The following is a 270,434-nucleotide window of genomic DNA, read 5'->3' as shown; positions in this document are numbered from 1 at the left end:
ACACCTCATTTACTTATTTGTGTAAAAAATCAATGGGGTAAAGATCTCAATTTATTTCCCTACTTAGTACCATTACAGTAAGATGGTCTTTGTTGCAGGCAATAGTAGACGGCAGAGCATGATTTTGGGTATGGTGAAGCAATGAGGTCAAGGCCTGCCACCAGAGACCTATGTGCATAACTCTTCAGATCCCACACTGCTCAGTATTCCCTTCTGCATGAGTATATAATTACTCTAGCAAAAGTAGGTGAACAGCACATTGCTGTTTAAGCCATAACAGTGCTGTGGCTCGCTCAAGTTGTTTCTGTGTGTGGCGTTTCAGATTATTTACATGGGTGTTTTTTTGTTTTGTTTTTGCTGTTGTTAATATGACAAAGGTATACATACAGGGTTATGGGGGGTTCCATAAATTATTCTGTTATTTGTATTCATGTATTCTTCCACCATTGATGATTCAGGCAAATGTTCAGCACAGAAGACTTGGGCAGGAGGGCTGTCTTTACCAATGAAGATACCACACTGCCAAATGGAAAAAATAACGTGGCTAAGACTGTATTATTAGGATGCACTAAATAATGAATGTTTTACGATGGAGATTATTGATGATAATGCATTTGTCATTCCAAATGATTAGTATATGCATGCATCTTTTTCAGTAACCCTTCCCCCGCATCTGCATGACAATGTCTTTTTCCTCTGCAAGTTTAGACAATTATTTTACCTGTATAATCATAACCCAGTTAGCTGAGAGAGAGAGGTCTGGTCAGAGGCTATTGGCACCATCTCACAGCTATTGCAGGATAAGATAATTTGTCCTGAGGACAAAGAGGAAGACATACTGCTCTCAGGTCAAAATAGATGAGACAACGTAACATCAAAGAAGAATTGTTGTATTATGATCTTTGTATGAAAAGATTCCTCGGCTGTACGCATCACAGATCTTCATCCAACTGAAGCCATGCATCTCTGTGCCTTTTGTTTTTGCTGAATTTGAAACTTTGAACTCAATGCAGTGGGTTACCTGAGGCGTGAATCTTACATCCAACTACTCGCCACTGTTATTGTTTGAACTGAGCATATACAAAGCCTTCCTCCACACCTCCACACCATCAATATTTATAAGTCCATTCTGAAAGACAGTGAAGGAGGAAAGAGACCATAAAATCATATCTGTTGCCCCGTGGCAGCCATAAATTTACTTCCCTGAGTCTCCATCTGCAGAACACTGGAACACACTCTCCATCTATGTCTTCCTGTCGTGCCATCCTGGATGTACATAGCACCTCTAACCTCACTCTTCCGATAAACCCCCTCTGACAACATCAATGATTAATGACAGTAGAAATAATTGAATCTGGATTGAAAGAGACAAGGGGCAAGAGATGACAGACACCTGGGAGGTTGAGGCCTAAATAACATCTTTACCGAGAGATGTGACATGCCCCCTCTTCTCTTCCTTCACTGCAATCGCTCTTCAGAGGCTGTCTGTTGGGGGGAAAAGTCTGTGATTCACCGCATCAGGACAAGGTGATGGCAAGGCCAGGGAGTTGGGGTGTTGGCTCTAGCAGTTACAGAGAATAATGCCAATACGATTACATTATAAGTTAAAGAACTGCTCCACCTGAAGTCTTTATAAGTGTGTGTGTTTCATGTGTGTGTATGTGTCTGTGTGTCTGTGTTTATGTTTATGTGACATTGGTGTTGGTGTTGCTCTATCCTTGTATTCACAATGGCGGTGCTCAATTAGTGTGCCTTGCTAATTCAGTTAGTTTGGTATTTATTACAAAGACAAGCTTGATTTATTGTCTTCCTGTGCAATTATTGGTCATACAGGATGTTACTATGCCATAGAATGATTTATCTAATGTCAAAAGGCCATTTAGTTACAAAATGGTCATGTCAGTACAAACAGACTATATCTTGGCAAAAACAATTGTTTCTGAAAAGTAGGTTACATCTGTTAGTGATGGCATTGGAATTCTCTTAGACCTCCTGTAATAATTGAAGGGGTCAAAGGTGACAAACACTTCTTTTGAAGAGGGGCAAAAGGTTAAATCCATGCAGCGGAGGTCAAGGGAATCGGTGTTCTTCATCATAGCCGGGACATATTTCAAATGACTGGATTAACACAGAAATAGATGACCTCAGACCGCCGACCTCAAACAGGAGTCAAATTAACTCTGCCTAGCAAGAAATTATATGTAATGTAATATAGTACAGAGCATAATAACAAAGTAGTGACACAAAGTCTGCTCAAACTGTCAGTGCACCACACATATTTTGATACATACTAAATACATACTAAATACATACTAAAGTGAAGTCTGCTGTGCTAAAAGTACACGTACTGGACTAGACAAATGCTTAGCAGCATGCTACAGAGGAGGACAGCAGGAGAGGCTCAAAGCTTCATCTGGCAGGCCAGACAATGAGTTTGCTTAAGAATAGCTTGGATTCAGGGGGTGGTGGGTAGCTGGGGGAGTTAGAGTGGTGGGAGGGCCTGTCTCCCCTTCAACTAATTACCCCGGCGGCTGTGCCCAGTCAATACTCTCCTGAGGGAGGGCCCAGGCCAGGCTGTTGCGATTGTTCTGTCCCAACAGGGGTTGCCCACGACCCAGTGGTCTGATGCTGCCGCTGAGGCTGGTCCCCCCAGCATTCTGTCAAGTAAGCACACATTGATTCTTCTCCCCTGAAATATGGATCTCTTCCCTTAATCATTATCTTAGAGGTCAACTGACGGTCGTTTATTCTGTTGGGGGAGACTGTACCAAAGTTGTGAAATGTCTTCACAAGAACTGCCCTTTTTTTTTTATAAAAGTGTTGTGATGGTACCCTGGACATATGGCGGAGAGAATTGTGTTCAATGAGAATAATGATACAATAGTGGGTTAAAGTGTCTTCCTCTGCCCGCTAAAGTAATTGGCAACCAAGGAAATCCTTGTGCCTCAACTTAAGCATTTTAATAAAGAGAGTGCATAGGGGTCTTTTGAAGTCACAGAGGCACTGCTTATTGTTCCAATCTGAATGTCTTTGTGCATGCACTCTTTCAGGCACAGATGAAAGCCTTGGTGGTGGCATGTCTTCCTGCAGCCTTCCGTGGAGGAGCTCAAAGCATGGACAGACGGCATGGAACACTGAACAGTCTGGTTGCCATGGAAGTGAAGCCCTCAGTCATCCTGTCCTCCCCCCTCCTCCATCTCCTTGTGTTCTGACATGAATCACATACCTGAATACTTCATGTAGCACAGAAAGAAAAAAACAAAAAAGCCAGACAAACTCATAATGACACAGCTCTTTTTTCACATCTAAATAAATGGAAAATCAATAGATCCAATGCCTATATTCAGTTAATTCATAAGAAAATATGGATATGGGTGGCAGTATCACTGTAGTCGGTGACTGCAGGAGTAACACTGTATAGATGCTTACATGGTTCAAAGCAATTAGATCGATTGATTTCTTTATAAGGAGCTGGTTAGTAAAAGTGAGCTCAATGAAGGAAAATTCACAGGAGTAACAATGCCGTTAAGACTAGGCAATCTGCTTCATGGCATCACCATGCTTTGAGGTCACAGGCAGCGGTCACACATTAGACACACAAGTAAATATGCAATCCAGTAAAACAACTACACTTCCAAATTGCAAAACAGCTTGGGTAGCTGTCAATACCAGGAGTGAAATGAAAGATTGAGATTTAAATCAATATGTTGATTCAAAAGGCACATATCAGAGAAAGACATAAGCCTATAATGTAATAGCCTATCAATGCGACGCTAAAAACACAGAAAGAAGCTAAAAACGTATGCATACAAGCTTACACACAGACTATATGATAAAGAAAAGTAACCATACAGCCATATAATAACAGGCCAACCGGCTAGTACTGTATTGAAAAACACAATTTTCATACATAAAACGGGGATGCGTACACTGTAATCTGCGATAGGGTATGCTTTTAAAAGAATCCTGAAAGTATTTGATCAACAGGATATTTGAATCACTGTGATCATATGACTACAATGTTGCATTATTGTTCTCATCTCAAAGTAATTGTTTATTCTAACATTGCAACAATGTAGCATTGCAATTGTAACAATAGAACAATGTATTGTAACATCGTAGTAGAAATTGTTTCTAATGTATTCTATTTTGAAATGTAATAGTGAGCCGCTGCTACTGTAGGCTACCATGCTCCCTGACCCCAGTGGCCGTTTGCGCTCATTACAGCTGCTCTCTCGGGCGTCCCCTCCTCCCACACCGAAGCTGCTCTCTCCCCATGTCTTTCTATCTCTCCCTCCCACTTCGTCTGTCGCATTTCAGTGAAAGCCAGAGGAGAGACCCTCGGGGTCGAAGGTTCTGCCCTGCCCGCCACGACCTTAGCCTGTCAAGGTATCGAAATTCCACCTATTTCCCGCGGAATATCATACCAGATCACGCAGAAAGGTCTCCACGACACATTTCGGACCACGGAAGAAGGTATTCAGCAGCCGTTTCAAGAAGGAAATCGCGCGTACATAACGAGGCACAAAGCGGTTGGGTTTGAGGTTTGTCATGTATCTAGAGGGGAGAAAGAGAAAGACTAGGATATCTCTCGGTCGTGTAGCCTTTAGGAAATGCAATATTATATCATATCATAATTGCTATTACATAAGCTATTACATACGATTACAGCCATGGAGCCTAAGTAGTTTCATGTTTTGCCATTCAGTTGTTTCTTGCGATTCGCGGAACGTTACAATGCAATTGGAGAAGTGGGAATACGTTTGTCTGTAATGCATGGTGTCAAAGGTTCACCTTGGTGTATAGTAGTCTATCCTTGAAAGTATAAAAGAAGTTGACGTTTTAGATCAGAAACTTATTCATGTCTATTCAAGTAAAGGAAACCTGGTTGTAGATTTCATTGATAAATGACAACTCCACGGCGAATTAGTTAGGCTGTATAGTGTAGTCTTCCAGTGTCAGCCAACTACGTTAGGACCCCGTCGTCAAGTCTCATGTTTGAGCAATATTTTCTTTAAGACTGTAACTGCAGCCAGGTGCTTAGAGCAAAGTTCAGTCATGAGTGGCAAGAGATAACGCGAAACTATATTTGGAAAGTGCTGTTTAACGTTACTTGAGTCACTGGCTATTATAGTAGTATAGTAGTATTTATTTGAGTCCGATGTAGGTTTAATGCCAAACACACTTAAGCTATAGGCTATTTCCAATAGAAATATTGAGCAATGTCAAACTTACGCTCTCGGTTTTTTATTTTTATTTTATATGTTTAAAATTGCTCACAGTAGCCTAGAACAAATGGTGGATGTTCTAAAGCTAATCAATGAAGTCATGCGCGGGCAAGGTCAAGTTCAGCGCCCTGAATGAGCCAGACAGCTACTGTCAGTGTACAATAGCTGGTTCTGAGTATTAAATACTAGCATATTGTTCATTCTTTTTGTTAACTTGTTATTTGTTAATGACTTGTATTAGTTAATACAATATTGTTATAGGCGAGGTTTCACTGTTTCTCGGCCTGCTGACTAATGAGATGATGTGATTCTCCTCATGATGAGATGACTGAAATCTTGAAAATGTGTTGTAACTGTAAGAAAAAGTGACTTGGCCTTTGCACCTTCTCACTGCAACACAGATTTATGTTCTTAGTGGACATTGATTTCTGCATTGCAATTCATTTTTCGAAAAAGTGTTGACATGAATGTATTTGGGCTTGCTTGTTCAGATGTGTCAGTAGCCTACCGATGTGCCATTCTTCTGGAGGATGTTTCTGTGTGAGTTGGAACCTGGACCTTTCTGACCTGCTCATGTCCCCTTCAGCCAAGCCATGGCACACAGGATCTCGTCTCAGAGCAAGGCCAGCATCTCAGTGGATGAGTACAGCACTAATCCCACACAAGCCTTCACCCACTACAACATCAACCAGAGCCGCTTCCAGCCACCACATGTGCATATGTGAGTATGCTCTTTCTCTCTCTCTCTCTCTCTGAGTGTGTGTGTGGATGTGTGTGATTTTATATTTACTATCCCCTCATGTGACTCATTTCTTTTATTGAAAGAGTGCCCAACACATGCAGATAATTGGTTAAATTGAGGTATTGATTAATTGTTTGACTGTTTTATTCTCTGATTGATTGTTGTATTGACCAGTTTTGACACCTGGCCTGTTTCTTGCAACATCTTTAGCCATCACACTCCTACTCTCAGGGGGATATAATGTATTTAGGACATACAAACCTGATATATGTTAAATACTTCAATCACAGGCCACTGAAAAGCTTTAGACTGTATAATGATCAGATTTAAGAAATTTACATTATAACTGGCAATTTATTGCAATATTTGCAGCTATGGTTCTTGGCCACTTCCCTATCTCATACTTTTCTTGTATTTACATGTCAGTGTTTCCAACATAATTGAATTTTATTTGTGGTTGTAGGTTTGCAGAATTAACTTGAATCTGAATACAACAGTTTTTAATGATGCTAACCAGATTTAAGTACAATTTAGTACAATCTGGAAAATCATTGTGTGGTGGTCAATGTTGATATTGTGGTGGGCCGCCACCTATAAGTCAATGTATGGGAAACACTAAATGTCTTTCTGGAACATGATTTAACCTTCTGATTCAATTCATAGTCATGGCCCAGTGATCTGCTGTTAAAAAACCCTGAAGTAGAATAACCTCTATGAAACTTGCTATATACAGACTTAAGTGACAGCTAACATCTACTCAAGGTCCTCCTGATTCAAAGGTCCTGCTCCTCATTCCTCTGATTTTTTTTTCAACTCACCATTGTGTGCATTGAGTGTAGTTCTACCTCAACAAAATAGCAAAGCCAAACAAATGTCTAAGTCTTTCAAATGGTTTGCGTTATTAAAAAAAAAAGAAAAGAAAAGAACTCCATAGTTTGTCTGACAGCACGTGACACACTGCTATAGTATGTGGCCCTCGCTCGGACTTGACAAAAGCTCTACATCTCTGGCGTAATGCTGTATGACTTCAGTGAGCTACAAGGACATCTGCCCTGTATTATATCTCAAATGCCATTTAAGGCTGAATTGCCATTTTCCTGACAGGTACAGGGCCAGACCTCTGTCTGCTCTAGTATTTATTAACTTAAGGGGGTCAGAGGTGACTGCAGTTGATTAGCCTCTCAACAGTGTCTCTTTGACCTGTGGGGTCGCCGCTCAATTGTGAGGAACTGGGCTATTGAATGGTAATGATTGAGATGTAATGAGTGCCTATGCGAGGTGATTAGCTTGGTCGCCTGCTTGGTGGAGGCAGGTGTCACTCTAGATCCTATTTTTATACATTTAAGTAAGTAAGTATGAAAACCAAGATGTCCAGTGCTGCATTTCAGTGTGGTACAAACTAAATATAAACATACTTTTATTGTGTATGGGTGTCCAGCCAGGAGAGTCAGTAATGTGATTGTGGTACATTTCATTTATTTGTCTAAAAACATTTCTAGAAATGTGAAAACATATCACATTCAACCATTTCTGTGAATTCTGTCTTGGAACATTGGAAGAGTATGTCATACATAAATCTGTGATTCGTTCAATCAGTGATTTGAGTCTTCAGTTAGTCCCTTTGCTCTGGGCAGCTGTTCAGTCCTGTCTCTTTTGGGAATACTGTATTGTTGAGGTAATGAAGGTTATCTTGAGGTTTGGTCCTCATAATGCCAGTTTGGGCACCTCAGTAGAATCACTGTAATTTGTTGCTGGGGTAACCAAGGGTCTTTCTATGGCAGCAAACAGCTTGGCCAAAGGAAACTGGAATGGGCCATGCTATTCATAGATTTCAGATTCACACTGCTCTTACTTTGAAATGAATGGGTGTCCACAGTTGTCCAGCAGGTGTAAAATTCTAATTGTTCCGACATCATTAATCTATAGCGCTTGAGAGGGCAATGTATCCTGCTGACCTGAATTTGCCAGACGAGACATGTACCACATGGGTCTAGAGTTGATTAAGCTGGAACTTCCTGTGTTGGTTTGGCCTAGGTAGAAACAGCAGAAATACTGGCAGAAATCATTTTAGCACTATTCAGTAAAATTGTTGGTCTTTGCTTGTTTGGTTTACTCCAGGGTGGAGCCTATCCCCTACGATGCCCCCAAGCCTGCAGGTCACACTCGTTTCGTTTGCATCTCGGACACACACTCAAGGACAGATGGCATCCAGATGCCGTACGGTGACGTCCTGCTCCACACGGGTGACTTCACAGAGCTGGGCCTGCCATCCGAGGTGAAGAAGTTTAATGACTGGCTAGGTAAGGACTTACATCTTCTCTGCTTCATGCACACCTTATAGCCATCGATCCGCAGGGTACTGAATGCCTTTATCTGATCATTTTTCTAATGCATATAATCTTGCATTCTACTGTTAGAATGTGTGGTGGGATCCACACCTTCTATGAAGGACTCATCACTGCTTAGTTTCAACTGTACATTAGTGTTCCAAGGTTGAAACAAGAGATTTCTTATCCCCCTTTGTTGTAAGAAATGTCCTCTCCTCTACCCCTTGACATCTGATATTAAATACTCCACACACCTGTACATGCAGCACCTTACAACAAACCTGTATTACCAGTGTAATGTTTGAGGTACTAGCTTAAAAAAGTTCCTCTTATTGTCTTTCAGGGTGGGGCAGGATGCTCAATAATCATAATCATAATCAATTTAATTCAATATTGAGATTACATTAACATTCAATTACTCAATGATTTTGGGAACATTTTCCCTTTTCTAAAGATAAAAAAATTTAACAGTAGGTTAAATTATAATTCAGTTGAAAAACAAATAAAACATGCAAAAACAGTTCATGTATTTAGCCACTGTAAAGGAAAGGGGAGTGCTGGATTTATAACTCAAGACAAAATGAGAGCATTGTTGCAAAATGTAATATAACAAAAGAATCATTATATTACGATTATATTGTTTTCATAATCATTGAAAGTCATAATTGTCAATTAATCCAGTAATTTGATTAATTGCACAACCCACTTCAGAGTTAGTGTAAGAATGTTGACCTCCAAAAGAGGATGAAGGCACCTGATTGGTTTATGAAAGGTCTCGTGTAACACAAGCAGATCTTGTAAATGTTTGTCTCTTGATTACAGACCGCAGTCCAAGCAGTTCTCCTCAATCCTGCCTCTTTTAACCTGTTTAACCACAAGTTAAGTGTTTGAAAATGAGAAGTATTTCACCTTCAGGCTTGTCTTTGTAGACAGGATTGGAGGAGGTCATACTACAGTGTAGATGTGAACAACATTCCAAATGTACTGAAATAATCCCCAGCTCTCCTGAGCTTCAAAAACCAATAATTTGCTTTCCCCTCTCCCCTTTTCTTATCTCACAGAAAGCCTCCATAGTTTCTGCACCACTGTGTAAAGCCAGGGTCCTATTCGAATCCTTATCATACCTAGGTTATGGGACTCAGACTTGCCACTGCAGTCTTCTACCACTGCAATGTAGTCCTCACTATTAATTAAGAGGGATTTTCTAGACACAGACCTGGCTTTTAACTACTCAGGTATATTAACACGGGGCACTGGCCTGTGACCGTGATCTGATAGGGGCGCTCTTGGCCGTGTTGGGACTGAATGGGCAGGGTGAGCGTATGAGAGGATGTCCATGATTAATGACCAGCGGTTAATCCTTCACCAGACTCCTTCCCTGGCTCACGGTTCACTTGGGAAATAGATAGTGAAATATGCAAGCGTAATTACATGTCTCCAACTGGCTTTGTAGCTTTTGTTCCACAGTTCCTCCAGATATTTGATTTTTAGACATGTCTATGCTGTTAGGGGCAGCTGTGGCCTACTGGTTAGCGCTTCGGACTTTAACCGGAAGGTTGCCGGTTCGAACCCTGACCAGTAGGCACGGCTGAAGTGCCCTTGAGCAAGGCACCTAACCCCTCACTGCTCCCTGAGCACCGCTGTTGTTGCAGGCAGCTCACTGGGGCGGGATTAGTGTGTGCTTCAACTCACTGTGTGTTCACTGTGTGCTGAGTGTGTTTCACCAATTGGGATAAATGCTGAGACTAAATTTCCCTCACGGGATCAAAAGAGTATATATACTATGCTATACTATACTATACTATACTATACTAACATTCAAGTTTCCAAATATGAATGATACCTTTTATTTTACCCTCACCTACAGGTACTCTACCTCACGAGACCAAGGTTGTCATCGCTGGGAACCATGAGCTGACCTTTGATAAGGACTTCATGTCAGAGCTGGTCAAGCAGGATTACTACCGCTTTCCCTCCATCTCCAAGTTGAGACTTGAGGACTTTGACAATGTGCAGTCTTTTCTCACAAACTGTATTTATCTCCAAGACTCAGAAACCACAGTCAAGGGATTCAGGATATACGGTGCACCCTGGTAAGCAACTCAAGCATTGTTATTCTAATGTAGTAAACACATGTTACAACATGTGCAGTCATCCACTGCATTAGTTGTTTTCCAGTGGTGTGAAATACTATATGGTGATGTCCTATATTGTCGATTTGCAGATGGATTCCCATTATCTCTTACAAAATTCAAGTTGTTATTTTGTATGCATTGCATAAAACTTTCAGATATACGAAAAACAAAGTGAAACCATCTACATTTCATTCAAGATGGCTGTTGTTCTTGTTGTAAAAGACTTGAAGGTTAGAAGGTTCATTTCTCCTGTGTAATGCTTTTTTTTATAGAGGAACATGGAGGCTCTCACGGTTTTGTAGCTGAACGGCTGTGGTGGGCAGGGATAAGCGTTCCTCAAAAGCAAATAAGCTTCAGCTGGGGACAGAAAGGCTCTGTCAGGCTATTCCACTGTCAAGTGCAATTGACTTTTCATTTTTGAGCTTTCCGTCCACATATTTATTTTCCCTGCTCCCTCTCCACTTTGGATCAGAGAGATTTTTAGCCTGAGGGTCGGCGAACTTCCAGCCAAAGCTAAGCTATGTGGGCTATGTGAGGCTAGTCCAACTCTATATCCTTCCACAAGACTTAAAGGTAATACAGCGGTTGACCCATCCTGTGAAGTTTTTCCCCTGCTTGGTAGCTTGTAAATTGTTTTATGTTTGAGAGGGACCTATTTAAGTCTGTAATAAGCTGTGTGGTGGGCAGCCTGGGGGGGGTTCTGGTCAGACTGAACTGACCTCATTCCTCTTTTTTATGCTGAGTCGTGCGTCCACAGCATATGTCTGGGCCACCGCTACAGTAACTGTTGACAGTCCAAGCTGATTTATGGCCTGGGCCGATTCTCGGTGGAAGATGAGCCAGCGCTAAGCTGCCTGCACCACCGCTGCCGTGTCCACCCGACACACACACAACCGCTCAGCCCGGTGTGTGTTCTTCATGTGAGGACGCCCACGTACAGTACACCTTCAAATGAGAGTGTTTGTGTGTTGAGTCTATTTAAGGATTTGCATTTACCTCTTACGACGAGCACTGACTTAGTCAACCGCTCGTGCCACAGCTTGGCATGTGTCCTTTGAGTGTGGGAGTTCACAACATAAAATGGAGGTTTCATTTGAGAGATTATTATGGCCTGGACTAGCACGAACGCAGTCAGAGCAGCCGTGCTCTGAGCCCTCACCCTCAAAGACATGTCCGTGTCTCTACACGTCAGGACCTGGTGTTTCAAGGCAAGTGCTCCTGGCCAGACTTGTCTGTCAGGGTGTACACAGCCACATCCCTCAATTACACCAAAGCCTGCAATCATTCAGGAGCAGCTTATACCCTCACATACAGCACACTTTTCGGAAGGACATACCTCCCCCACCCCTCACCCCATGCTCTGGTCCCTATTAGTCCATCTCTCTTGCACACGTTCTCACACAAGCGCAGAAGAGGAGGACAGGCAGAGGGTCTTCCTCTGGGGAGGCATCTGGCAGGAGTTTGAGTTACAATGCAAGTGTAAGTGTAGATGGATGTCTCGCAGAAAGTCATTTAGGAGAGTGAGGGGACTGACGTAAGGCTGAATTAGTATGGAAGCCCTGCCGTCATCAGAGAACAGTCTGCAGGTAGATGGACAAGATAATTCTTTGTGCAAATATGCCATTCACTGAGCTGGCAAGTGTGTGTGTATTTGTGTGTGTATCTGTCTGTTCTGCGAGAGGCACCTTGAGGTCTTTAAGTTGAAACAGTATATCTCTTCCTTCAAAGGTGTATTGCTGTTCAGTTCATCTTTTTTTTAATCTGGGAAACATTTCCAAGTTCTGTAGCAAAAGCCTCGGAGAAAAGCCCACGTTTCATCTCCATCCTCAGCCATTGAGTGGGGAAGATTATCTTGGTTGGGAGTCAAAGCCGTGCTGGGCGGAAAAGGCATTGAAGAGAGAGGGAGGATGATGATGGGAGGTCTGCTGCGGGCGGCTCTGAGCTTCTGGGCTGGCCGCGGCTTTTCTTTTCCCAGCCTCTGTGGCAGGATGTGGCCTTTGTGTCGGACACATCCTGGCCCCTTTGTTGCGAGCGAGGGATCAAAATGACAAGCCCCTCTGAGGGCAGGCTCACAGCGGGCCGCCGTGACCCCTGCCACCCTGGGCCCCCAGTCAGTACAGAGGTCACAGCCCGGGCCCCACGGCAGACATGCCCCAGTGAAAGTCCCAAGCTTCAGACAGGCAGACAGACAGCCTGTGGTTCAAGACAAGTCATGTTCATGTCCAGATTACACCAGTATCATATGCAGTGTCAGTGAGAGAGCACGTCTGTTTTCTGCCTTGACTTGATTATCTCTAATGCCAACAGACAACCTTGACCTTGGATCTTGTATTTGAGAGTTAGTGGTAGTCGTGTAAAGTACTCTTCAGAGTTACTGCAGATATCTCCTAATCCCTTGGACTGTCTGGCAGACACTCTCTCATCCCACACTCCCTATGATATGTGTGTCATGGAGCCGTCGAACGGTGGCGATTGGTTTGATGAAGGCCTTGGAAGGCTGGGCTGAGCGGGGGAATCAAAGACTTCCCCTAATCCTCTTACGCCCCTGAGGCAGACTTCAGTCATGTGACCCGACGGGTTCAGTCTGGGTAACTGTCAGGACAAGCACACAGCGGGAGAGGGAGAGAGGACAGGGGACGGAGGGTGTGGCCATAGGGTTGCCTCGGAAACCATACCATGGCGTGGGCTTTCAGACTCACACTTCAAACGCATCAAACGAGAAAAACCAAAAAGCTTTGCACCGCGGCAGTCAGTGTAGGATGTGTGTCCATAGTGGCGTCGGGTTGCGGGGGTGCCGGCACAGGAAAGGCGTGCAGACTCGACCCCTCTCGACCCAAATGCCCACGCCACGCGGGCAGTGCCAGTTATCGACTGTTGAAACTGCCCGTTGTCTCAGGCTCATCTGCATGGTTGATTTCCTGTCGGGTTTTGGTTTGTCAGTCAGATGGATGGGAACTGGAACGGAGCCAGGGGTGGAGAGGTTAGGCTGTGCAGTCTGGTGCATGTCTCTCTGTGTGTGTGTGTGTGTGTGTGTGTCTGTGTGTGTCTGTGTGTGTCTGTGTGTGTGTGTGTGTGAGTGAGAGTGAGAGAGAGAGAGAGAGGGAAGGAAGGAGGGGGAGAGAGAGAGAGGGAGAGGGGGGGAGTGTGAGAGAGAGTGTCAGCTGAGAACTGAAGTTGAGAGCTCAAAAGTGTATCTCACTGCTCAGCTCTTGAGTGCCAGTATTTGTGAAAGACAAGACAAGCGCATGTGATTGTGACCAATTGCTCTAACACCATTGTGGCCAACTGAAGCAAACTACACTATGGAGTTTGATAAGGCCCAGGTGAAATGTGAAGGTGAAAATGTGAATTCTTTAAACTCTCTCACACAGTGTTCTCTTTGTGCTTCCTCGAGCCCTCAGAAACCTCAGGAACTAGCCAAATAGAATATTCAGTTTAATGTTTTTATTTTATTTTCGTCTTCCATTTTTAATAATCTGTGACGATAAATAAAGTCTGTTTTTGAAAGATGTCCTAGTTCCTATCCTTACATACCGTTCCACAACTGCACATTGTCTGCTTGGCGCATGCCGCCCCTCCCCCTGCCTCGGTGCCTTACCTGCCCGCGGCTTCAATTGTGAAGTGACCTCTCACCTTAAGGTGTTGTCATTTCTCAGCATTAATTGGGAAGTCATGCACACTCCAGTCTACTGTACTCCCACTCGGTGCTGTCATCACTGGCAGTGGCGATGGCAGCAACTGTTCCTAGACCAGGATGAGCCCACTGGGTGGGCGACCACAAGAGGGGGGCCGAGCCAGTGCACAGAACAGCCTGGGGGCACGGGGGCACGGGGGCACGGGGGCGGGGGTGGGGTGCGTGTGGGGAAGGCAGAAGGGCAGTTTGATTTGGCTTGAGATTTGAGTGAGTATCTCGCACGAAGAGCACTTGAGTTCCTCTTCCACTTGCTTATGCTGAGAGAGGGAGAGATAGACAGAAAGAAAGAGAGAGAAAGAGGAAGAGGTTCCCTGCGGCTGTACATGAGTTAGGAGGTGACCCACCACTGCCTCTGCAGAGAGGACCTTCAAACAGGAAGCGAAGCTTAAACAAATGTTTTCCCATCTCTCCACGGCCCCTGCTGGTTCCCTCTATTTGCATACACCGGGGGGTTGGGAGGTGAACTTACCACTGCTGCTGTGAGCTGTTCGTACCAGCTCTCCTCTTACTTTGTGTATGTGTGTGTGTGTTTGTTTGTGTGTGTGACTGTGTGTGCATCTGTCTTATGTGTGTGTGTGTGTGTGTGTGTGTGTGTGTGTGTCTGTCTGTCTGTGTGTGTCTGTCTGTCTGTGTGTGTGTTTGTTTGTTTCCCACTGCCATTAGCAGCCTTATAGCATAATGACATAAAATAAGTGCTTTATAATGAGCATCGGCCCAGCAACAACGACTCTAATGACCTATGAAGGAGCCAGTCACATGCCTTTTCGTAAACAAGTCGGCTGATTGATTTCACTGAGGGGGCTCCCAGTTAATGTGTGACTGGGAGAGAAAGAGTGTGTGTGTGTGTGTGTGTGTGTGGGGAGGGGGTGGAGTGGATAATGTCATGCCCATGATGGAGAAACCAGAGAGGCTGAGTCCAGAAGGATGTAGCTGATTCTAGGCTATTAGAGCTAGGCGGCTAAGGGGATGGATGCTCCTGGACAGCTCAGGCTCCCCTTGCTAAGCGTATGTGACTGGGGAAGCGAGTGTGTTTCACAGGCGCGTGTGGTGTGGTGCTGTCCACAGTCCCAGAGGCGCACTGGAAGTGCTTGTATTGTCACTGTGCGTCTCGCGTCCTGTTCTGCCTCCCCCAGCACTCCTGTGCAGAACCTCTGTCCACTCGCCTGCCCCCATGTCCGTTTCTCTCTCACCTCCCCTGCTCCAAAGCCCTCTCTCTCATACACACACTACTCACACACTCCACTCACACGTTCTTAGACACACACAGTCTCTCTTTCTCTCACACACACACATGCATACCATGCACAAAACACACACACACACATATGCACTAACACACTTTCTCTTCCATTCTCTCTCTCTCATACATACACTTTCTTTCTCTTCTTCCCTCTCTCTCTCTCTCTCTCTCTCTCTCTGGCTGGCCCCTGTGTGTCAGGGCAGGATTAATATTTGAATGTTCCTCCGTGGCTGGGCGAGGACGGGAGGGAGGTGCAGGCCCCAGCATTTGCACCACGGGGGCTGCTTCATAAATAACCCTAAGGGGGCAGGCAGACAGGCAGGTCCCTCAGAGCTGGAACAGCTGGCTGCCCAATCCACCACGGCCACTGCCTGCCCCTGTGCAGGGGTTGACACAGACATAACACATGCAAAGGGACATGCAAAGGGAGCTCCACAGCTGTGACTCTGGTGGTTGAGAAGATGGAGAGGATGGCACACTGGCATCATATATCATATGGGGGTGCGTTTGTTTGAAAGCTGAGGTCTTGGTATTTGTCCATTTGCTGGTTTCAAGCTAGATGGAACCCACTCCCATCTCACATGCTGCTTTCGTCAGAAGATTTTGGTACTTCGACTGTGTGTAACCGTGTCCAATGGGTGTGTGTATGTGTGTGTGTGTGTGTGTGTGTGTGTCTGAGCATCTGTGCACTGTTCAGCCAAGTGACAGACAGGTGACACTTCAGAGGACGCCCCCCTCTCTCATATTCTATAGCTGCCGTCTGGCTTCTGTGGGGTCGTCTGGTGGTGGGATGATAGATTGATAGATAGATAGACAGATAGATAGATAGATACTTTATTGATCCCCAAGGGGAAATTCAAGGTCTCAGTAGCATACAGACATCACACACACATTCACTAACAGCAGAAAAAAGTAATTAAAAGTATATAATATAAAAAACACAACTAAGCAATAAGGACAGTAGAAGATAAAGAATATACTAAATATACTAAAATACAAATTCTACTTAATAACACTTAATCTAAATCAATTCTAAAAACAGTATCCACAAAAAACAAAAAATTGAAGATTGAGATGGTGGGGTGGGGTGGGGTGTTGTGGGGCGCGGGCGAGAAACAGACAGAGAGAGAGCAGGAGCGAAGGAGGCTGCCCCCGGCCCACGTGCCGCGCCAGACCGCGTGCCTCTGAGCCTAACGGCCGGTGAAGGATTGGCCCCCTGAGAAAGAGCCGGCGCGCCAGCCTCTAAAGGAGCCACTCAGCTTTTTTTACCCGGCCATCAATCACCGGGCCAGCAGCCTGTCCGCCAAGCCCACTCAAAGCCCCAGAGCTAGCCAGCCAGGGCACCCTCTCTCTCTCTTTTTCTCTCTCTCTCTCTGTCTGTCTGTCTGTTTCTGTCCTCAGCCCCATGGTCCTTATCACCCCTCACAGGAACCCTAACAGCCATGGCTCCTGATGGATCAACAAACACAGGATGGCTTTTACAAGGGATACAATGATAGTGGGCAGATATATCATCTCCGGATATTCCCCCGAGCTGATAGGATCTGTTAGGGTTTTTTTCCTGTCACTCCATTTGTTTTTTAATTATGGTCATTTGATCCCCATGTTTCTGTTGGTATTCATAGTAAACACATTAACCATTGTGCATAAGCAGGAAGGTATTTTAGAGTGCATCCTCATGACAAGCCAGTGGACGGTTGCATTTCACTTAAATTCCCCTTGGACAGGTTGTATCACTCTGCTGGTAGTCACCTCGCTTCTTATGCTGTCCTGTTGCTCTTGGAATGAAAATAAAAGATCAAATGACTTTCCTCAGACTTCAGATACTTCTTGCTATTCAGAAAGACTCAGTGAGCAACTGAAGATGAATTTAAGTCTTGAACATGCCAACCCAACGCTTGGACCAGGTTATGAATTTAACAACACAACTCAAGTTGAGCAAAGAACAAACCCCCTGTATGTTCCTAAATCTCCTGTCCCTTCGGCGCTGACATGCATCCCAAGTTCTCATTGTGGCTTAAAAGATCATTTTAGAGTATGCCTGCTTCAGACTCTTTTCTCGTCAGTCTTTTGTGTGTTTGTGGATGCCACCTGGAAGAGCTGGATGTTTAGTTTCCCCCATCTTCATCTGTTCATGGCACCATGCCCAAACCTTTTGCTATGGCCCCATTGTGTGTGTTCTAGATGTCACCGAGCAAATTATGTAAAAAGGATTTTTACAAGGAAGCAGAGAGTTAAGCTGTCACTCAGACGCCTTTTTCGACTGGCATGAGAAGCACCTCATTGGTTTGTGGTCTGTTTTTATTTTCCTCAGAATGTTTTGTGTAAAGCATCCTTGTCCCTAGATTGTTTGCTCTCTCTCTCTTTCTCCCTCTCTCTCTCTCCCCCCTTCACCCTCTCTCACCCCCACCTCTCCCCCCCTCTGTATCTTGTTGAGTGAGAGGCTGATGGGAGCCCTGAGGTCTGAGAGGGGCTGTTGAGGAAGGCACCCCACTCCCACCCCTCCCAACCTCTACTTCCTGCCTGAGTGAGCACATCCCCCAGCCCAGCCACCACTTACAGCCCATCTCTTATCTGTGTCCATGTTCATATCGCCTCGTGCACCTGGCTTTTATGTAAAGCTTACCAATGGGCTCACATCTGGTCTGACAAAGAAAGTTGGTACAGCAACAAATTATGTCCAGTGTGATGTTGGTCACTTCGTTAGGTATTGTATGTGATTTTGTGAACTCCGGGATCTCAGACAACAGTGGTTATGCTGTAGCGATTATATTTTCTCTTTGTTTCAACTGTGGAGTGGATCTGAGGTGCGTCCAAATTCAGAAACATAGGCGAATGTTCGTGAACATTTGCAAACAGTTTTTTGTTTGCCTTGGGCTCTCCATAAACATTTGCGAATCCCTCCATAACATACAGTGAAGCTGGATGAAGGGTAATCGTGGAAATGGAATGTTTACATAAAAATCGTCAAATTTAACAGTTCAGAGAAAACATATTCGCCGCCCATATTGGCTTCTGTGAAGCGGCTGTGCGTCTCGAGCCCTCTCCTCCCTGTTGCAGCTTGAGTGCGCAGCTCGTGAGTGACTGTGATCAACACTGACTGCATGTGTTTGTCTGTTGTCTTCTCCCAGCCACAACAAAGTCTGCAGTAGAGATCCAGACGCATGGCCATGGAGCTTAACACGCGCTCTCTCAGCCTGTGCCTGTCTGCTAGCCTTCTTCATTTGCTCTCATGCAGGCCCAAGCCTTCTACCTTTACCTACCTCCACCACAATCAAATAAATGTGTATTACACACATCAGAATTTGAAATGTACTTGGGCTAATTATGCTCTTGTATTGTCATGTGTATAATATATGTGTACATTTCAAGCTCCACACAAGCACAAGGACACTCACAGACCTCTTCCCTCAGTGTAAGCTGTCCACTGTGCACAAGGCTCTCGTCCCCCCGCGTTCGCTGTAAATACATCAGCGAGTGCTCGGTCATGATTTCGGCCAGCTGCTGGCGACCGCCCGCATCCCAGAGGGAGGAGTAAAACTCTGATTAACATGCCTGCGCTCATTACCACCGACAGGCGTGATCAGTCTCCCCACTCCTCCCTCTCCTCCTCCTCGTCCTCCTCTCGCTTCTGGCTATGCCCTGCCAAAGATGCCCAAAGCCAGTATCTGAAATGTAATACTCTGGCGGCGGTCAAATGTCCAGTGGCCTGTTTGCTACCGGCTCTAACCCCACTCACATTCTTCCATTTGTAATCAGTGTGTGGAGCAAGTAGCCTCAGTGATGTGAAGTTACAGGACTGTACCGTTGGCTGTTGTGTGAGTCATGGTGTGCTGGAGGAGAAGCAGAGGTGGACATCCTAGCTTCAGAAAGTTCCAAAAATGTGTCCTTCCCAACCACTCCCTAAACCATCGGATCCTAATTAGTTAAACAACTCGATTATGTACTGTATTTCCTCATATTAGGTCTGTATTACGTGCATAGCCTCTCTGAAGCCAGGATATCCACCCGTGATGAGATGGGAGGTTGTTTTTGGTTTCATGAGTTTTTATCTGTGTTTCCCGCAGGACTCCCTGGTTTAACAACTGGGGCTTTAACCTGTCGCGCGGCCAGGCTCTACTGGACAAGTGGAACCAGATCCCCGAGGGCATCGACATCCTCATGACTCACGGGCCCCCCCTTGGTAAGCTACCTCCCCCACCCCCACCCACCCCCGATGACTCACACAGCCGTCTGCGCACCGAGCCGGTCTGCATCACTTTTCATGACAGAAAAAAAGAAAACTCACAGTCAATTCTGTACTCTGCAGACAAATCCACAGAGGGTTTTTTCAGACAGCCACTCTGTCTGCTGCTAATGCAGGATTATCCATTTGCAAATGCATTAGATTCGAATGGAAACCCTGTAAGAATCTGAACACATTAATCGCAAATTTTTGTGAGATGCTTTGTTTATGCAGTGACTCAAACGCAAATACTGTATAGCCTAAATTTGGTTGGTAAACCAAGCCTTGATAATGTGAGGCTTTAAAACCCCATATATATTACTCAAATGTTTTGCACCATTTTTTTAAAGAAAGTGCTGCATGTTTCGGTCTATATAACTATTTAACCAAATCCTGCCAAAATATTAGCTAGCTATCCTCAAATATCGCCTTTTCAAATTGTAATCACATCTCCTGTTTCCTCTCACCACCCAGGCTATTTGCAGAAGTCACTGGCATCTGGTTCAGCAGTCATTAAACAGCTCCCCAGTATTCATATGTGGCTTGAACACAGTCTATAGATATATTTTTTGCCATGTTTATGTTCTCAGGTTTCCGGGACTGGGTCCCCAGGGATCTACAGAGGGTAGGCTGTGTAGAACTCCTGAACACGGTACAGAGGAGAGTTCGTCCCAAGCTACATGCGTTTGGCCACATCCACGAGGGTGAGCAACTGATCAAATCACACCACTATCATATCTGATACTAGTGATACCTGAGATACCTCCGTCATTCTGTCTCTGTCTCACTGTTTTTCTGACTTTGTTCTCCTTACCAAAAATAAGTTTATGGAAGTATACTTGGCTTATACTTGTACTTATCTCGTCGGTGATTGGCTGGAACAGTTTATGTTTTTATGGTCAAGGCTGGACCAGGGGGGTATTCCAAGTACGTAGTTTACTGACAAACCTGGGTAAGTTAACTCGGAGTAAATGGTAAACCTCCTACAGTAATAGAAGAGCTGCATGGCTTCATTCTCCAAACAAAACAGTGCTGTAGGGCTCTGCCGTAGAGGTTTACCACTTACTCTGAGCTAACTTACCCAGGTTTGTCACTAAACTACGTACTTGGAATACCCCCCAGGTGTTGTTTTTGTTGCCGTTTTTGGAGCCTGGGATGTCCACAGAGACCACATTTTTTTTACAGTGTATTCAGGGCACAGGCAGCTAGCGGATGGTGAGGTGATGTTTGCTGTATGTGGAAAAAAATGTTTTAGCTTAGAAACATGGGGGCAGCCGTGGCCTACTGGTTAGCGCTTCAGACTCGTAACCGGAGGGTTGCCGGTTCGAACCCAGACCAGTAGGCACGGCTGAAGTGCCCTTGAGCAAGGCACCTAACCCCTCACTGCTCCCCGAGCACCGCTGTTGTTTCAGGCAGCTCACTGCGCCGGGATTACTGTGTGTTCACTGTGTGCTGAGTGTGTTTCACTAATTCACGAATTGGGATAAATGCAGAGACCAAATTTCCCTCACGGGATCAAAATCCTTAAATACTTATACTAACATTTATATATACTTATACTAACTTACAATAACACCTTTGAACCAAAAAGTGGGCTAGAAGTGTATATTGGCAGTATGTGGCAGTGGCTCCGGAGGTAGAGAGGTTGTTCATGAACCGGAATGTTTGCAGGTTCGAGCCCGTAGTTTTCAATACAGTTGCAGTACAAAATAAAGTATACTTACTAGTGTACTATTATAAACTGAAAAATGGGCCAATTTAGTCCTAAGACATATTAACATAGTACATTTACAAGTATACCACAAGTACATTTATACTAGTAAACTTACTACATAAAGTAAACTTGGGAATTACACTTCAAGTTTACTTAATAAGATGAACTTTTAGTACCGGTATATTTTTTTTGGTAAGGGTCATTTTTAACTCCATCTCTGTTTCGCTCTTTCCCTCCCAGGATATGGTATCATGACAGATGGCTACACAACATTCATCAACTCCTCCACCTGCACAGCCAGCTACCAGCCGACCAACCCCCCAATCGTCTTCGACTTAGCCAACCCTCAGAGCTCCTGAGAGAGCACTGCCAGCTTAGTACCTGACTTTACCATATTGTTGGTCTACTTCTCACACAAGGAACACGTAGGAGGAGCAAAAGGACTGACTGCATCTTGAACAGGTCTGAGACCTGTTGCCAGTCACCCATTGGAGCTCCTTTCGAGAATGAACTCTTGGACTCAGCCATATTGATACCATGTTGTATGAACCTCCGTTTAGACAACTTTTGGGACTACCAGTGGCATTTGCTTGTGTACCAGAACACATAAGCTTCTAATTTGAAAGACTCGTCTGAAAAGTGCATTTAATGGTACTGCAATTTGTCAGCAATACTGTATTTGACCTACGTTTCTAATTTAAGAGTGGCTCTGTTGATGTATATTTGCTTATTTATTTAAGGCCTTTGCATTAACGAGGTGCGATTTTAGTGTGGACTCCCCTTGTGCAAACTCCACCATTCCGGCTTTTGCTCGCCATCACCATAAAACTCACCATGCACAGGTCATTTGTTACGATTTAGCAGGTATATGTGCTCGAGAACAGCTTCAATCTGGTTACCCCCTCTGTAAAATGAAACGGAAATTAAATTTCAAATGGATGGTGACTTGGCAGTTTAGAATTGTATTGACTGTAAATGTTAAGGATGAGTGTCTGTATGTGTGTGTGTTGTACATTACATATATAGTATGAACTCAACAATTTCATTTGATCGTTTTTTTCTTTTCTTTTTATTATTTAATGGAATCCAGGACATTTGATACAATGTGAAGATGAAACAAAAGCTTGTAAACTTTCTGGAACCAAACCACCATGTTGGTGAGCTTCGCTGTCCTTTGTGGTGTATTGTTTTCTTTGCACTGTGTTGAAATGCAATCTTGCTCGCACAAAAAAAAAATATATACAGTCTATATTGCTGGTGAGTCACTTCAGTTGCTGTAAATGCTTTGTACCCTATGTTTATGACATTTTTTATTCATCATGGTATCTAGCTGACTTTATATGCAAATAAAATTGCAAAATTTTTACCTCAATCCAGTTTTACCCTCATGAACACAGATATAAGCAGTTAGTGACCAAACTGTGTCAAGTGTAATTGTTGGCCTTACTCACATTGCACTAGCACTGCCCTGTGCTCTACACCTGATTGATCAAGTCTATTAATTATCCTGCTACTGTCAACACTCTGAGCAAGCAGACTCTGTTGACAAGCATGACTGTGGTCTTGCGTTGCCCCTGACAGCTGCTATTGATTGTGGATATTTGTCATGGCAGCCTTGGCCCGATCCCTGATGGATGTCAGGGGCGTCTTGGCGGAGGGCTCCCCCTATCCCTGACCCCCTCTGTCTGGGGTGACAGCAGAGCGGTGGCTGCCGAGGCTCAATCACTGCCAGGGCAACGGCCTCTGTCTGAGCTTCTCACTGCCAGGGCAGCGCTGTCAGCAGAACCATTTCTTCTCGGCTGCAGCGCAACCAAATGACCAAACATGAAGGCTGTGATAGTGTCACAAATATGTTACATTCAACCCTGCCAAGAACTGGCAGTGTATCAGAAAGGCAGGACCCAGAAGTCAAATGTATGAAGCTTATCAGACAATGTGAAAAGCATCATATTTTATTTGCCCTCCTTATCCCTGTCCTCTTTTTCGTTGGTTCTAGGTAATTGTGCAGCAGGAATATTACTGAAAGCCGTTTCTGCCGCAACTTTGTTATCTTTTTATGATGTCCCCTCACATCTCTCGCTTGAAACTTTGGACTCTGTGACTCAAAGATCTGATTCCATGTCACATTGAGCCATTCCTGTACTCCTTCAAGTGGCAAATGGGCAGTACATGTGGATGCCCGCATCAAGGGCTTGCAGTGTGACTGGTTATGTTGCTGACTGGATCATAAATGGCCACAGCAATGAATAGGAATGACCGGAGAATTTGTCTGCATTTGTTGGCAGAGAACCCATCCTGAGTGTGGAGGGGGGTGGGTCTGGGACACCAGATACCACTGCTGAGCCTTCTGGAGGTGTCTTGGGCCTAATTCAGTGAAACACAGATGAAGGAAGGTACTCGCTTGATAACCCCAGTGAAATGCTATTGAAGGCTGTTCTGTTGGTGATGTTTTTTGCCAAAAAATGATGACTTGTTGGTGATTTTGTCTTTGATGGTAAATAGGCTTGGTTGTAGATTGGCCACTGTGTGAAATACACTACCTGTAGCACTGGGAATTTAACACCTCACCTGTGTATATTTGAAATTACAAAAGCAGTCTGCACTTCCCATGTTACAACTGGTTACAAATATGTAGTTCCACAGCATTGCAGCATCGCTCTCATGCTTCCACACACTCCTCTTGCTGTTCTCTTCATAGAATCATGTAATCCTCAGCATGACTGTAATGGAATGAGGCCTCGTGTATCTAACACATTTAACGCAAATGTAATGTTTTGTCTTTGACAAAAATGATAAACAATAATGGATGTCAGTAAATATGGACACTGTTCATATGAGATTGTTTTTCATGGTGAAACAGTTTTTAATGTTTTCAAGACACTGTATTTGTGTATCCACATCCCTGTCTGAACAACTACTATAGCCTTTTGTCCTCTGCCTTTATGCCACAATACAATCACCACAGAAGACTCCAGGCTACTTATTTTCACTAGGAGCTGAGAGCATGTTTCTCTCTCTCTCTGTCTGTCTCTCTCTCAGTCTGTTTTGTATTCCCCATGTATGTTGTTTGACTGCCCTACTCATTTGTCCCTGACACTCTGTTCTCAGGGCCCCAAGCTGACGCCTGTCATCACTGAGTGTACCACACACACACACACACACACACACACACACACACACACACACACACACACAGGGGAAATTTCTATATTAGTGTGCTGTGTGGTATGCAACACAAGGGATGCTTTACTGGTGTCCTTGGCGATTCTTAGAGGGTTTTGCTCTACTGTAACGCAAATTATGACATCACGAAAATGTACCTAACAAAAATATTTTTAATATTTAATATTATAAATCTGCAGTGAGCAAAAATCTACTTGAAATAAGCAGCTCTGCTACTCCAGCTGTTCCTTCATGTTAGTTAGCAAGCAAAGTAGTTCAATGATCATGAAAAATGTCAGTCACATTACTGACCAGTGTCTGCAGACTGGATATCAGCATCATCACCTTGACCCATCATTTAGCCCTGAGTTACAGTCCATAAAACAACTCAAAGTTTTATATTTTTAAGCTTCTATCATCAATGAGAATCTCCTGCATGCACTCTCATATCTTCACCTCAACCTCAGAATGAACCAAAAAACTGGCTAAGCCACCATCGGCAATCAGACACAAAACACTTTTTTTTTTGGCCTGCTTGGGTGAATAATGGGCAATCGTTTATTTACTGAGAGGAAGTGAGTCAGCAAGCGGCTGCCGGGCTGAGCAGTGAAACATGCAGGCCGACTGCAGGCCTCATTTAACAGCAGCTCTCTGAACTCATCATCATTTTACGTCTGAGACAGAGAGAGAGAGAGAGAGAGAGAGAAGGGAAGAGAAGAGAGGTCGTCTGGAGTCCACCATGCATCAAGGTCTCCTGGCCGCCGGCGACACGTTTTCTGCACTGAGTCTGACAAAGAGCAGACCACGGTCCCCCCTCATCATCTTGCTCGCAACCTGCTCTTCTCTTACAGCGCGCAGGTCTCTTTGTGCCCCCACACACACACACACACAAACACTATGCAGCAAGCATGAGGTGACTTCTGCTGAAAGTTTTGGGAGAGCATGCATGAGTGATGCCCTTTACATGTGGTGTTTGACCCTTCCGATCAATGGCATGGACAGGACCATAAAGACAGTCTGTGAGAGTGTCTCGGATGGATGCGCCGGTGGTTTATCAACTTCCTGAACACAGGTGCAAGGGCATGTGAGATAAGCGGCCATAAAAGCTCAGCTTTATGTATTTCCATAAACCTGACTGCACCAATCCTCGGCTCACTCACTCATGCAGACGTCTCACAGGTAGACAAAGCCTGCCAAGGGTACAAAGAAATGATAATGTGGAATGAGACCGTGGCTCATCTTCACTCCTGCCACAGCAAAGTTGTTGCATTTTATTGCTTTTTCTTCAATGTAGTTGTTCATTTGAGTAAGGTCTTGAGATTAAACTGTAGTGAAGATGCTCCTTGCGCTGGGCTGTGAACTCATTTTGTGACTGTTTTCAGCAAAAAAAAGAAACAAGTATGGTCATGCTGGCTCCAGCCATCCCAGATGTCCCGAGAGGCTACATTTATGTTGTTAAAACCAGCCTGTGAACTCTTCCCCGATGAGGGGATTTGCAAGAGACAAACAAGGGCACCCCTGGGGACCACTCATGTATCTGATGTGAAAGTGATTCACGAATAAGAGATCCTTGGGCGCGACATGTCACCGTTTTCCCTGTGGTTATGGTTGCCAGGTGAGCATAAGGACAAGGTCAGGGCAGAGCCTGCCCTGTAGGCTGCCACTGTCACTATACTGCATCTCCTCCTGGAGAACTCCAGTGGAACCATATGAATCATTTATCATTGGTGTTTTCTAACTGGGATGAATGGAATCTTTGTGGAGGGAAACAGCGGATGCTTTCACAGGCTTATCAAGAGGGCATGGCAGAGCAGCCCACGTGTTCCCCACACACACCTCCTCACTTCGAAACATTTCATACAGGACAATCCAAAGCAGAAAAACTGGGACTTGTGTGCCCCCTTGTGGCCCCATCTCAACACAGACAGAGATCAGTAATCTATGTTCTGAGTTCCACATCCTTCAGTTATTTCCTCAAATAATATCACAGTGATTTGCATGCTGGTTAATATTATTATTAATATATTTTTATTGTTAATATTCTTTGAAACACAATAAAGTTATTTGAGTTATCATTGATCAAGGGTATTCTCATACCCCCTAGCAGTCAATGAAAGACTGGATCAGCTGACACACAGCTCCCACTCTATGAAAAGAGCTCCAGATGTAAAGGCCACTGACTAATGTATGGTCTCAATCCGACTAGTCATCTGAGGTCATTACCTAGTTTAAAGCACAATCTGTCACTGGATTAGTTAGTGTGGTCATTACAAACAATGCCATGTAAATGTTGGAATTTCAAGAGCAGGCAACAGTAGAAATCCCAGAATGCTGTGTTTTTCATTTAAAAGATACCTTTGGCTAGCCTGACAAACCAGACCCACATCAAGATGATGGGTCTGGGAACTCACCATTGGCAGGGCTCAATAGTATAAGAGGGGCGGGATAAACAGTTGTCTTTCAAATTCCCTCTGCACGCAATACAATAGCAATAGCTATGACTTCAATGCCGTTCTTTGTTCTAGCTTAACTCCAAGTCTTTAGCCTAAGAGTCGCAGCCAAAGCCGATTCGAAAGACCGCTGTTTGCCAGCAGTGGCAGCCATCTCCTCCTTTGTTTTCAAGTAGCAGGGAATACACGCGAAACCGTCACAATTCTGTAGTCATTTATGTTAAGCCCACCCCCGACTCTATACACGATGTGATTGGCCTGACTAGAGTTTGGTTTTTCCAGCTTGCAAGCCAACGGAAAGTTGCTAGACGACCCTGGCTGCAAATTACATTTGCTGCCGCTAGGGTGCGTCAAGATTTCTAGGCTAACATTGGAAATGGGAGTGAACGACTTTTATGCCAGACACCTGCAGATCTCAGCCTAGTAGCCTACATCCAGACATGGGCAGTATTTCAATTGCATTTAAAATACGTATTTAATTACTTTAGCGTATTTTGTCATTTGTATTTTGCAGGATTGGAAAAACTCAAATGTAGTTTGTAACAAAATACTTTGAGGGATTGTATTGAAATACTTCTCAAATAAGCCAAAATGTCATCACTTAATTAAATATACTACCCGCTATAACCATGACAATAGGCAATGCTTATCATAAAGCCAAAGGCCAGAATCTTGGTGAATTTGGTTTTAAGAATAGGCTGGGTGCCTGGAGATATCCTTAGGGCAATTCCCTGTATTCAACTGTAAAGTTGACCTAAACATTTCATTACCTTTTAGGAAGAAAAGCATGAAATGTTTACCCATTTTCAATTTTTCTTGCTGTGGTATGCCACATTGTGACCAACTTAAAAGTGTTAGATCCAGCTTTCCTCTATTACGACCCCCTCATTTGTAAAGTTGAAAAAAATTAAAAAAATAAAAGTCAATTGTGGGAGCCAAAATGGTCAACTTTATCACCCTTCTGTAAAAAATGAAAAGAAAAGTAAATTGTGGGAGCCAAAATGGTCAACTTTATAACCCTTCTGTAAGGATAACATGGGGTGTAAACCCAATTTGTTTGTTTATGTCAATTTTTGTCACCCTGTAGACAACGTAAAGCCCTTTAGAACCCCTTAGAACATGTCAGGAAGTTGAAAGAAATGAAAGAAGTAACTAGAGCTTGAATTGTCAGGTGTGTTAAGTGCTACAAGACTAAAATAAAAAAAAAAAACAGATAAGATACTGAGGGAGAATATTAGGACCACGGCCTTTGACCCCATGACCTTGAGTACCTAATAGCTGATGTTCATTCTTACTACAGGACAGTATTAAAACTTGGATATGACATGAGGATTTATGTAAGGAGTAACATACGCTGTGGTGTCCTGATATGCAGAAATAATGGAGGAGACCTCCAAGACCTCCCAGAGTGGAATTCTCTTCCAAGTAAATTCATTCCGTATATTGGGACACCTTATAGGTTGTTATTCTGTTTATCCCCCATGTTGCCAGTAGGCATGCATTTATAGCACAACAAGGAAAATGTAGTTCAGTTTAAAAAGAAGCCGACCTGTTCAATTTGTTGTACTACTTTCATTGGTTACGGAAAATGATGGTGGGTAGTTTGCTTTGTTACAGTTGATTCCACTGTTGCGAAGCCTACTTGTCAGTTCAATCATTGTTTACATTGATATGGGATGGTGATAAAAAATGTTACCAGATCTACTTCATAGGTGCCCCAATGTACAGAATTAATAGCCCCCTGCCAGCCAATCAAAAATTGTATTTCTTGTTTCTTGGGGATACATTTTCGATAATATGCCTTGTTAGTAGGCTATACCATGATTATTGTGTGGGTATTTTTGTATTTCCAAATTACTAATTACTTGTATTTTTTATTAAATAAATTTTTCACATCAGTATTTTGTATTTTATTTTGTTACATTTCATGAGCCAGTATTTGTAATTTGTAACAAAATGTTTTGATGTATTTGTGCCCACCTCTGCCTACATCAAGCAACTTTGGGACCTATGGCACCAAAATAAATCTGAAGGGCACCCTTCAGACAAAACGTAGTTTAAAGATATCTCAAAAGTGGTAAATTCAGAAATACATATTCATATTTAATGCAATGATCCAGAATACGCAGGGATGCTCCACCCCAAACCCAACACTCTGGTTCCCTCCCACTTCCTGATGTCCGTAAATCCATGTTCTGTGTCGCGGAGAGACCATACACATTTTAAGGAGGGGATTGATTATTTTTTTCTCTGCTGAAAGTGCCTGTTAAAGTATCGAATCGAATCAATCTAACTATCTTGTTCCCCACGATATATCGGGCGGGCAGAGCGCTTTCATCAGAGACTTTGTTTCACGTCATAGCCTAGCCTACAGTAACCTACAGTATATCCGGATCGCAGAAAAGGGTATCCAGCTATCCAGAGGAAAACGCGCGTGCAAGGTATAACAGAAAGTGGATTGTAGGTAGGCTATCGTGTCCTCCCGATTAGTTTGAAATAATTTGTCAAGTAGCCTAGCTATGCCAATCTAGCAGGCAGGCAAGAGGCCATGTTTAATGTCCACAGTTGCGTAGCGTAGGCTAAGCCTAATCACTTTATAGGGCTAATCATTTTACAGTGTGAGGTGTCACTCTGGTGTTTACAAAGTGAAAACAGGTAGAATGAAATGTGCGGGTCTAGGATACAGACTTTCTCACTTGCAAGGAGGTCTGAGCAAAATCCGTTTGAGTAGTGTAGTAAAAAGAAAAGATGTCGTCGGTGAAGTTAAGTCTAAATTGTGAAATCCTGTTGTGGCCATTACTTGGTTGAAATGAGTGACCATTTGAGCTTATCTCGAAAACTGCACGTAGGACCATCATCATTTGGGTCTAGTAAAATTGAGCATGTGATCACGCAAATAATAATAACAAAACACAAAATGATAAGTCTAATGATAGATACATTTATGAATGTTAAGGTTGAGACTAAACCTCTTTGTATTTGTCTTGCTTGAAGATAAAGACTTCTCCATTCAAACTCATTTGAGTAAAGTGTTATGACACATGTGGTTTTGCAGAGTGATAGCCAAACTGGATGGTATTCTGGCATGAGCTGGAAGCTTGGCCTCTCTGATCAGCTCATGCCCCATTCAACCAAGCTATGGGTCAGAGGGCCTCCTCCCCGGGCAGTGCAGTCTTGGTGGATAAGTACAGCACCAACCCCATGCAAGCTTTCACCCACTACAACAAGAGCCGCTTCCAGCTGCCACATCTCAAGTTGTAAGTTCTTTCACACACAGTGTCAGCACACTTTCTACCCTGAACACATTTACAAGTCAAACAAGGCATGGTTTCATTGAAGATCTGCTCAAAATGAAAAAAAAAGTATATATATTTAACAAAAACACACTCACAATTATTGGCACCCCTGCTTGTAATACCTTCTTAAGTCTCCTTTGCTTAATAAAACAAATTGTAATATTCTCCTATGACAGCCCATAAAGTTGGAGAATACAAAGCAAAGGATTTAAGACCATTTATCTTTACACAACCTCCCTAGATCGTCCAGATTTCTAGGTCCACACTTGTGTATTCTCCTCTTTGACTCACCCCACAGTTTTTGAGATGGCAATGGCCAAAGCCTGATATTGTGTTCAGTAAACCATTTTTGTTTTGGTCTAGATGTTTGTTTTGGTTCATTGAGCTGATGAATGATCCAATCACGACCCACTTTTAGAGTCTTGGCAGAGATTGACAGAGATCCTTTGAAATTGTTCAGGTCTTGGGGTTCATGATAGCATGCACCTTAATACGTTTCCCAAGGCCTTTAGGAATAAAAACAGCCCCTCCACCATAATTCTAATTAGGCATGGCATTCTTTTCAATATGGTCATTCTTCTATGTAGGCCAAACCCACCTAAAGTGTTTCTTGCCAAAAAGCGCAATTTTCATTTAATCTACCAATAGACCACACTTCCAGACAAAGCCACTGTTCCATTCAGTAACTCCTGCCATTTACTTTTGTAATTAAATGACTGGAAAGGCTTTTACCTGACATGCCCTCTAAATAATCTATAGCAGTGAGGTCTCTTTTGAAGATGTTTTGGGGGACATAGTGACACCAAGATGATCCTTTTCCTATAACTCCTCAACAGTGGTTCTTAAAGATTTTTTTGCCTATCTTATCATCCTCCATACTGTGCGTGGAGGCAAGATAACCATGGGTCTTTGTCCAAGCATGTTTGTCACATTTCCAGTAGATTAGAACCTTTCAAATGTCAACACACTTCATTTTTAATTAAATTTAGTGTATCCTCTTGTCTTTCCGATGTTGAAAAATGACTTGGGGATTTAATTAAAATGATTTGGTCACTTTATTGTCATGCCTTAGTGAAATAGAAAGTCATGAACTACTTCTGAAAGTTCACAGACATTCTAATTAACTTAAAGAAAAGATTTTCCAATAATTGTGGGCAACTTGTTTTTGTTAAACATATTTATTTCTTTATGAGATTTTCCTTTTTCTCTGAATACATTTGCTTCCCTTCAAGGCTATTGTTTTTTTGTTTTTTTTATATATCTGTTTTCAGTCAACTTTATCAAAGCTGCCAATAATTCTGGAGGGTATTGTACATACTGCATGTGTGTGTGTGTGTGTGTGTGTACAGTATCTGTAGTCTTTGTCTGACATCAGATGACTCTTTAGTATGTGGACCTCAAAACTGAAAACTGTACCAGAGCTGACAACTCTCCTTATTGGTGTACTAATTGAGGTCAGTTATGACTGCTGTTGATTATTCTGTTAACAGTGTCTCTTTCACCTGTGGGGTTGGTCACACTAATCATAGGTTTCAAATACACTCTGCTGCTCTTACCTAGAAATGAAACGAAATGTATTCACAGTTGGCCAGCAGGTGTAAACATCTAATTGTTAGAAAACATTACAAGGCTAGACAACTATTAGCTTGAGAGGGTGAAAAATCCTCCCGACCTGAACTAGCCAAAAGTGACCTGTAGGCTACCACATGGGTCTAATGCTGACGAAGATGAAAGCCATGTAGAAGTAGGTCAGGACGTTAAGTTGTTGGTCTTTTTTATTTGATTAAAACTAGGGTGGAGCCCACCCCTTACGATGCCCCCAAGCCTGCAGGTCACACTCGTTTCGTTTGCATCTCGGACACACACTCAAGGACAGATGGCATCCAGATGCCGTACGGTGACGTCCTGCTCCACACGGGTGACTTCACAGAGCTGGGCCTGCCATCCGAGGTGAAGAAGTTTAATGACTGGCTAGGTAAGGACTTACATCTTCTCTGCTTCCTGAGCCATCATTTCACAGACAACTAAAAGGTTTTGCATGATAATGTCATCTTTACTGTTATGAAGTAGGCCTAATATGGCTAGTCTGGTGTTCTGCCACTGGAATGTGTGGAATCAAGTAGGTCAAGTAGACCTATTTCTTCTATAAACGACTCAACAGACATGTCATACCTGTACTTTTCCATTCCCAGCTCTACTGTAATTCTCTACTTCTTTAATATATAATCATTGCATATTTTGCTGTAAGGGAAAGGGTGTCCAGACTTTGTAAATACCTGCAAAAAAACAGGGTTTTAGTTACAGTATATAATATAGTCAGGTTATACAACTCAGCGCTAGATGTACTAACGTTTTTGCGCCCACTTCAGGCGTATTTGTTTCGCAACGTACATGTAAAATCATTGCGAGGTATGTACAAACAGGCCACAATGATGATAAAGCGCAAACTGCCTGTCGCAGGAGCTGAAAATGGCACATTGTGTTTTTCGTGTCATGCATATTCATGGGAGGATCCAGGGGAAAGTGGGAGTTCGGCGTAAAGAGATGGGAGGGGAAGCGTAAAGAGCACCAAATTATGTATTCCGCTGTATAAAAGACTGCTCCTGAAAGCGCATAGATGCTTAAATAGCCTACTTCCGCCTTATAAAAGCAGGTGTTAATCCAAATTGCAGTTCAATGCGTCAATAAGAGAACCTTTCAAAGACAACAGAATCGCTATTTAGAGCACCAGTTTTGTAAGTATTTGTACTAGGGCTGGGCGATAAAACAGTAGCGATATGTATCGCAATAGATATGTAATCGATATCAATAAAAAATACATTCGATAGAACATTCGATAATTAAAAGCAACACAGACCTCCCACCTTACTTTGTCCATAAATAAATAGGCTAAATATATCTTGCATTGTAGCTAGTATGTGCAACTCTACCAGAGTAGGCGATAGAAGTAGGCCTACCTCAACACAGACTCAATAAGTCCTTGCCCTGTGCACTCTGTCTCTCTCCCTCTCAACAGGCGCATCCCTCCTCAGAGTGCATGTAATCCAAACATTCACAATCGTGCAAGACAACTGGCTAAATTGCTATTAAATCCGGTTAGCATCATTAGCACCCTGCACGAATTTGTTCAAAACTGTTGCATTCAAATTGACTGCTAAGTTCTAATCATCTCAATCCCGATGCAAATGGAAAAGTATTTTCCAAGACTCAAACGGGCCTGTCCCAAGGAGAAAAGGTATTCATTGAAACTTAAAGCGATGGTTCGGAGTAATTTCACTCTAGGGTCCTTTGCACCATGACCCAGAGCCAAACACCCTCCCAGAACCTGTTTTCCCTTGGTCGAGTAGCGCTGTCAGAAACGAATGACTTTCTGCAGGTGCTAATGGAACCAACTTAGTATCTCGTAAATTACCCCACTAATAATTCCCAGAATGGTACGAAACTTCTACAGTAGATAGCAAGTATATAGTCGTTTTAATTGGGAACGAGAGGGAGAGAGGCTGGAAGTTTCCAGCTGGCTTGTCATTGTTGGTAATTGACTTCACCTTTTTAATACAAGACACTTTTAAAAAGAAATCATGAGAACAACAAAAACAATGCGAGGAGATTGCAGAGTTATCTGCTTCACACTAGGCTATACTGACCATTTATAAAATGTGAGGGCACTTTGACATAGGCTGCAGGCACTGTGATTTGGACTGTGATCGAATATGAAGAGCGGTCTTTGCCTTTGTGTAATAGAATTGAATTGGTGAGTCTTGCAGTCTTCAATAATCCGTTTCCTTTAAACTAAGCATTTACATGAATAGGCTATGCCAATTGAAGAACTTTCCACTCAGATAGCTAGGTGGCTATCGGTTCATAATTCACTTTTAATTGCAAACAGAAAATATCAAGCTAGCATCATTACATGCTTCTATTTCCATAGGAATGAAGATTGTTTATACCAACTTAATATACTTATCATTGTTAATATTGTGCTATAGGCCTAAATATGGCACAAACAATGTTAGAGTGTGGATATAGACTATATTTGAATGGAGCTGGCAAAATATAAATACCGTGTAGACAATGCTCTTAAAGTGACAGTGCACCATCAGCATCAAATAGCAAAATTACTTTATTTTTATTTTTTTTTTGGGGGGGGGGTCCCCGCATTGGAAGTGAAGTGTCCCTCATTTGGGGTTGAGGAAGTTGGCAACCCTAGGCATGGGGTCGCTTGTGAACAGACCCACGCACCACTGACAGACGTGATGATAATTATGTTTTTTCATCAGCCAACTGTAGTCTGCTTGAGTTTTTTTTTTTTTTAACACTGGGTTATTATCTTGGCTACTTGGCCCATTGCAGGTTTCAGCAAGATGGTTGGTGATCCTGCTACTTTAGGGTGGATTGCTCTGGTCATTGCAGTGTTTTTGAAAGAATGTTGCTTGTCATGACCAGCAAAGAGCAGTTAGACAACAGCATTACTCATTAGTTTCTTAGTCACCATGAAGCAACATTTCTCACAAGAACTGTTGAAATGTTGAACTGTTGATGGTGATACTGCAGATCACCATCAAGAATCTGTTTTCTGGAGATAAGAGTTGTGCTGTGTCATTCATTTGCATTGGTCAATAATATTATACTATGCCACTTGTAGCCTATCTGATAGCCTCCGTTTGGATGTGCCATTTATAAGCCCATAAGATCATAAAGATCTCTTCATGTAATAAATACTCAGACCTCAAATGTGTAATGTGAAGCAGTAATAATACAGTTTTTAGCAATTGCTAGAACACATTCTCTCTGAACCAAATTCTCAGTTGCCTGAACACATTTCTTGAATCGATCACCCTTTTGGCAAAACCTTAAACAGTTTTCATATAATTATAAAACACATGTTTAAAAACACAATTTGCCAATCTCATAGACTCTTTTTGCACAACTCTAAACACATTCTCATGCAGTAAAACACATTTTGCATTGTGATGCATAATGGTAACCACAAGTGACAAAAGGTAAACACAAAGAAAGCACAAATGCCATACATTAAACATGACTCAAAATTGATCACACTTGTGACAGGTTGCTGAACAGTCTCAGCATGGTGGTCGATCACTGCATTTTCAAATTTAAGTCTGTCTGCAGGTCCATCCTTCACCTCATTTAGAGACATTACCACAGTCTCCACACTCTACAGCTTGGAGATGTCCATCTCAAGGTCCTCCTTTCTCCTCCTGTCTGCCATCTCCTTCTTGAGGCGCTTAGCCTCCTTCCTTTGCTTCGTCTTGCTGGTGTCAACCCTCTCATTCTTGTGCTTCTTCTTTCAGGATGCCAATAATTGTGGAAAATATTTATGGTGAGGTAGATGAGGTAGTTTCCATGTAGATTTGGGCTTTTTCTCATTGTTTCCATTGTGAGCCTAAGATAAACTACTAGAAGATTGTTTTTTTTTTTTTAGTGAAAATAATTGTGGTGGAGAGCACTGTATATGATAGCTTGGTACAGTCTCTTAACTCAAATGTAATATCAGATAAGACAAGAACAACAGGATGCCTTAAATGAAAGTAATTTATTCTTAGTTAATACAAATGTTATGTAGGCTATCTATCCATTTAATTATTTATTGTTTGTTATTGATATTACATGTCAGTTTGTCCTTTACAACATTAGGAAGATCAGACCTTATCTGACACAAGATCCACACAACTTCTTGTACAGGCCATGGTTATCTCTAAACTAGACTATTGTAATTCACTGTTAGCTGGCCTGCCTGCTTGATCATTACAACTGATTCAGAATTCTGCAGCACGCCTGATGTTCAATCAGCCAAAGAGAACACATGTCCTCTTATGAGTTATGGTTTGTATATTATATTGTAGTATATTATAGTATTTCTTTATTTCCATCATTTATTTTCATTAGGCTATTGATTGCATTGACATTATTGTTTATTATTGCTATTCTCCTTAATGTAGTTTTACCAACTTTTTTAAAGCTGTTGACTGTTAATTTAACTATTGTTTTATTCAGGGGTTAAAGTGGGGCCCGTGCTGTTACCCGATTTGCACTGGTTTCCTTTGACAGACTGTATGACATTAACATTACCAACGTGTTAGAATTAAAATAGCAGAGAGCAGATCCTGTGTGGACTCTTGTTGGAAATAAGGTCTGATCTTCCTAATGTTGTAAAGGACAAACCGACATGATTTTGCAATTGAGGCTACATACTCAGAAAAGTTAAGTCTGTCATCAATTATGACGCCCAAGTTACGTGCTGATCTAGTTGGGGTCAGTGAAGATGAGTCAAGCTGGATGTTAATCTGTTGCGGTATAGCTGTTTTAGCTGAAACACCAAAAGCTCTGTTTTTGAAAGATTAAGGTGAAGGTGCCGATCTTTCATCCAGACTGAAATATCCTTAAGGCATAATGACTGAGCAGAGGACTTAGCTACTCTCAATGCTTCAGTCACAGACAGAAGAGCAGTTTCAGTAGAATGACCACTCTTGAAACCAGACTGCATAGAGTGGCACTCTTAATCTTGCTCTGATGGTATGCATTTTTTGCAAGTGTAACAGTGGATGAAAAAGATGATAGCAAAGACTGGTAGTTACTAAGATCATTTGCATCTACGGATTTGCGCCATTTCTTCTCAGCAGCTCTAAGTTCCTTTCATACTGAGCGTGTATTGTTTGTCAGCCATGGGTGATGGGGATTAGAACGAGTAGGTCTTGTGGAAAGAGGACATGGATGCATTCCATGCATTCAGACAGGATGATCGTGTATTGTAAAGAGTCTCTGTAGCCTCAAGTGACAAGAATGAGCTCGGAGAAGGTAAAGCTGTCATTAATGTTGTAAAATGGTCGCTTGAGAGGCTTCTGAGGTTACGCCGGAACAAAACTGTAAGAGGAAGAGCTGCTTGGTTATCCAGGAGATGCACAGAAAATCTAATAAAGTAATGATCCAATACATGTAATGGATTAACCATAACATTGTCTGTAGTACAGTTACATAGCAGAATTATATCAAGATCCTTACCAGCCTTGTGAGTAGGAGGACTGTGGACGTGTGTGATATTAAATGAGGCAAGTAGGGACACAGTGTCAACTGAAGATAAGTTATCCAAATGAATATTAAAATCGCCAAGGATTAATAATGAACATGTATCCATTGGAACAGCAGACAGTATAATGTCCAACTAATTTACAAAGCTGCCAAGTTGTCCAGTATGGTTATATGGTTGATTCTTGACAGACACTTTTGTCCAAAGTGGTGTACAATAATAAGAAGGTTATGGACCCATGGATGCAAAATGTGTCCAAAATCAAACCCATTTTTCTCTGTTGAATTGTTCATGTAGTTCACATCACACATGACTAGAACTTGTTGCTGTGATAAATGGCTCGCGTCACAATAAATGGCTTACATCAAATTTAATCAAATTTACAGTCTGCCCACAGCTCTGCGTCCTTCTCCACACCTACTGTATCTTTGCCAGTGGGAAGGGCTCTGTACACTAACATAGTGGCAAACCAGTTTCCTGTTGACATGGCTGCAGACTTTTCATTCATCACATGACAAACTGTATATCAAAACAAGATGTACAGCATAGCGGTACAAAATATGAAAGCCGCTCAATCCTGCACATTCTCACTGAAAAAATTAATCACGCTTGTCAATTTGTCTCAATCTTCTACTCCATGCCCTAATCTTGCAACTTTTGTGAATGTAATTGAGTGTGTGCATGCCTGTGAGTGCGTGTGAGTGTGTGCGTGCGTGTATGTGTGTGTGTGTGTGTGTGCATGTGCCTGTGCATTTGTTTGTGTCTGATGTGTGTGCGTGTGAGTGCGTTTATGTGTGTGATTGTGCATGCTTGCGTGCCTGTGTGTGTGTGCATGCATGCTGGTCCTGATGGTATCCCCGGACGCGAACTCCGGGCCTGTGCAGTGCAGCTGACTGAGGTTTTAATCTGTCACTAGTCCAGGCAGCTGTTCCCGCGTGCTTTAAAACCACCTCCATCGTGCCGGTGCCAAAACACTCCACTGCAACAAGCCTTAATTACTTCCGTCTAGTTGCACTCACCCTCATCATCATGAAGTGCTTTGAGAGGCTGGTCCTGGCCCACCTCAAGATCTGCTTACCACCCTCACTGGACCCCTTCCAATCCGCCTACCATCAGAACAGGAGCACAGAGGATGCCATCTCTACGGCACTTCACTCTGTCCTGTCCCACCTTGACCTACGTGAGAATGTTGTTCATTGACTTTAGTTCAGCATTCAACACCATCATCCCCTCCAAACTGGTCACCAAACTCAGTGAACTGGGCATCAATACCTCTCTCTGTAACTGGATTCTGGACTTTATACCCAACAGACCTCAGTCTGTTAGGTTAGATAATCGCACATCCTCAACCATCACCCTGAACACTGGCGTACCAAAGGGATGTGTGCTGAGCCCTCTCCTTTACTCCCTCTTCACCCACGACTGCACACCTGTACATGGCTCTAACACCATTGTCAAGTTTGCAGACGACACTACGGTGATTGGTCTCATCAGCAACAACGATGAGACGGCCTACAGGGAGGAGGTCCAGCACCTAACATCGCGGTGCACTGATAACAACCTGGCTCTCAACACCAAGAAGACCAAAGAGCTTATTGTGGACTTCAGGAAGTCTAAAGCTAGCACACACACACCCATTCTTATCAACGGGACTGAGGTGGAGCGTGTCACCAGCTTCAAGTTTCTGGGTGTCCACATCTCTGAGGACTTCTCTTGGACCCTCAACACCTCTACCCTGACCAAAAAGGCTCACCAGCGTCTCTTCTTTCTGAGGAGACTAAAGAAGGTCCATCCTCAGATCCTGGTGAACTTCTACCGCTGCACCATCAAGAGCATCCTCACCAACTGTGTCACAGTCTGGTATGGCAACTGCTCTGCCCATGACCGGAAAGCACTGCAGAGGGTGGAGTAAACCCTCCATCGAGGCCACCCAGGGCAAGCATTGCTTGCATAAGGCACGCAGCATCATCAAAGACTGTTCTCACCCCAACCACAGACTGTTCACCCCACTCCCCTTTGGGAGGCGTTACAGGTCTCTCCTCACCCGAACTAGCAGGTTCAGAGGAAGCTTCTTTCCTGTGGCTGTCTACCTACTGAACTCTAGCTCTGCATCCCGGTGACATCCAACGAACTAGCCCCCATCAAACTATATTTCTTATTCTGTCTATGCACCACCTGTCTATACTTTGTATATCACATTGCACTTTGCTGCTTTTTGCACTTCTGGTTAGACACAAACTGCATTTCGTTGTCTCTGTACTTGTACTCTGCACAATGACAATAAAGTTGAATCTAGTGCATGCGTTTATGTGCGTGTGCGTGCTTGCATGTGTGTCTTTATGTATGTATGTGCTTGTGTCTGAGTGTGTGCATGCCTGCATATGTGTGCATGTGTCTTTATGTGTGTGCGTGTGTTTGTGTGTGTTAGTGTGTGCGTGCGTTTATGTGTGTGTGTGCGTGCGTGTGTAAGTGTGTGTGTTTATGAGTGTTTGTGTGTGGGTGCATGAGTGTGTGTGTGCAATCATGTCAATCATCATTGCTTTCGTTTATGAACACCCCATACTGTTTAGGAGCAATTCACGACACATTTAAAATCAATTTGAAAGACTCTTCCATTTTTATTCCAAATGGCCTGCAGGTAGTTTACCTTATGAGACCAAGGTCGTCATCGCTGGGAACCATGAGCTGACCTTTGATAAGGACTTTATGATGAAGATGACCATGCAGAATGATGTACGCTTAACAAAGTTGAAGCTTGAGGACTGTGAAAATGTTGAGTCCCTGCTCACAAACTGTATTTACCTCCAAGACTCAGAAATCACTGTCAAGGGATTCAGGATATATGGTACACCTTGGTGAGTAGCTCAAAGCCATGGGCTTTGCCAGAAGGTAAAAGCACACAAGTAATCATATTTCAACTTTAGCTGAACCAGTTAACGTATAGCAACACATGTGCAATGCTTTTTAAACAGGACCGTCCTGCAGTTGTGCAACTGGTTCTCATACATGTACATGCCCATCTGTAGGCTTGTTCAAAAGTTGTTGAGGCAGCCGTGACCTACTGGTTAGGGCCTCGGGCTTGTAACAGAAGGGCTGCCGGTTCGATCCCTGACCAGTAGGAAAATTGTGGGCAGGGGAAGTGGTTGAGCACCGCTTTCCCATGCCCACATCCACGGCTGAAGTGCCCTTGAGCAAGGCACCTAACCCCTCACTGCTCCCCGAGTATCGCTGTAGCAGGCAGCTCACTGCTCCGGGTTAGTGTGTGCTTCACCTCACTGTATGCTGTGTGTGTTTCACTAATTCACGGATTGGAATAAATGCAGAGACCAGATTTCCCTCAGGGGATCAAAAGAGTATACTTACTTATACAACAGTCTGCGGAGTAGCTGTAGTAATTACACTATATAGCTATACCTCTCCTCCATTGTTTTTCTCGTAGGACCCCCTGGTTTTGCAACTGGGGCTTTAACTTACCTCGTGGTCAGGCTCTGCTGGACAAGTGGAACCAGATCCCCAAAGACATCGACATCCTCATGACACATGGCCCACCCCTGGGTAATTTTCTCAATATTGCTTAATACTACCCTCCTAAAGAAACCTGACCTTGATCCTTCCATTCTAAAAAACTTTCATCTTATGTCTAAATTGCCTTTTTATCTCCAAAATTCTGGAAAAGGTGGTCTTGATGCACGCCTAAATACCTACAAGGCTTTAGATGGACTGGCACCTGATTATATTGTAACGTCTCACCACATGCCAGAGTTCAGTTAACTTGTTTATTAGCAAAACACAATGAACAGGCATTAACACACAGTGACCCGTGTCTGGTGTTCCGCCCCCCTCTCGCCAGGCTGCCAACCATCAGCGTGCCCGGAGCTATACATAACGCGGGCACTCTATGATTGACAGCCAGTCTAGACCACTCAGATCCTCCAACCTGGGCCTTTTAGCTGTCCCAGAATGGAGACTATCAACTAGTAGTGACTGATCTGTTGCAGTCAGAGCACCCAAGCTCTGGAACAGCCTCCCTTCCAAAGCTTGGCTCCATCAGTGGCTAGATTTAAGGCTAGATTTCTAAATCAAGCCTTAAGACACATTTGTATAAAAATTGCCATCCTTCTTTTTTTTGTCCGACTGTCTTAAAGGATTTTCCATGCTTTTTATGTTATGTCAATTTTAAACCAAAATTATATGTTGAATACAGTGCTAATTTCTATGACCTGATTATGTCCTTAGGCTTTGGGGACTCTATCCACATAGCTAAGGAGAGGGTAGGCTGCGTGGACCTTCTCAACACAGTCCAGAAGAGAGTTCGTCCCAAGCTGCATGCTTTCGGCCACATCCATGAGGGTGAGCAGCAATAGAGTGCTGGTGCCCCTCAGCCTGAAGATAGCACTGATTAGATTAGATTAGATTAGATTAAATTAGATTAGATTAAACTTTATTGTCATTGTGCAGAGTACAAGTACAGATATTGGAAAGTTACCCTATTTTCGCCCTTTTACACGTGTCACTTGATATTAATTTCTATACAAACCAAGACCGCGGACTCCTAAAGAAATGCAAGCACCCACCGAATAAGGGTATTTAACTTATCTCTGTACCAAAAAATGACATTGTACAGTGACTCAATTGTTGTATCTGTCTTTATCTCCTTCTCTTTTACTCTTCACCCCAGCATATGGTATCATGACGGATGGCTACACAACGTTTATCAACTCCTCTATCTGCACACTCATGTATAAGCCCACCAACCCCCCTGTTGTGTTTGACCTTCCCAGCCCACAAAACACCTGAGACGCCACCGCCCGGTCTTTGCCCAAACTCATCCGAAAATAATTCACACAGAACCTTGTTCTGGCAGTTGACCAGTAAAACTCAAAATGGAAACCATCGTTAAGTTTGCTGATGATACAGTAGTCCTGGCCTGGGCCTCATCTCTAACAACAATGAGACTGCCTTTTTGGAGGAGGTGAAGAAGCTGACTGCCTGGTGTCAGGCAAACTGTCTCCAGCTGAATGTCAACAAAACCAAAGAGCTAATTGTGGACCACAGAATGAGGCAACAACAGCAGTTTGTTTCTTAGTCACCATGAAGTAACATTTTTCACAAGAACTGTTGAAATGTCAATGAGTAGCTACTACTTTGCAGATCACCATCAAGAATCTGTTTTCTGGAGATAAAAGCGCCGCGTTGTGCCACTATCAGTGTTGGTCAAGTTACTTGGAAAAAGTAATTAGTTACTGATTACTGATTACTTATCCAAGAAAGTAATCTAGTTACTTTACTGATTACTTATTTTCAAAAGTAATTAGTTACTTTACTAGTTACTTTACAAAAACACACTAGCTATACACAACCTGAATACGCTTTTTTATTCGTTTCAATCTTAACCTTTTGTTGTGTATACTCCTTCATTCGAATAGATGTAAATAAAATACAGCAAAAAAAATACTGTGTGTGTGTGTGTGTGTGTGTGTACTGTATGTGTGTCCCTGTGTGTTTGAGTCTGTGTGTGTGTGTGTGTGTCTGTCTGTCTGTGCGTGCCCCGTGCATGCTTGTGTGTGTGAGTGTTTGTGTGTTGTGTGTGTGTGTGTATGAGTCTGTGTGTGTGTGTGTGTCTGTCTGTCTGTGCGTGCCCCGTGCATGCTTGTGTGTGTGAGTGTTTGTATGTGTGTCCCTGTGTGTTTGAGTCTGTGTGTGTGTGTGTACTGTATGTGTGTCCCTGTGTGTTTGAGTCTGTGTGTGTGTGTGTACTGTATGTGTGTCCCTGTGTGTTTGAGTCTGTGTGTGTGTGTGTAATGTATGTGTGTCCCTGTGTGTTTGAGTCTGTGTGTGTGTGTGTGTGTCTGTCTGTCCCTGTGTGTTTGAGTCTGTGTGTGTGTGTGTACTGTATGTGTGTCCCTGTGTGTTTGAGTCTGTGTGTGTGTGTGTACTGTATGTGTGTCCCTGTGTGTTTGAGTCTGTGTGTGTGTGTGTACTGTATGTGTGTCCCTGTGTGTTTGAGTCTGTGTGTGTGTGTGTGTACTGTATGTGTGTCCCTGTGTGTTTGAGTCTGTGTGTGTGTGTGTACTGTATGTGTGTCCCTGTGTGTTTGAGTCTGTGTGTGTGTGTGTGTGTGTGTGTGTGTGTACTGTATGTGTGTCCCTGTGTGTTTGAGTCTGTGTGTGTGTGTGTACTGTATGTGTGTCCCTGTGTGTTTGAGTCTGTGTGTGTGTGTGTACTGTATGTGTGTCCCTGTGTGTTTGAGTCTGTGTGTGTGTGTGTGTGTACTGTATGTGTGTCCCTGTGTGTTTGAGTCTGTGTGTGTGTGTGTACTGTATGTGTGTCCCTGTGTGTTTGAGTCTGTGTGTGTGTGTGTACTGTATGTGTGTCCCTGTGTGTTTGAGTCTGTGTGTGTGTGTGTACTGTATGTGTGTCCCTGTGTGTTTGAGTCTGTGTGTGTGTGTGTACTGTATGTGTGTCCCTGTGTGTTTGAGTCTGTGTGTGTGTGTGTACTGTATGTGTGTCCCTGTGTGTTTGAGTCTGTGTGTGTGTGTGTACTGTATGTGTGTCCCTGTGTGTTTGAGTCTGTGTGTGTGTGTGTACTGTATGTGTGTCCCTGTGTGTTTGAGTCTGTGTGTGTGTGTGTACTGTATGTGTGTCCCTGTGTGTTTGAGTCTGTGTGTGTATTCTCATTAAGACGTGTTATTTTAAAGAATACACAGAGTGTTTATTTATAATAAAAATACATTCTCAGTAACAACCTTACACTGTTGGTATTACACTTTGATACAAAACATCTGTTGTGTCATATACAATATTTACATAGCCTGTAATGAAAAATAAATGGACTTTTAATGAATAAGCATCAGTCTAGCCAGGTTATGTAACATGATGACATAAATATACATACATATGTAAATAGAATATATAAAAAGATTTAATGAAGAGTTAAATAATTCAATAATTAGTTGGTAAACGACAATAGTATAACGTGCAATCATGGCTCCAATCTTTCATTCACTAAAGCATCCCAAAGTCATCAGTTGGTAGAAAATTTATGCTGTCAGAGATTGACTTTCTCCATCAAAATTGCCAAATAGATCCCTGAATAAACCCTGAATAAGATGACATATGATAAATGACATGGAGAGTTTCAACTTTTTAGCACCCTTGTCACTGTCATCAAGATAACATAACAGACATTAGTATTGACAAATTTGTCATTTTGAAGTAGACAACAAAATCCTTTTCATGGCAGTCTATCATTATTAGATCATTCAGATGTAGTCACCTTCAAATTTATATCAGTATAAAAGTCTCTACAATGTGTAATTACTCCCATAGTATCACAAATATTTGTGCAATAGAAACTGATACATGTCTATATACATTTTAGGAAAGCAAGTATATACAAAGATTTGTTACACTTAAATATTCATAAATTGCCTTCATAATTAATGCTGCTTACAACAATCATATATAGTATAAAAATAGAATTGCAATATAGCCTTTTAGTGCTTTCCATAAATGTGCATGTGATTTGCCTACTCTTCATCTTCCTTTTCCTCTTCTTCCTTGTCAGTAGTGTATACAATCATTAGCGTCTGGCGTACACCTTATCTGTTCCTAATGAAATAAAGGCAACACAGAAGAAAAGGGACTATTACAAACTGAAATCAGCCTTTCTAAGCATAATAGACTTGAATGACTGTAGATGCACAATATTGTATCTATTAAGCACAATATTAAGTATCGATTAAGCACAATATTGTATCTATTTGTGATTCTGTATCATCCAGGTTTCAACATGAATTGGTTCAGTTAAACTCCCTCTTGTGTTGACAGAGTATAATAGTACTGAGGACTTCGTAATGCTGCTGTACACACAAATTTGCCTGAGTTAAACAACATGCTCACCACAGTGGTAGTCTGGATTCACGTTCTCATAAATGGGGTACAAAGGGTTCTCCTGTTCGTTCCTCAGCTTACGAGCCCGAAGCACATCCCGCAAACACTGGTGGAGGTATGCATACTGACACTAAAAGGCAGAAACACCACATGTAAATACAAATGCACAAATTTGAAATTCCAAAATATACATCCCCAAATCAGGAAAAGTTGGGACATTGTGTAAGTCTCGTAAACCCATATTTAGCAGCAAAAAAGGACATAGACAACATATAAAATGCTGAAAATTCACATTTTGACTATTTCATGGAAAATACAGTATGTTCATTCTGAATGTGATGCCAGCAACATGTTTCAAAGAAAGTTGGGACAGAGAATGTTTACCACTGTGCTGCTTCAACTCTTCATTTAACAAAATTACGAGAATATTATCACATTCTGTTTTTATTCACATTTTACACAACTTAAGTTTACATAACTTTTTCTGATTTGGGGTTGTAGTTCAGCCATGTTAGTTTGCTATACATCCCAGGTACTGCACTGTGTTGTGCTGTACTGCGCTGTGCTGCACACAAGCATGACCTCACCTCTGTCTGCACCATGTGAGAGCGGTGTACCCTCAGGTCAAACACCGCTCCATAGAGGTCCACAGAGTCTTTGGAGTCCAGCTGCTGCAGAAGCCTGTCCAGAGCAATGAAGGTTCCAGTGCGGCCCACCCCAGCACTGCAATGAAGCGGCAACATCAAAACCAAGTAATTATCTCAAGCAATTATCACTGTGTACAGGGAGACGATTGTTCTCAGACACAGTATGCTCCAGTGCTCTGAACCCACCTGCAGTGGACCACTGTGGCTCCGGAGCCTGGGGTCCTGTTGATGTAATCTCGGACCGTTCTCACAAACTGAATGAGGGACTGTGTGGTTTCCGGGACGCCGTGGTCTGGCCAAACGGTGTAATGAAACTGTCGGACCACCCTGGTGAAGTTCAGCTGATCCTCCTAGTCAGACACAGTCACCTTTTAGTATTACGTAACAGGATTAATTAAATGGTGATACAGTGTTTATCAATTTATGAGATTATGAGAGTTTATATCAATGTATATCAATGACAGATTATTAATTTCAGTGACACAATGCATGAGATGATCTTGCAGGAAATAATTATGAAGTATGTGGCATGAAGTACAGTTGTAAGTCATGGGACATTCAGGGTTCCCACTCTAAGTCAAATGTAAAATTCCATGACTTTTCCTTAACTTTCCCTGACAAAAAAATGAATTTCCGTGACTTACTATACTATTTACTAACGTATAGCGTTCAAGAAAAGCAAGTAAAACAGTAAAGAAAATTACCAGTTCTGCATGGAAATATTTGTATTAATGTATTTTGGCAAGTACATTTTAAACTGCTACAAAATTCCCTGATATTCTATGATTTTGCCCCAAAAATGATGAAATTCCCTGACTTTCCATGTCTGGAATAGACTTTCCAAAATTCCATGATATTCCAGAAATTCCATGACCCGTGGGAACCCTGGACATTACTTACGCTGCATATCTTAAACTCTCGGATTGTCCATTCAGGAAGTACTGATTCTGACAGCATCTGAATGATAAGATCTCCATAATAGAGAGCATCCTGGTCAAAGGGCCAGTAATGGTCACACTTTACCTGTCAAGAACAGAACATTTATGTCAATATGGTGCCATGAAAAATGAAATGAATAGATAAAGTGAAAAAGATCATCTTGAAGCGGAATCTCTCCTCACCCTTCCTTTCTCAACACATTGTGTCACCATGACAACATTGTGCACATTATGTTCCCACACCATCTTCCAGAAGTCATCCTTGGTGCCAGGCAATGGTCCCTGGGTGGCAATATACTCACGTCTGAAGTTATTGCCCTAAAACAAAAACCATGACATGACAGACGGATGAGTCCCAGCACACCTTATACATACACAGACAAACCCACTAAAATGTCAATTTCATCTTACAGGAATGTAGCTGGCATTGATGTAATCAGAACAGGGATCATCATCCACATAGGAGAGCTTCACCCTTGTTGAGTCATCTGTTTAAGATAAGAGATTTAAGATAGTAAAGTTAACATGACATGCAACCTCTGATATACCCCTAACAATATAAAAAGTAAAAAAAAACAGAATGCCCTGGTAATTCATTTCACATTTGATCTTAATTTTGATTTCATAGTGTACCTAAACATTAGCTCTCTCTTCCCCATCGCCATGTACAATAAGAGTGCGTATGGACTTACAGGGCAGAATGTTATTGTATCTGTTTTTCCCTCTGTTTTCAGGCAGTAATGCTGTGTCCATTGGCTGGTTACGGCCAACGTCTTTCAGATCCTGAATAAGAGAAAGCATGAGAGATGAGTTTTCATCTGGATGTATTAAACGTGCCATTGGTTCCCAGCATCATTAGCATAACGTGATGTTGAGGACATGGATGTGTACTTGAGCAAAATGTTTGAGTTTTAAGTGGGCTCCTACCTCAAATTCTTCGGAGAGCAGGTAATTGGAGTCCGCTTGTAACTTGACAAGATGGGACTCAAAGTGCAAGATTTTGATTGGGCTGTGGAAGGGAGGAACAGTGATATCACGTTATGAAGTGACAATGGTAGGCTATTGATTATATGGAAATGATCAAATTGAAATAATATAAATCAAATAGAATCAGATGGACAAAATGAATGGAATTAATTCTTTATTTATCTATCTTGGAAAAGTCCATTGCCCTGCCTAGACAGAGAGATTAAAGGCTCAGGAAACCATTGCCGGTGTTTTAAATTAATTAACTAATTAGAGCTCATCTCATGAGTATAATACCATTTTTATTCCATTTGACCATTTTGAGATTCTAGATTTTTTGATTTCCATTAGCTATAAACTGGAATCAACAAGATTAGCATACCGGTAAAGCTAAAAAAAAGGCTTGAAGTATTTCACTTTATGTGTATTGAATCTAAATGATATGAAAGTTTCAGTTAATTCCCAATTACGTTCATATTACTTTCACAATATATTTCCAAGACCCTTGTGATGGTACATCGACTTACAATAGGTTGAATGACAAGTATGGCACAAAAAGAACTACAAAATTAGGCTGCTTTACGGCATACCTCACTTCCGCCCCCCACACTCATTTCCTATGTTTCGTATCATTCAGGGCATTATTAGTGGGGTAATTTACGAGATAAAAGTAGGTTCCATTACGACTGCAGAAAGTCATTAGTTTCTGATAGCGCTACTCGACCAGGGTTCGACCAAGGGAAAACACGTTCTGGGATGGTGTTTGGCTCGGGGTCATGGTGCAAAGGACCCTAGGGTGAAATTACTCTGAACCATCGCTTTAAGGGTACCCCACTGGTGTAACTATATCAGATTTTACGACAGTAGTAGAAGACGATACTGTTTCCCAAAAAGGGGAACCCCGAGAGGAAAACTTACATGGTGTTGCTTTAATGTATAATTAATTAATTAGGTAATTAATACATTACCTTGAAATGCGTCGATTCCTGAGAAGGAACAGAGAAGGGAATAAATTATTTAATGCATTACATGTCTTACACCCACATTTTGGCTGCAGGCAAAAACAGCCCTGTGCCCACACTGACTAAACCATCCAACCATCCACATTGAACACCAATAACTTCCCATAATCTGGGACTAGCCCTCTAGGGAGATTAGAGTCCATGATCTTACCCTCGGTTGGCTACGTGTGTTCCTGAGGCTGGGCGCTCTCTCCTCATGCTCATCCTCACCACTGGCTCCTGTACACTCCTGTCCCAACACACAGAGTCGCCATTCAGTACACATAACAAGCACTTACACAGAACATTGTTTACAGTGAAAAGTTAATTTCCTACAAACCATAGGTGTTTTTGTGTCAATTTTCCCCATGTAAAGAATTTGCGTCTCGGCTGGTCGTTACTGAAATGCTTTCTGAGAGTAGCGGTGGAAGTAGGCATGAGGCTGAGCATATAACAAAGCAAGTCCTGGTAACAGGCTAACACACCTGCTAATATGGAGGCATGATTAAATAAGGGAAGGGCCTTTATACAGTTCTGTTCCCACCCCTTGTTCTGCCAGCCACTCAAGGAGTGCCTAGTGGGAATGTGGTTGCTCCTGTTTGCCTCCAGACATTTGGCCCTAACTTTAGATGTAACCACCCTGTGCCCTATTGTGCCTGCATATTACATACCAGCCTGTACAGTTCTACTGTTTTACTCATGGCATGCCAAGACCTCACCTCACCCACCCTACCTAGTACATGTAATTGGGCAAACCCTAGATCCTCAGAACAACCCTTTCACCTGCATAAAGCACAAGATGGGCTGGGCAAATGAAATGATCGATGTTGCTGTGAGGAAATGTTTCTGCACACGGTATTAGTGATTTACTGAGAAAATGACTAGCACATTTGCTCATGTCTGTACATGTCTGGCTCATTCTTCTGTTTCTTCTGAGTCTAAAAGTAAAATACTAAAAAGTCAAGAGTATGAACTGATTTTCTCCCACCCCAGAGCAGATTACCAGTACAGGGCACTCACACTTTGCGGGCCTTCTGCCTGCATATGAGCAGAGCTGCCACACCGATCATGGTGGCAATGAGGAACAACCCAGCGCTCACACCCTCAATGACTCCACTGAGAGGCTCTGTGGGCAGACAGAGTCAGGAATGTTAACTATTGAACAAGTACACAATCATAATATCATGTTAGACATATTAACATACATACAGTAACTCATACCTAATACTCCATGCTCAGTATCAATAACGACTGAAAACAGATAGATTAGAGAGTTCTTATAGTTCACCTGCTTCTGTTACAACTGGCAGTGAGAGATAGGTGTCTGTGTAGAGTGGAGGGGAAGACTCATCGAAGAGCTGAGTGAAAGCTCGCACACTGAGTCTGAGAAGCACAAAGAAACAAACAAGTGGGTTCAGATAACTTCATTTATATTTACATTTACATTCATTTAGCAGACACCTTTATCCAATGTGACTTACACAATGAGGAATAACATTCAAGCCACATTACAAAGGAGAACTTTGGTAACAATAAATACAACTTATAATAAATACTAATACTAAGTAACAATAAATACTACTCCTACAATTACAATAAAGACTCACCAAAGGAGAGTGTAGAAATGTAAGTATTAGTTAGTGTTTAGTTTTAGTGTTTAGTATTAGTTAGTTAGTAAGTGTAGTTAAAGGAGATAGTGGTAGAAGGAGAAGGAAATAGAAGGAAGGAAGTGCATGGGAAGTACGTTAGGTGTATTGGGTTGTTCAATGTGTTAGGAACGTAGGTACTCTCAGAGGAGAACTGGGTCTTCAAAAGCTTCTTGAAGATAGGGAGGGACATCCCTGCCTTGGAAGAACTTAATAGGACGTTCCACCAATGGGGAACAACAAATGAAAATGGTTGATTGAGAACCAGATGTGCCACCAACTTTAGAAAGCTCTTTGCGGGAGTGGGCGGGATGAGAGAGGTGCGTTCGTGAGTGCGGGACAAACCGATGATTCACTGCACTCCCACAAATTAAATATGTGCGTAAAATTAAATATGGAAATGATTAGTAGTAGTGTTCATAACTATAGTTCAGCTGGATGTTCTGTTAGGCAGCATTAAAAAACGGGGTTTAAGCATAACTGATGGATAGCAGGCCTATAGCCTATATTGTCGTTTACGTGGGTTCAATTTGTTCCTGCTGCTCGAAATCGAAATCGAAAGCATGACAGAGGAAGAGGGCACCAGACTAGGCCTACTTCAGTTGTTAGCCTACATTCAGAACCAAGAAACTGACATCTGGAGTCTTTCTCAGGTGTGTGTGCTCCTTTCATGAGACAGAAAGAAAAGCTGAATAGGCTATCCCTCCTGCATGCGGGCTTTAGCGGGCGGGAGCGGGACATCATGTGACAGATGCGGGCGGGAGCGGGACTAAAAATGACACATTAATGTGGGAGCGGGCGGGAGTGGGACAGAATATTGCGGGAGCGGGCGGGCCTTGTCATCAGCGAGGGGAATGGCCAATCTGATACTCCCAATGAGAACAGTATCTGTGCCTTAATAGACTGTGTGTGTACATCTGTATGTGTGTGAGGAGGTATTTTTAATATATATTCCACATATGGATGAGCTGTGTGTGTGTGTGTGTGTGTGTGCACACACACACACACACACCTTTAGTCTGTACCGTGAGCGAGATTTTTCTTACATTACTTTAAAAACGCTAAAAAAGCAAAAATATTTCAGTGATCCATGTCACATCCCTGATAGACATTTGAGTCTTTTAAATACCCATGCACCACTATTTAGCATTCAGTGACGCCCCACTGCACCCCCTTATCAGTTGTTTAGTTGTATCAGTATCAACTGTTTTATTTGTGTCTATACTGTGTATATTTTATGTATTGTCTATTTTATTGGTGAGACCAAAGACAATTTTCATGCCTGACATGACAGCAGTCTATTCATCCATTCATTCGTTCATCCATTCATTCATTCATTCATCAGTATCAGTGCAACTGAGCCCTCTTTACAGGTTCAAGTAAACTGTTCAGCGTTCAGGGTCTGCGCTACCTGTATGCAGTCTTTGGTTTGAGTGGTCCATCACAGAAGGCATTTATATCCTGCTCAGGGGAGCAGCCCCCTCCAAGGCTCTTCATCCCTGAGCCCAGTTTCATCTCAAAGTCCTGGGGACTGTCCGGGCCCTCGGAGCAGTTGCTGGTGAAGTATGTGGTCTGGTAGGTCTTTACAGAGCTGTTGAACCTGTACTCCTTGTAAGAGGGCAGCGGGTGTTGCTGCCAAGGCTGCACAGATTCATTGTCTGAAAGGGAGATTGTGCAGAGGAAATCAGGAAGCCATGCTACAATAATCACATTCTAGTTGAGAGTGCTGCATTATTTGGTATTTGGTATCTAATTTAATACCTTGATGACGTATTGGTCACTTTGCCAGTGCTTACCATCAGACTCAGTCACAACGATAGTGAAGAACTTCACAGCTCCATTGACATCACTGAACCAGCTGCAGTTGAACTTGAAGAAGATGGTGGACTTTGTGACGTGGGTCGCCCTCTCACTGACTCGGGTGGTGCGTGGGGGAACGGGAGGCCCTGGGGAACATTAAGAGTGAGGTACTCACTGGACTGAAGTTGCTGGAGTCAATCCACACAGTGCCCCTACATCCTACCACCTTCTCATCCCACTATAAACTGCTTTCAACAATATGCAGCAGACAAATTATTTAAGAAATATATATAAGCTTATATATAGAAATATCAACAGTTATGTGCTATTAAGGGAATTCTTACGGTCAATCATGGTGATCACACTCTCCTCTGCCGCCTCGCTGGTCATGCTGTCGGAGATGGCCTTGATGGAGACAATGTAGCGCTTGTGCGGCTCCAGCTGAGTGATGTGGTAGACGGTGCTGTCGCGGCTGGTGCGGCGTGAGTAGACCAGTCGGCGCGAGTCCTGCCGCAGGCACTCGATGGTGTAGGAATCGAAGTCGGCCTCCGGAGGGCTCCAGGAGCAGGAGATGGCCATGGAGTTCTGGGGACGGCAGTGCAGGCTCTGAATCCGCTGGGGCTCTGGAGAGACAGGAGGGGGCAGAACCTCAGGAACAGATATTTCTCTCCATATTCAACACCTGTGCTCCCACAGAGGGTCCATCCTACCAGATATTTTTTTTCTTGGGGATGGAGAAGAACTGTATATAAGCTTTATTTCCTTAAAATGCAATTGACATTGACAATTGGCAGCTTGAAATGTCAAGCAGTGATAGCGTTGCTATCTGACGATCGGTCCCTGGTGAGTCGGTCCAAGGTTAGGGTCACATGGTAGGGATAGCACTGACTTACAGGCGGAGCTTCAGTGATGCCACTACCCGTTGTTAATTGGTAAACTGAACATCTGTCCTGACTTTCGAAAAGCGGGTTTTTGGCAGCAATTCGTTTCCGAGGCCTTGTAGGAGCTGCGGCCTGTTTGTCCCCCCATGTTGCCACCAGTTATGGACTACGTCTATTTTGGATCTTGCACCGCCTTAAAGAAATAAACCTTGAAAGTTTACAAGAGCCACGACCTAGGGTGGCCGTAGAGCAAAAGGAATGGGAGTACCAGGCAGGGAGCGCGAGGATGCCATAGGTATGTGACCGCTCTCTGATTCTCCTGACAAGCTGACACACACACACATCACATTCACACACGGTTAGGACCTACGGTACTTCCAAGTCTGGGCACCACACGCAGGGCTAGCGTGTAGGGTAGCCGTTAGGTCTTTCTGTGTTTGTTTTCTGTTTGTGTTGCGAGTTGCCGTTGAGGCTTTGAGATTGATTTAACAGCACCCCTAGACAATGAAGAGCTTGGGCCAGCGCCGTGTCGTAACAGGTATTAGTCACCTTTACCCTTCAGTTACTTGTAAAAAATTGGGGATTGGGGAAAACGTTATGATAGAGCAGAAACTGCATGTTGTCTAATTTAAACATTCCATCTTTGACTGCCCCCTTCCCCGTCACGTCATGACCACCTACTGGTTCTAATGTTCTTGTAGATGGGTGCGCTGTATGTGGTCTGCCCCGTCCCAGACCCGCTGACCGTGCGTAGGCTAAAGGTGTAGAGGCGACCAGGATACAGGCCCTTCAAGATGCGGCTGCCGGACGTGCGCGTGTGGTAGGGGTTGAACACTGACAGGTGGTCCTTGGGAGTCCACTGCAGGTCAAAGTCATCGTAGTCCGTGTTGACTGGTCCGCTCCAGGTGATCTCCAGGGAGGTGTTGGTGATGCCTCCAAAGGTGAATGAGGTTGGAGACATGGGTGCTGTGGGAAGGGGAGCAGGGGTAAATTCAAGGGGCTGTGACTTTTCCTGACCCTACACAGTATTTATCACCATATATCACAGATGCTGCAGTCGGATTAGATTTTGAAGAATTCAAAGAAAAAGAAATTACAATATACAGTACGGTATGTATCACATCAATGGAGTGACATAAGTGGTGAAATTCAGGTTACATCAAAATCCCTTGTGTTTTCACTATCACTGCCCTGTATCATTCAATAAAGAGTTTTGTGAAGCATAATCAACCATTACTGGCTGTCGTGTTCATGCATCATCAGAAAAGCTGCACACTGATTGCTCTCACTGACAGACCCTGTCTCCTCTCACCTGTCCTGCCCTCCGTGGATGCCCAGTTTGTGAGCTCTCCGCTGCGGGTGAGCATGACGACGACGTACAGGCGCCCGGGCACCAGTGCCGGGAAGGTGTGCTCGCGGCTCTCAGGCTGCAGCTGCTGCTCGGCATGCTGGGAGCCGTCGGGGTTGTAAATAGACAGCACGTAGCCGCTGAACTCCCCAGCTGCCCGTTCCCAGACCAGCCAAAGGCTCTGCGTCTGGTTCCCACTGCCCGCCTGCAGGGACGTCACGGCAGCAGGGACTGAACACACACACACACACACACACACACACACACACACACACACACACACACACACACACATATATATATATATATATATATATATATATATATATATATATATACACACATTCACATACAAACAGAAAATTAAAAACAAATAAAAACATGTTTACAATGAGTATAGTGCAACTGACAAATAAGGAGATCTCACCTGTCCTGGCCCAGATAGAGGAGTCATTTTTCTGGTCTCCACTCTTGGTCAGGACCACCATCTTGTACAGTGCCCCTGGCCTGAGGTTCTGGAAGGAGCACTCCAGCGTCTTGGCCTCGCCATTCTTGCGGTCATGCAGCACCTCATCACTGCTATACAGGTAGATGTCATAGCCATCAAAATCACCCTCTGGTGGAGACCAGTGGAACGACAGGCTACTGGTACTGTTGGCCTTGATGAACAGGTCGTTGACCGCTGCAGGACCTGGAATCACACAAACGGACACTCTGAAGGCTACGCCCGGTTTTCTCATGTACAGCATAGAAAACATGATCTACTTTCATTCATACGTGTTCATTTACCAGATAATTTTATCAAAGCAACTTGTTCAATAATAATGTAAATGAAAGTGATAAGCAAGACAGCTCCGTACCCATCAATAGCTGAAATACATGTTTGTAGTTTATACAATATTAATTAATCTACCTATAATATACAATTCATACATATTTTACATCCTGCCTCCAGCTAGAGACCAGAGTAAAAATAACAGCTTGTGTAACAGGAACCCTTAAATAGACTTCTGCTTCAGCAGTTCTCAGCTGAACTCATGGAAACATAGGGAGATATTTAGCAGGCGGCCACGTACGGGTTCTTCCCTCGGCTGACACCCCCTTGCTGGGGATGCCGCCGCTGAGCGTCTGCACCAGCACGCGGTACTTCTTCCCTGGGGTGAGGCGGTCGAAGCGGTGCTGCGTGGAGCCGGCGCCCTCTGAGCTGACTGTGACCAGCGAGCCCCTCTCATCCAGCAGCTGCAGGCTGTAGCCGTCAAACACGCCCCATCCGGCCTGCCACGACACCAGCAAGCTGCCCGTGGTGTGCTTGTTATCCACCTGCAGGGCTGTAACAGAGGGTGGGACTGGAGAGAGACAGAAAAGAAAGATTGTGAGAGAGAAAGTGAAAATGTTTCTTTGTAACAAGAATATTACACCTGAAAATATACAAGAATAGTACACCTGAATCTGCCCTTTTCATGACATGAATACAATGCATACTCAATGCATCTCAAATCTCTGTATCTTCTTGTCTTGTCAAGCACTTAGACTACATGGAACATGAGGAACAGCAAAAGTTGACATGCTACAGACTACAAAGCACTCACTGGTCCGCCCGGTGGCCGTGCTGTTGTTGAGCAAAGAGCCGCTGATGGACTGGACGGTGATGGAGTACTTCTGGCCCGGCTGCAGGTCATGGAAGCTGAGCTGATTGACATGCTTGGGCAGGGCCCTGGTGTCCGGCTGCCGGCCAGGTCCCCACAGAGACACATTATAGCTGTCCACATCACCCTGCCCCGGCGTCCAGTTGATCTTCAGGCTCGTGCCCTGGCCCTCGTTACTGATGTGGATGCTCTTAACTTTACTGGGCACTGATGAAGATAATCACAGTCAGGGCTCAAACTAGCTAGCAATAGGCTAAGCAACTCTTTTAATATTTCTTAAATTTGCAAAAACTAATACTTAAAAAGAGGCACTTTTTTTTACTATTTATGAGAAAATAAGTTCTATCGTTTAGCATCTCAGTGCTCAGTGTCAGTTCTCTAGCTAGCTGCCATATAACACAGGCACTCACAATGATGTTTCTTAAAGCTACATTGTGTAGTTTTTTGGGTTGATTCTTAGCAAAAACCCATTTTTTTTCTTTCAAAAATATGTGCTCATAAATGTGTAATTACTTCCACCAACAAATCAAAGTATTCTCATAAGCGTAGAATCTGCCATTCAAAATACATATGTATGGCTACATACATACTGTATGGCTTTCATGGCATTCCAGTTTCGGCTTCCATCTTTAGCATACATTAGCCAAGCAGGGACATACCTGAAATTCTAGCTCTGCCTTTCACGTTTGTTGGTCAGTTACCGAACGACAGAGATGTGCTTGCGGCTACCTGATGATCTCTGAGTCTTCGTACGGAGATAGAAGACCACATTAGCGTTATCTTGAACTACATATCTTGTACAGTATTGTTGAATAACGTTAGCACTGATAAGTTGCTCACTGAATATAAGCCAAAATAACAAATCCATAATGACATTATTCATCTTGCATGAAGTATATGAGCTATAGTTTCACTAAATTACTAAGTGCAATTTACAAATATTTTTTTCTAAAATAACCTCATTACGAGAAGGAATATTCGATAAAGTAGTGTATGACAACTTGTAACGTCAGCTAGGATATTTATGGTGCAGCTTCCGTAGCTAGTAAATCGCGCTAGCAGTGTGGGGAAGCTGGAGTCTGTTGCAATATACCATCTCACCGCTAGATTGAATTAACCCATGAAATTACACACTGTAGCTTTAACATGTCTATGTACAAAATAGGCAAAAAGTCAAGCACTGAGTCATACAGTGCATTCTCTGTTTGGTATTTAGTGCTTTAGTGGACAGGTTCTGACTGCCTCACCTGTCCTGCCTTCAATGAACTTGGCTTTCTGGTTGGGACCACTGAAGGTGGACACCACAATCTTATATAGGCGACCAGGTGTGAGGGAGGAGAGGAGACACTCGGCCGTGGTGCTGCTGAGCGTGGTGGGGGGGAACACCCTGATGTCATTGAAGAGCAGCTGGACCTCATAGTGGTCCACGTCGCCAGGTGCCGGATCCCAGGTCACACGCAGCTCCTCGGTGCCCTGGCCGGCTAACGTCAGAGACCTTACCACCGCAGGGACTGAAGGAGGATAGAGAGAGAGAGAGAGAGAGAGAGAGAGAGAAAGAGATAGAGAGAGGGAGGGACGAGGTCAGTAGGGTGAGTGCTAGAAAACATATCAACTTCATCAATATCTGAAATATCTATAACTTTGAGAGAATACCTCAGATACTAGCGTACGCCATTACATGTGGATGTCATGTGAAAATGTGAGATGATGTATTTACTTATCTAATTGTATTTTCTTTCCCACAATTTGTCTTTGGGATATGTTTTTCCATTTGAATGTTGAACAATGTAAAAACTCTGTAGAAGTGTGGGCAATAAAACCAAGGATATCTGAATGTCTAAATGTGCATGCGTGCGTGTGTATGTGTGTACATGCGTGCATGTGTGTGTGTATGTGTATACATCTGTGCATGTACGTGTGTGTGTGTGTGTGTGTGTGTGTGTGTGTGTGTGTGTGTGTGTGTGTGTGTGTGTGTGTGTGGAGGTACACATGTGTGCGTATGTGTGTATATGTAAATAAGAGGGAAAGCAATGGTGGCAGGCAGCTCAAAGTATAGTAAAACAGATCTGGCCTATATAAAACATATAGAACACTCACATGTTCTCCCATCCGTGGCCGCACTGGACACATATTTCCCACTCCAGGTGCTGACGATCACGGTGTAGAGGCGTCCAGGATCAAGCCCAGTGAACACGCACTCGTTCTGGCCCTTGGCCACCGTCTGGTTCTGGATGAGGTTGTTGTTGTGCTTGATGCCCACCTGGTAGAAGTCAAAGTCCCCTGCAGCGTGGCCCCAGTACACTTTCAGGTAGTCGTCACGGGCATCGTGGATGGCGGATGGCATCTGCACAACGGAGGGTTCTGAGGTGGACACCATGGAAGCAACAGGACAATGAGTTATTGAAGCGGTGGCTAGTGACAGAAAGATGATTGATTCCACATGACAGTGTCTGTTAAACACAAGCGATTTGTGCTTTTGAAAAAATTTAATGCGAAAATGTTTTATTTCTTGTCAATAGAATGAGCCAAAAGCCAAATTGCTATCCTAATAGTGTGACGTACGTGTGCGTTCCTGCACTATGGTGTGATTCTCATATTTGCCACTGCGTGACGTGATGGAGATGTTGTAGAGGCGCCCGGGCACCAGCGACTTGAAGACACACTCGGGACTCGACTTGGACACCACAGCCGAGTGGATCGTTCGATCTCGGTCCTTCAAGGTGACGAGGTAGCTATCAACGTCACCTTGCGATGGAGACCAGGACACACTGAGGAAGTCGGTTCGGCCATTGTTGCTGACCGTTACCTTCTGGACAGCAGCAGGTACTGAGAAGGAGACAGAAGGTGAAAGACAGGAGTGAAAGAGAGAGAAAGAGAAAGAGAGAGAGACATGAGAATGAGACAAATACCAAACAAATAAATAAATACACAGACCTAAGAAAGATGAGGTCTTCTAACAAACTTTCAACAGTCTCTGGCATACAACGACTCAAAATAATATCACATCCTTCCTCAGAGCAAAAAAACAATAGACACAACAGGAAGCCTCGATAAAAAGACCTTGGCATTTTGTGCTGCATACTCTGTGCTTCCTGAAAATTCCGGCAGCATTCCAGCGACATTATCCGAACTCCTTTTAACCCCAGAGAAATCATGACTGCTGTCAACTCCACAGTCCAAGGCATTTAAGTTGTGAAGGCTACCCCTGTAGTTTCCTCCTATTTCTCTCTCTACTCCAGTTCTGTTTGTCAGAAATATGCTTACACATTCCTGAACTGTGGCACCCCCCTCCCCTTTCCCAAGCTTTCCAAAACACACAGCCAAAGAGCCTTCATATCTCTGTATTCTGTTCTGTTCTCAAGGAAGACATGAATCAAGAATTGGCCAGTTAAAGAGATATCTCAGCCTTGGATAAAGAAAGACTTAACATTTTCCAATCAGGTATGCACCCATGACAGATAAACATGTTACATAACATACAAAGTGTTATAAGGACCCACCAAAAGGTTTATAAATGAATAATCAAACATTCATCTGTGAATAATTTGCATCATTTCTAAATCGTAAACAAAAACAAGGAGAAAACAAAGTAGAATTGGCCATGTCTTCAACCACAGGCAGAACAGACCCAGTATTGCTCATACCTGTGCGCCCTTCTGCAATAGTTTGTCTGGAGGACTGGCCATTCCTGACAGTGGTCACAACCACCCTGTAGAGGGCGCCCGGCTTGAGAACCTGGAAGTGGTAGGATGAGGTGTCCGCGGGCACGCTCTCGTTCTTGATAACGATGCTGTCGTGGATGAGCAGCATGCGGTACGAGTCGATCTCTCCTGCCGCACGCTCCCAGCTGGTCAGAAGGCTGTCAGTGCGGCCCTCGTTGTTCACCTGCAGGCTGGTGACCTCAGCAGGCACTGGACATAAACAAGTACGCACACACACACACACGCACGCACATACACACACAGTGAAGAAACAGAATTGTAATTATTTCTTTGTACGAACACTATTAAATCAGCCCATCACCTGAATGAGTCCACTGCTGTACAACATCTACACACATGACTGCAAAGCCAACAGTAGTCATACCTCCATCATCAAGTTTGCAGATGACACAGTGATCTTGGGCCTGATTAGTAACAACAATGAACAGTTCTACTTGGATCAGGTTGATGAGGTGGCACAGTGGTGTCAATCTAACAGCTTGACACTGAATATCAATAAAACCAAGGAAATGGTAGTGGATTACAGAAGGCAGCAGCAGAACTACAGTTACACCCCACTAATGATCAGCGGGCAACCTGTAGAGAGAGTCACAAGTTTTAAATACCTTGGTGTCCACATTACTGAAGACTTAACATGACTGTTAACACTCAATATGTTCTGAAGAAGTCCAGACAACGACGACTCTACTTCCTTCGTCAGCTAAGGAAATTCAAAGTTTCTACATCCATCATGAAGGCCTTCTACACTTCAGCGGTTGGGAGTGTTCTAACTGGGAGCATCATCACCTGGTAGGGGAACTCCACAGTTAGAGATTGTAGTACTCTGCAGAGAGAAAAGGCCAGCTGAACGTACTATAAGAACTCAACTCCCTGCTCTACAAGATATCTATTCCAGAAGAGTACTCCTAAGAGCCCAAAAGATTCTGAAGGACTCTTCTCATCCTAACAATGGATTATTCCTACCGCTGAAATCAAGAAGACGCCTATGTAGTCACAAAGCCAGAACTGAGAGACTCAGGAGAAGTTTTTATCCCAGGCCATCCGAACTCTGAACTCACACTATACTGACTTTGCACACATTCACTCCTCAGCACTCTCAAACATTTCCCAACTCTGAACTCACACTATACTGACTTTGCACTCATTCACTCCTCAGCACTCATGACCCCCCCCCCCCCCCACACACACACACACCTACAAGACTTTTAGCACTTTTACATCCCTCTCCCTATGCTACAGACCTTTTATTTATTTTCTTATTTCATCACACGCCAAAACACACATTAACACACACACATATCTGACTAACTTTTTTGCACACTTTTTATTTATTATTTTTGATTTCTCCTCCATCTACCCATGTCCTTGATTGCCTAGCTTTTCTGCCCCCTATCCCACCCCATCCTATCCCATAACACACACACCATATATCATCACTGTCATCACTTCACATACATACAGCACTCCTTCTACATACTTGTTGCACACCCCCCCCCCCCCCCCATATACACAGCACATTGTCTTCAGGATCTTCTCCAACACACATCCTCTACATACTTACAGCACACTGCCCCCACCTACCCACACACACACACTACACACACACACACACAGTCACTGCTCCACTCCCGCCCCACACACACATTTCACTGTCATCACTCACATACATTACATACAGTACTCTGCTTGCAATATAAGTCAGTGACCCCCCCCCCCCCCCCCCCCAACACACACACACTTACATCATCACTGTCATCACTTCACATACATACAGCATAATTGCTTGCTACAGTAAGCCTCCTTCTACTTGCTGCACACTGCCCCCCCCCACATACACAGCACATTGTCTTTCAGGATCTTCTCCAACACACATCCTCTTACATACTTACAGCACACTGCCCCCACCTACCCACCTACACACTACACACACACACACACACAGTCACTGCTCCACCTCTCCCCTCCCCACACACACATCTTCACTGTCATCACTCACATACATTACATACAGTACTCTGCTTGTAATAGTAAGTCCCTGCCCCCTACATACACAGCACATTATTTCATCAGGAAGCTTCTCCAACACACATCCCCAACATACTTACAGCACACTGCCCCAATACACAGCACATTGTCTCATGAGGAAGCTTCTCCAACACACATATTGCACACTGCCCTCTCCCCCACATACACAGCACACTATCCCATCTCCCCCTGTCATCCCCCCAACACACACACACCAAGACCCCTGGCAGTTAGGTAGCCCCTTGAGCCGTGGATCTGCCCAAGGTTTCTTCCTTGGTAAGGGAGTTTTTCCTTGCCCCTGTTGCTCTTGGGTGCTCCTTGTTGGTGCCCCCACCCAATCCCAATCCTCCCCACCTTTTTATGCAGCCCTTGCCACTTAATCTACTAAACCCCTCTTCTACTGCACTTTTTACCCCCATTAATGCACAAATAGGCTGACACCAGACATAATTTCACTGCATTTCTTACTTCCAGTAACTATATGCATGTGACAATAAACTTCCTTGTATCCTTGTATCCTTGAATGATACAAATCCATGAGATGTAATGCCTATTAATTCAGTAAGTAATCTGTGGTAATAGGCAGAAGTAGAAATAACTGTTTTGTATCTTTATTTTTAACAAAATCTACTAACAGCATTTGAATATCATGACTCACTTGTTTGTCCAGTCACTGATGCAGTGTTGCTAAGGTCTCCACTCCTTGTTATCACCACAATGCTGTACCGCCGCCCAGAGGTCAACCCACTGAAGGTGCACTCTGTCAGGGAGGCATGGAGCATCCTCCTAGCCACCTCGGAGTCCTGGAACTTCAGCAGTACAGTGTAGTTCTGCCATTCTCCCACAGGAGGGCTCCACCGAGCCCCTAGGGACGTCTCGTCACTGTGGTGGATAGTCAGCTTCTGAACAGGCCTTGGTGCTGAAATAGATTGAGGAGAGTGTAACTAATTTTGATTAATACAAGGAAGCAGGTGATGGAAAACTTTCAGGTCATCTACAAGAAGGGAAAATATGCAAAGATATCACTCTCAAAGACCAAAACAACATATTAAGTATCACTCAGATTTCTAATTTGGCATGTTTACTCATTCAGTCTGATCAGATGTCGATACTGATTTGATATTAACAGTCTAACGGTTATTGAGTTAATGCATGCTCATATTATGTACCTAGCCTGGCTTCTGATTTGATATTAACAGTCTAACGGTTATTGAGTTAATGCATGCTCATATTATGTACCTAGCCTGGCTTCCGTGAACGCAGTCGAGGACAGCTGGCCACTCTCCACAGCGACAGCAGCTTTATAGAGCCTGCCTGGGACAAGGTTGGGGAACACACACTGCCGTGCAGGCTTCCCTTCAGTCCTGTTCACCAGCACAGACGAGCTGTTAAGCAGCAGGATACGGTAGCGCTCCCACTCCCCTTTAGGGGGAGCCCACGAGAGCCTCAGACTCCTCTGGTCATTGAGCCTCTCCATCACCAATCGAGTAGCCTTCCCTGGTACTGGTGAGGGGTAAGAATGTATTTATTTCATTAACTTCTAAAACTGACAGTTCAAGCAAATAAACATTGAAATTAACAATGGAAACAAACTACCATGACATCATGTCATGAAATAGTCAACCTATAATCATACTACTTGTCATACTAAACCATGTACCAATATGTAAGTACATAACATTACATTATATTTGGCTAACACTTTCTAACCAAAGTGACTCCTAACAAGGGAAACAACTCCCAACAAGGGAAACAGCAGTATCATCTGAGTCATTTATCGGAACTCCCCCTATTACCGTCGGTCCCGTATTTCCACCGTCTTGCGTGTATGTGTCACTTAATATCAATTTCTATACAAATCAAGACGGCGGACTCCTAAAGAAACGCAACCACCCACACCATAGGTGTATCTAAATTAGCTATGTACCAAAAATGACATTTTACCGTGACTCAAAGAGCTGTAGACAGTGTTGTAAGGCTGCGTGTACACAACCGCTTGGAGCTCCAGTGGAATTTTAATTTCACGACGAGAATTCTCGGTCTAACCGTTCATGTGCCGTTGAAACGGTGTAAATAGGCGACCCATCAGGCCAAGCACTATAACTCCGAGCGTGGTATACAAAATCGGATATTTCAGGCAGTAAATGCTCCCGTTAACAAACAAACCAGATTTTGTTCAAATCTACACACCTATGGCTACTGAAAAATGTCAGGTTAATTTAGCAAATGTTATTTTGAAGTGTTAAAAAACATCGTTGTTTTAGAATTTCTGAACAAAAGTGGTGATAATTGGGGGTGTTACTATAGAATGTTCTGGGAGAGCAACTGAAGAGTGGACTCACCTGTTTGGCCACTGGCTTTGACCTCTTTGGTCAACCTGGACTTGCCCTGTGTCTGAACTGACACGTAATAGGTTTTCCCAGGGATCAATCCAGTGAAGATCCAATCTGTACTAGTAAAATTGATGATGTGTCTCTGTTTTGTCAGGCCAGGGCTGGACAGGATGACCATGTATGACTTCCCACTGCCTGGTGCCGACTCCCAGGAGGCTCTCAAGCTGTCCTGGCTGCCATTGTTCAGGAGCCGCAGATTTGACACAGTGGCAGGCACTGAGAGGGAAACCAGTCAAATTCAGCATCATAGGATGGTTTTCAGTGTCTAGTGTTACTCATAGGCTTGTATAGGCCATGTTATGAATAGAGGTCTGTATAGAGGTCAACCACTTGGTCACAGTTTGAAATGTAAACTTCATAAAGAAACCCAAACCCCATGTCTGTTACAAATACACTGTCAATATGTCTTTTATCAAATTGCTGCTATTATTATTACCAGACTAAATCTTTCACATGCACAATATAACATGATGGCTTATGACCTTTTAAATACTAACACATGTGAAAGCTTCATCAAAGCTATACTGACTCTCAGATGTGCACCAGCTCACGTACACATGGAATTATTAAAGAGTTCCTACAAAGAATAGACGATGGAAAAACTGGATACAGGTGGGGGCTGATGATATCAGAGATAGGGGGGGGGGGGGACATGATGGGATGTTGCTTGTTCATTGTCAGTCACTGTAGCGAGGGAAGGGAGGAGTTCCACAGCTAAAAATATCCTGGAAAGAATGATAAAAATGGCTGCGTTGGGGGGTGGGGGGGTTGTTGCTCAATGGGGGGTTGGAAAGTCAAACAAAAGAGCAGAGTGGTTTTGGCGAGACACGCTCCCTTTGTGCCCGGCGTGGTCTGACACCTGCACCCGACCCCCTGAGCGAGGCGAGGGTGGGCGGGCAAGGGTGGGCAAGGGCTGCCCACTTCCCCTCGCATGTCACAACACAGGATGTCGGACATTAAAAGGGAGACAATACACATTACTTCTTCTCCTTTCTACACTTTCATGGCCAGTTTTAATAGAGGTCAGTGAGAACAAAGGCCCTTTTGGAGTAGGAGAAGACTGGTCCCTTCTGCAGGCTGCAGTGATTTTATGCAAGCATTACACTATTCACCATTTACAGTGTTCAGTTCTCTCTTAACACTTTGTAACCATCAAGCACCCCTTTAAGTGCAGTAAGTTCAGTGTGGTGCAGTACATCCCAAAAATCAGTTCTGATGATGTTTGTCTGTGTGCATTTGTCTTGGCTGTGGTTTATTTTTTTTTAGCTGTGATATCCAACGGCATAAATATAAACTCCAAAGGTTCAACGGTTGCAAACGGTTCACTCATTTATGATAAAGAACAACTCTGAACTGGCCCAGGTTGCTTTTGTATGTGTCTCACCTGTGTAATCATCCTTGAACACTGAACTACTTTGCATCCCCATCGATTCGGCCACCATCTCTACTCTGTACAGAGTTCCTGGGGTCAAACCAGTGAAGGTATGGGAGGTCACCCGACTTCCCAGGGTGACATTCTGGACCAGAGACTCCTTTTGGATCAGCAGGACCCAGAAGTGTTCTGTTCGACCAGGACCAGGCTGCCAAGACACACTGATGTTGCTGGAGGACGCGGAGAGCTTCAGGACTCTAATGGCAGATGGAGCTGAGAAAAAGAACAGAGGTCAGTCAAAGGTCACAAGACTGTGTGGACTAATGCATATCTATATATGACACTTTGTACAATATAATCTATTGTAATGTATTTCTGTCAGTGAGTAGTTTAGACTACAGCTGGTCATGTCATTTTACTGACTCGAGAAAGATGTGTGGTTTTACTCTTACCTGTGAGCACTTCTTTAGAGACTTGATCACTTTGTATCCCCATGGACTCGGCTATGACTGCAACTTTGAACAAAGTTCCTGGAGTCACACCATTGAAGGTATGGGAGTTCACACCGCTGGCCAGAGTAACATTCTGGACCAAACTCTCTTGTTCGGTCAGCAGTACCCGGAAATATTCTGTCCGTCCAGGACCAGGCTGCCAAGACACACCCAAGTTTCTAGAGGACGCAATGAGCTTCAGTCCAGTAATGGCCGAAGGAGCTGGAAAAGAGAACAACGAGATGCGTATGAAATCTAGTCTGGAAGCCAGCACAAAATGGGAGGTCGGGAAATTGGGTCTGGACTTGTTCCATTGAGAAGCAACTATGCCCGAACCAGAGCAGTTCACACCAATCAAATTGTCTGAGCGGGCTTTATTCAATGATGAACAGATGAGTAACAGTGCCTAGTCTATCACGTCACCTGAGTGTGCTTCGTTTGATTTTGTAAACACAAAAGGTCGTTGTTGCTAGAGAAGCTATAGCCTAGGCTACATTTAGATTTCTCTATCGCGTCAGTTGTACAACATAGCCTATTGACAGTGCAATAACTTTAAAAAACGATCAACAGCAGTATCAGACTCAAATTCTGACTAGAATGGCGCAAAGTGCCCCAGCCGTCTGGCTTCTCCAGCCACTGAGTAGACAGTGTGAGTGCACATGTCTAGAACAGCATCCTGTTGCTGACAACAATAAAGAGACAAAACAGACTTGTGTGGCAGGCTTTACACTACTTATGCGCAAAGACTTTTTGAACTGATTTTACAATGTGATTAATGAAAATGATCTCCCAAAATACACAGAAATGTTGTCACAAATAAAGGGCACAAAGAATTTGTGAAGAAGTACACAGAAGTATAAAACTCCCAGTAAAGTTTTTTCTTGATTAAGGGCATCCACATTTTAGCTACTACATATGTGCACATTCATTGAAAACTATGTTTTACATTAAGGTCTATTTTGAAAGTACAGTACATATGACTAAGTAACTAATGACAGGCTTCATTCTATGTTTTTCAAACCTGCAGGTTAGAGTTCAAGGTTGCTGTACCTGTGGCAGCATTGCGGAGGACCGGGTCAGAGAGTCTGTCCCCAGCAAGAGCTTGCAAGCGCAGGGTGTAGAGAGTTCCAGGGGTGAGGGCAGTGAAGCCGGACTGGGGCGCCGCTGTGCCCATCACCCTGGTGGCCCGGCAGACAGCCGAGCCTGTGTCCACCAGGCTGAGCTCATACCAGTCCACCCTGCCGCGCGGGTGGGACCAGTGCACGCGCAGCCCGGACGTGGCATCTCCGTCAGGCTCGACCACCACGTGTGCGGGCAGATCTGGACCTGAGGGGAACAGGGGAGAGGTCACTTTCTGAGACGACTCTTTCTTCACTTTACTCACATCATCAGATGAGTCAGACCTGTAGAGTTGTTAAAGGGAGAAATCAAAGCAATGAATAGGTAGGTAGGTAGGTAGGTTGTGAATTTCAGGCACAGTTGTGGGAAAGTCCAACAAATATCCACAAAAATGGACTAGAACTCAAATTGCAAACTGTTATAAATGTGAAAGTCAATGTTGATGACCACCAATTGTAAGCACTATGGAGTTATGTAAATCCTTGTGAGTACACTTCATAACGTTACACATCTTGGGTTTAAAAAATATCCTGAAGTGGCCTGAGCTTCCTTTCTTTGTGCTTGGCTGTGGACTGGAGCTGCACAGGCTGATTGCTCTGGCAGATAAGATTGTTTGGCCACTATAGAGAATGGACAGTGCTTCTGTGGGGAGGGATAGCGTAACGTATGTGTGTGTGTGTGTGGGGGGGTTGGCATCTCTAGCCAGAGACGGACTCTTGCAGGAAGTGGACAGCGAACCCTGACCCTGGGATAGAGATTAAATGGAGGGGGGAAAGTGGCGTCCCTCACCCCTCGACGGCTTGACCCTACCTTTCTCTGACCCCTTCCTTGCTCTCCTGGGGCTTGGGAGAGCAAAGCAGCCCTACCAATGCTATCATCAAGCAGAAGGAACAAGTTGAGTTGTTTTTTTTTTTGTTTTTTTGCTCAGAAGTTTGCCTGTGATTGAATAGTTTAATGAGCTGGCCTGTTAGTATAAGTATATATACTTTTTTGATCCCGTGAGGGAAATTTGGTCTCTGCATTTAACCCAATCGGTGAATTAGTGAAACACAAACAGCACACAGTGAACACACAGTGAGGTGAAGCACACACTAATCCCGGCGCAGTGAGCTGCCTGCTACAATGGCGGCGCTCGGGGAGCAGTGAGGGGTTAGGTGCCTTGCTCAAGGGCACTTCAGCCGCGGCCCACTGGTCGGGGCTCGAACCGGCAACCCTCCGGTTACAAGTCCAGAGTGCTAACCAGTGGGCCACGGCTGCCCCTGTTATAAGACACATATGTTCACCTATGCACAGTGTGTTTGCTTTCATCATACATAGTATTTGTTATTAGAGACTATTCAATGGTTCATCTTTTTTTCATGAATAGTCACAAAGGAGTCTCACCCTGCTGTTGCTGGCTAGATTAGAGGTGTGTAGAAGTGCAAAAAGGAGAAAGAAGTGACCTGACAGGAGTGCACACTTCACGCTCTCTCTCTTTATCTAATCTATCTGCCTCACCAAACAAAACATTGCATCCGTTGGAACGAGGTAACAATGAGAGGGGGGAAATGACTGGGGAAAGGGAGATCTTTCTGGAAACAAACACTTCAGATTAGAAGCCCAGTTGCTGACCTCTGCTCTAAAAGCTCTCTAAAGCTCTCTAACTATAAAAGCCCATCACTAGATTCCAAGGCACCTCTCCCTCTCTCTGCCCCTCTCTCTTTCTCTGCCCCTCTCTCTTTCTCTTTGGGTCTCCCTTTTCCCTTTTTTTAAAGTGAAATAACATCTATTTTTTAATGAATGCAGTGGACAATGCATGTTAATTTAATTTATAGAATTTGAATATGATAATTTTGTTGGTGCTGGCGCAGTAATTCAATGTGCAATTAAACATAAATAGAACCAATGATTCACATAAGCTATGCATGCATAGAGTTTTGGGTAGTCTGGCAGACACTTGCATAACCCCACACATAATAATCCTACCCTCCAACTCTAACCCAGATAACCTTAGTTTTATGTGGTTGCAGTGTGCAACTTCTTTGTGACAGGCTATACTCCAATCATTAAGTCACTCTAACAAAACAATACAACGTGGTAAAATATTCTCCATTCATGGACAGATGACAGCCATGCCATTGCTAATGCATTTATATCAATCTTAGCTACAGCATTCATTGACAATATTTATGCTCATTTTCAAAATAAGTATTGCCAGTTTGTAAGCTTATCTCTGTGGCTTTCCATGACTGGTGTAATATCAGTTATAGTAATTTGTTATATTTTCAACTTAGATACAACAAAAGACAAATGAAAACATTAGGCGATGATAAGTCACAGTGGAGACCTATATTTTAACAAAAAACACTTTTTCGTGTTCTAGGCTACATCACAACGATATCCAGTTATTCGTAGTAAGTAGGCTATCCTCTATGATACAAAATACATGTTTAACATTTCGTCGTCAGTGAATGTCGTTAGAACAACCTTAACTGATATTATTAGATATTATCAAGATATTGAATTATTTTGCCATGCTTACCTGTTTGCGCTGAAACATTTTTTCGCTCTCCGTCAGTCTTTGAAATTATTTCCAGTTGGTAAAGTGTGCCAGGATTAAGATCATTAAGTAGACACTGAAAATGTTTATTGTCATCTCCCGTCGAATGGCAGTCCGTTTTAGGAGACACGCTGCTATAAAATACGCTGAAGTTGCAGCCTTCTCGGATGGTGGTTAGTTTTAACTCAATTCTATCAGTGCTGGCACTGACTTCGGTGCTATTTACCCAACATCTGATTGCCTCTGTCGTTTCGGGCTGCAAGTAAAACACAAATAGACATTACGATTCGCGATGATAATGCAAACTATAGCTAGTAAAGCTTTAAAAATATTTTGACAAACCTTGACTTGACTCCACACCATAAAAATCATAAAATATAATACATTCCATGTCAACATTTCTGTGTTTTTTTCGCGTTCGCAGCATAGCCTAAGTGATAGTCAGTAGCTCAAAACTGGTTCATATTTTTTATTTATTCCCATTAATTTTCGGTGTAAATCCAAATAAATGACAGCGTATCTGAGATGAGATTGCAGCCTTCCATCCCCTGATTCCCACATCGTCATTTAGCTCGTCCTCCACTTTGAACACAGCCCTAGTTTCACACTTCCTGGACAATGACAAAGTCTTGAATAGTATCCAAATTTTCAATCTCGATATCTAAAATGTCTTAAATTATGCTGCAATTAGAATAATTCGTGGGGGGAAACATCCTTCATGCGTGCAAAACATCCTTTCTCAGTGTTTGTCATGACTTCGTCAAGGGTTAATTACAAAGAGATAAATCGAATGTTTCCCAAAGGTTCATGGTCCCAAACTTTCACTTGACTCTATGACACCAGCACCTTGAGCAGTCCCTCTCATTCCCGTCACCCCACCCTTCTTTCCTTCCTGATGGGGGCTTTTTCTGATACACAATGTCTTGGGCTTGGCTGCCAGCCGGACAGCAAGGTTATGTGAAAACTAAATTCATGTTCAAACGACTAACTTTATCAACACTGTCCACATTCTCAAAATGCTTTGTCTAATGTTTCATTTACTTCTAATCCGGAGGTCAGACTATATGTCTGTTGATGAATAAAAACATTTGCATAAAAAAATCTGGTGGTGGTGGACCCTGAAGCTATTATTTTTGTCACATCGACAATGAAACGGGAAATCCGTAAATTAATTATGGTGTATATAATTTTAAGAGAGCGCAATGCACTCAGTAGTAACTGATGCATTAAGCAAACTGACTGGCAAGCTCTTGACAATGCTAACTTGCAGCCTCTCTGAAAACTGAGATCACCTGGGATTTAAATCAAATTCTACCTAACAACTTGGAGGTTTTCTATTTCAAATAAACGTTCAGTATTATGATATCATAAGATTAATGCTGTTATGTACTGGGATAATGTAAGTAGCCTCCTTTACAATTGAAACAGAAAAATATAGAAAACATGAAAATAATGTTTTTATGAAGAACTGCCTGAATTCACATGTTGAAATCAACCAAAGGAAATATTTAGGATAACCTTTTTCTTTACACCAACACCCGAGGCACTATTTTTAATTTATATAAGTGCAAAATCTTACGTCTGACTAAACCTAATTAAAAAAAAAATAAGTTCAATCAATTTGCTTATTATACACCATGGCTAGACCTTAACTGCAAACACTGATGAGTCAGCAATGCTCCCATATGCCACACACCATAGCTACAGTTCTTGCATGAGAACTTTGCTTGCTGATAGACTTTACACTTTTACCACCATTTAAAATAGAGTCCATGGTGTAATTCTGTGTTTTAGCATGAGTGATCATAATATTGATCTAAATTGGCATAATGGTTGCTATCACTACACCCCACCTTTGTTGTGAGGATCATGTGAAATAAGCCTGTCATGGTGTTCCTAATTTATTGGGTCAGATATAACAATTCCCTCCCAGCTTTCCACCACTGTCTCACAAGAACACAATTCACATTGGCAGTTTAACACAGCCAATTTTGGGGGACACTGTAGTTCATCCTCATATCATTGTTGAAGACATAGAATGGATGAACTGGGTATTTTACAGTACCTTGTTCGGTGGTGTTAGCATAGAAGGAATAGAATAATGGTCTGTCAAAAGCATGCTCAGATGCTGTTTTATAATCCCATTTACAACAATATTAGGCTGGGGATCCAAGCGGATCCCATTTCAGCAGATATCTAACACCACCTCATGGTTATCTGGCACCCACATGAATAATTAAGTTAGCTTCATGCTGATTGGCTGCCTTGCAGCTGAAAACCATTCACAATAGGCTCCAGCAACTTCTTCCTGAATCTCCAACAAGTATGTGGAGTGGGACAGTAATGGTTTGCGTCACAGTCTGCATTTACGTCACAGTTAGGGTTGCCAACTGTTCCATAAAATACGTAATCATTGAAAGAAAAAAGATGTGTTCCATATTTAACTGATACAGAACGCATTTTCTTCTGTATTATTGGGAATCCATCAGTGCAAATCCGTGACAGATCAGTACAGTAAGTTAGACTATGAACGAAGAATGCTAGATTTGTATGAGATAATTAAGGGAAACCTTGCTGCTGTCATTTATTCCTCTTGGTTTGTCTGTCATCACTACCTTAGCAGAGAATGCACCTTTGGTTTGAGCCACTGTGAGTCACATAGGCCTGAGTGGTTTTTGCATCAAAATTATTCTTGTTTTGCACTGGATAGAAAATGAGTAGGCTAGTAGGCTACATTTATTCAATATGGAGCCCTGGAGGTGTCATTGCAAGATTGTTTTAATTTTTTTGTATATCATGAGAATGTGTGCTCATTTGACCAAATTGTACACTCGTTTTACTTAATTATGATCTCATTTTACTAGATTGTGCATAGAATGTAGTATATTATGCGCTCATTTTAGTAAATAGTGCACTCATTTTAGTGCACTCATTTGACACAATTTAGTAAACGGGCCGACAATTTTGTAAAATGATGCACTATTTACGTATTTTGATATACATCTTGCAACACACACACACACACACACACACACACACATACAGTATACACACACACACACAGCCTATATCATTATCACCCCCACACACACACACACACACACACACACTAACTGAAGTAGGTAGTTGGTAAGCCAGTGTAACACCCCCCTTCTTTATTTTCATATCAGATATTTGGCAACCCTAGTCACAGTCTGTATTTGTTCAAATTCCCCCTTTTCTAAGTGGTCATTTAAGTCCGAGATTTACATGTGAAATAATCATGTTACTCTTCACCGTAGCTCAAGTCAAGGTAAAACGGTTTGAACTCAGGAAACTAATATCAGTGAGCTAAGCATTTGATGTACTCACCGGCTGTGTTGTGGCTATGGTTGTGGTTGTTGGAAATGTTGTGGTCGTCAGAGTTGTTGAAGCAGTAGTTGTAGTTGATTGTGTAGTAGTTGTGGCCTGAGTCGTAGTGGGTGTAGTTAAGTCTGGGGTGGTGTGATCCATGGTGGTGGTCATCGTTGTGGATGTGGTTATCAAAACAGTGGATGGGTCTGGCTTAACAGTAGTTGTAAATGACTCAGTAGCTGCGATGGTTGTCTGAATCGTGGTTGTGATGTGGTCAGTAGTGCTCATTGGGATCTCAGTAGCTTGATTTGGGAAATGAGTAGCCCTGGATGCAGGTGGACTGCTGGTGCTGGGATCTGAAGCAGTGGTCAGAGTAGCTGTGCTTGTATACAGTCTCGCTGTGGCTGTAGTGCCTGGAGTTCCTACTAGAGGTACTCTTCTAGTGGTCAGAGGGGGTCTGGGTGTCATGGTTGACTCAGCTGGTGTGGTGAAGAGTCCTGTAGTAATCTCTGAAACTGTGGTAGAGGTGGTCGCTAATGACTCAGTTTCAGTTTGTGCTCCACCCCCAGCTGGTGGGCTGCTTTCAGGTGGCATGGTTGTCAGAGCCTTAGTGGTTACTGAGTCTGTCGCTAAGCTATGACTGAAGGAAACAGGTTCAGACTTGGAGTATGTGAGGGGAGACATTTTGGTGGCATCCATGTGGGAATGTGTGGTTGGGACACCTGTGGTGAGGGTGCTGGATGCAGCTGACATCTCCGGAACACCGTCAGATTCAGTCTGGGAGGCAAGGGCCACGGATGAGGCTGTTTCATCCCCCCCAAAGCCGTGGTGGAACACAGTAGAGGAGCTTGTAGATAAGTCCGTTCCATCCCCTGTGCGTCCGGCTTCAGTAAATGAAGGGTCCGATCCTATAACAGTGTTGTCACTTCTATTTAAAGCTGCATTCGGGGTTACTGGTCCGAACACAGGTTTGAGATCAGTTGCCAACATCCTCCTGGTCCGAGGCCTCGCCCTATCACTGGAGTGTGTCACCTCTCTGATCTGAACAGTCACAGGGACTCTTAATGTTGTAATTTGCTGTGTGGCTGTGTGAGTCCTCTCAGCGTGTTTTGTATTTGTAATAAATATTGGCTTGGAGGATGTCTCAGTGCCTTCTGAAGATGTGCTAGTATAAGCAGTAGAATTATATGCTTTTGAGAATGTGGATGTTGAGATTGTTGTGAGACCTGTAAAAAGAAAGGTGTTATGGACTCAATGTATTCATCTATTCTGACACAACTAGGTCTAGTGGAAGCATTGCAAATAATGCCATTTTCTTTCACATTTCCTGTACATTTTTATGATTGTTGGTTTATTGGATCATTTTTAAAGAATAGGCGGTATAGTATGGATGGTACTATTAAGGGTGTCACTACTATTTTGAATTTGAATGGAACATACAGTAGGCTATGCATATGCCATTGCCAGAGTTTTAAATTGTAGGAAATATCTGTGTGGAATAGTCCGTTAAATGCAACTGCTGTATTTGTGTTGCCAAAGGCCCTATGGTGCCTCGTCAACATCATAGGCAGACATCATGGCATAAAGACAAAATGTGCAAGAAGAACTGTTTTCAATGTCTATGCACGTCTGATGATTATGCGGCCAATCGTCGTGTGCTAGAGTTTACAGGAAAGACCAGTGCTTACGATATTCCTGTGACGGCTGACAGAGGCCTTGAACACAATGTGCAAGGAAATTGACACCAGGAGTGTCATCCTCTGCTTTCCTATGCAGAGATTTAGGTCTTTTCAGTTCCCCTTGTAGGCTAGTACTCGTTGAAACGTTTGGAAATGAAATAGGCCTAGCCTGTTTAACACAAACGTGTATTCCCAATGTGTTCTGATATAACAGTGTCAGTGTCTGTAACAGAGGCCTACGTTTAACCGAGAAGTGGTGAAACTGTCTTAATGAGTAAACTTTGGCTTCACTCACCTTTTATTTGGCAAAGGGGTGTCGTTATTATTTTTCCCGATTGATCGACGTCAAGGCTGGTCCAGTTAGAATACTGAGGGTTCATTTGGATCACAATTCGTATGCCTTGTTTCTTTAGATACAAGGGTTTGTCCACCAACCCAAAGATCCCCCATTCATCATAGCATTTCCATGCAGGTGCTCTACCACAGTCGCTGAGACTGACCAAGCGAGCCCCAACGTGCGCCCCGCTTGCGTCTGCCCATAGACACTTAGATGAATTTATGTGGTAAAGCTTCATCTCGTCTGTCCACCTCCATTGCTGAGCGGGGCTGGTACTGTCACACACGCCGAGGTAGACAATCTCGCCTGTGTTTAGTCGGGACAGGCACAATCCTTTCGGTGTGTGCGCAATAAGAAAACTCACTGCGTGCAAAAACAAAAACAAACGCTGCCGTTAAGCTACCAACAAATAAGACTTTCACAGTAACGTTACTACAGTATGTATCAGTATGTATCAGTATGTATCAATAGTTTTCAAGAGGCCAACACGCCTCTTGAAAACTATACGTCAGGCAAGTTCTACTACATGGTTTGGACGGTTTCTTGTGTGTTGTGCCATGGTTTAATATGTTTGCCAGCTCGTGTACATGTTGACTACCCTTGAGAATAATAGCCTAGTTCTCTACATAATGGACTTTACTGACCTAAAAAACATATAGCTGACTGCTGAGCTTAGTATAAGTCGAAGAATGTTATTTTTGTGATGTAACTTTATCAATAAACATACAGACAACAAGAAAATCACTCGGCAAACAAGCACTGACATAAATATAACTCACGTGTGTCAGAAAAACGCAGTATTAGCAGTAGAACATAAAGCAGAGTATCCATTTTGGGTTGTAACTGACTCTGACGCTCACTGGTTCAGATGAGCAAAGTTGAGGCGACAAAAGGAAATGCGCCTTCACAGGAGGAAAAAGTCAGGGAACAGCGCTTCCTCCCATTCAGTTGTTTTGCGGCTTCATAGCGAAGCCCCCGGTAAGCTGGGTGCATCTGACTGGACTCACTCCCCACTCGGAAATTCCAAAGTCCATCGCAGATGTTCAAGTGTGCAAGTGTACAAGCAGATGCATTGTTATATGTTGATTAGGATCAAATCATTGTTATAACATGATTATAACCTGATGCGTCAAGACCTGTTCACGCTTGGTGTTCTCTTCTCTCCTGTTATTGCATTTGTACTGTTGTCATGAAGTTGAAAAATGGGAAATGATAATAGCACACACAGGTAATGGGGCATAATCATTTATTCAAGATTTTCACTCATGGCAAAGAACCACAAATTATTTTACTTTTCATACCAAATCAAGAATACTGTGGTACCATCATAACACACACAAATAAAATGTTTCCTCACACATTTTGCTATACTGTCACAAAAAAAAACTTTTGTAAAAGCACATTGATACCCAGATGGTGGTGGCTCATTGATGCTATTACAGTGTAGTACACTGATTGATACTTCATACAGGGTTGTATTGGACCATTACACCAATCTGGACATGTTTTGTTGGTGACAAGTGTATATCAGCATACTTTAAGCAAAGTAAGGTTTGGTTTACAAGCATGACATGGCAGAAATAGCAACTTTTCATCCTGTTTTGTGAAGCCTTCAAGTGCTTAGCCTAATAGCTGTGAGTGGTGTCACATACTTGTGCTTCATGCCAGGGCTTTGAGGATGCACTAGACAACGCTCAAATATTTATACCGGCAGAAAACTCTATTCTTTGCTAACTAATGGGTGAGCACTATTAGCATTTATTATATGATAAGGAGAGAGATTGAGAGAGAGAGAGCATGAGAGAAAGTGAGGTAGAGAAAAAGAGAGATTGAGAGAGAGAGAATTTGTTTGGGGAGTTCTTCAGAATCTTTTTGTGTCACCAGAGGCCTCAGCTCTTTCCTGTCTTTATCTTCAGGACAGCCCCCACTCACTCTAGAAGCAGAAGCAGTAAATCTCTCTCCTTTCTCTCTCTATTTCTCTCTCTCTCCCATCGGCCCTAAGTGCCTTTCCCCTGCGGAACCCCCACCCTGACATCCTGCCCTGTATCTGTGCTGAGAAGGCCAGGACGCCCACTCTCTGAAAGCAGGACATCATCCCCACCCCGCCTATATCCTCATGCTGACACCTCGGCCACCTCCACTCCACACAGGGCAATTGCAGCACCAAACTGTACCTGTTGCTGTAAGTCTATCACAGGGTTATGCTGTGCTGAGTCCAAGACACATTTTTCCAGGGGGACATATTCTATTCTATTCTATTTTATTCTATTCTACTGTGTTCTATTCTATTCTATTCTATTCTATTCTATTCTATTCCATTCTATTATTCACACCGCACCAGTGAGTAACAACTCATTCTCACTCCAATAACATTAATGTAATCCAAACTACCAATCCAGACTGTTACAATGCTTTATCCTGTTGTCAGTGGTATTGTGGAGAGGCAACAACTGCACTCAAGACGGGTTTTAATCATAATGGAACAGGGTAAACAGGGTACATACAATGTCTTGCATAAATTGTGAATTGCGGAATTAAAATGGTATGGATTGGTAATCTGGAGATTTGTAATGTGTTCATTCTTTCACAAATAGATATTCACATAAACAACCACTGCATACAACACAACACTGGGAGCTGAAAGTCTAGAAACAGCACAACTTAATGATCATCATCATCCACAGTTGCTTTATCACATCCATATACTATATACAAGACCTATAGTTGATTAATGTGACTATACGGATGCTATTAATCTACTGTCAATCAAACTGCAATATTGAGATACTCCATATACAGTCATGAAATTCTGTAATATTCTGTCATATTTATTCAGCTGACAGAGGGTCATGCTGCCACTCAGTGTTCACACTTAGTCGAGTAAGAGGTTATCTGGACCTGACTTTCCAGCAATCTGTCTTGCGTTTCATTCGTTATTTTTTTGATCCCTTCCTTCCCTCTCTCGAGCCTCGGGCTTACTGGGTAAAGGCTCCCCACCACAATCTTGCCAAGGTTTCACGCACAACTCTGCCTGCAGGTCATGTTCTTCGCCTGTTCCCCGCAGAGTACCCCATCTCAATCAGGAGGAAGGAAACAGGCAGCTACTAGAGACAAAGCACTCTGAGTGCACTTGAGCAAACAAACCTATTCGAGAAGACAAGAACCATGCTAGCTTTGACACACATGCACCCCCATAAACACAGCAGAGGCTATTTAAGTCTTGATAAGATACCGGTACATGTCAAAAGAAAACAATTAAATTGTCTGTAATTCACTGTCCTCCTTTAATAACTTTATTTTGATTTATATACAGTACTGTATATTTAAATATAGGAAAATATCAAGTATTCAGTGAACAGTAAGCTAACTTTGCCATAAATGGTCACAAAAATGTGTTTTCACATTACAGGATATGACTGAATGGTTCCTAAAGTCACAGTTGAAACAATACAAAATGCTATGACATGATTGACTGATTTACAAGTCAAAATAGAATACAATACAACAGATGGCTAGTTTAATAACTGACTCATACAGTTTGCTCACACAGAGAGTATGACATTGAAAGCTGATGTTTGTGGACCATCCACCAGGCCCTTTTGTCGAACTCCAGAAGCAAGAGCCCTCTCCTCTGTGCAGAAAAAAGTAAACCAGTCACAACAATTCTTGTGTCCCTCTCTCAATACCTTTGCTTGCCCTATTCAAATTCCCCAGGGTGATTATTGATGCCATGTGTTGTGTGACTCGACTTGCATTAAAAGATCAATAATTAAGAAATAAGATTAAGTTGTAGAATACTTACATCACAAATTCTGAGGCTGAATCAGAGTCCAGAGTTATAATCCAGATCCTTCCATGGCTGGGATCTGTATGTGGGAGCAAGTGCACCTCAAACGCCAGTTTGCTGATGTTCTCCCTTGTGGTCCCATTTACACAATGCCTTCCTCCCCAGCACTTTACCTATTGTTCTCCATCTTCCACACGGTGAAGGAGAGACTACTTGTACTGCCAGTCCCTCGAGGGTAGATAAATTGAATGGGGGTGATTGTTGATACTTGCTAGGGCGTTCACACACATACACACACACACACACACACACAGACACGAACACACACACACACTAAGACCACCCCCTTCAAACACACACACACACACACACACACACAGACACACACAGACACGAACACACACACACACACACACACAAACTAAGACCACCTCCTTCAAACACACACACACACACACACACACACACACACACAGACACACACAGACACGAACACACACACACACACACACACACACACACACACATACACACACACACACACACATTCTCTTTCTTGTCTTCTCTCCCACCCTCCTCTTATCTTACCAACCTATCAGTTTTTGAGTGCCAGCTATTGTTAAGACCCTCAAGACATAACAGTTGATTATGTGTCATACACCCACCACTGAGCTCGGGTACATACGGGTATGGACCTCTCTCAAAAAGTTAGTGAAATATGGAAGTGGTTTGAGGGAAGTGTGCAATCCTCATTCCCTGGCACAGGGAACCGAAACATGATGAGGAAAGTTAAAGAGTACAACAGTTAGTTCCAGTCAAACTGCTTATTGATTTCTGACTGGACAAGAGTCATCACGAGTGGCGATAAATAAGGACAGTTGGCTTGATTAAGCAACTTTTGGTTCTGCAAAAAAAGTGGTTCCCAATGCAAAAGAAAGCCAATTTAAGCCCATATTATCTTTCCTCCTTCAATGTGAGGGAGAAATGGATTAATAATATCAAGATGTTTTATACCCCAAATACTCTTTTGCTATTCCTATTTGCATCCAGCAGATGTAATTCTTAAAAGATATTATTGGGATACAGCTGTAAAAGAAGGGCATGGTGTTCCCAGAGGTCAGGATCTATGGAATCTAGTGGTGCACACCACACTGAAGGCACCTCCCAGTGTCATACAGACCACTCGAATGACTGCTGGTGGACCCCTATCAGAAGTAGCTAGCTACATTATGCAAGTCCACATTAGCTTGAAATCTATATTTCCATGTCTCAATTTACTATCACATGTCCACTCATGCTTCTGAAAGCGTACACATAATCAATACAACATGACCAAACTGAATTATCCCTTTGCAATATGAATCAATCAAGAGATCAAATCAAAATGTAATAGTCACTCATCTAATCATGTATCTACAGCTAATTGTTAATACTAGTTAATACAGTGAGACAGCCCAAAATAAATCCTACAAGGAGCACTTCTGCTTTTCTGCATTGTATAAGAAGCTGTGCATAGGTTTATCCCCTTCATGCATGTATCAGTGCTTCCCTTGTGAACCTTGACCTTGTGAGTCTCCGAGAACCCAAAGATTAAATGATGGAGTGCTATCACATCCTGCTGCACCTCTCTCTGTTGGTCTGCTCAGTCACAGGTATGGTAGTTTTTTGGTAACATTTTCTCTTAAAAATGGATTGAGTCCAACTGCTGGTTCACAAGATTAGTCCTGCCTGGTTCAGAAGATTAGCCTACTCCACTGAACTATGCAAAGATTTAAGAGCAATTTTAACAGTGCATCAGTTTGAGGGACTCAGTAATTGGATTGTACGACAGATGTGTTTAAGCAATTGACTTAGTTGAATGATCATAGCTTTCCCATGTCAATCTCTTCAAAAGGTCTGAATGCAGATATTGTTGAATTCAGAAGGGATGGGGAGCAGATTGAGATTGCATGCTCCACTGATCTACAAAATCAAGGATGAATGTACCTTTATCACACCTATCACATCAGGGATGTGTTCTATCTCACTCCAGGGATGAAGTGCACTCCCAGACTACCCTTCGACAATAGGGTTAAGGTTACAGGCCTTTTCTCCAATCTGATTGCCACAATTAGCAACCTAACCACAAATGACACTGGAGTTTTCTGGTGCCAGTACTTAAGGTTTGGTAGAGCAAAACAATATACATCCGAAATTTAACAGGGTTGGACCAGGTGTGTCCCACTCATGGACCAAAAGCAGAGGTACCTACGTGTTTGTAGAGATGTGTGGGTCTGTGCATTATGTGCGTGTTACGTGAGAGTGTATCCATATATTGCTAGTATGTGTGTCTGTGTGTGTGTGTGTGTGTGTGTGTGTGTGTGTGTGTGTGTGTGTGTGTGTGTGTGTGTGTGTGTGTTTGTGTGTGTGTGTCTGTGTTTGTGAACATAAGCAAATCTCACTTTCTCTTAGTTCAATGCCAATAAAATATTCTGATTTTGAACATAGGAGAGCCCATCCAGATGTCCACCTTGTTGATCATGTTTGCGGTCACTGCCAGCTCCCTGGTAGTTCCCAATCTCAATTCTGGGTAAGTGCAGGCACTATTATGACACCATGCCTTAAAGCAGTAGTCTCAAACTCCCGGCCCCCAGGACAGTTTTGTGCGCCCCCTTGATTGATTTAGGTATCGCATATCAATTACAATGACATGCCCAGCACACCCAGGAAGACAGAGAACAGTGTGACAGAGGTGGAGCATGTACAGTTACAGTACAGTTATGGTATGGTATGGTATGATTTTACTCTATCTCATCTCACTACTCTCTTTGTTTGGTACCTTTTCTGTCTGTGTCTGCATGGTCCTCACAGGTGAAAAAATGCAGTGGAGTAAATGGAACTCCCAGCTGGGGTGCTCAAAGGTGTGGTGGGGCATTGCTACTTCTCATTGTTAACAGTCAATAGTTGTCCTATTAGTGGAGCGGTTAAGCTCACGTAATGAGAAGTATTGTGCATTTTATGACTAAAGCATGACATTTTGTTCAGTGTTTCTACACACCTTGAAGTTTATTTTCAGACGTGGAGGCACTTCAGATCTGGCATCTGGGGCTAGATATTTGCTGTATAATATACACATCTTTCATATATACATGTGCCTATGTACTTATACACCTACCATGTACCTATACAAACCTAATTAACCATCCTAATTCTAAACTCAACGATTATACACTTGCTAATATGCTTTGCCTTTGTGTTCAGACTGTCTCCTGCAGTGACATATAACAATTCAAACACATATAGTAGCAGTGGTAATAGTAACAATAGCTTGTTGAATTTGAGTGAATAAAAAGCATGATATTATCCATACAGTATCCGTTCATTGTGGTTCTTTCTAAGATAAAACTGGGTTAACAAAAAAAAAAATAAAGCAGTGAATGATTTCCTGTCGCATCAACAGCAAAAGGGAGTGTTCCAGTTCTCCACGCGGTCTAAGCTTTCACTGAATAGAGCTGGTCTCCAATTCCAGTTGTGTCTGTTGTGGGATCCAAATGCTCTATTCATATTTTTATATAGCTAACACTAGTACCCTCAACTAGTCCATATGTCATTATAAAATTAAAACTATTTTATAAATAAAAACTTTTTTTTTTTTTGGCAAACTACTGTACATAGTGCACTAATAAAACACAACAATGGCTTACGGAACTGATTAATGTTGTGGTTTAATGCAGCCTTCACATGCTATGTCAAACATCGTAATACGCAAGTTCCAAGTAAGTGAACAAATAGCATGCATATTCTGTTTGACATGATGTTAAAACTCCAACTTTGCAATAAAAGATAATCTAGAATATGGCATAGATAATCCCTTTGCAATGTCTCCTCACTAGCTGATGGTAAATCCTGAACTTGCAGGCTAAGCTAGCTAGTTTGTTTCTGCTAGTCTCAGAGTCAATATGGAACTTGTCAAAAACCTGATGATAATAAAGCCCAGCCATTTAGAGGGGAGATATGATTGTTGAAAATTTAAATTAGTCTCTCACTGAAACATTATTGCTTCGCCCTATAACAGGACCACCAATCATCAACTTTCTTTCCAGCAACTGCAGAGGCTGGTAAAATTCTGATTCACATTCCCTTCACCCTTCACATTCCACCGCAAACTTAATAGATAGGTTTTAAGGGTTTATTTACTCTGAAACATTTATTGAAACAATGTTGATGGTCAAAATAAAATTAGGGCTGATGACACTTTAATTTTAAATAAAGTTATCGAAAAATATTTTATAATATCTTAGGCCTATAGGGCCTTGAGAGTTTCCTGCTGTATTATGGATATCGGAAATGTAATTAGGACTGTGTTTGATTAAATGTTAAAATGGCTTGCCACATGTATGGTAACGTCACTGTCTTAAGGTTTTCCATGTCTGTTGGACAGTGAGATAATAGTGCATATTCAGCTGTTCTTGCATGTTCTTGCAGCCAACTTTCCAGTGGTAAAGATAGAGAGGGAATCAAATCCAACTTTTCTTTAGCCAGATTTGGAAATTCAATGCATTGTATGCTGTGAATAAAAGACAAAACACACAGAAGTGTGAACAAATTAGTGTTTTTGAAGAAACCCATTGATACACATTTTTTTGAATTTCCCCTGGGGATCAATAAAGTATCTATCTATCTATCTATCTATAATTTTAAGATCCCAAACTTCAAAAATCACCATCTTCTCTGACGCAGGAACTCACGGCATGCCATCAGAGATTGGAAGGCTAGCTTTGCGTGAGAACCTTCAGCCTTGTCATATCATTTTCTGACTCTGTACAGAAATCTCTTCACCTCACGCACGCAAGTCCATGATTTGTGTGAGTATGTCTCTCTGTGTGTGTGTGTGTGTTTGTGCGTGTGCGTGTGCGTGTGCATGTGTGTGAGTGTGTGTGTGTGTGTGTGTGTGTGTATAAACCCTCTTGAAAATGTTCAGCACATTCGTGAAAAGGAAGTTACACCCACTTCAGGAAGACATGGCACGTAACCCTCTGTCGGTGAGGCCATGCACACTCCCCCTGAACAGCCCCGAGCAGCAGTGAGAGGCAGAAAGGCCACTATAAAGTCCACACACACTTGAGTGAAATATGGAAAACGTCTGGGTTGCATGCAAATCTATAGCCCTAATTCTGAAGGCTTCAGATTGTACCTGAATCATTGTTGCTGTTTGATGTCTGTCTGTATGTATGGCATGCTATCATGCCATGGTGTTTCAAAATGCATTTGTGGTGTTGCTGATTTTCAGGCTGTTGTATAAGCTTGTGCGTACAAATAATGGCAACATTCAAGAATGCCTGAAAAGTGCTTACTATGTGAAAAGATCAGCTGATGTTTGATGTGATCATCCAGGGAAAATGTTTTGTATGGAGCACAAAACAGACCGCCAGTGGCATTTTATATCGGAGGAAATATTACAGCCATCTAACTGAGAAAATGTTGGATCATAATTGATATGACCACAGGAATGAAGGGAAGATTTGCACCATCACACATTGGTCATTGAATCAAATGGAAAGGCTTGTTTCCTAATTATATAATCAAAGGTGGAGCCCTCACTGGGGACAGATTGTTCTTTCTGGGACCACATTGTTCAGGAGGGTCCTCCAGGGTCAATGAAAACTAGTGCCTAATTTCACATGTGTTCACCTTGACCTCCTTCCTTCCAGTGTCCTGGATAGACGCAATAAAGCTCTTCCTCTCCTGTCTTTCAACCAGACAGGCTGCGCCCACCAACGCTGCAGCAGGAAATCTCTTGTTCCTTCGCAATTAGTGGCTTCCTCTGCCAATCAGACCTTCTGGCTTGCAAGCCTTGAGCAGGCAACCAAGTGCCCAACATCTGATACCTTTGAAGATGAGGGATACAGATGACTGTGCCAAACAGCCCAGAGGGGGCATGTGATGCACCCAGTGTTGTAAATTAAAATGTCAGGCAGGTCTGTGATTCAACATAGTGGCTGTTTTATTGGCCAGCCTGGTCCAAATCCCTTCTGTGCTGATATTAAGAACACAGAACTACCACTGGTGTTAAAACACATTATCATCTTCTGCAAGTGTTATGTTCAATTGATAAGGGCAGGTGTCACCCTCTACAAGTTCATTATACATATATATATACTGATGGCATGAATATACACTAACTGCACAACACAACTGCATCCTTGTATAAAACACAGCTTTAGTACCTGCCGTGTGGGGCTGCCAGGGTGGAGCTGGGTGGAGCAGGGAGGGAGCAGGGTGGAGGAGGGTGGAGGAGGAGCTGTCCTCAGCTGCCCGCCGTGAGACTGAAGCTTCTCCACCAACGTGTGACTGCTTGTGATATAGAGATTTATTAAAGGTGCTCTAAGCGATGCCACACATTTTTTAGGCTAAAACATTTTATGCCACTTACTGTAAACATCACCTAACCAAACCCTAGCTGTCTGTGTCCTAAATACACTGTAAAAAAACCGCGATCTCTGTGGACAGCCCAGGCTCCAAAAAACGGCAACAAAAACAACCTGGGCAAACCTAGCCCATAAAAACATAACAAACTGTTCCAGCAAATCACAGACGAGATGCACATTTAGGAGAGTTTCAATTGCACGGGAGGGAGGGGGAGGAAGTACCTGATAAGGGGCCTAGAAATCAGAGACTGCAAATTGCATGTGTGAAAAGCTGCCTGAACAACCCATTTCAATCAGCACAGTGGAGTGGGGGGAGTTCAGAAGTGGAGTAAGGGGTGTGCTTCACTCGTCACAGCGACACTTATGAACGCCTAATCATTCTATATGAGTGAAAATATGAAAGTATACAGTTGAATTACGCACAGTTACAGAATATGCTGTCTGATTTTCAATATCTGAAATGCCTGTCAAATGCATCAGTTGTACAAAATTATACTAGATATGTTGCAAATTGACTAAATATATAATAGTGATATTACAATGCATATAAAAAGTAATCACCCCCCACCTTGGATATTTCCCCTTTTATGGCTTTCATAAATGTGGGGCAGCCGTGGCCTACTGGTTAGCACTTCGGACCTGTAACCGGAGGGTTGCCGGTTCGAACCCCGACCAGTAGGAACGCTGAAGTGCCCTTGAGCAAGGCACCTAACTGCTCCCCGAGCGCCACTGTTGACGCAGGCAGGTCACTGCGCCGGGATTAGTGTGTGCTTCACCACGCTGTGTGTGTTTCACTAATTCACGGATTGGGATAAATGCAGAGACCAAATGTCCCTCACGGGATCAAAAGAGTATATATACTAAATGGAATCTTTGTCAATTTAATTAGCCTTTTTTACAATAATTAACAACAATCCCCTCTTTAATGTCAACGTGAAAGCAAATTTCTACTGAGTAATGTTAATTAATTACAAATAATGCAAAATAAGCGATTGGGTAAAGCTTTTCTCTGGTCAAGGTTATTGAAAAGCATAAGTGAGGGGATGGATACAAAAAAAATGTCAAGTGACTGAACATCCCTTTCCTTACATGATGATGATCCCCTTCTAATAAATCTTATTAAATCCCGACTAAAGACATATGGGAGACTCCAAGGTCAAATGGAAGAAGTTTGGTTGGTCTGATGAGACCAAAATTGAGCTTTTTGGCCAGAAGACTAGATGCTGTTTTTGACAGCAAGCATTGCACATCATCAAAAACACATCATCCCTAATTTGAAGCATGATGGTGGTAGCATCATGACGGGGATACGTCTCAACAACAGGCCCTGGAAGGCTTGTAAAGGTAAAAGTAAAATGAATTCAGCAAAATATATGGAAATCCTGGAGGAAAATCTGATTCAGTCTGTAAGATACAAGGATACAAGGATACAAGGAAGTTTATTGTCACATGCATATAGTTACTGGAAGTAAGAAATGCAGTGAAATTATGTCTGGTGTCAGCCTATTTGTGCATTAATGGGGGGGGGGGGTAAAAAGTGCAGTAGAAGAGGGGTTTAGTAGATTAAGTGGCAAGGGCTGCATAAAAAAAGGTGGGGGAGGATTGGGATTGGGTGGGGGCACCAACAAGGAGCACCCAAGAGCAACAGGGGCAAGGAAAAACTCCCTTACCAAGGAAGAAACCTTGGGCAGATCCACGGCTCAAGGGGGCTAACCCAACTGCCAGGGGTCTTGGTGTGTGTGTTGGGGGATGACAGGGGAGATGGGATAGTGTGCTGTGTATGTGGGGAGAGGGCAGTGTGCAATATGTGTGTTGGAGAAGCTTCCTCATGAGACAATGTGCTTTGTATTGGGGGGGGGGCAGTGTTCTGTAAGTATGTTGGGGATGTGTGTTGGAGAAGCTTCCTGATGAAATAATGTGCTGTGTATGTAGGGGGGCAGGGACTTACTATTGCAAGCAGAGTACTGTATGTAATGTATGTGAGTGATGACAGTGAAGATGTGTGTGTGGGCGGGAGGGGAGTGGAGCAGTGACTGTGTGTGTGTGTGTGTGTGTAGTGTGTAGGTGGGTAGGTGGGGGCAGTGTGCTGTAAGTGTGTAGAGGATGTGTGTTGGAGAAGATCCTGAAGACAATGTGCTGTGTATGTGGGGGGGGGGGCAGTGTGCAGCAAGTATGTAGAGGAGGCTTACTGTAGCAAGCAGTGTGCTGTATGTATGTGAAGTGATGACAGTGATGATGTAAGTGTGTGTGTTGGGGGGGGTCAGGGACTTACTATTGCAAGCAGAGTACTGTATGTAATGTATGTGAGTGATGACAGTGAAGATGTGTGTGTGGGCGGGAGTGGAGCAGTGACTGTGTGTGTGTGTGTGTGTAGTGTGTGTGTGTGGGTAGGTGGGGGCAGTGTGCTGTAAGTGTGTAGAGGATGTGTGTTGGAGAAGATCCTGAAGACAATGTGCTGTGTATGTGGGGGGGGGCAGTGTGCAGCAAGTATGTAGAGGAGTGCTGTATGTATGTGAAGTGATGACAGTGATGATGTAAGTGTGTGTGTTGGGGATGGGGGGGGGGGGGCAGAAAGGCTAGGCAATCAAGGACATGGGTAGATGGAGGAGAAATCAAAAATAAGAAATAAAAAGTTGGAAAAAGTCAGATATGTGTGTGTGTGTGTGTGTGTGTGTGTGTGTGTGTGTTTTGACGTGTGATGAAATAAGAAAATAAATAAAAGGTCTGTAGCATAGGGAGAGGGATGTAAAAGTGCTAAAAAGTCTTGTAGGTGTGTGTGGGTGTGTGTGTGTGTGGGGGTCATGAGTGCTGAGGAGTGAATGAGTGCAAAGTCAGTATAGTGTGAGTTCAGAGTTGGGAAATGTTTGAGAGTGCTGAGGAGTGAATGTGTGCAAAGTCAGTATAGTGTGAGTTCAGAGTTTGGATGGCCTGGGGATAAAAACTTCTCCTGAGTCTCTCAGTTCTGGCTTTGTGACTACATAGGCGTCTTCTAGATTTCAGCGGTAGGAATAATCCATTGTTAGGATGAGAAGAGTCCTTCAGAATCTTTTGGGCTCTTAGGAGTACTCTTCTGGAATAGATATCTTGTAGAGCAGGGAGTTGAGTTCTTATAGTATGCGTTCAGCTGAGCACTACTCTCTGCAGAGTACTACAATCTCTAACTGTGGAGTTCCCATACCAGGTGATGATGCTACCAGTTAGAACACTCTCAACCGCTGAAGTGTAGAAGGCCTTCATGATGGATGTAGAAACTTTGAATTTCCTTAGCTGACGAAGGAAGTAGAGTCTTTGTCTGGACTTCTTCAGAACATATTGAGTGTTAACAGTCCATGTTAAGTCTTCAGTAATGTGGACACCAAGGTATTTAAAACTTGTGACTCTCTCTACAGGTTGCCCGCTGATCATTAGTGGGGTGTAACTGTAGTTCTGCTGCTGCCTTCTGTAATCCACTACCATTTCCTTGGTTTTATTGATATTCAGTGTCAAGCTGTTAGATTGACACCACTGTGCCACCTCATCAACCTGATCCAAGTAGAACTGTTCATTGTTGTTACTAATCAGGCCCAAGATCACTGTGTCATCTGCAAACTTGATGATGGAGGTATGACTACTGTTGGCTTTGCAGTCATGTGTGTAGATGTTGTACAGCAGTGGACTCAAAACACAGCCTTGGGGAGCACCAGTGCTGATGGTTAATGAGTCAGATGTCAGACCCCCCACTCTAACCACTTGTGAACGGTTGGTGAGGAAGTCAAATATCCAGTGACACAGGGTGGTGTTCAGTCCTAAGAGAACTACTACTTAAGAGAACTACTACTTAGGAGAAGATTTACTTTCCAGCAAGACAATGAGCAAAAGCATACAGCGAAAACTACACAGTATAAGTATAAGTATATATACTCTTTTGATCCAGTGAGGGAAATTTGGTCTCTGTATTTATCCCAATCCATGAATTAGTGAAACACACACTAATCCAGGGCAGTGAGCTGCCTGCTACAGTGACGCATAGGGAGCAGTGAGGGGTTAGGTGCCTTGCTCAAGGGCACATCAGCTGTGGATGTGGGCATGGGAGAGCAGTACTCAACCACTTCCCCCACCCACATTTTTCCTACTGGGTCGGGGATCGAACTGGCAACCCTACAAGCCCGAAGCCCTAACCAGTAGGCCACGGCTGCCCCACAGACAAGGTGAATGTTCTGGAGAGGCAGCGTCAAAGCCCAGACCTCAATCCTAGAAAATCTGTGGTTGGACTTGAAAAGGACTGTTCACACCCGATCCCCTTACAACCTGACAGAGCTTGAGCAGTTTTGCAAAGAACAATTTTGTAAAGTTGCAGTATCAAGATGTGCATGCCTAACTGAGACCTATCCACGCAGGCTCCATGCTTTGATTGCGGCCAAAGATGCATCTACTAAATGCAGACTTAAGGGGGGTGAATATTTATGCAATCACATATTTTGCATTACATATTTTTAATCAATTAACACTACTTTGTAGAAACCTGATTTCATTTTGTCATTAAAGAGGGTATTTTTGTAAATTATTGAAAAAAGGCCAAATTAAATTGAGCAAGATTCCTTTTATAAAAGTAGCAAAAGTGGAAATATCCAATGGTGAATACCTTTTATAGGCACTGTAGATATTAGTTCACAGCTAACTGTTTACTGATCTTTCCTCTTTTGAATAATGTCATGTCAAAATATATTATATGATTTAATCCATAACATACTATATACATTAGGCCTTAATATTGTGATAATGTGTAATAAGGAATCACAGATACAAATTGTCTATAAGAGTATCATATAATATAATGCTTAGTACTGCACTAACTGCACTTTCAGGTTTTTAACGCTCTTATCATGTAACTTAATACTGTAAAAGTAAAGTCATCATCAGCATTTTTGGGAATATAATAGCCTTATCTGGAGTGATACTGTCCAGACTGAGAACTCATATAGGATTTTAAAGAGTAGGAAACACCACCCAAAGTCTGGGCAGTCACCTCAGCGATGGCCCCAATCACTCAGTATATAAATCAGTCCATGTCTGATGTAGGGCAGTATGGATACAGCTGTCTACTCTGATGATTTAGACTGTAAAGGCAGACTGGTGACACAAGTGACCCTCCTGGCAATAAATTACAGCTTCAGGTGAAGATAAGCTCTAACATACAACTGAGCTAGTGTGTTTAAAAGATATTGGGTTTTTCATCATAATCAAGTGTAGTTTTCATGACAATGATAATGAAATATTGATACACCACATCTGTGCTTCTTTCCAGAGCAGCATCAGGGATACATAGAGATATAATGACAGGCATTCAGACAAAGCATGCATAAATACAAAATGACCTCTTCTCGCACATTGTTCTAATAATTAGTGCTGTCAAAATGAATACTAGATACCAAATATTAATATCAAAATAGCGGGGTGACTGTGATTTCACCTCATTGTCTTTCAGAGTAACCTCAGGCCATGATATTGTATGAAACTAAATGAAACTCCTGGCATACTATCAAGGGGATAGGTCATTTTAAAAGGAGTCACTGGACTCTCTCTCTCTCTCTTTCTCTCTTCTATCTGAGTGCTGTTTGTTTCTGTTTCTCTTTTGTCTTTCATATGTGAATGGACTACTGGCACTAAACATACAGGCCTGGTGTTTGTTGTAACATTGCATAAAATCTTAATATGACCATATACAGTGGTAAGGTTTCTGCTGTTTCTCAAAATGCCACTAGATGTCCAGTCTCCTCAGTCAGGCAACATGATTCTCTTTGGTTTCAATAGAACAATTTTCTTTAAATGATTAATTATAATTGTAAGATGCAGTTTAGTTTAGTTTACTTCGCCACTTTACTGAATTGATTGTGTAATGGGTTATAATCAAGGACTGCAACTTTTAAGTGAAAAGATTTAAGAATAAAATGTTGTTGTCTTTTTATGATAGGTTCTTACTCTTTTCCCTAATTTTAGATAATTATGTTTTGCATGTGCTTCTGTGCAAGTGTGGTTGAAATTCTCCAAAATGATTTCAAATATCTTGCTGTCTCTGGAAGATAACTTGAAAAAGTCCAATGTGTATTATGTGGCATCCACTAGATGGCAGCAAGCATAGTCTTCTCCATTTGTCCCACCATCATATCATATTGAGTCATTTATATCATGTAGGCTACAAAGCCCATTTCCAAAAAAATAAGGACACTGTGTAAAATGTAAATAAAAACAAATGTAAATAAAAACTTAAAAGTTGTGTAATGCTAAAGAAAACAATGGACATGAGCCAGTGTCTTTCAACACAGTTTGACGCTCCATCCACAAATCGTCACCTTTCTAAAATAATGCTAATTCTAAAGTATTTTTTCAGGTTTTTCAGAAAAGTTAACCAAAATTGAAATAGTGATGATTTAAGCAAAAAATTAGAAATTCTTCCACCTTATATGTGCCATAGCTCAATTTAAAAATGGACCAACAAATGAACCAAAATTTTAAATTGTTTTTGGAAATCAAAACTCCTGGACTCCGTATCCTCCAGGACAAAGAGGGGGGGCATCCACAGTTAAAGACCCAGGATCTTTGATGGTATGAGGATGCAATGGTGCCTACTGTATGGCATGGGCAGCTTGCTCATCTGGAAAGGCACAGTTAATGCTAAATTATATATACAGGTTTTGAGCAACATGTGCAGCCATCCAGACCTCTTTTTCAAGGAAGGCCTTGAATATTTCAAGAAACCAATGCCAAACTGCATTCTGCAGTGCACATATTACAATAGTATGGCTCTGTAGTAAAGTAAGTGCTAAAATGGCCTGCCTGCGGACCTGTCACATTTGGTGTTTAATGGGTTGGAAAACACAGCTAAGAAGACCCCAGACTGTTGAGCAGCTGAAATCCTGTCAGGCAAGAATTGGACAAAATTTAATTCTAAAAATGCCAACTGGTCTCCTCAGTTCCCAAATGTTTAGACACTGTTGTTAAAGAAAAAGGTGATGGAACAGAGTGGTAAACGTAGTAAAAAATGTCCCAACTTTTTTTGAAATTGTTGCTGGCATCAAATTAGACAACAACAACAATTAAATGTATCTGTTTCAACAACTGATATGTTATATTTGCACTATCCCCAGTTAAATATATAGTTTATATGTTTTGCAAAGAATAGCATACTGTTGTTATTTAAATTTTACACAGCATCCCAACTTTTCAGGAAATGGGGTTTGAAGCTTACATTTGCCAAATGTGCGCAAATAGGCCTATGTCATATTCGCTGACACCTGTGAGTATCTCTTTGCCCCTCCTTTATCTCCTATCATTTAATTTCGTGACTCAATTCAAATGATTGAATTGATTTTCTTCGATGACATAAGTAAAAAAGACAATTATGATTAACTTTTTAACTTATGCCATCGAAAACAACAACTTATTTTCTAACATTCACATGTATGCCTTTACGCTGTCTCTGACCTTGAAAACTTAAGTGCTATCCAAGGTCCTGAAAACAATATGTGTCATATTCTGTAGACAAGAGGATGGAACCTTGTGTTTTTGTATACCAAACAAGTCAGGATCAGGTTATCTTATTGACCACAACATCTGTGAGCTTTTTAATTGCCCCACTCCGCCCAGTAAGTTCTTTTGGGATGCAGCGTGTCCCCAAAACGTTCGAAATTCAATTTCAGGTTAATTACCGTTGTTAGCCTTAAGATGGCAGTAATGTACTACGCATTCCGCGTTTTGGCCTCACTGTGTATAAAGTTAACATTTTCAATCATGCCATCCTTACACTTCAATGTGATATTTTAATAATTAGGAGTTAAACATTACCAGTAGGGCCTAGGTCTAATGCATATTTAACAATAAACGCAGCTAAAGAATCATACAGCGTTTGCGAATTGATTGCCCATTTTTTAGCATGCGGTTTGCATACGTGCCTTAACGCATGAGAACTCAATGCCTGTGCATACCACTGGGTCATTAGTCCTTCTCTCCCTCCGCATCCTCCTCTTCATATTTCTGGGGTGGTCTTGAATGACAGTGTGTGACGTCAGAAGGTGCACAACTTGGGGACATACGAATACCTTCAGCCAAGTGGACAACACGCGTTTACTAGCACTAATAGTGGTCTGCACTTGCCCGTGATGAAGAACCAACACTTTACCTGTTCGGAGAACATGGGAACTGTAGTCGTCTGCGTCATTTTGCTCCCGTTTATACTGGAAGTCGCTGAATGTAGTGGAAATGGAATTAAAATGCGAGATAGTGCCTGTCCTTTTCGTTGTAATTGTGAAAGCGACGACATACTCCAACGAGTTGATTGCGCCTACCTCGGGCTCACAGTTCTACCCGCCAACCTGAGCGTGTTTACCTCATTCCTGTAAGTATTCTGTATGATCACATTGACAGAGAGCATATAGCATACTGTAGCTATGTCAGTACTGTATTGTAGGCTACTGAATGAAAGGAAATCCCAAAACTTCAACCAGCATTTATTTCAAAAGGCTATGAATATTGTTGCATAATGTGGTTGTGGTTTATTGAAATATCATGTAAAAATAAAAAAAATAAAAGAGAGGTGTTGGTGATGTAGCCTAAACAAACTATGAAGCAGCTGTAGACTACAACTGCCATTTCAACCTCTTGATATCGTTTATGTTCATATAATTCACCAGGACCTGAATGATAGCATAAGCTGACAATGAACGAACACTACAGCACACATATTGCCTATGATCGAACTGTTTTGTTTACCTTGTGCCCAGCGGTGTAGCTTACTACCTGTTTCTCTTTGCGCCAGGAAATGAGAAAAGTCCGTAAACATTTTTTGCTGGTGTAATTTCCTATTGAGACAGGATTCCCGATATTTGACATGGTTTCAAGGACAGGGACTCGGGCTGGTGATGGACAACATAGGCTACAGTACAGTATACAGAGATAGAGTCTGTGTGTGTTTGCCAGCAAATTCATGTGTGTCAGTGACAGAAGGAAAGAGCTAGGAGGCTCAACATCTGAGGGGCTTTCTGCAAACACAAGCTTATTCAGCCATGAAGAACTGCTTAGTCTACTTTTGATAGTCTGTCTAAAGTTGATGATACATGAGGCAACCTTTTGAGCAATGTCTCTAAGCAATGTTCCTGATTTTGTGATTCTGAGTTTTGTTGTTGATACTGGCCAACAATCTATTTATTGACCATTTTAATCACTAGTAGGCAAAATGTCATGATCATCAAATAGAACCTGAAAAAAAAATACATGGAACCGGTTCTGTGGTTGGCCAGCCACATTGCTCAAAAAGTTGCACAACTTTTATGTATTATCACCTTAACTTCAAGCCCATTTGTAGCCTATTAATCATATAACATTCGTTTTTTTTAATGATGTTCGGACTGCTGAGACCTCCTGACATCAAACAACACTAAGCCAAGGCGATTAGAAAGGGACTGACTTCTGTGGCTATCAGCAGAGCATCAGGCACTTGAGACATGAATGTTTTGATTGCAGGTTTTCACTTGCAGCCGCACACCTGGCTGCCCAAAGAAAGTGGCATCACCCGAGAAAGGCAGGATTGTTTGTGTTTACAGTTTCCTTTTTGTCCACTCTCATAAATACTGCAGTCCAGCGAGCGTGCGCAAACCTGCCTTATCTGCTGGAACATCCAAACAAGAGATTTCCTATCTCATTTCTTTGTGAGCACCGGTAGTAATCACCCCACCATAGTAGTTAGATAGAAGGCATGAGAAGGTGTGCAAGTCACGAAGCCAGCTGATAAATCAAGGATTTTGCCAAGAAAGGAAAGATGAAGACTTATGAACTTTTTTCGAAATCTCCAGCAAACAGGTGACACGTCTTTGCCTATCAGGTTTCCGCAGCACTCTGTTCGGGATGTTTAGTTAATGGAGAGAGGCACTACGCAAGCACGAGTGAATTCATTTATTTAATGGACTGTAAGTCCCTGCAGGTGGTCACACAGATCTAGTGAGTCGATGAACACTAAAGAAACAGTGCACGCTTCCCTCCACTGTTTCCCCCTTTGGCGAGATTAATAGAGGCATGGTTTAAACAGTCCTCAAGAGCCGCTCGCTGGGCTTAGCTGACAGCTTTGACAAAGCGCCAGCTCGAGGAGCAAAGGTTTTTTTTTTTTTTCCTCAGAAAACTTCTTCTGAGCTTTCCTCCTGGTACTTAATTGGTGAGAACAAAGGGAAATCACTTTTTATTCATTCATTATTCCATTCAATCATATAACTTCCCTTTATTATTTCGTGGAGAAAGTAGATCAGATTTGACGGTTAAAGCAGACACTAAGTCTTTCAACATTATAGCCCTATTAATGGAAAAAATACCTTTACCAAGGTAGTCTATAAAATCTTTAATGAAGTAACTGTAAAGTGTCACCACATGCCAAGCTGCACTGACTTCATGTCTGTAGTTGATGTTTTGATTTTCATGCATAAACAAATGTAGGTGTGATATTTATTGGTAAGGAGGGAAAGCACAGATTTCCATCTTGTTAAGTTAATCAGAGGAAAAGGGACCTTTCTGGGTCTCAAGGCCTTCTTTGTGCTCCTTTTCCTGGTTGTGCCCACGTCCTTTACTCTCCCATGTTTGGATAGCAGGCTTGAGGAAAGGGCGCCAAACATACAGTACATGATCATGAAAGGATGCCTTTTAACTCTTTCCTGTCCGGGGGCCGCTGAGTGAAATCCTTGGGATTTCCTAAGGAAATACTGCAGATTCCTGAGATTCGTGCCAAGCAAATGGTTAAACGGACGGGCTGAGCACAGGGGGGTCTTTGTGAGGGGTTTCAGGGGGGAAGACATGAATTGGAGAGGGAGAGGGAGAGGGGAGCGGCACCCAGGACCCCTCATCCCTTTCCCGCTTGTCCCTTCTCTCCCCGGCCCTCAGCGCATGTGGAGTGGAATGCTGTAGGTGTCACAGCAGGTTTGTCATGACAGCCATATTTAGTCACTGCATCACAAGGACTCACGTGTGCAGTTTCATAGGATTGTTCAATGCCAGTAATGTTGTCATGCACAGTAATGTTGACATGTACAGTAATGTTGACATGTTGATTTTGAGAATTTAAAGCTAGGATGCACAATGAAATTGCTTTTGCAAATCGTGTGAAGAGGGTTTTTGCATATCAGTAGGCTATCTCTTCAGTAGCCCATTTGGTGAATATATGACCTGAATTGTATACACCCCCTACGCCTGGTTGCAACATGGTAGACTCTGGCCTGCTCTGTGGAGCTTAGACTTGACAGGTGGGCTCAGATGCAGGTGCTTTATCTTAACTGAATTCGATACCAGTAAGGAGTGTCCCTGCTGGACCAGTGCGTCCACGGTATGCTGTTCAGGCCTCGGCAGCTTCATGTTTCAAACGAGGGACCACCTGTCGCTTTATCTTCGCCCTGATCGCTGGACCAGTCGGAGAACATGGCCATTCAAATTCAAATAGTGCCGCTTTCAAGCATCGTGTTGCCTCGCCTCAATAAGACCCACCTCCCCTCTCAGCTCATTAGGTGCATTTAGAGGGAGCCTTTGTGTGGCTAACTGCAAAGATCAAATGACACAGCAAGTTTACCATCCATACATCAAAAGTTTAAGTGATACAACAAGTTTTAGTGGTTTTAACCTTGAACAGTTCCACTGATATTGGGAGTTCGAACTGATATATTACATGAACATAGGCCTGACTGGCACAGTTTAGAGGGCATGGGGGTTTCTGTGGGTAACTTAAAGGGTTAACAGACACAGTGTCGATGAGTGAGGGGCAGCAGGTTGCATGCCTCACATCACAACACCTTGCTAATCTCCTCCGCGGCTATGTAATGTTAAGGACGATGCAGGCAGAAGGAGATGCTTTGATCAGCTCTTCACATGCCGCCGATGTGCTATCAGGACCAAGCAGTATCACCACCGCTAAATCCCCCCTCTCGCCTCACAACTGTGCCACAACTTCGCGAACATGGCCGCAGCCAGTACACACTCTTCAGCACCAAATTCTTCAGGCAATGAAGAACCCTCAATCACTCACACACACACACACACACACACCACACACAGACCTCACAATTATTTACATCACAGTTGGTCACATCATCATTATTTTCCCCTCCTCAGCTGAGTAAGGATCACATCTCCAGACAGACCTTCTCATGCAAATAACGGAAATACTATTGAAGGAAACAACCCAAGTTGTGCCCAAACTGTGTAACTGGAAATGATTGGTTCATTATTTCCATAGTACACTGGGTAATGCTTACAGTCACTATTTCCATTCTCATCATGTGAAGACAACACCAGAGCTAAACAGCTACTTATACAGTTTCTAAATTCAGGATGGGTGAAGATTGTTATGTGGTAATGTGGTATTCAGTGCATTGAGTAGAGCAAAGCGCTGGTAATGCAACTATAAAGGAGTCTGTGCAGCATAAAGGCCAATAATGTTGTTTGTGATTCTAAAGTTTGAAGATGTTATGAATCAATGATAATATGATGTGGTGCAGAAATGTATTTTTTGTCAACATACTCTTACATGCACTTGCATGCGCGTAAACACATACGCAAGCAAGCACGCACACACACACACAGTGCACCAGAACACCAGAAAACATTGCTCCAGCAGGATTGAATTTCAATGAGACGGCCGTTCGCCCTGGCCGGAGCTGAGTTGTTTTGCTCTCTCTCTCTCTCTTGCTCTCTCTCCCCACGTCCACCCCAACATCCATCCCCCATACCAGGAAGTCAGACTTTACAATGTTCGGAATGAACAGCTGGATAGCACAGTTGTGGCTTGTCATATTAACAACACACTCTCTCTGTTCGCCCCACAGGGATCTCAGCATGAACAACCTCAGCACGCTGCCCGCTAGTGCCCTCTCCAACCTGCACTTCCTGCAAGAGCTGTGAGTAGTGTTACCCTCCATGTGCCTGCAGGCCCAATGCATGGGCCCTGAGCCAGGATCCACTGCATCCAAGCCAGTGTTTGGGTGTAATGGTGTTTTCATTTTTTGTTGGGAGGTTGCGTGTTAGCAGCACCACTGCATTTGTCACCCGCAACCACGAGGAGTTCATGGAAGTAATAGAAGTACTGCCATGCGAATGCCGTGCTGCATTACCAATGTAATGTAATCTGCTGCAGCCCTCTCCACCAAGTGCTTGTGGCAAATGTCAGCAAAATTGCAGTCATTTAAGCCCGTTAATTGCACGGCGAGATCCACATTTCATCATTGAACACATGCCAGTGCCATTCAACAACATGTGCCAAGATACACTGCTCTTTGCGCTGTCAATTGACACCCAGTCAACCAAGTGTCAAATGACATGCGTGACCATTCTTGGGCCAGCCTCTTTGGGAGGAATGCCTCTACATTTTCTTGTCTGTCAACACCCTGGAGCACACTTCCGATGGATCAATTACTGCCCAAGTGGCCTCTGCATTTGGAGTTTGAAGGGGGTCACAAAACATACCTCTGAATAATCACTCACTGCAACAAAATGGGGGCAAAAAGTAATTTGTCGCTTTGTCATTTCTGCTCATAAACTTGTCGGTTTAAGATTCAAAATGACACAATAGAGATGAGAGTAGAGTGTCATTCAACATAGTGTTTGCTTTGCAGATCATATTCTTCATGCATGCTATTTAAAGATGGTAACCAAAACGTTCATTACCTCCGATCCTAAGGTCACTCTACAGTGATGCCTTGTCTGTGTCATCCCTCAGGCGACTCGCTGGAAATGGCCTCACACACATCCCCAGAGGGGCCTTTTCTGGTCTCTTCAGTCTCAAAGTGCTGTAAGTATGAGTTTACAACATCACCACCTGCCCTGTGCAAGTACTGTGTATGTGAGAAAGCATCACCCATCTGCTGACAAATACTTTCTAGTGGTGATGGATCCGTAACAGCTCATAGGCATATATTTACATAAATGTCTAAGCCTGTCAAGGAGGCACAACTCAGATTTGGCTTGCCAGAATCATAATCATTGTAGTCCATAAAATTTCATTTGTGTATACCATGGGGAGACAGAGGAAGGGCAAAGGAAAAAGTGAGCCTCCCCCAAATGGCCTGGCAGCCCAGTGTGAGCAAGCGGTTTGACAAGCGAAAGCCAGCGAGCATGGAGCATAATGAGAGTGACACTTGGGCTTGGAGAATTCCACTGAAGTGTCTCCATACGTTACGCCGGGGCAGCTTGAGTGATTGGGCTCGTGCTGAAATGGCATGAACTAACCGCAGCGACACTAGTGAGGGCCTCCACACACACACACACACACACACACACACACACACACACACACACACACACACACACACACACACACACACATACTCTTGGGGGGAGGTAACAAAGGCCATGTTCTTGGTCCCCAGCCTCTGGATACCTGCGCTAACAATCCCTTTGCCTCCCCAGCACTGGCCTATAACAGAGTATTTCTACTAAATGAATGTGACATGCAGTGTTTTGTTAAGGGGATACGACTGATGCTAGACTTGTTGCTAGACTGACTTGTTTACTACTATGCCACAACATGTCATGTCAAGATTTATGACAAAGCGTATTTCATTAAAGGCATTAAAGGGGCTTTACAGGCACAAGAGAGAATGTCTAAAAATAAGTATACAGAGGATCCATGCACTAGCTGGAAATTGTGTTTTGAAGAATTTTGTATATTTTGTATAATTAATTTCCTTATAAGTGTTGTACTATAAACATATTATTTCAGCTTACCACACAAACAATTTTAAGATATTTAGAGGTTAAGTTTAACTCAAGCTCACTGCTCAAATGATGGCTTGTGTTCAGGTTCCAGATGCCCCTACAAGTTTGTTCTAGCAGTGAATATATTTCTTAAAATGTGATCCAAAATATAAATGCTATAAATAAGTTATTATTTATAGCATCATGCAGTCAATGAATTACTTACCGTAATTACTTCCACTGATATAAACATTATTTTCCAGCATGCAACAGGCCTAATTGGGACCTCCCATGTTGCTGTTAGATAAATAAACAAACTAGCCAACATATACATGAAATCATTAGGGTGATATTTACAGAAAATACATGTTTGCCACAATTAACCTCACATTATATAATTGTATCATGAAGAATTATATATATAGCCAATATCAGTCTGAATATATAACATTTACTATTGATTATCAGAAATTGTTGGAAACTCGGTTAATGGTTAATGTGTCAGGTGAGTGTCTCAATGTGAAATGTCCACCGGACCGCAAAGTGTGTGCTCCTTATTGCTGTCCTTTGTTTCCGTAAAGAATGTTGCAGAATAATCGACTGACTCAGATCCCAAGTGAAGCTCTCCAGAGTCTCAGAAACCTGCAGTCGCTGTAAGTATAAGACATGGTTGAACGGGTAAGAGTATTCATGTTTACATGTCTTCAATATATTTAATCTTCTCAACACAAAACAGAATGGATCAGAATATGTCCTCAAATGTAATGTAATGTAAAGTACTGTAATGACGTTGTTTCAGTTCTTTTATAATAGTGAGAGAACATGGTCCTTAATCCCACGCAGTCTGTGCCCTATGTTGAAAAAGAACATGACCAAGGACATTTTGAGCCATGTTAGGGAGTAAGCCCCAAAGGCCGCAGATGACAGGCATAAGCATATTCCACCCATGGTTGGAAGCTTGTCTAAAATTTCAGGTTTGTTTCAACTTCAACTGTTTATTCTATTACAATTTGAACGCTTTAGCTCTCCAGAGGCCCAGAGCCACATGTCCATGGGATTGAAAAAATGACATACTCCAAAGCAGAGACAGCACGCCACAAACTAAATATTTCATGCGCTTTATAAACGTGGGATGACACTACACATTGTCTCCTCTTCACAACACCACACGCATGGACACACACACATGCATACACACAAGCTCGAACACACACACGCGCCCCATCATTCGCCTCAACCATCCATCAAGCATCCCCGGTTCCCAAATGACACGCAGCTCTGACCATCCCCTGACCTTGTTTACCCCTGATTTCACGTAATCAACAGGGCCAATCAGCCGCGTGTTTGATGTTGTGTGCAGAGCGGGGCCGGACCACATGCACGGTCCAAGATAAACAGCGATCACCGCTGTTTATGAGCACTCATCATTCGGAGGCCTGCCCGTCAGACGCAGGCCGGCGATGGCTGCGGCGGCTGCTGCCAGCACCGCTTGTCAGACAGGCTTTGTCCCTACAGCAAATGTCAACACCAGAGAGGAAGGAAATTACTACCATGCTGCAGAGGAATGCGCAGACCTCCCTGCTTGAGGATACGTCCTCTGTCAGACAAGAGAGGAAAAAAAGAAGGTGGAAGACTGGAGCAAGCAGGGGTGAAAAAGATGGAAAACCCCCCCCACCCCCAAGTCCAGTTTCAAAAGCCATCAGATATGTCTGGCTAAAAGTTCTGATGCAGGAGTTGTTCAGTGGTTATTCCAGGATTCTTGAGAGCAGATTAAAGTTACCTTAGTTTACATACTTGTCAGTGCTAGTGTGGTTAATAGGGCAGTGAAGTTTCAGTACACTTAGGCATCAATTCAAAATTGACCCTATTATTAAATAATATCAGCCCTTACAGTCTCTTGAGAACTAATTTGAGAACTTAAGAGCCTCTCAGTAAAGCTGATATGGCAGCTGTGTGTCTCTCCCTTTGTGCCAGACGTCTGGATGCCAACCACATCAGTGTGGTGCCACCTGGCTGCTTTGAGGGGCTGACTGCCCTGCGCCACCTGTGGCTGGATGATAACATGCTGACCCACGTGCCCGTCCAAGCCCTGGCCAGCCTCACGTCCCTGCAGGCGGTGACCTTTGCCCTCAATCGAATCAGTCACATACCAGACTACGCCTTTGCCAACCTCTCCAGCTTGGTGGTCCTGTGAGTACAGAAGGCTTTGGAGAAACTGATGTTGGAACAGTAGCTGCAACTATGAGCTTGTCACTCCAATTCATATTTAATGTGAGATGTACGTAGTAGATGTAAAATGTCAATTACTTTGATCTTTTTCCCCCTCCCAGCCATCTCCATAACAACCAAATCAGCTCACTGGGTGAGAAGTGCTTTGATGGACTGCAGAGTCTTGAAACATTGTAAGTTTAATATTTATAAACTGACTAAGTACAATAGCTGATTACAGTCATATTTTACAAGTTAAGTTGTCACAAAGCTTTATTTTTCATTTAATTGAACGGCACAAAACATGAAGTCAACACAGTAAGAGTAGAATTTGCTTTTTTATGTCTTTGTCCCATTCCCTTTATATTGATTTCAGGAATTTGCAGTAGCTTTGGCTTTGGATTAAAAATAAATAAATAAATAAATCAACAAGCAACCTACCCCCATAAATTTAATATAGACTCTCAGTAATGAGTTTTAGTTAGCTGATAAAACTCCTCAGAAGTATAACACAGTATGAAGTGATGATGATAGGTAAAACAAAACATATCACCAGCAGCATACACAGGTTGGTCAAACAGGTCATAACTCAGCCTACTCTCAACAAGCTGTCCAGTGCATGTGAAGTGCATTCCAAAACACTTTCTGTCTGAAGCATTTTGGATTTACCATTCCATTCCAAGCTATTTGCAAACAAATTCAGTTTGAAGCCTTTTGGGTTTTCTTTTTAACTGTATGTCCCTTAAGGTGGATAGACTAATGTTTAAATTTGTGGCATTTGCTCACACTGACTTCTATCTTAACTTCCCCATTAAGAGGAATGGTACACTACTTGGCGTCTTATAATTCATTTTACTGTGAAGCAGTAACCTACTATTTTATTCACCATTTGACTAGAGAGAGTGTTTTTAATTGCCAAATGCAGCACTTGTGGAATGGCCTACCAGCCCATTTTGTCAATATAATACAATACAATACAAATATTTTGACATCTTTCATAGTCTCCATCAATAAGTGGTCCAGCAAACAGTCGAGAGTGCTTTTGTTTTTTCATGACTGATCTTCAAGCTACTGAAACTGAGTGACTCACTGAGTGAAATAGCAAACTCTCCCCCACCAGCATCTCGGTGTGTGGTCAACACCTTAAAACAATTAGATCTGCACATGTTTGCCTCGTGTTCACAAGCCACACAACATCTAAACAGCCCTCAGACCTCAGTTATTCTGAAGCGATTTCTCCGAAGAGTCGTCATGTCAAATGAAACGTCTTTACCTTTATTCCATTTCTTTACGTCTTTTCCCCCCGGCTGTACTCATACTTACCGGCTGTGTCTGGGTCGCAGTGATGCCACCTCAGTGGTATTTTTACAGCGTGTGGGAACTCATTCCGTCTGTGTAGATGCCGGGAAGTTTGAAACGGGTCGAGCTAAACAAGCAGCCCAGCTGAACCCCAGCGCAGAGCCACCTGCGCCCCGGCAGCCGTCCAGCAACCATGACTTTTAGAGCGTGTAAGGAGCCCTGGAGAGAGGACTGCGTTTATGGGAATGATTAACTCTTCTGCGCGGCAGTAAGAGGCAAACACGACATATTAATAGCGTTCACTCATCCACATTCAGGATGTGCTATTCAATCATTTAAACATGGGAAGAAATGCTGGTATTCCTGTTTAATGATAGCCAATGCTGACCCTATTGACGTCCTGTTTACCACCAGATGTCTGTCAGTGGTGCACACATAGGCCTACTTGTATGATCATCAGTCCATCAGGTCCTAGACATGTACTTTATCAATCATAAATACACAGGCCTGTCTATGGAGAAAACAAATGTGAACCAGTTTGTGATTGTGGATATTAACTATTCATATACAAAATACAAATAGCCTACTTTAAATAATAATTTGCCTACATTTTTACCACAATGAAATCCCATTGTCTCACTCAACTCAAATGTCACATAAGCTTCTGAAACTGGCCTATTAATGAGGTAATACATTATGTTGGTGTAGTCAAGATGCTGCTGTAGTGTTTGCTGTGCACATTCTTCATTGCAGAGGCACAGTTTTCTGGGAAAGTAGGCGTGTGAAGGAAATGTCACTGTTTCACCCTCAATTTGACCTTCCGTTGCATGGTACGGACCTTACAGCAGCAGGCTTGACATGGAAACGGCTAAGGACATGAATTCTGGCAGTCCCCATACCTAATCACTGACAGGCAATCTCACGGTACCCAGTGTTTACTAACAGGAAGCCTAGTCGTGAGACAGTGTGTAGAGAACAGGCTTCAGTATGCTTCAGTGAAGGAGCTGGATGCAAATGGTTGTTTAGTCTTCTCTCCCTTTTGTTTTGGAGTGCTTGGACAAAAGGTATCATAGTTCTCACTTTACGTGCATCTGCTTCAAAAGAATCGAGTGAGAAGTCCAGTCAAAAGTTGCGCTGGCTTACTTCACTAAAGCCTGATTTTGTCCTATTATTTTTTTAATAGTAGTATAGTACATTTTCAATTTGCCTGGAGCACTGACATTGCTTGTCAATGGGAATGTTTTTATCCGTACACCAAAGTAGAAAGTACATTGCTGTATGATCTTTAAGTTGCTGTTTTTTTTGTCATGTCACAGGGATCTCAACTATAATGGTCTGAGTGAGTTCCCCATTGCTATCAGAGCACTCACTAATCTCAAAGAACTGTGAGTTTTTTTTTTTGAGAGCCAAAGCTACAATTGCCATTGGCCAATACACTGTTGAGAACCCCAAGCTTACATTTGTCAACCAATTTCTCATGCAGGGCTTTCCACAGCAACAGCATTCAGGCCATCCCTGAACATGCCTTCATAGGGAATCCTTCTCTACTTGCGATGTAAGTAATAACTGAGCCATTAATGAATCCTGAACAAGACAGTCTGGCCCTGAACTGATCGGGTCAAGGCCAGCTCTGTTCAGAGCCAGCCGCTGTCAGAAATCCAAGGACAATCTAATTAGTTTACACACACGTTTCAGTTTCTTTTAGTACCCTCTGTACCTTCAAATATGTCTGAAAACTTTATTCATTCATTATTCATAGGCATTGGAATATATGATTAATGGATTTTATTGCATCTTTTAACAGATTCTTCTACAACAACCCCATCAAATTCGTCGGCAAGTCAGCCTTCCAGAATCTTCCTGAGCTAAGAACCCTGTAAGTGTGTCTCATCGGATGAGCTTCTGTTTATCTTGCTTGTCTTTCCTCAAACAGTGATTGTATGTTTATGCCGTTCCTGTGTCATTAGGTCTCTCAATGGAGCCACAGAGCTTTCCGAGTTCCCAAATCTTACAGGCACACATAATCTGGAGAGTCTGTAAGTCCTGTCCACTTTCTGAGCAGTGTCTCATCTTAAATACGGTCATTTGTACTGTGTAAACATAAGACCGTAAAATTACAGTGAGCTGCATTTAAGGCCATGTACAGCACAGGATGGAACAAAGTTCTCCAGCGTAGCATCCCGTACAGACAGGGTGGTATAAAGTGCAGAATTGACAAATTGGTTCTAATGACAGGAGGAATTCAGTAAATGTCACATATATTTACAGAAGAATGTTTGAAGTGGGAGTAATAATCACTTCACAACAATGTCACATTGCATTTCCTTTTCATCTTGTGCCTCTACACCGTGTCTTCTGCCTGCAAATATGTCCAGCTTGGTCCAAAAAATTCAGATGAACTCTGTGTTTTTTAACAGCTAACTAGCTGTTCTTATTGAAGAATGGTGTAGTCTTTTAGGAAGTGATTTATGTCTGTAGCTGTGAGAGTAATGAAATGTTACTCATCAGTGCAGTTGAAAGTATGTTCAGGTTATCTTAGTCTTTTTTTTTTTAACCACACCCATCTGATCCTAATAATTATGCTTCTTTTTGTGTCCTGCTGCGACATCTCTCTGTAGGGCTGTCACTGGTGCCAGCATCACATCGCTGCCTAGTTCCTTCTGTGAGATGTTAGCCAACCTCCAGGTGCTGTAAGTCCCTTCTTTGGTGCTGAATGACACTGATGCAGTTAAGGAACTATGGGCTGTCAGTTGTGAGCTGATTAAATGCTGATCAAACAAATCTTACTGCTAACCTGTAGGTTTAGTCTTATGTTACCTGATGGCATGGGGTGAATCTGCTTTTTTTCTCTCCCAGGGATCTGTCGTACAATCAGATCCGTCACCTCCCCAGCTTTAGTGGGTGTGGAAGGATGCAGAAAATGTGAGTACAGAAACACCCAGTAGACCTGTCTGAAACGGAAATCCCTTGATTTATTTTCTTGTGCATGCCTTCAGTTGGGCAGTTGAGACTGCTGATACGGTTGTTGAACTGTAGTGTCAAGAGTAGTGTTTCTTTAACTTCGCCCTCTGTTTTTCTCAGTGATATGAACCACAATGAAATCCAGGAAGTGCTAGCGGACACATTCCAGGACCTATCGATGCTCAGATCTTTGTGAGTAACTTGAGCAGTGGTCCCCCTTTGTGAAATATCATGAATTTAAGGCCAACGTGCCTCAATTCCCTAACCTCCACAGTGGCAAGTTTTAATAAGCCTGCTGCTCTTTGGCTGTAAAGGGAACAGGCAGGAAAGGTTGAGCAGTACAGCAACACTGCAATAAGTCTTTTTAATTGGCAGCATATTTCTACATCTACTGGAATTCAGTCCCAATTAATATGACTTATGGCTGCTTTAATAGGAATTTACTACCAATTATGAAAACGAATTGCAACTGCATTACTTTGCCTGCTGCCTGTTTCCCGGTTTGTGTCTCAGACAGACTCAAAACGTCTTTTTCTGTCTGACTTGTTTTCTCTCTCTTTCTTTCTCTCTCTGTTGCCCAGGGACCTGGCATGGAATAGATTGCGCTCGGTGGACCCACTGGCTTTCTCCTATCTGCCATCATTAATCAAACTGTGAGGGTCGTGTTTACTCTCCCTTTGTTCTCTGTGGGGCCCCCGTAGAGCCTCACACACCTCTCCGTGCCAATATTAATATGCTCTTTGCGTGTGTGAGTGTGTATGTGTGTGTGTGTGTGAGAAAGAAAGTATGAGAAAGAGTGAGAAATCCGAGTGGCACAGCTCTGTTCGGCGTTAACAACAGCAACAAATAGCTTCTTCTCTCTCTCTCTCTCTGTCCTCCTCCTCCTCCTTCTTAGAGACATGACCTCCAACGAGCTCACCTCCCTGCCTGAGCTGGGGCTGCCTGCACTCACACACTTGAGGCTGGCTGGCAACGAGGCCCTGCGGCAGCTGCTCTCTCCCCACAAGTTCCCCAGTCTCAGGTACTGCACACTGCCCATGAGCCCCTGGAAGGCTGAGGGAGCCACAGCTGCAAGTCAGCACATCTTACTGTCTTCATTCGAATTAGGATAATGGGTTGTGGTTGAGGCAAAATGGAAACACAACATATTAATTATTCGTACCAATCAAAACTCCAGCGCTTTCGGTGCCAGTTGGTTTGTGGACGTTGGAAGCGTTTTAAATGTCACAATGTCCAAGGCGTCCATGAAATTTCTCCCTCCTGCCAACAATTATACAATAAATACAAATACGTCATGGTCATAGTTTCACATAAACGTAACGTGGCCATAGGAATGCTGAATGACAACATAATAATGAGCATAAGGTTGTTTACAGTCGTGTCTTAGTGCTAGAAGAGTGAGTTTGTGTGGGGTTTTTTTTCAGGGTCCTGGAGGTGCCGTATGCTTTCCAGTGCTGCGCTTTCCTCTCATGTGAAAAGCGAGACTTTGGTGACATGAAAGAGATGAGTGGCTACAGACGAAAGGATACTGGTATCATGTCCAACCAAGGTGCGCTTTGAGACCCTTGTAGTATATAATAACTGAATAATAAAAAGACATGAAAATGCCTACGGCAGTAAATTGCTGTTACCATAAATTGAAGCATGTTTTTACAAACCAACATTTTTCCCACAAGACAGAGCCTCCCTGCTGCATCATGTGAAATGTATTCCGTTGACCTTGTGTTTGTGAGTTTGTTCACCAAATAAATAGATTAACGAATGTTTCTGCTACTTTGTTTTCTTACCCTCGTTTTGTCAGAAGAGCAAGAGTTTGGGGAGTTTTTCCTGGAACTGGAGGAAAATCACAAACCAGTACACTCCATCCAGTGTTCTCCAGCCCCAGGTATGCGGAAAAATAACATCAAATTAAATGAACATCTAATTTTATAGAGAATAATTTATACATGTAATAGCTATCTATCTACTGTTTCTATCTATCTATCTATCTATCTATCTATCTATCTATCTATCTACTGTTTCTATCTATCTATCAAATTAGATATTTTGGACATATCACAAGGGTCAATTTATACTTATAGTGTAGAAATTAATCTTTACAAGAAGGTATTCACTGGTTTGGTGGTTGTGCCCTCCCAGGTCCCTTTCAGCCCTGTGACCACCTGTTTGGGAGCTGGCTCATCCGTAGTAGTGTGTGGGCCATCGTTCTCCTGTCCGTGGTTTGTAATGCTATGTTGCTGTTGACCATCTTCCTGTCCGCCGCCATCAAGTCGTCCGCCAAGCAGCTGGTGGGCCTCCTGGCCTTGGCCAACCTCTTGACGGGGCTGTGCAGCGGTGCTCTGGCCATGGCCGACGCGCTGACCTTCGCCGAGTATGGAGCGCTCTGGGAGAGCGGCGTCGGCTGCAAGCTCGTGGCATTCCTATCCGTGCTCTCGACGGAGGCGTCCGTCTTCCTCCTGACAGCGGTCACCGTGGAGCAGGGCTTCCTGCTCTGTCGCCTGAAAGCCGTGGATGCTGGCCGGGCGCCGCGAAAGACGAGGCTCGTGGCGGTCCTTTGTGTCCTCCTGGCCGCCACTGTGGCCTCGTTACCCCTTGTTCGCGTGGGTGAGTACGGTGCCAACTCCCTCTGCTTGCCCATGCCCACAGGGGAGTCATCTGGCGCGGTCTTCAGCGTCACCGTGGTGCTGCTCAACTCCCTGTGCTACTTTGTCATGACGGTGACTCACGTCCGGCTCTACTGCCTCCACCAGGGGAAGGGCCCGTCAGAGGCCGACTGCCTGGACTGCTGCTGGGTCAAGCACACGGCGCGCCTCCTCTTCGCCAACTGCCTGCTCTTCTTCCCCGTGGCCTTCCTGTCCTTCGCCGGCCTGCTCAACTTCGCCTTCGTGAGCGCCGAGGTGGTCAAGTCCATCGCGCTGGTGGTGGTGCCGCTGCCTGCGTGCATGAACCCCCTGCTCTATATGCTCCTCAACCCCCACTTCAGAGAGGACCTGAGCGGCCTGTGCTCTCTGAAGGGGAGCCGCCTCGTCGGAGTCGACTTGGACACGGCGGAGAAGTCATGCAACTCCACGCAGTCGCTGGTCACAGAGACATCCGAGGTGCCAGCGAGCGCTTGGCCGTCCCAGCAGAGCTTGGCGTGCACGGCCGAGCGGTGTCCCCTATCCCACTGCTAAAGGAAGAAGTTTTTTTATAAAAAAAAAACCCACATACAACGAAACTGATAAGCATTTAAGCATTCGCCCTCAGCCTCAGATGGTGGCTCTTGAGGAGAAACACTCGCTCTCTCTCAGCTCCCTGAAGCTGTGGTCTTCAGTCCACCAGGTGACCTGAGGATGTGTGGGCTTCTGGGAGTTGAGGCCACGAGGAGTCCATCAGCTAGGCTAAGTTCCCAGTGGTGGGAACAGGAACACACACAAACATACAAACATACACACACACACACACACAAAGGAGAGGCTGAAGCCAGGTGGAAAGGACCTGAGGCGTGTAGAAAAGATGGGAGCGTCCACTGCCAAGTGTCTGATGAGGTATTTACCTCAGTGATGTGTTCCTTCTGTAAGAACTCTATCTTGACTGTAAGAGACCATACGTGAGTTCCACCTGGCCATAGGAGGAAGTGTATACCTGTTGTACCTGTTAGGTGCTGTAAGTTCAGTACATGAAGACAATCTGTCAATCTTTTGGACGTAAACATGAGCTGCAGATGGTAGGATGGTGTTCTGTAATAGTAAGTGCCTAGTATTAAAGTGCTTAGAGTTTGGGATTTACTGTACATTTCATGGCACATAGTGATTACAGTGTCACATAAAATACCCATTTTTTTAATGTTTAATGTAAATGTTTTCTTGCTCACAAATAATTTTATATTGTAAATATATTTTTTGCAACCTCAGCTTTTATGTTCTATGTTCATTTGAACAGCAGATGCCTCAATATGTAGCACCATGACAAACAGTTCTCATAGACATCTTTGCCAGTTTGTAGTAGTTTGCAGCGCTATGAAGCAACAATCAATACTAGTTCATTATAACATGATAAGCTGATGAAATCATTTTTACATGAGGGTCAGAAATATCTTGGAATAACTATGGTGCATTTGGAAGAGCACATATCTTGGGAAGGGTTTCCTCTGCTGAAAACAATTGACAAATTTCTGTACAATTGATGAATATTTCTACTTTATGCTATGCAATAATAATAATTAAAAACAACTACCTAAAGACCTTTAAATGTATGCAAATTGATAGAGGGGTTAATTCTCCATAACCTTTGTCATGTGCGTAGAGTTCTAAAGTTAAAACTGCAATCAACTGCAACTGCCACAACAGATCAACAGGCAGCTGTGAAAAGGTCTCAATATAAATGAGTGTTTTAGATTAGTGATAAATACATGTAAGTAGCACTACTACATTCAGTGGTGACTTTAGTTAAACATCGCTTAAGGGTGGTCAGTGACTAATAATAGGAGTTTACTTAAGGTATTTTAAGGTTACTGATGGCTCTGCAAGTGCATATGGAGTTAAAACTACTACTACTACTTTATGATGAACTACCCACAAATTGCATAGTTATCCTGGAACAAATGTCGAGCATCATGTCAGTAAGCTCTACAATAATTCAGATGCCATTTTGTGAGACAATCCACCCATAACCTCTGAATGATCATGAATGGTGCGCATGAAAAGCGCATCACTACAAGTTGACAAATATGACGACATTTTCTCCACTTTTCATAGGAATATCGTTTTGTTACTCATACCAGTTTCTGAATAGAACCATACCCAAATTAACTCTTGCATTAATGAATTCATCCTTTTCTAGTTTCGTCTACTTTAAAGACTTGATTTGTTACTCCTATAGTTGTTTCTACTATCTGCACACACCATCAAGGGAAACTTTATTTGAATAACCAGTCAAGGTTTTTTGTACTACAGACACACACATACAATAAAAACACAACAAAATCAATTCATTAGAAAATAATTTAATATAAACATATTTCAAATACAAAAAAATGTTTAGATGCATCATCATTCATGGATCCTCTTGAATACTTTAATGAATATCTAATATATATATATATATTTTTTTATATATATATATATATATATATATATATTCTTTTTTTTAATATATATATATATATATATATATATTTGAACAAAACCAAAATTGCACATGAACATATAGACTACTTGGAACCGTCCTGGTCTAGACACATTTTTGAGGGCCAATTCCTTGCAGGTTGGAGATCACCACCAATTGGGCAGTCTCAGCAGTATAGTCTCGAAGAAACACAATGATCAGCCAAATGTAATACTCCAAAGGCAGCCATCGTCTTTGTATGACAACAAAATATGCAGTTGGTTTTCTCCTAATCTACTAAAACCAGGTCGAGAAATGATGACGTCAATCTAGCTCCCTTCGGAGACAGTTATAGTTTTAGGTGGAAAAAAAAGCAGGATGAGAAAGGGAAGAGGGGTTTTTTTTTTTGCTTCTTTTTCCCCCCACAGCCATTCTCTTGAAAACACTTAAATTTCACAAGTCAGGAGTGCCGCAGTGGTCCAACAACTCTTGACCCCAGGTAAAAAGGGTAAAACGCTATGTAAAACAAAACAAACTAAAAACCAAATTAAAAGTGACACGTACAAACAAAAAAGGAACACACAGATTTGCAGAGAAGGGAGGGGAGGGAGGGAGGGTGGGGGGAGGGGGAGTGGTGGTGAAGAGGGTTGGGGAGTTGGGGGGGGGGGGGGGGGGGGGATAGCAACAGGTGTCATCAGATTTCCAATACTTACGTACATGATGTCAAAGGTGACAAAAGAGGCCCTGTGTTTGGCTCTTAGAGGCCACGGAGAGTTCATAGTCTTCCCCTGTTTGGGAGCCTCCAGCCACCCTCTGGCCTTCGCGCACACGCTCGCCCGCTCACGTCGTGGGCCCCCGGCGAGAAAACAACACTGCTCTGGGAGGTCTGACAAACTGGCCAAGTTAGGCCTCGCTAACCTACAGCCGATCTGTTGTGCCTTAATTTGTCTATTTTCTTTATTGTTTTAGGGGGAGGGGGGTGCAAGGGAAATGGAGAGTGGGTGGAATTTGTGAGTGGGTTTAATTGGCCGTATTCAAAATCTTGAGCTGTAAAGAGCATAGGGTGGGGGTGTGGGGGGGAGGGTGGGGGGGCTGTTCAGTGCTCCAATCCTGCCGCTCTGCACGGGCCTAAGCTTAGCACCTCAGTCAGACTCACTCCCAACTCTTGGCACTTGTCAACAAGTTTTTTCAGTGTATCAGTTTTACCTCCTTCAGCAGCTTCGAACAGCAGGCGCTGGAGAGGAGACAAGAGAACAAAACGGGTCGGGGGAGAGGGGTGGGGTGGGGCGGAGAGTGGCAGGTGAACACGCAAAGCCCAATTAGCGCTGTGTGTGTATATGTGTGTGTTTCACATCACAGTAAGTTATGCCCATCCGAGTGCATGTTTGAGTCAGAAAGTGTGAGTGCCAGTCTCTCCCCCACCAAACTTGAGTATGCATCTGCGTCTATGTGTGTGTGCGCTTGTATATATGAGAGAGAGAGAGAGAGAGAGAGAGAGAGAGAGAGAGAGAGAGAGAGAGAGAGAGAGAGAGAGAGAGAGCGAGAGAAGGTTAATTACATCTTTCCACAGAGTGGCGCACAGTGGCAGCTTTTGGAGGGCCTGCTGATAGAGGCGGCGCACCTAAAGGTGGACAGAGAGAGAAGCACACGAGAAAACCACAGTGGGAAGTGTCTAGTCAGTCTCATGAAGGACGCACACGGCAGGTCAGCACACACATGAGACACAGGGAGGGAGAGAGAGAGAGAGAGAGAGAGAGAGAGAGAGAGAGAGAGAGAGAGAGAGAGAGAGAGAGAGAGAGAGAGAGAGAGAAACCACCTCCCCCACCCCACCCCTTAAAACCATGACAAACTAAACTCCCCATCACACACGGAACACTTTAACTTGCTTTTAAACATGGAAGGTTTCAAAGAAACTTTGCATAACCAAAAAACAAAACAAAACAAAAAAATCACCCATCCAATCTTTCAAGCATTTTCTCAACACTTACCGCATCCTGTGGAGGAAAACACAAACACATCAACACCAACATGAAGGCAGTCATGGAACAGGAAGAAAAAGCAAAAGAGCGCAGAACCAAGTGCCAGTGGTGCACATCAAGACCCATTCAGTGAGCAACACAGTATCAGAATACAGGTTGAGGGCAGCTCACCTCAGCTTTTCCCTTCTGCTCCCTCTCCACAGCAATAGCTCTGTCAGAAAACACAGCGAAACATGGGCCATCAGCACATACACACAGCAGCACAACACAACACAACACAAAACGCGCAGACTGGCTCATGCAGACACGTCTCAGGAAAAACAAAAACATGCCAGATGTTTTGTACTATAGCTTTCCAATGCTCTCTCTCGCACACACAAAAATGAAAATCTGGAAGAGCGGAGCACCTTTCAAACTGGTACATGGCGGCCTTTGATTTCACTTGTTTTAGATCTTGATAAAAAATCTTGCAGTCCAGTTTAAAAAACATCCCTTAAATGTCCCAATCCAAATCCGCTATGGTACTATGTGATGAGACTGCTGATCCATGAACTCCACAAACACCAAATGACAGACTACATCTCAAGTTACCAGCACACACCACTGAGGCGTAAAAAGCATGCTGTTGGACCTCACAGAACGGTTCCCATCAGGCCCAGCTGCAAATGACAAGTTTTCCAACGCAAGGCTAAAGACGTCACTTTCCCGAACAGCACCATCCTGAAAATATGTCCGTGTGTGCTTTCTGGATGAGGGGGGTAGGCTGGCGGCACGTCCCGCTTATTATGCCGGAGGGGAGGGGAGGGGAGCGGTGCGGTGCCGTGTGGTACGGTACGGTGCGTGCCATGCGCTCGGACTTACATCTTCCAGTTGGCCAGACAGTTGGGCAGGCTGCTGTACAGCCCTCTGCTCTGGAAGCGCAGATGCTCCATGCTGCCGTCGCGCCGCTCCTGCTCCAGCAACCTACGCAAGAACAAGGGGCAGGGGCTAACACTCAGTCTGGACACAGCAAACAACGCAACCCGGCCGGCCCCAGCCGATAGAGAGATGGAGGGATAGAGAGATAGACAGATAGATAGCACACAGGGAGAAGTGGCGGAGTGGTGAGTAGCCGGGCGATCATGCAATGTTCTGCACCACATACAGACATACCGATGAATGGGATCAAACATTGGTGCAGCGCTGGGTACACTGGTACAATGTAGTATGAATGGGCAATGACTGCTTCGCAGGGCAGGCTGAAACAGGAAGTGGTCAGTGTGTGAATAAGCCTGGGAGTGGGGTCTGTGTACCTGATGGCCAGCTGCGGGTTAGAGGGCATGGATTGCCTCAGCCTTTCCAGAACGGCCAGGTGCTGGGCCTGCGGCAGACAGCCCAGGTAGAAGGAAATCACCTGTGGATGGGTGGAGGGGGGAGGGGTGGTAACAACAGCATCAAGGGGCATCAGAAGGCACCATCTTCCAGCAGGGTTAAGACAGGACACCCAAGGAGACTAGAGACAGTGGGGCCCCCCGTCCAGCGCTTGTGTGGCTGAGCGCTGGTTGGGGGTGGTGGTTACCTGGTTGTGGAAGTCGAAGCAGCTCCAGTAGCGGGTGGAGCTGAAGGGCATGGTGAGGCGCGTGGGCACCGACACCAGGCAGCGATGCACCAGGTCGCCAAACAGCTTCAGGTCACGGGCGGCAGGCTGAGGACCCATCAGCTTGCTGCTGGCAAAGAGCAGATAGCTGGACGGACAGGAGAAACAGAGAAGAGTTAGAGGCCTGAGAGAAACGCTAGCAAACCAACTAAAACGGCCTAAAGAACAAAAAAAAGGGGTAAAAAAAAAAAAAACATGGCTGAAGGTGATCATGGTGTGTTCACAATGGAGGAGGTGTGACCACAAGCTACTGGCTGTTGAGCTAATCAACCAAGACAAAAAAAACAAAACAAAAAAAATGCCAATAATTATTTCAAACACGTCCCATGTCGAACACTCACTCCAGCCAGATCTTCTGCAGTACTTCCAGCTTGGTGGCGGTGCCGAGGGCTCTCTCAAAGGCGTCCAGGGCCTCGGGAATGCCGCCATGCACCGACTGCCATGTGCTGTGAAAAAAAAGCAACACACTCTTCAAAATGAACCCTGCAATTTCTTCTTCATTTGTTTATCCTGCTGTGTTTGAAAACAAGCCGTAAATGACAAAACAAGTCACATAAAGCAATGCGTGTTGATGATGACCGATGTACAAGTATGAGTGTACTGACCAGTGGACGAGGCTGAGGTAGGGCAGCTGCTGGTCAATCGTCCCCTGCAGGGAGGCCTTGACGCGGGGGAAGAGGAGGAGGTCCTCCCTGGGGATCCCCAGGAGGTGACTGCAGACAGGAGAACAACGGGAGAACTCAGGTTCTGTCTCTCTCTCACACACACCCACATGAATCACTACTCTGTCTGCAGCAAACATCCATCCCACCCAGCACTAATGAGCTTTTCATGCTGCAAAGAGACGCCACCCATTACAGATGAGATCTGGTAATGGAGAAGTAGCAACGATAAGTGGACATGATAGCGATGGCACTGATAAGAGTGACAACGGCGACGCGGGTGAAAGCGGTCCAAATAATAGAGGTTTCAAAGCTACCTGCTCAGCACACATTTCACGGAAGTGAATAGGTTCCATGCTGAGAGCACACAGCATCAGTATTCGCTGCTGGATCGATGGGAAAGTCCTAACCTTGCTCCGTTCTGAGCCCCATTTGGGGGACAAAGGTTCAGGAGCCATGTTCTCACGCGCACCAGCAGATAGAGGCCATTGTTTCAGCCCTTAGCCACCACAGGCGCACCACTTCCTGACCCCACACCGACACTTCCGAGCCTAATCACTCCCCGCGCAACCGGCTCGGGGCTTCGGGCTTCCTTCTGGTAAACAACGTGCAGGAAGACAAATGGCTGTATTTACAGATCCGTGTCCGCTGTTTACTTTCGAAAGAAAGGCAGAACTATCTTTTCTTTTTTTTGTGGTTGTTGACATCGTTTTGAAATGTGTGAAAGAATCTCGCATGCGTTGGGGAAGTGTGGCTATTCTCCTTGCTTCCTTCTCAACTCCCACTAAGTCCTTTTGTAAATACTGACAAGTCTGAAGTTCGCGTCTGAACGAAGCATTACATTTCCTAAAGCTGATGACAAGTGTGAGAAGCCATGTTAGCGTTGTGCTAACATGAGCAGGAAATGCTTTAGCAACGTAATCAGATGGCTAGAGGACATGGCTCTTGTACCCCCCCAGGAAGCATTTCCATATGAGGAGCTTGCTTTTGGGGTTTGCCTAGGCATGGTGACTTACCATAGTACATCAACTGGGCACAGTTTAGTTTGATCTGGCTCACACATGGATAACATGAATTCCCGAAACAATGGGGCAATGGCACTGGATTGCTCCTGCAAAAAAAAGAGAATAATAATAAAAAAAAAAAAAAATATTCCAAATATCAACTATAAGACATCAATTAAGATTATGATTCACAATTAAATTAGTAGGGTTGGCACGGTTCATGAAAAAAAATCTGATGAATATTAATGTGCGGTCTCAGCCCCTTCCTTGCAGTTTCCCAAATATTAACAAAGCAGCACTCACAAAAACTCTTTGGAAATCGCAACCAAGTCTATATTTGCAATGATTAAGGGGAGTAGGACTATGCTATAGGAGCGGCCCCTCCTCCAATGGCACGGCTCTGACGAACTCATGTGTGCAGGGGAGAAATAGCCCTGTTCAGAGAAACTAGGAGTGTTCAAAGAGAAATTGCGCATTTACATGGCTTGTCAATGTTATGTGGTAGCCTAGAAGCTATCTTGCATAGCTCGGGTAGGCTACGCTATATGTAGAAATAAAATATTCCGTAATATTTCAGTCAATCTTATTGTGCTACAAAGGCACAGACGTCCCTGTAGATGGCAATAGCACATTCTACTTTTTTGCCAAATAAATGAAAAGCAATTTTAAGTCATCAATGTATTCACTCTCTGTATCAAAATCTCACCTTTCCTTGATGGTCTTAATGATGAGCTTAAAGTCAAGTCAAATTCTTTCAGTTTGTGCTTGATTACATGATATAACTATACTAATACTGTAGCCTAAACGATGCATAATTAAGCTATACCTCATATGTTGATATTTCTGAAGTGTTAAAGATTAAAAGGAAAAATAACAACAAGAACCATACAGAACCGAAAACTGTGACCTTAAAACCGTGATACGAACCGAACTGTGGGATTTGAACCGTGCCATCCCTAAAAATCAGTGAGTATAACCTAAAACATATTATGCTTAAATATGCATAGTACATTAATTAAAGTGGCCATATTTGATCATCATTGTTTTTTTGCTGGTGTGAGTGTGTTGATCTGGGTCAGTATATGCATCTATGCATCTGTGTGTGTAAGTGCGTGTGGATGTTTGTGTGTCCCACCTGACTGCAGACGTAGTATACTTCAGTTTTCACAGAAGACTTCCTGTGTATATGTGTGTTTGCATATCTGTGTGTCCGTCCGTATCTGTACGGGCATGTGTTCAGAGATTAACTATGGCAGGAACCTACAGGTGCTGTGCCTCTAAGCAGGTTTTGGCCAAGGGCTTCCTGTGTGTGTGTGTGTGTGTGTGTGTGTGTATATATGTGTATATATATATATATATATATATATATATATATATATATATATATATATATATATATATATATATATATATATATATATATATATATACATACATACACACACACACACACACACACACATATACACAGGGGCGTCATGCAAGACAAAATTCACGGGGGGCACAATCAGCCTTTTTTTTTTTTTTGGGGTGTTATGTTAGAGGGGGCCGGAGATTTCTCCCCCTGGAAATTTTGCAATTCTGGCTGCTAAACATACCATTTCAATGCTGTTTGGGAGGGACAGAAATATCTTAACAGAGCAAGCAGCAACCCTCCTCTATCTGAGGACTAAGCTAAAGTATCTATGTTGTCTATATTCTAAGTTAATGTAAAACACATAGGTTGGTGAAAGAACTGTAAGCTCAAATTCAGATCATTAAAGTGTAAGCTCATTAAAGCATGTTTAGACACACACATTTACACTTAGGCCTACTACACATGATTTTAAAAACAGTACCATTGCAGTTATGATTTTAAATTGATATGTGACCTAAGAACAATCTTACATTAAAAAGGTCTGAGGTCTGAATTTGTGTGCTCAGAAATTAAATTATTTTAATCTTAATTTATGTGATGAAGGATTTTGAAAGAAGTTTGATAGGTTTCAGTGCTGAGTAAAGTTAACACAAAATATTTGAATATTTTACTAGGCCTACTAGTAGCCTAATCTATTTTTCATTACCATTATGGCAAGCAATAGGCCACCTCATTTGTAAGTTGCTACCTGCAAATCATGAGCAAGTGACCTGATAAAAAGTTATGAGCACATGAGAGAGACTATTATACTTTCTTGCCCTCTACATCACGGTCATAGCAATCCTATTTATATAAAACAACTTTAGGAGCTAATTTTGAACGGATACCCTATCCCTTTTCACTACATGGATAAGCTGCCAGATACGTGAAGAGAACAAGTGGAGAAACATCCAGCGCGATGCCTTGGTAGGCCTAATGTTATTAGGTTGGATTTTGTAGTCACTGCAAATTGAACACCCCATGAAACTGGAAACAATTGAACCAGGAGACTTAATACTACTGCTATGTGTAATATTTGTAAGAGTAGCCTAGCCTAGGCTACGTTACACTGACACCATGCAGGCTAACGTTAACGTAATGCTCTGAATTCGCGGCCAACATCAAATCCAGTCAAAAGTCAACATTTCCAGGTCAACCACAAATAATTCCACAACTTTTTATTGCTTAGCCTAGTCTACTTACCACTTCAACACCATTGACTGTATCTGTTTAAACTGTAACTGTAACAGTTCAAACGGTATCCTAAAGTTAACTGTAACAGTTCAACACAAGCAAAACATTGCGAGTTTACGCAATGAGTTGTTACGGGAACATACACAGACACCAATTTTAGGAAAAGGGCTGATGTTGTTGACCGGTCTTCAGCTATTTTGGTACGGTTTATTATACATCCAGAAGAATACATTTGAGTCGTTATAGGCTCTGGCTTATTATGGAGCATAATAGGAACAAAGCACGTGCCCCCTTTATTTCAATGGGCATGACACCACTGCATATATGCATACATATATATATATATATATATATATATATATATATATATATATATATATATATATATATATATGTGTGTGTGTGTGTGTGTGTGTGTGTGTACACAAGCATGTGTATATGTGTTCTGACAAAGTCGGCGTGCGTGCGTGCACGTGCGTAGCCACTCACTCGGTGCAGCAGGAACTTGCAGGTGTGGTAGAGGAGCTCGGCGCTGTGCGGCCGGTGCCTAAGGCCCTCGAGCCACACAGCCAACGCCCGCTGCTCCTCCCCCCGCGCCAGGTGCACCTCGGCCAAGCCGTCCAGAAGAGGGCAGCAGTCGGGCGCCTCCGACAGCACACGCTCACAGAGCTCCGCCGCCTCGTCCAGCCTGCAGGCCCAGCACAGAAGGACAAACACCATTAGAGCACAACTCATACAAGTTGACCATGATCAAATGACCCCCTTCTTATATTCCTTCTATCCATGCTCATACCACAACCATCTCAGTTCATCCATGATAGTCTTGATTCACTGAACTTGCATAGTAAGCTAGTTGTTGTTGTAGTAGTAGTAGTAGTAGTAGTAGTAGTAGTAGTAGTAGTAGTAGTAGTAGTAGTAGTAGTAATAATAATAATGTATCAGTAAAATGCATACATTAGCCTTTGCACATTAATGTGTCAACTTTATAAATGCGTACTGGTACATTTTGGTAAAAATAATTGTTCCCACCGTATCTGCATGGGTATTATGAAGCCCCAATGCTTGTGTCTAACCACTCACAAAAAAAAAAAAAAAAAAACAGCAGGAGATGAACATGAGGTGCACTCACCTGTCCAGTTGGCGGTAGAGGGCGACAAGGTTGGCGTGAAGCGAGAGCACTGGCGATGGCTCCTCGCTGTGGGGCGAGGCCTCCTCTGAGCAGCCCTTAATAGCGTCTGCCAAAAAACACACAACTAAGGGACCATCTCCAAGGTGTCGGGTTGCACAGGTAAAACAGACCCTGGGCCTTTCTCAGGGCTGACGAGATAGAGATAAACCATCTGACAGTGAAAAGCCGTTTGCCGGGACTATGCAAACTTCTCCGGTTTCCTCAGTCTGGCTGCTTAGCTAAGTATTTCTAACTGGTGGGGGGGTTCAATATCCATTTCACAGTTGCATTACTTGAAAACACACACACACACACACACACACACACACACACGAGGAAGAGGAAGAGCACAAAGGAACAAAAAACGCCCAGTGAGCCATCGCTACCTGTCAAAGATGATAATCTCCATTCTCGTCTCCTTCAATGCCTGTTTATGTCTGAGTTGTGCATGTCTGAATGAGTAACGGGTTTTACCTTGGAACAGGCCGATGAGCTGGTCGGCTGGTGTCCGCAGCTCGGACACGGAGCTCCAGGGGAGGGGCGCGGGCTTGGTGCAGACCAGCCGCGACGGGCTGGTGTTGGCCGGGTCGAACAGGCCCTGGGGCAGCCGTCCGAACTCGGTGGTGTGGATGCGGCAGAGCCAGGCCAGAGCCCGGTGCGAAGCGGTCAAGTGTGCAGCCAGACTCTGCTCCCCGTCAGACTTCAGTGCGTTCTATTCCAGGGACATGAGAAGTCAGTTTTATTCACCATTTATTAATAGTAATTTCTGAGTGACTGAATGGTAAGAAACATAGCATTTTAATGTGCAAAAGTAATATGTGAAAAATCTTCTTAGCATTCATGAAAAGCAGAGCCTCTTTCCAGATGAGAATTTGATGATACTCTCTCACTTACACCCATTTTGTTCACATCATTTTTTAAACCACCTCTACTGTATTATTTCTAAAGCAATATATGACAGATGGATTTCAAGTCATAGAATTGTCCAGCCTCATCCAGCCTTTAGTATTGCTGACATATTTTGGGCCGCATTATGGAGCTCAGGGCTTGATAATCTGCCTGTTTATAATCCACTATGGGATCATAATCTCAGTAAGGACAGGGCTGGGCACCTGTAGGATGTCCAGAGCGTTCTGCTGTCGGCCTGTGAACAGACTGAGCTGCACGCGGTACAGCAGGGACTCCAGCAGGCGGAACGAACGCAGCTCCTCGCTGCCGCCATCTGCTGTCTGCACCAGGTAGTGCAGCATGCGCCCGCAGACAAAGTCTTTCCCCTCGAATGCGCTCTCCATGTTCATGTACTGTAGAGGAGGAAAGGAAGTTTGAGGCATTTCTCCTCTTCGTCACACAAAGCAAGAGAGCCTCTGATGCTACTGTATATCTCCTCTATGTGAGAATAAGAGGGAGAGAGAAATGATACAAGCAGGAACCAAGAAAGCAGCACAGAAAGAGACAGTGACAAGAGAAAAAACCCATCCAGACAGAGAGAAACAAATAAACTATAACCAGACAACATCCAAGCGACAACCAAACAATAACCAAACACACGGGCATGTTGCAAGGAAAGCCAAGAGAGACACGTACGGTCCACCAGACGTCGTAGTCGGGCGCGTGCTGCACGGCCATCTCGCACATCTCCTGCAGCTCCTCGCTGCTGCCGCGGCGGGAGAAGAGTGTCAGGTAGTGGCTCCACACCTCCGGGTTGGCCCGGTTATCCTCCAGCGCGCGCGACAGGGTGTTCAACGCCGCGTCCAGACGCTCAGTCGCAGAGCTGCAAAGGGGAGGGGGTTAAAGTGTGGTAGTGGAGCTAATGCTTCATCCATGAGACTTCCAGTCCACTCTAGTGCAATCCTACGCTTCTGAGAGGCTTTGCAAGCTAGCTCAGGTACATTCAAATGATACTAAACAATAACCTAATTTACCAAGTAAATACATAGGGACTAATGACGTACTATTTTATATGACTAAAATCTAAGATGATCTAGAATTAGTGCTGACCAGGCCATGCTTGCAAAAGTGTAAAACACACTATGACTTACATTTCCTTCTGACTGAGGTATTTGAAGGCCAGCTTGATCCACAGCTGCACATCCTTGGGGCTCTCTAAGACGCTGGTCTCCAGGTTGGAGATGTCGTCCGTCTCGCTGTCAAAGTACCGCTTGTCGTCGGGGTTGATGCAGACGTCTAGAGCCAACAGGTTGGCCTGTGTGCGCGCCTCTGCAAGAAGACACTCTGGTAAGTCACACAGTTCAAAAAATTGAACCGGACTTCTTCCTCTCAATACACTGTGATGCGCTGTCAGGATTCGAAAGTCCAAGGATATGCTTTGCTCAGTGCAGGGTGGGATAGCGTTGTTGGGTTTGCTCACCATACTGGCTCGGAGTGGGGGCCTCCAGCAGATCCTCCTCCTTGTCCGAGGGCTCGTCCACCGGGGGTGGTCGCTGCGGCTCAGGCCTCCAACTCCTCCTCTCCTTGCAGGTGGTGAAGGGAGGAACTGCAAGACAGCAGAAACACACAGGTAATTATCAAGAGGGTTGCCAGAGGGAGACCATCCTACATTCAGTCAATAGATTCAATAGATCAAAACAGCAATACTGTATACAGTGTTATTGATATAAAGACAAGAGTCCACATATAATACCTAATAAGACTAATACACAAGCCCTTACCATGGCCTTTGCTCTCATTCACTTTGCTCATGAGCAGAACTGCCTTCTGATCCGTCCCCATGCGATCTCTGTTGGTGCCGAACAGCTTTTTGATGTACTTTTCTGCAGAGAAGGACACAAACACGTTGGGAGAATGATGAAACCATCTGACAGAGAAAACACTGAATTCACAATTACCATAACAGCATGATATCTACAGAACAATATTAATGCCAACAACAATAATAACAATCATCAAATTCAACCTTAAATGTGTTTACTACTGGCATGGCATGCATCTTGTTTATTTTGGCAAATGAGTATTGTTGAACAGTGTAGCATTGTAAAGTGGTAGGAGGAATTGTAAAGAGGCAAACCTGTGGCCAAGCTGATCTCATCTGTGCTGCTGTTCTCTGAACAGCCTATCAAAGGGAGGTTGTAGGAAAGGATATCCTGGAACAACTGGTTTCCAGTTAACGTACAGTTCCTCATGTGCTGCCTGGAGACAGAGACACACACACACACACACACACACACACAAGGTCAGAAGTTTTACATATTACCAGAGTGAAAAAAATAACGAATTCCTGACATGATGGCGCTTCAGTCTTCATCCACATCCACTCACCACCGACAGTCATCATCGTTGCATGTGCCCGTAAGGTCAAAGCGACAGAAGAACTTTTTTGGCTCAATGACGTTGCTATAGGACACAGAGCTGAGTGACAGCTTCTCTTTTGTTCTGAAGTATGGGCTGAACCTGCAGGAGGAAGGAAGTGAGACATATTCAAATCAGCAGTCTGCGCAATGGAAAGAAAGGAACAGACATTGAGAGAATTGTGAAATGGCTGACCTGTATGACTTGAAAGCCAACAGTGGACTGTGATATGCTCCGAAGGGAACTGGCTTCAACTCCACACGGCTGGCTGGCGTGGTCAGCGGGTCCACATCGACCTGTATTGCCTGTGGGAGAGGGGACAAGATGAATCCACCAATAGAGGCCATTCAACTGGACACACTCAGATTTGACACAATGTGCTACTTATCAGTACTCAGAGGTGAACAGATAGCAGAGAGCAGATTTTTAGAGGTAGGAAGAAATACATCGATCCAGGTTCATAATCTAATGGCATATTTTGCAATATTTATAAAAGCATAACTTGTAGCAAGTTCAAATGTGAAAAAAAAAACTACAGTAATATTGCATTATGGCCCAGATATTGTGATTGCTGCCTCTATGGCCATTTTCATACCTTTCCACAAGGAAGCCTTTCCGTCACAGCGCCCCCTAGTGCAGTGAGTTCGCTCTGCAGCAGCTTCTCCAGAGTAGCAGCCATCTGGTCCCTCTGCTTTAGCTCCTCCACGCTGAGCCCCAGGTAGAGCTCCGGCAGGTCAGGGCCGCCAGCGCCACTGCCTTTGGTGGGCTTGGCAGGCTTGGCCAGGCCCTCCTTGGCAGGGGTGGACGTCTGCAGGGCCTTGGGGACCGCAAGCTTGGGCTTGGTGAAGGTGCCCGAGTCACGGAAGGAGCGTCGGCGGGTGGTGGGGGTGGAGGGGGTGGCCGCAGCAGCAGCAGCGGTACCGGAGGAGGCCAGAACGGGGCTGCTGGACGAAGCCGTGGTGAAGGAGGGCTGCTGCTCGTCGTCGTCGGGTTCCAGGTCCTCGCTGCCCAGCTCCAGCTTGTCCTGAGTGAGGTCGTGCAGGGAGGGCTGGGGTAAGGGGAAGGGGCCGGCGGGGAGCGGCGGCCGCTGGGGAGGGGCAGTCCGCTGCTGGTGCTCGGCCTGCTGTCGCAGCGCCTGCGCCTCCTTCAGCTTCTGGATCCGCAGCGCGTACTCAGACTCCAGTTTCTGTAGCCACTTCTTCTGGGCGATCAGGTCAGCAAAGTGCCGCTCGGAGGCGGTGCGGGGGATCTTACCAGGCTAAGATTATAGACAAACACAATCATGGTCAATTTCAAAGCAACGCTATGCCATAATCTGCCACTTTTTGTGGAAGTTTTTAAATAAAGACTTTTGGGGTCACCTTCCAGTTAATTTGCGCAAAATACGGCCATGTGAAGGACACCACATGAAGAGTAAAAGAAAAGCCTTCAGAGCACAACAACGCCAGCAATATTGACAAAACAAGTGTTTATCAGTGATAACCGGGCTGCTGGAGGTGTTTGCATGGCTCACATAGAGTCCATAATGCTTCAACAACTTTGGAAAAAAAATATCTTTATTTCAAAGAATCAATCTCTGTTAGTCTCGCTAACCCACGAATCTCGATTAGTGGGTTAGCGAGGTATGTTGCGCTCAAAGCCAGGGTATGCTGTGACACGAAAGTGGATCTGTTTTAGTGTCGCTATATCACCATGGTATCTTATGCTGTCAACCAAACCTGGTCGGGAGGAGGTTATGTGCTAAGTTATAGCTCATATTGTGTAATCTACCGCCCGCTGACCAATCAATTGTCTTAAAAACGAAGTTCTCTCACGTGTAGGATTCTGTCATATATCTTACAGGTGGAGCTCCGCCTCTACTAACATTTTGGATCTCAATTGCGCTTTAATAGGGCTGTGCGTGCAAATATCCCACTATGGACGTGCATACCATACAACAACTGATGACAATTGATTTATTTGATGTTATAGGTTAGACACAAAAAAGTGTATAGACAGTGTAGATTAAGCTATCGCTCATGAATGCGGAAGTAATTGTTTTAAATAGAGGCGGTCTTGTCGTCTCCCGTTTCCACGATGGCCAACGTCATCCCAACACCGAACAGCGACAGATCGGAGCTGAAAGCCTAGTTTGACAAATATATCACATAACTGCTATCGTAGCATCACTTAACGTATACCCCTGAGTCAAGGCTTTGTCAAGTCTCGCTATGTCTACATAGCCTAGATATGTCTAACGTGCTTCGTAGTATACTCCACTGGTTAGTCATGACTTCATTCACAACTCAATGTTACAAACCTTTGTTACATTGCGATTTGACAATATAGCTGACCAGTTTTTTGCTTAAGTAAAAATTGCCACATTCAAGACTCCAAGATCAAATTTAGCAGGGGTGAAAAAAACAATATCAGAAGGTACCCACCCTAAAAAGTAAATAAACCACAATGTCTAGTCAGCACAGGAAACTGACAGTTCAGCACTGCGGTGCATTTAGGGGTAGGCAGGAAACGGCGGTGACTCTTACCGAGTAGTGCGGCGAGGCGTTCTTGCGCTTCAGCGTGCCACCGTGTGTCGACTCCTGGGCCTGGGCCACGTCTCTCTTCAGCTTCACAGCCTGCTGCCTCTTCAGCATGATGCGGTGTTGCACGCGCAACATCTGTGGAGGACAGAGCACAGCACGCGTCACTGAGGAAGTCAGGCTGCTGGTGGTGCAGGTTTGCTACAGGAGATTCATAATCTGCCTGGCATGCATCTGGCTAATATTGTGTTATTTGATATTTAATCAAACTTTCTTTTTTTACTTAAAAGCAAGAAAGTATTCGACACAATCTAAAACAAAATAATATATTGAATATATTGTCCGTGAAGAGCAAAAACAAATAAATTGTTAAGGTAGGCTACAGCTATAAATTTGCTCTTGATAGAGTTGTGACTTCAGTTGCTCTATGAGCCTTTTAAGCTCCTCACCTGCTCCTGGAGTTTCTTCAGCAGTACACGGTTGGCGCTGACAATCTTCTCAGAGGCCAGGAGCTGCTCGCGGAGCTTAACCACCTTGGTCTCGGCAGCGCGGAGGAACTCCTTCTTCTTTAGCTCCTGCTGCAGGAGCTGCTTCAGGAGGCCCTCGTCCTTCTCCAGCTGCGTCCTGCACAGCACAAGCACTCAACGCTTACTTACATCCACATGTATAAAATACAGCACTGATTTATAAATGAATGGGTGAAATGGATCATTTAATGTTCTTTTTCTATTTTTAATATCCTTCTTGGGCTTTTGACTTATATTCACATAGGACAGTGAAGAGTGACAGGAGGTAATTAGGTAGAGAGAGATGGGGTGGGATCGGAAAATTACCGCAGGTTGGATTTAAACCCTGGTCCCCATAGGCACTTGGATCGAATGTGGTACAGACGCTGCAGCTATTTGTGCCACAGCTCTTTACAGGTTATTTGATAGAAGGAAGAAACAAATTGGCCTAATAAACCTTGATTGTGTTAGTAGGATTTTGTTAGTGGCGAAAAGATTAGGTCTGAGTGTTCCCAATCCAGGACAGGAAATCAGCCTTCTTCCTTACCGGTGCTTGGCTAACTTGTCCTCTGCCTCGGCGAGCCGAAGTGTGGCAGCATGGCCTGCAGCATCAAGTTCGGAGTCAGAGCCGACCGGAGACGGAACTTTCATAGCATCCAGTCTGGACATCCGCTGCTTCTCCCGACTGCAGGAGATAGGAGACCAATGAAACCCATCCAGAATCACCAGAAATGCATATGAACTATTTACAACAAAAAACCCTCACTACACAAATAAGTTACCTTGCAAGCTCATCCTTCCAGAAATGTTCCGGTTTCTTGGCATCAGGTAGCATTCGGATGGGATTGTTCTCCTTCTCCGATTTATAACCTTTAGGCTTTGTTGCCTGAATGCGAAAAAAAAATGTTATGCTTCTGCAACACTTCAACATAAAACAAAGCTAGACACCATTGCTGGCGAGAATGATTTTACACTGATACAAACATCAGCTAAGAAGGCCATTTAAAAATAAAGGTATATGTTTAATCGTTTCCGTACCTCAACAGTCCTGCGGGCTTCTTTAATCATGGACTCTAGGCCTCCAAAGATGCTATGGGAGGGAGCGGGGGAATTGCTGGCTTCAAAGTCGGAGTCGCTGTCGTCCGAGTCATTCAGCTGCACCACCACTGCCTTGTGCCTGGGCAACTAAGGAAGAGGAGGGGGTTAAGTTCATTTCTAAAACAGATAGTTCCAGTCTTTGATTATGATATATGACTATGCCTCTGCATCATTTAGCGAGTATAACTATTTCATGGCAGAAAAAGTATGAATAAATCAGTATATATCTCGTCACTGGGTCATTTTTCAAACGTAACATCTTTCTTTGTAATGAGCACATAATAAAGACTGAAGAGTGGAAGTTCCTACCACCAGTGGGGCTCGGGGTGCTAGGTTGCCCCGCGCAAACTTGCTGCTGGGGTGGCGGGGTGGTGGGATGACCGTGTTTAGGCTGACCGCTGTCAGGTTGCTCCTGGCCATCAGCAAATGGCTTGGTCTGACCAGGGGAGAGGGTGGCCCACTGTGACTCAACACAGTTTCCTGTGGAAGGAAGGGCAACATGTTCAAATCCCACTGCTCCCACAGCTCCCATCATGCCTCATCCTGTGCTTACTGGAAAACAAACCCTATGCTTCTGGGGGGTATTCCAAGTACGTGGTTTAGTGACAAACAGCTTCTTCTATTAGGAGATTTACCACTTACTCTGAGTTAACTTACCCAGGTTTGTCACTCAAACACGTACTTGGAATACCCCCTTGGTCATTCCAAATCAAAACAACACCAGTGTTAAGGCTAGGCTTAAATTGCATTTGCTTTCAACTAATCGGACACCATCTTGAATGTACAGGACAATCGTCAAAAGCACCATGATGCTCTTCTGAAAATTTCAGTGTCCACTAGGTTCTGGCAAAATGGCTGATTCGATACATGAGGCAACTTTTTTAACAATGTTGCTGGGCAACCACATGACCTTTTGCATGTGTTTTGATTAGATGATCATGGCAATTTGCCTACTATGCTTACAATGGTGAATGCCTACGACAAATAAAATTCTACAGGAAAAAAATAAAAATAAAAAATGTCGTCCAAAATATCAATGGGAACGTGCCAGAGAAACAATACACAGCAACAATGCTCAAAAAGTTGCCTTGAGTTTCAACAGCTTCAGGAAACACAGTTCAGTCAAGGCAGATATGATAGATGGAATAAAACCCGCAGTAGGACCGCAGCATTCATGTTCACTAGAAGTCAGTGGTCCAAACAACTCGTGACAGCTGCAAGAACAGCCATAGGGCTATAAGGGAACACCACTAAAAATACATGGAACTGCTGGGTCAGATCCACTGTCACACGGACACCGTCAGACAGAACAGTTCCCTGCATACACATGCGAGAGAGCAAAGCACATTTCAACATGCTCCAAGTGGCTGTAGGTAAAACCTCAATTAGTCCATATAAAGAAAATTAACACAATGTTTCAGAACCAACAGACCATACTGACTGATGACAACAGCAAAAAAACTGGCAATAGCAGAACACTGTGTCACTGTGTCTTGATTGACTGAAGGGCAAACAGAATGTCATGCTTCCATAACCCCAACACTGGAGGCTACGCTTGCTCTCTGAGGCCCACCTCTGGCTTGACTGCTCGTTTGCTGGCCAGAGATTTCAGCAGCTCTTTACGCAGTAGCATCTCCTCTTCCTCCTCCTCGTCCGCAAACGGGGGCTTGGGAGGCCGCTCCAGCTCGTCTGGAGGGGGCATTGGGGGCAGAGGCGGAGGGGGCACAGGATGGACGAGGCTGAACTGGTCCAGGAAATGTGGGCCCAGTTCCTGAATAAAGTGAGACAAGGCGAAAGTCAGAGATATATCAAAGAACTCCACTTTAAAAACTTGAGGGTTTGCTCAATCTAAAAAATGGTTGTCACAAGAGTTACTGGCTTTGGGAAATTAACTGTGCGCCCAGTCCCGTAATAGAGAAGAGGCATGTCAGCATCATTTGGCTATTTTTCTGTCTGCATCACCTTGTACATTTAACACAGTCCACTGTAGACACTGTAGAGACCTACCATTCCGGGTGGCGTCGAGTGCAGGGGAAATGCAGGCAAGTGAGGAACACAGGTGGCCATCTCGGCAGGGAAGGGATCGCACACTGGGGACGAGGCTGGAGAACAAGGCCACATGTTAGGACACAAACATCAGCCTACTCTACACCCTCTTCCCACCTCCACTGGGTAGGTCACTGTTTACACCAACAGGTCTCCAAACCTGCCTCTACAGCATCGCATCACTCCCACAGGACATAACGTGTGCATTACACAGAGTCACCATGCGGTGCTAATTGAAAGCTTACAGATGTCACACGCACGACAATTGAGTTCTAGTCCACTGGGCATCTAGGGGTTGTGATATTCACCTGGCGACTCGGGCTCACTGTCTGTGTCCATGGCAACTTCATCGTAGTTGTCATACTGGTAGAGGTTCCCTGAGGTGTCCAATCCCTGTTTGCTCAGGGATTTCCTGTGTTCATTATCTACAGACTGGAGAGAAAAAAAAAAAACCTTTAGAGCGATAATCCACTGCAACTTCTTAAGTAATTAATTAGAGTTGTAAGCTTGCTCATTCTGATACACTTTAGACATAAAAATACAGTGGGACAGAAAACTAAATATATCATAATAACAGACTTCATCTTGGAACCATGGAGGTTCAAAATCAAAAACCTGTTTCTAAAATTGTATTTCTTTGTTTATTGTATTTACTAATTATTGTATCATGAAAGCTTGACGAACAACAAAGAGTCAGATTTTCACATCTGCATTTCAAGCACTGAACTGGGTGTGCTACCACAAAGTATGCTTTAACAGACAAATACGGTGCGCCTTGATGGTTATAGACACAAAGACACACTGTCTGAGACAGCTGTCTGACCTTGATGCGTGGGTGGTGCTTCCCGCCCACGAGCTTCATGAAGCGGTTGTACTGCTCGTCCTGGTTGGAGAGGTCGCGGATCTTGCGGATCTCCTCCTCCCGCTTGCGACGCTCCTCCTCCTCCTCCTCCTGTCGCCGGCGCTGCTGCTCCTCCTGCTCGCGCTGCTGCTGTAGCTTCCACGCCCGCAGCTGCTGCTTCCTCCATGCCTGCTTCGCCGCCGAACCTGCTGGACGATCCCCAGAGGGCACAACCCACGCCCAGTTAATCACAAGAGAGATTGAGAGCTGCAGAACAAACACCCATTACAACAACCTTTTGTCAAGTAGAACTATGTTTTATCTCTCAAATATTATCAATATTAAGAATAATGACTGTAAAAACAAACTGGTTTTCAATCAATATTATGAACAGGGATGCAAAAACAAGAGGACTTTCAATCATTATCAGTATTATGAATATTATGGATGAGTTTGAGTCTGATGAGTATTGTGGATTTTCAAGCAATCAGTCTGTTTTGAAAGTGAATTAAGTTAGGCAACTACCAGGGCTGATGGCCTTCTTCCCTGCGGCGTGCGCCTTGGTGCCAGCTTTGCTCTTATCGGCACCAGGCTTCCCCTTTTCTTGGGGCTTGGTGGGGGCGGCGGTGCCAGCGCTAGACCTGGTCACCATTTTGGAGCGCTCCTGGGGGCTGGCGCTCTGCGAGGGCTTGGCCTTGTTGATTTTCTCCTTGCTCTCCTTCATCACCTGCTGCTCCTTCTGCTGCCACTTCCTGCTGGCCGACTCCAGGGCCAGCAGCCGCAGTTGCAGCTCCGACATCTCGTCATCCTCATCCCGACCTTTCTCCTTCCCCTTCTACCCATCCAGACAGGCACGCACGCACGCACACACACACACACAATCAGAGAGCATAAATACGGAGTTGCAGGGCATATGGAAGCATATGAAAATGGTCAGACAACCCCATTCAGTGTAGTTGTAGAAAGTTCAGGAGGACTATACCTTCAGTAGGGAGGTTTCTGCGCTGGACAAACAGGATATGTTGAAATCTGACTCAGTGTCATCTTCATCATCCTCTACTTCTGCTTCTGCTTATTTAAATAATAAAAAAGCAGATCTTACTATACAGTCCATGGCGATTGAGTAAGGTCTCCTGGAACATTGACTTTTTTTTTTTCAAAACTAGGAGCTGGCATCCTCCTCTGAGCTGATGTTTACTGTGCCAGAGAACACAGCAGGAACAGAATGTGCTGACCACAATTGAACAGCCTCTGAACCACTTTGGACAATACTATTTCACCCTAAGAGATTACTGTTGGCACTATGAGATACTGGAGGTGATTACAATGTGCTCCAAATACACAATTGATATCTGAATTATTTACTTGAATGATTACAGGTGGTACACTGTTCATATAATGGGCAGCCAATTCAGTTGTATTCCCTTAACTGATGTGTGGTTTTTCCATTTAAATTGTATGTGTTTTGTCATTTTTTCAACCAAATTCCTCGTTGTTATCTTAATGTGTCAAGAAAATGATAAAACATCATTTGGACTTCCAAAAATAACTCCACTAGGTAATATGTAGACAAAATGTGCGGGCAAGTCACAACCAAACATGTGCCAAACACCAATACTGACCTTTGACTGTTGTGGTTTCTTCTACAGCACTGGGTTCCTCCTCTTTCTTCTCTGGCTCGTTGGTCACCTTGGAGTTGAGGGCATCCCTCTCAGCTGGTGTCAGTAGCTTCTGTCTCAGGGGCTTGATGTTGAAGGCCTGGAAGGCTTTCTTCTCCTCCTCCTTTTCTTCCTCCAGTTGCTGTTCGGGATCTTGTGGCTGCTCTGAGGTGTTGGTCTCCTTCTCAACATCAGCGGTCTCTGTCTCTACTTCTGCATCTGGGGAGGTAGTAACACTAGAAGCTGCTTCGGTATGCTTACGGATGCACTCCAGTTCGAGCTGGATTTCCTTGTACTTGATGAGCAAATCCTCAAAGCTCTCTTCGACACCATTCTCGGTCTTTGGTGCACTGTAAGCTTGCTTTCTTATCTGGTTTCTTCCAAATGGCTTTTCTGGGGGACATTGCTCAGGATAAGTAAGTGAGTGACTGAAAACTCGTAAGAGAAATACTAATTCAATAATAAACGATGTCCCTGCTTATGTAAACACTTCAAAACCAATTGTGACTGTCACGATTGCAACAGATGAAGGCGTTCTACATTAAAAAAAAAAAAAAAAAAATATGCATTGTAAAACAAATAGTAGATCTTCTTTTACTCGTACAGGTCTACTACATTACATGCCTATGCATTGTTATACAATATGGGAGTGTAGTCTAAAACAAGGGTGAAGACTTAAATGTCTCTACAATATATTTCGTACAATCTCATAATGTATTACTACAAACTTACGCTTCATTTACACATTTCAGGATTTATACTTCATTATCTTTCATTTTTTCTGATTAACATAAAATACATTGTTCTCTAACATGTTAGCATTAGCAAATTAGACAGCTAGCAAGCTAACTGACCAATTTGGTCTAACGTTAATGTTGTTAGCCGTAAATATTGAAAAGCAATTCGCTAGAGACTACTGACATAACCACTTCAGTTAACTGAAATTCCAAAGGATACGTTTTCTCTGGGGAGATACCTTTCTATTTAAATGACTGTCCCCAAAGGCATACTGACTGTCACCAAAGGCATACCGACTCACGGGAGGCCGGCCATTCTCCCTCGGACCCCCACCGCCATCTCCTCTGCCTCCACGGGCCCAGTCTCCTCGTCCCTCATTTATCGTTTTAACGTTAGCACGATTTCGTAGTCTGCCTAACGTGTGATGACTGCGTTCCCAAAAGCTGGATCGCGGACTAGGATTGCAGTCCTGCCCTGGCAACAATCGGTCTGGTCCACTAGGTCCAATCTGCTGTCTGTGGCTAGGGGGGAAAGGGCCATGCAAGTGGGGTCCGCGATTAACGTTAAAGGGCATCATCACACGGAAATCTTGCGCTGGGGAGCCCATCATAGGAGGCAGTGTTCGTACCGGACCTTTGGATTTCCGATTACACCGTGTCGAGTTAGCATTTCTAGGCCTCATGCCTTCTTGTGTTAGCAGCTTTTCTTCAGTTTCGTCGTCGCAAATTTCCCCATCTTCAAGCTCTCCCTCCTCTCTGGGAGATCGAGAGCCTAAATTTACCTCCATTTCGCAAACGATCTATTTAGCTACCTATAATTAGAATAATATTTGTAAAAACACGCGATTGACATGGGTCTGTCACAAAATACCAATCGAAGGAATTTGTCCTAACGCTACACGACATAACCCACTTATCAGAATGAGGGCGACGTCGATCCCAGAGTTCTTTACTACAGTCCTCTACGGGTAAACCTCGCTGTCGCGAGAGTTTGCTATGTTAACTCTTTACATCCCATCTTGGAGCCTACTGTGGTTCACTCTCTAGGCTAAACCTAATTTTTACAGTCTATGGGCTAAACCCTAGACACCGTGACTGTTTATAATAGTTAACGCATGCAACATGACATTTTTGTTCTTTTTTGGCATTTATCAACAAACTAATTGACCAGGATAGTGTCTTCTTCAGAGAAACAAGATAATTACTATGTGTATCCTGACTATGGCATATATATATATATCCGATACCACATGGTGCAGTCCACCTCACTGTGATCAATAATTCATAGTTTGCCCACCTCTTATTTTAGCACTACACCCCTGTATGTGTGTGTGTGTGTGTGTGTGTGTGTGTGAAAGTCTCAGGCACCTTTCATGTTTTGCTTCAGTAATGCCATAAGGTCCATATTGTTTCTTTCTATTTTATTTCTCACTCTCACTCTTAATTAGAAAATGACCAGAGAACAAAAGAAATACACAGTATATTTGAATACACATAAAACTTTATTGTTCTGATACCAGTCCAATTTCAGTCTCAAGCTGCCATTGGATTTGTTATTTTAGCAGTGTTATGATGACCAGTCACCCAAGGGGGAAGCTCTTGACAGATCCGTCATTCTCCACCCAGGCATTGACAGACAGCTGCCTGTCAGAAGCTGCTCCCTCCAGCTATGATAGGGGTCTCAAGATCAGCTGCTGGCTTGACTGTGACACATTCTAAAACTGACGCTGCCGTGTGTCAAGAGCATTTTGGCATGGCACAAAGGAAGAACCTCCTGAAACATACTGTACATCTCTGGTGACCCTCTTCATTGTATGCCTGATCAAGGCTTTTTGAAAAGAAATCTTTAGCCATGTTTTTTCAACTTTAGGTGAGCAATGAACTCTTCCAGCTGTAGCTTTTTAATGAGATCTTCGACCTGTCAAAGTGTTGCAATCCCCAACACCAATGTGTCAGAGCCAAAACATACCAACTGGCTTCAGCTTCCCCCTTGCAAGATTGGTCATTATAACACTGCAAAAACAATCAATCGAATTGATGCAGAAAACTAGAACCTGAACCTGTTTTTTATATTCCCTCTATCTTCTGGTTGAATTCTAAGACAATGAGAAATCAACATATATGGTCAACATTGCTAAAACATAAATCTAAGGGGTGCCTAAAACTTTTGCACAGTACTGTATTAAAAACAGCATAACAAATACTTTATTGGACTTGGAGACCTAGGGAGTTTCCAAAAAAAGAAAATAAAAAATTGTTGGCCATAGCTGGGCACCTGTCGGGGGAATTCAGGCTATAATGTAACACACCAGGGCATTTAGGGGATGGCCATTGCTAGGGCAGTTAGGATATGAATGGTAAATATGTACATTCATTCATGACAATAACAAGCATGTATTATCATTTTATATGTAAACAAAAATGTATTATGTACATGTGTAATGGAAATGAGGCGTAATGTTTTCATGTTTTATGTAGCCTACACACAAAATCCAGTCTGTATAAATCAAATTGTGTGTGTTCCGGTAATGAGACATTTGATATGAGAGATAAGGCGGTTATGATCCACTGCTGTCACAGCTAATACCCAGGTGTTTTACACCAAATTATGATGCTCCTTGAGACATAGCCATAATTGTAGGCCTACCTTATGAACATCCCCCCATAACTGTGTGTTATAGGCTAACTGAACAGAATAAATGTGTGTGAGTCATGTTCAGAAGTTGACACATAGCTTACTGGCAAATTAAATAAAACCTATTATCCTTTCTTGCTGTTTTGGTCGTCTGTCAGAAGTTACATGTAGAAGAATTGACATGACATACCAATATTTTAAACGTACACTATGCAAGATTTTCACCTTAATATACGAAGCCGATTTGATAGTAAACGAACATATAGGCAAATCGTTCACCTAGCAGCTTAGACTATCAAGCCGCTACCAAAAAAACAGCCATGCAACTTCAAGATCCTTCACCTCCACAACAAAAGCATTTTAAGTCATGAGAAGTTTGCTATTTACAACAACAGAGTAAAATATAAATATATCGGGACTCTAGAGTAGCCAAATACACCTTAACCTGCACCTTTAAATGCAACAAGGAGGGGTAGTTCCTCTAGGACTGTGTTTCTCAAACTTTTTCAGACCAAGGACCACTTAACCAATGAAAAAAAACCTCACGGACCACCTAGCTAAAAAAAAAAGAAGAGTAGACGTACTTCAACAGTATATTACACAATAGGCCTCACCGTGCTTATTGTGTCAGAGGATTCATATGATTTAAACTGGCGTAGCATACATAGGCATGTTGCAGAACTGTTTGAATTTACATACAAGTTGGTTCAATATTGCAACCAACTCATCTATATTATATTTTACCACGTCTGCTTGCGGACCACTTGGGATAGCTTGCGGACCACTAGTGGTCCCCGGACCACACTTTGAGAAACACTGCCCTAGTTTGGTTACCATTTCAGACTTGGGCCAAAAGTGCTTCGCCTATACATGTTTAATGCAAATGTTAATCTTAACATTTGCCCTTTGACTTTAGGTTGCACTGTGTTTGAGCTGGGCCCAGAACAATCAATGATTAGAAATTGGTCTAGGCCTACTAATGTCTTTTATTACTTTTTTTTACTACTTTTGCCTTTGTTTTTGCTTACTAATTATTCTTTATTTTTAAATGATTTTACCTTGTGTTTTATGTTTTCTTTTTATTATGATCTTTACCTTTTAACTATTCTTTGACTATATTGCCCTTCTATGCTTTTATTTGTTATTATTGTTTGGTTTTGTTTATGTAAAGCACATTGAATGACCTCTGCGTATGAAATGTGCTATATAAATAAACTTGACTTGACTTGACTTGACTATTAGTTCATGTTACAGGCTAAGGGCTGAGCTACACCAGGCGCGTAACTGAAGCGTTCCGTTCGCGTTGCGTCTGCTGCAACAATTAGCTTCCATTATAATCAATGGAAGTAGCTACACCAGACGTGACAGTGGGGCGTATGTTCGAAAAAAATAGACCATTAAACTCAAATAGATTTTACGCGTCGGGAACAGAACGCTTCAGTTACGCGCCTGGTGTAGCTCATACCTAAGTTGCCTGCAAGTGTTTTTACTTCTGCCTTAAACCCAGCAGCACTAGGCCAGTGTGTGTGTGTGTGTGTGTGTGTAAGAGAGGGAGAGAAATTGGAGGTGTGGTGCTGCTCTGGAGGTGTGGGTTGCTGTAAAGGATATGTCGAGTATTTCAGGCCCTTTTCTCTAATCCAAACACGATTGTTGCATAATTATGGATGCATGGGTCTCATGAGCTCCACACAACTTGCAGTTCTTCAAATATCAGATGGGAGCGCTGTTGTCTGTACCAAAGATAAGTGGCCGTGTGTACTACTTCCGGGGCTTCGTGTTTATTTTCACATCATTTATTTCCTTCTCAATAGTTGAAAATACACAGGAAGGCAAACATGGCTGTTACATCTTGTAGTCGCACTGCAATACCATTACCATTTCATGAAGCACATAGTGTGTTTTGAACGCGTTCCATGTGAAACAGACGGTCCATTAAATGAAATGTATATGTTTTTAACTTTGGGAAATTCGGATTGAGGTTTAGCTGTCCAGCATATCTCATGTACCATTAGCTCAAGATAGTGGCTAACGTTAACGTTAGTGCCAATCAGTTTGGCACAGTTCCTTTCAAACTGCACTGACTCGGCGTTTTTACAGTGCCTGCAAACTATTTGATTATGAAGCGAACGCAGAGGCGTACGCGTGCCTCAGAATCGTCTCCTCAAACAAGTCAAAAACAAACCGGTGGAAGAAAGCGACCTGTGCGAAGAGGGAAACCTCGGAAATTTCAAAATTTCGAAGTTTCGTCGTCCTCAGCAAGTGACAGGAGTTTTCAAGAAGACTTCGACGAAGAAGGTGCGAATGCACGAGGATGTGGCACTGAGATTAGTACTCCGAATAAACACTCCAAGACCGCAACAAAGCAGAAAGGTAAGGGTACTAACTTAAAGGATCTCCATTGCACCTGATCTGATGTTTCTCTTAGCCTTTCTCTGTATTTGCGATGTGCAGCATTGAGTGATTCTACCCATATGATGACTCGCACTCACTCGCTTGTTTCCGGTTAATCTGTTAACGCAAATTCGTATGACAATTGTCTGCCCAGGAAATGGTCGACTGAGCACTGCGTTTTGCCGTCTTTGCCATGGGAAATTTTCAAAGAGGAGACTACGACATGCCTTCGATAAGCAGCTTGAGGAGGGTATGGAGGTGGACGACTTCTTGGACAGAGAGAATCATGAAGCGCCGCTACTTTTTTGTACTGACTTTCAACGGCTCATTGGTGTGCCAATGAATCGAGACCCACGGTTGTCCTCATTCATTTGCAAGACCTGCCATGCACAGTTCTACAAGTGTCACCGCATCCTGACCGATTTCCGCAGAAGGGTAAACCATACCCCAACAAGCCACGAAGGCAACAGGGATAGGTAAGGACTCGGAGTATGACAGCAGTTGGGCAACAACGTGGGAGGGGGATGAATACCCTGACTTGTACATCAGTTTTCAGACACTTTGAAAACAGACTCTCTCTCTCTCTCTCGCAGGGGTTCTGAAAGTGTACCAGCTATAGAAGGATGCATATCAAGTGAGTTCATGACTCTTATCTAACCTCTCTTATGTCCTCTCAGTGCTTGGCAGTCTTTGGAATAGTCACACATAGTTTGTGCTTATCCGTTACTGTTACTCTTTTTCCCTAGCCACCTCCATCACCTCCGACCCCAAGTGTCTCCACAGTCTGGTGTCCTGGGCCCACCACCATGCGGAGGCCTGTCATTCCTGTCCAAACCTAAGAGAGGTATTGGAAGATCAATGCTGGGGTTCAGTGAAGGCAGTGTGGGGCTGCATAGATGGGCACAGCTATGTGATGGACACAATTGGCACTCAACCCATGGTGAACCCCGGTCATGGGCCAGACGCAGGGGAACAGCCCAGCAGAGATAGCAGCCACAGGCCTAAGATTCCCCGAAAGCCCAGCAATGCCAGCACCACCACCAACAGCACTGTACAGCCAAGCCCAGCCACCACTCCACAGATTCAGCACTCCAAACAGGCTGACTTCTCACCCAGCACTGATGGTGAGTCAACTTGCTGGGAAGGGCAGTATTTATTATGCATATATTTAAAATATGTATTTCAAATACAAAATAGTATTTAGCAATTTGTATTTTATTGGGTTGAAAAAAATGGCTTCATATTTTGTATCAATATACTTTATAGGGGTGTATTTTTGTCATTTAAAAATACTGCCAAATATGTTTGCTAAAACCAATAGTCTACTTTTGGTGGTGTGATGACATCATAAAAATGAAAACCTTTTTCCCAGTGAAAACGTCATCATTCCGCATCATTTACATCACGTAATGTGTGAGTCGGAAACTGGGGCTAGATTTTGCTAACAGAGTTGCCCAGTTAGGGGCTTGTCATTACTTTTGTCGTCATGTTGTAGTTCGTTTGTAGTCCATGTGGCCTTTCATGTCCAACAGTTTTAATGTGAACTTGGGAATTTGCTATTTTTGTCACTTGAAAGCTGCATATCTTTCTTTCACAAGCGTCTTACACTATATTTTAAGCAAATACAGTTGTTTGTTTAGGATTAGTGAGCGTATGTTTTAACCGTTGTTATGGCATCTGTATTTCACACGGCAAAGCACATGCTGTGGGAAAAACAAAGTAATCAAGGGGGCGGTCCTTGTCATTCCCAGGTGCCATGAATGCACCATTAATATAGCCTATGATTGGTGCTGACTTTGATTTTGAATTTGCCAAGACTTGTCATCATTGAGATTCAGGAAGATGATCCAGTGCAAGATGAATAACTTGTAGGTTGCACACACACAATTCACACCCTCACAGTCAAGTTTCTTGTGAACTGTAAGTAATCATTAGTAACTTTAATCCACTTTACTGGACATACCACTTTCTGGGTTTTTCTATGGGGAGTTAATTATGTATAAAGTAATGGGTGATTCATGGGGATTGTTACGGCCAGCTCGTTACCAGACCGAAACATAAAGAGGGACACGGACAACAAGGTTCAAAGCAAATAATAATTTATTGAACTAACGCAAAGCAACGTTACCAAATACAAGATGTCTAGGGGAAAATGAATGGGAGAAGTGACGTGTGTGTGTGTGGATGTGTGGATGGATGCAATGTAGGTGTCAGTAGATTATGTGAGAGACTAAATGAGTAGACAAAGAAAAGAGAGAAGTAGAGAGATCTAGAATAAGGGAGAGTGAAAAGTGCCAGTGCAAGAGAAAGTCAAAATAGGTGCCTGCATGAAAGAAGAAAATTGCCTAATGGGAAAGAGAGGACGGACCCTAATATAGCAGCACCTGGTTACAGGTGCACCCAATTACCAATTAACCTTCCCAGGTCCAACCCCGCCTGTGCACTGACATGGGATGGCCTTAGGAGGGCATAGGGGGTCGTAACAGGATTTAAATGTTAAATGATATGGTAAATGGGTGGACAACTAAAAACTATATACCTGTCTGTGTTTTGCTCTAACATTTCATTGTTATCAACAATGACAAAATAAAACTGAACTGATCCAATCGGACCATATGGAACCGGTTATTTGGTTGCCATGCAACATTGCTTAAAAACTTGCCCCATATATCACCTAAAGCAACATGGTGAGACTCTGTCTGTATGTATGACCATTTAACACGGTACCCAGTTAGTTGAAAACCAACTAAAAAGGGTCATGATCCTTCCCGATCAACAGCATGACACAGTGCAATATCAAGCAACCTGGCCAGGCATTCACCATGTCATAGACTTGTCTCCACTTTGTACCACTTGACAAGTTCAGTTTGACTTTGAGTGCATCTCTTGTACAGTATTTAGGCTATGGGATGTAACAGGTCAGGTCAGCATAGTTGATCTGTTGACCATTTGCATGTTTTTGGCATTTCTCCTAGGCAGAGAAAAGCTGTTGCTCTCAAACACTGTCAACTTAATCAACAGAGTTGTACTGAAAGAATAGATTAAATAGACAGATATGGAAGGTTTGCAAAGTGATTTCATGCTCTTTTTTTGGAACCTATTTTTAGTATTCCCAAAATACATAAATACAGTATTTTATTTTGATACATGGTATGACTACTGTATTTTATTTTGATACACTTAAAATTAGGGGATTTTATATTTTATTTAAAAATACATTTTGCTGTATTTTTGCCCATCCCCGTCAACTGAGAGTATGAAATCACCAAACCACAGATGCTGAAATGTAGAATGTCAGTACTTAGTGTGTGTGCTACTGCTGTCCACAGGTCTGTTCCCAAATGACAAGATCCCCTCACCTGTAGCAGCTCAACCTATGGCGCAGACTGCAGACAGTGACCTCTCTGACAGGTGAGTACCCCCCAGACCGGCAAACAGAAATGACTCCTAACTGGTCATACATCCCCGATGTGTAGACAGTCACCATTTGATTTGGTTAACCCCAACCTACAGGAACTTCTCCAGTGATGAGGAGTATGCAGATGGAAGGAAGGGTGCATTGTCTGATGAGCAGGCAGATCCATACCCACCCAAACGGTAAGACACCTCCAAGGGGGGGGGGGGGTCACATACTGATGCCAGATTCATTCACATTTGTTGTGTGCTTTCAGGTCTGCGCCAACTAAGAGGCGTACCACTACCAAGGCAGCAAAGCCTCCACCACAGCCTAAAGAAAGAAAGAAGCCAGGCCCCAAGAAGAAGCAGAAATCTGAAAAGTGACCACCACATTCATACTTGAATTTACTGGGCGGAACCACTTGAGGTGGTCTTGATGTTGTTGTAACAGCTGGTTTTGTTGTTCTCCAGAGAGGAGCTGCCCACCATTTACAAGTGTCCTTACCAAGGCTGCACAGCAGTGTACAGAGGTTCTGATGGCATGAAGGTATCAAACAAGTGTATACCAAGACTCTTACATGTGTATCAATGACTGCATTTACATGCACTTTAGTATCCTGGTTATCAGGATTTTGAAGTATTCCGTTTTTGTATTTGCGCATGTAAACATCATATCCCGATTTCAGAAGCCCGGATAAGCCGTTATCCCGGTTATGCTAGGTGGAGTCCTTTGAAAGAAACGGGATACTGTTCCATGTATACACCTTATCCCGGTTTCTCAGGCAAACGCGCGATTGCATTAGAAACCGGGATAAGGAGTGCTAATAGAACTTTATTGTTGGTAACCAGAATACTAGTATTCATCATGTATACAGGGATATTAATAATCGGGTTTCTCTGTGTTCATGTAAGCACCATATCCTGAATATGATCAAAATCAGGATAAGCTTCATAACCGGGATACTGAAGTGCATGTACACGCAGTCTATGGTCAAATGCAATGGCTTGGACTACGCAATGGGTTTCCTTCTTTTGTGTTTATAATTATAATAATACATTTAGTCCTTGCCAGTGAGGGTTTTCATAATATGGTGTTTTGGGGGCACTTTGTGAACAGAAACATATAAAGGAGCACCACGAAGAGGTGAGGGAACGACCTTGTCCCCATCCTGGCTGCAACAAGGTCTTCATGATCGACCGCTACCTGCAGAGGCACGTCAAACTCATTCACACAGGTAAGGCTGGTTAAGAATATTCTTCTGACAATGTCTATGATCTGCTGTAAAACAAAGCAACCCTCATGAAATTGTTGTCTTGACATCTCCACCATTTTGATTTGAATGGATTGTTTGGATTGGATTGAAGATATGTGATCTGGTTTTAAAAAAGAGAAATTTCTCTCAGCCTTGCTGTGCTCAAGATTGCAGAATGGGAGTAGTAGTGATTCATGTCTGCAGCTGGAGACCAGCACCATAACCTTTCTATTGCCTTTACTCAGAGGAGAGGAATTACATCTGTGACCAGTGTGGACAGACCTTCAAGCAGCGGAAGCATCTATCAGTACACCAGATGCGCCACTCGGGAGCCAAGCCACTGCAGTAAGTTGAAGAATGTCCCGAGAATGCATCAAGAGACAAAACAGACTTGTGTATTAGTTTACACAGCAAACAGCTTTAGTTGTGGAGGGTCTGAACAGATTGTGGGGGCAAGCATTCCAGTCAATCTCTTGGACATCACATTGGTATGGATCACCTATGTAGACCCTTGGCTGTTGCACCAAGTACACATAACGATAGCATCTATTTAGGTTCAAGTTCAGTATAGATGGATGGCTTGTGTATATAATTGGCAGATTGTCTATTTGGCATCTGTGGTCCTTCCATCCAAACATCCTTTTGATTTCTTCTCCACAGATGTGAGGTGTGTGGGTTCCAGTGTCGCCAGAGGGCCTCCCTGAAATACCACATGACCAAGCACAAAGCCGAGGCCGACCTGGAGTTTGCCTGCATGCTGTGCGGCAAGCGCTTCGAGAAGGCCCACAACCTCAACGTCCACATGTCCATGGTGCACCCACTCACACAAGGTGGCAGCAACGACACTCCGACCCCGGGCAACCCGTCTGACCTGGATAGGTCCAGGCAGTCAACCCGTAGCACTGAAACGCCACAAGCCCAACCAATCCAGGAACTGGACAATGGGTCTGCCACACAAGACGCCCAGAGGACTACTCTGGCTAGCCCAGACATGAGCTACATGCTAGAGAATCTCTAATGAGTTTTAAAGATGTGCCATAGCGCAAAGTCCAGATATTACCTACATGGACCAGAAAGTAAGGTGTTTTTTTATGTTTTCATCAAGACTTGCAGTCCCTTGATAAAGATGACTGATATAATTTGCTCCTGAACTGAATACTATATTCAGCACCAGACGCTGTGTAAAAACATTGCACTAGTGATTCCCACACGTGAAAGTCATAATGTGTTGATGTGACTAACAGAGTGGGAAATGTTTTAAACATATCTGATATATGGAATGAGATGATTTTTTTTATATATATAAAGCAGGAAGTATTGATTGGTATGCTGTTATGAGTTGTAAGCAGAAAGACTAAAGGTGTTTTTTTTTTTTTTGCGTGGGACACATGCACCTGTGACTGAGACTGTTACATGATATGAATGACTAAGAATTGGTCCCATGATTTGCTCAAATGCCCCAAGGATGCAACAAGGATATACTTTGTGCATTGGAATTGATTTTTATATTTGGTCAAATAAATAGAAGCAGCAGTATTCAAATTAACTTTTAAGTTTACAGAAGTTTACTGTTTTGGGGGTGTAAGGAGTAAACACTTAGGAGGGATTCAGTAAGTCTTCTCTAGTGTGGCCTAAAATCCACCACCCCACCCTTCACAGGAAGTCCATCTCTTGGCTCAGGTCTGGAGGACTCAGCTGCATGGAGAGGGTAGCCGCTACCTCTGGGTCCAGCTCGCCACACAGTTCCTCCAGCTAGAGGGGAAAGCATAGCGGGCACTAAATTGTTGACCGTATGAATTATACAGGCAGCTACTTCAAAACCAACTAAACCCACACAAAATACTTTGGACCAGGCCCCCATTCTTAAAGAGGTCAAGTGTTATGTGTTCCCTTCAAGAGACATTGATGCCTTTGTACAGTGTTTGATGTACAGTACATGGTGGAAAATGTAACATTTGTAATAAGATATATACAACCCCATGTTCTGAAGTTTTCTGTGATTTTTGGACCAGCCATTGTGGTGTGTGTGTGTGTACCTCAGTTCTTTGGGTGTGAGTAAGGCAGCCTGGTGAGCTCAGGATGATGATCTTTAAGAGGACCTGTTGAGCCCTGGACAAAACCTGAGACACATCCATCTGAAGAGAGAAGGACAAAAGGGTAAAAAAAAAGTGTCAATGGCTTAAACTTCACTACAATCCTTTGAAACTACAGTTAGGAACTCGGATCACAAAAGAAAAACAAACAAACACTTTATTTGCACATGCAGGAGTACAAATGATTTCACCCTCATACTTACTTGAAGCACACAGGTAACTAGGTCATCAACATTTTGAGCAGCTGATGAAATCAACTGTGACTGGAGTTACCTGCTGAGGAGGGCTCACTGGTCGGGGTTTTGGGGTTTCTCCATCCAGGAAGAGCTGCAGCAGCTTACAGTAGCTCAGAACGGCCGTGTAGAGAAACCTGGGAGCACTCACTGCACTGTTCAGCACTGCTGCATCCAGCGAGGGCACTAGGCTGCAAAAACGGTACGGGAAAGATATATAAGATTCTGAACTACACACTGGGTGTGTTGCTACAGATGAAGAGCAGAATGTGTAGGCCTAGACATGTTTGGGAGGAAGATCTTCTATCCTCTTTTCTGAAGATTATGTGTTGCTTATTATTCAATGTCTTTAGCTAAAGTGTTGGTGATTAATGGTGGTCAGTGATGGTACCAATGACACAAACAAGTGTCCTATTGCTTTTATACAGCAGTTCCATTGCCAACTAATTTAGTTGTAAGATGCAAAATTGTGTTTTCTATTGTTTATTTTGTTCGTTCATCCTCTGCCCATTGCCAAGCAACGTAACACCATGTGAGAGGCTTTTGAATACAGTATCTTGTATAACCTACGTACTCGTCTACGTCTCGTATGAAATTGAACATTCACCTACTCTTCATTTACTCCATTTTCTTACTCAAATGTGACGTTACAAAATCGCTGCTTTCTCGCTTTGAATGAATGGAGAGTTTGTGTTGGATAATTCAATGCAATATGTGGAGTGTATACTAGCATTAAAAAGTCTAAATGTGGATGTCTTGGGACATCGCCACTTTTGATGACTCATAAAATCCTTCTTATCCAATCAAATTAATAAGTAGTTCGACCGAATCTAACTGTTGTATTAAACATTATTGCGTATTTCGTATAACAATTGTTAAGATAAATAATGATAATTATTAGTAAATGATAATAATAATAATAATAATAATAATGTCTTAAAATATAAATAATACATAATAATAGAAAAGCTGGTCTCTCACCTGTAGAATGCAAGGGGCATCAGTCTGTTGTTCTCCTCAGTACTTATAATGGTGGCACACTGGTACTGGTTTTGCTCTGCAGCACAGAAAAAAGATGTATTTAGTTATTTCTCTTGGTCAAAGAGAACCCATAAACTTCAAGTGGCAGGTTATGCTTGAGTGTGGAGAAGCAGTAGCCATGTAGGTGTGTGTATGCACCAGTGCTTTGGGAGTGGAATAGATGCAGCCAGTCTGCAGAGTCCACCAGTAATGTCAGGATGTCACAGCACTGCTGCTGAGCCTGCTTCACACTCTCTGCTCCCTGCCAACAACCGGGGACACACTTTTAACACATTATCCGTTATCACACACACTCACACCAAGGCCATAGCTACCGTATATAACATTAGGGGAAGACCAAATGTCCTATATACACAAATTCATGAACAGATGTCATTATGTTTATATGTTTTAGTTTTAAAAATAGTAAGTGTTTCATAGCCCAGCTCTTCCCCTCTTTGAGTTATTCTATCTAATACCATTGATTAGGGATGAATAAATCACAACCATAACAAAACATTTTCTCTTAAATGCTTTTCAAAAATGGCTAAGAAACATTTATTAAGGAAAAACGACAACTCAAATGATAAGAGAAAGGCTCCGTTCCTATGGTCAACATTGATTCAAGCACAAGTTTGCTTGCAGTGACCACTGTGATTGGCTGATGAGCATAGTTATGACCAAAAAGTCCTTGTTGAAAAACCTGTGTTTACCAGTTCAGTCAGGACCACTGTGTCCAGATAGTTAATTACTATTTGCAATGCATAATGTTTTCTTTGGCAGTATGGCTCTGTTCTGGGAGCCCCCTGCCCTTCCACGTGCAAAGCCTAAGGCAGAGGTAGCAACCAGATAAACCCCGATAGGGTACAGACATTGGTATCTACATAACAGTGACATGACACCGTCATGAACGTGTCATAAACATTATAAACAAGTCATAAATGTTTGACATAATGCTTCTGTCAAGTATCATTCGGTTTTTGTCACAAGTTAGGGTAAGTGTCAGGGTTATGACAGTGTCATGTCACTCTTATGTAGAAACCTAAAGTAAAGTGTTACAAAAACTTCTTATCCCCTCAGCTGTCGCGAGTTCTGGTAAAGTGTAGGACTTGAATGTTAAAAACATACCTGAGGACCGAGATAAGCAGTCAGGAGGTCGCTCATGCAGAAGAACAACAGGAACACCAGCACCTGAAAACCAACACACCCAACACTAAGAGACTCAAGCACAGCTGGAGCAAATGGAAGTGATGTATTGGAACTCCCCCTATTAACGTCGGTTGCGTATTTCCGCCGTCTTGCGTGTATGTCACTTAATATCCATTTGTATACAAACCAAGACGGCGAATTCCTAAAGAAACGCAAGCACCCACACCATAGGTGTATCTAAATGAGCCATGTACCAAAAATTACATTTTACCGTGATTCGATGAGCTGTAAACAGTGTTGTAAGGCTGTAGTACAGTATGCTGTGTTTGAAAAATAGGGTCCCGCTGGATTTTCATGTAAAATCATTTTTTTGCATATTTTGCTAATATAGAGTCTAAGGAACAAGATTTTTTTGGTCTTGAAATTTTCACGATCCATCTTTAGTGTTTTTATCTGTATGTTTTAAAATAAGCGATTATATCTAGTCCGAAAAGTGATTCACATTCTCTTCTAATTTTTTGACAATTAATTCCACTTTTTGCCCACAAAACCCCCAAATAATTTAGGTTGTTGGTTCTAAAACAATATCCATCCATATCCTGAAAAGTGTAAAAACACCTCCACCCTTGTTGCCTATGTCAAAAACGATTTCTTAACCTTTGCTTTTCTTGATGCTATTCTTGACCTGCCATGTCCTTCTATTGTCTACCTTAAGAGAAATTTGTCTTGGAAATAATCTATAATAGTACAGGCAACACAGTACACCACTAGGTGTCATAGGAATGGGCAGTTGAGTAACAATAGGCAAAATTAACAAACAAAAGAATATAAGGTACAAACAAACAGACAAACCCACGGATGGCCCTTTCACAGCCTGAACTAATACAAAAAACAAATAACTCAAGGCGGGAAAACATTGCTCAGACACTAAACCATGTGCTTGTAGAATTCACAAAATGTCTGTCTAGGAGCGCTTCCTGGACTCAAAAATGTTTTGTTTGAGGTGCTCTTTGGATGCTCTTTGGAATTCCAAAAAAAATTGATTGGTTGACTTATTTTTTTTTAAAAAACCTCTCCTTTCCTGTTGAGAACTGTTTGACTCCCTGATGAAGGCTTGTTTGCCGAAACGCATCAGAGTTTTTTTTAAAAAAGGTTTAATGTAACCAAGCCAATAAAATAAAGGCTTTTTACCTTTGAGAATTGAGAGTGCCTTGGAATTCCTTGGTTTTCTCACTAAACCATGTGCATTTGCTCTCTTTAAAAGCAACGGGTTATCCACAGCCAACAGGCCGGGCGTGCGAGAGAAGCAATGAAGTCTTAGAATTAAGAATAAAGCCATGTTCTTCCAACAACAACCACCACAAGCACCCATGCGCCAAACAATTCAAATGCATTGTTCTCCCAGAGAGGAAGCTACACGATTACCACCCACGGGTGGGCAGGTCAGCCTTTCCACATACACACCTGGCTTTAAAGTTCACCGTCCTGGTAGCATACCTATCTACTGCCAAGGCCATAAGGGGACAGGGAGAATATTTACTTCTGTTACACTGGCAGAGAACTCATGTGAAAACAGACTGTGGAAGGTGGAAGGGGTTTGAATGCTGTCCGGCAGTATTATGAGTGGAACGTCTTAAGGGGGCCCTCTTCCCCGTACGGCCTGATAGTGTGTGCCAATTCCATTCAGACACTCCACAATTTTATACTTTGTAGACACCCATGTATCCTGGATTTTGTGGCGACCATGAAAATGGTTCTTGCAAAAGAGTTTACATGTACATTACATTTAGAAGACACTTCTTGACCAAAGTCACTTACATACTGTATGTCAGCTATATTACAAGGGATCACATTGTCCCCGGAGCAACTTGGGGTTAAGTGCCTTGCTCAAGGGCATAACAGTGAAAGCCGGGAATTGAACCGACAACTTTCAGGCTACTGCACGCTAGCCCAGCTCCTTAACCACTACACTACCACTGCCCACTAGAAAAAGACTAGAGTGCCAGATTGGTATAGTGTCAGGACCGCATAACGCAACATAATGCAACATAACGCAACGTTTCGACCCACCAGGGTCTTCATCAGGCCTGATGGAGACCCTGGTGGGTCGAAACGTTGTGTTTTGTTTTTAACTCAATAAATGTAGTTCTTCTGGGAGATTGCAGTGTGCAGACAACTACTCTTCTTTCCTTGATAAGCCTTTTTTGTCCTGCACCTGGCCTAAGTGAGGTGGGATGTGCACACAACCACTTTGAAGAGACTACAGTGTCAGGACCACCATGCCTACGATATGCCGCAGCCTCTAAGTGTCTCCTAGTACTAGCATAGACAGAAGTCAGGTACTCTTGATGTTGCACCACCCAATCAGTCGGTGGAATGTCCCTGTGGTCACCTCCAGTATTTCCAAGTAGGTGGTCGACTGGTAACTGTGGCTTCTGACCGAACATTAGCTCGTATGGGGAGTGCTGTGTGGACTGGTACACGGTGGTATTATAGGCGAACAGGAGCTGAGGGAGCAACTGGGGCCATTTACGCTTCTTTTCAGGGGGGTAAGGTCCTGAGCAAGTCATGAAGTGTCCTGTTGAAACGTTCACATTAACCGTTCCCCTCTGGATGGTAAGTGGTGGTTCTAGTCTTTTTTATGCTGTAGGTGTCACACAGGTGCTTCAACAGCACCCCCTCAAAGCTGCGCCCCTGATCAGAGTGGATTCTCCTTGGCACACCATACACATAGAAACCATCTCTCAGTTAGAATCTTAGCTACGGTGGAAGCTCTCTGATCAGGGGTGGGAAAGGCCTAGGTAAACTTTGAGAAAACATCCTGTGCTAGCCCAATCCAAGAGAGTAAAGTCAATGGAGACTATCTACAAAGGCTTAGTGGCAAACAGATTTCCGAAGAAGGTTCTGGTTTGGGTTGTCTTGCTTTAGCAACCACACAGTGCTCACACTCAGAACACCACTTTTGCACCTCATGCCACATCTGGGGCCAGTAGCACCTCTGCCATATCAAATCTGTGGTCCTGTCCACCCCCAGATGGCCGTGGTTGTTGTGTAGGCTAGTGAGCACTTCGACTCGCAACACCTTTGGCAGTAAAAGCTGCAGGGTCCCATCCACTTCCTGTATCTGGGACCACTGCTTTATCAACTGTGGACTTCCTTTGGTTCACTCCACTTGTCTTAATGGGTATGTGGTTGTCCCCGTCACCAAAACCACAGGTACCTGGAAATACAGGGATCAGTCCCTTGCAGGACTTTCAGGTCTCTTTTAGTTCGACCAGGGATGGTGTCCACCATACAAGATTCTGTCATCCAAGAGTCTTGGAGAGGTGCACTCGAGGCTTGCATGTTGGCTATGGCAAGCGGCAGGGGGACATCCAGGCCGTGTGACGCAAAGTGTTAGTGGGGCTTGTGGGAAGCCTAGAAAGGGTATCGGTATTGCGATTAGCTGTCACAGGACGATATTTGATGTTGTAATGAAGAGGGCAAGCTGAGAAAGCCAGCAATGTTCCAGAGCGCCCAGTTTCGCTGACTGCAGGTATTGGAGGGGATTGTTGTCAGTGTACACGGTGAACATGTTGCCTAGGAGATACTTGCCATTTCTTTCCGTGATTGCCCATTTGACTGCAAGGAGTTTGAGTTTCATGACACTATAATTTGACATGTTTCTTCTCACTTGGCCGCAAGCCCCGACTAGCAAAGGCTATTGGTCGCCGTAACCCATCCTTCTCCTGTGACAGAACTGCCCCCAATCCTGCATGGCTTGCATCCGTCTCTAAGACAAAGGGACGACTGAAATCGGCATAAGCTAGGACAAGCCATTCTTTTAAGGCTCTGAATCCAGAAAAAGTTCTGAAGGCAAACCTGAACATGGCTACATTCAAATGTTAACTATCCAATATTCAGATGTCTTTAATTAAAATGAATACAAATTAGTGGATAATTAATGAGATATTGTTAGATTACATCCATAAACAAATATTTTCAGAAAACTTGTAATGCAAAAAAATATTGTCTCTAAAAAATTAGGCAAAATACCCTCTTTACCAGTGTTTTCTCACATTTGACCCCCAAGTGATAGTAGTCCCAGTCTTAATTATGCATTATATAAATGATGATGTCATCTAAGTGTGAAAATGGATCGTGAAAATTTGTAGACAAAAAAAATGTTGTTCCTTAGACTCTATACTAGCAAAATATGCAAAAAAAAAATCGCACATTTTTACAAGAAAATCCAGCGGGATTACACTAGACACCGTACTACTAGGGATGGATTACTGCACGGTTCTACTGGGCCCAGGCCCAGGGGCCCAAGGGGTCAGGGGGCCCTGAAGCCCAAGCCTTTGCATGGAATCATTGCCTCAATATCAACAAATCAGGATGTAGGCTATGAATCTGATTGAATTTAGTATTAGCCATCCCCAAAATACACCAGAATACAGGAAATCACATCAAACAAATAAAAAAAAATTCTAGGGGAGGACCCCCAAACCCCCCCCCTCCCCTCCCACATATACGACAATTAGTGGGGGGCCCTTAATACGTCTGGGCCCAGGGGCCCAAAAGTTCATAATCCGCCCATGCGTACTACTGCGTGTACACATCCGCTTGGAGCTCCAGTGGAATTTTAATTTCATGACGAGAATTCTCGGTCTAATCATGTGCCGTTGAAACGGCGTAAATAGGCGACCCATCAGGCCAGCACTATAACTCCGAGTGTGGTAAACAAAAACGGATATTTCAGGCAGTAAATGCTCCCGAACCAAACCAGATTTTGTTCAAATCTACACACCTATGGCTACTGAAAAATTTAAGGTTTATTTAGCAAATGTTATTTTGAAGTGTTAAAAAACATCGTTGTTTTAGAATTTCCGAACAAAACTGGTGATAATTGGGGGGGTTACGATACAACAGTGGCATTGCAAACCCCTCTTTGTATTATGGAGCTGAACTAAGACATAATTAGTGAAGCTTTACATGCTTGGGAGAAAAAAAATGAGAGACTGAATAGACAGCAACCACTCCCTCTCCTTGTGCTTCAACCCTGTCTGAGCCCTTGGGCTCATGAGTGGAGGCCCTATAGAAGGTGATGACTGCCCACTCCTCACCGGCCTATGGTGTTGCTGCAGCTGGGCCAGCCTCTCGGGGCTGCTCCGGGGGGAGATGTCCAGGCCACTGGTCCACTGCTGGTGGAGACAGGCAGCCAACAGGAGCGCAGGCGCAAATGGGACTTCAGACTGACCGGTGCTGCTGCTCACCCACCTGCAGTGAGGGCACAACAACATTCAGACATTCGGACCCCACCTGATAATGGTGTTGAGTGGTGACACATGGGACAGTGAAGATACAGCCTGTGTACTTGTGCATCTTTGCATGGCAGTATTGACGTCTGTAGACGAAATGGTATCTGGGAGTGTAAACATGTGCAGGTCGATGGGAGGTCAGAATTTGTGTAAGTCTGTGTTATGTCAACATGTTAGAGTATGCATGAGAGTGTGGGTCAAGAAGGCCATTTATACCTTTTGGATGGGGATAATAAGAAAAAAAAATGTGTGTGTGTGTGTACACTCAGTGTGGTTAGTGTCTTATATAACACACATAGCCTGGAACAATGTACTATTACTTTGTTGGTATTTTCATCAGCATACTGTCAATTGAAATCAGATAATCCGAAGTGACCTGCAAGCCCAGGAGTGGCAGTCGGCCAGCTGCTGCAGCTTCTCTGGCAGAAAGTCTCCGTCGCTCCCCCGATTCCACTGAGAGCCCAGCACAGGTGAAAGATGCCCCCACCAGTGCTGTGAATGACACACACACACACACACACACAGAAAAATAAACATACACAATATTTTATTGCTCAACAGAACATCAACTACAGTAGATGTAACACATAGCATTGCATGGTGATGCCATGTACTATCCAAAGAAAATAAAGCACACTTCTGAACTTTCCACTGTCCCCTCTTCCTACAACTCCTTGTTAACCAGAATTCTAACATGGTCTCCTCTTAGTTGCTCAGTGATTGTTGAAACTCTAATTCTTGCAGAGGTATACACGTGCATTTTACAAAACATTCAAATTTTGTACAATAATATACTGTATGTATTCTAAAGCCACACTCATCCTCATTTCGTCAACAAGGTCAAAAACGTGTGTGCACAACCTCACTAAGACAAGTATGCAACAATGGACAACATATTCTTTGGCACCAAACATATTCTTTGGCACCAAACTGCAAGTCAATATCTGCATTGCACAAGCATACGTCTGCTATTACGCATTGTTCATATTACACACTGCTTTGTATTTTATACCCTAATTTTAAGTGTTTAATCATTGTATTTTCGAAACACTAAAATACTCTTTTGAATGAAATCACTTTGCAAACCTTCCATATCTGTCTAATTTATTTGTTCATCAGTATAGACTCTGTTGATTAATGACACTGTTCTAGAGCAACAGGTTTTCTCTGCCTACGGAACATGCCATAAATCTGCAAACAGTCAACAGATCAACTGTGCTGGCATGTCTGTTACATCTCATAGCCTAAAATACAATATCAGAGGTGTACTCTAAAAGTCACAGCTGAACTTGTCAAGTGGTACAACCTAACCACCGAAACTATTAAGAGCCACAGAATGTGGGCTTAAAGCAACCTAATGCAGTTTTATTACCTTAAAATAACGACTTCAAACTCATGGTATACCGACATATAATTAAGAGAATGACGTCTCTGACATTGTCAACGCATGCCCAGAATGCTTGATATTGCTTTAGGTGATACATGGGGCAACTTTTTGAGCAGGGTAAACACATAACTGGGTCCATGTGTTCCGATTGAACCGACTGAAGTTCTCAAGAAAAATAATCTGGCCAATATCAAAGGAAACGTGCCAGAACAACGACACTCAGGAACATTGCCCAGCAACATTGGTCAGAAAGGTGTCTTGTGCATCATCAGCTTTGGAGGACAAATACACATCACAGTTTTACCAAAAACAGGGACATTTATAAGTGTGGGTGAGCAAGTATCCATGTGGTTGAGTGAGTGGGTTGGTGTGTGAGAGGGAGTGTATTGTGTGTGTGAGCAACCTACACCTTACTCATCTTGCACTAGATCATCTTCCTGAATCTCAATATTCTGATCACAAGTCTGGGCAAATTACTAAGTAAGCACCAGTCAGTGTGTGTGTGTGTGTGTGTGTGTGTGTGTGTGTGTGTGTGTGTAAAAACATGTGTGCACTGCACTGCCAGTGTGCCTGTGTTTGCATTGATCAAGACCTTGATGACTGATTTGTGCACTATTGGCATCATTACTAGGCTAAGGCTTAGTAATGGGGAAACGGTAGCGTATGATCAATGGCAGTGAGTGATGAAGAGGACAGTGGCATGGGATGAGCTTAAATGAAGTGTTTGTTTACCCCAGCGGAGGCCAACAGCAGAGGGCACTGTTGGCTTATCTGAGACACGGCCCTATTGATGGATGCAGCCGGACGCTCACAGCACATACTGGCACCAACAATCCCCTGCGCACACACACACACACGCATGCACGCACACACACACAGACACACAAACACAGGATTAGAGTATTATAATGAAGGGACAAAGGGACACATACAAACACACAACAACATGTACGTTTCCTATTTCCAAAGTTTCCAAATGTGCATTTCCAAAGTCTGCCTGGCCTAATTTGCTGCACTCACCCTGAGGAAGTGAGCAGTGAGAGGATAGGGGAGGAGTCCAGCTGGACTACACACCTTTCTCTGCAAAATACAACATGATCAGTTATTGGGATGACATGACATGTAACATACACATGTAACAACATGACATGTGAGAGCTGAATAAATGCTGAATACAGAAAAAAGAACAGGGCTCAAAGTTCTCAGGCACTGTGCAAGAATTCAGATGTGGGCCAGGCTGTTTAAGATTTGAAAATAGATAATTATATATGTCCATTTATATATATATATATATATATATATATATATATATATATAAATAAATGGACACATTTTTTTTTTTTTTCCAGGCACAGATATTTCCCTTGCCCGGGAAAGTGTTATAGTTAAAGAGTTAGCCGATGTGGATGACTAAATCTCAGCTTTCTCCTCACCTGATACAGGTTCACATGCTCTATGAGGGGCTGACAGTCTAGACTCCTCTTGGCTCCTTCAGTTTTCACTGGGATGAGACTTAGAGCTGGCAAGGCCAGGGTAACTCTGAAACACACAGACACACACAGCAAAAAGTGTTAATTGCACACAAACACCCACACAGTAAGAGATCATACTCGCACGGGCACACACACAGCAAAAAGTGTAAATTGCACTCAAACACCCACACAATAATAGTTCACACTCCCATGCGCTCGCACACACACACACACACACACACACACACACACAAACACAGCAAAAAAGTGTTAATTACACACAAACACTCACACACCAGGAGTTCAGACACACATACACACACAGCCCGGTACCTGTTCCAGGTGTGAAGTGTTTGCTGCAGGCTCAGCTCACTGCCGAGGTCCTGGGAGTCGGGGCTTTTGGAGCATCTCCCGGCAACCACATCAAAGAGGAAGTGTCCATCTGCTCGCCCTGAACTCTGAAAGCGCAGAGTCATTTGCAGTTCACATACCATCTCCTGCAGGGCACACACACACACACACACACACACACACACAGTCAATAACACTCAAGTCAACATGGGAAATATTGAATCTATAACCAGAGCACAGCTATGTTAACAATGTGTTTCCATGTGCACACCCACACAAACACAAATGCACACACCAACACAGACACTCACACAATCACACACACACACACAGTCACTAAATCCCCTGGACAAACAGTGGCTAGAGTTGGTTCAGCACCTGTAGTCTGGACAGGACATCCGGGAGGCAGGTGTCCGTGAGCGGGACACTGTGGACAGGACTCAGCCAGGACTGGGGTCTGGCGGGAACACATGATGGGACTTAGTCTGAGCCAAAGCTTATAACCCTTATGGGACTGTGAGGCTTTAACACTAGACACACAGCAAAACATTACAGAGAGTTCAGTGCCAAAGTAGACAGCACTACAAGCACTCTGGTTAATGCTTTGTGGATAATGTGAGTTTAACTGGCTTAAGTCAGAGGTCTACAGAAAGAACACTTCAGATGTAGTATTCAGACCTGTAAGAGGGCCAAATTGGATGTGCATGCATGCAGAGAGAGAGAGAGAGAGAGAGAGAGAGAGAGAGAGAGAGAGAGAAAGAAAGAGAGTTAGTCATGATGAGTATTGAGTGGTGGCACCCTCACCTGGTGCTCATGTCCATGATTGCGTTGAGGATGTGTGTGCAGGCACTCTGCACGTCTCCTCCACAGCCCCCCTGTCCCAGCGCGGTGGGAAGGTAGAGCTGCTCACACGCCCACTGCTCATACTCCTGCCTGCAACACACACAGGACACTGCCATCTGTGGACGCCATCTTAAGACTGTCTTACATTGCAAAGGTGAAGGTGAGTGATTGTGCATGTGTGTGGTGTGTGTGTGTGTGTGTGTGTGTGTGCGTGGTGTGTGTGCGTGTGTGTGTAATTTACCTCTGTGGGTCAGAAAGGGCATCCTGACTCCGCTGCACTCGGAGTTCAAGGGCCAGCCATTCAGGAAAAGATAACTGAGCACCACACACACACACACACAAAGAAATCAGAAGAGCACCATGACCGTACTGTGTGTACTTTTTCCATTTATACTCTGGAACATGACACGACAAAACAGATTCTCAGATGTGACCACACACACACACACACACACACACACAAATCTCCACCTGATAGGCTGGCAGTTTCTGCAGGGAGCGGAAGGGCCCGTATCTCCACAGCTCCAGGACGGAGGCGGTGAGAGTGACTGTAGGGTCGGTGAGGCGGCTCCACACCCCCGGCTCCTCGACGCCCCCTCCAGGTTGCAGGTGCTCCGGCTGGCCTCGGCCCTTGCAGCCTCCCTCTGCCCGTGCCTCCGGTACCAGTCTGGGCACCAGGTACACCAGCTACAAAACACCCAGCACAGACTAGAACGCACTGCTGTATAACAAACATCCCCAGCAACATAGCAAGAGGCATTTGGGGCTACTAGACTTAGGCTACTAGACACAGGGATTCATATGTTTTGTTACTTCAGAAGGTAGGCTTCTTTACTTCACTAGGGCAGTTCTGTTCACCCAAAACCACATTGTTCTGATGTTGACAAGTACACGATTTAAAGGACTGATCGTGACTCATAGTGCAATTGTTGCGATAATAACCTTGTGGAAATTTTTTTCCCTACAGTCAAGTACAAACAGAACATTATCCAGCAGTAGCTGCTGGTTGTGTGATTCTGCTGGTTGCGTGCAGACATTATGGCTCTGTGGTGACGTAAGGCACTTCAGACCTTCTTGTAGAGGCCGCTGGGGATGCACTGCTGGACACCCTCAGGATGGGAGCTGCACAGGCCATAGCTAACAGCAGCCACACAAAACCTGTAGGGAAAAAAGTAAATAATACAGACATCAACCCTGACAATGAAAACTCCAGCAACAGGCATGAATAAATTCATCCTCACACTAGTTTGGAAGGCACAGGCTATGATATTCCCCCACCTAGGGGGTAGTTTCTCAAGTTTCCCTTGAGAGTGGGGAAAATGAGAATTAAGCACTATCTGAAATTGTCTATACAAGGTCACTGAATAAAACATCAGTTTACAAAGAGGCTTCACTTATGCTCCTATAATTGGCCATTAAAGGGCTGATGGGAGAAAACAATTATGTTCTGAGCACTTAGAAACACCACTGGAAGCCATCAGACAGCAGGCATTAGGGATGTATGCATTAACTCCTCTTCTTTTTAAAGAGGAAATGAAGAGAACAGGGAGTGCTGATTTCAGATCAGATGGAGAACGTGAAGGACTGGAGCTCACCGCAGACTGAAGTTCATGTGGTCACTGGTGTGGCTCAGCAGGGCTGCATTCAGAGCCTCGGACACAGGCAGAGGGGCGCACGGATCGAGGGACGAGGAAGAGGGGGAGGAGGAGGTGGTGGGGGAGGATGAAGGCAGTTGCACCATGGGGCACAGAGGTCCGGCTGCATGAAGCTGCACTAGCAGAGCAGCCAGTCCTAGAACGTGAGCTGCACCCAAAGAGGGACCCTACGCAGGGAGAGAGGGCGAGAGGATTGCACCATCGGGTTTAGTTTTCACAGAGGAAAGCAAATCGTGACAAGACCATCTGGAGGTTGGCATGGAGAGATGAGAGAAAGAGAGAGCAATCTAGATGAAGAAAAGCAGAAAGAAAGAAGGAAAGAGAAAGAAAGAAAGAAAGAAAGAAAGAAAGAATGAAAGAAAGAAAGAGAGAGAGAGAGACAGAGGGGGGCAAGTGAGAGGATGAGCCGTCAGCTGACCTGTTGCGGCAGCAGATCCCAGAGGCGGTGCAGGAGGGAGGTCAGCAGACGCCTGTGGCCCAGCAGGAGCTTCACAAACTGGGCCGCCCACGTTCCCTGCCTAGGGGGGGGGTACACAGAAGCCAAGCGGTCATGAAGGCTTCCAGAAGGGGGCAGCATGTTCCAGATCTCAACTCCAAAACAACCGGGGTCATGACTCATGAGACTTAATCATTGTGTAAAGTCTGGAAGTAACATTTTTCTCACCTGTTGGGGGGATTGGCTTTAGAGGCATCCAGGAGACACTGACAGAAGCCCCTAAGGAGGGCATTCACCAGCTGCTCATCACAGCATGGGGACAAGCAGGTGGAGAGGAGAGGGGAACGCAAACATGAGACAATGAACTACAATACAGGACACAAGTATAAAAGCCACTGTACAGCTGCACTTGACCTCTCTGGTCCTACGTAGAGGCCAACAGCTCAGTTGGAGGAATGCCGCATAAAACACCTGCAGATCCTGTCCTGTGTGTGACTAAATCCAATAGAATTGGGTGGCCACATAGTGAAAGTGAATGGAAACTCTTACTCTGGTCTGGAGTTCGTTGGAACATAGCGTCCCCGTCTGGAGCTGAATGACGTGGTGTCCGACCGCCTCCTCTGGGGGCTCGGGGGACGCTCCGCTCAGCGTGTCCGAGATCCGGGCCAGCTGGGCCGACACATCTGTGCAGTCCACAACACAGAGAGACAGAGAGAGAGTGCACAGTGTGAGGAGTACGCAGGGGCTTACAGGTGTGTGTGTGTGTGTGTGTGTGTGTGTAGGATAGTAAGAGAGAGTGAATTGTGAATTGAGAGATGTTGTAGTGCATGTGTGAGTGCGCTTGCCTCCATGGTTAGCTCCTGAGGACAGTAGCCTCCGGAGTTCCTGCAGCTGAGAGCGCAACACTGCCAGAACAGCCTCACTGCCCTCCAGGGGCCTGACCACACCTACACGCACACGCACAAGTTTAGCCTGAGGGCAAGGGAACTGGTTCCCTGGCAACTTCACTAATCTCAAAACAAAACATCACAATATAAACATCAGATAGCTCAGAGCGGTTCTTTTAGTGGTTTCTGCCAAAGATATCGGGATGAACCAGTAACCTCCATGTGTAGTGCATGCCTCTGAATCACACTCAGAGCAAGCAGGAACCCACTATGGACACATAAATAAATGCACACACACACACACACACACACACACACACACACACACACTCACCACATTGCTGCCTCTGGCTCTCACTATGGCAGGAGTCTGTGTATGATGAGTAGACAGCTGATGGGATCTTATCCGCCCTGGACAAAACACCGGAGCGACCCATATAAATGTACAATGGACAAATTAGCATAGGCCTACACCACACAAAGTGTAAAAGTGAGAGAAGGTGAGCATGCGCGTGTGTGTGTGTGTGTGTGTGTGTGTGTGTGTGTGTGTGTGTGTCTACCTCCGCAGAGCTTCAATAAAGTTCATCCTGGCATCTGCCTTGACGGGCAACTACACATAGATGATAGCACAGGTATTCAATACAAAATGACGTCAATCATATCCTCAAAGCTACATAAAACACAGGCCTGATTATACTGAATAATAACGAGACATTTTTGAGTGACAGTGATACTGACCACTCGTGGAGTAAGGAGGGCGGGCAGGAAGCGAGACAGGAAGTAGGGCCTCCGGAAAATACTGAACGCACAAAAGAGCAGTGATACTGAATATCCTTTGTATGCAGTAAAGACACGCACATAATGTGAATACAGAGAAATACAGGGCAGCTACCTAGCCTCCATGACCATGGCAGAAATCTTCCCAGTGCTTTCAAACAGAGAGATGGCCTTCTCCACGTCCTGCTGGGCTTGATGCTGGGGCTGTGTGTGTGTGTTTGTAAGAAAAAACATTTTTTTAAGGAAAAGACAGGTAAAGTTCTTAAAACAATATAAGAGCCAAAAAAGAAGTTACCGGTACATAACGGATTAATTGGAAAACGCTAACTTTTTTACTTCAGCCGGTCACCTTTGCTGTGCCGACTTTGACTTTTTTTTTTGGGGAGCTCTTACCTGAACAGTTGGAGCGGCTCCAGTCACATCCTCATAGAGACCCATCTCCTCCACTGACACCTGCACACAACATTTCACAAGTCTAACCACTACAGACCATTCCTCCAGTGTTCATACACAGACAGATGATCAGGCCAGTAAGTACTGACTGGGAACATGATGTGAATTTCAAAACATGGATGTCACATAGTTTTCAAATTTATGGGTTATCCATGCTTTACCCTATAGCATGCTTGTGTGTGTGTGTGTGTGTGTGTGTGTGTGTGCATGTGTGCAAGAGAGTGGTAACAATCCTTCCCTTTTCTTCCAGCTTCTGTCTCATTTGGTAGAGGTTCCTATTAGCAAATGATACTAAATAAACGGAGAAACAGTCTTAGCCTAATCTATAACAGAAGCCTTGGTGAAAAAGTTGTGATTGAGCACACATGACTAGGGAATGAACGAGGTCAGTTTCCTTGGTTGAGCCAGGCTGATGTGCAGAGTTTGGCTTTTTTGACAAGGTATACCACCCTAGAATTAGAAAATATGTAATAGCATTACATTTGTGGTATCTTTTAGTGTTTTATCAGACGGTTTATGTCCATTGTAAGTCTATGAAGGAATATCTTACAGGTGAATGGGCTAAAACATATAACTAATAGATATCCCCACAAACTTCCACAGCTTATTATGTACATTAAGTCAATGTTTTTTGTATCACAATTTTCTGAAATTGTATGTATATGTAAATTATCCATTATCTAATGAAATATGCAATAATTTGCATACATTTTAAGTACAGAAACCTTAACACTGCATAAGGTCAAGTTCAAAATTCTTGTTTTTGTTTTCATTTTGGACATATTAGAGTGAATTGCGTATTTCACTAGATAATGCCTAATTTACATATGTATAGTAAAGTATAGTAGAAGTTTTGTGGGGATAAGTTAAGATTTGTAATATATCCCCTCATGAGCAAATAGACATAAACAGGGTGATGACACACAAAAAGCTACTACCAATGCAATGCTATCACTTATTTTCTAACTCTAGGGTGGAATACCTTGCCAAAAATCACTATGAGACTTATTCCCCTCAGATGGTACCTACCGACCCCTCTGGCTCAAGGACTACTGGGCTTACCTTCAGGTCAGCCAGTCTGGTTTTAGCAAGGGACACATACTCCTGCAGGAGAGCGCGGTGCTTGGCTGGAACATACGGGGGGTGTAGAATATGCACCTGGACAGGAAGAGAGCAGGGTAGTGAACACCTGGAAGACAAGCGGCTCACCAGAATCTAACAAAGAACAGCCAAAAATAGACTTTTGTTTTTTTATGTCAATGTTACTCTGTGGAAATACATGTCTCACACATAGCTCACTGACAAGTCCCCAATGAAGTCACACAGCAAATGCAGCCAGGGCTCGAATAACTCAGAAGGTCAACTTAATTAAGATGCACTCTTCTGCAGTTATTTCAGGCTACATTATACACACGATAATAACCCTGTCTGGACTCAAAGGCCACTTAAAGGTCACAGGGTGGAAATGTACCTTCAAGTACTGTGGCGGGTCAAAGGGCACCAGGTCAGACAGGAACTTCAGCAGGAACACCAGCGATTTCTTGCTGTTGCCATGGTAACCACTGGCACCTCCAAAGGCCAGCTAAAAATAAACAAACAACTGCTATTGTGATGACTGTCAAGTTGAACCTGAGAGATAATATACATGTGTGTGTGTGTGTGTGTGTGTGTGTGTGTGTGTGTGTGTGTGTGTGTGTGTGGTGTTCCTGTTCTACACATGACAGCTGAGACACCCCTACTGCATCCCCAAACCATTTCAGAGTTCATTAAACAGTTAAGTCACTGACAGCAATTTTTCTGCCACATTGTTACCTGTGCTGACAAACGGATGAGAAGAAGTGGAGCAAAATCAACAGGGGAGCCATTTTTAAATAAAGCTCTTCATTCATTTACACCATGAACTGGACATGAACGCACGGCAGGACAGCCAATGAGCCAAGACAAGGGAGACTGAAGGTTTCCACATGAACAACACTCCGCAGAAATAAATTAATTAGTGATGTATAATTAAACAAAAAGGTCAAATCTGACACAAGACATTTTGGGACTGTTTGGGATATCACCGTGAGTGACTACACAGAAATGGTGCTTTAGGAAAATGGTGCTGACGTGTTCTATTAGTCATGTCTGATAAGACACTTAAATATGTGTTCACATATTTATCAAAAGTGTGGAAGGGTGTATCACCTCTCCCACAGGTCTACGCACTGCCCTGAATAGCCATTCTGACTGCTCTTACAGTACATGGAAATAGTCTAAGTACCCACAATGCACCCCATAAAAAGATATAACCCATTACCCAAGCATACTCCCATAATTATCAGGACAGCCCCAGTGTAATGGAGAGTGTATGCTGAATCAGGGGGCATGTTTTTCTCTCTCTCTCTTTCTTCCTCACCTTAAACCAGTCACTGTAGGAGGGGAACAATGCTGAGCCCTCTAGCGCCCCCTGGCGAGCCAGCAGGAAGGCGGTGATCATGCTCTCCAGGTCGTAGGCTTCAAATGCTAAACTCAGGAGTCTAGACAACATTTCTGCAAGAGACAAAGGCAGACATACATAATTACATGATCTGCTAATCTCTGTTTTGCACTAAGTGTTGTAATCAGGCATGATATCAGTGGCAAAGCAATGGGTATCAGAAAATGTTTATTCTCTTGGAGTTGACGTCAGCAGTCCATCAACACCAATTAATATGCTGGAAAGCAAACATGGCTGCTGCCTGACTTATGCCCACACATATAATGTTTGCATAATAATGGTAAACATGTGTGTATAAGTGAGTGAGTGTGTATGTGTGGCAAAGGTTATCATGTGGGATTGTGTGCCATTTCCATATTTGCTTAAAAGAGGTGACTTTGAAGTGTATTCTAGCTTTTGCATTTGGTGTGTGTGTGTGTGTGTATGTGCATGTGTTGACCTTTGAGGCATGGCTGTCCATCTGAGTGGTACACCAGCAAGGTGGACAAACAGGAAAGGACATGCTGCCAGTTGACCTCGTGAGTTTCCAGCACCTGCTGCAGATGAGAGAGCAGCTCCTCCATACTGAACAACACACACAGCTAACACATAGAACACACACACACACACACACACACGTCAGATAGTCAAATTCCCACAGTACTTTGTTCCGTGTATGTGATTGAAGATAAAGAACATTTACCTATAGGGCCATCATCGGCACACAGTATTCTTTCTCTGATCCCAGGACCAAGACATGAATTAGCATAAGAGGCATTTATCAGTATTTGGTGTGCACGCTGTAGCTCTGGATACCATTCAAGGAGGAAGTGGTTAACATGGGAAATGGCATGTGTGCCACGCTACTGTTCTCAATCTCTACAAGCATATGGTCTTAAAATGTCACTTGCGTAATGCAATTTATGCTCAAAAGGAAAAGAAAATACAGCTGTGTTTCTAACTAATGAACTAGTGCCTCATATTTCTTGCCTCACATAACTTCATTCCAGGTAAACAAACAATGCATGCTAATTCAATTTTTTCCAATGAACAACATAAAGTTCCCATGAGACTTCTGTCACACAGCTGTGACAGTGGCCATGATAAACACCTGTATTCAGTATGATGAATGATGCTTGTTGACTCAGTTATGGCACATACTGTACATAATCACAAGAGGCTTATGTACACAAAGAGACTAGGCCTACCTTACAAAACAGAGACGTCAAGAGGGGGTTGGTTTTGGCAAAGGTCCAGTTGTTCTGCATGGCAATTGCATCTGACACTGAAAATACCCATTTTGAACACAAAACTCATTTCCCCACGAATGAATATCGGAGATAACCGTTTGTTTCAGTCTAAATATATATAAAAAAATATTTGTGTGTGTGTGTGTGAGATATATGTCTGCCTGCTCACCTTTGAGTCGTGGGCAGTGGGTGAGTATGTGTGTGAGGGAGCGTGTGGAGAAACGACGCAGAGCCTGGCCGAGAACGGAGGCATGAGACACACAGGCCTCAAACACTCCCACCCTGTTTGATGCCATCAGAGAGCGTAAGGGAGGGAAAAAAAAAGAAAGAAAGAGAGAGAGAGAGAGAGAGAGAGAGTGGAGGAGGAAAATAATTCACTTTACACCAACACAAGCTGCATGTCTGAGCCATGGGTGGCTGTGTCATCAGATTGTGCTTGGGTCAGCTCACCAGGCCATCGCTGCTGCCTTCCCCTCCTCCTGCTCCTGTGGGCCCTGGCTGGAGCTCAGCGAGTCCAGCAGCCCTGATTAAGAGAATTAAAATCCACCAATGAGTCTACAATAGCCCCGTCTGTTTCAATAGCCCCACCCTTCCTTTATTGTGGTCTGGACATTTGGTGCGTGGTTAAGAGCCGTCGCAAATGAGAGCCATTTGAGATCAAATCGAAGCTGGATGGATTAGCCAGTCCCCGTGGGCGACTGACCGGCCTGCCAGAAAGCTGCTAGGCCGTGGTCATCCCAGCTGAGAGTTTCCAGACTCTAATCCCCGCGAAAAACTGAGCCAAGATATAGTCTGACATCTCCGAGGCTATTCTAACAATAGAAGTGTGTCAAAAGGGCTAAAGTTGAGCCTAGGTTATATATCAACACAGCTGTGGCTAATGTAACAGACAACACGCTCTTGGTCAAAGCCTCAGTATGTGGAAGTCAAAATGAGACATCAGTCACTCACAGGAAAGCATGTTGTCCAGCACGGAGCAACAACGTTGAGGGAACCTTCTGGAAGATGAAGCAGTGTCCTGGGCTTCCTCAAAGCCACCCCGCACCAGAGCACACATGACAGCTGGAGCACAATGTTGAGAATATGTTTACATCTGTACATGAGACTGTTAAAAGAGTGCGTTCACACATCCAGTGGGTTATTTCTTTGAGATGCTGACAAAAGAAAAAATAAACTATCAAATGAATCTAGAGGCCTGTATTTTTTAATTCTGGTTGCGGTTGTAATAACATTCCAGAGAAATGTGATTGGCAACTTTAACAAACCTTGCTGAGGTAAGGTATAACAAAGTTTTAAGTTCTCAATGGGTGTGTTCTTATTGTTGCAGCGGCTTATGCCACCGGCCAACGTGCATTCTGTTAAGTGCAGTATGAATTGCTTTTAGTCAGCACTGTAAGTCGCTACATCAAAACAAACACACCCGATCTCAAGGGTTTTGAGTTCTCAGTCATCATCATCATTCAAATGATGAAAAGAAGAAAAAATGGAATGGAATAGAATTGACAGGCTCATTGAAACACGGCTCATTGAAACATGGCTGGAATGTATGTTCATAATAGCCAGGTATGTGGTGGTACTCCTACTTGACAAGATCTTCTGCTTGGTCAGCTCCTCCTCCTCCTGGGATGGAAGTAACCCACACAGAGCCTGGAACTTCTTCACCAACCAGCTCCCAACATCATCATTACTGAGTACACACACACACACACACACTCTTTTAAAAATCTTTGGTGCATTCAGTGAGCAGTTTGTTCTATATACAGCCATTCAGCACAGGTTTTTTGGAACTGTTGATTGCGTGGGGGCGACATCAAACAGTGTCGCAACTCTGTCTTTCTATTGCTCTGGCTATTACACCAGTCTGCGTTTTGTTGTTTCTTGAAAAGCAGGGGCGGACTAGCAATCTGGGCGTTCTGGAAAAGTCCAGAAAGGCTGTCCATCCAACAGCCTGGTTCGATATGTTTCATCAGCCAAGTAGCCTAGTCAGTGCCTAGCTCCAAATAAATGTTTCATTTATGCCTATCAGTAGCCCATGTCTATGCTATCAATTATCATTAAAAAACTAGCAACATTTGCTCAATCGCGTTTTCAATAGCAGGATAGGCACAAGGGACAATGGAAAGCCTAAAGTGTCACCAAGGTTGCCAACTTGATTGATTTTTTTGCATATTTTGCTAGTATAGAGTCTAAGGAACAATATTTTTTTTGTCTTCAAATTTTCACGATCCATTTTCACACTTAGATGACATCATCATTTATATAATGCATAATTAAGACTGGGACTACTATCACTTGGGGGTCAAATGTGAGAAAACACTGGTAAAGAGGGTATTTTGCCTAATTTTTGAATATCATATTTACTTAGCTGATTTTTTTGTTTTAAACCTGCTAATTAGCATTTGCGGCCTAAAAATGGCCTCCATAGACAACACAGAATGGGTGAATAGGATAAAAAAATTTAACTCCTTGATATTCTTATGAAACTTTACTTTACATTATTTATGTAGAGACAATATTTTTTTGCATTACAAGTTTTCTGAAAATATATGTTTATGGATGTAATTTAACAATCTCATTAATTATGCACTAATTTGCATACATTTTAATTACAGACATCTGAATATTGGATAGTTAACATTGGATGTAGTCATGTAGTCAGGTTTGCCTTCAGAACTTTTTCTGGATTCAGAGCCTTAAAAGAATGACTAGTTCAAGTCCTAGGTTATGCCGATTTCAGTCGTCCCTTTATCTTAGAGACGGATGCAAGCCATGCCGGATTGGGGGAAGTTCTGTCACAGGAGAAGGATGGGCTGCAGTGACCAATAGCCTTTGCTAGCCGGAGCTTGCGGCCAAGTGAGAGGAACATGTCAAATTATAGTGCCATGAAACTCACTCCTTGCAGTCAAGTGGGCAATCACGGATAAAAATGGCAAGTATCTCCTGAGCAACAAGTTCACCGTGTACACTGACAACAATCCCCTCCAATACCTGCAGTCAGCGAAACTGGGTGCTCTGCTCTGGAACATTGCTGGGTTTCTCAGCTTGCCCTCTTCATTACAACATCAAATATCGTCCTGTGACAGCTAATCGCAATGCCGATACCCTTTCTAGGCTTCCCACAAGCCCCACTAACACTTTGCGTCACACGGCCTGGATGTCCTCCTGCCGCTTGCCATAGCCAACATGCAAGCCTCGAGTGCACCTCTCCAAGACTCTTGGATGACAGAATCTTGTATGGTGGACACCATCCCTGGTCGAACTAAAAGAGACCTGAAAGTCCTGCAAGGGACTGATCCCTGTATTTCCAGATACCTGTGGTTTTGGTGACAGGGACGACCACATACCCGTTAAGACAAGTGGAGTGAAGCAAGGGAAGTCCGCAGTTAATAAAGTAGTGTTCCCAGATACAGGAAGTGGATAGGACCTTGTACCGAGCGATCCAGGCTCCTCCTTCCAGGGATCCAGTGCTGCAACTTTTACTGCCAAAGGTGTTGCGAGTCGAAGTGCTATCTAGCCCACACAACAACCACGGCCATCTGGGGGTGGACAGTACCACAGATTTGATATGACAGAGGTGCTACTGGCCCCAGATGTGGCACGAGTGGTGTTCTGAGTGTGAGCACTGTGTGGTTGCTAAAGCAAGATAACCCAAGCCAGAACCTTCTTCAGAAATGTGTTAGCCACTAAGCCTTTGTTGATAATCTCCATTGACTTTACTCTCTTGGATTGGGCTAGCACAGGACAAGAGAATGTGCTGGTAGTCACAAATGTTTTCTCAAAGTTTACCCAGGCCTTTCCCACCCCTGATCAGAGAGCTTCCACCGTAGCTAAGATTCTAACTGAGAGATGGTTCTATGTGTATGGCGTGCCAAGGAGAATCCACTCTGATCAGGGGCGCAGCTTTGAGTGGGAGCTGTTGAAGCACCTGTGTGACACCTACAGCATAACAAAGACTAGAACCACCACTTATCATCCAGAGGGGAACGGTCAATGTGAACGTTTCAACAGGACACTTCATGACTTGCTCAGGACCTTATCCCCTGTAAAGAAGTGTAAATGTCCCCAGTTGCTCCCTCAGCTCCTGTTCGCCTATAATACCACCGTGTACCAGTCCATACAGCACTCCCGATACGAGCTGATGTTCGGTCAGAAGTCACAGTTACCAGTCGACCACCTACTTGGAAATACTGGAGGTGACCACAGGGATAGTCCACCGACTGATTGGGTGGTGCAACATCAAGAGTACCTGACTTCTGTCTATACTAGAACTTCTAGTGCTAGGAGACACTTAAAAGAGGCTGCTGCATATCGTAGGCATGGTGGTCCTGACACTGTAGTCCTCTTTAAAGTGGTTGTATGCACATCCCACCTCGCTGAGGCCAGGTGCAGGACAAAAAAGGCTTATCAAGGAAAGAAGAGTACACTGCAATCTCCCACTAAACTAAATTTATTGAGTTAAAAACATAATGCGACGTTTTGACCTAGGTCGAAGCGTTGCGTTGTTTTTAACTCAATAAATTTAGTTCTTCTGGGAGATTGCAGTGTGCGGTCCTGACGCTGTACTCATATTACCATCTGGCACTCTAGTCTTTTTCTAGTGGGCAGTGGTAGTGTAGTGGTTAAAAAACACACACATTTGGCATGCCCTTGCAGTGATAGTCTACGATTAATGTGGAACATGGGCTATAACTAATCAAAGGAAGGGAAATGCACCTCCATTCACCAAAAGGACTGCCTGTGGTTGTGCTTTTACAAACATATTGGCACAAAACGTCATCACCTATGATGATGTCCATGTTCGGTAGCCTATATTCATGTATGCGAGTCAAGCAGTAGGCCTATAATGCATGGGATAATGTTGATGTGAGTCAGACCGAAGACGGGCCATGCTTTAGTATTTCTGTCCGTCTCTAACTACATCTACATGAAGATGGTGTGTTTAGCAACCAGAATTTTAAACATTTTCTTGGGGAGTGAAAGTCCGACCTGTTGATTTTAAGGGCAGGGCTAGGCCTGGGTGCGGTCATGTTCGCGATATATGCCATGCACACATCATCCATTTGGATGGTTCCAACGTTCCTGCCTCTCACAGACTATATATTTGCATGTTTGGCGGTAAGGGCACTTGAGTTTTTTTTTTTGGTCCTTTTGTAAAACAAACAGCTTGTTGCCTCATTATTGAATGACGAAGACAACTACCACATATTTGAGTCATTCCGTGTCAAATCAGATAAGGTTGTTGCTGCACCGTCTCAGATGTTCAAACCTTGTCTAGATCATCAATGGGTCTGAAACCAAGGCCTGTGAAATATTTCTGTGCAAATCTTCTGTCTTCTTATCTTTTTTCAGACCTTGAAATTCCTTAAAAAAGGAGTAAAATGCTATGCTGTATTTCACCTGAGGGGGCGCTAAAATCTATTGTTTATTGTAAATGTTCATTTTGGTGTTCCGAAAACACCTGTAACTACATGCACTTATTCTGTGAATGGGACTTGGAACAATATTGGTGCTTTACACACTAAATGTCCATATACTTAGCTATTTCCACATAGATTGTTATGGTCCTACTAGCTACCCCACATACCATATTAGTTGCATGAAAACGACACAAAAATATAAACACGCCTTGTTTTATCCTTTTTATTGTCATGGCCTTTTGTTTTAGAGACTTCACATTTTGGGACAACATTAACAAAGGATTATACTTCAAGAGAAAACCCTGAATGTTTTTTCTGAAACTAGGGACTTTTATAAAACCATGAGACTGTGGTACAAACTATTTTAATGATTGAATCTTACTAAGAACATGTTTGTCTTCCATTCTGCAAAGTTTGGTAAGGCTAGGAATAATACTTTTAAGATATAAATGTCCAAACATGGCCATTTATTGATAGACCCCCATTTACCATAATGATATATGACATCCCTGTTGGTTTAGGCTACTAATATGAATGAATGTAGGAGACAAAATATTAATCATTAATCAATAACGATAACATTTGTAAAATCTGACTGACTATTTTGAATGTGATACAAAAAATATTATTATACAGTGCATAATAATATTGAGAGATTGTATCCTGATAGACAGCTAATGTGTGTGCATGCGTGAATGGTAGTGGGCCTATCTGGAAGAAAGCCCTGGGCCTTTTTTAGTCCCAGTCCGTCCCTGCTGAAATGTAAATCTTTTTTTTGATATAGAAATTGAATATGAATAAAACTAATGCATAAAACATTACTGCCAATGTACTTAACATTTCTGCATAGCTTTAGACCAAACTCTCATATTTGTGTTCATTGCTGTAGATTATATTTACTGTGATCTGAAAATGGCCTCAGGTAAACAAGGGGGTGTGACATGCCAAAACTAACCTTTCAAAGAGGTCTTCCAGGGCAAGAATGTTTTCAGCATGTAAATGGTAGATAACCTCAAGCTTAGGCTGTGGACGAGAAATAGATACATTAACCACTTAACTAAATGTAAATGTGTTTCTCTGCTTATTACAACAGCCTTCTAGAAAGGAGGAAATGTACACACATGCACACACACACCTGTGCTTTCCAATATTCCTGCCATAAAAGCCTGGGACTGAAGGTTCCAAGTGAGAGGAGCTCTCTTGTAGACTGAAGCAACACACAGAGCTGGGCCTAAGAAAAACATTTACCACAGCAAACAGCCATATGAGCAACCTCACAACTCATTCAGTCATATCAAAATACATACAAATGCCTCACGGGCACGAGCATAGTCCATATTCTACAACCTTAGCATGTGACGCATTTCGGTTCATTACAACTGACATGGCTTGCATTGTCAACTGAACAGGTCTGTCCATACTGACAACAAGAAAATAGCAAGAAACTATTTGAATGACTGACTAACGATAAGGAATGAGTCTTTCATGATTTAATGTGTACATTTTTTGGATTCCAAATGATTGGTTTCTATCATTCACACACAATCACAATCATTGTTATAATGTGCAGTATGGATATTGCTATTCTCATGAGCTGAAACAATTATGTTAAACTATCGTTATGGATAGTTATTGTTGGCAGCACACTGACAGGTCTTAAGATGAGACAAGAAGAAGGAAAATAGAGTGGCAGGTACCCTTTGTGCTGAGGTCAGGAGTACATGATCTTCATCTCTCTCTGTGGTCAGCTCCAGCACTCTCTCCAGCACCACCTTGACTGAGAGAACACCCACAGGGACCCCCAGCTCCTGTGACTGCCTCTTCAGCTCACTCACTGTGTGCACGCAGGCACGCACACACAAATACATATAGCTCCGTCAGCAGTACACAACCAACATACATCATGAAATGCCTGTAGTCACAGCTGACTTGACTCCAAAGCTGGAGTGTGTTGGGAGGCTACAAAATTAAGTGTGACATGAGAGATGTGGGCTGATTTGTGCTTGTGCGCATAAGATGAAAACGTACAGAGGAAAGAAGCTCCAGTCTTCTGAACAGGGTCAGGGCGGTGATCAAATGCATCTCTTTCTCCTGAATCCCAGTAATGATCTACTTTCCCAAACTTGGGACTGTGTTGCTACATTAAACACACACACACACACATATTAAAATTGGTTCAAAAACACACCCAAGTGACCACCATAGTTCAAAGAAAAATATGCAGGAGTCTAAAACAATCAGCTATTGGTCTAATCATATGTGGGACATTTAATGACGTGGGACAATTAATTCGAATCAGGACTTCTGCCTGCAGTACATTGTTGATAATAACCATGCTAAACTAGTAACACTCATTGACTGCACACATCCAATAAAACACATGGGCATCATGTTGTCTCTGGAATGGGTTGATATTTATTAATATGGATGGCACTGTCAGGCCGAATTAGTGAACCGCTAAAGGCTACAGGCCGTCAGGCCGCCTCCTTCTCTACCGGACATACCCCCACTTCCAGAAGCAGATCGGACAGGTTCTGGTTGCTGTTGAGCAGCTGAATAGCAGCCTCCTGCAGCTCCTCTCCGGACAGATGCTCTCTCGGCCTCTTCCCAGCGCGGCTAGCTGCAAACCACAGGACGTGAACAATCACTACCAACATGTGAACTTCACCTGATGTGAAATCATTATATTCATCATTTTGTACTGACAGACCCGAGTCTGGGATTAACATTAGTCAAGATCTAATTTCCTACTCAGGGAGGATGTGAAATGACAGTGACCTGTGTTCTTTCTAAGGCAACAAAGTGCAGCTTACCAAGAAGAGATGACAGCGACGTTTTCTGCGATGGTGCCAACACACTTGACGCCTCCAAAGACATTCTGCATTAGCGTGCTAGCTTACTTGTCTCGTGACAACCATAGCCAGGATTACCTTTATGTAGCAAGTCTAAAATTATACACAGTAGGCCTACACAACAGTGTCGTATGAAACAGTTTTTAGCTAATTGCCTTATTTAGCCGTCATTGCTGACTTACCTAACTTAGCTGCTGTAGGGGTAGGCCTACCGTTTCAGGAACTTGGCTTTTAATCAGAGAAGATCAAAATTAGTTGCTGATGTGTCTCGGTCCACTGGGAAAACTGTGAAATCTCTATCGATAGACAGCACATGGCCACCGATTAATTTCGCTTAATTTTAAATAACTTGAAACAGTCAATCCATCACAAATATCTCCTTCAAAGCCATGTTGTTTATTCGATGGACAGCATGTAATTACTTCTAACATAGGCTACTTCCTATTACGTTCGACGCGCGGTTTAGTTTAAAAACTTTCATTGGTTGAAAGGCTCTCAGGCAGCCAATCCACAGGTTGTATCGGTCCACATCCGTCAGACGTCAGAAGAACCAACGAGATGAAGCTTAGTCACCGGTCCCCACTATTTTGGAATAATATAATATAATATAATATAATATAATATAATATAATATAATATACTAGATGTACTGATGTAGATGTAGCGCTACAAAATATCACCGCCAAGGGGAGTGATGGGGTGTGTGTGTTTATGTGTGTGCGTGCATGTGCTTGCGTGTGAGTGTGTGCGTGCCTGTGTATATGCGTGCGTGAGCATACATGTGTGCGTGTGTGTGTGTGTGTGTGCGCGCGCATGTGTGTGTTTATGTGTGTGTGTGTGTGTGCGTGTAGCTGATATGACCCCCATGAACGGGGGTGTCATAATGATACACTTTAAATTCCGTGCAGTTTTGAACCTGTCAGCCACAGATACCTGCGATTGCAATGCCTCTTTTTTGCTTTTTAATTTTTAACTAGGTGCCGCTACATGAGTGGATATAGGATGGTTTGACATGGCCCCATGGCCCCTGGAGGCCAACATACAAAAAAATGGTCATCCTAGGCCCTCCGGTTCTCGAGATATTCACAGAAAACTGTGTCTGCCCTACCCTCCTTTCGGGGATCAAGTCCGGTGGGGGGGTCCTCGCTGTGCGGCGGTCATAATAAAGGCTGTACACACAACATGCATACATGACACACACACACACACACACACACACACACACACACACACACACTGTACTATCTCTTACACACCACTTTGCATCACCTATGTCTCTCTCCCCAACACACCATCACCAACCACTCCTCTTCCTACCCCTCCTCCACCACCTCACTTTTTGATCTTTTTGCAGAGTGGTAAGTAGGCTGTCCTAAGCGGTGATATAACACACATGACAGCAAAAGATGAAACTGTCGTGTGTTGTTGCTGCTGCTGTACTTGTTCTTGCGCTCTGCTCCCAGGGACAAAGTCAGCGTAAGTTTTTCAGATTGCGTCATTATTATTTTTTTCTCTAAAAATACATTGAGATGCATTGTGTTTTGAGATTGAGATTGATATTTAAGCGAGTGGGAGAGGGAGGGTGGGATTGGGAAATGACTGCAGGCCGGATTCACCCGGGTCCCAGTGGGCGCTTGCACCCGAATGTAATATGGACATTGCAGCTTGTGGTTTTTGATTATTTTCTCTTTCAGACGACAATGGCCCAAATAAATGCTGTTTTGGTTATTACAGCAAGCAGATTCCACCTAGAGTCATAATAAAGTATAAAACCACCAGCCCCATCTGCCCCAAACAGGCGGTTCTGTGAGTATTTCTCCCTTTGCTAAGAGCAATTCCCACTTAAGTTTCTTTACATCTTTGTTGAGGTTGGTTTCACCCTTATATTCTTTTTCTTAAAGGCTCATCACAAAGAAGGGCAGAGAGCTGTGTGCCGACCCAAATGCCAAGCAGGTCCGGGCCATTATGAAAAAACTGTACTTTTAGACCAGCGCCAGTTCTCATTAATGCATCGCTGAGGCCCTTTAGCACAATCTTCCTGCTATGCACTACTCTTCTTCTTCTACAGAATGTAACAACCTAACAACCTGTAATTCAGTTGCTTTGTTTTGAATAAAAAAAATATTCTGTAATGTTGAACTCTGAATTGTCATCAGTGTTCTAAGAATTTTAGAAAATTCTAGAATTCTTTTTAGAATTTTGACCAGATTATAACTAGATGTATAGGCTACCTCTCTCGGGGAGCAGTGAGGGGTTAGGTGCCTTGCTCAAGGGCACTTCAGCCGTTCCCACTGGTTGGGGCTCGAACCGGCAACCCTCAGGTTACAGGTCCGGAGTGCTAACAGGGCCACGGCTGCCCCAATACGTGTCTGATTACCCCCCATACACACACTCACAAGCGAACATACACACACAGACATATAAAACACACACACATGCAGGCAAGCAGACACACGCACCCCCCCACCCCCCACCAAGTTAATTATGTATATCGAGACACCTTACAGGATGTTATTCTGTTTGTCCCCCATGTTGTCAGTCATTTATGTAGGCAATAGGCATGCATTTATAGCACAAAAAAGGAAATGCAGTTCAGTTTAAAAAGAGGCCAACCTGTTAAATTTGTCGTTCTACATACATTGGTTGCGGAAATAGTGGTGGGTATGCTATGTCAGTGGTTCTCAACTGATCTGGCTTTGGGACCCACAATTTCCCATGTTCATAAATTCGCATATATATATAGACCCATATATATTTTTTAGTGTTCAAGCCAATGGATATGGTGAGCTACATGGTAGCAAAGTGCCTGCGAATAAAGTTCATCAGAATAAAGGTCCAATATTAGATCTGATAAGGTAGCATTTTAAATTAGCGATTTTTTAATTTATTTTTAACCACAAGCTCTGCGACCCTCGAGAACGGTTCCGTGACCCACTTTTGGGTCGCGACCCACCAGTTAAGAAACACTGTGCTATGTTACAGTTGATTCCACTGTTGCGAAGCCTGCTTCTTGTCAATTCAATTACCGATATGGGATGCTGTTTACATTTTTTTACCAGATCTACTTCATAGGAGCCCCAATGTACAGAATTAATAGCCCTCTGCCAGCCAATCAGAAAAATAGTATTTCTTGTCTCTTGGGGATCCGTTTTCAATAATATGCCTTGTAGTTTCTTTTTAAAAAGTTGGTGTACCATGATTATTGTGTGGGTATTTTTGTATTTTCAAATTACTAATTACTTGTTGTTACATTTTATGAGCTAGTATTTGTAGTCTGTAACAAAATAGTTTTTGATGTATTTGTGCCTTCCTCTGGGGGTAATGGGGTGTGTGTGTGTGTTTATGTGTGTATGTGCGTATGCCTGCTTACCTGCATGTGTGTTTTTATGTGTGTGTTTATGTGTGTGTGTGTGTGCGTGCCTGTGTGTGTGTGCATGCGTGCCGGTGTGTGTGCATGTGAGTGTGTGCGTGCGTATGCCTGCATGTCTACTGTGTGTGTGTGCATGCGTGCGTGTGAGTGAGTGTGCGCATACCTGTGTGTGTGTGTGTGTGTGTGTGTGTGTGTGACGGATCAAAACGAAAAACAATGGTTCCGTGTCATCCTTGTGAAAAAAAAACTCATGACTAAACCTATATGACCGCGGTCATAATAATACAACATACAATATAATATAAAAAACGGCCGACACCACAATTAAATTAAAATACTTAATAAAATACAAGATATGAAATGCATTCTTCTTCATAGTCCTCCTATCAATAAAACCATTTTATTCTCTGTAGACTATCCTACAAAGTTCCTGTTTCGTGAAAAGGAAGCATTCCAGCACATTCAATTGAACATCTGATGAAGTGTTTAGTGTCAGTGCAAAGGTTTCAACCGTTCATTTTGGTTCAATGAATTACTTCAGATAGATTTTAAGGGTGTGTAGTGGGGAGGGTGTTAATCTCATTTTCAGCGCCTACTTTAAGAACCACTAACCATTCTGTTGTCACTGCGATTCATGCACCTCATTGTGCCTAACCAACCTAATTTATCAATTTAATGCCTGAATTAATGGGTGGCAATTTTGAGCAGTTTAATGTTTATGTTTAACCCTCTTTTGTGATTGGCACTAGAACCCTTCAGCATATATTTGCCTTCAAAGCTGCCCTGCTGATGCATAGCCTAAAAAGACGCCAGTGCTAGACTTCCGTAGTCTAGGTTTGAAAAATATTGAGCGTTGAGACAGGAGAGAGACAAGCAGATCAATTCGTATCAACATGGCCAGTAATGTTGCATGGCAAATGGTGCAAGCATCTCCCTCGGCGCCGTCTGCCTCCCAGCTCAATGGCTTGCCAAGTGCTGCCTCTGGTATGGATGTGGGTCTGAGCTGTTTCCGAGGAGGCCTTTCTCTGGTCATCTCTAGTATTACACACATAATCGATCCACTCAAGGTAAACACTACTTGCCAGTCCATTAGAGACATGCTGTTACCATGATGATACCTATTTCTAGTAAACGATCAAAAATTGATTTTGTAGGATCAATGTATACAAACATACTGCACATTAGTGTGTCTAAGTGTGTGTGTGTGTTTGTGTGTGTTGCTGTAAAAGATTATGAATAGGTGGGGCTACAACCGCACCTCGGCAGGAGGTATGAAAACACCCTTCCTAAGCGTTGCCCAATGTTGTATTTGAGTGCAATATCAGAGCTATGAAGGGGCGATTGTTCCCACATGCACTCCCACGCTTCTCCCTCTTGTCGTGGTGTTCTTGGGAAGCCTGGCACTGCAGCAGGGAAGATGGGCTTCTGATAGGTGAAAAGATCCCATTAAAATTTAATCGACGCTGTCTCATGAATGTTTAAGCACTTTCGCTATTGTGCCATGAAACCTCTGCGCACACAGCAAGAACCAAATGCTGCAGACACAACATAGAGGGCAGGGGGATCCCAGGGGATCCCAGGGGACCCGTCAGCCCGTCAACTGCAGCTGACACCAATACCGTTGGCACACCATCTCGACCGTTCCTCTAAATGGATGTGGCACTGCCCAGGCAGTGGAGAGACTCAAATTGACCATTTTTTGTATTTTGAACCTGGTTGTCCTGGTCCTGCACTAAAAAAAACTTGATTTGCTTGGATTCCCAGCACTTGTTAAAGAAAGAGTGAGCAATGTACTGTACACACGCACACACATGAGAACATGATATAGATGTCATGCACACACACACACATTTATATTCTTTCACATTCTCTTGTGCTGGTGCTACATCCAGTAGTCTGACAGTGTCTTATGAGTTACACTCTAGCAATCTGAGTGTGTATATTTAGTCTGAGTTTGAGAAGAGGTGAGAGGGGGAAAGGAGACCATTCTGAAAGTCTAAATAAGCTTTAGTTGACACAAAGGCTAAAATAATGTAGTATAATTGTATAAGAGAAAGGAGTCAGATGGGACAATATGCTGACTTTTGTGTGTTAGCGCATATTTTTCATACTGCGAGTAGAATGCAAAGGTAATCAGTGTAAGTGAAGTTCAATGGATGATGTGCAAAATGTGTATTTACACATGTAAAGGTAACTGAGAGAAGAGCTGATGTCAACAGCCAGGAGAAATCAGGTTAAGTTACCGTGGCAGCCGGGAGAGAAGTCAGATACTTCCCCCCTTCACCAGCAGTGGAGGTTACTAGAGGTTATCCTCTCATACAGACGTAATCAAAGTAAACAAAATTGAAATGTATTTTTTAGACTACAACAGGCATTTGGTAGGCATACCATTGTGTTTCTTAAATCAGGATTCCCCTCTTTTTAGGTGAGAGAGGAAACCAACAGGACCTCTGCCTCCCCCTATCAACTGTCTTACAGAGTTTCAGCTCGAGTGTACAGACATCAGCCATCAAAATATCAGAGTAACTCGTGATGAAAAATAATCAAGCCGCGTAGGAGTCTTAAGAGACGATACAAGAGCATCCATATAGGGATATATAGCATTGGTATACTGTGCTTGCTGTTAGTGTGTTAGCTTGTTTGGTCACAATCAACTTTGATCATACTTGTTTTAGCTAGCTTTTGTAAAAAAGAGTAGAGGCCTGACTAAAAGATCATTACAGACTTAATGGGCCTGTTTCCTACAGAGTCACTCAAAGACTTATGTTGACAAAGCCTCTTTAAACCAAATAATTAAGCACAGCCTGTAAACCCTGTGCTACATTCCAGTGGGTCCGGTCAGGCCCCTTAGGTCAACGCACTTTGAGCCAACAAAGCTACAACTACAAATGCACAACAGATGTGATCAGAAAACAGCTGTGTATGTGGAGGAGAGGGGGTAGCGGGGGACAGGACTCATCCACCAAAAATCAGCACCATTCTGTGAAATCGAAAGCATTCTTCAGTGCTGCACTGCAAACTGACATGTACACCACAGAATTTCCCCCACTCGCTTTATGACTCAGTTACACATACAGCCCTGCCTGCCCAATCCTGTCATGACAAGTTCTGTGTCAGTCTCACCACAACACCGCCCCCCACCCTGTCTCACAATCACACCCACACACACTCGCCTCGGTCACATGCAGTCTCTTCCTGTACTGGACTTCGACCTCTGTATTTCTGCCTTTTGCTTAGTTACAAACAAGCACAGGCTGAGTAGGTTAGCCTCTTCCCCATAAAGACTGATAAGTGAAGAAATAAGTGTGGGGCCATGTTGCCATGTTAAGCAACAGTCCCTCTCTAGCCTCACAGGAGACGCCGATAAAGAGCTTAGAATTCACACTGACTCAACAACACCACATGTGCACACAATGATGCAAATACACTTATGGAAAGCAGCACAGAGCAGGACACGCATTCAACACAAAACAGGATCCTTTGAATAACAAAATGAAGCCAAATACATACTTCCAAAAATCACACTCACACTATACAACCAAAGTCCTCTTTGGCTTTGTTTCTAGATGCACCACTGAAAAAAACGTAATTAGTGTGCTTTTGGCAAAATGCTTTTTATTTATACTTCCTCTTTTGCATTATTCAAGTACATGGATTCTCAGATACCCTCCTTTGAATCCAGAGGAACAATCAGCAGGAACACCTTTTTTTGACACCATATAGAACCTTACACCGCATACAATTTCCACCTCAAGAAAACACAGTCGCAGTCTCATTCCGACAACACAGACCATTTGTAAACATGATACATGGCAATCATTTCAATTACAAAAACAACCAAACCAAAAAATCTTATAGAAAAATATCAATCTTTTCATAAGTATCTCTCTCTGTTATTTACATGATTTTTTAATTTTTACTTTTATAGGAAAAGTATAAGAAACAAATGCAACCGAAACGGGGGGCCAGGGTGGGAAAAAAGGCCTTTGGTTTCAAGACAAAAACAAAAGAGATCACAGTCAATTCACAGGCACTGTTCCCTGTGAGCAGTGTGGCTTCATTGTACGTACATTTCTTGCTCAGACCTGTTGTAAAATGCTTCCAATGGCGGCTCTCCAGGCCGATAGAATACTCTGGGTGTGTCCAAGGGGCGCCGAGTGTTTTGGGTAGCTACAATCAGGCGTCGGTCTGGGCGAGGCTGGTAGGGGCTGAGCAGAGGCGCCGGTAGGCCATGTGTGCCAGGACAGTGAGCAGCATCTCCGAGGTGCTGCTGAGGGCCACGATGAAGGGAGCTTGGGAGGCGTAGTCGGCCTCAGCCCTGCGGAAGGACAGCTGCATGACCGCCAGGGCCAGCAGGCTGTTCTGCACGCCCACCTCAATGCCCACCGTCTTCCTCTGAGCCAGCGGAAGCCCGGCGCCGCGTGCCATGCACAGCCCGAGTGCCAGGCCGAAGAGTGGCACAGTCACGCCCGCCGCCACGATCTGCGGCCGCACGTGCGCCAGGATGGAGGCACCCATCTGGTAGGCCATGAAGATGCCACCCACGATGAGGACGAAGCTGAAGGGCCGGATGAGGGTGAGCAGCACGCGGGTGAGGGCCGGCAGACGCAGCTTCACCAGCATGCCCAGGGAGATGGGGATGGCAATGAACAGGAGCGTGCCCAGGATCTTGACAAAGGGTACATGCAGGGCGGCATGGACACCCAGCAAATGCCCGTACAGCGCTGATGACAGAGGCATGGCTGCTGCTGCCACTACCGTGGACACCAGCGTCATTGAAATGGCGAGGGTCACGTCTCCACCCAGCAGCAAGCTGTAAAGGTAGCCTCCACCACCGCCTGGAGCTGAGCAGGTGATGACCAGGCCCAGGGCCAGTGGCTTGGGAAGGGAAACCAGCCTGGACAAGCTGTACGCATAGAGAGGCATGACCAAAAACTGGCCCACTACACCAAGCAGCAGTGGCACAGGCCTCTTCAGCAACCCTCGTAACACGTCAACCTCCACTTTGCACCCAAAAGCACACTTGTTGATGAATATAAGCGGCAGCAGGGCGAAAAGCACAGGATTCTCTGAGAAATGGGACAACCCACCCGACTGTATGAGCCGGGTGGCGGGGTCATCGTCTCCAGGCGCCACTCTGATGGAATAGTCCGACCGCTCTTCGATGAGAACAGGGTTTGAGTTCTGGTCCAGGTCTATTAGCTGGATGAGCAGCGGAGCCCGGCCTGCTAGACCTGAGCGAATGCTGATAATGTAACTCCTCACAGGTCCCGTGTGTCCGCTATCAGTAACGTTCAAAATGGAAAGCACATCTGGGTCCAAAGAGCGCACTCGGACTGTTTGCCTCCAGCTTTCCCGGCCCTTCCTACTCGCCGCACTCCCGTACTTACTTGATAGAACAATCACGCCTTTCGTGTTCTCGGGGAACTCGAATTCTTGAGATGTCCCATCTCCAATATTCAGATACCTTCTATTGCTGTCGGCCGTCACGTTCTCGTCGATGTTGCTGTTTGCCGTGGACCTGTCTGCCGTTGTTTGGTCCGCTCCCCCAGTTACGAAGAAGAGACAACAGAATGCTAATAGCATCCTCATCGTTTTGACGGACAGGGGGCAGAGGGGCGCTACACAACGCGTCCCCTATCTGCCGTGTCCCTGGTCCGTCTAGAGCCGTCTTTCGTTCACCGTACACCGAAAAAACTTATCCAGTCCGGGAATACAATCAGTACGTCGACAGCCGCGCCCGGTAAATTCCGTCTGGAACCCATTTGACTGTGCTCGCTTTCTCTCGCTCTACCGGAACTTAGACATTACCCCGCCCCGTGCAGCTCAAATGGCTCAATTCCCCACGGATATGAAATGTCATACTTGTGTCGTATTGACCTAGCTCACATTTCTCCGTAAAACAGAAAAAAAAATGTCTACCGTCCAAAAGCCGACGTTGTGCGTGCGTGCTCCTTTTTTGTCTGTTTGATTGCAGCTGTCATTACCCCTGCCTACCAGCTTCTATCTTTTTCCATTCACTTGCTGAGCCCCGGCTAATCCAATCAGAGCAGCCCAAACCGTTAACTCTCTGGGCGCCTTCCTGAAGAAACGCCAACGTCATACGAGAAATCACATACAGGGGGTGTTCTCCCCGGCTCCCCTGGATAGCCTACATTGTGTTGTGTGGGGGATGTAGGCTATGCAATTATGCACACAAAAGCGGCTCTAACTTTAGATGGGCTGAAGATGCTGTCGATGCCGCAGTGCAATTCATTGGCGTTATGAAACGGTTTAATCATTTACGTAACGCAATGGGACCGAAATATTTAGCCTATTGCTTTATATTAAAAATAAATAAAGTCACTGTAACCTACCCTGCAACCCCGACTATCCCAAATAAACAAAGGACAATGGTCTTGAGGTGGATCCACTGGTAATTGTAGCCTAGGCTACTTCATTTTAGTGTGCCTATCCAATGGGGTGGGGGCAAAAGTGCGATTTCATGTTTTTTTTTAACATGTCACGACTCTTTGAAATTAATTTCCCGTGTTGATGCATTTGGTGGTGAGAATGATAGGCTAGATAATGACATTCACATAGTTAAATATAGCTATCTCCATAGTTTGCCATATAAAACTCTTCAAATCTGACCTAGTAGGCTCAAAATCTGCCCATGAGCTCAATGAATAATTTAGATGCTGACTACAGGCCCACATTTTAATGGTGTCCAATTCCGATCTTGCATGTACAGTTTTCGAGTAGGTAGGCTACTAAACATGAGAGTGAAACCTTACACACCTATTTGCAACGGAAAAGAAAATAGCAACCCCCCAACTCCAGACATTTTAACAGCCATCAACAAAACAGGCTGGTAGTGCAATTGTTGCATACTGATTTGAGAAATCAACAAAAAGTTGAAACAAAGGTGATCAATCATGTTTTGCCTGTTGAAGCATCAGGCAATCCAACATAAATAGCAAATGGCCTAACCTACAGCTTGAGCACAATGCCTAACAGCCAGGCTCATTGGTATGGCAGTCAGCGCACATACTCAACTGTAGTGACTGCACTCCATCACAGGCAAAAATAGTTTTTAAGATTTAAATAATAAATGTAAATTATATTTATTATAGATTTAAATAATAAAAGTTAGCTAAATTTGGCTACTATACTTGGACTTATTTTCCTATAATAATCATGGAATGTTATAAGATAGAATAACACGAATATGGGAAGAACAAGGCTGTAATAGGCTACTATAGACACTATTGTAAAAATAAAATTAGATTAGATTCAACTTTATTGTCATTGTGCAGAGTACAAGTACAGAAAGAACGAAATGAAGTTAGTGGAATCAGTTGTGCAAAAAAGTAGAAAAGTGCAATGTGAACAGACAGGTACTGCAGTGTAAATAGTGTGGACAGTATACAGTTAAGCAAGTGGCATGGTTCACAGTAGGTATTTGTGCAGTGTATTAACAATACACTATAAGAGCAAAATAAATATGGATATGCAGTATGGACAATATAGACAGATATGTGCAGTGTATTAACAGTAACCTTATAATAAAAAAGTGTATGTGCAGTATTAACAGTATAGACAGATATACTGTTGATTATGGAGTATAGTCTACAGTATGATGGCATTAACATTATAAGAGCAGTAGAATATTGGTACATAAGTGTAGTTACAGTATGTACATTTTGTAATATAAATAGAATGCTATGTGTGGGATAGGGTAGTATAAAATATGTTTAAACATATCACTCCATCTGTTCACTCTATGGCTATGGCCTTGGTTTGCAATGTTTAACCCTTGTTAAAGAGTCCCCAGTGCTAATGCTATGTCACAGAGAAGACACGCTGGCCTACTTCAAATCATGACTCATAAGTCTCAGGATGTGGTTCCGAGAAAGACAAAAGAGGTTGTCTCGCTGTGGCGCTCTGAACCTGACAACCTGCTGATGTGAAGAGCTCTTGTGACATTAGCAGGAGTGACAGCTGCGGAGAGTGGCAAGGCAAAAGCCGTGCCTCACCACTGCAGCTGGGGGAAACCAGCTCGTACCTGACACAGGAAAAACAAAACTGCCCCGAGTCAATTCGTTCCCAAGCTGCAATGCTCTTTGTGATGAGCAGATTCACATCCCTTCCTAATGCAGATTACATTAGCCTAATAGGCATTGACAGGTGTCACAGCAATATTACAGACAATGTAAGAGAGCAAGATCAACTGTGTTAACAGTTACATGCAATAATAAAACTGACACACAAAAAATAATATCAGAGGGAATTTTATTTCCACAAGTTAAATATACAAAAGAAAGATCTCTGCCGCTTTGAGTCATTTTTGTAAGTTAAAGTACAAATAAACCCCTGCCCTACCATCTCAACTGAGACGGGGAGAGCCACCAAACAAAACAAACTGAAATTAAAATGATGATAGTCATCATGGCAGAAGGAACCAAGCAAAGATTCACCCAGGGCTGATTGTGGCAGGACTACAGAGTGTGTGTGAGAGAGAGAAAGGGGACTTCCTTGTTTCCATGACAACATGGAGCCAGTAATGGTAATGATGGTGGATGGGATGAGATGGGAGGTGTGTGGGTGGGTGGGGGTGTTCTTATTGTCGTTACAGCTCTTAAGCTCTCTATGGGTTTTCTAACAGAGGCACTGAGGAAGAGCACCCAGACAAGCAGCTGTGTGACAGTAAGGCATTCATGAAAAAACAACAACAACAACAACAACAACAAACAATTCACCAAAGAAACCAGACACATCAGAGCAATAAAAACATGAATCACTGAAAAAGAAATAAAAAAAATAAAATTGAATAATCCAGCAACAACAAAAAAACTAAAAACAGTTACCAATGTATTACACAAATTCAAAAGCTGTTTTACAGAGCAAAAAATTATGCATTTTGCAGCAGTATTACACTGCATGCAATGCAAATGGTGACTGTTTATGCTGTGACTAAGTCCCATGACTTTAAATGATGTGATACAGGAGTGGGAGGGGGGGGTCAAAAGGAAACCAGTTCCCAGATGTCTTAGTGTTTCTCCTAAATATCCATGTTCCTGTTCTGACTAATATCTACAGCAAAACAAGTCAGGGAAAGAGACATGTTCTATGGTTGGCAGCTCCCATGACTGCATCAGAACGATCCCCTGCAATCCTGTTTTTCATTTCAGCTCTTGTATTATCGTATTCCTGCCTCAGTTTGAACAAAACAGGTATTGTATATAAAACTCTCGAGAAGACCGTGAAACCTAAATTGCTATGGGGAAAAGATGAGAGCCATCATCCAAGGATATGGCCGGGCTGAAAGCAGCACTCATTCCTAAATACAGTAAACTTTTTTTACATTTCCTTTGTACATATTGAAAACATCTCTGGATAAAAGACTATGTTGAGCTCTGCTCTTCCGATCGGATACTGAACCTCAGATGTGAGGGGCTCACAATACAGCCAGCATCTGTATGTATGTGTGTGTGTGTGTGTGTGTGTGTGTGTGGGTGGGGGGCGACAGAGGAGAGAACAGAAGAGAAAGGGGGACATATGGGGAAAGAGGTGATGGGAAAGAGACAAGACAGAAATAGAAAAGGGAGGACAAAAAGTCACAGGGGAGACAGATTGTTTACAGTGTAAAACGGGAGAAAGTGAGTGTGTGTGCGTGCGTGGGCGGGAGAAAGAACGAAACACACACTCAGTAGTATTTTCAGCCACACCGAGCGCCAATGTGTATATAAATAGACGGGTGAATCAATAAAGGCTTGTCAGGTCTTCACTGTAGGAACAGTTCAATAGAATTGCAGAGAGCCAAACTGTCCTGGTTGTCTCTTTCTCAGTGAACATCTAACCTCTGCTCTCCACTCTACGAAACAGCCACTGAGACGGGTCCTCAGTTCCGCAAGGCGGCCAACCTGGGAAGAACAAGAACAAATCCATATATGCCTGGACGTCTACTGATATGTGTGTGTGTGTGTGTGTGTGTGTGTGTGTGTGTGTGTGTGTGTGTGTGTGTGTGCACGTGTATAAAAGTCAGTGCAATTCACTGTTTAGACACCAATTCTAAACAATAACACTGACAAAACAGTGAATTTATTTAGAGGTTTCTGAGAGAAGCATTAAGTTGCAACTTTATCAATGAACTTTAACTGATTAGCTGTCAACTTCTACAATAATCGCCAGTTATTTTGATAATTGTTTTTTTTTTTTTTTTTTTTTTAAAAAGGGCAGAATCTGATTCTTTACATTATTACATTACATTTGGCAGACACATGTTTAGCCAAAGTGACTAACAACAGTAAACAGCTTTTTAAAGCAATTCTCTCAACAATTCTAGGACCATTTTTTTGCTGATGCTATATGCAAAAAGCCCAGCCAAAGACTGTTTTAATTAGGAAATTGAAGGGATTTGGAGTCAGCTGTAATATTCTTGAGAGGATATATGTCAGTTTAGTAGAGATCATCCTTACCTATAACATTTCTGTCTGGTATAGTCACTTGACTTTACACAATAAGAACAAGCTGTCCAGAATTGTTAAAATGGCAGGGAAAATCATAGGGCGACCTCAAAAAACACCAGATAATCTATACAGCACTGCAGTACACAGAAAAGCCATGAACATACTAGATGATGACACACGCCCCCTTCATTCTGAATTTGAGCTCCTCCCCCTAGGGCGGCACTACAGAGTACACATGGCAAGGAGAAATATATACAAAAACTCTTTTATTCCAAATGCAATTTCCATGGTCAACAAACAATGGAAAAAATAGACAGAAGGGAGGTGTAGCCAGCACTACAAATGGGCTGGAACTGATGCTTTTTGCCTTGTATCTGATGTGTTTGCATGTGTGTGTGGGCTAAAGGGAGGGGATACATGTGATGTGCGGTGTTGCGTTAATCCTGTGGATATATGTCTGCGTGTAATGGAATGAATGTGTCTACTCTATGTTTCCTCTGTGTTTTATACTATTCCTATCAGTGAGACCAAAGATAATTTTCATGCAGGCATGACAATAAAGTATATTCCATTCTATTCTATTCTAAAAAGGTAGAGTACAATAAGAATAAGTGCATCAGTGAGTGCTGTTTTTAAACAGTCAAGTGTCAGTTCTAGTCAGGTGGTACAGTAAGTGCTAGGATCAGCAAGACTAGTTGTAAGTAGTGCGAGAGGAGATGTTCTCTGAAGAGCTGGGTCTTCAGGGGTTTTTTGAAGATGGAGAGGGATGTCCCTGCTCTAGTAGGAACTGGTAGCGCGTTCCACCAACAATGTACAACAGATGAAAAAAGTTTGGATTCTAGCTTCTGAAATTTGAAACGTGTCTAATTTCTATACTACAGTATACTAAAATCTTCAAAGGGGTGGAGACAAAACAATACATTGAGAATTGATATCTTGGACTTGCATATAGACCACAAAGCTAATCAATTAATAATAAATCATGGGCATACTATGCAGCCAGATATGGTTCATATATCCATAGTACACCGATCAGCCATATCAGTATGACTACTGACATATGAAGTGAATAACACTGATTATCTTGTTATCATGGCACTGGCCAGTGGGTGGGATATATTAGGTAGCAAGTGAACATTTCCTCCTTTAAGTTGATGTGAAAATGGGACAGCATAAAGATTAGAGAGACTTTGATAAGGCCCAAATTGTGACGGCAACAGGTCATGGGTGGCAAAGGCTCACTGGTGCATGTGGAGAGTGAAGGCTGGCCTGTGTGGTTGGATAAAACAAAAGAGCTACTGTAGCTCAAATTGCTGAAAAAGTTCATGCTGGTTCTGATAGAAAGGTGTCAGAACACACAGTGCATCGCAGTATGTTGCGTGTGGGGCTGTGTAGTCGCAGACCTGTCATGGTGCCCATGCTGACTCCTGTCCACTACCGAAAACCAACAATGGCACATGAGAATCAGAACTGGACCACAGAGCAATGGAAGAAGGTGGCCTGGTCTGATTAATCATGTTTTCTTTTACATCGTGTGGATTGCTGGGTGCATTGTTTACCTGGGGAACACATGGCCCCAGGATGCATTATGGGAAGAAGGCAAACCGACAGAGGCAGTGTGATGCTTTGGGCAATGTTCTACTGGGAAACCTTGGGGCCTGCCATTCATGTGACTCGTACCACCTACCTAAGAATTGTTGCAGACCATGTACACCCATTCATGGAAACGGTATTCCCTGATGGCAGTGGCCTCTTACAACAGGATAATGCACCCCATAACAAAGCAAAAATGATTCAGGAATGGTTTGAGACACACAACAAGTTCAAGGTGTTGACCTGGGGCCTGTACTACGAAGGGAGCTTAACCTACCCAGATGTAACCCAGGGTTACTTTGTTAAACCGGGGTTGACAAAACCTGGTTATCTTAAGTGGTGTTAATCGGTACGACGACGCTGATTATGAAGTTGATTTGTTGAGCCGGGGTTAACCTAATTGGAGTTTGTGCGCGTTTACATAAAAGGGGCGGGTTGCAGCGCAAGTCACCACTTTCAGTGATGACGCGATCACCTTATTTCACGGATGAGGAATGCACAATTATTATGACAAGTTATGAGGAATTAAAACCCACTCTACAAAATCAAATACGTCGGCAGTGAACAAAGCAAGGCAAGGCTGTTGGCAACGTATTGCAGATCGGGTAGCCTAACTGCCTAAAAGTAAAGTTTTATTTCCACATGTTCTTCCAATATGTGTTACGGAGGATTAATATCTTGCGGAATGTATGAAATGAGTTGAAATTATTAAATTGCCTATTTTGAGTTCATAGAAATGCCTACAGATGCAACACAATTTAGAAGTGGGCATATAGATTATAGTAATTGACTGATTTAGTGTATGCCTAATCCTGTGAACATTTCAGATACAACACCATTGCCAAACGCACATGGCAGCAGGTGAAAATGAAACACAAACACATTATTCAGAATAGTAGGTTTATATAGTCATAGCTTGCATTAATATTTCTTAATTATGAAAACATGTAGGCCTAGTATGCTTATAGCCTTCACTTGGCCTCTGTTTTACAGCTAACAAGAAAAAGGTGTCTTTGAACTAGAGTGTTTTACAGTAGCAGAGGAGTTGGCCATTGCAAATAACAGTAGAAGGCCGATTATGGAAGGGGTTGAGGGAGGCATTCGGTCGGATTCTGGTGCTGTGGAAATGTGTAGCCTTTATGTGCAGGGTACAGTAATATGACATTCAATTCAACAAGTTTGTTAAAATGGAGATTTTAATTTATTAGGCCTACTGTAGGCTATGTCCAATTTATTTTAGGGTATTCTTGCTCAGATGTTCAACATACTGTAGTTTATAGGCCTATGTCCGATTTATTTTCGGACATACAGTATCAGATGTTCAGCATCACCGATTAGATGGAATACATGAATGTCCATGTAAGGGCATTGCTATGACGGGTGACATTAGAGATTTCTGCCTAGATCATCTGACAAAGATAACGAATTCCTTCGGCTGACAGTCTATATCTTCATAGAGAATATCGTCCGGGTATATATATATATATATAGTCTATATATGGCGGTCTCTAAAACCCCTCGCCCTGCGAAGAGAGCCCCTCACGATTTGCGCTCCAATGTCGTATGGATCATCCAGGTACGCCGACATTGTGTGTGTGTGTGTGTGTGACCACTTACCTGCGCGAAAGCTGGTCCTCCCTCTCCTGGGCCCGGGAGCTCTCCCCCAGAGAACTGGCACCAGCTGGCAGCTGGTTGAGCTGGTCCATTACCTCCAGGCCACTCTCCTCGGCTATCTGCACTATCAGGTCGTCCACCTGCTCCTGGGGTGTGGTCAGGGTGGTGGCAGAGCTCATCGAGTCCTCCATCACCTGAAGGGGAAGGTGGAGAAGTAGGAATTGCCGTTCACTAGCTGGACTGATAACATCAACAATAACAACAACAAGAAACAGGAACATACTGCAGGTAATGTGGGAAGCTCCAATATGATCAAAGACTAAAGGACAAAGATAGCCACAACCAAACTAAGGAATAACGTAAAGTAAATACACATAAATGTAAATAAAACTACCCGCTAAGAGATCTTAATACCTAAAGCAGGTAAAAAGATCACTGTGCAATATAAACTATAGACCTTATATAAAATATCCTTACTCAGTCTAGAGTGGTTAGGTGGAACTTACCGAGGTGTGAACGTCCAGGTTCTGCACCTGTGTCTCAAACTTGTCCATGACGGCTGACACCTTCTGCAAATCCATGGAGCCAAGAGCCTTATCTAGGGCCTTGGTCACCTGAGTCATGTTCTTTGTGACCTATGTTATGAAAAGTGGAATATGATAACATGTATGGCAGCATAAGTATCTCCATTCTGCAAAACAGATCAACCATCTGTTCATAAGGGTGCTACACAAATACAAAACAGTCACCAGTGATATAAACGCCCCTTATGTCAATCCCTGAAGGCTGAAGTATCACCCTGCAACTAAGCTTCCAAATGGCAAACCTTACTCTTTGTATGGTCCTTGCCCTGAAAGCCATGGTCCAACTCTGATATTTCACATTTTTGATCAGCTAAGGCAGTATCATGGACACATTTTTTAACCAGTGTTATGCATGTTGTGACTCACTGGCATTATAGATTTCAGTGAGCTGTGTATTGGTCATAGTCTGAAAAGACACTCATACTCACTCCTTTCATGGTGACTGCGGTCTGGACCTTAGAGGCCACAGCGTCCACACGTGAGGCCATGCGTAGCCAGTTGACACCCTCATTTTTTTTGCGAATGGCGTTCTCGGCATACACCCTGGCACACTCCACATTCTTCTGCTGGAGGGCCTGGAGTCAGGAAAGACCACACACAAACACCAAAACAAACTCATCTACAGGTAACCTGATTGAGCTTGTTTTGCTGAAAATCATAAAATATAACATATGCTACAGGGCATTAGAGTTCAGACACTGGAGAAAAGCTGTTGTTAGATACTGGAAACTATCCTTTAGGGTTAGCACTGTGAGTGGGCTTGATACTGTTATCAGGTGTAGACAATTCAGAGAATTGAATACCAAAGACCTTCAGTCAGACACTTTGCAAGAGGATTCTTCCGTGTCTGTCTTTCATCGCAAAATCTGGTGTTAATACAATGCCTAACATCCAGTGTGGTTCACTTGTGGTTAAGTTAAATATGCAACCGACTTCCTTTTTAGGACAGTAAACATGAAAACCTGGCATTTCTACATCTGTTTTGGATTTCAGTCAATGACCTCTTCTAAGCTGTATTTATTTTACACTGCTGGGAAACAGCTTGTAAAAAAGAACAGAAGTGTCTTTAAGCTACAACATTTTCCATTAGGTCAGAAAAGACATGACTTTCCAAATCATGTGATGCCCTGCCCCCTGCTGGTCACCAGCTGAAACTGTATATGAGGGCTAGGGTGTATCCTCAAACCTTGAAGCTGCTGTACATGAACAGGTCATGCTAACTTCAACCTGGTTTGGTGACTGTCATTCTCCAATTCCTTCTATTATTGTACAAAAGCAAAACAAACAGAAATTTGGAATGACCTTCACCTTGAAATTTCCTCATTTACAAGAGCTTAACACAATTGTTAAAGAATCTAAAGCCCCTTTCAAACATGCACTTTGTCGTAATCAAGTTCATCCATGAATTCTCGTTCATGACAGACTGGCGCTACTTTGCAAAGACAAGAAGTTCTGATGATCAACCATTCTAGGCCACTGTTCTCCATGTGTGTAATGTTTTCAGACCTTCTTTTCATTTCAACGATCTAGACTTGCCATATTAGCATTGCCATACATATTGTGTGTCATACTGTGACACACAATATGTGCGTCAATCCTGGATTCTCCCCTCATTTGAACTACCCCGAGTATTTACTCCAGGTACAAACAAGTCCCATCCGTGCAATGTCCGTTGTGTAAGGATCATTTTTGAACACCCGACTGCGTTTAAGGTCGGGATCTAATTACTCGAGCATTGTCTGGACGTCATGTCTGAAAACAGCTTTTCAGAAACATCTGTATGATTATACCATAATCATCATTTGTGGTTGTAATCAAAGTCTACTTTATCAAAGTCAAGACAATAAAGCTTTAGCAAAAAAGCATTGCAGCAGCTTAATCTCTCATTTCTGTATGATTTGGAGTGCTATCTTTTTACCATATATTGAAAAGAGTACAGTATTTAGCATGTAAATAAACATCCTGACAAGAAAGCAAGAGCGAGATTTCATTACATGGCTAGAAAAATCAATTAGCTCCCTGATGAAATTTGCACAGTACGGTCTATAGGACAGTATCTACAAATGAACAGCCTTCGACAACCATTACTCAGGATATTTCCATTATTACAGTGACCATGCCTTTTGAAAATATGACTGGCCTAGGTCCAGATACAAGATGCTCACTTTGTTCCCCAGATTAATATGTGTCATTATCATGTGTACAATGCTGCTATGGGGAACAAAATGTATTTTTTAACTCCATCCTATTAGAAGACAACAATGCCACACCATTTACGCAGTCAACATTATATTATGTTGCAACTAGTCTCAAACACATCATAAATGGTTAAACAATCCTATTTGTACATACCTTCTTAACCTTGGCTTGTTCGGCCTTTGAGTCCTTCTCTGCCTTCTTTGACAGTCTTTCCAACTGCTTTGCTGTAAACTTTAAAATGAGAGTTAATAGTCCAAAAAATCTGTAATTGTCCTAAAGCTGTTCATTTTCATTGGAGGTAATTACATCAGTTCTATTGTACAAGGTCTTTGATTTTCAGTGTAAATTAGTGGTTATTTACCTTTAATTGAAAGAGTGTCTCTATTGGGAAAAGACATCGAGAAAAACATTACATCATATTACATGACATGACATAAGAGGGTTTCACTCTCACATTGTCCAAAATTATACTTATACAGTGAAGTACTTCCTGATGTTAATAGACTGTATAAAGCTCCAGCCATCACTTCATAATCAGTTAAGAACTGACAGCAATATACACTTGAGACAACCCCTGACTGCACATGGCCTGAACACGCAGGTGCTGGACATACATTATCTAAAACATAGTGTTACGAACAATTAGCTCACTGTCACTGTCTCACACAGGCGCATTGACTTATTTCTCAAATTAGTATACAGCATCATTACATATTACATATAATATATAATATAAATTATTACACGGCGTTGTTGCTTAGAGAACATATTATGAAGAATTTTTGACGTTTTTTGACAGATGACGTTAATGTTAGCTTAACAGGTAGTTTTGCAAGGAATCTAATTTAACCTTAACGAGTATTTTCAAGGAACGTTATGAACTATATGTCTATCTATCTGGTTAGATTAATTTTAAAAAGAAAGAAACGGGTAATATTACAAGTAAAAGCAAATAGATAAAGTAGTCTTGACGTAAAATTAGCCAACATGGACTAACGTTAGCTAGGCGGCGGCGGTGGCTAGCAGGATGGCTGGAGATATTTAAAAAGTTTGATATATGAGTAAAATAAATCGTCAGTGGAGCATAATGACATATTAACAATATTGACAGAAATGCGGGTTCTTCCTTTCTGGTATGTACTGTCAACTGGTAAATCACAATCATATAATTAACCAACCTTGCTTTCTAAGCCAGCTAGCTACCTCCCTCCCTGGCTAGATTGCTAACGTTAGCTTTTAGGCTAAACATTCTGACAACCAATACTAACACGCTGACCAGCAAGTGGCTGGTCTTTTGAAGGATTAAACTAGAATACGTTACCGTCCATGGCAGTGGGTGTTTGTTCTTTCCTTTTTGTTAATTCTCACGGCGCTGACACAGCTACTTCTAATTTCAGGTATATGTTGTTTTCCTTCTTGGCAATCTTCTTCCTGGTTCTGGCTCAGTGTTGTCACGTGATAAATGATGGCCAAATTAATCCACGAAGAGATTAAAACAGGCATCTATAAACAAATATTTAAAAAGTTTGAGGCCTGTTGTTATGATCAGCTAGTTACATACAAACAATATAATCCATATGTCAGCTAAATATGATAATTCGATCATTTATTTAATAAAGTCCAGTAGCCTAGCCTAAATATATAGCCAAATGGGTCTAATTTAATTGGCATCTAATGGAAATCTTCATACAAAAGAGTTAGAAAATAAGCCCCATCTCATTCTATTCAGTGCACAGGCATTGACCTAATTGTGTGTGAACCAATTGTTCGACAGGGATTGAGACAGATTGTTGGATTGAGTGAGTGAGTGGAGAGAGAGAGAGGGAGGGGGAGAGAGAGATTTTAGTCTACAGTATCACAGTAACAGCAGTTTGATGTAGATGCCTGCCACACTGAATCCTTTCCTTTTCATGGGGAATGGGGTCTGGCGCAAGCAAGAACATCAACAATGCTGGTAAGTTGTGGCCAATAGGTTGTTTTGTTGGTTGTTGTTGGTTGTTGTTAGTTGCTGATGGTTGTTGATGTGCTTTGGATAAATGTGTATCAAATACTGAAATTGCTCATAATTAATTTATTCTAATACCTAGCAACTTTATTGGGGTTGAAAGTGAACGTGAGCAATATTATGTAAAAGAATTGTGATGAACATTGTAATGGTCATGGCTTGCTTAGGAAAATGCCAGTAATCCACTTTAGAGATACGGCACAGCTTTCTAAGAACAATGTAGACTTTTCATAGTCAATGACTGAATTGTCGCTCTACATACTGTAGGCTAGGCTGTATACCTACATAAAATAATAGTATCTGTTCATTTGTTTGTGCTAATATAATGTAAATGGCATGGTTGTAATAATGGAAACTCAGTATCCTAGACCATGTTTAGGCATAATATTGTTCAGCTGACCTAAATAAACTTGTCATACAAATTCTCATAACTGATGCTTAAGAATGAGTCATGTCTTCCCACTTTTCACTGTTGTAGCTGAACCCAATTCAACTACATCATTACAGAGCTGTGACTCTTCGTTGAGCTGTGGCCCTCCACCACCCCCAAGCATCATAATTACAGCCCCTTCAAGAGAGGACCTACTGGCTGAGCCCCCTGCCAAAACTATTGAAGAGGCTGGACGTGAAGCAAGGGAGGCCATACCTAGAAGATCACCTATATGTGTTGGACGTGGGCCTATTACCACCCGTCCTTAATGACCTGTATGTTTACATCATAAATATGAAATTTTCACCCAGGTATGGCCTCCAATATTTAGGCTATAAACATTCTCACACTCATTCTCCATTTTGATGTAACAATATTAATAATTGTTATTATTTTTTTACTTATTATTATTATTATTATTATCATTATTATTATCATTATTGTGTGTGTGTGTGTGTGCGTGTGCGTGTGCGTGTGCATCTGTGAATTGAATTATTGTTAACTCCGCGAAAGTTTATGGTTGGCTAAGCCTTGCTCTAAAAATATTCATTAACAGTGTGCGAAGAACATCGCAGTTTTCCGATGGAGACGACGACGACGGAGGCGGACCAGGATCCGATCAAATTGAAATCTCTCAAAAATGGCAAGACATTTACAGTTCCACAAAAAGACAGGGTTAGTATTTGGAGCGTTTAACAGGATGTCTTCCTGCAAAGCATGTTTTGTCTAAAGCACTTCTCCCTTTCTGCAGTTCAGGCTAAAGTGTTCGGAGCGTTTAACAGGAGGTCTTCCTGCAAAGTATATTTTGTGTAACGTTAAAGCACTTCTCCCTTTCTGCAGTTCAGGCTAAAGTCCTCCTTCATCGATTAGCATTTAACCTTAACCACAGATCGGTTAAGTTAATCTCAATGTAACGTCAGTGGGCTAGTTTAGAACACCTCTAACGTCAATTACTTAACGGGCTTTACTATACTGTACCTGGAAACTTGTAAAGATCCTACTGTTCGTATGAGTTTGAATGAAAATTCTTTGATGCAGCCTAAAATGCCAACCATATCTTAACAGCTGGGGAACTGCAGAAGTGTCAAGGAGTTTGAGAAACTTAATCGGATAGGTGAAGGAACATATGGCATTGTGTGTAAGTAATTCATTGTCATGGAATTTCTTATGTGACAGTGGTCAGAAAAAGAGGGATTTTTATATTGCTATGTTATACTCTCTAGATAGAGCTCGTGACACAAAGACAGATGAGATTGTGGCTCTTAAGAAAGTGCGGATGGACAAGGAGAAAGATGGTGAGTGTGTCATGTCAATAAACACATTTAAACTAGATTATTTTGTCTTCACCTTGTTTACTGCTGAAATGTGATGCTTCCTCCCATGAGTTAGATGCTGCTTTTAATTTTGGGTGTCTGTGATTCAGGTATACCAATCAGCAGTTTAAGGGAGATTACCCTGCTCCTCGAGCTGAGGCATCCTAATATAGTGGAACTTAAGGAGGTCGTGGTGGGCAACCATTTAGAAAGGTAAGGTACACACATCTGCACTGTGGTCTGATTCTGAATCAGCACAAGTAGTTTTGACTGATGTCTGTGTGGGTTTCCTCTCAGCCTCTTTCTGGTCATGGGCTACTGTGAGCAGGACCTGGCAAGCCTGCTGGAAAACATGCAATCTCCTTTCTCAGAGGCACAGGTACACACACAGATGTATACATTACATGTACATCCACATGTCAATGTTGATTAAGCATCTGAGTGCTCAACGGTGCGGTCCTTTTTCGTAGGTGAAGTGCATTGTTCTGCAGTTGCTTAAGGGACTGGCTTATCTTCACCATAACTTCATTCTCCACAGGTAAGACCTCTGGCTGTCTCCTAAATCCCTAAGCCCTGGCTAGTCCATTTTCCTTCAGTCCATGGCACTCCTAAGATGTGCTTGACCTGTGCGCTGGCTGCCAGGGAACTGTTTCAGATGAAGTTGCTCTGAACCGTCCAAAGCAGTAGCTCTATTTATTTTATTTAGATGGGTTGCTTCTGTTTATTTGTGACTGGCAGGGATCTTAAAGTCTCCAATCTACTCATGACTGACAAAGGCTGTGTTAAGATAGGTGAGTGGCTGCATACACAGATGTGGTTCATGGGCATTATAATTCAAACACTTACTTATATACTACAAATTTACTGTGGCTGTCGTGCAGACTTGTTTTACAATAGGCTGAGGCTGTTCTTAGAAAAGCCTGATTGTCTTACTACAGTTGTTTTCCTCTCCTTTAAGCCGACTTTGGTTTGGCACGGGTCTATGGTGTTCCCCTCCAGCCTATGACTCCTCGTGTGGTGACGCTGTGGTAAGGCCACCAGATGTCATGGTGTTCTCTGTCCCCTAAAGCTCTCTCAATCCTGTCTGTAATATTCTCTCTCACTCTTTCTGACACTATCACTCTTTCTTTCTCTTGTCCTGCAGGTACAGAGCTCCAGAGCTTCTACTTGGGTCCAAGACTCAGACCACAGCCCTGGACATGTGGTACGTACGTCTGCCATGTTGCTAGGGTTAGGGTAACTGTCCACGTTGGCTAACTGCCCAATCATGCGCTGATTTACTGGAGGTCCCGTCTTGAGCTATTGGATTTCCTCCCCTCACAGGGAACAGTCAATCCTCCACATGCTGACACTGTTCTTTCGAACTAGCCCTCCCCGCCCAGGAGGGCTCCTATAGTGGTTGTAATTCTCAGGAGCTCTGCAGGTGGTCATACAATCCTTGTGAGTTGTGGTGCTCTGTAATAACCCCCTTCAAGCCCACAGGGCAGTGGGCTGCATCCTGGCAGAGCTTCTGGCCCATAAGCCCCTGTTGCCGGGTGGCTCAGAGATTCAGCAGGTGGACTTGATCGTGCAGCTCCTGGGGACGCCCAACGAGAACATATGGCCGGTACTGTCCGATTGTCTCTGTTTCTCTTGCTGGATCTTAGAACCATGAAGAAAATCATGTTGTCAAAGTCATATTGGGTTCCTCAAGCCCAAGCAAGCAATGGTTTTGTCTATGTACTGTATATGTCTCAGTCGATGGAGCACAACTACCTTCAGAATGGTTTTCTAACAAGTATCCAGACTGAAGCCCTGACTTGGTTTGCTGCACTGGCAGATCCTCATATAGGCGGCACGAGTGATTGCAATAAACAAAATAATAGATAAATAAATAAATATGTGCATCATAGAAGCTAGGGCCGCCTCTGTGCATTTGTTTTCTGCTCTTGTGCCATTATGTTATGACACTATGTCTCTTCCCTGAGGTACATTTGTTGCTTGCATCACAGGGTTTTTCTCGGCTGCCGCTTGTGGGTCAGTACAGTCTGAGGAAGCAGCCATACAACAACCTGAAGAACAAATTCACCTGGCTCTCGGAGGCTGGCTTGCGTCTGCTCAACCTGCTTTTCATGTACAACCCTCAGCGCAGGTAGACACCTATTCAGCACAGCCCTACGACCCTGTCCCATACACAGTGACACGGGCCAAGCACTAAACAATTCCAGCCAATCAGCATAGAAGGAAGGGCTGTAATTTCATTGCCTGTAGAGATGAGATACCAACTGCATCACACTGTATTTTTAAGTATAGTTGTATTGAGGAAGCAGCTATGAAAACTGATGTGAAGACATTTTAAAAAGTCTAAAAAATATTTTGTCATTCATAAACAGCTTTAATGGGATCTGTTGTGTAGTACCTGCATGTTCAACCTCTGGCTTTGTCTTTTTTTTAGGGCCTCTGCTAGAGACAGCTTAGAGAGCTCCTACTTTAAAGAAAAACCTTTGCGTAAGTACTGTGCTGGACTATGGTGCAAAGTTGAATGAGTTGATGGTAGTTATCTTGTCATAATCAGCCCTTGTCTCCCTTACAGCATGCGAACCAGAACTCATGCCAACCTTTCCGCATCATCGCAACAAAAGGCACGGCCCAGCCACCGAGGGCCAGTCAAAACGCAGCAAAGTATGACATCATTCATCCCTTTTTGCTGTAAAATAAATATTGTGCGAAGAATGACATGACAAAAACAAGGACAATTTACAAATCTACAGTTGAAGATACTGTATGTATGATAACAATACAGAAGTGTGTCTCAGTGTACAAGTACAGAACTATTTGCTAGTTGTGAATACTTTTTAAGCCCTACTACTGCTAATTTGCACATAGCTGCAGTGTGAATATGTGTGCAGAAGCCATCAGTACATGTCCACTTACATTACACCATTTCATGGCAAGGAAAAATCAAGTTTGTATATCTAGCCCTTCTGATTTGTGAGCAGTGGGCATCCGCCTGGTCTTGCACGTTTTGAAATAACTTTGGAAATGTCAAAAGGGCCACTGGATAGTAAGGGACCATTGACTGTGCCTTTCTGGCCTGGGAGGCTCTTCAGGAGTATGTCTGGACAGTAGATCATTAGCTTAGTCCACAGACATTGGCAGAATTTTTCTCCAGTTTGCTTTCCCTGGATCCTGATGTCCAGTATATCTGGATGCATGCATTCGCTAGCCTGCTTTATTGTAACTTCTTGTTACATGTTTACAATGTAAAATGACTGTGCACAGATTTATGTGTATGAGGATATCATTTTTGTGTATTGGATTAGGTCTTGATGGCCTCATACATTTTATCCTCTTTGGGATGTGGAGGGGCCATTTTTCATGAATTAAAGAGCCTTATTGAAACCCAATTTGTCTCTCTCAGGATACGTGTTCAGAGAGACGTGTTGTGTGTAAATGTGTCTTTAGTCGAGTTGGCATCCTCGAAACAACACAGGCGATCAGACTGTTTTAGAATCGCAGTTTAATCAGATCAGGCAAAGTCTGTAGTCATGACAGGCGACCGCTGCCTCTGTGGACACCAAGTCTGACATCACTATCTGCACCATTAACTACCTAGACAGAGATAGATAGAAGAAACGAGTGCATCCTCTGCAGTGTGACTGAGGCCTTTTGCGTGTTCAGTCCTTTCATCAGGTAAACAAGAACATCACTTAGTCAATACCCCTCCATACTATTAAGACTTCTGGGGCTGTGGGGGGTGTGAGGTACTGCCCCAGAATTTCCAATACTATCTCCGTTAGGTTAGTGGAGAAGACTAAACAAAAAGATTATGCTGTTTCTTTTAGTTGCCCAGTAAACATTTTGGGTTTTTAGTGTCCTACATGGCAAACAAACAAATAAATAAATATAAATAATGTAATACTGTCTATAACAGAGAACAACAATTCTTCCTTCGCAGGGTGAGCATCGATAATCGTAACGGAATCAGAGTGATAGAGGTCGCACTCCGAATCAAACAATAGCAGTCTTGTGACGCATTCACACATCTCACACACAACAATAAAAAATAAACATTTACAGACAGGGACCTTCTTACAGTAAATGCACAGGTACACACACAGCAATCCTTCAACATAAAAATGATTAGCTTCTTGTTCAACGTGCCATTGGTTCGTCCTTTGAAATTATTCTTTTTTTTTGGAAACATCAAACAGCACTGGTGTGGTGCACAGAGATAAGTGTCCTTCAGCCTTTTCTTTTGCTTTTTGTTATGCTTTGAGCGATCAAAGAGAAAAAAAGGTACACATTAGAGAAAAGGTAAAACACTCCTTCATTGTCACCATGGTGGGTTAGTCTAGAGTAGATAGTCCAGTGGCGGTCAGTCGAGTTTGCAGGTGCTACTGTTGGGAACTTGAATGGGATGGGATTGTATGAATGAGAGAGGATCGAGGTTGGGGGGGTACTAGAGATGCCGGATAACAATGTTGGTGTCTGAAGCTGGGATAGATACGCCACCACAACTCTCTCACGGCCTCTCAGCCCTCCTGTCCAAAGTCATCTGTGAATTTCTTCACCTTCAGCAGGTCTTCAGTGTTCACTGTGGGACGAGTGGTGGCCAGAGACCGCAGCATGTCAGACTGAGGAAACAGAACAGGTGTGCGCTTAGTCACATTACAACAACCAGTGATCACAACAATCTGGGTATTTAGATAGTCCATTCATTGGGTTTGGCAGAATGCCAAGATGTGTGCCGACACTAAGCTTACCATGCACACAATGGGTTCTAGAAGCTTGTCGCTAGGCACATCCATCCAGGTCATTTCTATGGCAGCAGGGTCGCCAGGGGAGCAGGGAGTCAGCAGGTCGTCCACCATCATCGAGCTGTTTGCGCGGGACGGGCCTCGTACCTGCACAAGCACAGCGGCGTTGCCAGGTGAGACCAGGGATGGGTGAGAATTTACTTTACGCTCACCGACACTGCTGTGCTCAGCAGTTGTGTCTAAAATCTAAGGTTGTGTCTAAAATCTGTCCTGTATAAACATACAATAATAATCAAAAAATCATAGAGGTCTTTCAGCAATGCATATGAAAATATAAAACTCAATGCTATGATTTTGTCTGCTGATTGACAACACCAACCTGTAAGATTCCCTTTAAGCCATAGGGTGGCACTGTCTCAAAGCACTAAGCTCATACACACAGAAATTAAGACTTGTAGTGCATTTACATGTCAAATGCTATGTTCTGGCATACAGACATGTCATTGGGCAGCCTGCTATATTATTCCATTGCATATTCAGAAAACATTTGAAACCATTTCCTACACCATCTGCTTAGCACACTCTCAGGTCAAATAACCAGGGACTTATTTCAAGTATGTGATTTAGTGACAAACCTGGGCAAGTTACCTCATAGCAAAGGGCAAACTTAATAGAAGCAGCGTATGGCTTCATTCTCCTAGCGATACAGCTTATACAGCTAAGGTTCTTCTATTAGTTGTGCACCACTTTACCACTTCACCATGCATCCAGGTTTGACTTTGGACACATACACAACATACCTGAAAACATACAAAAGCAACTCAACATAATGACCATCTAATCATCATATACCTCATCATACACTATAGCAATATGTAACTATAGCAATATATAATGCAATTTGTGACATCTGGCTTTCTCCTAGGTGGAGGGGTTCTCAATTACAACAACATGATGAAATACGTATGGTTCTGACCCTGTTCTTCTCTTGACCGTCTGCTGTCAGTTACCTTCTTGAAGTGCGTGGCCGACTGGACCTTGCGCACAGGCTGCATGAGTGCGTCGCGCACAATGACGCTGATGTCGGCGCCCGAGTAGCCGTCGGTCTTGCGTGCCAGCTGCCGCTGGTCGGCGTCGCTCAGGCTGTGCGGCGTGTTGCCCAGGTGCAGGCGGAACATGGCCGAACGCGCCTGCTCCTCGGGCAGCGGGATGTAGATACGCTTCTCAAACCTGACCGCATGAAGGGAGATCAGAAACCACACCACAACTGCTTTAAAAAGTCTCCCTGCATCTTGCTCACAATATAGATTTATAAAACAAACAAGACATGTTACAAGGCAAGAGAATACTATAAATGGCAAAAGGATCCTGAAAATCACAGCCTTTAGACAGCTAAATGCACTGTGTCACAATACAGCATTATGCCATGTTCCATTATGTTTATGTGACTCTCCCATAGGTCTACTGACCTTCTGCGAATGGCTGCATCCAAGACCCAAGGGATGTTCGTGGCCCCCAGGACAAGGACCCCATCATTGTTATTTCCCACCCCTATAAGCAGGACAACAAAGAACAACACTGCATCATTCACTACTTAGGCTACGTTCAGACTAGGCGTCTTTTTCTGACAAGAGAATTTGTGCAGACCACTTTTCTGTTTTTTGTTACAAAAAGCAGCCTAAAGCGTCTTTTTCTTATTATCCGCTTGTGATTGATCAGCTGCCAAAAAACAGCTTGACGTAGGACGTTTTACCACTAGGAGGTTGAACATTTTTCAAATTTAAAAACAGCTCCGAGATGCAGAAAAAGACAGCCACGATCGCGTTTTGAAAGAAGCCGAGGACTTTTTTGACAACACGGTATACTCCATAGGATTATAATGTAGAAAGGATGCCGGCAGCTGTGGAAAAAATGCCTAGTCTGAACATAGCCTTAAACTGTCTTTACTGTACTCTTCTGCTTCTTTCTCTTTCTGAAAACTGGAAATTCCGATTTAGGACTTGATCAGGGACTAGAAACGGAGTAGGAGGAAGATGACACTCCTCCACACTCACCTTAGCCTGGGTTTTCCCATGCTGCCATACGCGTGCGATTTTATTCACACTGCTAGGCAGCCTGGATTCCATGGACTTCGTTTTCACCTCAACGAAGGAACCAATCACAGAACGGAGGGGGGACAGCAAGACGATGACGACACACCAAAGCGGTGTGCTACGTACAGACTACAGACGCATTTGATAGACATTCGTAGCGCCCAATAAATGGCTCTGGGCATTCGTAAATCACGTTTCAAATACGAGAAAATGTACATGTAGTTCTCAGACCCCATCTCAATGAGATGAGGTTTGGCGTTAGCCAGGTTACACTGACCTTGCATCTGGACCAGGAATTCGGTCTTGATGCGCCGCGCTGCCTCACTCTCGTTCTCATTCCGTGAGCCGCACAGTGAGTCCACCTCATCTATGAAGATGATGGAGGGCTTGTGCTGGCGAGCCAGGTCAAAGAGGTTTTTAACAAGCCTGAGGAAGGAAAAGAAAGGGGATGGTAACAGAATTGCTAACGGAACAGAACAAAACACACTTTACTGGTAGTAACTAGACATATGCATTCCAAAACACACACACACACACACACACACACACACACACACACACACACACACACACACACACACACACACAAATAAAGCCAACTTTACCATTTTTAACTGAACAGTAGATCCATGTGAAGACTAGTAGTGAACAACATTCAAAAGGTCCACTCACTTCTCACTCTCTCCCAGCCACTTGGACATCAGGTCGGAGGAGGAGACGGAGAAGAAAGTGGAGTTGTTAGCCTCGGTGGCCACCGCCTTGGCCAGGTAAGACTTGCCCGTCCCTGGGGGCCCGAACAGCAGGATCCCTCTCCATGGTGTCCGCTTGCCTGCAAAAACAGTGGCGCTTTAGACACCCCTCTCAAGACCATCCAGATGACTTGTGTCCACTGCTGACTCCACACTCTCCACAAGTTAACTGTGTACCGTATTTTCCGGATTATAAGTCGCACTTTTTTTCATAGTTTGGCTGGTCCTGCGACTCAGGTGCAACATATATATATTTATATATATGTTTTTTTCCTCTTCATGACACATTTTTTGACTGGTGCGACTTATAGTCCGGAAAATACGGTAATATCCACATCAATGAAGGGATACCAAAATTAATATATTGGCCCTACATTTCAGTACATTGATTTTTTATAGGGACTGGACCAAAACTGCTTGTAATAATGCATTGCTGACCAGTGAAAAGATGGGGGAATTTGATGGGGAGGATGACCGCTTCCTTGAGGGCCTCCTTGGCTCCCTCCAATCCCGCCACGTCACTCCACCTCACGTTGGGCTTCTCCATCACAATAGCACCTGTGTGACCGCAAAACAAAATGGTGACTGCTAATCCTGGGCAAAGATGCTGTCAAAGAGCTTGAATGAGCTTGCTCATACCTGTTTGAATTCATTATATTTTGATTTATATTATTTTTAAAATAGGTGGGCTTGTTCTATCTGCGGCAACAACATCCGCATACAGTAGTAGAGGAGAGGAAATGGTCAGACAGGAGTTGTTCTATGCACCGAACACATCCACTTCCAGTAGGGGAGTTTGTTATTTAAAAACATCCACTTCCAGTAGTGGAGTTTGTTATTCATTATTTGAGGTGGGCAAAAGGCCTCCCATGGTTTCTTGTGACGTTCCATGATTCTGCACATATTAACCAAATAGAGGTATTCAAATTTTGCTGCAAATGACTCTTTGTTTTTCAGGATGTTTCATTATTCCTGCACACCTGTAGTGTAGGAGAGAGAGAGGACAAAGTGACTCACAAAGCATACTCACCCATCAGATGCTCCTGGAGTTTCTTCTTCTCGGGATTCTCACCCTCACTGTCACTGTCGCTCCTTTTGAGCCACACACAAACACACAATATTTACTAAATGCCCTCATGACATGTGCAATGGCAGTGCATAGCTATCACACCAAATTATGATTATGGACTTTAAACACCATTGTGTGTGTGTGTGTGTGTGTGTGTGTGTGTGTGTGTGTGTGTGTGTGTGCGTGAGTGCGAAAGGGGGTGGGGGGCATTAACCGACAGTGGGGGCCAAGGTGTTTGAAAGAGACACAATGAGGGTGGGGGAGAAAAGGCAAAAGAGGGAAATAAATACAGTAAATGATATCAGAAGCCCCATACTTGTCATTGCTCTGTGCCTCCTTCACAGGTTTCTTCCCCTGCTTTTCTTTATTCTTCAAGTAGTCCTTTAACTTCTCAGCTCGGTCCAGGTACTGCATACATTTGGCTCGGATGCTCTCTTTCGCTTTGTCACTGTGAGCCTCATCTGCATTGACGAGTGGTTTACCCGTTTAACATCAAGATCACGTTTTAGTTTAATAGTAAAATCAATTTAGACTTCAGACAAACACTGCATTTAGGGCAATATTACCCAAACTGTTACATACACGGGTTATGCTATGTGGTACAGAGTTACACGCCCATTCCTCTAGAAATTGACGATAGTAAAACTTACATTTGATAGCATGCAGAAAGTACTCCACTGCATGCTGGTACAGGCGCAAGGCCTCTTCATAGTTCTTTGCCTTGTCTTCCTCCGTGGCTTTGGTGACCAGATCAATCGCTTTCTGTGTAGAGCAGGTGGGAATCGGTAAACAAAGACACTATACAGTTGCTAAGGCACTTCACACAGTAGGCTAGTATATCAAAGTAATACGTTGACTAGATCTTAATATCTAGTCAGCCGACTGAAGTTAACGCTGTGCCTACGCCGCTAGACAACAAATAATTTCCGTAACGTTATCACCCATCTGTCAACTGTCAACTCATTTTCATAAATAATTAACCAGTAACGTTAACCATTATAATTACACTGCTAGCGGGCTAACGTAAATGGACTTAACACCAATGGATGCAAACGCATTTCTTTAGTCCTGTCATGGAACTTAATCAAAACATTATAGCCTACTAGGGCCTACAAATAAGCGATGACAGAACAGAACAACTTACAAGCTATTTCTACAGTCAAGCTGAGATCCCCAACCAGACTGGAACCTAGCGTTAAGGTTAATTAACATGCCAGCACGATCGACACCAAAAAGATAACAAAGAATTGTCCATTTCGACAAAATAACCAATGACGCCGAATTGTATCTATACGTCTGTCTAATGGGTGCATTAACTAAGAAGATAACGGTTTCAACCTGGTAGTGCTAGCTAGCGGTTTGCAATGTTTACTATTGTACTACTGGTTAGGAGCATAGCGAAAGAATAGTAGATCTAGGGTTGGCTATAATTCTAGCCTGGAAGATAACGCTACCTGTAGTGTTGACGTTGTCATTTCATCTCACGCTTCTGCTGTTTTCCCCAGTCTTTTATCCAACTAACGTAGCAAACTTGACGATTTGTTAAAAAATATAGTCTTGCCAAAATAAGAGTGCATTTGCTGCCTATGATAATACTAGCTAGCTACATGACAAGCTCGGCCCAGCAACAGAGGAAAACACGAAAACAGTATTAACCATAGATACCGATTCCAATCTAAGATCCAGTATGCCCCACAAGTGCACATTAAAAACGCGGCAGTGCCACCTATCGGTTCGGCCCATATGGACATGCAACCCAGTTTCCCCTTTGGAATTGTGTGTTGATTTAATTGAATGTCAGCAGATGAAAACTTTTCACGATATTTTATTGGATTCATTGATATTAACAGAGGCATTTAAATATTTTGTGATTAAATACCACAAAACCTGAGTAAGCTTATTCCTTTGCTTTCCATGAATCCCTAATCAGGCCAGCCAGCTGTCATCCGATTTGCTGTCATCAGCTTACTTAGTGGCAATTGTCCATCAAATGGATAAATTAAATTGCAAGCGTGTTGAGGCGATGTTCATGTATACAAAAACATGTTCATTTGATACACACAGAATTATGAATAACCAGAGAGGCAAGCGTACTGGTGTGTGGTTGTTTTATTTACAGTTTCATGAGAGCACATTTCTTAACAGACATTTTTTGCATATCTTAGGAGCAGGCTTTCAAGACTAAAATACTTTGTATAAAACAACTTTGCAGCAGCAGTGTATCTGCTATATTTTCTCTTTTTTTGATCTATAAATGATTGCATGTCACGCAAGCTGCCACAGATAATAACCTTTGGTTTAAAAAAAAAAAAAAAAAAAAAAAAAAGTTCTATGGAACACTAAAAATTAGCCTAATGGCCTCATGCCTAAAGCACTGAACAGAAATACATAGGATGAAAACATGTCACTGGTCAAAATGCAAACTCTTCAGTCATACATCTGGAGAAGCTACATTCTTGGTTAATAAGAAGACCAGAGCATTAGTAAGGTCAGATGTTAAAATCATGCCATCCATGTGCCATGAAGGACTGTGTGCATGCTGTGGTCGTGAAGACAACTGTGAATTGCTCTAGCTCAGATAACACCTGGAGTGATTTCCTTATAACAACATGCAGAAGAGTTGGCAAACAGGGCCTGGGATCTTTCAGAATCTTCAGTGAAAGCCTTGACCTTTAGTGAGCCCAGAAAGGGTTCAGCCGAGGACTGGACTGCCTGGACTAGCTGGGAGTCTGGCGTGGCCCCAGATTTGAGCTTGAGAGTGTCTCAGGTGCACGCCAAGTCCCTGTCTTTCAGCAGGTGACCTGCAGGAGAACAGAGCCGGCCCTTTGAGAGAGAGCCGGAGCTGATACCCACACCACACCATCGGTGGAAGTCCAGCAGTGATGCAAAAGAAAGATATGTCTCACGTTTCGCTCAGTGAAACTCTGCAGACCAAGGAACAGAGTAGAAAGAGTTTGGACCGTGAATGCCCATGCACAGACACTCAATAACACATACAGTACACACAGAGAGAGACAGGTGATCCTAACGGCAGACAAAGACAGGATGTATTGCATATCAACATATTTCAACAACATTTTTCCCCATTTGAAAATTTTTGAAATATTCTCACTTGCATATGTATTCTTTGGGAGGGGGGATTTATTAAACTTTTGAATATTAAAGGCCACTGGAATGACTGGAGTCGTGCTTGTGCTGTGATCAATCCCACTATGGGACAGGGGATGTGCATTCGTGCAGCTATGTGGAGGATCTTTACAGAGCTATGGGTTTAGTCAGAAAGGCATAGTTAGCGCCCCCATTGCAGTAGGAAGAAATCAGTATTGGCTTCTCTTCGACGCAACACATTACTCCATCTGTACACGTTTGTGCTGCCCCGGACAGAAAAGGTAAGGAATGTGCTTTGCGGTGCATTTTTTTTGGTCACCCGATCACGGATGGCAAGTGCATGTTCTAGGAATGTCATTTCTTAAGGCGTTTTTTTTTGTTGTTGTTTTGTTCTGCAATTGCTGGATTGGACTTCATTTATAAACCTGAAATACAGAATAGATGACACTCCTCGCCCTCTGTTTTCACACAAATGCCTGGATGAAACTTGGCACAAGATTATGTTTGCACTTAAGAGCGGCCACAGGGGGCGATGTGGCGTCCTTTGGATCCAAAGTGCCTCAGGCTCTTCTCACTGACAGCTATTAACCTTGACAAGTGGTGGAAAACAGTAATTTGCAAACTCATGTGCATTTGAATGGAGATGAAGGGATCGTTCCCCAGAGTGTGTGTGTGTGTGTGTGTGTGTGTGTGTGTGGGGGCTGTAGGGGGGTTGGGAGGCGAGAAGCTTTCGAGCCCTTTGCCACTTCCACCATTCACACACACACACACAGGTACACAGGTACACACATCCATGCAGACACACACCCATGCGGACACACGCACGCACGCACACACACAGACACACGCACACAATTACATAGTCAGTATCCCTTATGCAATTCCCCCTAGGCTGGGTGGCAGCACAGTCATTAGTGTGGGATCAGTTGAAATCCAATGATACAAGGCAAACAGGGATTGTGGAGATGGCAGTGATATGAAGGACTGTGAAAGTGAATGACTTTCTTTTGGCTTGGAGAAAAGGCTCTAGGTGTTGTTCTACCCACATAACAACTGCTGCGTTAGACTGATTAACTACTCAGTCAGTTACCCCTTACAATTTCACCAACGTGAAACCACACACTGCAAAACGGGCGAACCGAGCACAGCACAGGCACATAGAGGCTACGCCAGTGAGAGTTTTTACTGTAAAGTCAAACAAGGCAGCTCAAGCACTCGTCAACACTCCTAAACTCCTCAACACTTCTAAACAAGGCAGCTCAAGCACTCCTAAACTCCTCGGCACAACAACAATACCTTACTCACTGTGCCCTAACATGAAGAGAAAGAAAACATAAATACAAAATACAGGAAATGAAACATAGGTAAGGACCAAAAACAAACAAACACAAATATATGAAAGTAATATTATGTGTGTGTGTTTGTGTGTGAGAAAGTGTGCTTTTTTCAAAGCTTGTTTTGCTTTAGCCTCTAGGAAATGGAAAAAGTTTAGAAGAGAGTTTTTCCACTAGCTCTACAACAAGGCACATTTGGTAATCCTGATAAGTCACATTTCAATATGCTAAAAATGGAAATACAAGCTCACTAACACACATATTCTGGTGTACACAGCCTTCTACCGACGGTGCTCACAAGTCCACATTGCCACTGACCACGCACATGCGCACACAGACACATACAGACGCACACATGCACACACACACACACACACACACACACACACACACACACACACACGTGTCAACAAAGCATGACAACAAAGCAAAGTTTGCTTAAAAAAATCGAAAAAAAAAAAAAAAAAGGAAGGCGATGATAGATGGTGTCGATATCAAGACGTATATGTATATATGTAAAAAGGAACTGAGGCGCTGAGCTCCTGTTGTCCCCATTCACGTCAGCAGGCCCATGCGAGTGAGTTTAGCTGACAGGAAGGAATGGAGTACAAACACTACAGGCTTTGGCCCCGATCTCAGGTCAAACACCTGCCACAGAAAGAAAGAAAGAAAGAAAGAAAGAAAGAAAGAAAGAAAGAAAGAAAGAAAGAAAAGAAAGAATGAATGAATGAATGAATGAAAGAAAGAAAGAAAAGAAAGTCATGACTATACTGTACATTTAAACTGCACTAATATAATATATCAAAACAAACAAAAACACTTTACATAATGTAAAACATAAAAGTACTATTAGGACATTTGTAAACAACTGAAACTGAACTAAACTAAACTATTTTTTGACATACCAGTTCCCCCTCGGGACCACCAAAGTCCAGGTAGAGTTTGCGGACCCCATCATCAGCGGACATTTTGAGCTTCTCGTAGGGGTAGCGGAAGAGGACCGTGAACCCAGCCGCCTCTGCTGGCTCCCGGCTCACCGTAAAGCCCTTCTCATAGTGCAGGGTCAAACGCACCTCCTGCCTGTTCAACACACAACCTGGAACACAACAAAACCACACAACTGTCACACAGATACTGCTTGGTGTATGTGTATGTGTGTGTGTGTGTGTGTGTGTGTGTGTGTGTGCGTGCTCGTGTGTGTGTGTGTGTGTGTGTGTGGGGGGACCATGAAGATAAATGTACACATCTTTGAGGTTCAAGGATATGGCAGAACAGGACAGGAAACAAGTGAACTTTTCCAGTGTTTAATTTTGGCTGGCTATTGTTCTACGCATAAGTGGGGGAGAAAGTCGACCCACTGGCAGAGTGCCTTCTTTTCCAGTCCAAGTTCACCCTAATCAGCACTGTTCTTTTCAACTTTGCAATTCCTCTCTCAGTCTATCGCTCTTTCCTTCTCTTTCTCTGTTTTTTTTCTTTTTTTCTCTCTCTCTCTCTCTGGTACATGGGACACTGTCCACTTTCCTCCCCGAGGAGGTGGGTTTGACTCATTGTGAAATGTCAGCAAATAAAAGTAGGAGGAGTAAACACACTCACAGACACATAGGTCTGTACAATGCGGACACATAGATACACGAGTGCAACAGAAAGCCTACATTACTCACACACACAAAGCCTAATTATACAATCATACATAATGCACAAACATACACCTCTTTAAACACATATACACACAGACGTACCTATAGACACCTCTTTGATCAGTTCTGCGGCGGCGTGCCCACCCTGCACCAAGGCCCGTGTCCATGATGACAGGTCCCAGTGGGTCTCCACACGGAAGACGTGCGACTCGATGCCACGGTTCGTGCCCGTCCGTGTGGCAAACACCAGGTCTGCCCCCACTGCCGGCGACCCGTGGGAACTGCCCGAATGAACCAGCCTACCAGGACAGCCGGAGAGGGAATAGTTCAGAGGTCAAAAAGACAGGACAGGACAGGGGGGTGGGCAAAGGTCAGAGAGACGGTCAGGTAAGCACACCTGTCAAAGTACAACATGTTTATGTACCAGCAAAAACAGAGGACGGAGAAAAAAGAGAGAGAGAGAGAGAGAGAGAGAGAGAAAGAGAGACCTTGTGGCGAGGATAGGATGTGTAAGCAGCGGGTTAGTCCAGGCATCACGACTCCAGGGCACCGAGTCGAACAACAGGATGTCTTTCTCGGTCAGCGCCATGACGACCGGGCGGTACTGTATCCGCCCACCTTCCAACTGGATCTAAAACCAAACAGTACAGATAGTCAGGCTGTGTGTGAGTACGAGAGAGTGGGTTTGTGCTCATTTGTGCTTGTGTGTGTGTGTGTGTGTGTGTGTGTGTGTGTGTGTGTGTGTGTGTGTGTATCTAGTTGGATGACATGGGATGCTGGTTCCCAACCTCTGAGTCCATGGTATCTGTTTATGTGTAATAGCTGCTAGTGTGTGTGTGTTGTCTTAGCAGGGCCCGGAGGAAGTAGTTAACACAAACGCAGCTTCCTGTGGTTTTCAGTCTCAACTGCACCTTCTGTAACCCCTCCATGCCACTGCCATCTACACTCCCCACTTACATAACTCGACACAATCTCAACACTCCATTTTCACAGACACAGTTCCGGAATAACACAAGACCACACCACAAGAATCCCTTAACGCAGATCCGTTAGTCTTTTAACTGGGAACTATGAGTGGTCTGACCGAGTGCATTCACCGCATTTCATTCATGTTCCATGAACTAAGTTGTTTCAAAGATTCTTTGTGACAGGAGGGCACAAAAGCTCACATGTTGTGTAACAATAGAAAAATAGGCCCAGGAAAAGAACTCACTGTTGACACACTCGCCTGACACCAGCTGAGTATTCTTGAGATGCTCAAGTGATGTGATGCCATTGGTATTTGGGTCAGGTTTTTTACACAGGCAAAACAGAGAAGAATTTACCAAAGAAGGCACAATGGCCAAAACAGGCTATTTCTGTGATGGTTGCAATCTATAAAATAAAATTTTCTTTCAAAAAAGATATGAGAGTATTGAGAGGATCAGTGTGCGATAAAAAAAAACTACAGTACAGCAGCATTGCTTTGCTAATGTGTCATTAGAATATGGGTCAATATTTGTGCAGGTGACAGAGGGGATTTCTTGGTTTTATGTACAGTCAGAGTTGGGTGTAACGCATTACAAATACAGCACTGCCTCTGAGATGGTCTGTTTGGCTTTAGATCCTTTCCTATTTACAATCAGGCCGTTTATAAGGGCTAAAAATAAAAGACTAAATATTCACCTGTATAAAAAAAAATCTGCTGTTCCAAATGTTGCGGTAGCGAGTGCATTCTAAGTTAAACTGTGTTGCCGATATTAGTGTGTGTGTGTGTGTGTGTAACTGTGTGTGTGTGTGTCTGTGTGTGTGAGTGTGTGTGTGTGTGTGTGTGTGTGTGTGTGTGTGTGTGTGTGTGTGTGTGTGTGTGTGTGTGTGTGTGTGTGCATCTTCTGAGAAGGCGAAAAGAACAAAAAACAAAACCCATCGGAGTATTTGTTAGCTTAATATTGAGCGGGAGACAGTGCACAACTAACTAATGACTAGTCTGAAGTCATTCACACTACGAATTGCCTCCAAAAACATTTCAGGGTGTTATACAAGCTAGGACTGCCACTGTTTTCAATGTGAACAAGAGCATCTAGAATTAATGACAGAAGGTGTGCAACTCGCGAGTGCACTTCACTCAAAGCAATTACATTTTTTGCAAGTTGTGTGCGTGTCACCATTCAACATTGAGGGAGAGCGCGCGAGCAGGGCAGCAGTGCTTCCATAAAGCAGATAGAATTTGCAATTTTTAAAAGCAGCACTGAAGTGCCATGTTTGTGAACTTGAAGGCAGCTTTCAGTAAGACAAAGCAATGATCAGCTATCTGTAAGAAATGCCCGGTAGGCCTACAGGGCAACCTGGGTTGGAGTAGTGTAATAGACTAGATTATGCTACCTAATGTTTCATACAACGTCATTAATTAAATAATATATAAAAGGGGACAAAATCAATAACAGCGTTCAAAGAAACATTTCAAAGCAGTAACGCAAAAGGTAATGTAACACGTTACTTTCCATAGAGATTAAAGTAATGTAAGAGATTACATTTTTTTACAGTAACAACTAATGTGTAATACATTACTTTTTTTGAGTAACAACCCCAACACTGTATACAATACATTAATGTACTGGATAAGTTAGGTTGTGTATGTGTGTATGTATATGACTGTATACATGAAAAATACTTCCACTTGTCATGTGCAAGGTATTTGACCACACGCAACATTTGTCTGTGTCTGACTGACTTGGCCCTCCAGCAGCACTTACCTGCTCGGCTAGCCAGCCGATGTGCTTGAGTTGGGGGTGTGCGGCGGTGGTTGGCACACTCAGGTAGGCGTTGACGTGGGCCAGTGTCTGGGGCAGCAGGGCAGCGATATTGGTGTGGATGGCGGTGAACCAGGCCTGCGCCGAGGTGGCATCCTTGCAGCGGAGCACCACCGTGTGCTGGCCGTCCGGGGAATGCAGCTCCAGCAGCCTGGCAAGAGACAACGCAGAGAGAGAGTGGTGAGTGTCTATGGTGGCCTGGGAGGGACAGAGAGAGAGAGAGAGAGAGAGAGAGAGGAGAGGGGGAGGGTGAGTGTTGATGGTGGCCTAAGGCCCCGTCCACACGGAGACGCTTTTTGGGTTAAACGCACCGGTTTTGCTTCGTCTTGGCCGATCGTCCAAACGAATCCTGTAAATGCACTGCCCAAAACCGCACTTTTTTGAAACCTGGTCCCAGGGTGGAAAAATCTGAAACCGTAGCCCTTGTGAGTTCGCTTGGATGGCGAAACCGCATACCTGCGTATTGATGATGTCATCGCCACGGTGCTGCACAGCGCCAATAGCTTATCATGACTTGGTGGACTGAACAGTGTTTTCTCTGTGTTTTCTTGATGCATTTCTAGCTATCGTCGGTGACGTGAGAGAACTAGTCAGAAGTTATTAGCGAAGTGCGGTGTAAGTTTAAATTAATTTGTGTGTAGTGCCGGTGTCATTCATTTATTTTACATGACTTACAACATAAATAAATGCATTCATAATCTAGTGAAGTCAGATATGAGCATACAAAGATGCGTAACTCATGTTAAGCCTATGGTAGATGCACACTAAATGCGAATGCGTGATTTGATGCAGGCAAAAGTATCGACTGTTACTAACAAAGGTATTATAGCAATATTATAAATGTGGCGACAGAATAGCCTAACTTGGGTAGACCTAGCATTTAGTAGCCTATGCATTTGCGGTGATAGCCAAAACTAATGTGAATTGATTATTTGTACCTGCGTTAGCCAAATAAAGGACGGGACTGCACCCTTCACAAACCGTAAAAATTAAGTTTATTAGTTTTACAGTTGACTACAGTTGGCAGTTCACTATCAGTCCACACAAACAATTCTGGTTTCCTTGCACTAGCCATTTTTGTCCTAGCCTATTCTGTCTGTTTGTATAGCCTACAGCGTGCAAGCTTTGGTCAATTTCTGTAAGAGAAACAGTGCCACCTATAGGCCTAGGATATGAAGTAACGTGTTGAGTCGTGTTGAGATGGATCCGTTTGGATGCAAATATTCTTGATACGGTTCCAGGGAAGACGGAGAAAAAAAAGATCGGTTTGGTACGTGTGGACTAGCCCTAAGAGGGACACTCAGAGAGAGGGCTGAGTGTCTTTGGTGGCCTAGGAGGGACAGAGAGAGAGAGAGAGAGAGAGAGAGAGAGAGAGGTGAGTGTCTATGGTGGCCTGGGAGGGACAGAGAGAGAGAGGGGTGAGGGGTGGTCTTTGATGGGATGGGAGGGACTATACATCCATTTTAACACTCCTGTGATAGTCTTAATGTAAATGGCAAAAAGAGACTGATAGTCCTAGGTAAATGGTATTTTTCCAATAGAGGCAAAAATCAGTCTTATCAGCTATATTGTAGCTGTCTTTATCAAGGCTAGGCACATAAATTAGCCATGAATTAGCCATGTGTGTCAACAGTTTTACAGATTATTAATGACCCTGTCCACTGTACCCATAAGTGAGTCAATTAATAGTAAGTTTACACACACACACACATTGAAAATATACAGCATATACTGATTGACTGTGAAGATTCACATACATCCAAATATAGGACCATACTAATAATGAATACTGATAATTCTAAGACATTATTGGATGGTATAAGTATACTCTTTTGATCCTGTGAGGGAAATTTGGTCTCTGCATTTATCCCAATCCGTTAATTAGTTCACTGTGTGATGAACACACTCATCACACAGTGAACACACAGTAAGGTGAAGCACACACTAATTCCGGCACAGTGAGCTGCGGGCACTTCAGCTGTGCCTACTGGTCGGGGTTCGAACCGGCAACCCTCCGGTTACAAGTCCGAAGCGCTAACCAGTAGGCCACGGCTGTCCCTGGTGGACAAACACACACACACACTCTCTCTCTCTCTCTCTCTCTCTCACCTGTTTTCCAGGTCGGGCATGGTGAGGTTGCGGCTGATGAAGCTCATCTTCAGTGGGATGATCTTCCTGTCCTTTGTGCCAGGGCTGTGTTTGGGCAGCTCATCGCCACTGAGGCTGGGGGAATTGGAGCGCGTCCCTTCCCAAGGCAGGTCTGCCACCATAGAGGGCTTCTTGAACAAGGGAGATACCTCTCTGATGTACTTCACTATGAGAAGAGAAACACAGACACATAATCAGTACAGTTTTTTTGTGTGTGTGGGTTGTTGTGTTTATGCTCAGTTGTGCTTACTGTACAATGCCTAGTGGTAGTAACTTATTACAGTAAGTAGACATGAGTATTATAGCAAAAATGCTTGAAAATGTGCATTGATGTGTTCTGTGGTTTGGCTGTAGCATACAACATGTATTTCCATTTTTTGTAGATTTCATAGTTTGAAATGCCACAGACCATGGAGGACTTGTTTGGAAAAGGGGGTAGCTGTGATACACTGCTTTGTAGCTGAGACAGTACACACACGCATGCACGCCCCTATCCTGTAACAGACCACTCTGTGTTAGTCTTCCATGCTGTTTGGTTGTAATATGAATTTACTGCTGTTGTCAAGAGTTTGACGGAAAGGATGGCTCTCACATTCCTCCGGCACGGTCGGCAACGTGGTCGATGCCCACAACCACAAAGACAAGAATGTGGAGAATAGGCGTGAGTCTCCTGAAGCCACATATATGGCGGCTTCTGGCCCACCACATTACCAGCACCGATAACGCTCAGCGTTTTCGAGTGAAGTGGAATTTCCATTGGAAATGATACCCTGCAACTGAACAGGGATTCAGAGAGCTCAGCACAAAGCTGTCTTTGGGAGGAACATCTGGGTAGCGCTGCATGCCTTTTCGTAGGGGGGGAATTGACACGGAGCTTCTGCTGCCTCAGCACGAAGGCAAAAATTGTCGTTCAACGAGGAGGAATGGCTTCAATTTCCCCATTTTTGGTTGGGTGCCCTATGCCACAGCGAAACCACAATAATGCAAACTCTTGCTTTCTTGTACACACACTCACGCATACACATACCCACACAGCCACACGCAAACATACACTTTTGCATGGAATGTCTGCTTGTGAGTGTGCGTGTGTATGTGTGAGTGTGCGTGTGTATGTGTGTGTGTGTGTGTGTGGGGGGGGGTCTTCAGGATGGGCTATTGAAGAGGGAGAAACTTGATCTGAGTTTGAAGAGATGAGGTCACTCATGGGAGAGGATTATACTTGCGAAAGCAATTGGCCAGGAGGCATGTGCATATAATGTGTGTGTGTGTATGTGTGTGTGTACATGTGTGTGTGTGTGTGTTATTCATCTAGATGGAACTGAGGGCTGGGGTATAGTGGTTCTGGTGAGGCCCTCAGCCAGGGACCTCAACTAGCCAAACTTCAGTGTTCAGACTCAAGTTAGCAGATGACAGGCTAGGCGAGGAGGGATCAGTAAGGCAGATCTGGTCTCTGTGGTTTGTCCTCAGCTGAAGGCCTCAGAACTCTGGCCTATCCAGCCAGATCAAGCCCCGGTCTGGGCAAGGCACTGTGAAAAGCTGACTCTTACAAAAGAGGACAGCCTAAGACAGATTGTCTTTCTGCGAAATCCATAAATCACTATCACTGTCATGAGATCTCTCTCTGCCTGGTAACACGCGCTGATTGAAGTCTGATGACCTCCACCTGTTCCTGCTCTGCTCTGCCTCACCCTCGTTTACCTACCAGCTGCACTGCATTCACCACTCATCATGCCCTGTATATAAAGCCTTGCTTTTCAGTCCACACTTGTCAGATCGTCTGCAACCAGCACCAGTTACCTGCCTGTTTTGGAAAACGCCTCTGACTCTTTGCCTGTGATCCGGACCCGCTCGACTACTTCTGTGTTCTCCAGCCCCGTAATCTTGACCTGCCTTCCGTCCTCTTCTACTTAATACCGCCTAGTCCTTGACTGTACTGCTGCTTCGCTTCAATTGCTGTTGTGTGTGTTTCCCCAGGACTTCCCCGATCATCCAGCTCCTGCCATCGCTGTTTGGCTACTGGGGAACACACACACGCAGACTCTTGGAACTCCTGTACTCGAACCCCCTGAAACCCCTTTAACCCCCAACCCTTAAATAAACTTTTTGAACGCGGACGCTTTTGTGGTCCTCGCCCTGTTTGGTGTCTGACAGGACGATCTGACCAAACATGGACCCAGCGCACGGGTCGAACCAGCATGGAAACCGACGAACCAGAACCACCCACCACCATGCAACGCCTGGAAGAGACAGAGAGAGAGGTAAACCGCAACACTGCTGACATTGCCTCCATACTTCAAGCCGGGCTACCAACAGCGCCAGCAGTTCCAGCAGCAACAGCAACAACTTGCAATGATCATTCAACTTCTCACCAACCTTTCTCCTCTGCCTGCTCCCACCCGCCCAGCCCCAGCCAGCCTGCTCACCGCCCAGCACCCGAAGTCTCCTGCCCAGTCCACTGCTGCCGTGGCTGCCGGAGCCCCAGAACCCAGGATCGGGCAATCCAGAGCGGTTCAGCGGTGACCCAACCCAGGTAAGCATGCTCCTGACGAGCTGCCGTGTCCAGTTTACCCTGCAACCCAGGACTTTTGCCACTGAAGGGCGAGGGTCGGTTACGTGATCACTCACCTGGACGGCCGAAGCTCGACTCTGGGGAACGGGCAGAGTTCGAAAGCGCCAGACCCCAGCATGTGCAACCTTCAACCTATTTCGCAGAGGAGATGCTCAAGGTATTCGATTTGGAATCCACAACAGCCGAGGCATCTCGACCCTGAGTATTCGCCAAGGCAGAAGGACTGTGCGGATTACTCCATTGACTTTCGAACTGTGGCAAGTCGGAGCTCCTGGAACATGGAAGCATTGGTGGATGCCTTCCTCCACAGCCTGGCGGACTACATAAAGGACTCCAGCTGGTTTCCCATGATCAACCCCCACTCTTGATGAAGCCATTGCTCTGGCTGTCCGCGATCGACCGCAGGATCCAGGCCGGGCCGTCGTGAGAGAGGGCGCCAGAGTCCATCCACCAGCACACGGAGTGTCCCAACTGCCCTTCTGTCGCACCTGCCACACCATCTAGCCAGCCGGACCAGTCTGAACCGATGGAGATCGGCCGCCTCCCTAACCCCCTGCAGAGCCAGCGACGCATCACCTCCAACTTGTGCCTGTACTGTGGTGGTGATGGTCATCGAAGTCGCCACCTGTCCAGCAAAAGCCGGAGCTCACCAGATGTAGGAGGAACGGATGAGCTCAATGAACATTCAGCCCTCCATCAGCCGTAAACCCCTCATCCAAGTCTGTCTTCACCTGTCTGATTCCACCCACACCCTGGCAGCCCTGGTGGACTCTGGCGCAGAAGCAAACATTATTGACAAAGGACTTGCTCGTCAGCTGGGCTTGGAAAGCCATCGCTGTCCACTCCTGTTCCAGCCCGGCCCTGGACGGTCATGAATTGCCACAGTTACCAGCATCACAGCCCCCATCTCAATGATGGTGTCAGGAAACCACCGAGAGACCATCCGCTTCCACCTGCTCAGCTCTCCAGGCCAACCCCTAATCCTGGGCTACCCTTGGCTCCGCTCTCCACAATCCTCACCTCGATTGGGCCTCCGAACTGTGAAAGAGTGGGGAAATGCCTGCCACCTGACCTGTTTGCGTGCTGCCTCGCTGCCCCCCGCTCAGTACCCCCAGCACTGCCCCGACATTTCTAATGTCCCTGAATGTTACCATGGCCTCCCGAGAGGTGTTCAACAAGACCAAAGCCACATCTCTGCCCCCACACCGTCCCCCCACGACTGTGCCATTGATCTCCTCCCCTGGGACTGCTCCACCCAAAGGTCACCTCTACTCACTATCCCTCCTGAAAGAAAACTATGGAGGATTACATCAGGGACTCCCTGGCAGCTGGACTCATCCGCCCGCCTTCTTCTCCTGCTGGTGCCGGGTTCTTCTTTGTGGGAAAGAAAGATGGTTCTCTTCGCCCCTGCATTGATTATCGAGGTCTGAATGATGTCACAGTGAAGAACAGGTACCCTCTGCCTTTACTCACCTCTGCTTTTGAGTTGCTCCAGGGATCCACTATTTTCACCAAACTGGACCTTAGAAATGCTTACCACCTAGTCCCAGTAAGGGAGGGTGACGAGTGGAAGACTGCATTCAACACCCACACCGCCATTATGAGTACCTGGTAATGCCATTTGGCCTCACCAACGCCCCAGCGTATTCCAGCGCTGGTGAATGATGTGCTGCGGGACATGCTGAATAAATTGCCTCGCGGTACCTGGACGACATCTTAATTTCTCCAGAACTCTGTCCCAACACACCCGGCCATGTCCAGCTGGTTCTTCGACGGCTCCTGGAGAACTCTTTATGTCAAAGCCGAGAAATGCGAAGTTCTATGCTCAGACTGTGTCATTCCTGGGATACATCGCCGCTGAAGGCAATATCCAGATGGACCCCAAAGGTCTCTCGCAGTTACCTCCTGGCCAGTTCCGGGAATAGGAAGAAGTTGCAGCAATTCTCGGTTTTGCCAATTTCTACCGAGATTCATCCGAACTACAGCTCCGTCGCCGCCCCTCACAGCTCTGACCAGCATCAAACACCCTTTTCTGGACCCCAGAGGCCAACACAGCCTTTCATACCCTCAAGGCCCGGTTCACCACTGCCCCCATCCTCCAGATGCCGGATTCAGACCGCCAGTTTGTTGTCGAGGTGGGATGCCTCAGACGGGGAGTCGGGCCATACTCTCTCAACGGGCAGAGGAGGACAACAAGTTGCACCCCTGTGCATTTTTCTCTCGCCGGCTTTCACCTGCAGAGCGCAATTATGATGTTGGAAACCATGAGCTGTTGGCTGTCAAGCTTGCCCTGGAGGAGTGGCGCCACTGGCTGGAGGGGTCCACTGCCCGCTCCTGGTCTGGACCGATCACAAAACCTCGAATACATCCGCAATGCCAAACGCTCTTAACCCCAGACAGTCCCGCTGGGCCTTGTTTTTCACCAGATTCAACTTCACCCTGTCATACCGCCCCAGGTTCTCGAACACCAAGCCGGACGCCTCTCCCGCCAGTTTCATAAGGATGACGCCCCTTCCCAGGAACCTGCATCAATTCTGCCCGATCCCCCGCGCCGTAGCTGCCCTGACCTGGGATATCGAGGAGGAAATTCAAGAGGCCCTCCGTGACCATCCCCGCCCCAGTGCATGCCCAGACGGTCGCCTCTTCGCCCCAGAGAATTTGAGGTCCCCGGTCATACAGTGGGGACACAACTCCCCGCCTTTGCTCTGCCACCCGGCTCTGCCCGCACCTGCCATCTCCTTGCCCAGCTTCTGGTGGTCTTTGAGAAGGGATGTCCGAGAATTCGTCCCCTGCCTGCCCCACCTGCAATCAGAACAAGTCCTCCACTGCCCCCGCTGGTTTACTCCAGCCCTTGCCTGTGCCCACACGACCCTGGTCCCACGCCTCCTTGGACTTTGTAACTGGCCTCCCACCATCAGGTGGGATGACGGTCATTCTCACTGTGGTTGACCGGGTTCAGCAAGATGGCACACTTCATTCCTCCCTAAACTGCCATCTGCCAGAGAGACTGCCCAGGCTGTTCTTGATCATGTCTCTCCGCCTACACGGGCTGCCCAGGGATGTTGTCTCTGACCCAGGTCCGCACCACCTCTACATTCTGGAAGGAGTTCTGCTGCGTCTTCTAGGGGCCACAGTGAGTCTCACCTCTGGGTTCCACCCCCAGTCCAATGGTCAATCCGGGAAGGGGCAAACCAGGAGCTGGAGAAGGCGCCATGTGCATGGTTTCTCGCAAACCCCAGGCTTGGGCACAACAACTGATGTGGATAGAGTATGCTCACAACTCCCTCACCTGCTCTGCCACTGGTATGTCACCTTTCCAGTGTGTGTATGGCTACCAGCCCCCCTGTTCCCCAGCCAGGAAGGAGATGTGTCCTGCCCGCCTGCCTCGCTTATGCCCGCCGCTGCCGCCTGCACCTGGTCACAAGCTCGCGCCACGCTACTCAAGTCAGCTGTCAGCTATGCCACTGGGGCTAACCGCCAAGATCGCCGCACCCCGGGCCACCGTGTTGGCCAGAAGGTGTGGCTGTCAGCCAAGGATCTCCCACTGCGGGTGGAATCGGCGTAAACTGGCACCTCGATTCTCGGCCCGTTCCCTATCCAGAGGGTCATCAGCCCAACCGCAGTCCGGCTCCAGTTGCCAACCTCCATGAGGGTGCACCCTACTTTCCATGTTTCAAAGTCAAGCCGATGCATGAAAGCCCGCTGGTCCCCTCGCCGCCTCCTCCTCCTCCTCCTCGCCTCGCTGGACGGTGGGCTGGTGTACACCGCTCAACGCCTGCTTCGGGTCCAGACGGCGAGGTAGGGGCCTCCAGTATCTCGTCGACTGGGAGGGCTATGGACCTGAGGAGAGAACCTGGGTGCCAGCCAGTCGGATTGTGGACCGGACACTCATCGCCCGACTTCCACCGCCTGCATCCTGATCAACCTGCAATCCGTAGGGGGCCCCAGAGGGGTCCCTAACCGCCCTGCCCGCCCGGCTTCCTGTCCTGTGCCTGACCCTGACCCTGTCTCGTACCTGTCCGTCTTCTGTCCACGACCCTCCAGCTCCCTCCGAGGATGAGGATGTTCACTGACCGCTTCGGAGGAATTCTAGCCCTCCACCGCTCCCTCCACCCTCCCGGGACGTGGTGTCACTCTTGGGGACTTCTGGGGCCGCCCCTTAGGGGGGTTCTGTCATGAGCTCTCTCTCTGCCTGGTAACACGCGCTGATTGAAGTCTGATGACCTCCACCTGTTCCTGCTCTGCTCTGCCTCACCCTCGTTTACCTACCAGCTGCACTGCATTCACCACTCATCATGCCCTGTATATAAAGCCTTGCTTTTCAGTCCACACTTGTCAGATCGCCTGCAACCAGCACCAGTTACCTGCCTGTTTTGGAAAAACGCCTTTGACTCTTTGCCTGTGATCCCGACCCCGCGACTACTACTGTGTTCTCCAGCCCCGTAATCTTGACCTGCCTTCCAGTCCCTCTTCTACGAATACCGCCCTAGTCCTTGACTGTACTGCTGCTTCGTTTCAATTGCTGTTGTGTGTGTGTTTCCCCCAGGACTTCCCGGATCATCCAGCTCCTGCCATCGCTGTTCGGCTACTGGGGGAACACACACACGCAGACTCTTGGAACTCCTGTACCCCCCCCGAAACCCCCTTAACCCCCAACCCTTAAATAAACTTTTGAACGTGACGCTTTTGTGGTCCTCGTCCTGTTTGGTGTCTGACAATCACTATAGCAATTAACCCAATTCAAATCCGTGGGATCAGCTTGGCTGACAAGCAGAGGAAAGGTAGCACTAGGTTTCACTGTAGAAAATGGGGTGGCACATGCAAGCCCAATGGAGATTGTAACTTCAGTTTCAAAAACCTCCAACCCCCAAAACTAAAAACAAGGGTAGTGTTGAGAGCTTGATGAATGTGTACAGTTTTTCTCCAGATCTGACTCCTTTGATAGTATCCTATTTCTGCCTTCTCCTATTTGTTCAAGTATGAAACACACATTAGTGACAGTCATAATACTTTTTACTGTAAATCACAGAGGCAATCCATGCATGCACACAGTCACCGACAACACAATTCATTAATAGATACCTTGCCTGCCAACATTTGCTCCCCTATCTGTGCAAACATAATTAGAAACTCAGAGTAATAATGCAAACATAACATAGATAAGGGACAGGATTCAAGGGCTTATATATTGACATTGCCATTGCTCCCTACATACCACAGTCAACCATCAAGCTAGTATTATGGCACAAGGACTGCTAGTATTATGGCACAAGGCAGTTACTATACTTTACTATCCTCTACATGTCTAGAGACACCCATGGCATGTAGTTAGTTTGAAATATGGGTGGGAATGGTTAGATTACTGACTTTGATTGAGGCATTCAAAAGGCCAGACTTCAAAGTAACAGAGCAGTCAAACAGAGAGAGCAGAGAGGTGTGCTGTGTTTTAGCTGAAATGTGGGCAGGTTTCGAGTGGGAAGCCAAGCAAGCATTTCTCTCACCATTTTAAAGAACCGTCTTCAGACTGACTGTTCTCGTGTTCTCGTCACAAGTTGCACAAGGTCTGGATGGGCAATGCTAGCAGCCCGCTGACCGGCCGGCTTAATCAATGAAGCAGCGCTGGGATGGACAGACATAATAACTCACGGGCCAATATTCTGGGACCCTGCAGCCGAAGTGAACCCACATTTACAAGATCTGACAGTCCCAGACTGTCTCTAGACTAATTAGAAGGGATTTTAATTGGTTGGAACGAAGGCGGCCTGTTTTTTTTCTTTCAATCTCTTTCTCTCTCTCTCGTCAGACAGTGTCCTCATCTTTTCAAAATAGCTGTGTTCACATTCACAAACACAAGGACAGTCATCTGTCTCCCTTTTCCTCCAGATTCCAAGTATGACCCTGTTGACATCTATTCCAGTGCAACAGTAGAGAATTCAAACTGATGTCCTTTCTCAATCACTACCACTGGATGCAGCTCGGGCTCAATAGACCTACAAGAAAGCCCATCATAATAACTATAATAACAAAATAAACACTATAATGTACCAGAAATATTGCCATAAACAATATTATTGTCATTTTAGACAATTTATCACTAACCGCTCAATATTGCAAGTACAAGGCCTCTCTCCACCTGCAACTGCCATAAAGTGAGCCATAAACCATCTACAGCTAGAATCTATCTGTCTGATTTAGTAATTCACTATCTAAAATCTGTTCCCTTTCCCACCCTCTCTCCCTCTCCATGTCAAGGGTTAGAGGTGACTCGACAGGAAGCACAGGTTTGACTGTTACAGGCTATGACTATTTTTTCAACGAGTTGCGTTTTTTTCCGTTTTTTGCGGGTCATCTGAGAGGAATTTTCCACTCAGAAAAGCATTCTTTTCTTTCACAGCAAAAAGATTATGGGAGAAACAGCCACAGACTTAGGTGCAGGCATGAGACACAGAGAGAGAGGCAGAGAGATGTGCTGGGTTCCAGCAACCCAGCGCCAGTGAGCTAGGCAATTCTCCAGCATCGGAAGTCCCTCTTCTGCTCTGTTTAAAGATCTCATTAGGAACGTCGGCAGCATCTCACAGCTCCAGTTCTAATTTTAATTAGGGCACACCATACAAAAGAAGACACCGAAGAATTTATGTGTGTGTGAGTGTGAGTGTGAGTGTGTGTCTGTGTGTGCATAAGGGATAGTGTCCCAAGTGGTGCTGTCCCATATAACAATGTTTCCCTGAATACCCAAAGAACAATGCAAGATAAAACTACTACAAGACACCAAAAAGTTAATATGCACATCAAAACACACACATGATCAGCTTATACAGTAAGTCATTGCCTCTCCCTCCAAACAATTACAGATAAATTACACAAACACACTATCACACCATCAGAATGTGGTACACCATACACACACACCTAGTGCTTCTCCTGTTATTCTTGCTTCCTTTATCAGACAGAGGCCCCGAGAACGTTAGTCTTCCACTGAAACCCACAAAGGCACAACTGCTTCCCCACTGGCCAAATTCCCCTGCAATCTGTCCCTACTCTTTCTCTTTCTTCTCTCTCCCCTCCTCCCTCCCATGGCGCAGGCTGCCAGGACCTTAATGAGAACAGTGTGTCAGACTCCTCCAAAAAACTGTGCGGGGAAAAGGAGGAGGGCGTGTGGGAGGGGCAAGGGGGGTGGTAGAGGCCATGTCACACTTTTCCACCGAGAAGCTCCCACTATTTCAAACCTAACCGACCACCTATGCTTACACCAACACAAAGCCCACTCATACCACCCCCTCAACACACACACACACACAATCACCTGCCACCTGGGCCGAGTTTAGTGGGAAAGAGAGTGGTCCCAACTCAGAGAAGTCCAGTTCCTGCCAAGAGCGCTGTCGTCCATTGCGCACTGAAAACAATGTGGTTCTGCTCTGCATCAGAGGCCTGTCACAGACACATGCTCCTGCTCTGACATCCGACCCCCCTCTCTGTTCTCTCTGTGATCCTGCCATCCACTCCCCCTGGCTTGGCCTCAAAGACAGGAGGCTCGGACCCACAGACCTCTGCTCTGCCACTCACAGGAAAAGAGCAGAAGAGAGGAAAGAAGAGATACACACAGAAGTAGAAGAAAGCAGAAGAAAGCATGACTAAATGTATGGAACAGAGCTGGAAAGAATGATAGATATATGAGATAGATAGATAGGTGGAAAAAATAATAGATAGAGCAAAGAATGAAAAGAAAGTAAATAAAAGATAAAACAAGGCTGAAAGCAAGCAAAAAAGAACAAGACAACTTCATCGGAGTTCATACTTTCCTCTCCCCTCATAATCAGTCAAAAGATGGTGGTAGTGGAACGGCCAATTACATAATCTGGCCCGGTTCAGTTCATATTTAAGTCTGCGGTTTTACAGTACTGTGGACTGATGTTTGCTCAGGTTCTCTGCCTAATGCTACATTCCCGGCAGTCATTCGGTGTTTGGCTTTGGGGAAACAAAAGGAAATAACTGTCTCTCATCTGAGCACTCCTGAGATGCCCTCATGAATGGGGGGCTTTGTCTCAGCACTGTTTTCAGCCAGTCCTTTCTCGACGCTTCTTTTCCCCCCTGGCCAAACAATGGTCACATCTTCCCATCCACCACTGAACACAGACACTAAGTGACACGGCCGGCTGAAGGTCAGTGTCACCTCGGGCCCTGCTCGCCACTGTGCTCTGCTCAATTCAGCTGTTTTTGTTTGGATCACTTCTTGTTTCTGTGAACTGAAACAAACATACGTGACCACATGTTCTGTTTAAGTGTATCACAGGACGTGACCTTGTGTAGATCCCGGCACAGGAGCTAAGTTTAAGTGTGATAATGACAATTATTTTTGAGGAGTCAGATAAAAGCATGCCAGTTGCTTTAACAAATGGGAAGACTGTCTAGGTTTCAGTCTTGTACATCATAAAGATAAATATTAGCCACATTGGTAGTACATTAAATGAAGTATAGGCCTCCTGTAGAGTTTAAGTGTATCTGGATGTGTTTGGTTTCTGAAAGCTTGGTCTTAGCACATTTTTTTTCGTCCAGTCTATAGGTGACTGACACGGCAGTTAAAATATCCCCCGACTTTGCTACCAGGCCCATGCATCAATTTAAGGAGCAATTGGGACTTACACTCAAAGTTACACTGGCAAATACAAGAGCTCATTTTGTGTAAGAAAGGCAAACACTGTCATGGACGTGGCACATTCTTTGCACACATTCACAGGAGCATCTGAACACGAACAACTTCCCATTTATCATATAGTCGTGACAGGTGGGTCCAAACACTGGCCACTGAATATGAGACGTGAAGTTGAGGATAAAATCTGGGACAATAGCGTGTCTATTAATGTTAATTTAGAGACATTGACTTGCTGAATTAGCTGAGCACGTGGTGTTACAAGGCGTGAACAAGACGTTAAATCACGAGAGAGCACGCTAACCAGCTCAATTCTTTCCAACACATTAACCACAACGAGTCTCGGACCACTGCCCTTGCCGGGCCTCTGGACATTTTAACAATAAAATGTCCGACGTGTTTCCAAATCTCCCCAGGTTATTGGCAGTGTTCATGCTGTCGCATCAATCAGCACACACTCCCTGTTGTTTTGCAACAGTAGCTTAGTCTACATGCATGCGGTAACACACTTGTAGTAAGAGCTGCCAATACTTGGATATTAAACTACATAATAGTATAGTTTGTTACAAAGTAATAACGGCAGATAAGTAAAGGTTCCAATATAGGCTAACGACACGTAGGCTAGGCTATATCATGTATGAGGCTGTTGCAGCGTAGCAGAATAAACAAACACCTCCATAATGTGATGACATACTGTACACCCCGCCCCTCTGAAATCTCCACAAACACTTCTGATAAACCTCGCACGCACCGCTGTAGCGGTAAGCATTGTGCTCTCCCACTTTGCCTGTTGATTAAAATGTAATCTAGGCTACACTAGTCCCTGAAATAACCAATGCAATATATCAGTGTTGCTGTGATTTAGCTGACGATTATGCGCATGGCAGTCCTGTGATCATGATATTTGTTTAAAAGTGTAGGCTAGTCTATTTGTGTTGAGCGGGGCAAATAATAAACTGAGACGTCACCCTGGGATGTGTAGGCTATGGCTCTGTAAAATAGGCTAAGTTGCGCAGTGGCATAGCCTACAGTGAATGAGTACAAAAGTAAGCTCAAGAGTTGACTACTTTCCGTGTCAACCCAGGCCTTCATGAATCCCCGTTATTGCGTTAGACAACTTACCCTCGAGCATAACCTCCTTCCCGGCCTTTTTAAGCGCCTGCACCGCCACGTCGTGTGTGGCTTCACGTAAGTCATTGCCATTGACGGACAAAATGGCATCGCCGACACGTAGAGCTCGGCTCTGGTCCGCGGCAAGCCCGGGGAAGATCTTGGATATGAGGATGGGCATTCTGTTTTCTCGACCACCTTTGATACTGATGCCTAAACCACCCGACTCCTGTTTGACAACTCTTACTTTCCGTATTGCTTCCGACCCACCAGCTTCGAAGCTATTTGGTGTCTCGCCATGCCGTGAGCTAAAACTAGACCCAGGGCTACCATAACTAGACCCAGGACTTCCAAAGTCTGAGTTGGCTCCGTTATCTCGACTGAACTTGCCAGAACCAGGACTGTTGTAGCCGTGGCTGCCGCTGTTGTCGTAATGACCTCGGGTGAGTGCCCCCCGCGCTGGGCTATCACTTCGCCTTAAAGCACCGTGGTTGGGGTGGATGTCCGAGTTCTGGTTTCGGTTCGGATTTCCTGATGTTAATCCAGGTTCGCCACCGTTCGACAAACCATTTCTTAGGCCAGATGACGAATTATTGTAATCCAAGTTACCACCCGGACCACTTAAATCGGCTTCTGCCGTCAAAGTTAAAGTTTCACGGGTGAGCTCAGCCGCTACTCGAATCCAGCGGTCCCGTAGCAAAAGATCCAGTTGACCATTTTTGTCCGCTCGAGTCCAGATAGCCATTCTGGTCCTCAGGGCAGGTTTCAAACTAAACTCATAATGAACTTTTTCCTCTTTTTCGGAGTGCGCACTAAGCTACTCATCGACACACCCACTTACGCACAGTGCCGAGGGAGACAGAACTGTTTCTCCAAAAAAAAATCAAAGAGGGAAAGGAAAACAACATCTATTGGGCTATCGTGCAGTAAGCGCCAGATTCGGAGAGCGGTCTGTTAAGTACCTAAAAAAACATCAAGGCCGGATGAAGCAAGCAACCAATGAACGTGCGCCCTGGCCTTTCTGATTACTTATTCATGCCCAGAGGCGGAGCGTTGCATACCGTGTTTGCCGCTGGAGTTTGCTTCGGTGAGTTACTGTGCTACTGTCAGATTTCTTCTAAAGCTGATTAGGAAGTGGCTCGTCAGAGTCATAACAGGAATGTCTGCTCTAAAAAACAATTGGAAGTTGCTCTTACTTTTTGTTAATTTAGTGTTCTAACAAATGCAAATGTGTGATTCATCTGAGGTTTTGGCAAAAACAAAAAAGGTTAGGAGTGGACAGACACTGATCTTTCTCCAGAGGACCATTTTTTGCAGGGTGCTGCACAGAACAGCAAGCCCGTCTGTCAGCATTTAACACAAAGTGTTTTTGTCAGCAACCCCCACCCTCCACACACACACACACACACACACACACTCACACAAACACATCTCCTGTCTCGAAAAAAGCCAGCTGGAGTGCCTTGTACTCCACCTCAAACCAATTATTTACACCAAGTCCCCAGTGATTAAACAGTCACCCCACAAAAGGGTACACTTTTTCAGTTTGATTTATTGCAGTTGAGGTGTTTACAAAATACAAGCAGATCACACAAGACCATGTGGAGAGTTGGTGAGGGTAACGGCGGGCAGGGCAAGGAGGACATCCAGCCTCTTTCTGCAGAGGAACTCGAGAGCTTGGGTTCAGTAAGGTGCTGAGGCGACAGACTTTTTGCTCAGAAACTCTCTGCCAAAATGTCAAGTATGTTACTGTCTCTATCTACATTCAGATAGTCGCACAGTGGTGGCAAAGCACACTAGCGCCCACCATCATGGGTGAAGTTCTTTTTTCATCAGTTTTAAAAATAGTTCAGAAGTGCTCGGAGTAGCTCGTTGATCTGGCAGTCATGTCCAAAGTCCATTCTTTTTCCTCCTGGGGATCACCACGTCTGTCACACAACAGTCTAGGCCAACATTGCCTTTTTAGTGCTAAGGGGCTGTGTATTGGAGAGGTGCCAGGTTTGCTTATCAATAGCTAAATTAATACATTCAAACATAAAAAATGCAAGGCAACTAGGAGTTTTCATTTAGGATAACCCTGCTCCTCTTCAATTCTGTTATCCTACTCTTCGGTTACTCTTTATCCAAACATGTGCAGAGAGGTGAAGGGCCAGTGTGAAGGGAAAGAAGAGCTAAGGCAGAGATGGCGTTCGCTGGTCTGCCCTATACGTCCAGCTCTGGAACACAGCCTGAATGGGGTGCAGCAACATCAGACAAGCGCATATGCTGGGGGCACGGAGGGAGGGAGGGGGGCAGGGCTGAGGCAAAGAGGGCAGCATGTGTGGAGTTGGGGGGCATACTGAGCAGTGCACTAATGGGGCAACTGGGATTGCGTACAAGTTCCAGTTAATCAGCAGATCTATGTGTTAAAACCCTTTGATCAGTTTCGATGATGTAATCAATCATTCAAACAGACTGCCATTCAAAGCAGAAGCGTTAGTAGTCAAGTGCGATAGTTCATTCGATTGTCAGAACAGCACTCAATCAGAGTCAGTCAGTCAGTCCATCTGAGGTCTGCCATGGAAGGTGTTAATGTTTTTTTTAAAATTATTATTAAAGCTGGGGGTCTTTCATTAGTCAGTCAAACAGGCGGTCAATGTATGTCTATGGGGTGGTGGTGGGGTGGGGGGTTCACTTGATCTTCTTCCTGGGCGTGGATGGTGTTTGTGGGTGTGGCGTGGGCTGGGCCAGGTGCTGAGTCTGAGGGTGCTGGTTAGCTGAGGTGGAGGTAGGGGCTGAGGACACAGTGGGGGGCGCCTTCTCCCTCTTGGGGGTGTTGTTGAGGATGTCCAAGCTGCGGCGACTGGAGGAGATGACGTCGGCCACGAACTTGGTGCACTCGGCGCACACGTCCCGCAAGCTGCAGCCGTGAGCGTATAGATGTGGGAACTCCTCCTCCACCGACCGACGAGAGAGAGAGCGCAGAGATCTAGGATGGGGAAGACAGAGAGAGTCAGTGTGTGTGTGTGTGTGTTTGTGAGTGTGTGTATGAGAGATAGAAAGAGAGAGAATGAGATGGTGCATGTGACTAAGATATGTGAGATTTGAGTGTGTGTATTATCTGTTATTTAGAGTGTTATTAACAGTGTAACATTTGTTGATAGAGTCTACCATGTGTCATTGGTGAACCACTGTGCAGCATCTACATTTGGGGATTCCAGTACAATGCAAAGGAAACCGGCCGTATTAGAGCGAGCAAGTGCAGGGATTATGTAATGGCTACTTAGTGCCGTCACCAGATAAGAGGAGGGGTCATTATGCAAGAGTATTTAAGGATCTAGGTGATGGACTCTTATTAGGCTGACGCTACTGAGCGCTGCTGAGAAGGGCTGGTTAAAGCCAACCGTTGGTGGCAGAGGCAGGCAGAATGCAGTGACAGACCAACTGTCTACCTACAGTAGATCTGATAATACCAGAAAGAATCAAAAGACAATTGTGGAATTGAAATGGAATCGGGCGTGTCTTGAAGATCACGGGCAGACTCACTTGTAGACCTCGCTCTTGCGATGCTGGCTCCTAGGGCTGCTGTGGAAGCCGACGGTGTAAACAGGAATGTGCGCCATCTTCTTGGAAGGGATCTTCATCTGTGGGGTCGGGGAAAGCAAAAGAAGTGAACAACGAGGGTTGGGGAGGTGTGGGGGTCAAGTAGCGTAGCGTGACCTACAGTAGTGGCAGTCCAGTGCAGTGATACGGAAGACAGACCAGCAGAGGATAATAATGTAATAACAAAGCACCACATGACCCCATGAGAAACACACACATACACACTTGGAGGGACAAGAACAGACACATGTAACCCCACAAACCACAGCTCCAGACGACACAGCACAAAGAAAGATATCATTGTGAGGTACCCACCAGAGATAGGACAGGTAATGACAGGTAATCTATGCAAGTCAATGCATAACAGATGATACAGACCAATTTAATACGTTACGTTATTTTCTCCATTTCAATCAGCTGCTGCCATTACAAGAAATACAATAGAATCTATCAATCATTAATGCTCCACTTAATAGAGACCATGAGACACACCAGCACATGGTGCATATACATCAATACGAGTGCCATGTGATGTGTTGAGGGAACATAGATACCTTTGCACTGCAAGAACTGCAGACAGACCTGCGAAACAAAGAGGAAAAGGCATTAGTTTGCACTATATATACAACTTCCGTTAACAGCCACCATACACAGTCACAATGCCCCTCACCTTTTACACAGAAGACAAGTGGATGGCCAAGAGAAGAGTGGAAACTTCACCCGGCAGCAACAGCATACCTGGGCAGGTAGAAATACACATAAACATACACACATACACACACACACACACACACACACACACATACACACACACACACAGGGTGAGAGACTGTGTGAATCAGAGGTCAAAAACAAACTGGTGCCATTGTTTTATTGAGTGACTTGTTGTGCACCTTGCCCTTCCTCAAATTGTTGTAGAGCTCTTTGTTCTGCAGAAACTTCTCCATCTCGGCCTTCACCAGCACTCGGCGCACGTTAATGACCTCATCCACTGTTAATGTGAGGCTCTCCACAGGGTGACTGAACTCCTCCTTTTATGAAGAGGACAGAGAGAAATGGTGAGAGAAAGCGAGAGTGAGAAAAAGGGAGAGATAGAAAGAGAGGGGGATTTGAAACTAGTGCTCTGACACAGCAGGCATGTCCCGCTGCGTGTTAGCGGAGTGGCGCTGCGAGGCAGGGAGGAGTGCACGGCTGAGTGGCTGAGAGGCCGCGTCAGGAGCGGCGCGGCGCTGCAGTAACGAGCCTTTCCCACTCACCATCCACTGGCGTTTGCTGGCCCCTCGAGAGGGAGAGACACTCCCCACCCCTTCTGACGCCTCCTCCACTGAACTCAGGGAGCAGCGAGCCGGAGAGGACGGCATCCAGCCAGCAACAGGAAAAGAGGCTACAGGGAGAGAAGGAAAGACGGAGAGAAAGAAAGAAAAGAAAGAAAAACAAACAACAATTCAGCTTTTAGTATTCTAGGTGTGCACAGTATACAGTAGCCTCCGAGTGGCTTTTATCAGTTGAATACCATAAGGGCCCTGAGAACATTTAATGTCCCTTTCATCAAATCATAATCATTTGGGTCAAACACAAAGAGACTCATTGTGGGCCCAACAGAACATCGGAATCATGGGTTAGATGATTTTTTTCCATCTTCAAGGCCTTGCTACCCTTGAGAGAGGACAAGGCTCTGGCTCCCCCTAGTGGGCAGTATGGGGACATAATGAAATATGCTGTCACAATATTTGTTTTCATGTCCCAGAGACTACACAGATTTTACATGGGCTCTTGTCATACATAAGGACAATGTAATCAACACCACCTGGTTTAGAGTCAAGAGACGGCAACAGACTCAGTCCCTTTAATACCCTGCAGAGTAAAATGTCTTTGACCTTCAGACACATGAAGGCACCTTTGATCACTTCTAAATATACCATTATAGGTTATTTTACCAGTTGATGTAATTACTAAAAAACATTAATCCTTCATTGCATTACATTATATTCATCACTTAGATTAGAAGTCTAGTGTAAAAGGCATCAGAGCACTCAGTTTGAAACCTTCTGATGAAATGTTATACTGTAGGTTTTCTTAATGCTTAAAGGACAACTTCGAAAATAGATTCTAGATGGTTCTTAGACAGAAGCTGTCCTTTAATGCAGATAAAAATGAATATCTTTTGGATATTATCTAAAAAAGAAAGCAAAATTAAGTTAATGGAAAAAAATTGTTGGTTACATTTGCTCTACTTCTACTTACTACAACTTCCGTAAATCATGCTTTTATGGCCGTGGCTCTAGCACTGACTGACCTCTGTACGTGGGGAGCGGCCAGGCCCCTCCCAGCGTGTTGGCGCGAGGCCTCTCTCCCCTCAGCACCACAGGGCCGCCCAGGTGCCCAGACTCGGACAGCGAGGGCAGGATCTCCCCCCTCAGCTCGGCCAGGTCATGCTCCGAGAAGGAGCGGTCCCGCTTCAGGGGTGTGGGGGAGCTCTCCGCCCGGCGCATCTCCCCACTGCCCGGAGAGTCTTCCTCCTGCAAGAGACACCAGCACAACAACACACTGAACAGGGAATACATCGATAGGATAGCAGTCTACAGGTAAGGCACTACTGCTACCAACAGCACTACAAACAGCATACCATTGCTAGACATCTCCAACCATAACTTGGCAAGGTGCACATTTATCAGTGATAAGGGCTGAGCGTCTGAGGCAGTATTATCTGATGAACAATATCAGTCTGTGGAGTGGTTAAAATCATTACTGGAATTTGTGCCTGTGGAAATATGACTCGGGAAATGCAACCCCTTTTTTCTGTCTGTGAGGCAAGATCACAGTATTGAGTTTCCTGTTACCTCAAAGATGTTCATCTCTTCCATCTCCTGCAGAGTCGGTGCTTTGAGCAGGACTCTGGGGCGGGAGGGGGGGCGTGTCCCAAGCTCTGTGACAGACAGGTCTATACAGGAAGTGGACTTCATGTCACACAAGCAGGTGTGTGCCAGGCAAGGCAGAGAGCCGAAGGCTACAAGACAAGAGGGGTTGGACCATCATCATCATCATCAACAATATCATCATTACCATAATCACCATCATGACCATGATTACCATCATCATCATCACCATAATCACCATAATCACAATCATGACCACAATTACCATCATCATCAACATCCTAGTATCATTCATCATCATGGTATCATAGTAACGATAATCATCCTCACCATTGTGATTATCAGTGCCATTTTTTACTTTAAAGCAACATAATGTAGTTATTTTACTTCTAAAGAAATGGCTAAAAAAATAAAGAGAATGGAGCCTCTGATATTGCAAATGCGCTTCCGGAACCCCTTGTATTGCACTATGTAATGTCCTAATGTCTTAATGGCCTTTTCCGTTGGTTTTAGACAAATTGGGATTACCCATCAGCACTAATTGGGTACCCAGTACTTAAAATTGATAAAAGAAATGGGCAAAGGTAAAGGAAAGCATTTAAATAAATTCCTACATTGTGTTACTTCAAAGAATGATGATACCATTTACCACGTCCCACAAGGTATTATCACACTCCAATTCAGTCATTTTCATACACTGACTGTCATACACATTATCATTTACTTCCTGTTACTACACTGACACATCACCTTTTATCAGTTTCACAGTGAACTATAACCCACTGCATAGCACTGAGCAGGAGTAATGACTAACTGATTGGGCTGGCTAAAGGTGTTAGGCTCGGACTGACTCACGTCTCTTAGAGTTGGGAGGATCCACAGGCCTGAGCTTGCGTTCCTGTCGGATCCCCTCCAGGACGCGATCATGGAGGGACTGCGGCCGCTGTGGTGGTGGGGGCAAGCTGCGCTCTGACACCTGTCAGACAAGATGAGAACACAGATACACACAGCTCATTCCAATTCATCACTGGGAGATACATAGAACAGATTCAAAATGCTTTATATTAAGACTCATTAAAATGCATGTTTTAGATTTTTTATTCTAAAACTGATAGTTCCGGTCCTTGATTGTGATTGGCTGAATCACGTTTGATGCCGTTGTAAAATGCAGCATAAACATACACCTTGACCGCATTTCGTTTCGCATATTACTGCGCTACCATAACTTGATACAAAAGTTAAAGTAGCTGCATCTCAACGTTGCTTGGCAACCATTCAGATAGAGGAAATATATTTCTTGGCGGAAGAATGATTATCTAGGAATAACTCGGTATATTTCTAGTTGCTGTGCCTCTACTTTATGAAACTTTGCCAGGTATTTATAGTAACAGTTTTAGAAAAGCAATAAGCCACTCGGAGTCCATAGGTTACACTGATTTTACAACAGCTAAGGGGGTTTGACCCTGTTTGTGTGGTTCATCTGATGGATAGGCCTACATGTAGGTAAATACACCATTACAACATATGTATTTTGGTTAAGTTCTTAACAGTCATGTAATCATAGCAAAAATCCTGAGGTAGCTCACAGGTTTTAGAGGTGGTCTGGAGCGGATAAATTCCAGGATGAGTTCATGTGCGTTTCTCTTCACCCTCGTGGGAATATCACCATCCACCTGAGAAACAGGAACAAAAGAGCCACAGAGGGAAAGAGAGAGAGGGAGGAAGAGAGAGAAAGAAAAGGAAGGGAGAGTAATGGACAGGGAAGACACAAGAGAATAGCATCCAGCAATTACGTCTAGCGGAACAGAAACGCCATGCCCACTCACCGCCACTGTGGACTCTGAGACTGTTAAAGAGAGACGGCTCTGCTTGTTTGGGCTCACCATGACTTTGCGCAGCTTGTACTTGCGCAAGCGGATGTCCTGCATGAGCATCTCGAAGGGCGTGAGGCTGAACTCGGTGGGCAGCGGGTTGAAGGGCTGCTCCTCCACCTTCTTCAGCTTCACCCCCTGCCTCAGCTCCTTCATCAGCTGCACCCACAGACGAGCCTGCCACACACACACACACACACACACACACACACACACACACACACACACAGAGACAGACACACAGACACATATACACAGACACAGTAACACACATACATACAAGTACACACACACACAAACACACACACACGTCACCAGTCATATGCCTGTCGTCATCATAATCATCATCGTCCTCACAGGAGCTTCATCAGTTTCTTATATATGAGCCATCTGACTATCTCATTTCACTCTGAGTATCATCCTTGTCAAATCAACATGCTATGATATAAGGGTTGAAATTACAGCACTGGCATTTCATAATCCTCTTTTCATTACCGCTTTACCTAAACAGATGGCATTTTGAATTGGATTTGATCAATTCATATCCTGTTGTTATGGGAGAGTGAGACTTCAATATAAACAACAGAGAGAGGGTACAGTATTTGCGGCCGTTAAAGAAATGAGCCAGCTGGCATTTATATTATGGACACCGACAGCAATCCAAAGGGACAAAGATCAGGACCATGGTCCAAGTTTAGTCTGTGCCACAGCCTCCCTCCCTGAAGAGTCCACCCAGCAGCGTCTCTCACCCAGTCTGTGTGTTTGAGGGCGTCCAGTTCTGCTGCGCTCCGGTCCTCCTGGCTGTCCTCCGTGCGGATCTTCTTCAGCATCTACGGGACCAGGACAGACCACCCGGATCAATAGCAGTACAATAGAGCAGCACTCTTTCGGGCAGACACTGACTCACTCAAGGAGGCCATGAATAATTCAGCGTGGTGATCAGCAACACTTCAAGCAAGGACTCTCTGAAATCATGGAATCATGGGAAGAGAGGGACTCTGAGGACCCTTGAGGGAGTGTTGGGGTCGCCTACAACTGCTGGTGATAAAAGGATGGCGGGGGCTGCAACATGTGTATTTCCAACACAGTCTGACTTGAAAATCAGTCTATTCTTGGATCTCCTTTCCACATCAAACAAATGCTTACTTGTTTCTCACTATTTACAAAGACCTCTTCTTTTCTCAATGGTATTGAAGCATTGTTTTCAATTGTAATCTAGTACTATATTATTATTTATTTTAACACATTGTGCCAGATTTAAGTTTTTGTGTGAACAGAACCTTTCATTTTCTTCAGTCTTCTCTTATCATTTTCACCCCCCCCCCCCACCCCATCTACCTCTCTCCCATCTTTGGAGCGTACCTCTTTGGCATCTCTGATCTTACTCAGGAAGGTCTGCAGCTCTAAGGTCTCCAGAAACAGGGCCCTGCACACCGACTGGTAGTGCTCCGGGGCGAGGGTTGGGTTTGCTAGCCTGGTTCCACACAGCGCCATCACCTGACGAAAGGTGCGCACTGCACGAGTCGCCACCTCGCCTTCCTCCTCCTCCTCTTCTTCCTCTTGACCACTGTAGCCTTCGTCGGTTGCACTATTGCCCCCAGGTTCACTCCCACCTTCGGTGGATTCGACCCCCCCGACCATGCGGTCAATGAGCTGCTCCAGCTGGGGGCTCAGCTCCCGCTCCTCACTCTCGTCCAATCCCCAGTCCAGGGCCTTGTAGATGGCCACTCCCAGGGACTGAACCAACTGAAAGCGAGGGTGTCAGAGGGAAGAGTGGGTAAGAAAAGACACAAGGAAGAAACATGTCCTAACTAGACCTTCAGTAATTATTTATGACACAATAAAATATGTAAAACCATGTATGTTAGGTAGAACTGAAGCATGTTTTTCATGACACTTTACTTTGAATTTTTTTTGCCTGTATCAGCTCTTTGCTTGTATTATGTCTAACTTGTAAGACACTTTGAATAAGAGCATATGCCAAAAATAATGCCAACTGTAACCATGAATCACATCAGAGCAAAGTTCTACAGGAGGATGTTTATTTAGATAAGGCCTGTCCACAGGTCGGACTTGTGAACCGAGAACAGCGAGCGCTCACCTGGCTTTCAGCAACAGGCGGGTAGGACAGTGCCTCTGTGTCATCTGAGAAGGGAGGAAAGAAAGAGATTTGAGAGCAGTCTCACACCACCGTGCCTCGTTCCCACAGTTCTCCTGTTCAAAAGCTGCTGCTTGAAAAGAAAGGGGCTCAGTCGCCTTACACCAACACATGAACTGAGTTTTCAGACATTGGCATGCTATATGCAGTTCCCTCTTATAATTAAGGGCAAGTGACACATGAATGAAACATGAATGCGGGGAAAGTGAAAACTCTGGACATTCTGATTAATGCTCTCTGCATGCATTTTCTCCTCCTTTCTCTTGTGGCATTATGGGTGGAGCTGCTTCATGTTGATGTTATTAAGCCGTAGCCTGAGCTGCGGTCCTTGCTCTCTGGCAGTTTGCTTTTCCACGCGTAGAGCACAGAATGCCTGACTCAGATATCACTTAGGACACCCAGGGGGGCCGAAACATCACAATCAGCAGGGCAGCCAAAACCTGAGAAGTGATACAACAAGCTGGAGGTCAGCACTGTCCTCTCCGTCCACAAAGGAACCCGGAAAGCAGGGCAAGGCCCTGGCAAAAACAAAAAAGGGGGGCTGGGATGGGACTGCCGATAGCAGATGGATGTGAAGACATTTCCAGTCAATAGCCTTCATTCCATACACACATTTACACCCTGCATACGTGCGTGCACACACACACACACACACACAAACAAATACACATGGAATTGGAGCTCTATTGGCCTAAACCAGTTTGGGCAGGTGCTATTTTGGAGGGTAAGAGTCGAATAATACAATAGAAACTGGTCAGTAGAATTCAACTAATACTTAACACGAAGGACTAAAGAGAGTGAGAGTTACTACACTGAAACAGAGACTGAGAGAATGCACAAAAGGGAGAGAAAGGAAAATAAATGTGCATGGGAGACAGAGAGAGAGAAGGAGAGAGAGAGAAAGCATGTGTTAACTATGGGTCAGACATTACAAATGTAATCTCTCGCCAAATAGTCCATTGTTATTTGTTATGCCAACCCCTGAGACTGTAATATTATTCATGCAACCTCCATTTCTCTGCTTTCCCAAGAAAGACTTTGCTATCTGTTGCCATGGAAATTTTGAATGAGATTTCAAGAGAAGATTATCCCATGTACACAGACACATATAGAGAAAAGAGGAGGAAGATAGAGTGGCTGAGAGAGAGAGAGAAAGGGGGAGGGGGAAATAGGAGAAGAACAGGAAACAACATGAGAAAAGGTGGATGATTTCTTTCCCACCAATAAGCCCACTCACCTTGAAAAAGTCCCTGATGTGCAGCAGTATTACTTATGACCTCCCTGAGTCTGTTGCTAAATATAGATCAGTCAAGATCTTGACCTCAACCAAAACAATAGCCTCAAAGCGTTAAAAACAAATCCTGACCTTGAACTGTCAACACACCATTTGCCTACAAATGCCCACATTCCAAGCACAATTCTTGCAAGGCTATGTCATCAAAACTCTATAGAACCATTCATGCCAGCTAAACTGAACATGGAAATATGTAGGCCTACTTCTATTATGTTTCTATTATGTGACATGGTAGATGTCCAACTACAGAATAGAGATTTGTGTCAATTATTTTGTGTTGTGGTCAGAAGTTGTATTATGTTGCCAATGAACACAGGTTGTAAGTCTACACTACAGAGACCTAAAGCATTAGTAAAAAGTACTTTGATTATGTTCATGCTCAGGGCAATAAGAAGTTGATCACTAAAAATATAGAAACGTTTCTGGAATCTTTAGATAAGGCTAGGCTACTCTGATGCTTTGCAGTAGCCTACAGTTATTCCCATAATGTGTTGACTATAAAACACTTTCGCCACTTTTGAACTGCTGAAATGCCTAGGCTTCTTTATAATCGATTACAAAAATAGATCAACAAACCGAGACTTATTTTGAAACCACACCAAAAGTAAACACGCACTATTTGTTAGACCTAACAACCCCTCTTTACATAGCTTTCGTCAGGTCTGCTACCTCAAGACATGCAGGCCTATAGTCTCTGAGCCATAAAATGCCAGGGTTTGCAACCTACAACTACAAGGCCTATAGCATATAACGTAAATATCTAGAATAAATAAGCTAAAAATGCGATTAGGGAATCTCCCTTACAAGTAGGCCTATGTCATATGTAAGCCAGAGACTGTAGACTAGGCCTACTGTATCTGATAAATAATGCATAATATTAAACCGGCACAATCCAAGAGAAGCCTATTCTTCAACGGGTGGCTGGCTAGCAGGTGAGTTATTTTGACCAATTATTTATTTTGGCTGATGTTTTGATACCCAGCCGCAGTGAGAGCTATCTAGCCCACAGTGACGATCTGATGACAAAAAAATCCCCAAACACCAGACAAGTTAGTGGGCAATGAGTGAGCTAACGATGCGGATACAGCCCTTTCACCGTTGAGTCGCCTAATAGCAATATCAGGAAGTTAGAAACCACACAAGGTTATTACCGTTACTGTTCCAGAGCTCCGGATGCAGAGAAACAGTACCGTCTCTGTGAAGGAATATTGAAGATGGATCTTTCACCTGGTAAACTGTTCTGTCTTCTGCGCGGTTCAGGCGCGGCACCCTAAGCCAACTGCAGCACTGATAGCACACCGCCCAAGCTTGCTCTTCATTTATGGGCTGCTCGTAGGATTTCAGCACTTCTTCAAGAGACAGTTCCCGAGGTTCGACGAAGTCCCGGGCCTCTGCCCGTTCCGACGGGACTGACACTCTGGAATCGCCTTCCTGAGTGCATCTGTTGGCGGATCTGGCCATGACTGCGGCACAAGCAAGTCCATTCTTTATGCGTTGGCCATGATCAGCTCCTTATTTCCCTCGCTTTCGCTTCTTAATTAAATAGGCGTTCAACTGCCGCAGCCGCGAGTTTCCATACCAGCAAATGAAAGCGATCTTTGACCCACAGGAATGTCACTCAGCGCCGAGCAAAACAGACGCGGCTATTGGGGAAAATCTATCCCCCCTCCCCTTTTACAGTGGCACATCCGCGACTAACTGGTGACCACACAAGGGGGGAAGGACAAAGTTGTTTGAAAATCTGGTAGGGCCTACTTCCATAAAATGCAGGGATAGGGAAAAGTGGTCGTTGCCGGAAGGGGGGTTCTCCTAGATTACGTATGCTTGTTATGTGCTGACACCCTGCATGCGTTCTCCGCAGAGCGTCTTCCTTCTGCTCCTCCCATGTCTCGCGCAAGTGCCCGGCCCACAAATAGGCTACTGAACCCCCCGATCAATCAAACCATCTCGCTCAGAGCTCCAACCCTATCCTGTAGTGGTAATAACTTTATGCTGGTGTTTTACACTGAAGAAATACATGATTCTACGCCACTGTTGGTAAAATGATTAAGATTGCCTTTATAATATGTGTCAGCCCTCTCTCGATATAAGCTACAAATGAATGCTCTTCTAAATGAATTTCTTCAGGCCTAATATGTTGCATCATAATCATGTATGAAATATATTTATCTCAAAAGAAGAAGTATCCTGGTGTCATCAAATTAATGTAAATTGGAGGAGATTTCACCGATCACAAATTATATAATAGACATTTGTATGCATGAAATATCTGTCCAGACAAAAGCATCAAAAAATGTACCTGACTTTGGATAAATCGTCCTTCTGTCGCTTCCACTAGCTTCCCCCTGCATTCTGTCTTCTGTATGAATCACACATAATGAGAATTTTACAAATAAATGTTTTACTGATTCTTCTGTATGGTCATGAAAACATCTGTGAATGATGTAGGGATGTAATGGTATTGTTACACTGGATCTCCAATCGAATCTCTCTAACGTTGCAGAACATGTTGGTAAGACTGAAATTATCAAGTTAAAATAAGATTAGTTGTAAATAGTTTTTAAGGAAGTGAATCTCCCTATTTAAAACAAACTTGTCAATGTATACCTTTTTGATGGAGATTTTTTGAATTTCCTGAAGTAGGCTATTCCATTAGAACTTGGGGAGACTGATCCAGTCTCTGGGCAGCAGTAGGTGGTGTGTGACTGATCTGTAGATTTCAATTTTCACTTTCAATTTTATTGTGCTTATAGAGCGCCAAAACATTACACATGTATCATGGCGCTTTACAGAATGTAGGCAATCAGAGAAAAAAGAAAAGAGGAAGAAAAGAAAAGAAAGAAAGAAAGAAAGAAGGCCCATGGGTAACAGGGGCGAGGAAAAACTCCCTAGAATTGGAGATACATATAGGAAGAAACCTCGAGCAGATCCACGACTCAAGGGCCTGACCCATCTGCCTAGGGTCAATACGGACAGTAAGGTCTGTACACATGACAAATGCATAGTCAGGTGTGGAGAATAGGACATGGTGTTTAAAGCACCTGAGGTGAAAGTTACAAGAGGTGGGATGATTACGTATCCGGTATGATAATGCATTAATCATGATTTAGTGAGAGAAAGTGCAAATAGTCCGGCGTTGGAATTGTCCAGGGAAAGGGAGTTATCAGGGGGCAAGTGGTGGGTCGGCAGACGGGCCAGGAATCCGGGCAGAGTTGTCATAGGCAGGTGATGGGGCTGTACGGGCCAGGAATCCAGATAGGGGGACAGTAATAGGGCAGTCGAGGATGGGACTTCAGGTGAGATGGGTGAGAGGAGGGCCAGGCACACGGATGGTTGATGACTGGTGATGATATACCTCACAAGTGAGGTACAGTAAGGGGGAAGAAAGAGAAATGTAGAATGGGTTAGTATTGCTGAAAATCGAAATGGTTAATGTCAATAAGTAATCAGTGGTACTATATATTGTTACAGTAAATCATAGTGAGAATAGGCAAGAGAGGGAGAGTTGAGAGGGAGAGAGAAGGGGAGAGAGGGGGGGGTGTTGTACGGCGTGGCACATGAAAAGCCCTTGACAGCACTATGCTATAGCAGCATAACTAAGGCATGGTGAGGGGTAGTCGACACCAGCGCATGGTCAGTGACCACCACCGCACGCGTGACTGGCACCCCTCAGCAGGGTGGTCCATTCCAAAAATCCCTGAGGTGGGTGAAGTTCACACCGCACCATACCTCACTATGGGAGGCAGTAAAGAGGTATGTTTTAAGTCTAGACTGCTAGTCGAATTGAGGAAGGGAGATTATTCCAGAGGAGGGGTGCGCGATAGCTTAAAGCTCTGCCACCTACTGTAGTTTTTGAGATTCTTGGAATTACAAGAAGGCCAGTATTCTATGATTGTAGCGGTCTGGGTGGGTTATATGGGACTAGGAGATCTTTAATATATTCTGGTGCCTGGCCATTAATGGCTTTGTATGCTAGAAGTAATATTTTGAAGTCAATGCGACTTTTAACAGGCAGCCAGTGTAGAGATGCCAGGATAGGGGAAATATGTTCATATTATTTGACTGCACCATGCAGGAATAAGTTAACCTGGGAACAAGACTAATCTGAGATCTCAAAAAAAAAGTTGGATGGGGACTACAAGGTATAATCAGATGAGGTTTGGTGCAATCTTAAAGTGCTGACCCCTAGTAATGCCCCATCCAAGCTGAATATTAATGGAGTGGTCTCTTTGAGTCACATAAGTGACCTGAAGGCATGCTCCACTGGGCGCACATACAGATGACCCACCCAGAGCCCTAGAGAATCCAAATATGCCTATTAGCCCCTGAAAAAGAGTGGAAACTCCACATATTGGTTAGCATGTCAACCAAGGCTACTTGTGACTATAAGTGATATAAAGACTGAAAGGAGCTTGATGTCTGTCTCTTTTGTCTGCTTTTCTCTGTCTCTATCTGTGGAAAAGAGCATTGATATCTTGGAAGACCCTAACTGCAGTGCTCATCCAGACAGAGCAATAAAAGAGATGCAGTGCCTATAATGGTGTTGTCTGCAGTGGTGTCATCTTTCACATCTGAGAGATACATGATATGCCCTATGTTCTTCGGAGAGAGGACAAGCTATTAATGTGTATCATTACTGCGGATGACATCCACTGAATTAGTTAGTCTGATGCTGGACTCATCTCAGTAGTGTTTGGGTGGGTCAGCGGTGGGTGGTAGTCTCCGTAACACTAAGTATGTGCATGAGCCAATGCTGTGTATTTAATTCACATCAATTCAATTGGACACACACCTTACCTCTCAATTTGTGTAGACCAAACATGCTGAAAACAATACTGCCTTATCCCTGCAGGCCAAGATTGAAATCATAGCTAAGCAAGTTAAGCACATAACAAACATATGTCCATATGGACAGTGGCACCATGGGGGTAGACTGGTGTGTTAATGTCATCATGATGTGTAGAGTTGCCTAAAATAGACAGAGAGCCAGGATGAGCTGCTTAGTGCAGTATAGAGGAATGAATTAATTTTTACTGCAATACCCTTCCTACCTCATATTCATTGTTGACACAATCACAATTCAGACCATTTATTTATAACACATAAACAATGACATATAACACATGACAATTACACTTGCAATTTCATTGCAAATGAGTTGAAAGTGGGATGAGCTGAACTTTAACTATAGAAGTGGTTTATCACTGGACATTTCAGTGTGAGAGTCAACTAGACAAATCCTAACACGCTGAAAGTAATAACTGAGTGCTATCAGCTAGCCAGGGCTGCACATACTTGCTTGCTTCCTTTCCCTCCACGGTGCTCTTCTAAGGAAACCACACAGACTTCCTCCCAAGTGTATCCATCCATACCTCCAAAAACAAAAACAGACAGACATAGCCCAGCCTCCTCTCCCAGGAGGCTGTCCTGCTAGCTGCTCTACAGGCTTCTCCATCAGTGACTAGTGCAGCTTGCAGCACAGACACAGAGGTGAGAGCACATTTCCCTTCCTCTTCTCTGGTGGCACAGCGGGGGCAGTCTGGTGATGGTGTGGGATATGGAGGGCAAATGCCCAAAAATGTCAAAATAAAACCCAAAATCTATCTCTATTGAAATCTACTAATCCAGTGGTTTTCAAGGGGGGGGGGGTGGGGCAACAAATAAATACAAATAAATACATTTACACACTGTATACATTTATACATTTACACACTGTATGCTCCATCGCAAAGTGCTTGTGGCTAAAATAATTATTAGGATTAGCTTAATGTATTCGCTTAATTAATGTATACATTTGCCGTAGTATTGTCGATGGGTTTAATAACACATCAAGGGGGTCCTTGGCCAGAACCTAGTGGTATTTGGGGGGCCTTGTTGTGGAAAAGTTTGAGAACCCCTGTACTAATCTATTTCTACCTACATGTATGTTAATTAAAACATTGAGCTTGGTGGTTGAATATGTTCTCACTGCCAATCTCCAGGGATCTTTGATGAACAGAAACTAAGAGCAGCACATATTATACCAAGTAATAACCAGTATTTTACATATACATAATACATAACCAGTATTTTACTTTTGTATACACATTATAATATAATATGTTTAAAAATAAGCAAAGAATAAGTAGAAAAAATACATAAAATGTTGAAAACTAGGCCAAAGAACAGCTCTCTTTGTTCTAAGGCATATTCTTTTTTAGCAGCCACATCCCCACCATGGCTAACACCAGACATTTTTTACACCTATATGACACAACCACTGATGACAGGATTGGGGGTTGGGGTTGGGGTTGGAACTTTGTATAAAATCACCTCCATGAAGCTGGCACAAACATAGCACAAACAAATAGCATTTTGATACCATTTTGGATGATATGGTGGGGCCAGCTTCAAAGAGGTCTTAAAATCTGTAACCTCCAAGCAATGTGCTTTGCAATGTAACGGTGATGTATAGAGGGTGAGCAGATAGCTAACAAACGTTCAGAAAAAGTCCTGTCGGCAAATTTGAGGAAAAGTCAGTAAAGGGGCTATTTCACACAATTTGAGGGTGCTGAATTCAAATATTGTGTTTACCAAGTTCAATTTTGAGTTTTAAGCTTGCTAATTAGCATAATTCACATACTTTTTGGTTTTGCCATCAGATATCATAGGAATTGCAAAAAAATAAGGCATTAATAAACTCTTTATGTGTCAGATATGTTGTAGGACAGAACAGGAATTACCCCAATGACCCTCAAGTAGCAAATGAAAATAAGCTAAAATTAAAATATAAATTGAAATAATAGCTAAAATTCAGTATGACGTTTAGAAACAAAATAGATTCCTTGATAATAAATTGATAGAATTTTAGGTGACTGCTCATTTTTCTGTAGAAACTTTGTCACTAACTATTATGAACAGTTGTCAGTCTTTACAGAGGATTTACACTGTATTTTTTTACTGTAAAGGCGACTGTGCTTGCCTAGTTAAAACACCTCACTGGTGCTCTTTCCAGCCGTGGCCTACTGGTTAGCGCTTCGGACTTGTAACCGAAGGGTTGCCGGTTCGACCCCCGACCAGTAGGCACGGCTGAAGTGCCCTTGAGCAAGGCATCTAACCCCTCACTGCTCCCCGAGCGCCGCTGTTGTTGCAGGCAGCTCACTGCGCCAGGATTAGTGTGTGCTTCACCTCACTGTGTGTTCACTGTGTGCCGAGTGTGTTTCACTAATTCATGGATTGGGATAAATGCAGAGACCAAATTTCCCTCACGGGATGAGCACCTCCGGGCCGCAACCCGTGACATTTCGGAATCCAACAAAGCACCGACATAGTGCGTTTGTGAAATGTAAAATTGCATTTTATTTTCTGGCACATTTACTTGCTTGGCCAGGTGGGGGCGCAATGCAAGGCAGGCCCATTGGGTGCCATCATAATCATAATATATAGTAACCTGTGAAATTTCAGACCATTCATTTTAAGCAAAGAACCATTTTTTGGTTGGCCAGATGGTGGTGCTACAGTATGTTAGGCATGGAAATCAGTGGTACTATATATATACACATGTGAATATCATCAAAATAATGATATTTAATTAATATTTTGTTAATAAATTCCAAAAACTATTCTGACTTTGGCCAGCTGGTGGCGCTTTGCCAGACAGGCATATGGGATGTTTGGATGTCATATACACCTAATCTGATTGATCTGATGCATCTGATTGTGATATCCAACAGAAGTGGAAAAAACACATTCATTCTCTTGCCAATTGGTGGCGCTATAAGCAAGGCATGTTAATAAGACATATATATATATATATATATATATATATATATATATGTGTGTTTTTTCCATTTCCTGAGTGGCTAGATGGTGGCGCTATGCTGCTAGGCATGTGAATTCCACATGTGAATGTCATCACAAGCATGTTATCCAATATTTTTTAAACTTTCAGATCAACCAATAAAGGCATTGCCAATTTCTGGCACATGTTCCTGCTTGGCCAGATGGAGGCGCTATGCTAGGCATGTGAATTACGCATGTGAATATCATCACAATAATGATATCCAATATTTTGTAAAGTTTCAGATCAATCAATAAAGGCAATGCCAATTTCTGGCACATTTCCCTGCTTGGCCAGGTGGTGGCGCTATGCCAGGCAGGCCCATTGGGAGTCTGGATATCATCATAATCATGATATCTCTTAACCTGAGAAGTTTCAGACCATTCATTCAATGCACTGTGATTTATGACACATTTCCTGTTTATGTGGTGAGATATTAAAATCATATCAAATATATTACAACATTTCAAAAATCCCTTCACAATTTAGCATCAGCGACATCTTGGCATAATGTTTGCCAAATTTCAAATGAATCTGACAAACCGTCTAGGAGGAGTATGTTCAAATTGATCATGTGACATCAGTATAATTGTCATTCTTTCTGTTGCCAGTTGGTGGCGCTATGCCAAACATGCATTATGGGCATGTGAATATTATAATTAACATGGTCTTCTATGACCTGTGAAATTTAAAACATTTCAAGCCATGTATGGTGAATTATGACACATTTATTGTTTATGTGGAAGGGTATTAAAATGAATAATTTCGCCATTTCGTCATATTACAACATATAAAAAAAAAAGCTTCACAATTTATAATCAGAAACATCTCGGTGTCATGTATACCAACTTTGACATGAATTGGATCAACCGTCTAGGAGGAGTATGTTAAAATTGATCATGTCCAAAACGCACAAAATCTCAATTACCTCACTTCCTATGGGCGTGGCTAATAGCATGTTAATACAAAAGTTGTTTGTTTTTGGGAGTTACATATAAGACAAGACTTTGATGGTTCAAAGTGCAGATAAGGGGGGAGCCATTGTCGTAATCGACCGTTCAGCGTATGACGGTGAAATTCAGAGACAGCTGAGTAATACGACTTTCTATAGAAAATTACAACATAACCCCACACAGGACTTTAAACAAAGGATAAAGAACAAATTAGATGGTTTCCTTGAGTCAGGGGAAATCTCAAAATCAGAACATGCCTTTATGACTGTAAAATTTCCAGTCACACCAGTCCTGTATATCTTACCAAAAATCCATAAGAAGTACACAGATTTTCCTCCAGGCCGACCTATCGTTGCGGCCATAGGATCTCTGACAGAAAAAAGTTCTGCTTTTGTGGACTACTTCCTACAGCCTCTAGTGATGTCCCTACCATCCTATGTTAAAGATTCAATGGACTTTCTAAAACTTCTAAAAACAATAGAACTAAATGAACCATGTTTTTTGGTCACCATGGACATTGAATCTCTATACACAAATGTACCCTTTGAGGGTGGTTTAAGAGCATCGGAATTCTTTCTCAATTCACGGACAGACTGCATTCCTAGTACTAAGTGCATTGTGGAGCTCCTTGAGATTATGCTGACGTCTAATTTTTTCCTCTCTGGTTCTGACTATTATCTTCAGGTATCAGGCAAAAGCATGGGTACAAAAATGGCCCCCAGTTTTGCCTCACTATACTGTGGATCTTTTGAGCATCAAATCATCTTCAATGAACTACAAAACCCATTCTTCCATAACATCTCTCACTGGAAGAGCTACATAGATGATATTCTTTTTTGTCTGGCATGGGTCTGAAGTTGAGTTCCATCAGTTAATTCCCCAACATCTCAGGTTCACTATGGAACAAGGGATGATAATGCACTGGGGTCAAATAGAAAAAGCACTGACAGAAACTCAGTCTTACATGGACAATCTTTCCATTCCACAGCTCTGAAGCAAGCCCTTCCCATATCCCAGTTTAGCCGCATACGGCGTATTTGCAGCAAGGACGAAGACTATCAAGTTCAAGCCAAAGACCTGGAGAAGCGCTTTGAACAGAGACAATACAAACCGGAATGGATCAAAAATGCACAGTCATGAATATGTCTCTCAGACAGATTGCCTTCAACGGACCAGGACCCAGAAAAAGGAACCCAACGTGAATTGCATTATCCAGTACTCACCCCTGGGAAAACCCATCCAATCCATCATCAACAGCCATTGGCACATAGTGGAGTCTGATCCAGGACTTCAGGAAGGTTTTCACTACAGCCCCCAGGGTGGTTTTTAAGAGACCTCCCAACCTACGCAACTCATTGGTGGGAGCACACCTCCCACCTTTAACAACACCCCACTTTCTACAGGTGGCGCCCCCTGGGAATTACAGGTGCGGGCGGTGTACCCAATGTAACTTTACACAGAAGACGAGCACTTTCAGCCACCCGCGCACAGGGAAGTCCTTTAACATCAAAGGTATCATTACCTGTAACACTTTGAATGTCATATACATGCTCAAATGCCCGTGTGGCTTGGCATATATCGGCAAAACCACACGGCCATTAAAGACCAGAATATCTGAGCATCATTCCAATATCAGAAATCATGACCCCATTGCTCTCACAATCTGTCTTCACTGCGCTACTGTGGAATTGAAGTGGTCAAAACACCCACGGGGTGATATTAACTCTTTACTTCTAAAGAAAGAAGCGTTTTGGATAAATGAAGACTTTGACTTGCGTCCCTTTCTATAAACTGGTCTTGGCCTTTTTGGACTGTTGTGTTGATCTGTAGCATGTTGTAATATTTCTCTGATCCTGAATTCCAATCTGTCTGTTTTTCTTTGCCTGATCGGTTCCTTCTTTGATGTTGTTCATGCTGTATATATATCGTACATATTGATGTGGCTGCCTGTAATATTTTTTTTTATTATTATTATTCACTACTATACTCCTCAATATGATCTAGTGGCACTATCTGGTATGTGAGTGTATTGAAATACTGTTGTGCTTTGTGTTATTTATTGCACGTTGGCACTTTATTGTATTCTGGCATTTTTGCACACTAGCACTTTAAGCACTTTGCACTCGGCACTTTAATCACTTGCATCATGTGATGTCAGGTGTTCAATTAGTATAAGTATGGACTGCTTGGTACCTGTCTTATGTCTGAGGAAGGGCAGTGTGTCCCGAAACATCACATGTGGTGAATAAAAAGATACAATTATTGGAGCTCTAGTGTGCGGACTTTTTTGTCATTTTTATGGGAATTACATACACCCACCAAATTTGGTGTGTGCATCTAAAACTATATGCCAACCACAAGTCACAGTGACATAAGGGGGCGCTATGGAGTTCCTGGGCAACGCCCGGTGCCAAGCTTTTATCCCTGTCTATTCACTGTACCACTTGATGTGTGTGCCAAATTTAATGCGTTTTCACCCAAGGGAAGCACCTCTTTTAGCATCATGATTCATCACATATTTCATCACATATTAGTCTGCACAAAATCCCAAATACCTCACTTCCTGTTGGGCGTGGCTAATGCATTGTACATACGAAAATTGTTCATTTCAGCCCGAGGGGCCATCCAGTGGCGCAAAAAGTGGGTATGCGCTATATGCGACGCATAGGGGCGCAGCACCATGGAGGCGCCAAAGCTATATGTAGCTACTGCTGTGCTTTTCTAAATCATTTTAACATTTTCTCAATGTTATATAACATTTTAGAGGACTAACAGGCTAGAGTAGTCAAGTCGGCTTTTATTGTCAATTTCTTTACATGCACTGGTCATACAAAGAATTGAAATTTCGTTTCTTACTTTCCCATGCAGACATAGACATGCTTTAAATACAGACATAGACATACTATAGACATAGCCATAGACAATAAACATTAAATTAAAGTGCAAGACTGAAATATAGAACATGTATGTATCAAAATAGAAATGTAGGACATATATATAAAAAAAATAGAGGTAGTTGTGTTGTATATTTATATAGTCTTAACAGTTACATGAAGTTTAAACTTGTGCTTGTGTGACCTGTATATTTACATTGATATGCAGTATGCAGTAATTTCAAGTATATCAGGCTTGATGTGAAGCAGCAACACGTTAGGCTCTTGCCAGTCACAGTGCAGTTCCACAGGGCGGTGTTGGGGGGGAGGGGGGTTAGGGTAGACAGGATCCTAGTTTCCTAGGTTCCTGGCTGGCTGGCTGGTGGGTGGGTGGGGGCTGTCAGTGATGGGAGAGTGGGTAGAGTGTTCAGCATCCTGATTGCTTGGTGGATGAAGCTACTTGCCAGTCGCTTTCCAGAGGGCAGGAGGCTGAACAGTTTGTGTGCAGGGTGGGTTGTATCCTTGACAATCATTAGTGCTTTGCGGGTGAGGCGGGTGGTGTAAATGTCCTGCAGGGAGGGGAGTGGTGCTCCAATGATCCTCTTAGCTGTGTTAACAGTGCGCTGGAGGGTCTTCCTGTTCTGATCTGTGCAGCTTCCGCCCCACACTGTGATGCTGCTGGAGACGATGCTCTCGATGGTCCCTCTGTAGAATGTAGTCATGACAGGAGGCGACAGTAGGTTCCCTATCTCATAAGATTCCATCATAGAATTTTGAAATAGAAGAGGGAATGGGGGCGCCGTGAGCGCTGAGCGGAGTTGGCTGAGCGAGCAGATAGGCCTACGAGTAGTGAGTTGCCGTCTATGGAAAAAGATGGATACAGCAAAAAAAGCTGTCGGCGGCTAAAAATAGAAAAAGAAAGAGGGAAAAGGAGATGGCATGTCAAGGGATGCGACAGCAGTTAAATAAGTGGACGGTGAAAGGCAACAGGTAGGATTTAAAGTTGTGATGTCTGTGCTTGGAGGCTTGCAAAATTTCATGATAACAGACTAACTAGCATTTGTTAAGCATATGCCGATTGAAACATAGCCTATTCCATTCAGATAGCTAGGTGGCTACCATGCTCATACTGCACTTTTAATGGCAAACTGCAAACAGAAATGTCACGCTAGCAACAACTCATTACATGTTTCCATGTCCTAACAATGAAGGCCCCTTGTAATAAATTATTTTGTGTTGTCAATGTGGCGCAAACAAACAAGGCTAGCGTAGGCCTATCAGCCTTATCCTTTGTGAGCAATAGCTGGCAAAAGGACGTTATGAGAACCGTTTAGACTCTCTTAAAGTGACTGCACCATTTATCAATACTTCAAGTTAAACATCAAATTGGCAGCATTTCTTTAATATATAAATATATATATATATATATATTATATAAGTTTGAACTAGCCAATTAACTCCTCTGGTGGGAAAACACATGGGACTCATAAGTTGTAGCAGAGACTTTCTAATGAGGAGACACAGCACTCAAAAAATCCTCCATAGAAATGCATGGGGTTAGTTTGTAACGCCAATATGCCTGTTGTCTACACATATCACACCCCTTCCTCGGCAAAACGTCGACATGTGAATACATTGAGCCAATCATGTGGTGTGATTTGAATACATTGAGCCAATCATATGGTGTGTGGTGAAGACATCGTGCCAATCATGTGTTGTGAACTCGCCGCTGGAGCAAGATTGGTGTCGTGAAGCCTTGCTCACGCGCATTTCTGCCGAAGAGGATGCCCGATGAGTGCCCAAAAAGCGTTGCTATATGGCCGCCGAGTGGAGGGACTTGCCTAAAACGACTTTGAAAGACAACCGATTATCCCAGGGGCGCCAATATCGTTGTTGCATACCCTTCAAAAAATGGGTAGCTGCGCCCCTGGGATAATCGAAGGGGGGCCAGCTCCGCAGCTGCACATTAAAATGCTGGTGGCTTACACTCTCTGCATACCAGCACAGTTAATACATATTTGAGTTCTGTTTATGCACACTTAAAGCTAACTTCATTACCATCAATCATTACATCTTAGTTTGTTCCATTCAGTTAACAATAACGTCATACCTACACTAAACAATAGCAAACACAACACGTTTATTTCCGTTTAAACACTTAAGATTCTTAAGATAACTTAAGATTCTCGCATGTTTGTTACGTTTCAAACATTAGTTACAGCTGAGTGCACACAGTTTGTTTCTTTGTGTTTGCTACGTTACTTACATTTGTTTGAAATTTGAGTTTGTTAGTTACCAGCGCAGCGAGAGGCCTGAACCCCAGCTTCTGTGAGTTGTTCCGTGAGTGGTGGTTTTCTTGTTATTGTGCTATCTTTAGCTGGCTTTTGTCCTTGTGTTTGTCCTCTTGTGAATTGTATGTGGTTGTTGTCTCCCTTTGTCTGTTTAATTGGTAGAATCCACCAATATATATGTCCCCTCAGTGTGTCATTTTGGGAGAGTCAGTCTTTGAGTTCACTTCTGGGGCCGTAGGCTATTCACAAAGCATTTTATCTTACCACTAGGAGTACTCCTAAATCGCACTAAAAGATTTTAGCTAGGAGTTTTCTCTTAAAAGTTATTCACAAAGCCTTTCAGACCTACTCTTAGTAAGGAAAAATGCCAACTCCTAAACTAAGAGTGAGTCTTCGTTCCTATGGTTGACGTCATTACTCATGCAAGAGCTTGATTGAAGTGACCACCTTGATTGGCTGATGATTATAACGCGGGAAATATGCCAAAAACCTCCCCTACGACAATGAGTGACAGGTGACAGGTCTTTGCTGGTGAGAATGCGTGCGCTACACAAGTACCGCGAAGGATAGAAGATGATGAATAAATAGCCTAAATGAATAAAGAGTAAGACAAAGCAAATAGCCTAGTAGTATAATGAAATACACTACGGATTGATGCAGTGTCTTTGCAACATGTTTTAAATTAATCTGCATGCAGACACGTAGGCCTATACATTCGCAAAGAGGAGAAACAATTGAATTTGATTTAGGCTACAATGAGACGTTACATCTATGCAACGTGCAATTATAGTTTTGGTTGTTGGTGGCGTTATTGCATCCCTTAATTAGGCTACAATGCACAAGTATTCCCTCTCAATTGAGTGCTCCAGTAACCACGTTCATTTCACGCGACGTGAAATGCCACTAAAAACGGCTTAGGATTGTTTGTGAATAGGTCTTAATGAGTTAGGAGTCCTCTCGACTTCTTTTAAGCTGTCCCAGCTTAGTCGAGAAGTCGAGAAATGTAAAATGCTTCGTGAATTACTTTTAGTGAAAATAATTAGGAGTCCTAAAGTTAGGAGTGACACGCCCATTATTTTTAGGAGTTGCTCCAAAATCGCCACTTAGGAGCTACTTTTAGCCTTAAAATTCTTTGTGAATATGGCCCCAGAACTCAAGTCAAAATATAACAGGGTACCCAGTACCCAAATTCGCCAGTTAGGAGCTACTTTCAGCCTTAAAATTCTTTGTGAATACGGCCCCTGTTATATTTTCTGCGTAAGGCGCGCAGCATCATGACAACCAATCAACTAAGCCCCTTGTGAAAAACGTGAACTTGAAGAAGTGAAAATTGAACAATATGAACTATGAATATTGAACAACTTGAAGCTAAAGTGTGAACATGCTTAACAAAAATATGGGAACAAAACATGGGAACTAAACGCGGCATTACGAATATAATCAGTGTGAGCCCTGCTTGTTTCCCTGCAACAAGAAGCTTCCATCTGGGGGTGATGGAAGACAGTGACACCCCTCAGTGTGTTTGAAATGTCCAGTCGATTGCGCACTTGGTCTTAGTTGCAGTCATTGCCGAAAACCCGCCTCGCGATAGATACATTGGTGGGAAACGTTTTTCAGCGTTTTACGGCTATCTCGATATTCTGCTTTGGTTTTGATCCAAAACCCGCCAGAGAGGTTTTTTATACACACTCTTAAGACCACCGCCATTTGCAATTTCGATCAACTGCTCTTCCTCCCGCGCTGACAAGTTAGGACTATTCGATATTGACAATGGGTTATGGACCCACTCATTGGTTTGCCGTGGATCTTTGGAGGATGGGAAGTAACGCCAAACTCATTTGAAAGTGCAACAAGGTGATCGCACCAGCTGCGAGAGAAAGGGCCCTGCCCTCAGTCACTCCCAAAACCCCCACTACTGTTTGGAACATATCAAATACACCCCGTCCACTCGCCGTCCCCACAAATCAAGCTTGCTTTTAAATGCAGCTTAATTTTATCTGCCAGTTTAAAGACAGTCGTCATTCTCCCCTGGAGTGACAGGTTGAGGTCATTAAGCAACCCAATATGTCACAGGTAAGCGAAGTTTTGACACCCAGTCCTCATCACTAAAATGTGCAGCTAACGGTGACTTTTTTTTCTGTAAGAAATCTCTGCAGCGGCTCAAGAACTCAAACACTCTGGCCAGTGACCTGCTAAAGATGCTTGTTTTTGTTGCTCATTCTAGCAGTTTAGCTAACCCGTTGACACTACCGCTAAGCCAAGAACTGATCAAGTGAAGTGAGCTGACCTGAGGCTGCGAGCTGAAGGCAATATGTAAAAGTGTTGAAGGCGGACAGACAGACGAAGAAAATAGACCTTGCAAAATGCAAATATGCGTGCAATCAAACAACTGCATATAGACCTATGCCATGTAAAAACGTGACATTATTGCGAATTAAATTTAGTTTAGTTCGCATGCATTTTTTTTAAACTCATGTCGTAGGCTACGGCCCGGTTAGGAATGTCCTGCGGCCCGGTGGTTGGGGACTGCTGGGCTACTGGACTTGAATTAGGAACCTCACTCAGCCACAGATATTGTAAAAAACACACATATGATTTTGGCCTATTAATTATAATATGGTTCATTGCATGCTCTGTCAGTCGCTTTGGATAAAAGCAGGGACTGACAACAGAATGATTTTCATTTTGGTTCGTTCTGAGCAAAAACATAATGTTTTCGTTCCTGTTCCAGTGTTCCAAGGCCTCTCCTCTAAATATTAACCGGTTAGAATGTTATAGAAGAATGGTTAATAACGTTCCTTTAAAAATGACATTGTCTTTACAACATAGATTTATGGTAAAATATGTAACTGTTAGTTTCTGCTTTTCACCTAACAAAACCCATATTTGTCGGCCATTTTTAAAAATGGCTGCCGTGGCACCTACAATTCCAAAGAGTTTTTCTACTAAATTTGATGGTTTTATCACAGTGATCCATTATTGTGATTAACTGCCCCACTTATAAAAACACACTAATAACAGAGAGTTCTAAATAAAGACAGGCCAAGCAAATAAAATCACAGGTAAAGTATTTATTGGAATTAAGTCTTAAAAATCATCTGTAAACTTAGAAAATAAAGAGATCTGTACCAGAATCAACGTGATTAATTAGAAAGGGTTTGGGCTTGATTAATATCTAATACAAGCTAATAATACACTGTCCTTAGTTACAAACAAAAGTTTTTTTGCCATCTCAACATTGATCAAAAGCATGGACACGAGACATCAATAAGTGGTTGTTTATGTACTAACATCTGTCTTTTCATGGCTTACATGTCCGTATTAAATTCTCACAGTGAAGATACTGTATTCACAGTGTCACTTTTAGTTTGATGGAGGTGTTCTTCAGGCACAGTACTGACCGAATGTGCCAAACGAATTGGCGGTCCACATAGTTCAAATACTACATACACATGTACCAGCTTCTTTCAAAGGCTGCCTTCAGCATCTTACTCCACCTTTCCTACCATTCATTCACATGAAAGCACACATAATGGAAGCATTCTCATGACAAACATGCAAAAACAGCAAACAGTTATTGTGTGCACATCCTACCTTCTGATAGGTGCAGGACAAAAGAAAAACTTACTCAATTGAAAAAATATAATGTCCGCAACACTGCTTTTGACTCCTATATATTTAATGCACAACAGGCAACGTTTTCGACCCTGCTGGGTCTTCTTCAGGCAAAAGACCCAGCAGGGTCGAAACGTTGCCTGTTGTGCAATAAATATATGGGAGTCAAAAGCAGTGTTGCGGACATTATATTTTTTCAAACATGCAAAAAAAACACTGCTGTTGGATAATTTCGGATAATCCTGTGGCACAGGGCCTTCAGGCAGAAACTTTGACAGAGTTTTGCCTGACAGAATTTTGCTGTTCAGTCTTCACAACTGTGCGTTGAAGTTAGGACTCAGTACCTCGTCATACCCCGTCACTGGACTTCACACACTCTTGAGTGTACTCTTACACAGGCCTGTAGTCCACCAGAGCTGTGGTTTGTTAGCTTTAGCGGCCTCTTCACCCTGTCTCTCTGGGGAGAGATGGTTGTCCTGACTCACACCAGCCCAGACTGTAAATCAGTATGACTGACGAACCCCACGAACCAATTTGTCCCCGCCACTCCTTGCTAAGACATTTTCAGTCCCCCACCCAAACACACCACAGAACCAAACAATGGAGCAGGAGAAGGACTAGGCCAAAGAAAATAAATACACCAACAACCCCCCATTATGGTAAATGTGAATCAACCCCTCTTTACTCTCCCACCTCAAAAAACTTAATTAAAATAATAAAACATTTATAAACCTTTTCCTAATACATACAAACATACACACTGCTTAATGTAGAATCATTACATCCCTATACCCTGATCATAATCATTTATCCATTTTTGAATACACCAAAAACAATGACACACACACTTAAAAACATTAATGTCTACTCGTCAGACATGTTCAGAGAGTGTGGAGTATTCAGGTTGCTGGTTTTCTTAGGAAAGTGAGCCACGATAGCTGCAGAGGCCAGAATTGGATATGTTCTCTACTAAGGCTCCAAAGCTTATACCATCCCTTAATTCCCATGTTACATCTAGAAAGCTTGTGACATAGCCAGCTTTGCAAAGCTGAATTATGGTGGAAACAGATGGTTCTCATTGCTTGTTAGAGGAGAGTCTGTAACTGACCCGAGTACAGACCTAAGAAATTAAATTGCCAGTCAGTTTCTGAATCAAATTTGTATCAGATACTGAGTCTAAAATTCCAGCCTCTTATATTTTTTTTTTTTACATACAATGAATAGAGAGTAATTTGGTATCAGAGAAATGATAATAGCACAAACTAGAATATCAAACACCAATAGTTTATCAGGTCAGTTCTGTTCAGGGAAAGCTTAAAGCAGACCTGATGTTTTTTCACATACACATGAATGGGTGTTTTTTAGAAACTCATACATTATTAATTTCTTAATCAAGTTTTTGATGCACCTAATGGTCTCTGAAAGAATATTATTACCCTTTTTGTATAGCAAATATTTTGGAAAACTGTTTTTTGCAATTGTAGTGAATAGGTTACCCGAAGCCTTGCAGTTTTTTTTAGAGGATTATTGCCTGCAACTTTTTAGAATATCTGAAATGATATAATGCAGTAGTAGCATTATATCTCTGCTTAGTGAACTGTAGTATCATTGTCTCTAGCTTGTTGTTGTTTTATCAACATAGAAGACAATAGCTGCATTTACATGGTTGTTTTTATTCTTTTCAATCAGATCGAAATTAATTTGATTAAAGATTTCAACCGAACTGTTTACATGAACACTAAATAAACCGATTGACATTTAATCTGTGTTTACATGGAACAAGCATTTAATCATTTAGAAGCTTATTGTTGTATTGCCGGCATGTAAACTCGTTTACGTCACTGTGCATAATTACCACACAGGTACCACCTTTGTGGAAATTTATATAAAAAAGATTGTTGTACTCAAGCAATCAGATTAAATGTGTTTTTTTCTATCCATCGGATTATCAGAACGGATTACAGCACCTCTCTCGATCCGATTGGAAATTTAGTCAGATCGGGCTGAATCTGATCAGTTGAGGTGTTTACATGAGGCATTTTTATTCCGATTGAGCCATTATTCTGTTTCTAATCAGATTAAAAGTATCCATGTAAACGAGGCTACTGAAGGGTCTTTCAAAAGACAGGTTCCTAAATCTGATCGGCTTTGTAAACAAGTGGGAGACAAACGTATTTGGTAAAAAAAAAAACATAAAATAGCCTTTTAGTGTTTCCCCTTCAACACTTGCCCTCTGCCAGCAGGGGGCCACCACAGTCCCTTTTAAGCATTTTTTTATGAATGCTTAAACGCTAACCGTGATTCTTATAGCACAATTTCTAAAACTATTAATTTGTATAGCAAAACCACTTACTGAATTTGAAAAACTAAAAGCACAAACACTACTTTGCACTCAGTTTGCAATTTTGTTACACACACTTTGCAAAACTGTAGGTACAATCCACTGCACAGCTCTCTTTTTGCAGAACTGTAAACACAACTCACTGCTTACACTCAATTTCCAAATGATCAACACACTCCTAGCAAAACTATACACATGTATGACTATTATTTGCACTATTTTGCCAACTGTCTGGCACACTGTCACATCTTGAAAACTGTTTTAGATAATTAGTTCACTTTGCATTCAGCCTAAGCAGTGTAAATAAGCCACAGGTAAGCTGTCCGTGTGGAGTACAATGGAGGGAGCAGGAAGAGTGAGAAGAGTGAGCATTAGAGGAGGAGGAGGACCTAGGAAGCCTAGGCCTAGGAAGAGGACATGGAGGTGAAGAAGTAGGAGGAAGAGGAGGAGGACACGGAGGTGAAGAAGCGAGAGGGAGAGGACGAAAAGGACAAGGAGGTGAAGTTAGAGGAAGAGGACAAGGAGAGTACGAGGAGGGGGAAGAGAACATCACTGAGAACAAAAGTATGACCTCAAACTGACATAGCCTACCTAGTGCACAGAGAAAGCAAAAGCCAGATGTGTTTTTTATTCATACCATTAGTGTGTAGTTGGCACATTGTGTGCTTATTATTGTGATGGCTTGATTTTACTGTTTGATACGAAAACACCATTTTTACGAAGGTGTGAAGAGTTAAGCAAGGTGTGTTAGCTTTTGCAAGAGAACTACAATGTTTTGCTGAATTAGTGAAAGGTTCTCCTATTTGTGTGTAGAGCTTTGCAAAAACAGCCAATAAAATGTGCTTAAGCAATCAGAAAAAATTGTAAATACTTTCAAACATTCATTCAGCTGTCACCCGAGTCATTCCTCCACAACAAATAAATTATGTACCACATATAAGAGCGGGCCAACACATTATAATGTGCCTCTACTGTTGCAATGATGAGGTTGTATAGTCTTTTCATATGGGATGACCATGGTGGTCTGTGCCTCCTGGTGCTCAAAGCAAAGTGTCTGAGGAACTGTTCTGCTCTTGAGGCTACCCATCTTGCGCATGGTGTGCTAGCCATTACTGGAGCGCTTGGTGGTCTTGGAGGGCAGCCAACTGAACTTGTAGGGTTCCCGTGGTGATAGCACATCAAGGTCCAGCTGCCGCTGCTCCTTCTCGCTGTCCACCGTACGGTAGCCCAGCAGGGACATGGCGCCTTTGCAGACCTCTTGGATGCGCCGCACCTTCTCGTAGGGCACGGTAGTCCGCCAGGCACGCGACACGTCTTCAGCGTTGCGCGAGGTGATCTGGAAAGACTCCTTTCTGGTGCCCTTGCCTTTGCCATGTGTGATGCGGAAGATCCAGTCCTGCAGCTGTTGCGTCATTTCCAAGCCCGTGAAGCGGTAGATGGCCTCCACCTGTGCGAGCGTGTCACGCGCCAGATCCTCATAGCGCACCATCTTGTAGCGACCGCGCAGGAAGTCAGGCGGCTTGAGCAGCGCCGTCTCGTGCATGCGTACGTGGCTCCGGCACACCTCCTGCATGACACGGTACTGCGCCTCGAGCCCCTTGCCATCACCTTGCTCCAGCACCACCGCGTTGTCGCGGTAGAACGAGCTGGCCGACTGGTCGCGCGAGCGCCACACGGCCCGCGGGTCCCGCACCAGGTGCACGATGCGCAGGTCGAGCGACTGGTCGCGCAGCAGCGGGTAGAGCGACTCCAGCTCGAACAGGCGCACCTCCTTGAGCACCACATGCGAGTAGCTGCGGCACGCCTCCTCGGCCTTTGCCAGGCCCCGACTGTCGCAGTGCTTCTGGCACTCCGTCTGGTTGCTGAAAGCGTTGCGTGGCGTGAGCGTGCACGCTGGTGGCGAGCACAGTGCCCGGCTGTGGCTCCACATGAACAGCCTCGACACATTGCGCTCCGGCGGCATGTAGGAATCCATGACGGACAGGTCGCACTGCAGCACCTGGTGCAGCAGGTCGCGCACGCCCATTCGCAAGCTCCGTGCCCCGCGCCCCAGCGTCATCCACACGTGCCACGCCGGCTCCATTAGGTAGAAGACGGACGGGTGCTGGCTGAACACCTGGCCCAGGAAGGACGAGCCAGATCGCCACGACGACAGCAGTAACACATGGACCTTGCGCTGCGCTGGAGGCGAGGCGGTGCTCGTTAGGGACTGGTGGCGGTACCAGCCAAACATCACCACCATGGTGATCAGCTGCAGGAGTACCAGAGTTACCAGGGCTGGTGGGGCAAGTCTGGGACGCATTGTGGTGGGACTGCCTTTCTATCTTTCAGAGAGAGAGAGAGAGAGAGAGAGAGAAAGAGAGGAAGTGAGGAGGGAAATGTGGGAGAAACAAGGTCAGTAGAGAAAACAATGAATAACACAGAGACAAAAAAAAGCGGAGAAGGACAAAAATGGTGGACGGGAGAGCATGTATGCAAGAGAGGCAAAATAAAAAAAAAACCATTTAGTCTAATAGTTTGCATGTGTGCGCTGGAATTCCCTCTCCTACCCTATAGAACTGTTGCATATGGCCAAGTCATCCATGGAGCCGCTTGATTTACAGTACCTCAGAAACACAGCTGCAGAGCATTCTATAGGAAGCATTGTACAACCCACTGGTTCTCATACATGAAATTTAGTAGCGCAATGTACTTAAACTGTTCGGGAGCCCTGGTCTGTGCTCCTATCGTCCACAAAGACCAGCAACATTACAAGATAAATTCACACAATGGTCCCTATTGTAATGACCTGTGGCCTGTAGATGGCAGTGACACAAACCAATTGGTGTCTTCTCTCTATGAGGTTGATAGAGGATGTGTGTATAAGGAAAAACATTTTTTTTTTTTTTTTTTTTTAACTGTTGGACGTATTGTCGGACGTAACAACATTAATAACATTCAAACTGTAAAGAGGTGTCCATGTCCAAACTGACAAAATCAAGTCACCAAGGCACATGCCAGTATTATGAAAGAAGAGAGATGTGACTGGTAACCTGGTAACACTAACAGTGTCAAATTCTCCCAGGGCAGTCGGCAGTCCAGTTTGTTCAAGGGGACTACATGTTTACTCCTTACAGCAGGCAACTAACAATGTATGGTGAGAAGAAGCTGGTCTATTTAGGCAATCCCTGTCCACGTTAGTTTATCAAGCATATGGTAATGTGCATTCTAATTAGACAAGAGGCAAGCCCATACAAGCCTTTGTGCTTTCATAGTGGAAAATAACTGCTTTAAGAGTTTCTGAGTGAGGGGACAGTGTGTTCTTCCATTCCTTCAGCATACTGTGCAGACTTATTCATTTCTTCATGAAAAAAATAAATAAATAAAAAGGCTTTTGGCTGTTGGACTGCCTCCTCTCCCAGTGTCCCACTCTCTTTCAATGAGAACTCCTAACTTTTTTGTCTATCATAAACTTTAAGACCGAAGAAATACTTCCACTCTCCGAGACTTCTCTCTCGTGAGTGTATAGCCCACTCATCAGGGTCTCTCCTTGTACTCACAGTCTCAAGTAAACAAATACTCAACAGATTCCATCCAATTCAAACATACCCATTTCACTTGCTACATTCTCCAAGCCCCCATCTCCTGTCACTGCTGACTGTGAATGCTATGGACTCTAAGAGAGGCAAAACCATGTTTCTATTATCATGTTGCCTCACAATATTATCTATAGGCCATACATACTCAAGCTTCCCAAAGTGTTGTCTGGATATTGAAAACAACCTCTAGGATCTACTGACCTAGAGGCAATGGAAAACGAGAATTAGTTTAATTAGGCTTATCAATAATTTGTATTGGATTTTATGATTGTACCCTCAATATGGTGATTTATGGGGTCACGTTTAAGGAGAGGACACACATTTCATAAGTTGGTACGTTAATAATGGCAATAGTTCATTTCGCGTTTTTCCAGGGCACTGTCGTCTGTATGTCGCCTCTAAATAATTTCCATTGACTTTCAATTCCCTATCCATTTCATTGACGTTGAGGGTTTTTCATTTTTAACATTACCATTAAACTAGGCATATCGAGTTCAGCGAGCTCTGTCCGCTTAACGGTCGATGGCAACAGTGAAGTAGCCTACCCATGACTTACCTTATTGCGCGTCCTTTTGGGTCCGTAGAATGGAAACAAAGTAACTAGTGTTGTATGGACCAGTAGAAACACGGCTCAGAAATACATTTTCATTGCTCAGCTCCTCCAAAAGTTTATAAGGAATAGCTTTGAGACGTGGCCATAAGCAGCGACTGACAATGAAGTGGGCGGGGGACGTTGCTTACAAGTGTGAAGGAAGGGGGAATGTGGCTGGCAGAGAGAAAAAACTGTAGCTTAATGAACCACACGTGGCAATGTTTTAATGCGTGATTATTTTGTAGATGGCCTGATATCCAAATGATTGGAGTTTCTAGCACTAGTGTGATGATAAAAAAAAAAAAAATAATGAACAGCATGTTTTAGCCTATTTGTAATTACACATTTATTTTTCACAGGACAGGGGAAGAGTCAGATGTAAACTGACATGAACTGGTATCATCAATGAGACATTTTTTGGGGGGATAAATCACAAATAAAATATGACACCACATTGTAGAAAACTGAAATAGGCTACAACTGTTTCCATAAACATGTCTGTGCGTTATTATGAAAAGATTATAAAGGCCAGCCATTGGGTGACCCCCCCCCATATCGAGTTGCACCCCCACAAAAGCTCAGAAATATCTAGTGTTAAGCCACATCAATTAATATGCATTGAAGTGAGTGTCAACTAACTATAGCTATGGACTATAAAATGCAGTTTATATGTTAGCCAGAGTCAACAAATGACTCTTGGGTCAAAGTGAAATAAATTACCTGTGCCCATATCTCACATTACACTGGTTAATTTCATATAGCTTTTGCTTGCAACAACTCATTACCAGATCAACATAGTTCTGTAACAAAACAGGCCATGGTAACAGGAAAACTTTGAAACATCCTGTCCATTGTATTTCACTTCCTGTGTTTGCTCATAACTGGAATCATCATGTGGAACCAATGCACACCGAGAGGTGATGTGGAGAACCCATGGCCACTTAACATTTCATCTATTGCACTCTCCTTCTTTTTGGTTTTGCATGGGGTAGAGTACTTGGCTGGACTGCAGTGGATACAACTGACTGTGAGCTGGACTTTGGCTGCCAGGCTGTATGAGGTCATTCTGTTGAGGAGAAAGAGGAACAGTGTGCGCTTGTGTCTTGGGACAGGGCTTAGAACATTTGTATTTTATGAGCCTGCATTCATTTGGTTGGTGTGGCTGATTGCCACCTTTTAATTGTGGGAAGACTTCAGAGGAAGAGTGGAACAAACACTGCATCTGTGACTGCTCCTTTCTCATGACCAACAAACTACTGTAAGCAGAGAAATGCATTTTACATTAACACTTATTCATTTAGCAAAAACTCTTTTAACTTGTCACTTACACGTGATGAACTACATTCAGCCTACTCTGCAATACCAAACATTAGCAACAACAAGTACTATTTACAAATACTGTACAGTTGTGTTCAAATAAATAACAATGTGTTACAAAAAGTGAATAAAGGGTAAAATCATTTTAATAGTTTTTTTATGTACATATTTCAAACGTAAAGGCAACATTTCACATTCAACACCTATGAACAGGTATTTTCTATTGGCAGTTGAGTTGCTGCAGCCAGCAGCTAAAGCTCTGGGGGCATGAACATAGGTCTCATGAACATGACCCCAGAGTGTAGCTCTGTAGCTGCCTGAAAGCTCTAACTGTTGGCTGCAGCAACTCGAACTAGGTGAAACCGATTGTTTTAGTTTTTTTTTCCGTACCAACAGTACTTGGTGACCTTAAGAAATGGAGATCTATGTGAAAAATAGCTGGATTTCTCCTTTCTCCTTTCTCCAGCAACAAAGGTTCTCCACTCTGGTCGATTCTGGGCTGTTTTCTGGACACCTTCCCATGTCAGGTTTCATTTCCTCTTCTACTGTGCGCCGCCAGGTGTTCTTGGGTCATCATTTCTTTCTTCTCCCTTCAGGTGTCCAGCGAAGGGCTTTTCTTGGGATGCGGTCTTGCTCTCTTCTCAGACCATGTCCAATCCAGTTCCAGCGCCTCTTTGTTATAACACTATCCATGCTGTCTTGTTGGCATCTAGTCAGTAGATCTTTGTTGGATATCTTATTGGGCCAACAAATTCGACATATCCTTCATAGACTTTTTGGTGGATAGCACACAACTCTGATATATCCTCAGTTTTGTCTTTGTTCTATATTGCTGTGACTTCCATGTTTTTCAACATTCTGAACGCATTCCTGGCTTTATTGAAAAAAATGTTTTTTATGTCATTGTGTGCACCCCATCAAATCTTACAGTATTGCCAAGGTAGGTGAACTCCTTTGTTGTTTTTAGAGCTTCTCCGTACACAAGGATTGGTGGTGGATCTTTGACGTTTAGTGCCATCACTTCCGATTTTCTCTGATTTATTTTCAGGCCACCTTGCTTTGCAAAGCAGCTGAGACAGGATGTCTTCTCTTGCATGTGTTGGTGATTGTGTGAGACTGGAGCTAGAGGGTCCATCTTATACCTCTTCCTTTTTCAGGGTCATGTACATGTAAAAGCCCATAAGAAAAGTCATAAAACGTGCGGGGGCAGGACTGATCAAACTAAATGTTTGCAGACAAAATTCTGAAAAATGCTTAATAAAGAAATTACTTCCTAGTGAAGGGATTTGTGGTCAAGCAACTTGACAATATGGTCTACCCTTGTAATGAGAAAGAACAACCCAAAATACAATACATTTATAGAAACACATTTAATGTACCAAAATTAAAACTCACCTATACACACACACCTATATACAAAAATATGATTAGAATAACAGTATTTCTCACTGAAGCTGAACACACTGATCTCCTATTCGATAATGAATGGTCCTCTCACACCCAAACACATAATCATTTGATCGGGACTGTAAAATATGTAGCCATCTTCAGGCCCTGTGCTGTTTCAACGGGAGAATAGGCACAGTGGGCAACACCTGGTTCTGGAAGACAAAGTCTTGGATGCGGCGGAAGACCCACAGGAAGATAAGCAACACACTGACATACTGGATCCACGCAAACTTAATCATCTCCCAGAAGCCTGGACGGTAAGTAAGGGCTCAGAATTAAAGAACATACAAATAGTCTGTTTAAGCGTATAACTCATTCTTTCATGCTGTTGTCTTTCTTTCTCAACAAACAAAGAAAGTCTCCCAGCTGGGAGTATCACATGACTTAAAGAAAACTGTCTATCAGGTTGCAAGAAGGCACAAGAATCTGGTTTCATCTTTCATCTGTTGTATTGAGACTTTTTTTTAAAACAGTAAGCAAAAGATAATCCTTATACAATGTCATAGCATGTAGGATGGACTCAACTGAAAGTCTCTGATGAAAAACGAGGAAGTAATAACAGCATTATTCAGTACAGAGCCCGACCATAGGCACTGAAAAAATGTTAAACAGAACATAAAACCCGTTCTCCTTCTTAAAGGAGAATTCCGGATTCCCAGGTATGATAAGGGATCAGATTCCAAAAATAATTCAGTGGAAATGCATGATACTCGCCGCTCGACTTATCGTGACTAAATTCAAGATGGCTGCAAACGCTAAACTTCGTGAAGATACTGTCGTCTTGTAAGTAAACTACCATCGTCTTGTAAGTAAACTACCAGTGCTTTTTCAAAGTTCTCAATGTCTCGTTTTAAATGTCAGGGCCTTCAGTAGTCTACCAATGAAGTGTGGAGATACATTGAGCCTCGTAAATGGTGTAAAACAGTGATTTATTTGCATGGCTAGCCCGATGCCGAAGCACCACCATGGAAAAAGCTGTTGGTAGCATCGGCTAACTAGCGCCAGATTTTGGAGTGCAGGGGACAAGCCGAGATGGGCTATGAGACATACGTTCACACTCGGTATCATGTTTCAATACACTTTAGGTCAATATCACACCGGAATTCTCCTTTAAGAATAAAACCGCTTTAATAAATATGCTAGTTCATAAGCTCAATGGTGTTTTATGCCTCCAACGTCGTCTTCCAGGCAACACTGCCACCACTGACTTAGGCACCTAATTTTAAACCTAACCCTAACCTTAACCCATGCCTAACCCTAGTGCAGGGGTCACCAAATGGCGGACCGTGGTCCGAGTCTGGACCGTGACGTGATCCTATCCGGACCTGGACCATAATAGCCTAATTTACATTTTCACGTAAGATTTCAAAGCTGCGCTAAATGTTTCGTTGGTTAGGATAACAGCATTTACTTCAGGAGCTTCAGGAACCATCATTTCGCTTGCTGCTACTCAGCCAGTGAAATCTGTGAATTCTGATAAAGTCGAGTCAGTGAGTAAAGTAGCCTACTATGGGGAAGAGACTGAAACGAGCGAGGAGAGGAGACGGGACGAGAAACAATCAGATGGATATCAAAGTTAACGATAAGTAAGTTATTTTCAAATCATCGATTGCTCAAAGAGGAGAAAGCAAGACAGCGAGAACAGAGCTTTATATAGCGATATGGGGGCATTACCACGCAAAACTGTCACGTCCGTAACGCCAACTAAATATGGATGTGACAGTTTTGCGCGGAATTGCCCTGGACCTCTTCTATATATTCTATAGCAAGCATAGGGTAGGCTAGGCCGTTTCAACAGTGAACTGAGACCACAGAATATTTTACGATTTAAGAAGGCAATATGATTGATCCACCACAATCTAGTTAAGCCTACATGCATTCACTGCCGAACAACGTGATGTTCCTGGGTTTCCAGGATTTCGGGTCAACATAAAAAAAAAAAAAAAAAATAAAATTAAACTTGCTGATTAATGGGTTCAAGGAACCATCTGTGGAATATCCATCCTTGTCTCAGCTCAAATTTTATTTTAAGTTCACGTTAAGATCTTAAAAATAGCCAAGGCTACTCAGTTTTTCTCCCCAATTACTCTTATCTTGCCTTATTTCTCCTCATTTCGAATGTTGCCTTTTAGGCTACTTATTTTATTTCACATTAAACATTAGGCCTAGGCCTACAATCTTCTATTTTTTTGAATTTCCCCTTGGGGATCAATAAAGTATCTATCTATCTCTCTCGGGTCCATCCATCCATCCAAATATATATATATATATATATATATATATATATATATATATATATATATATATATATATAGTCCATACATACAGCGGGGAAAATAAGTATTGAACACGTCAACATTTTTTTCAGTAAGAATACTTCCAGTGAGGCTATTCGCATGAAATTTTCACCAGACATTAGTATTAACTTAGGTAATCCATCCACACATATTAAAAAATCCAAACATTAATATCCATAAGTAGAGTTATGAGTAAAAAAGTGGAATGGCACAGGAAAAAAGTATTGAACACGCTAAGAAAAAGCAGTACACAAAGGCAAGGAATGGCAAGGAACAAGCTGGAATCTATAAGTAGTTAGAGAGTAATTATCCCTCCTATCTGTGCAAATTAATATAAGCTGGCTTAGTACATACTGATGGACTATAAAAAGGTTTTATAGTTTTTCGTTACCAAGGTGTCACACAAAAAACATTTCATGATGGGTTAAAGCAAAAAGCTCTCGCAAGACCTTTGCAACCTTATTGTTGCAAAACTTATCAATGGAACTAGTTACAGATGTATTTCAAAACTTTAGAATCATTCAATACAGTAAGCAGTATTGGAGCCATTATCTGCAAGTGGAAGGAACATCACTGCATCATTAACCGGCCATGCACAGGATCTCCTTGCAAGATTTCGAACCAGGAAGTCAGAAGGATTGTCAGAAGAGTAGGCCAAGAGCTAAGGACCACTTGGAGAAAGCTCCAGAAAGACTTGGATGCAGCAGGTACAATTATTACAGAGAAAATCATAGGTAATGCACTCCACCGCCATGGCCTCTATGCACACTCACCCCGCATGACTCTATTACTGAAGAAAAACATGTCGAAGCTCGTTGAAAGTTTGCTACACAACATTTGGACAAGCCTATGAAATACTGATAGAATGTATTCTGGTCAGGCGAGAGCAAAATTGAAATTTTTGGATGTCATACTACACACCATATTTGGAGGAGAAATGGCACTGTGCATCACCCTAAAAATACCATACCAACAGTGAGGTTTGCAGGTGGTGGTATCATGGTGTGGGGCTGTTTTTCATCTCATGGTACTGGCGGACTTCTT

General features: G+C 43.7%; 15 protein-coding genes and 1 long non-coding RNA gene across 29 annotated transcripts in view; 5 read left to right on the top strand and 11 right to left on the bottom strand.

The window, feature by feature from the left end:
* Positions 1 to 4,204: 4,204 nt before the first annotated feature.
* mpped2 (metallophosphoesterase domain containing 2b) lies at positions 4,205 to 22,677 on the top strand. Of its 2 annotated transcripts, none has more exons than XM_048257157.1 (7): positions 4,205 to 4,389; positions 5,720 to 5,949; positions 8,089 to 8,270; positions 10,165 to 10,390; positions 19,434 to 19,549; positions 20,182 to 20,295; positions 21,546 to 22,677. In XM_048257157.1, exons 2-7 carry the CDS (start codon positions 5,822 to 5,824, stop codon positions 21,662 to 21,664), a joined length of 885 nt encoding a protein of 294 aa, XP_048113114.1. In that variant the 5' UTR covers positions 4,205 to 4,389; positions 5,720 to 5,821; the 3' UTR covers positions 21,665 to 22,677. The 2 variants fall into 2 exon arrangements, with proteins under 2 accessions (XP_048113114.1, XP_048113113.1); XM_048257156.1 differs by having other exon boundaries at positions 4,205 to 4,476.
* Positions 22,678 to 29,106: 6,429 nt separating this feature from the next.
* LOC125303396 (metallophosphoesterase MPPED2-like) lies at positions 29,107 to 42,667 on the top strand. 3 transcript variants are annotated; one of them, XM_048257152.1, is made up of 7 exons: positions 29,107 to 29,358; positions 29,973 to 30,174; positions 32,007 to 32,188; positions 39,897 to 40,113; positions 40,698 to 40,813; positions 41,495 to 41,608; positions 41,937 to 42,667. In XM_048257152.1, exons 2-7 carry the CDS (start codon positions 30,056 to 30,058, stop codon positions 42,053 to 42,055), a joined length of 867 nt encoding a protein of 288 aa, XP_048113109.1. In that variant the 5' UTR covers positions 29,107 to 29,358; positions 29,973 to 30,055; the 3' UTR covers positions 42,056 to 42,667. The 3 variants fall into 3 exon arrangements, with proteins under 3 accessions (XP_048113109.1, XP_048113112.1, XP_048113111.1); XM_048257155.1 differs by having other exon boundaries at positions 29,107 to 29,377; XM_048257154.1 differs by having other exon boundaries at positions 29,107 to 29,381.
* A 1,278-nt stretch (positions 42,668 to 43,945) lies between these two features.
* On the bottom strand, positions 43,946 to 75,888 carry LOC125303558 (receptor-type tyrosine-protein phosphatase beta-like). The gene is made up of 35 exons (XM_048257366.1): positions 75,814 to 75,888; positions 74,993 to 75,397; positions 73,037 to 74,244; positions 69,668 to 69,941; positions 67,078 to 67,353; positions 65,989 to 66,249; positions 65,549 to 65,809; positions 64,114 to 64,380; positions 63,011 to 63,274; positions 62,430 to 62,690; positions 59,669 to 59,935; positions 58,587 to 58,850; positions 58,122 to 58,385; positions 57,272 to 57,535; positions 55,968 to 56,231; positions 55,455 to 55,724; positions 54,806 to 55,069; positions 54,343 to 54,609; positions 53,712 to 53,996; positions 52,494 to 52,772; positions 52,146 to 52,295; positions 51,761 to 52,007; positions 49,992 to 50,086; positions 49,724 to 49,829; positions 48,876 to 48,953; positions 48,671 to 48,688; positions 47,664 to 47,745; positions 47,429 to 47,519; positions 47,148 to 47,224; positions 46,920 to 47,054; positions 46,699 to 46,821; positions 45,985 to 46,148; positions 45,739 to 45,874; positions 45,161 to 45,281; positions 43,946 to 44,869 (listed from the first exon to the last, which is right to left on the bottom strand). Exons 1-35 carry the CDS (start codon positions 75,863 to 75,865, stop codon positions 44,841 to 44,843), a joined length of 7,869 nt encoding a protein of 2,622 aa, XP_048113323.1. The 5' UTR covers positions 75,866 to 75,888; the 3' UTR covers positions 43,946 to 44,840.
* Positions 75,889 to 78,299: 2,411 nt separating this feature from the next.
* Positions 78,300 to 79,040, bottom strand: LOC125303717. Its single transcript, XR_007195086.1, has 2 exons — positions 78,837 to 79,040; positions 78,300 to 78,665 (listed from the first exon to the last, which is right to left on the bottom strand). It is a non-coding gene; the product is annotated as an uncharacterized LOC125303717 (long non-coding RNA).
* A 14,281-nt stretch (positions 79,041 to 93,321) lies between these two features.
* On the top strand, positions 93,322 to 110,282 carry LOC125303019 (leucine-rich repeat-containing G-protein coupled receptor 5-like). Of its 2 annotated transcripts, none has more exons than XM_048256478.1 (18): positions 93,322 to 93,599; positions 98,056 to 98,127; positions 98,946 to 99,017; positions 100,504 to 100,575; positions 101,897 to 102,112; positions 102,253 to 102,324; positions 104,746 to 104,814; positions 104,913 to 104,984; positions 105,234 to 105,305; positions 105,397 to 105,465; positions 106,048 to 106,119; positions 106,286 to 106,351; positions 106,511 to 106,582; positions 106,972 to 107,043; positions 107,286 to 107,411; positions 107,815 to 107,939; positions 108,195 to 108,275; positions 108,530 to 110,282. In XM_048256478.1, exons 1-18 carry the CDS (start codon positions 93,364 to 93,366, stop codon positions 109,561 to 109,563), a joined length of 2,670 nt encoding a protein of 889 aa, XP_048112435.1. In that variant the 5' UTR covers positions 93,322 to 93,363; the 3' UTR covers positions 109,564 to 110,282. The 2 variants fall into 2 exon arrangements, with proteins under 2 accessions (XP_048112435.1, XP_048112434.1); XM_048256477.1 differs by having other exon boundaries at positions 108,192 to 108,275.
* A 1,241-nt stretch (positions 110,283 to 111,523) lies between these two features.
* On the bottom strand, positions 111,524 to 134,146 carry LOC125303018 (zinc finger C3H1 domain-containing protein). Of its 4 annotated transcripts, none has more exons than XM_048256474.1 (35): positions 133,446 to 134,146; positions 132,453 to 132,881; positions 131,813 to 131,901; positions 131,356 to 131,665; positions 130,813 to 131,039; positions 130,298 to 130,421; positions 129,951 to 130,045; positions 129,517 to 129,714; positions 128,253 to 128,423; positions 127,884 to 128,030; positions 127,628 to 127,731; positions 127,393 to 127,530; positions 126,789 to 126,963; positions 126,346 to 126,477; positions 124,416 to 125,078; positions 124,016 to 124,125; positions 123,791 to 123,922; positions 123,540 to 123,661; positions 123,184 to 123,285; positions 122,883 to 123,008; positions 122,554 to 122,731; positions 122,099 to 122,285; positions 121,627 to 121,815; positions 120,989 to 121,226; positions 120,476 to 120,581; positions 119,836 to 120,034; positions 116,769 to 116,863; positions 115,696 to 115,803; positions 115,432 to 115,536; positions 115,013 to 115,178; positions 114,747 to 114,847; positions 114,316 to 114,417; positions 113,626 to 113,665; positions 113,034 to 113,096; positions 111,524 to 112,709 (listed from the first exon to the last, which is right to left on the bottom strand). In XM_048256474.1, the coding sequence occupies exons 1-35, from the start codon at positions 134,011 to 134,013 to the stop codon at positions 112,572 to 112,574; spliced, it is 6,177 nt and encodes a 2,058-aa protein (XP_048112431.1). In that variant the 5' UTR covers positions 134,014 to 134,146; the 3' UTR covers positions 111,524 to 112,571. The 4 variants fall into 4 exon arrangements, 3 of the variants coding, with proteins under 3 accessions (XP_048112431.1, XP_048112433.1, XP_048112432.1); XM_048256476.1 differs by having other exon boundaries at positions 130,813 to 131,036; XM_048256475.1 differs by having other exon boundaries at positions 131,813 to 131,898.
* Positions 134,147 to 137,663: 3,517 nt separating this feature from the next.
* Positions 137,664 to 144,880, top strand: znf276 (zinc finger protein 276). Its single transcript, XM_048257274.1, has 11 exons — positions 137,664 to 138,230; positions 138,406 to 138,727; positions 138,845 to 138,885; positions 138,998 to 139,375; positions 141,581 to 141,662; positions 141,765 to 141,848; positions 141,923 to 142,027; positions 142,119 to 142,194; positions 142,765 to 142,882; positions 143,146 to 143,245; positions 143,561 to 144,880. Exons 1-11 carry the CDS (start codon positions 137,978 to 137,980, stop codon positions 143,916 to 143,918), a joined length of 1,917 nt encoding a protein of 638 aa, XP_048113231.1. The 5' UTR covers positions 137,664 to 137,977; the 3' UTR covers positions 143,919 to 144,880.
* On the bottom strand, positions 144,515 to 173,379 carry LOC125303498 (Fanconi anemia group A protein). Of its 2 annotated transcripts, none has more exons than XM_048257272.1 (43): positions 173,116 to 173,379; positions 172,895 to 173,011; positions 172,586 to 172,701; positions 172,110 to 172,218; positions 171,779 to 171,915; positions 171,217 to 171,312; positions 171,037 to 171,104; positions 166,248 to 166,351; positions 165,616 to 165,726; positions 165,115 to 165,187; positions 164,834 to 164,946; positions 164,623 to 164,699; positions 163,875 to 164,016; positions 163,355 to 163,488; positions 162,428 to 162,538; positions 162,019 to 162,114; positions 160,897 to 160,956; positions 160,619 to 160,707; positions 160,465 to 160,525; positions 160,287 to 160,336; positions 160,061 to 160,137; positions 159,685 to 159,786; positions 159,389 to 159,522; positions 159,068 to 159,138; positions 158,822 to 158,921; positions 158,344 to 158,570; positions 157,819 to 157,906; positions 157,220 to 157,435; positions 156,990 to 157,063; positions 156,710 to 156,838; positions 156,284 to 156,362; positions 155,888 to 156,051; positions 155,516 to 155,621; positions 155,103 to 155,162; positions 154,815 to 154,919; positions 153,072 to 153,187; positions 152,501 to 152,654; positions 147,375 to 147,437; positions 146,406 to 146,508; positions 146,208 to 146,283; positions 145,267 to 145,417; positions 144,937 to 145,035; positions 144,515 to 144,652 (listed from the first exon to the last, which is right to left on the bottom strand). In XM_048257272.1, exons 2-43 carry the CDS (start codon positions 172,956 to 172,958, stop codon positions 144,554 to 144,556), a joined length of 4,404 nt encoding a protein of 1,467 aa, XP_048113229.1. In that variant the 5' UTR covers positions 172,959 to 173,011; positions 173,116 to 173,379; the 3' UTR covers positions 144,515 to 144,553. The 2 variants fall into 2 exon arrangements, with proteins under 2 accessions (XP_048113229.1, XP_048113230.1); XM_048257273.1 differs by having other exon boundaries at positions 155,888 to 156,012.
* Positions 173,380 to 179,901: 6,522 nt separating this feature from the next.
* slc10a3 (solute carrier family 10 member 3) lies at positions 179,902 to 182,577 on the bottom strand. The gene has a single exon (XM_048257131.1). It carries the CDS (start codon positions 181,893 to 181,895, stop codon positions 180,480 to 180,482), a length of 1,416 nt encoding a protein of 471 aa, XP_048113088.1. The 5' UTR covers positions 181,896 to 182,577; the 3' UTR covers positions 179,902 to 180,479.
* Positions 182,578 to 184,560: 1,983 nt separating this feature from the next.
* chmp1a (charged multivesicular body protein 1A) lies at positions 184,561 to 194,211 on the bottom strand. Its single transcript, XM_048256311.1, has 7 exons — positions 194,066 to 194,211; positions 193,106 to 193,125; positions 192,898 to 192,975; positions 190,974 to 191,120; positions 190,468 to 190,596; positions 189,965 to 190,155; positions 184,561 to 186,208 (listed from the first exon to the last, which is right to left on the bottom strand). The coding sequence occupies exons 1-7, from the start codon at positions 194,070 to 194,072 to the stop codon at positions 186,187 to 186,189; spliced, it is 594 nt and encodes a 197-aa protein (XP_048112268.1). The 5' UTR covers positions 194,073 to 194,211; the 3' UTR covers positions 184,561 to 186,186.
* Positions 194,212 to 194,492: 281 nt separating this feature from the next.
* Positions 194,493 to 199,878, top strand: cdk10 (cyclin-dependent kinase 10). Of its 3 annotated transcripts, none has more exons than XM_048256308.1 (15): positions 194,493 to 194,698; positions 195,257 to 195,454; positions 195,736 to 195,854; positions 196,245 to 196,317; positions 196,403 to 196,474; positions 196,603 to 196,705; positions 196,790 to 196,871; positions 196,963 to 197,030; positions 197,231 to 197,283; positions 197,451 to 197,520; positions 197,637 to 197,696; positions 197,975 to 198,098; positions 198,484 to 198,623; positions 198,927 to 198,979; positions 199,065 to 199,878. In XM_048256308.1, the coding sequence occupies exons 2-15, from the start codon at positions 195,412 to 195,414 to the stop codon at positions 199,157 to 199,159; spliced, it is 1,155 nt and encodes a 384-aa protein (XP_048112265.1). In that variant the 5' UTR covers positions 194,493 to 194,698; positions 195,257 to 195,411; the 3' UTR covers positions 199,160 to 199,878. The 3 variants fall into 3 exon arrangements, with proteins under 3 accessions (XP_048112265.1, XP_048112266.1, XP_048112267.1); XM_048256309.1 differs by having other exon boundaries at positions 194,494 to 194,698; positions 195,228 to 195,490; XM_048256310.1 differs by lacking the exons at positions 194,493 to 194,698; positions 195,257 to 195,454 and having other exon boundaries at positions 195,814 to 195,854; positions 196,407 to 196,474.
* Positions 199,879 to 199,973: 95 nt separating this feature from the next.
* vps4a (vacuolar protein sorting 4 homolog A) lies at positions 199,974 to 206,795 on the bottom strand. The gene is made up of 11 exons (XM_048256307.1): positions 206,597 to 206,795; positions 205,793 to 205,904; positions 205,459 to 205,603; positions 205,104 to 205,165; positions 204,512 to 204,631; positions 203,997 to 204,153; positions 203,602 to 203,750; positions 202,701 to 202,782; positions 202,242 to 202,461; positions 201,238 to 201,378; positions 199,974 to 201,108 (listed from the first exon to the last, which is right to left on the bottom strand). Exons 1-11 carry the CDS (start codon positions 206,615 to 206,617, stop codon positions 201,007 to 201,009), a joined length of 1,311 nt encoding a protein of 436 aa, XP_048112264.1. The 5' UTR covers positions 206,618 to 206,795; the 3' UTR covers positions 199,974 to 201,006.
* A 1,482-nt stretch (positions 206,796 to 208,277) lies between these two features.
* On the bottom strand, positions 208,278 to 229,422 carry sntb2 (syntrophin, beta 2). The gene is made up of 7 exons (XM_048257392.1): positions 228,497 to 229,422; positions 216,120 to 216,324; positions 213,954 to 214,161; positions 211,710 to 211,852; positions 211,324 to 211,520; positions 210,490 to 210,680; positions 208,278 to 210,232 (listed from the first exon to the last, which is right to left on the bottom strand). Exons 1-7 carry the CDS (start codon positions 229,227 to 229,229, stop codon positions 210,140 to 210,142), a joined length of 1,770 nt encoding a protein of 589 aa, XP_048113349.1. The 5' UTR covers positions 229,230 to 229,422; the 3' UTR covers positions 208,278 to 210,139.
* A 596-nt stretch (positions 229,423 to 230,018) lies between these two features.
* Positions 230,019 to 242,382, bottom strand: spire2 (spire-type actin nucleation factor 2). Of its 3 annotated transcripts, none has more exons than XM_048257966.1 (15): positions 241,417 to 242,257; positions 238,915 to 238,958; positions 238,176 to 238,559; positions 237,563 to 237,643; positions 236,826 to 236,990; positions 236,529 to 236,615; positions 235,798 to 235,918; positions 234,907 to 235,073; positions 234,363 to 234,585; positions 233,323 to 233,450; positions 232,960 to 233,097; positions 232,737 to 232,804; positions 232,621 to 232,648; positions 232,010 to 232,107; positions 230,019 to 231,452 (listed from the first exon to the last, which is right to left on the bottom strand). In XM_048257966.1, exons 1-15 carry the CDS (start codon positions 241,724 to 241,726, stop codon positions 231,155 to 231,157), a joined length of 2,340 nt encoding a protein of 779 aa, XP_048113923.1. In that variant the 5' UTR covers positions 241,727 to 242,257; the 3' UTR covers positions 230,019 to 231,154. The 3 variants fall into 3 exon arrangements, with proteins under 3 accessions (XP_048113923.1, XP_048113925.1, XP_048113924.1); XM_048257968.1 differs by having other exon boundaries at positions 241,493 to 241,583; XM_048257967.1 differs by lacking the exons at positions 230,019 to 231,452; positions 232,010 to 232,107 and adding an exon at positions 232,152 to 232,486 and having other exon boundaries at positions 241,417 to 242,382.
* Positions 242,383 to 260,939: 18,557 nt separating this feature from the next.
* Positions 260,940 to 264,454, bottom strand: chst6 (carbohydrate sulfotransferase 6). 2 transcript variants are annotated; one of them, XM_048256201.1, is made up of 2 exons: positions 264,292 to 264,454; positions 260,940 to 262,481 (listed from the first exon to the last, which is right to left on the bottom strand). In XM_048256201.1, the coding sequence occupies exon 2, from the start codon at positions 262,457 to 262,459 to the stop codon at positions 261,260 to 261,262; it is 1,200 nt and encodes a 399-aa protein (XP_048112158.1). In that variant the 5' UTR covers positions 262,460 to 262,481; positions 264,292 to 264,454; the 3' UTR covers positions 260,940 to 261,259. The 2 variants fall into 2 exon arrangements, with proteins under 2 accessions (XP_048112158.1, XP_048112157.1); XM_048256200.1 differs by having other exon boundaries at positions 260,940 to 262,477.
* Positions 264,455 to 266,997: 2,543 nt separating this feature from the next.
* tmem231 (transmembrane protein 231) overlaps positions 266,998 to 270,434 on the bottom strand; it is a 9,666-nt gene continuing 6,229 nt past the window's right edge. The window contains exon 7 of the mRNA XM_048256959.1: positions 266,998 to 267,354. Within this exon, the coding sequence (XP_048112916.1) occupies positions 267,192 to 267,354 (163 nt within the window). The 3' untranslated portion in view covers positions 266,998 to 267,191. The remainder of the gene's footprint in view (positions 267,355 to 270,434) is intronic.

The sequence above is a fragment of the Alosa alosa genome, chromosome 11 (assembly GCF_017589495.1).
Source record: "Alosa alosa isolate M-15738 ecotype Scorff River chromosome 11, AALO_Geno_1.1, whole genome shotgun sequence".
In the NCBI taxonomy this organism is placed as follows: domain Eukaryota; kingdom Metazoa; phylum Chordata; class Actinopteri; order Clupeiformes; family Clupeidae; genus Alosa; species Alosa alosa.
The sequence above is the reverse complement of the archived record's forward strand: the minus strand, read 5'-3'. Positions and strand labels throughout refer to the sequence as shown.

Coding starts and splice junctions, on each gene's coding strand:
- mpped2 (XM_048257157.1), top strand. CDS start 5,822: ATGGCACACAGGATCTCGTCTCAGAGCAAGGCCAGCATCTCAGTGGAT. Junction 8,271..10,164: donor GAAGTTTAATGACTGGCTAG/GTAAGGACTTAC, acceptor CCTCACCTACAG/GTACTCTACCTCACGAGACC. Junction 19,550..20,181: donor GACTCACGGGCCCCCCCTTG/GTAAGCTACCTC, acceptor TTATGTTCTCAG/GTTTCCGGGACTGGGTCCCC.
- LOC125303396 (XM_048257152.1), top strand. CDS start 30,056: ATGGGTCAGAGGGCCTCCTCCCCGGGCAGTGCAGTCTTGGTGGATAAG. Junction 32,189..39,896: donor GAAGTTTAATGACTGGCTAG/GTAAGGACTTAC, acceptor AATGGCCTGCAG/GTAGTTTACCTTATGAGACC. Junction 41,609..41,936: donor TTTCGGCCACATCCATGAGG/GTGAGCAGCAAT, acceptor TCTTCACCCCAG/CATATGGTATCATGACGGAT.
- LOC125303558 (XM_048257366.1), bottom strand. CDS start 75,865: ATGGATACTCTGCTTTATGTTCTACTGCTAATACTGCGTTTTTCTGAC. Junction 52,296..52,493: donor TGTGATCACCATGATTGACC/GTAAGAATTCCC, acceptor AATGTTCCCCAG/GGCCTCCCGTTCCCCCACGC. Junction 45,282..45,738: donor CTCACATGGTGCAGACAGAG/GTGAGGTCATGC, acceptor TCTGCCTTTTAG/TGTCAGTATGCATACCTCCA.
- LOC125303019 (XM_048256477.1), top strand. CDS start 93,364: ATGAAGAACCAACACTTTACCTGTTCGGAGAACATGGGAACTGTAGTC. Junction 105,466..106,047: donor ACACATAATCTGGAGAGTCT/GTAAGTCCTGTC, acceptor ATCTCTCTGTAG/GGCTGTCACTGGTGCCAGCA. Junction 106,120..106,285: donor TTAGCCAACCTCCAGGTGCT/GTAAGTCCCTTC, acceptor TTTCTCTCCCAG/GGATCTGTCGTACAATCAGA.
- LOC125303018 (XM_048256474.1), bottom strand. CDS start 134,013: ATGGAGGTAAATTTAGGCTCTCGATCTCCCAGAGAGGAGGGAGAGCTT. Junction 131,902..132,452: donor AGAAACCACAACAGTCAAAG/GTCAGTATTGGT, acceptor TATTTAAATAAG/CAGAAGCAGAAGTAGAGGAT. Junction 130,046..130,297: donor CAGTGAGCCCGAGTCGCCAG/GTGAATATCACA, acceptor CTTGTTCTCCAG/CCTCGTCCCCAGTGTGCGAT.
- znf276 (XM_048257274.1), top strand. CDS start 137,978: ATGAAGCGAACGCAGAGGCGTACGCGTGCCTCAGAATCGTCTCCTCAA. Junction 139,376..141,580: donor CTTCTCACCCAGCACTGATG/GTGAGTCAACTT, acceptor TGCTGTCCACAG/GTCTGTTCCCAAATGACAAG. Junction 142,883..143,145: donor CGTCAAACTCATTCACACAG/GTAAGGCTGGTT, acceptor GCCTTTACTCAG/AGGAGAGGAATTACATCTGT.
- LOC125303498 (XM_048257272.1), bottom strand. CDS start 172,958: ATGTCTTTGGAGGCGTCAAGTGTGTTGGCACCATCGCAGAAAACGTCG. Junction 159,139..159,388: donor CCAACGAACTCCAGACCAGA/GTAAGAGTTTCC, acceptor TGTGATGAGCAG/CTGGTGAATGCCCTCCTTAG. Junction 157,064..157,219: donor AGAAACTGCCAGCCTATCAG/GTGGAGATTTGT, acceptor TGTGGTGCTCAG/TTATCTTTTCCTGAATGGCT.
- slc10a3 (XM_048257131.1), bottom strand. CDS start 181,895: ATGAGGATGCTATTAGCATTCTGTTGTCTCTTCTTCGTAACTGGGGGA.
- chmp1a (XM_048256311.1), bottom strand. Junction 190,156..190,467: donor ACCTGGACGTTCACACCTCG/GTAAGTTCCACC, acceptor CTTCCCCTTCAG/GTGATGGAGGACTCGATGAG. Junction 186,209..189,964: donor GAGGACCAGCTTTCGCGCAG/GTAAGTGGTCAC, acceptor TGTTCTTCCCAG/GTTGGCCGCCTTGCGGAACT.
- cdk10 (XM_048256308.1), top strand. CDS start 195,412: ATGTGTTGGACGTGGGCCTATTACCACCCGTCCTTAATGACCT. Junction 197,284..197,450: donor CAAAGGCTGTGTTAAGATAG/GTGAGTGGCTGC, acceptor CTCTCCTTTAAG/CCGACTTTGGTTTGGCACGG. Junction 198,624..198,926: donor ATGTACAACCCTCAGCGCAG/GTAGACACCTAT, acceptor TCTTTTTTTTAG/GGCCTCTGCTAGAGACAGCT.
- vps4a (XM_048256307.1), bottom strand. CDS start 206,617: ATGACAACGTCAACACTACAG. Junction 205,905..206,596: donor TGACAACGTCAACACTACAG/GTAGCGTTATCT, acceptor TGCTCTACACAG/AAAGCGATTGATCTGGTCAC. Junction 201,379..202,241: donor CGGCCACGCACTTCAAGAAG/GTAACTGACAGC, acceptor GTGCTTGTGCAG/GTACGAGGCCCGTCCCGCGC.
- sntb2 (XM_048257392.1), bottom strand. CDS start 229,229: ATGGCTATCTGGACTCGAGCGGACAAAAATGGTCAACTGGATCTTTTG. Junction 216,325..228,496: donor GAAGGAGGTTATGCTCGAGG/GTAAGTTGTCTA, acceptor CTCTTCTCATAG/TGAAGTACATCAGAGAGGTA. Junction 210,233..210,489: donor GTGGTCCCGAGGGGGAACTG/GTATGTCAAAAA, acceptor TTTCTGTGGCAG/GTGTTTGACCTGAGATCGGG.
- spire2 (XM_048257966.1), bottom strand. CDS start 241,726: ATGGCCAGATCCGCCAACAGATGCACTCAGGAAGGCGATTCCAGAGTG. Junction 238,959..241,416: donor GGAGCTCTGGAACAGTAACG/GTAATAACCTTG, acceptor CTCCCTTCTCAG/ATGACACAGAGGCACTGTCC. Junction 236,991..237,562: donor CCCTCAAACACACAGACTGG/GTGAGAGACGCT, acceptor TGTGTGTGGCAG/GCTCGTCTGTGGGTGCAGCT.
- chst6 (XM_048256201.1), bottom strand. CDS start 262,459: ATGCGTCCCAGACTTGCCCCACCAGCCCTGGTAACTCTGGTACTCCTG.